Below are 244133 nucleotides of genomic sequence, written 5' to 3' on the forward strand. Positions count from 1 at the left end.
GCACAAGGACCATTTCCTGTCAAAATTTGTAAAGTCATTGTCTAATCCTTTTAAAGCATGTGCATAACTATGCATGTCTCCCATACATCAGTGGGACCACTCACATAAAGTTACACATGTGCACAGGCCATTGCAGAATTGGGACCCTGGATTGTAAACTCCCTGGGACAGTGACTGTCTCCTTTATCTGTCTGTATAATGCCTTGTACAATGGCAACCTGATCCTTGTCTAGATTTCCTATAAAATACTGTAATAAATCACACTATTTGTTTTGTTATTCTTTCTGGCAGTGTGGTGGATCATTGTCTTGTGTGCCCATTGCACACTACATACATGTGCTTATTTACAACACGTTTTTGCTGAATGATCTGCATAAAGTATAATCATTAAAGCAATAACACAGATTAATAAGACCTATCCAACCTCCTATTATCTGTCTCCCCTCACAACCAATATTCAGATCCATCTAGCCTCCCTCTAAATCACCCAGCAATTCACATCCAGCCAATCACTTTATTACCACATCCCAGAGATTCAATTTTCCTTTCACCCTTTCTGACTATTCAGATTTACCAAACTTCCCCATTCCCAGTGATTTTGTTCAAGCAAACATCTTAATAATTCTCCACCACACAGCAATTCAGATCCATGAAATTTCTCAGTAAACATCACTACCACCAAAGACACAGATCATAGCCATCATATCTCTCTATAACTTCCAATCATTTTTGTGGCTGCTGCTGCTGCTTGGGGCAACTTATCCAGCCACACTGTCTATAAAAAGTGTTATTGCTTGTATCTCTTGGAAATTTTCTTTCTTAATTACCTTCCAGGACAGGATCCTGTTCTTGGAATTTCTCACTTTCACTCTTTATCACTAAGGATATTGATCTATAAACAGGAATTTGGTTTCTTAAGAGTTTTGTTTTCTGCTACCTTCTCCCCCACCTGCAGCTACCCGGCTGACTTTTACCCAGATAATTTGGTTTTTGGCTTCTGTGTCTGGGTGCTCTAACCTGCAGCTACACTCTCGAGAGTGGGTGACACTGTAGTGGGTGTTATATCATCCAGGTAGAATCTCACAAACTACATCATTGCAACTTCAGAAGCATCTGAGAATCAGGGTAAGACAAACTGTCCAAGAACACATGAGTCTCCCAGAACATTCCTGTGGCTGAATAAAGCTCCCTTTGAGGTGGTGTTACCACAGAAATGGGATGATATCCTTTTCTCTCAGCACTGAGAGGAACATAACTCCAAGATGAGTTCCATCAGGAACCTAGAGCTCCATGGATCTACTAACATTCCTGTGGCTGAATAAAGCTCCCTTTGAGGTGGTGTTACCACAGAAATGGGATGGTACCTTTTTCTCTCAGCACTGAGAGGAACATAACTCCAAGATTAGTTCCATCAGGAACCTAGAGCTCCATGGATCTACTGGCAACGGATCTACCTTACATTCATAGATGTTAAGGCTAGGACAAACCATTATGATTATCTATTTTGAGGAGACAGTAACAACCTCACCCAGCAATTCCAGCATCAAGCCCATGACTTTTGTTTGACCTATAGCATATCTTTTAGAAAGATACCTTGTCTAGATTTAAAGACTTTAGGTGAAGGAGACTCTACCACATCCATAGGTAAGCTGTTCTAATGGTTAATTACTTTCAACCAAAATATGTACCTCGTTTTCAGTCTGACTTGATTTAGCTGCAGCTTTGTCATTGGATCTCATTAGGCCTTTGTCCGTTAGATTACAGAATTATTATCAGAAATCTGCTCATACCTTCTCTTGGATAAACTAAATAAATAGAACTTCTTAAATCTCTCACTATCAGGCACATTTTCCAGACTTCCCTGTTTTACCCTGGTGGCGTAAAGATTGATATGGAAAGGAAAAAAAGTGATGAAAGAAATAGGATAACAGAAAGAAACAGAAAGATTAAAGTGCAGATAAAGACAGTATAATAGAAGAGTTAATTAAAAATAGGGATTAATTCAACTAAGAAGAGAAGCAAAAGAACTTTATTATTAATTATATATTATTTATTAAGCACTGACAATGTATTTTGTGCTCTATAAAACACAAATGTCAGCTCTGAAGAGGTCGTTCTATAGCACAAAAACAGAGAAGTCAACATGCATTGGGGAGCCCAGAGTAGAGGAGGCAATAATAGGGATTTTTTTTTAATCTTAACTCATCTGTGGAGGAATTGTGCCTGAAGAGGGACTTGAACACAGGAAGGAAAGTAGCTTGTCAAACCAGGCTGAGGAAGACTTTCCAAGTATATGGATCACTTTGGAAAAGACTCAAAGACTAGAATAAGAGTAGAAGATGAAGCAGGCATCAAGGCTAGCATCACCAGTAGAGTGGAGGAAAGGGGATGCAATCAGAGATTCCTTAAAGAAATATTTTTAAGAGAAAACGCAAAAAGCCAGTTAGTAATATGTTAAGGTAGAGAGATCCAGCATCTTGGAACTAGAGGGCAGCTCACCAGGACATGTCTCCCAATAGAAAGCAGTGGTCTAATGGGTAACTATAAAAACTTTCCATTTTCCCTAGCCACAATGGGCATTGGCATTGACTTCCATAGCCTCAAACTTGGATCCATCAAAGTGGATTGTAGCTGCAGGCAACAAAACCCAGTTCAGAATACGTTCCAAAAAATGCATCCCCCACAATTTCATTATGGTCTCAGCAGGGGCTGCTGTAAAGACCTGTATCACAGGCATGTCATAAGAGTTAGAGAATATGTTTGAGGACCCTCATCTCCTTATTAAATAACAATTTGTCACACCTGAACATGTCTGAGACTCATCTGGCCGTAGCCTCTCCCATTCCTAATCAGTTCTTACCTTATTTGGATTATATTGGCATATATTAGCAAAATTGATAAGATATTATTGTGATGGGAGACAGACATCCATAATCATAACAGCACCTTCCTCCTATTGTTACTGTATTACAATTATTTTTAAGCTAAGAATATTTTACAAACAATTACAAGAAAACAGTTACTTTGGTTCTCTTGTTAGGAAAGTTCAGGCATCTGCATAGTAGAAAAAGGAGAGTTCTCTACACAAACTGAGCAACCGGAGTTCTGAAGCCAGACTTTATGAGAAAAGAAATAAAGGAAAAAACAAAATATGTGGGCCAGATAATTATATACATTAGATAATTGTAAAGTTTTAACAGTTCTAATGAAGGGCTCTGGTGAGTCTTGTTTTATCCCTGCTAAAGCACACCATTTATCATGCACATGATACTAAATATTGACAGTCAATGCAAAGTGGCAGACATATTCTGGCAATGTCTAATTCCAAGCCACAACCAGCACCAAGCCGTCAGTTTCCTCTACTTTCCCATCTTCAAAGCTGCAGGTCACAATCTAGTCTCACTTCCCCTACAAACTAAGAATTCTGAGATCGGACATGACAAATGGCTGTGCTACCATTATAAGTGTCAAAATCTTTGCAGGAGTCACCAAATTCCATTAGAACAGTCCATAAATGAAACTGAAGTCGTGACCTTGCTAAAAGATAGAACCTCTCCCAGAAATAAGCTTCCCAAGACTGTGGTCACACTGGTGTTCAACAAAATTCTTGGAAAAGAGTTTACACTTACATTAATCCGATGGAAAGAAAGAACCCTGCTGGGACACTTGAAACTTTAACAGCTTTTAAAAAAATATCATGTGCCCATGAAAGTCCTATAAATTGAAGTCCTCTGTTTATCTACAAGACATATACTCCATGGATAATGAAGAATAATCTTCCCATCCCATGCCTCAATCCTGATTTATACAGACCACCTCTTGCGGTGAAAGGAAGTGCAATTTATGTGGCCCCATCAGTTTCTGCTAGGACAACCAACAAAGGGGCCTTGCCATAGGCAACTGTGATAATGCTAGTGTCTGTCCAGTGGGAACAAGACAGACACACCAAGTAGCTGATGCAGCCAGTTATGGCCTAACTTCTCCCTTTTGCCCACTTGGGCACCTGCAAACACCTTCAAGTGCCCTTAAAAAATCTGGGACCAATGGGTTTTGTTAATACAAATTTTAGCACTTGTGTGTGCGCTGGTGTCAGAATAATGAAAAGATGTGCACAGGCATTTAGCAAGGATATTTAGCAAGTGTTTGCATCTGTAAATTGCAGACACATGTAAGTGCATATGTACTTTTGCATATGCACAAGCAGAGGCTGGGTAAGTGCCCAACTGAAAATTTACCTTAAAAGGGTTTGAAAGAAATGTTTGAAACTGATTTATGATGGATGCTACAGGTCACTGTAATACTCACAAAGTGACAGATTTGCAATTCTTGTGTTATTTTTTGTAATATTTACAGACTTTTCAAACATGTCAGAAGATTGGAGGTGATTTTATTAGGAAACGATCCCACATTATTGTCCCTGCCTAACTATCCTCTAGACAAGGTGGGGTCTGCACACATTAGGTATTGAGAATTCAGGGCTCAAAACAACATTTACAAAGGAATCAAGAGTCTGGCAGATGTAAAATATCCCCTCAAACAGAGTGAATTTGTTACAAGTGTTTCCCTTTCTTCCCCAGCTCCCATGCCTATCTTAATTTTTCTCTTTATTAACTTAAAGAAAGTGAGAGTGTGTTTGCTCCCATATTTTCCTCAGGTACATCTGTAAAGGTCTCTATCCCTCGCTTTATTAGCTAAAATGAGAAAGCAAAAGCTCGCGGCGGATTCGACAGGCTTCAGAGTCCAGCGATTCCATTTGCTCGTATTCTTCCTCTGGTTGCTCCATCTGTCCTGTTGCTGGGGAAGACCACACATCTAGCCCATGTTCAAGAGAGATGTTATGGAGCACACAGCAGGCCAGAATGATGTGGCTAGACTTCTCTGGAGAATACTGCAGGGTGCCTTTGGATCCATCCAGGCAACGGAACCGAGATCGAATGGTCCTGAATGTCTGCTCAATGACACTGTGAGTGGCAGAATGTGCCATGTTATAACGGTACTCTGCGGTGGTCTCAGGGATATGCAGAGGGGTCATCAGCCATGTGCGGAGAAAAAAGGAGCTGTCACCTATCAAAGGAAAAAATGAGAGAGCTCACAAACCAGTAGCAACACAAAGATTTCTGCTCTTTATCCTCAACCTGGGGAGACTAAATTTGGGCACCTGTTTGTAGCCAGTTTCCTTGCACCATAGGTACAGACTGACTTCATTGACTATCAACACAGAGTATGGGAGAATCCAGGTAAGAGTGACAAGTATTTAATTAGATTTGCAAATGAGACCAACAAGGAGAAAAATCAAGATATTCCATTTCACAAGACTAAATTCTGTAAAAATGTGGGAGGGAGTTTTAGGAGAGTCCAATTAATACACATAGGCAATGAAATTCAGACATTTGGACCAGACCCAAGTGTAGAATACAAGGTTTGTGCGATTCAATCTAGAAAAAAACAGGGTAATGAGGACAAGGACAAAGCAGAAGAGTGGATGTATACAACCTCACTAATCATACTGTATGAAACGCAGGGCAGGAAATCACTGCTCTTCCAGTCCTATGTGAGCCAAGAAGAGCCTACCTTGACTCTCAGATCCCAGGATGAGTTTGCATGACTGCAGTTAGAAAAAGTATTTTCACTTGTAAACTGTCAGCTGGCTTGGAGTCAGAGAGGTGATAACAATGGAACCCCACGGGGGGCATTTTTACAAAGTTACTGTCTGAGTAGAACCACATTTGAAACCCTTTCTCACATACATTTTCCATGGAACATGGTCCTAAATCACTTTTATCTGGTATTTACATTTTGGCAGATGTGCATTTATATAGATTTTGTAAGACGTTAGAAATAATTAATGTCTTATTTGCCAGTGGGACCAAGAATGACTTGTATGAAACCTATCTGGTTGATTGTATTAAAAAAGCAAATATGTCAGGCATTTTCACACCAGCAGTCTGTTTTGCTGCCTTTGAGTCACTCAAAAAGCAGCCAAAGTGTAACAGACTCTTAGAGGAGACAATAACTGGAATTAACTTACCAAGTAGCCAGCCATCTTTGTGCAATCCAGCTTCAAATTGGCTATTAAGAGCTGCCTGCTGCAGCACAGTGCCGTCCTGCAGGCTGCCTGGCCAGTGCGTCTCTGCACTCAGCAGTGCTCCTCTAGCATCACACACCATTAGGCAGTTTAAAGAATGAAGACCCTTTCGATTCACATAGGATAGGTCCTCGGCATTGGGTGCTTTGATTGCCACATGGGTGCAGTCAATCACCCCTAGCACTCCAGGCATCCCTGCCAGCCCATAGAAGTCGTCCTTCAGACTCTGCACAGAGGCTTCATCCTCTGGAAAATGAATGAATTGTGAGGCTCTCTCCACCAGTGCTTCAGTGACATTGGCAACACAGCGGCTCATGGAGGCCTGGCTGATGCCAATGGCATCCCCCATGCGTGTCTGGAAGGAGCCAGAAGTGTAAAAACCTAATGCAGCAAGAATCTGTGTCTCTGGACTGATGGCTCTGGACCGCTGTGTAGGGCGAGAGAGGCTGGCTCCCAGCAGATCCACTAGATAGTAAATGAATTGTCGGGGGAAGCCATACATGGACACCAGGTACTCATCGGTGACATCCTCCAGCTTGAAGCGATCTAGCATTCGGTGTCCTCGGCCATAGAGCAAGAGGTCACAATCAAGAATCGCTATAGGAACAGCCATAGCCAAAGCCTGGGTGAGTTCTTGGAGCAGTTCTTGTTGCAGATCTTTTCCCAATGCTGTCACCTGCGTTGAAGTGAATTGAACGGAGACTCAGAACTCAGTTTAAGAAGTTCAGCCTTTCAGCCCTATTGCCAGCTTCATTCTGCCCAGGTTACATAACAGCAGAGTAAGAAACACACACCTCAGAGAAATTCGTAAAGATAATCTCTCTGTTTTTAAAAAGTAAAAATTGTTTTTTGGGTTTTTTTTAATGTTGGGATCAATTTTAGTGGCAGATGAAAGATGCCCAGGAAATTGGAACAGTCAGTTCACAGTATGTGCGCAACACCAGTGTGAGCTTCCCTACAGACCCATCAGTGTCTCAACCCTTAACAGAAGGGATAAGAAGGGAGTTCAATCTCCTTCGGTCTTCTGCTGCAAATGCCAAAAATGGGGCTAGAAGTGGCAGTAGTTTCTGTCAAATTCTTTGTGGAAAGTTGTTAAAATCACAACAAACTAATATCATATACATAGTACAATTTTCAGTCACTACCAGGTTAGGCCATATTCAGGCTAGCAATCTGAAACTACATAATCCACATGCAACTACCTTATTTCTGCTCTGTCACTGAACTAGTTAAGCAAGTTGGATGAGTTTGTTGCTTCTTTCTGAGCTAGTTCACTTGTGCACAACCTAAACTGGTTGTATCAGGCATGCAGTTTATGTGGATTATCAGAACAACAAAATCCAAGAGCTACTATCACCAGAAATTTGGGAGAAATAAAGCCTGCCCTTCAAATTCAAAGTCACAAGTCTCAGAGTGTGATCCTATGGGTGTGTGTGTGTGGGAGTCCCCTTTGACTATGCCAGATCACATCAGAAGCTACAGTGGAAACATTAAACACTAGCTAAATTCAAATAGATTTATGTATATGACACATGGGCAGCAAGATGAACTTCACTGTTGGATAGCACAAGGATTTCCAAAGAGACCAATGGCAAATGTAGTTGATATTCTATCATATATACCCAGGGCTTTAAAACATACCCACTAGCCAGAGACCAACATGAAAGTTAAAGGTCCTCTGGAAGTGCTGAGGCAGACCCTGATGAGAAACCCAGTGCACTACACACACATTCCTGTGGACTTACTGCATGCAGAAGCAGCAGAAGCAACAGGAAGAGTCCATCCTCCACTGCTGATGGAGAGGGGAAAGGAGAAAACTATCTCCTGTCCTTTGCCCCATCTTGGAACCTGGAAATTGCCAGACCCACTCAGACCAATAGTCCATCTAGTCTGCTATCCTATCTGGCCAGTTTCAGATGGTTTCAGAGAACTCTGTTAAGACTCCCATAATGGGAGAACTAAACACTACCATGCCCACTAAGGAAGTTTCTTCCGGGCTTTAGTCAGTTAGTGATTACTTTAATGTCCTGAAGCATGAATTCATTTTTACTTTACCTGATGTGTTCTCAATATGGACATGAATACACAAATTAACTGTGAAACAGCTAAGACGCCTTCCTTTGGGTGGGAGGAGGAAGTGAGCAGATTCCACTCAGGGCTCAACTATAATAATATCCATGTTAGTGTAAAACATGACTCTGTCTTTTAGTGTAGCTGGAACCTAATTTATTTTAACCATGTCTCGAAAACATGCTACAGTTTAACTCTGTCCAAAAGCATGACACAGTTCAGTGCCATGGATAGGGTCCATTTATGTTAGAAGACTAAACTGTGGTTTTAACAGTTAGGGAACTAATGTGTTAGAACCAGGTCCTCTGATATGGATAATGTTGTGGTGTAGTTAATCCCTGTAGCAGCTGCCTCCAGAGGCCCCTCATGTTACCAGGGGATTGGTGGATGGATAAAATACAGAGGGCCGGGGAATGAGGGGGTAGATGGGGAGGGGAGGGTGAGCTAGATGAGGAGGGCAGAGAGAGGGCCAGAGATAAGGGGGAAGATGAGGAGGGGCAGAGTAGATGAAGAGGGCAGGGAGAGGGCGGGGGGGGGGGTAGATGGGGAGGGCTGGACAGAGGGCTGGGGGAGGTGGGGAGGACAGGGAGAGGGCCGGGGATGAGGAGTGCAGGGAAAGGTCGATGGGATGAGGGGGGAGATGGGGAGGGCAGGGAGGGGGCCGAGGGATGAGGGGGTAGATGGGGAGGGGAGAACAGGAGGGGGGAGGGGGAGATGGGGAGGGCAGGGGATGACGGGGTAGATGGGGAAGGCAAGGAGGGGGCTGAGGGATGAGGGAGTAGATGTGGAGGGGAGAGCCGGGGGGGGCGGGGGAGATGGAGAGAGCAGGGAGAGGGCCGAGGGGGAGATGGGGAGGGGAGAGCCGGAGGGGGGCGGGGGAGACGGGGAGGGCAGGGGATGAGCGGGGAGATGGGGAGGGGAGAGCCAGGGGGGATGGAGGGGAGGGCGGAGTCGGAGGGGGGGCAGGGGAGATGGGGGGCAGGGAATGAGGATGGGGAGGGCAGGGAGGGGAGAGCAGGAGGGGGGGCGGCGGAGATGGGGAGAGCAGGGAGGGGGCCGAGGGGAGATGGGGAGGGGAGAGCCGGAGGGGAGGCGGGGGAGATGGGGAGGGCAGGGGATGAGGATAGGGTGGGCGGGGAGGGGAGAGCTAGATGGGGGGCGGGGGAGATGGGGAGGCCGGGAAATGAGGGGGGAGATGGGAGTCGGGGGGGGCGGGGGACTATTAATGGGGGAGGGACCCTCCTCAGCTGGGCTAAGAATAGGGGGCAAACCTCCCCAAGCTCCGCCACCCTCCCCTCCCCTGGCCTGGCCCGGCCCGGGATTTACTCTATCAGGCGCGCGGAGCCATTGCCCGGATCTTCTCCCGCGAGTCCCGCCGCCCCGCACAGCGCAGGGGCTGCCCGTTCCCAGCAGCAGATTCCCCACGAAACCGGGCTTCCCTCACTCCAGGGCCGGAGCCTCCCAGGCCGCGCCCCCCTCACCTGCCAGCACTGGCCGCAGCGCCCCGGCCCAGCCGGGAGCGGGGAGGGGCCGTCCCGGCTTCGTGCGGAAAGTGCCGCGGCGGATGCGCAGGCTGCGCCCCTCCCCCGGCCGGAGCAGATGAAAACAAACAGCGGCGGCGAGGGGGAGCCCGGGGCCTTAGGAGAGCAGGACACCCCCCCCGCCCGGGGCGCGGACACCGGGGACCCCCGGCCCGGACAGTGGGGTCCCAGGGCACTGAGATCCCCCCAGACCCTTGGGCGTGTAGCGCCCCACAGCAGGGTCCCGACTTTCCCTGGGCACGGCTGGGCCCGAGAGCCGGGGACCCCTCGCTGGGCGGGTATCGGCCCACAGGCACCAGCGCTCCCCGGGCTAAAAGGCTGAGGCCGGGAGCTGGGACCAAGAGCCCCCAGACTGAGCCCCTCCCCGGGCCGGGGACCGAGGCTGGCTCTGCTCACTGGCGGTGAGGGGGCCCTGGGCACAGGCGCTCTGCAGTGAGATCGGGACGGAGACTTCACGGGCCCGGCTGCGAGGAGACTTCTGGAGCCCTGAACCTAGAGCTGGACCCTGAAGAGAGACCTTGGGCTGGGCATCGAGACTGGGACCAAACCCTACCAGCTCTGGCCGGGAAGAGAAGACACCCCAGAAGATTCCACTGGCTAAGAACTGAGGAGATCCGGAAACCGAGACACCGCCTAGCCCCCTGGCCCAACAAGAAGACTAGTGAGGATCCCTGAGGTCTAGATGGGTTTGGTCATGCAGAGAGACTAGGATCAGCTAGCCTCGGTCCCCGGCATGAGACCCAGAGCAATCACTTCTGCCTCCTCCCTGCAGGTACGGTGCAAATGGAGGAAAGTATAAATGGTAGACCCTGTGGCCCACACTCCCACTGCACCCAGTCTGTGTGGCATTTCTGACTGGAGTGTCTGTCCTGAGCTTGGCATTCCATGTACCGCAGCTGATGGGAGGGATCATGGTGTGGGACCTCAGACTAACTCTTGGATGGGGATGGAGGGAGAACAAGGTCTCTTTCAGCTCATGAAGATTTTGATTCAGAATTTTCTTTATTATTATTATTCTTTATTATTAGTGTTACAAGTGAATCTTCATGTGTTTTAAAATAATTTTACAGATGAATCTTTATGTACTTACAATTTAAAGTGATGAAAAGACTTCAGAGCATAAAGACTTTAGCATAAAGCCCAACTGATTTAAATCAATAGTCTAGCCTTCAGACAGCACCACTATAGTTGCGGTATGGGATAGCACTTCCATTCTTAAATCTCTTTTCAGTTGCTTATTAACATTCTTAAAATGTGTGTTGTTTGGGGTGAAACTTATGCTTGGTCACTCCAGAAGTGACGTTTTTGGTAAGTTTGTTAACTCAGTGGCAGCTGAACAGATTTATCTGGTGGAGAAACTGTCAGATGCTTTTTGTTTACTAGAATGATTAACTTGCCAGAGCCTGAATGTTGACACTGCAATCAAAGAGCCCCTTAGCAGTGTGATCCTGAGTCAGGTGATATGGGCCAGCTAAGGAAGTTTAATTCAGTGTAGACATATGCTCAGAGGTCTGGGAGATCAAGTTTTTGGGCCAGGTTTATATAACTAAGAGTTCAGGGCTTTTATGTGGGATGAGAGCTGTTCAGGGCTCCCTTTCTGCAGTGATAACCCTTCTTGCCTCTTCTGTATCCCTTTAAGATGTCAACTAGTCACATAGTATAACAAACTTGAATAGTGGTATTGCAAGTGTAAATGCTGGAGAGCCGAACTGAGTTCCAGTTGTAGGGCAGTGCTGGCTAAGAGTGCAAGAGTTTGTAAAGAGGCCTACTTATCTTTTATTTCTTACCCATTTAGCTATAGTAATTCTCATTATACACCAGGCTTTAAAACTCCTTTTCTGTCTACTTTCTTTACATGAGCCTCAACCGTAAATGAGGCTTTATTCTGCAAAATGTGACCCATGCAGTTCACAGTGCTGCCTGTGGACACCCCTTCTACATTAACATGCAGCCACCTTACACACAGACTACAGGTATCAGCATTCAACCAGGCTGCTCAAATCAAAATCTAGTATAGTATGCTGGGACATACTGTATAGCTTCTGTGGGAAGGCTGCTGCAATCTGTTCCATTACAAACATTGGGTGCAGCAATCAGGCTCTTGTCAGGTTGCCAACATAGCCCTTGGTCGAACAGAGTTTAGGCAACTCTGACATATATATGAAAAAGTGTTTAGATGCCAAACTAGTGGGTAGGTCCTAATATTGTTCTAACTCTACCCATCTTGTTAGTGCCCTCATAAGAAAGGGCACAGCTTTAGCTAGAGAAGCAGGGCGTGGAGATTGTCCTTTGAACACCTGCTTTTGACATCCATTGTTTGGAGGCAAGGAGAAAAAGACTTGAATTACCACAACTGTATGAACATAAATATTGCAAGGAGGGGCAGACAAGCTATTCACAGGTAAAAGCATCTGATATAAACACTAGTTATATAATTGCTGCACATGTTGGGTTAAAAGACATTAAGGGCAGGTCTACGCTTAACATGCTGCATTGGTGCAGCTGGACCGATCCAGCGCTTCAGTGAAGACACTCCTACGCCGATGGCAGAGCTTCTCCTGTCAATGTAGTTAATCCACCTCCGTGAGAAGCTCTGCCCCCTACATATCGCTGTCTACACTGGGGATTAGGTCGTTACAACTACATTGCTCAGGGGGTGTCTATTTGTCACACCCCTGAGCAAGGTAGTTACACTGATATAAGTCTATAGTGTAGTCCTGGCCTAAGTTACTTGATTGGCAGGGGACTACCTGGCTTTTAGGATTTGTAATTGAATTGGAACCTTTCACTTGTAGGTCTCAGGTTCAAGTGTGGCTCAGATTAGTAGTGACCAAAAGGTACTACTATCTGTTGGCTGTTCAGTAGCCTGAGTGAAATTAATTGGTGGTCTCACTCCTAGCACAATAGCTAACCGTATTGCAAAACCTATCATAATAGGCACTTAACTGGGAGGCCTTGTGGGCATTTGAAATAAAGGGGTCAAAACTGAAAGGGCATGGTGGAGCCAACCTTCCTTTCCACTTTTAGAGTGGTTCCCTTCAGGTCCGGTTAGGCACTTTGATGGTAGCCAGTGTGAGGAAGCAAGGTAAATTCTGTGACTAAACAGATGACTTCTGTCTCTAGAGCTTTCTCTCTGGCTCTTTTTACCAGCAGGGAAATTCATTTTAGAAATGGAACAGAGTTACTCATCTTTGTATAACAAAGCCTCAGCAGGCATGAGCTAATGATCAGGTGTTCCCATACACATGTGGAGACATGATAATCATCATATGACATGCTTTAGACTTGCCAGGACCCAAGTTCTGGGATCAGTGTTTCCCCTGAAGTTAGTCCCCTAACATGGAGCATTGTCCTGTGCTCCTTGCTCCACTTTTGGTGCTGGTGACATCAACTGTTGCCAAGAGAACAGGATCCTGCACTCAGTACTTGGCAAGTAAGTAAAGGAGGAATGGCTTTTCAAGTGTTTTGTGAGTGACACGCACACATTGTGAATAACTTGGAATCTTAATTAGGATTCTTTCTGTGAGGTTTACTGCTTATTATTAAGGTAGATGAAAAGGGGCATCTGCTGGAGCAAGAGGCTATCGTGAATTTGATAGTATCCTTTTTGAAACTAATAACTGCAAAATAGTAAAAACAAGGAAGTGCTTTATTTACATGGTGTTGTGAAGGCATATGGCAGTTTTATTACTAGAGCCCCTTACAATAATCCCTCAGGCAGGATGAACTAAAAAGTAAGAAGTCAAGGGAGCTGAATTAGATTAGATGTGGGGAGCTAGATAGACATAAATTATTGTTGTGTGGAACAGAATGAAAATGTGTGAAATCTACAACAGACCATTTCAGAAAATGTGAAATTGGATGGGAGCTAATTAAATTTAGCTAACTATCAGTGCCGGTGGGGCGGGGGGCAGTTTAATTAATGCTGAAATATCTCTCAATTTAAACCTAGTAATTCAAAGTATTTGCTGTGGGGCATAATCTAAGTGCTAGTTGCACAAATGAGTTTGTTTTAAAGACGTTTGACATTGGAAAAATAAAGTGAAGAGTTTGCAGCAAAGTTTAGAGAACAGTTGGACTTTATATCTGAAAATCTGAATATTTTAAGAGGCTCCAATTCAACCAGCTCTGAGCCATGAATCCCTGGCCCTGTAGGTCAGTGGAGCTGCTGATTCACTGCTAAGAAAAATTCAGAGACCTGCTTTCCTCTTTCAGTTAATAGAGTACTGAAAAGAATTTGAGTGACCAAATATGATCACACATTCATGGATACCATGCTTGCATACCGTATAGATGCTGTGTTGCTGGGACTTACGGCTTTGTTTACAGAAAGTTTTACCAGCTACATAGTTCTAGTTATACTGGCATAAATCCTGTGTGGACATTTATTCCAGTATAAGGGTGGGGTTTGTTTGTCCCGTTTCCCCCCCCCCCCCCCCAGTTTAGCTTGAAACACTGCCTAAGCTAAACCAAAAAGACTCTCTTCTACTGGAATAAGAGTGTCTACACAAGCAGAATAATCATATCTGTTTAGGTTCTTTCTCAGCGTAGGCATGGCCTGACTTTATATACTGTAATGGCTAGATTTTTGGGATGATCACACAGTGTTACTCTTGTTGGCAGGTGGGCTTAGCAGGTTCCATATATAACTGTCAGTTCTGTCCTTTCACAGGTAACAATGACACTACACCTCAACCCAAACTGGGCAAAGGAATTGGCCTCTACTTTGCTCTTAACCATCCTCAGAAGATGATATTTGAGACTGAGTCTCAGGTTAAGAAAACAACAAAATAAATAGATTAACATTCAATTTTCAAACACCCATGTAATATAGAGGGGCTGGTAGTGATTCCTGTGTTAGGTTACCCAGCACTTTCTATTACAAAGGATTATTGGGACCTTTTTCTAGAAGCTCATTGTTTCCAGTAGATCTTTGATATTTGGCTACACAAGTGCCTTTATCCCATGAGATTCTATTCAGATTTGGCTGAGCTATAAAGTATTAAAAATTGCCACTTCCTTTCTCTCTCTTGTGTTCTTTAGGAACATTTTGCATGTTAAAAATCATAACATGTTCTGAGGCCAGGGTCACACTGCTGTTGTAGCAATAGCGTACACTGCAGTGATACACCCGTTCTAGTGTCAGAAGGTTCCCTCCCTCCCCAGCAGGGGCTCTTTATTATGAGAGCTATCAAACAGGGGTACTTCCCAACTCAAAAGTATTTCACAAGAGCCCCTCATTTCACTCTGCCTTCAAGACCAATCTGTCTACTTTCTCTTGGTTATTTATAAAGGTGCTTCTCATCTTAATAATCTGAGTGTCACCATCCTTCTTGCTGAGCAAAGACTTCCTACACAAAGCCAATTTACACTGCTCTTTAATTGGCCAGAGAGGTCACTCTTGAGTTATGCTGAGCATTCCTGTTCCCTCCCCCAGGGCCTTTTTGTGGTGTTTCTGAAGCACTCCCAGTTCCTACCAGAACAAGAGAGTTGTGCAAATGAGGACAGGGCTTTGGTAATCATTGATTCCTGTATCAGTCTCACGTCTAGAGGCCAGAAAGGATTTGGCTCAGATGCCAGGTTTCCTTTCACATCCTCTCTTGCACTACAGGGACTGGGTTCCAAGCCCAGCCTGACTGGGTCAGGGGAATGGAGTCTAGTTCTTCTAGTAGTGGAGTTAGCGACTTCTGACAAGATAGGTCACTTCTCTCAAGTTAATGCGAACTGATTTACACCAATTGTTTTCATATTAGCTCATTGAGTATTATAAGAACAGTGCCAGTCTCGAGGGGCAATATGAATACAAATCTGACCTTCCTTTTCCTCTCTGATCATTCAGTAGACAGTTCTCTTCCCTCTACACTGCAGATTAAGGTCTGTAGCTGTACTGCGGTAGGCATACCCATGCTAGCTTTAATCTAGTTCACACAGGTAACAGTGAAGATGTGGCTGGGCTTCAGTGTGGGCTAGTGCCCGAGTACAAGACCACTGGGGACCCTGGATACATACTCAAGTTGCGAGCCCACACTGGGGTCCATGCCACAATGTCTTCAATGCTAATATTGCCTGTTCTAGCTAGTTTTAAGCTTGGCAGGTATGCCTACCCACACTACAACTACACCTTAAATTGCAAGGTAGGCTTCTATTAAGTCAGTGCTGATCTGCTACCCCAACATGGGGCAGTGTAGTACTGTACTGCTGAAGTGGCCTCTTTTCAATTGGTGTTTGCAGAGCACTAACTAAAATACATGCTTACTATCATTATTCAGTTGAGATGTAAGATGAAGGTTCTGGCCACTTTTGGTCATTAAGATCATACAGCACTTCCTGTGTGAGCAGAATGGTTATCCTCTGTGCCCTAATCAAACTTTAATTTGTGTTATGACATTCTTTCCCCCAGGTAGTTTCAATCAGATAATATTCTTCCGGTGCTACATTTTTGTGCATAGTTGCTGTGTGCTCTGAAACGGCCCATGCCTCCCACCCCAGCAGTGGCTGCATTTCAGTGATTACCAAGGTGGTCCATAAATATTATTTGTATGATAAGCTCTTTCTGGATAAGAGGAGCTTCCGAAATGCAAAGATATTTTACAGCAGTCATACTTTGCACTTTTTCAGAGTTCTAAGCCCAAAGCAGTTTTTAAACCTCTTCCGCTCTGGTGTGGCATTTGTACAGCCCATCACACAAGGAAACTTGGGATTTGTGGGGTTCTCACCTCTACTTGGTAAAATATATCCTACAGTTAGTTGTAGCTAAACCTGCAATCCAGAGAACATTACTAATAAAGCGATGGAAGCCATGATCAGCGTCAGCCTAAGCAAGGGGCTAGTAGTGTAGCCAGACTCCATTTTCTCCAGAGGCAGAGCTACTATTACCTATTATGTATGACTTCAGTACCTGCTAATAATGGAGCGGAGACATTTGCGGCTCCAGGATCCTAGTACCAACAGGCCTGGTTTGTTATCTCAGTGCTATGAATTTCAACAGCTTAAGTGGCCTGTGATCTGAAATCTAGACTATCACAATTGATCACCTTCTCTATAGGACCAGGACTACTTTCTTCAATAATCTGACTGAAAAATCAAAAAGGGCTTGTAACTGTTCTAGTTTTAACCCTCCTTTGCATTCCCTTTCTTCCTAGTCCTCTTTGTATTGACCCCATTTGTTAGTCACATGATTTTAACCCCCCCAACGAGTCCTGTATGTCAGACCTCTGGCAGGCAGTGGCCTTTGATGCTTATGAGTTCTTATGGTGGTTTCTAATAGCCTGTGAAGGTGAATACTTATCACCAATGCAGCTTGGTGGTTGGGTGGGGGTGTGGCAGGTTGAGTTCTTCCCAGGTATTCTTCTTTTTCCACTGCTGCTCCACCCAGTGATGTTCTAGCCTTTCAGAGACTCAACCCTCTGGCCAGGTCAGTCTTTCAAGTCTAACCCTTTCAGAGTGTATACATAAAGAGCCTAGTAACAGGGAGGCTTTCAGGATCAAGTGAGGGATTCAGGCCTTCCTCCTTGAGTCAGGGTCTCAGAGAAGGGTCTGGACTATCTTCAGGATCTTCTCCCAGCTAGGTTCCCCATCAAAGGATAGACTTCTGCAGTTGTCCCTCTCTAGGGCTTTGTAGGGGAGCCCACCCCCAGCACCAGCTTCCAATCCAAGGCCCAAGGGTGGGCAGCTAAGTGCTGCACCCTGAGGTGCAATACAGCTGCTTCCCTGGATCACTTCATACCTCCCCTCTCTTCCCACAGAGTAAAGATAAAATTTCAGACCTTCAGAATCTCCCATCCCCTCTTTGCAGGCTTGGTCAGGCCACCATAGCTAGGCTTCAGGCAGCAAGAGCACCTGTGGTGCTGCTTCCCAAGACCACAGAATGTGGATCAGCTCACTTCTACTATCTGCTTGACAGTGAGCTACTCTACTTCACTTTTTAAGCTCCTCCTCCTGCTTGGGCAAACTTTGCAAGAGCAGTGGGATGGGGCCACCTGGGCCCCCAGCAGCTCCATAACCCCTTCCTCTCCAGTGTGGGGTTTATGTACCTCACCATGTGGCCCAAAGTTTTGAAGCAGCTGCTCCAAATCCCAAGACCAAAGTAGAAGGGTGTGTGAAAGTTTTATTTCCATGTTTGTTATGTGTTTCAGATTTTCATGTGCAATGGACACCGATCTCAACTCCCAGGACAGGAAGGACCTGGACAAGTTCATCAAATTTTTTGCTCTGAAGGTAATTTCCGTGTCTTGTTACTGGGACATTGGTAGGAATCCTCTCCTCTGAATTCACCTTCATTTATATTGAAGTTAAACCAAAACTCCCCATGGATAGAATTATAGGCTTGTATATCTGTTAATAACCAAACTGAGAAGAACTGAAGGTAAATGTAGATAGAAGATTTCTGTTTTACACATTTATTTTCCAGAAAAGGGCTGTTTTTCAGAAAATTGTCCTGCTGTAAAGCCTAATTGTGGGTCCCGAATACCCTTGTTAGCTCTGTGCCACTTGCCCCTGTGAAATTGACTAGGTGTGACTTCATCAGCCTGGACAAGTTTAAGTCTCCGCTCACTTAAGTAGTATTTCCTGCCGAGTCCTGATCTTCTTTTTGTCCATCTAGGTTCTTGAAATTATAATAGCTAAATACTTTTTGTTACACGTTCACAGATAACTAAAAAGTGAAACCCCTAACTCTAAGTAGTTCCCTGTCCTGATTAGGTAGGTAGGTAGGTACTGCAGTGATGGATGAGCTATAAATGCATCAACTGATAGACCCAGGTTACCTCTTTATGTATCTCCAGCTCCAGGGTGAAGTTCCATAGTCTTTGGTAGAATTGATTCAAATGCTGTGACCACTGATTATGAAATGGCTTCAGTGATTCCTTATTATTGTTACAGGGACATGGTCAACTTAAAAGCACGCTTCTGTCCAAAACATGTTTACCTGCTGCTATTACAAGTAACACCTTAGGTGACTATAGTGGAAGGAGATTAGCAAACCCCACTGATCCTGAGTTCTAAACTCTGCCTAATCCTTTCCCAAAAGTGAGATCATTTAACTGGCGTCTAGCTGCCCTGAATTGGCCTGCAATGTAGGCTGAGGGTCCTAGAGTGCTCTAGAAATCAGTGAACATTTTTGGCTTTCTCTTTCAGACTGTACAAGTGATTGTCCAGGCCCGACTTGGAGAGAAAATCTGTACTCGATCATCCTCCTCCCCAACAGGCTCTGACTGGGTAAAGTCATGTTACTTATAACAATCCCATATCTCTCTCTCATCTACTTTATCATGCTGATAATATGGGGAACACTTTCAAGTAGGATATAAAAACAATACTGTACAATGTGTTGATTTTACATCTCAGCATGTACAGTACTACCCTGACCTCTTCCCAGGCTCAGGAGAGGTTTGTGATTCTCACCAGTCACTTCTGCCGGATGACCAAGACTCGTATCTAAGTTCTGAAGGAGGGTCTTTACCTCTTCATTCAGAGGTTTGAGGCCCTCATAAGAGGTGAGGTTTATAAGGGTAATGGGGGGCTTCTGGATTCTCCATGGGTGCATATAAGAACTAAGTGAGGACAGAGGGGTGTGTTTTGCCTTAGTACCCAATGTACAAGAAAATAATAAGAGCCAAAACAATGTTTATTAGTAAATATGAAAAATTTAAGCCAATCTGGGATTTGCCTGTGTTGGACTGTGATTTACTTACTCAGCAGGTAGGTCTTACAAATCCTTATGAAGGCAAAACACTCAGCAAGTGGTGATCAGTTACTTTGCCGCCAACATACCCCACCATGAAGCCACAGAATCCTTCCTAAGGCTTCATCGGAGCTTGTATTTCATATACCTCTCTTCTCTTTCCCAGCTGTCTAACCAAGCTCCTAACCGTCTAAATCAATGCAATTAACTTCACTGCTAGTATGGCTTGAACAATTACAAACTCCATTGATGTCATGCATATCCATGGATGTTCCCTGCTATTGTATGCTAATTCCCACCATGGAGCATAACCCAGTGTATCTGTATCGCTCTGAATATTTTGACTGTCCTGTCTGAAGGTCAACAAATGTTCTGGGTGTCTCCTCATTAAGGCCTGCACATTTAAATGCAGTGATGATCTGACTCTGCCTAGCTGTACCACAGTCTAGGGTAGCATCAGTCAGAGGGGCATCAGCTGGTATATTGTGGATCTCATGCTGGGGAACTGGAAAAATTATCTTTTCCCCTATGTGGGCAGCTTGTTTTGGAACTAAGCAAAACATTGGCCAGTCATAACATGTTTGTGTCCCACATTGGAAGTGTCCAACCCATGTGGCTACCTTCTCCAGCCTTTGCAACCTTGGCTTGATCTTGTCCCCATTGCCTCAGCTGTACTGTACAATTTCAGGTTTCTTCATCCAAGGTGAACCCACATGCCAGCAACGCAGTACATCACAATGACATAACCAAGTGCCATGCCTCTTGGAGCAACATGAGGTATCTGGGAATTTCCAGTCTCCCACACACATCCTTACCAATATCTGAGGATGTGACATTCCTTTAAGATGTAACCTGCCATGGTTGGTTCCAACGTACCTATGGACTGGACGCTATACACTCTCAATACCTCGCTTAATCCTGTGGCCACTGGTACTGCTAGTACCATAGGAAAGAGCCATGTTTCATCAAGCTTGCATCTTTTCTCAGCATAATAGATCCTTGAGTAGCATCTAACCCTGCACCAATATACTTTTTACTTTTGTCCATTGTTCCAGCATCTTATTTTTATGGACTAGCATCTCCCACCCCCATTGAATTTCCTTTAGTCCTCCCTGTAGCTTCTGTATTAGGAAGCTGCTATACCATGAACCTTTGATACATTAAGATGGTTCGTAATTTTTCCATTTCATTGATTGCTGCTTCCACTTCCATAAACGCCTATCCTGTTGTTCTAGCATCCTAAACATCCTTTAAATCCTCCCCATATCCTCATTCTGTTTTCACTTTAAAAGGTTTTGTAATTCAACTCTCACTTTCTGATTTTTCTTCCCACAATACTGTGATATCCGTATGATTCCATGCTGATTATTCCCAGTGCCCCAACTCCTATTACTGTTTCTATATCTCTCTCTCCCCCTGACTCTCTTTCACATCTCAGGCCACCAAATTTCCTCCAGTTCCACCCCATCCATTGACTGTTTGAAATTTTGCCTTGCTTTTGCTATCAGTCACATATAGAAGTGCGCATATTTTGCATGACAGAGCTCCTGTGGTAAAGTAAAATTGGTTAAATTCAATATTGCAGGTATCATTTGGTACTATACATTACTATACGTAGTCTGATGGTCACAATTTATTACTAATCCATTGTCAGGTTCTGCTTCTGTGGATGGTTCATCATCTTGCTTCAATTCTAGAGTAGGAGGCATTGTTACTCCAGTATGTTCAGGAGTGGTAGTGGTACTTTGGTCATTCTTAATCCCATTTGGGGAGAAGGTCTGGCATGTTAGATAGGCTCCTGGGTGGTAGTTCAATGAGCTGCTAAATTAACTCTAATATTTCCTGCATGTGTTAACTGCATGCCATGAATTTTTTAGATTAGCTATTACCATCCCATTTAAACACACTGTCCCCACCTGGGTCACGTCTGAATCCCTGCTCCTGAGAGTTGTTTGTGCTGCAGGATCCTCTACCTTGGCTGTTCTGCAGTCTGTATCAGAACATTGGCTTTCCTGCATGATTACCCAGGAACCATAAGACTAGGGTGGCATTCTCCCCCTCGTGCACTGTCACCATCTTGTTCTGCTGTATCACAAATTCAGTGGACCCCAATGCAATGCAGATTATGCCTCCCATGGTGACCAACCTAGCCTTGTCCGTTACATAGTAGCAATCCTCCCAGCTGGCTTTTGGAAATGGCTTTTTATCTGAGACCTATTGCAGAAGTACCTGGTCTCCACTTCGTACTCCTTGCCAGAAGTTTGGCCATAAAAATAACTTCATTTTTCACTGGGCTTCCCCTAAATGAAGCAGCTCACATTTTATTTTTATATTTCAGTTTTTAATACATTTTTCACAGGTGAGACTTTTTTTGGCCTGGCCTCTGTTAACTGCTGTATTTTAGCAACATTCTGTTTTACTGTTGGTTTGATTTTTTTTTTTTTTAATTCTTTTCTGAGTCTCAGTCAACTTAGATATCTGTACCTCTGCTGCTACACTTACACTGTCCTTCTGACAGACTGGTAGCTGCTGTGTTGTTCATTTTTTCATAGAGTGTACAGAGTATTCCCCCCCCACACACTTTTAAAAAATCTATATTCTCTTTAACACTTAGACGTTTAACACTTGCAATACCCCCAATTATCTAGTCCCTTCCTAGCTTCTCCGTGTTCTTAGAGTTGTGGAAAACTCCTTTTAATTTCACATTGCTTTTCCTTAAATCACTCCACTTCAGTTTTTCATTGTGAAATAGGACATTTCCCAAGGCTAAATTCTGGGATTGTAAACTTTTTACCTTTTTGCCCAGAGTGAAATGTTTTCAGCCAATGTATTCTGCAGCTTTAGGTTTCTCTCTGCCTTTTGTACTCCTTTTTTAGTTTAGCACATTTTGTAGCTGTGCCTGCAGTTTTCTGAGAATCATGGGCCACAAAAGTGTGAGCTACGCTGACATCTGTGGGTTTAGTAAGCCAGAAAGTGGCTTCTTGTCCTGTTGCCCCAGTCATGGTAATACACTATTGCATTCCATACCCCGCCTGAATTCTAGATGTTAAAGAGACTGTGACAAAGTTGCTCCTCCTGCCTTGGTGGGTCCTGTGCTTATTGGCAGATTTTTCTCGCCTCGGAGGTTCACGGCAGCCCTCAGTTTGGCCACTTTTGTGGCTCAAATCTGCTGTTCACTCAGTTAGCCTCATTGCTGGCCAGAAAGGAAGAAGAACAATCCCCTCAGTCTCTGCTGATCCACCTAGTGGTTCAGGGAACAGGTCAGAGACCTTCCCCTCTGGCGGAACCCACAGTCCAGTTCAACTCCTCCGGTATTGAGTTGGAGGGAACCTGGGCCCGCCCTCTACTCCGGGTTCTAGCCCAGGGCCCTGTGGATTGCAGCTGTCTACAGTGGCTCCTGTAACAGCTGCGTGACAGCTCCAACTCACTGGCTACTTCCCCATGGCCTCCTCGCAACACCTTCTTTAGTCTCACCACAGGACCTTCCTCCTGATGTCTGATAATGCTTGTACTTCTCAGTCTTCCAGTAGTATGCCTTCTCACTCTCAGCTTCTTGTGCCTCTTGCTCCCAGCTCCTTGCACGCACACCACAAACTGAAGTGAGTTCCTTTTCAAAACCCAGGTGCCCTGATTAGCCTGCTCTAATTGATTCTAGCAGCTTCTTGATTGGCTGCAGGTGTTCTAATCAGCCTGTCTGCCTTAATTGTTTCCAGAAAGTTCCTGATTGTTCTGGAACCGTCCCTGTTACCTTACCCAGGGAAAAGGGACCTACTTAACCTGGGGCTAATATATCTGCCTTCTATCACTTTCCTGTAGCCATCTAGCCCAACCCTGTCACAAGATGGATTCTCCACTATCAAGCAAAGCATGTTTATGGATGTCTCCTATAACTGATAATACATTGTGGCATTCGCAGTCATCCAAGGTGAAGTGGGTAAGAATCCTGGATGAGTGGGAGGAGGCTCAGTATCCCTACTGAGGGACGGACGAAGCAGTTCCAGCCAGCAGACTGCTCCCTGTTCCCTAGGACACCTCTTGGAGCCTCCACACCACCTCCTCCAGTTCCTCATTGCACCTCTCTTCCTCATAAAAGGGGATCCATGGGTGCTCACAACCACCTCCTTTCCCTCTGCCACACACTCTACCGTACCCAGGGGTTTCTGTACTACCCTCGGAATTGCGTTCCTGGCCACTTTCAATCCTGTATGCTTTAGCCTCATCCACTGGGTCTTTATTTTTACCCCCCAGAACATGTTGAAAAAGCAAAATGTGCTTTTCACCCTGAACATTAGTTCAGCCCCTCTCAAATACCATTTTAACTGCCTCTCTAACCTCTGGAAGTGGTCCATCGATAACAAGTTGTGGGTAGTCTGAATCATCACAAAATGGATTATTTATGACCAGAGAACAAGCAAAAAAAAAAAGTCGCTCTTCGTGTTTGGCAGGGGGCTCGTTAGGTTTCTGCTTAACAGCAACAACAGTGGTGATTGCTGCATCAGACCAGAATAAAACTCGGATAAGCTCTGCACGCAGCAACTGCCACTATATCCAGCCTCTCTAGCCCTGTGGAATACGCAGCCAAACCCCAGAGCCAACTCCCTTTTGTAAAATCCTCTCCTATCCCTCTAGTCAGATCACAAAATTCAACCTGCTCTCTAGTTTTCAGAAGCCACTTCAACACTTCCTCTGTGCCCGTGCTTCTGGAGCAAGGGGCTATCTCCTCTGGTAAAAGGTTTTTAACCTTCACCTCTAAACAGGTACCACCCTGATTGTTTTGGACTGTGGACATGATTATAGGCTCCACTGGAACAGGCACCATAAGAGCAGCTTTAGAGTCCAGATTGCTCAATGAAGGAAAAAGTGGATTATAAGGAGGTGGAGCCTCCTTAGACAATACAACACTGTGCTCATTAATGCTTCCTTCTTCCAAAAGTTTCACTGTCTGATTAAAAGCACCTGTCAGTTCTGTGTTCTCCAATTGCACTGCTTCTAGCTGTGGTTGCAGAACATCATTCTGTCCTTAAGAGACTCACATTCTTGAGCGTTCTCAGTCAAAGTTCGTAGCTCAGTGACCTTGTCTATCAGTTCTTGTGTCTCACCCTTCTGCATTTCTTTAACTTGAGTTTTATATTTTCTGAATTCCAGTTTCAGTGCTCCATTTTGTTTCACAAAAGCTCTAGTGGCCACTATCTCACCCTGAACTGTGTCTTTTAGCCTTTTCTCAGCAACCTTTTTGTTGCTGAAAAAGTTGCTTTCAAGCACATTAGCCCCCACTTCAAGCAGATTCTGACTTGTGAGGATGTCCATCTCCTTAAGGGGACCCCCACCATGTCTTGTCTACATATCTCTCCAGCGACTCCGCTGTCCCTTAAAAATGCCTTAAACCCCTCAATAGCCTTAGGTCGCAGTCCCTGGGATATTGGCTGTTAGCCCAATTTACAAACTGCGTAGCTCGCCAGAACGTTGGAATGAGATTCACTTTCTCAGCAGATGGGTATAACAAATCTTTATTAAGGCAAAACACTCAGCACATGGTGGTCAGTTACTTACAAGTGGGAAGCTCATCAGGACAATTTCATCAGTCACCTCCAGCACTAGAGAATACAACTTCAACCTTCCTGTATTACACAAACTTATGTATAACTTTTTGTTATCTTTTCTTATACATACATCATAGTCTTTCATTTCCACGTTAACTCTCCTCCCCTGTCAGTATAGGTTTAGTGTTAGTTCAAATGAGTCTTTTCTAGCTTTTTAGTTTATCTTTTTGTTTTCTCACAGACATGATTACTCTGCAATTTCTTACACATGCACAGTTCTACTTATGCTTACGCTGTTAAATTTTATCAGACCAGACTCTTAATATTCACAGAAGGCTTCTGTCAGGCTTAAATATGTATTCACCCTCAATAGTCTGTTCTGTAACTCTTGCAGTGGGCACCTCCTTTAATCTGTTTTGTAGCAGGTTGCTCTAACTTGAGTCTGTCTGCAGTGTGCCACTGGACAGATTTTTCCAAAGGAATCTGAAAAATAAAATAAGTTCTTTCATTTTGCAGTTCAACTTGGCAATCAAAGATATACCAGAGGTAACTCATGAAGCAAAGAAAGCCCTGGCAGGACAGCTACCTGCTGTTGGACGGTCAATGTGTGTAGAGATCTCTCTCAAAACGTCTGAGGTAAGAACCCAGTCAAGATACATCACCATTTGCTGACTTGCCCCTTAAATTACCTGCCTAAGCTCTTATTCTCTTGCCCAAGGCCATATACAAATCTCTCTAGACCTGCAGTGTGCTAGTATGCCACGGAAAATGAACACATTTTACAACTAAAGGGAAATCTCACTGCAAATTGGTGAGGCCAAACGCTTAGTGGGAGAGCTGCAAAATCAGCTTATTAGCTCACCTTGGGAGCTAAGCCATTCTGATGTAAGCATGTCCTGAGTACAGCCTCCATCCTACTTTTTATGGGGCTCCCTTGTCCCACAGTAGGATATCTTTGGGTCCTGCCCTTGTTAGCACATGCATATAATGAGGAAATAATGACCATCTGTTTACAAAGAATCAAGAGTCAGGAAAAATACATTCCCTTAGAACAACGGTTCTAAACCTATTTACCGTTGTGGGCCACATCCAATACTACTTGTATGGCCCTGAGGATGTTACATGGGCCGCAGCTCTGTGCTGATTGGGCCACAGGTTGAGAACCACTGCCTTAGAGCTACATTGCTGTAACTGGTTCTTAATGAGATGTGAAAGAGCTTGTTTGTTTTAAATGAGCTATGTTCCTGATCCTTTCTCTGATGCAGGGAGATTCCATGGAGCTGGAAATCTGGTGTCTAGAAATGAATGAAAAGTAAGTGTGTGTTCCTCGATTTTTTTGTTTTGCTTAATCAAATAAGCAAGTTTTTCCTGGCTGGCTGAATGATTGAGCACACAGGGGACCTCACCTGAAACTGGAAAAGCTATGGGGAAGAGCTTAACAGCATTCCAAGATGTTGCCAAGGGCAGATCAGAAGGTGTTCCAGAGAGGTTCATATGAGGGGCCTTTAACCAGCAATTGGAGCTGTCATGCTCTGCTGCAATGTCCTGTGCTGTCTGGCATGCACCCTGACATGTACATCACAATGAGCAGCAGCCTAGTGGGAATGGAGAGACCATGGAGAAGGAGAAAAAACAAAATATTCTCTTCTCAAGTGCAGCGAGAGTTGTAATAAGCCCTTCAGGATCCCAATATTATATACCTGACACTGATTCTCAAGATCTGTGTGTAAAGGAATTTGGAGGCAAAGTTGGCATTAAGTCCTGCTTTTGTACTTTCCATCAGTTAAGTTAAAGGGAAACACTGTCATCTGCTTTTTCATAGCTTTTGCTTTTTGTATCCTTTGTTTCTCCCACCCTCTCCAAAACTGAGAAGTAACAAGGGAATGTAAGATTTGCCATATTAGATCATTGGTCTTTCAAGTCAGACATACCACTCATGATGTTTCAGAGACAAGCCCCTCTCTCGTGCACAATGCCCCTCTCCTGCTGCTTACTGTTTGTCAGAGAAAAGGATTAGAAATTAATTCTTTCTTGGTCCCTTGTGGCAATCTGTGTGTGCTGTCAAGCATGAAATTCAATTACCCAGGAACTACAAATGTTAATTATGCTAAAGTTACCCCTCTCTAGTACAAGGCCCTATGCCTTCTGCAGCAGTGAGTTCTACAGAATCACTATTTACTGTTTGTCCTGGACTGGAATAGGAGTCTTGGCCTGCTAACCCAGATACAGATTACCATCCTGATGCTTTATTTCAGGTCTGTCTTTCACTCTAAAGCAAGTATTAGATTACTGGCCCAACTCCCTTTTGGTGTAAATTTGCATTGCTTGGCTGGAAACATTGGTCTAACTGCTTCTATGTGCTCTCTAGGTGTGACAAAGAAATCAAAGTTTCCTACACTGTGTACAATAGGCTGTCTCTGCTGCTGAAGTCCTTGCTTGCTATAACCAGGGTGACTCCAGCCTACAGACTTTCAAGGAAACAGGGCCATGAATACGTAATACTGTACAGGTAATGTAGACTGATATTCTGTGTCTGAACTGAAACAGTAGGAGACTTTTAGGCACACAAAATCCAGCTACTCAATTGGAATTTGGCTAGAAAACCAAAGCCAATATCTGAAACTCATGCAAAAATTGCCAAAAGAAAGATATAGATCCCTCATGATCAGGACTTCAGTGTTATATCTGATCTGTAGCACAGCGCCTCCAGCTGCAGCTCGCCAACCCACCCTGGGATGCTGGAGAACAGATTTAAAAATGTGTGTAATTGTATGTGTGACTTATGCACACAATAATTGTACATGCAGTTGAATAGTTAATTGCATAACTGGTCATTTTGGCAAACAATTACCAAAGACGTATATAGAATAACAATAAATGCATGCACAAATTGGACACTCAAGTACATTCATACAGAACACAGTTTAAAAAGCTAGTTCTGGAAGAAGGTCACTTCTTAAATCCTCACTGCCACTTCCCACAACTCCTAGGATTTTCCTGTAGGTCTCCTACCCAAATACTAATCAGGCTTAGCCCTACTTAGCTTGTGAGATTTGATGGGCTCACAGCTTGAGGTAGGATGGTTGCTGGCCTAATCCCATTCTTTTTGACCTCAGGAAGTGGTTGTATAGAGCATTGGGGTGGTGAGTTGAAGCTACTGCAAAGTCACAGGTTTGTTACCATGATTGGCACAGAAGTTGTGAGGTTTAACAAAATTCTCATCTTTTCTCTGTTCTTGCCCACATTGCTTGTTTCTTTAATGTGCAGGTAACAGAGTGTAACAGGATTCACTCACCACTGAGGTTGCCTCATTGTGGCTGGGTCTGGGGATAAACTCTAGTCTGGTCTATTGCCCTCTTCTGCCACTTGCTCGCCCTGCGGTCCTTTTCACTCTCCAGCACTCAGGGTGCTCTCTCTTCATGACTCAGCCATCTGGCCAGATCACTATATAGTTTTTTCCCTTCTGGTGTATCAGTATCTCGCTGGACCAACTGTCCAGATGCCACCTTCACCAGTCCTGTGCCACTTCCCAGTGGCTGGTAGGGGAACTTGGGCCTGCCTGCTACTCTAGGTTTCAGCCCAAGGACCCTATAATCAGCAGCCAAGGTCTACGCAGCCTCAACCCTCACTGCTCTTTCCCTGGGCTTCTTCCTACTCTACCTTCCACAGGCTTTTTTGCCTACAACTCCTGTGAGTAAATCCCTTCCATCAGGGACAGGATGGGATCCCAGGGCTTTTTTTTCCCCATAGGTTTCCTCCTACCCACTTCTCTATGCCCAGAGAACAACTGAAAGACTCTCTCCCTGCAACCCCCTTCTTTGTCATAGGTTTTTTTTGTTTGTTTTTGGTTTTTTGGGGGGCACAGCAGCGTCATCCTACAAGGCTATGACCGCCACTTTCTCCATTCATTTTAGCCATTTTTTTTTATCCCTCCCTCCCCACCCAATCATTCCATTTCCGTTTAGGGAAATTTTTTTGATTCCAAGGCAGCTACATTTTTTATGAAGAAACTTACTTTCTGTAGACTATTGCTCAGAATGCCATAGAACATCTTTCTTTGGTTTTGTGCATATTATTCAGCCCATCTTTGTCTTTTTAATCAGGTTAACTTATTATTTAACACACAGGTGACCTGCTAACACTCTCTAAAAATGACTACTTCACGTTATGATAATTGTGGCATATAGTATTATCTTCGATTTTTTGAGTATGTCATAAAACCTTTGTCCCTTTGTTTTCTTGACCCATAGTTTTTGCCATTCCTTTGCAAGCTTCTTCATGATCACACTTTTAAATTCTCCTCTACTTAAGGGTATCTTAATATCCACCTCCACATGGTATTTTTGTCAGCCATCTCATATCCTTTTGTCAGCCATCTGATTTCCAGGTATTCTGATGTGCATAAGAATCCATGCTATTGTTACACAGACACCTGCTTGCATTGTTTCCATAGTTAGAAACGTTATTTCACTTGTCATTTCTACTTTCCAAAGTCCCTGTTCTGATTGTCATAATGCCTGACAAGGAATCAGATAAAATTGCAGCTGTAGCTGGTCACGCATCTCCTACCCAGCTCAGTGCCAACATTATGCCCATTAGTTTAGCTTTCAGAATGGTCCCATAATTTGATGGCATTTTAGATTTGTGGATTCCAAGACTGGGAGCACAGAAGGCTGTTTCCACTCTACCCATGCTGTCATCTTTTGATCTGTCTGCATAGATTTGGCAAAGCTGGCCTCATTTTTTCTAAATAAATTCAGAAATTTGATTAGTCCTAACGTGTCAAGTTTTTTCTTCTCTTGGTTTGGTTTTTTACATACAATTCCAAATCCACAAATGGGGAATAACTGCAGCTGTAATTTGATTTCCCATGATTAAAAAATTCTAGTTCTCTCAATATTTCTTTTTTACATATCTCCTTTTCCCATTTTTACTCTGATTAGTATGAGGAAATGTGTGGCAATCCATATCATTTTGTCTACTTGGCTCCCGGCAATCCTCATACTTCTGTTTTCATGATTCCCTTTTACCTTTGCTCAAAAGGTTAGATCTAATAGTTTCATCCTTGGATTGATAGGTCCCTCTTCGGTGGCTAGTTGCGGCACACATTACTGAGGTAAACACTGCACCACATGCCAGTCGCAGAGCTTGGGCCTGGAGCAGTTCCAGGTGTCTAAGAGTTGTTTTTGAGGCTGAACCAAAAGCTTGGCATCCATTGTCTAAAACTGGTCTTATCAATGCTTCACTATACATTATCAATACCTTCTTATCTGCACCCCATTTGTTTCCAGCTACGTCTTTAAGTAATTTCATCCTACTTGTACATTTTCGTATGGTGTTATCTATGTGACCTTTCCAAGTTAACTTTTTATCAAGCACTATTCCTAGGAACAAACTTTTGTTCTGAATTTTTTCACCATAAAGAAATAAGTCCCAGTCTTCCTTAATTTTCTTCCAGGTTAAAAACATTTCCTTAGTTTTTGCACGTGAGAATTTAAATCTCCAATAATTTCTGCACTTGGAAATTCTCTGGAGTGCCTCATTTTTCTTTTCCACAGCTATTTCAAGTCTTTTATGCTTAGTTCGTATAGCACAGTCGTCTGTGGAAAAGGGAAATACTTATTCCCATCTGCACACTTTCCAGGAGGTCACTTATCGTAATGGAAAAAAAGAAGGGCTAACAATACTCCTTGTGGAGTTCCATTTGTAAGCTTGTAGGTTTTGGTTAAAGCTGTTCCCACTTTGACTTGTGTAGTTCTGTCCCTTAAAAAGTGCTTTATGCACCAACATGTCCTCTTTTGTTAATTCCAATTTTGGTTATTTTTATATAGGAGGCCTTCCCTTCATAGCATATCATATGCTTTTTCGATGTCCAGGAAGTTCTTAGTTCTTTCGATGTCCATAGAGTTCTTAGTCCTTATGCTTTTTTGTACCTCCAGTTCTAGTCTCACTATATGATCAGTTGTACATCTTCCTTTGCTGAAACCACTTTGTATCTCAGTTATAATACTTAGTTTATAAATATTTTGTCCAAGTATTCCACAAGCCTTACATTTATCTTTTTTTTTTTTTTTTTTTTTCCTTGATTTTTCCCACACATGGTATGAGGGCAGTAGGCCCATAAGGATCAGGTTTTGTATGATCCTTGCCTGGTTTCTTAACTGGTATTACCAATGTTTGTTTCCATGCTATTGGCCCCAGTCCTTTTTCCCATATATCATTCTATAACCACAATAGAATCTTTAAACTCCCTTCTGACCAGTACTGGAGCATTTCATTATGTATATTATCTTTACCTGGAGCTGTAGTTTTCCTTTTTCTAATGGCTGCAATAAGCTCCTGCACACAATTAGTATATTCTCTCCGGCCATTTAATTGGTCACCGTTTTTCTTAATACATTATTTTCTTCTCACAAAACTCATTGCTTTAATTCATATCACTACTGACCTTTTGGAAGTCTTTTGCTAAAATGGCTGTCTTTCCTAAGTTGGAGACCTCAATATCATTGTTTCCAATAAGATCAGGTATAGGTATAGGTTTACTTTTACTTCGAATTCCATGCACTCAATTTGCTTATATATTTCTGAAAGCTGAGAATCTTTGTATTATTTCCTATAGAAATTTTTCCAATTTTTTGTCTTTTTGATAATCCTTTGCGCTACTACCTTACATCTTTTATAATTCATTAAGTCTTTACTGTTCATTGTGTGTTTTGCTTGCTTGTCTGCCTTATTTCTTTCCTTGATTGCTAATTTGCAATCTTCATTATACCAGGGAATGGGATTTCTGAGTTGTAGGCAATTTCATGTTTTGTAGATGGCCAGATTAGTTGCTGCTGTAATTGCTTTTATTATGTTATAGAATTTTCCCAAGTTGTCACTTGCACAGTTACTACATAAATATTCATCACGTTTATATCTTTAAAAGGCCCCAATTAGCTTTTTGAAAATTTCAGCTTGGAGCTCTGTGTTTTTCTACATTTCCTTGGCTTTGGTACTCAATCAGCATAGGGAAGTGATCACTTCCTATTCTGTCATCTTTATGAATTTCCTAGTTGCATTTACTATGTATTATTTGCTGTGGTTCCCAAATCCAAAACTGAAAAAGATCCATCCATTAAATTAAATTTAGTAGGTGTTCCTATATTCAATATTACCAGGTTATGCATATCAAATTGGTCTAAGCATTTACCATTTAGATCAATTTTCTTATCTCCGCATAGCTTGGTATGACTATCAAAGTCTCTGCAAATTATAACTGTTTTTTCTAATTCTAAAATAGTTTATTTGGATTACAGTAGAAACTCAGAGTTATGGATACCTTGGGAATGGAGTTTGTTCGTAACTGAAATGTTTGTAACTCTGAACAAAGTGCCGTTCAGGCTCCAGATCCAGCAGCTGACACTCAAAGCCAGGACTCAGCAGCAGCTGAGCAACCTAGTCAGCCCTGGCATGAGTTTGCACCTCGTCCCATTGGGGGTTTGAGAGAGAGCTGCGCAGACCCCAGCAATGCTCCTGCTCTGCTGTCTCCCGTGGGTAGGGTGGGGACCAGTAGCCCAGATGTGCTTATCTTTAAGATGCAATACAGGCACAATACAGTACTTGGCTTTTTTTTTGTTTTTGTTTTTAAATCCTCTGCTGCTACATGATTGGTTACTTCCGGTTTCACATGGTGTCCGGTTGACCAGTCAGTCTGTAACTCTGGTGCTCATATTTTTGAGGTTCTACTGTATAAACACTATAAATCTGTATTTAATGGTTTCTGTTCTGCATGGGAATCTCAGTAGCATTATATTCAAACCTTAGTTTCTGCATATCCGTTTTAATGTAATTAAGTCCCTCTTTTATAGCCTCTTGATCCCTCCAGAGTATATCATATCCTGGTAAATTGAACATAAGCTTGCTTATTACCCATATTTCTTGCACACATGTTACATCAGGCTTTTTTCCCATTTCAAAGATGGCTTTCTTAAATTCTTGTCCATGTGCATTCCAACTAAGGATCATTAAAACCAGGTTGTTTAGGTTGTATTATTGCCTTCATTTAAAAATCACATGAATGCAGTCAATCAAGAGGTTGTTTATCTATCTCTAGATATTTTTCTACTGCTTTTGCTATGACTTTAATCTTTTCAGCTTTCCTCCCCCACCCATCAGCAAGATGCAGTTAATTACTTCTGTAATTAATGTTATAAACTTCCCTTTACCTACAAGCAATACACCATCTCCCATAACTCTCTGAAGGTATGTCTACACTACGAAATTAGGTCGAATTTATAGAAGTCGGTTTTTTAGAAACCGTTTTTATATAGTCGATTGTGTGTGTCCCCACACAAAATGCTCTAAGTGCATTAACTCGACGGAGTGCTTCCACAGTACTGAGGCTAGCCTCGACTTCCGGAGCGTTGCACTTGTGGGTAGCTATCCCACAGTTCCCACAGTCTCCACCGCCCATTGGAATTCTGGGTTGAGATGCCAATGCCTAATGGGGCGAAAACATTGTCCAGCATTATCCAGCAGTATATGCAGCACCAGAACCTGCCAAAGCGATGTGATGAGGACATGGACACAGACTTCTCTTGAAAGCATGGGCCCTGGCAATGTGGGCATCATGGTGCTAATGGGGCAGGTTCATGCCGTGGAGTGCTGATTCTGGGCCCGGGAAACAAGCACAGACTGGTGGGACCGCACAATGTTGCAGGGCTGGGACCATTCCCAGTGGCTGCGAAACTTTTGCATGCGTAAGGGCACTTTCATGGAACTTTGACTTGCTTTCCCCTGCCCTGAAGCGCATGAATACCAAGATGAGAGCAGCCCTCACAGTTGAGAAGCGAGTGGCAATAGCCCTGTGGAAGCTTGCAATGCCAGACAGCTACTGGTCAGTTGGGAATCAATTTGGAGTGGGCAAATCTACTGTGGGGGCTGCTGTGATGCAAGTAGCCAATGCAATCAAAGATCTGCTGATATCAAGGGTAGTGACCCTGGGAAATGTGCAGGTCATAGTGGATGGCTTTGCTGCAATGGGATTCCCTAACTGTGGTGGGGCCATAGACGGAACCCATATCCCTATCTTGGCACCGGAGCACCAAGCCGGCAAGTACATAAACCGCAAGGGGTACTTTTCAGTAGTGCTACAAGCACTGGTGGATCACAAGGGACGTTTCACCAACATCAACGTGGGATGGCCGGGAAAGGTACATGACGCGCGCATCTTCAGGAACGCTGGTCTGTTTCAAAAGCTGCAGGAAGGGACTTTCTTCCTAGACCAGAAAATAACCGTTGGGGATGTTGAAATGCCTAGAGTTATCCTTGGGGACCCAGCCTACCCCTTAATGCCATGGCTCATGAAGCCACACACAGGCAGCCTGGACAGTAGTCAAGAGCTGTTCAACTACAGGCTGAACAAGTGCGGAATGGTGGTAGAATGTGCATTTGGATGTTTAAAAGCACGCTGGCGCAGTTTACTGACTCGGTTAGACCTCAGCAAAACCAATATTCCCACTGTTATTACTGCTTGCTGTGCGCTCCACAATCTCTGTGAGAGTAAGGGGGAGATGTTTATGGCGGGGTGGGAGGTTGAGGCAAATCGCCTGGCCACTGGTTACATGCAGCCAGACACCATGGCGTTTAGAAGAGCACAGGAGGGTGTGGTGCGCGTCAGAGAAGCTTTGAAACCAGTTTCATGACTGGCCAGGCTACAGTGTGAAAGTTCTGTTTGTTTCTCCTTGATAAACCCCTCCCCACCTTAGTTCACTCTATTTCCCTGTAAGCTTCACATTCATGCATTCTGTATTAATTCATCACACAAATAGGGGGATAACTGACAAGGTAGCCTGGGAGGGGTGGTGGAGGAGGGAAGCACTGGGTGGGGTGGTGGAGGAGGGAAGGACAAGGCCACACAGCACTTTAAAACTTATTGAATGCCAGCCTTCTGTTGCTTGGGCAATCCTCTGGGGTGGAGTAGCTGGGTGGCTGAAGGCCCCCCCACCGCATTCTTGGGCGTCTGGGTGAGGAGGTATGGAACTTGGGGAGGAGGGCGGTTGGTTACACAGGGGCTGTAGTGGCGGTCTGTGCTCCTGCTGCCTTTCCTGCAGCTCAACCATATGCTGGAGCATATTAGTTTGATCCTCTAGCAGTCTCAGCATTGAATCCTGCCTCCTCTCATCATGCTGCCGCCACCTCTCCTCTTCAGCCCGCCACTACTCTCTTCAGCTGCCACCTCTCCTCGCGTTCATTTTGTGCTTTCCTGCACTCTGACATTGTCTGCCTCCACGCATTCGTCTGTGCTCTGTCAGTGTGGGAGGACAGCATGAGGTCAGAGAACATTTCATCGCGAGTGTGGTTTTTTTTTTTTTTTTTGGCCTTCTAATCTTCGCTAGCCTCTGGGAAGGAGAAGATCCTGTGATCCTTGAAACACATGCATGCAGCTGGTGGAGAGAAAAAAAGGGACAGTGATAGTTAAAGACACATTTTATAGAGCAATGGGTACACTCTTTCACGGTAAACCTTGCTGTTAACATAGCACATGTGCTTTCGTTCCAAGGTCGCATTTTGCCTCCCCCCACCGCGTGGCTAACAGCGGGGAACATTTTGTTCAACCACAGGCAAACAGTCCAGCAGGAACGGGTACCTCTGAATGTCCCCTTAAGAAAAGCACCCTATTTCAACCAGGTGACCATGAATGATATCACTCTGCTGAGGATAACAGAGAGAAAGAACGGATGTTGTTTGAACACCAGCAAACATATGCTGCAGTGCTTTGTTCTGCAATGATTCCCGACCACGTGCTGCTGGACTGGCGTGGTAAAGTGTCCTACCATGGTGGAAGGAATAAGGCTGCCCTCCCCAGAAACCTTTTGCAAAGGCTTTGGGAGTACATCCAGGAGAGCTTTATGGAGATGTCCCTGGAGGATTTCCGCTCCATCCCCAGATACGTTAACAGACTTTTCCAGTAGCTGTACTGGCCGCGAATGCCAGGGCAAATAATCATTAAACACGCTTGCTTTTAAACCATGTATACTATTTAAAAAAGTACACTCACCAGAGGTCCCTTCTCCACCTGGTGGGTCCAGGAGTGGGTGGATTCGGGGGGGTACTGGCTCTAGGTCCAGGGTGAGAAACAGTTCCTGGCTGTCGGGAAAACCGGTTTCTCTGCTTGCTTTCTGTGAGCTATCTACAACCTCATCATCATCATCCTCTTCCTCATCCCCAAAACCTGCTTCCATGTTGCCTCCCTCTCCATTGAAGGAGTCAAAGCACACGGTTGGGGTAGTGGTGGCTGAACCTCCTAAAATGACATGCAGCTCATCATAGAAGCGGCATGCTTTAGGCTGTGACCCGGAGCGGCCATTTGCCTCTCTGGTTTTCTGGTAGGCTTGCCTCAGCTCCTTAAGTTTCACGCGGCACTGCTTTGGGTCCCTGTTATGGCCTCTGTCCTTCATGCCCTGGGATATTTTTGACAAATGTTTTGGCATTTCGAAAACTGGAACAGGGTTCTGATAGCACAGATTCCTCTCTCCGTGCAGCGATCAGATCCCATACCTCTCGTTCGGTCCATGCTGGAGCTCTTTTGCGATTCTGGGACTCCATCATGGTCACCTCTGCTGATGAGCTCTGCATGGTCACCTCTGCTGATGAGCTCTGCACTCACCTGCAGCTTGCCACGCTGGTCAAACAGGAAATGAGATTCAAAAGTTCGCGGGCCTTTTCCTGTCTAGCTGGCCAGTGCATCTGAGTTGAGAGCGCTGTCCAGAGCAGTCACAATGGAGCACTCTGGGATAGCTCCCGGAGGCCAATACCGTCGAATTGCATCCACGCTACCCCAAATTCAACCCGGCAAGGCCGATTTCAGCGCTAATCCCCTTGTTGGGGATGGAGTAGAGAAATCGATTTTAAGAGCCCTTTAAGTAGAAAAAAAGGGCTTCATCGTGTGGACGGGTGCAGGGTTAAATCGATTTAATGCTGCTAAACTCGACCTCAACTACTAGTGTAGACCAGGGCTCATTCTCTTTCCTGACTAGAGATGTGTTCTGCTGCACCTGTATATCTTTTCTTTCACTTGAGTATTTTTCTTTTTCTATTTTCTGCATTTGGGTATCTTTTTGTAGCCTCCGCAGATGATACTTTTAAAATTATTTAAATATTTTGTATTTCTCTAACTTGTTCTGCTACTGAACATCTTTTATATTCTGCACTGTGCTTTCCCTCACAATTGTTGCATTTAGGTTCTGTTCCTTCTACACAGTTGTCATTTGTGTGACTTCCTTCACAAGTGCTTATCAGTCAAGCCTGACTCTCCCCCAGGTGCAGCCAGTAAGGTTAATTGGTCCCTTTAGGGCTACCTTAGGGTTTGTGTGGTGTGAACACCCCATCACATCAAGTTAGTGTCCTGTATGTAGTAAGATAAGCACCAATACTAGGACTCGGAATAGGCAGCTCCCCATGCCTGGAATCCCAAGTCAGTTCTGAGTCTCACTCTTGCATGGATCTGTAGACTGGTCACTGAGCCAGTTGGTAGGGTTTTTTAAAAAAGAAATCATGTTTTTAATAGGAAGTGGGTTCTGATATGTCTAAGTATCTGTTCTTTCCTTTCTGATCAGATCCTATCCCAGCTTACAACAGATGCTTCTGCTGTCTTTTCCTTTTCCTTCTCCTTCCTCAGACAATACTGTATGTGTTCCTCTGATGGGATGGAATTAGCCATTTGGCTGGCAGACTCTTTGGGAGCAGGCTTTCTAGCCAGTCCTAGCACGATTTGCCATGTGGAATGTACTTTCTAAAGAGGAAAGATGGCTCTGATCCTTCCACTCCTTATGGTTTTAATAAGGAGTATAAATATATTTAGTTTTATGCCTCCGGATAGATTGTGTCTGATGTACTCTCTCTCTTCTTTCCCTCGTAGGATATACTTTGGGGAAGTGCAGCTGAGCGGCTTGGGAGAAGGTATGGTTGTGCAATGGACATAAACTAGCTGATGGCTCTCTCCCAAATTGTCAGGTGTTGTAATAGTATCCTAGTGTTATAAGGAGACCAGGCCTGCAGTTCGCAAGTAATTTCTGTTCTGCTTTATCTGTAATGGATGTTACAAAATGACAGCTATGCCTTATTAACACTAACCTTAGCTTGAGAATCCCTACTAGCCCATGGATCCCTACTGTGAGTAATGCTAATCCTAGGCTGTAAACCTAGCTCAGAGAGGCCTACCCTTAGGAACCTTAGCCCTAGTCTGGAGAGACCTATTGACTAGGCATAACCCTATGTTTCAGGCCTACCCTTTGTAACCTGAACCCTGGCTTGAGGATTCTTACTGGCCACAGGACTCCTCCTAGCCCAGGGATCCTTACCTTTAGTAACCATAACCCTGTATGGGGAAGCCATACCAGCCCTAGGCCTACCCATAGCCTGGGGACCCCTAACCTTGGTAACCCCCAAACCTTGGTAACCGCCAACGAAGCCCAGGGAGCCCTGCTGCTCCACTACGCTAGCACAGGGAGGTCTACTCTTAGTAACCCTAACCTTAGCTTGAGGATCTCTACTGGCCCCAGGACTAACCCTAGCCTGGGGATCACTACCCTTAGTAGCTCTAATGCTAGTCCAGGGAGCCCTCCTGGTTCTAGAACTAAACCTAGCCTAGAGAGGGCTACCCTTGGTAACTCTAACCCTAGCCCTGGGAGCACTACCTAACCCTAACCATAGTCCAAGGAGTCCTGTTAACTAAAGGTCTAAACTTAGACCAGGGATCCCTCCCCTCGCCTGGGAAGCTCTACTGACCCCAAGCCTAAACCTGTCCCAGAGAGGCCTACCCTTAGTAATCCTAACCCTCACCCAGAGACTTCTATCTTTGGTAACCCTAACCCTAGTCAGGGGAGACCTACTGACTCTGGGCACAATCCTGGCCTGGAGAGGCCTCCCCTTAGAACCCAAACTCTAGCCTGAAGATCCCGACTGGCTGCAGGACTAATCCTGCCCCAGGAATCCCTACCCTTAGTAACCCAAACCCTAGCCTGGGGACTCCACTGATGCCAGGCATAACCCTAGCCCATAGATACTTGTCCTTAGTAACTCTAACCATAGAATGGAGAACCCTAGTGTTCCCAGGCCTAAATGTAGGCCAGAGAGGTCTACCCTTAATAACCCTAACCCTGGTCAGTGGAGTCCTATTGGTTCCAAGCCTATTGATAACCTGGGAACCCTATCTTTGATAATCTAACCCTAGGCCAGAGAGCCCTACTGACCCCAGGTGTCACCCTAGCCTGGGGAAGCCTACCCTTAGTAACCCTAACCCTAGCTCAAGAAGGCCCACTAAATCCAAGCGTGACTGTAGTCCAGAGATGCCTACCCTTAGTAATCCTAACCCTAGCCTGGAGACCCCTACCTTCGGCAATCCTAACTCTAGCTCAGGAAGCCCTGCTGACCGCAGGCATAACTCTAGCCTGAAGAGTCATACCCTTAGTAACCCTATCCCTACCTTGAGGATCCCTGCTGGCCACGGGCCTAATTCTAGCCCATGGAGCCCTACCCTTAGTAATCCTAACCCTGGTCAGAGGAGCCCTACAAGCCCCAAACCTAGTGATAGCCCAGGGTAGGCCCAGGGTAGGGTTGCCAACTTTCTAGTCACACAAAACTGAACACCCAAGCCCTGCCCCTTGCCTGAGGCCCTGTCCCTTCCCCAGGGCCATGCCCCCCCGCTCACTACATTCCCCCTCCCTTGGTGGCTCGCTCTCCCCCACCCTCGCTCACTTTCACTGGGCTAGGGCAGGGGGTTGAGGGTGTGGGAGGGGGTGAGGGCTCTGGGGTGGGGCCAGACATGAGGGAATCAGGGTGCGGGAGGGGGCTCTGGGTTTGGGGAGAGGCTCAAGGCAGGTGGTTGGGGCGCAGGGTTACCTCGGGTGGCTCCCGGTCAGTGGCGCAGTGTGGGGGGCTAAGGCAGGCTGCGTGCCTGTCCTGGCACCCAGTGGTGCTTGAACATTTTTAGTAGTGGAGGTGCTGAGGTGAGGGGTTGTGGGGACGGAGGGCCAGGAGCAGGGCATAGGCGCAGGAAGCAGCACCCACACCCCTACTTCCCGCATCTATGCTGGCACCATGCTGTGCGTGCCCTGGAAGCAGCAAACAACCAGCAGGTCCGGCTCCTAGGTGGGGGGTGCTAGGAGGCTCCACGCGCTGCTCTCACCTGCAGAGTGCAGAGCCAGGGCAGGGGGCAGCATGCGGAGCCCTGTGGGCCCCCCCCCGACCCCCCCCAAAGGAGCCAAACCTGCTGGCCATGGTGCCAGCCAGAACAGATAGGGACTAACCTGCCTTAGCTCCGTAGCACCGCCGACCAGACTTTTAACAGTGGTGTTGACCAGAGCCGCCAGGGTCCCTTTTCTGCTCGGTGCTCTGGTCAAAAACCGGACACCTGGTCACCCTAGCCCAGGGACCACTACCTTAGTAACACCAGCCTGGAGTGCCTTACTGACCTCAGGCGTAAAACTAGCCCCGACATGCCTACCCTGAATAATCCTAATCCCAGCCCAGGGAGCTCCACTGAACCTAGGTCTAAACCTAGTCTGGAGAGGCCAACCCTTAGAAACCCTAACTCCAGCCTGGGAAGCTGGGCCCTTAGCAACCCTGGCCAGGGATCCCTAAAGACCACAGGCTTAACCATAGCCCATGGATCCCTGCCCTTGGTAACCTTACCCCTAGCATGAGAAGCCCTCTACTGACTCAAGGCATAACCCTTGTCCAGGGAGGCCTACCCTTAGAACTTTGACAATGTTCACGATGATGGTCACTTCTACTCTAGCAGTCCAGGACTGAAATAGTAGAACTGAGGTGCATCTGTGTGGCTTAGGACTGGAATAGCAGTAGGTGATGCCATTCACAAAAGAGGGGCATTAGCAAAGCTATGTGTGGGGCCAGGACTGGAATTGCAGGCAGTGAAGCAGGTGAGGGTGACAGTAAGACAGATACCACAAGACAACATATTGCTGCTGTTTTTCCTTCCTGTTTTTGTTCAGAGCTCAAAATGGAGGGATTAATGAAACCGAGTTTAGGAAGATCTAATCCAGACTGGGTGTATGGAATAGAAATAATCAACCTTCATGACCACCATAAGAAGCTAGTGAAGCTAGTGATAACCACTCTTCTACCCCTTTTAGGTTTCCAGACAGTCCGTGTTGGAACAGTGGGTACCCCATTGGGCACCATCACTCTGTCTTGTGCCTACAGAATCAACCTGGCCTTCATTTCAACCAGGTGAGGAAATGTGGTCAGCCCAAAAAGCATCTTCCATCTCATTTTCTGAGCCCTTAAATCTCTTCCTCACATTTCCTCATTCCAGTTTAGGTAGTCCCACATTAAACATCCTCCTGGATCCTCAGGTCTTGCAGAGGGGGAGTATTTGGGTAGCCCTGAGCCAGACTCCAGAACATCATGTCACTGGTTCATGCTTGGAGTTGCAAGGTTGAATGGTGGCGATGCTCTGGTCCCCATTAACAGATACAAGGGACTCTTTGGGAATGAGTGGGGACGCAGTAGAGAGGGGAAGCCAGGCTTATGAATAACACCATATGCTTGTTGTGTTACAGGCAGTTTGAGAGGACCCCACCTATCATGGGGATTATCATTGATCACTTTGTGGACCGTCCCTACCCCAGCTCCTCACCCATGCACCCGTGCAATTACAGGTGAGGAAACAGAGTGTGGTCATGGGCTATAAATGAAGGCTTTCTTATGCCCAAGTACAGAGCCTTCTCTAGCACCTGCTGACTGGGCGTAGAGGAGGACTGCAGGATCAGTGTCACTCTTATTAGAAATGGAGCATGTAAGGAAAGGCAGCATTTCCCCCTCAGGTTTAGGGTTTGAGTGCAGCTAGCCTCAGAGGATTCTCAATGGTCCTAACTCCTTGCTGTAGCATTCTAGATCATTTAGCAGTCAGGGTGCAATCTCCTTTGTGTCAGTGATGGAGTTATCTGATTGCATATTGTACAGAAGGGAAAGTGTACAGGTTTTCATGCAAGACACTTGGTACAGAACCTGGGGTCATGGAAGCATGCATCTATGGGAATTCACATAGGTGGGTATCACTGTGGGAAAGCCCACAGGGTTGAGATTTTTCCATCAGCAGTAGGGTACATATGTAAGTAAGAATGGAGGAAATAAGTGCATGAAGTTTGCCTTCTCTAAAATTCCTGTAATGATGATCTAATCAAGAGCAATGGCACAATATTTGGTATTGGTCCCAGGGATTCTACCAGCAACAAAGCTAGGTCTGTTGGTCAGTACATCGAAACCTTTTCTCTTGGAAAAAGAAACCAGATGGAAGAGGAAGCACCTTTTCCTTCTTCAGGGAGAACCTCTGGAAAGTTCAAAGCCCAAAGGACTTAAACTCCTGGCAGTGTTCTCTTCAGCCCTGCCAAAGAAAGAATCCGAGCCCCTTCGTAAATTCTTCTTTCAACTCCGCCCAAATACTCTGTCCTCCTGCAGCATCTGAGTCTCACTCAATAGATTGGATGATCACAATGGTCCCTTCTGGCCTTGGAATCTATGAATACTTTTCATTATTTCTTTTTGGCTTATGGAATATTCCTATCGTGAAATTTCTCTCTTCTTGCTGCTCTAGAACGACTGGTGAGGACAATGGGGCAGCATACCCATCAGTGGAAGACTCCCAGGAAGTGTGCACTACCTCTTTCTCCACCTCCCCTCCATCCCAGGTAGGAGAAAATGAGCTCCTCAGTCCCAAAGGCAAGTTGAACAACTAATTCCCTTTAGTGCAGCTCAGCATATGTCCTCTGAAGTAGCAGGTGTACAATCTAACAGAAATATGCTGTGTGTTCAGTCTCTGTAATTAAAATTTGTTTACTAATACATATGTATTGCGCAGACCTTGCTCCCCTCTTTGTAAAACCCAGGTGGATGCTAATTCCAACAAGACTTCATGGGACAGAAGGGACTGATTTATGAGGAAAGATTCAAAAACTAAATTGTGTAGCTGGGCTAAGCAATGACTAAGAGGAACACGGCAGTCTACAGATATGTCCAAGGGATAAACACTACAAAGAGACAAATGAATTCAGATAAGGCCAGGCAATATAACTAGGTGTAATAGCCTCGAATTGGGAGGGAGACTCTCAGGAATATCAGGAGAAGACTTACCTTACTTTGCAGTCTCCTAGGCTGTGGAACTATTCTAGGAAAGGGTGAAAGCCCTATCACTTGGAGCATCTAAAACTAGACTGGACAAACACTAGCAAGTACCTGATGGGGAACAGTTCTGCATTAATCCTTGGGGTGAATTATGTGGGAACTTTTCTAGAGCTGGTTGAAATTTTCCACTCATTACAGGGTCTTTTTCATCATTTTTAAACTGTTCATGAAAAAATCTCTATAGAAAATTTTGCAAAAAATGTTTAGCGACGTTTTAAAAATTTATCCATTTTTGTTTATTTAAATCTGCATTTTCTTACTGCAAACGCAGTTTTCAATAAATGGAAACATTTGCATAACATTTTTCATTTAAAATATCTCTGGAAATAATGCAAAAACCAGAAAATGGATCCATTTTGAACCCTACAAAATGAAAACAACTTCAAAATTTCTAGCAGTCTTCTTCCCCCTTTTCAACCAGATTCATTCTTTTTTTTCCTGTCTGTAATTTCTATAGCTCTCTAACTAAAGCTTGGTCAGATTATCTGTTCTCCTGTAGCTTTAGAAGTTCAAGAATATTCAGTCTAATTGTCCACAAAATTAAGTATCTCTGGTGAACTTTAAGATCTCTAGTCCGTTTTTGATGTCTGTGTTACTATGGACAAGAGTGAAATGCAGTTTGAGAATGTTTTTCTCATTTGAATGAGTTTGCTTTGGGGTCACTTATTGTCTCAAGGTGATCAATCTGACAAACTATTAGTAAATATATTTAATTTTGATAAATGTAGTAATAAATCCATCTCAAGAGGCCTCTCTTGTGCCTCACTGATATTTTGATGACCAGTTCACCCAGCAATGTTGAATCAGAGAGGGAGTGCTCATGGTAAGTCTGAGGGAGTAAAGCTGTTGGTTGTTAGATGTCCAGCACAAGAGAGTTGTTTGAGGCTGAGCCCCATACTCTCTGCCTTTCAATAAATGGTGTTAATACATATTAATGTTCATGAGGACATTTGTACTGGTCCCTATGTCAGTTACTCATAGCCAGAGTAAGTTACATAATAGTAACAATGGTGCTAAATTGCCACCAGGCATCTTTCTGGAGGGCATGAAGCTTTCTAATATCGGAAGAAAAGCTCTATGAAACCATCAGTGCTTTGAGGATCGGTGACTAACAGCAGCCTCTGGTACCAGTGCTCCATGGTTTATAATTTACATACATAATATGATCAGATGTAAAGCAATTGTCAATCTTCGTGGCCAAAGGCAACATTTAAAAAGGCACTATAAGGGGACAACATACATTGAAAAAAGACAAACCATCTTTATATATTTATAAACATCTAAAATTCCAGATCAGGTACTGAGACCTGTCTGTGCACTGGATCCTGTACATACAGACTATGCCCATCCCACATTCCTACTGAGTGGAAGGGAGGCTCAGCCACTCTGCTGCTGGACCTCAATAGGCCTATCTAGGCATCCATGTATTGGGAGGGGGTAAACACAAGATTGGTGGAACACATCCTCCTCCCTTTAGCCCTGTAGAGTTTACCAGAAAAGATGCAGACTACCCTGCATTGTATTTTCCAGGGAGAACACCAAAGTGTTCAGGGATTGTACCTGCTAATGTGATTCCAATGGAACTGTGCTTCCAGGAAGCTGGGAGACAGACTTGGTGCGGTGTGATTCCCATGGATGGTCCACCCCTCTCACATCAGGCACCCTCTGCTAGACCATTTTTAATGCCACAAATTGTCAATTTCCACTTAAGGCCCTGCTCCACTTGCTGTGTTCTGGTATAAAAATGATTTGGATCATGGTAGTGCCCAGAGGCCTCAGCCTGGATCAGGGCCCCATTAGGCTGGGTGCTGCACAGGGACACACACAGACATGTTCCCTGCCCCTCAGAATTTACAGTTTTGGAAGACTAGCTACATCTGAAGGGGAGACCATCAAAATATAGACAACTTGTATGTGTTCAAATCAAAATCAGTCTCAGCTGTTCCTAAGAGCCCCTCAGCCTAGTCTTGGTGAACTCGCTAGCAGTCCTAGTAAGCTGTGCAATGGAGCTTTTGGCAGTTGCTTTATGTCTAATTCTCTCTGGAGTTGTGATGGGGAGTGGTTCACTGCAAGACTGACTGCTTTACAAATTAAATGAATTTCTGGCCATACTGAGAATTTTACCATGCATAAAGCTGTCTGATTGCTCTGGCCATAGACACTCCTCATTAGTGTTCAGTTCATCCAACTCTTTTCAGTTCTTCTCTCAAGTCCTTTTCTCTTTCTTCCTTCCTTGTTTTCCTCTGTGTGTCTGTGTATGTGCACAGTGTGTTTTTACTGTCACTAAGGCACATTTTCAGACCCCTCCTCCTGTGGTGATGGACACCTTGAAGGTCCCTATGATGGGACTGGCCTTTTCACATCAAGTGAGTTCACAATAGAATACAGTATCTATGGCCTGATAGTACTTTAAAAATGCAGGAAGGTACAAGTTTGACTATCCAGAGTGTACACTGGGAAATAAATCTGTTTGCTGCTTCCTTATGCTGAAGACGTTGCTCAGCCCAAAATGGGATGGGCTTTTTATTCTGGTTAGATGTGTTCGCAATGTCTGTGATTCTTTATATAGCAGGGTTTTTTGTTTGTTCAAAACGGTGCTCTAGTGCTCTTTAAACTAAAAAACACTTGCAACATAGCACTGAGCAGCAGCCCTATAGGAAGCAACCAATGCATGCAATTTGAGAGGTCAAGGGGGGAGAGTGTCTTGTCAAGGTATCAAGGGGTCTTGACTACAGTGGGTAGAAGAAATTTAATTTATCAAAGTGCACAGTGCTTTGTCGGCTGGCAGGGGCTTGGGAAAGAAGCAGCATTCCTCACCTCTGCAGGGAGGGAGGCCCCACATACCTCCTGTGATCCCAGAGACCACCTAGCACACACAAGGCTTCATGTTGACAGGCTATAGAGGAGCTTTATGCAACTTTTCTTGGAGTAGGCAGGGAGTAAAGAAAAGGGGAGGGGTGGCAAAGGTCTTGGAGGGCAAAAATTGAACTGAATGCCCCATCATGACAGTCTGTTTTGAAGCATTTCAATGTAAACATCTGGGGTAAAATCCTGACCGCTCTGAAGTCTATGGGAGATTGGCCACTAACTTCAATGGAGACAGGATTTCACCTATGGTTGTCTAGGGCTCAGATCCTAAACGGTATTTAGGTCCTAACTCCCACTGAAATCAGAGTTAGGTACCTAAATATCTTTGAGGATCTTGGCCTAGTTCTCTTTCCCAGTCAGGATGTTTGCTTGTTATTCACGTGTTCCAATTGCAGGAACTTAGAGACCATCATCTGTTACCCATATGACACAACAGGCATCAGTGGATAGTGCTTGAAATGTTCTCTCATGAGTAGCCTCTGGCTCTGGAACCTGCATCTCCTGTAACGTGGTGCTTGTTCTAAGAGTGTTAAAGTTGAGACACTGTTAACTTGAAAAAATCCCACCACTCTGTCTGAAAATGTTTGATCTCTGGTTGTTATAAGTAACACCTAAGAGGACTAGAAAGATGTCTATTTTCTACTTTTGTTCGTTTATTTTGTGCTTCTCACACACTTTGTGTAGTCAGTTTCTATGTCTCCCCTGACTAGTCAGGTAGGTTTCTCCTGTAGGTATGGATCTTTCACACAGCAACAGGGGAGAGAATCATTTTTATGGAATAGGAACATTTTCTTATAAAATCACAAACATTGCTGGGAGTCTCAGCAGCAGGTGCAGGGCTGAAGTTACTTTTAACTCTGCTTTTAAAAGTGAATTAAATTTCAAGTTGACAGTGTCTGGTGAAGAGGGACTGGCTGTCTTAACTCACAGTAAATCACAGTGTAGTGATGGGAAGCAATGTCTGCATGAGTTGGGGGACTTTTTAAATAAAGAGAATGTTGGGCCAGTTCAATGGGGAATGGCCCCTAGAGTTCCCTGGGGGACTGGGGACTCTCTGGGGAGCAGAAAGCCCTATGAAAGTCAGAGTAGCATCAGATGATACTCCTAGCAAGATAAGAGTTCTTGAGACTGGGCCAGCCTGGTTTGTGAGAAGAGACCACTCCCTCCAGCTTAACCCAGACTCTAGAAGGAGCCCAGCCTGATATCTGTGGGCAGCCCTTAAATTGTCAGGACGCCACCTCAAAAATGTCAGCTCTCAGAGTACTGACTCACTTGGGGATTGCAATGTTGTAGCCATGTTGGTCCCTGGGTGGGTGAGGTAATATCTTTTATTGAACCAACTTCTGTTGGTGAGAGAGACAAGCTTTCAAGTTACCTCTTGTGGCTCTTCTTCAGCTCTGGGAAAGGTACTGAGAGCTGGTCTACACTGGGAACTTATATCAGCATTAGCTACATCTCCTGGGGTGAAAAATCCACACCCCTGAGTGATGTAATTAAGCTGACCTTTCCCCCAGTGTAGACAATTCTAGGTCGATGGAGGTGGAGCACCTACACCAGTGGAAGAACCCTTCACGTCCTGGGGGTCAGGTCTTGTGAAAAGTGTTCACCCATGAGTGAAATGGTGTTTTTGTCTTTTATAATTTTTCTGGGTGAATTCAGTTAAGAGCATAGTGATTGTCTGGTTTCACCCCCACAGTTGTTGTTGTTGTTAGGGCATTTAGTGCACCAGATGTGATAGGCATATGTCGGACCCACCCATCAGAGATTTCCACCACAACTTCTACAACTATCACCCATCTATCACACTGTCTCTAGAACACTCCCGCACCAGCATCAACTTTCTGGACACCACGATTAGCTTCAGTAATGGCATTCAACAGACAAATATATACAAGAGACTCCTGGATCACCCTACTTACCTTCACAGATCCAGTAACCACCCCAAACACACCAAGAAATCTGTTACCTACAGCCAGGCCCTCAGAGACCATAGAATATGCTTTGAGGAGAAAGTCCAGGATACACACCTTCACCAAACAAGGACACTCCACCAGAGAAATAGATCACATCATGGAATGGGCCACCCAAATACCCTAAGAGAACCTGCTTCAATACAGGAAAAAACCAAAAACCCTCCAACCACACACCTCTAGTTGTCACCTACCACCCCACACTAGAACCAATATAGGGTATCATTAAACAATTACAACCCGTACTTGATGGGGACCACCTCCTGGAAAAAATCTTTCCCCAACCCCCTCTTCTGGTCTTCAAACAACCTCCCAACCTCACCAAGCTCATTATCCGAAGCAACCCAGAGACTAGGATCCACGAACTCAAAGCAGCACTAGACCCTGCCATAACAGATGCAAAACTGGCAGACACTTCTCCACTGCTACAATGATCAATATCCTCTACAACACATCTTTCAAAATCCACGGGTCCTGCACATGCCTATCACAATATGTGATGTATCTCATCCAGTGCATTAAATGGCCCAATAATAACTATATGGGTGAAACCAGGCAATCACTACGCTCTCAAATGAACTCATATAGGAAAAGGATAGAAGACAAAAATACCATATCATGGGTGGGTACACACTTTTCACAAAGTGATCGCTCTATATCTGATCTCTCATCCTCGTCCTCAAAGGAAACCTTCAAAAGACGAGCCTGGGAGCTTAAATTCATAACTTTGATAGACTCTAAAAATCATGGTCGTAAAAAAACCCACTGGATTTATGGCTTATTACAACAATCTGTAACCTACTGCCCTCCCCTTTTTGTCCTGTGACTACACGGATGTTAGCAAGCCACATCTCCTGAAATGTTAGAATATATCCTTAGAATATGTGTTAATTACTTATGCTAAACAATCTGTTCCACCTTGTATTTAGCTGTGACACTGAGAACCTTTCCCAGACTTGAAGAAGAGCTCTGTTTAAGCTTGAAAGCTTGTCTCTTTTACCAACAGGAATTGGTCCAATAAAAGATATTACCTCACCCACCTTGTCTCAATTGAGGATGTCATGTGATACATGGCTCCTAGCAGAGTGCTGCTTCTGAGGTCAGAAGAACAAATGGGATTCCTATGGATCCCACTAACTGTGTTTCTAGTTAGGATCAAGAGATAGAGAAAGAGGTGGCTGAAGATGGGAAGCATCTCCTGATGCTCATCCTTCTCGTTGGGTTTGGGATACTGGGAGGAAATCTTGTGGGGCTTAGCTTGCTGGTTTTCTTTTTAGCTAGCAAGATTGAGGGCCTGTATGTCCTATGGCCAAGGTTTGTTTACTTTGATTAGGTGGGGGGTGTCCTTCATTCCTGCTACATCCCCTTTTGTTTGCAGTAAGTATGCTGAGAGCTTGAATCCTTGATGAGGAAGTGGCTTTAAAATGCCAGGGTTTATATGGGCTTTTCAATGAGTTTTGAAGTGGTTGTGCTGGTCCTTTCTCCAAGAGCTGTCATGCAGGCTTTCCCCTACATTATCTCTCCCACTCAAACCAGTCTTGTTTTAAGGCCAAATCTTTATCCTCTTTCTGTTACAAGGCTGATTTGTTTTAAAATATATAAATTAAATCAAACCTTTGGTGTTGGCTCCCATATAAATCTTTGAGGCACTCTGCTAGCCCAGAGCCATGCTTGTACTGTGCCTCTGTGACATCTCCTGTTCTTTCTCCAGTGATTCTGATAACTATTCAGACTGTGGGGGCTTTTCCTCTCTCCTCTCTCTTTGCCCTCTTTGTATTTTTTCTCTTGTTTCTTAGCTTTCCAGCTCTCGTCTTTCCTATCAGCCTGCTGCCCTGGGAGTTGGATCAGCTGACATGGGGTATCCAGTAATCTTTGCTGGTGGTTTGAATGCTGCACATCCTCATCAGGTACTCTTGGAGGTTGGGAGAATGAATGTGGCATGCACCGCAGCCACTAAGCGTCACACATATAAGACCTCCTTTAAAACCATTGCATGCCTCTGTATGCAGCTTGGTCAAGAGTGCAAAGCATCTAGAGTAATTAAAAAAAACATGGTGCTAGCAAATAAGGCAGGAAGTAGCTTTACGATGCTCTTGGAATCACCTGAAGTAGGACTTTAATCAAGGTGTCTTCCACTGGGTAGAATGGAAACATTGCACTGAGAACAGGGTAAGGCCAGGGATAGGTCTGGAGAAATGGCACTGAATCTGTGTCAGAGAATTAGGAAGGAAGTGATATATGAATTCTTTCATTGGGAAAGTCCCCTCCCACATGACTTCCCCTCTCTCTTGCTCCCTGTCAGAAAATCACTGCTGTGTTCTAGCAGGAGTGTAGTCAGAGCATATCCCTGGAGAGCCAAAAAGAACGTATTCCCAGCATGAGAGAATCAACTCTAGTGCTGTAGTGTGTTGCTGTATCAGTCTTGAGATCGCTAACTTGATCATTCCTTTCCACCTTAGTTGATTGTTCCAGGGAAGGAGGGTGGGGTGCCCCCAGTTCCTAGCCAGCCAGCACATGGCACTCAGGCTGACCATGAGAGGATGGTAATGTGCACCCCATTGGATGGAGCCCTCTACTCAGCAGCTACTCCTTCCAGTAGGTAGGTCTTAGTAAGAGGTGCAGCACCTCTTACGAGTTCATCTGTGACTATAAAGTTGAATCAAATTTAAAACTGACTTTTCTTTTAAGCATTTGCAGGGCAGTTCTTTTAAATTTATCAATAACACTAGATTGGCTGCTCTGCCTTAAAGCCAGAGCTTTCAGTCTGAGCACAGAGAAGCTGAAAAACACGTCAAACAAAGATCTAGTCTATCTGCGTATACTTTATTGCCCTCATAGTCTCTGAGCACCTTGTGTCATTTCAATACCAAAGCATAACTTCTGGATCATTTGTCTGATCCATGAACAGCAAGTTGAGGCAGCTTCAATAGTAAATTTTAACCTCCCAAAAAGGCTTCATCTGAATTGTCATAAAGCATCAGTAATAGAAAACACCTGTTTAACTGTTATATCAAGAAACCTTGGGGGCAAGAATCCTTGTCTAACAGGAAACAATGCAACTTTAAACTCCAAATTGCATGAAATCCTAACCTCCCTCTCAACCAGTTAGAGCTTCCTGTTTGTGTTTCCAGATCCCTTTGTCCCCTGTGGTTCCATCTTCTCTCATGGCCATGGGACAGTTGCCATAGAAAACGTCTTAACCAACTTGGTTTTCTACTCAATACAAAAAACCCTGTTTACATTATAGTAGCACTAGTGCGCTGGCCCGTGCTCCTTGACTAACCAGTCGTTAGCGAATGGCTAACGCCTGCCGGACGACCAAGGACCAGATTTTTAGAGCTGCTGAATACTTCTGAAAATCGGGTTTTGAGACTATAATTAGTAACCACCCACTGAAAATTAACCAGATTAGCACTGGCTGCTGTGATATTGGACTACTCAGGCTTCACGGGGCCTGGGAAGGAGCATGGTGTTCAGATTCCCGACCCTGTCTCCTGACAGGGAAGATATCCAAGAATTCTGTGTTCCTGAAAGAGTGATGGTGATTGGCAACAGCTGCTCGAGCTTCCTCGCCATTTCTCAAATTAACCCCCTCATCCCATGCACCTCTTCTGAACAGCCTTTCCTCAGGACTGGCTGAGGTTTTCTGCCCTACTGATGGGGGTGGTTCCCTCGCAGAGCCAAGCAGAAAGCTGCTCCACAGCCTGGCAGTCTCTATTGCAGTCGATCCTAGAGGATCTCCCAGTCGATCGTGATCTCCGGTGGCGCAGCAGGGCTGCCCAGGCCCCACACCGCTCCCGGAAGCGGCCAGCGTGCTCCACGGACTCAGGAGCCAGGGGGACAGGGGTCTCCCTCCATGCGCTGCTTCTGTCTGCAAGCACCGCCCCAGTAGCTCCCACTGGCTGGGAACGGGGAGCTGTGTGGAGTCATGTGCTGCCCGCCCCCTCCCAGGGGCGCATTGGCCCCTTCCAGGGGCAGCGTGGGGCCAGGGTAGGCAGGGAGCCTGCCTTAGCCTCGCCGTGCCACCGACCAGGAGCCGCCAGAGGTAAGTGCTGCCTGGCAGGAGGCTGCACTCCAGCCCTGAGACCCCTCCCGGAGCCAGCAACCTGTACCCCCTTCTGTACCCCTAACACTCTGCCCCAGCCCAGAGCCCCTTCCTGCACCCAAACTCCCTCCCACAGCTTGCACCCCTCACCCCCTTCTGCACCCCAACCCCCTCCCCCAGGCTCAGCCCAGGGCCCCCTCCCACACTGTGAACCCCTCAGCCCCAGCGTAGAGCCCGCACCCCCAGCCCAAGTGAAAGTGAGTGAGGGCGGGGGAGAGCGAGTGACGGAAAGAGGGGGGGATGAAGTGAGTGGGGTGGGGCTTTGGGGAAGAGGCGGGGCCTCGGGGAAGGTGGGGTAGATCCTGGGTTGCCCTTAAATTCAGAAAGTGATCTTGGGCATAAAAAGGTTGGAGACCACTGCTCTATTGCATACTGATGGCTGAAGGGGAAGACCGTGTCTGGCAAGAACAGAGATGCGTCTCCCTCCCCTTCCTCCCTACACTAGGAGAGGGCGTAGAAAAACAAGGGAATCTTGACAAAAGAATGTGGTTTTGTCTAAATTGTTTATGTGCAATGAGCCATCAACCCTTCTCCCGCAGTGAGGACACAGAAACCGTATCAAACAGCAGCGAAGGGAAGAGTGGCTCCCCACACGATCTCTTGGAGACCATCTTTGTCCGGAAAGTGGGGGCCTTTGTCAACAAACCCATTAATCAGGTAACTTGCAGTGATCGTTCTGAGGTGAACTCATGATGCACTTTTCTTCATGCTATTGTTGGACAGAGGGGGCCAGGCGTTGCATCACCAAGGCAGCCAGAGGAAACGGGAGACCAGACTTATACAGAGACCTGCAGTCCTTGCTAGTGGTGCTTTACTGTATGCTGGGCACTGTAGGCTCTGTGGTCTACACCTGTGTATTAAAGGGGAAGTTGACTGCAATCTCTCCAATGTTATGCCCTCTAAGTGTAGCCCTTGGGTTCCAGTCAAGTTGCCAGTGTGACTTTGGTGGGGCAAAGTTTCAGATCCTGACATACAGCCTTGCAATGGGATGGTGCATGCTGGATATGCAGAGAATCTGACTGAAGTGCTAAGGTTCTACCCACTGAATCTCTCCAGGTGACCATGGCCAGCTTGGACATTCCTTTCGCCATGTTTGCTCCCAAGAACGTTGAGCTGGAGGATAATGACCCCATGGTAAGAACCCCCCCAGAGCCATCTGTGCGTGTCAAGTTTGGATCATGCCGTACAGATGTATCCTTCTTGGCCTTAGCTTTGCCTGCACTTCTGACCAAAGAACTAGCTACTCGCGTCAGCCTGATTTCTAATAACATCCTCTATGCCAGAGTCTGGGCTTTCCAGAGATGGAAACAGCTACAGGTTTAGAGCCCCTGCTAGTCTGTGCTTACAGTCTGCACGCCCTTGTAACTGTCACTGTGCTTCTTCCCATGCTGTCACAACACACAGATGGGCTCAGTGACAGGATCTGAAACTGATCGACTCTGGTTTCTTGGGCAGGTGAATCCTCCTGACTCCCCAGATGTTGAGTCTCCTCTACAGGGCAGCTTGCACTCAGAGGGCTCTAGTGGCAGCAGCACCGGGAACACACACGACGACTTTGTCATGGTTGACTTTGTAAGTCCATGCAGTCCTTTATCAGCCCAAGCTAGCGCTTTTGCAGAGCACCTGTATCTGGGATGGACTGCAGGTGTTGGTGTGTTGCTGAATGAAAATAAATGAATTGCTCCAAATGGGCTCATCGTGCTCCCATATCAAGGACAGGGTCTCTGGGCATCCTTAAAAATGGTAAAGACATAGACATTTGTAAACCCACAACTTGGGAAATTATTTCCTCTTCCCTTTCTCCACCATGGCCTGGGTTCAGGTTTTTGTGTTTTCCCTGTGTCCCATACACCTAAAGCAGAGTGCAGATTGTAGGGAAATACTCTGCTTTAGGTACTCATAAAGCTATCAGGGAAACACTAATTCTGGTCATGGCAGGGGATATAGGTGATGCTGCTGTTCAATTATTTGACTTAGATTTATTGCTGTAATGTTGAGTTGTTTGCTGGTAGCTGATGGTGCCTTCTGTCTGTGACTAGAGCGAAGGGGGAAATCTGGCCGAACTCTCTAAATGGGGATTAATGTTTGTATCTTTATTCTAGAAACCAGCATTCTCAAAAGATGACATTCTTCCAATGGACTTGGGGACGTTCTACCGCGAATTTCAGAACCCCCCTCAGCTCAGCAGCCTTTCCATTGACATTGGGGCTCAGTCCATGGCAGAGGATCTGGTATGGAAAAACGGGACTTTGGTGTGTGGGGGACATACATTCTCACAATGCTCTCCTCCTCCTAGCTCCCTGAACAAGCCAACATCCCATATGAGAGCAGAGGCACCTACAAGAGGGGTTCCTTGTCAATCTGCTGAACATGCCTGTACATCTCGGAACCTGAAACCTTTGGAAGGAACCAGATGTGAGACCTTTTCAGTCTGATTCCTTCTCAGTGCATGTGTACAGATGTCATGGAGAATATTAGATGAGTTGTTGGTTTGTGCTACATGTGTGTGGGACAGTATTCGTGTGCTGCATTGGGTATCCTCTTCCCAGAACCCATTGCAGCTGCAGGACTCTTCCACTGTCCAAGACTATTCCCTACTGTCATAGTCTTGTACTTACCCCCTCATTCCTGCATCTGCTAAGCTCAAGGCCCTATGAACTAGGACTAGTCACCGCAAAGGAGTGATTTGGGAGGTCAGTTCTCCCAGTCCTTATCAAATTGTTCTAGAAGAGAAGAGCATAACCCATTCTCTAAGGTTCTGGGGAGAAAATCTACTGCCTTAATTCCAGCCCTGTCCCACCCTATCTGGTGTGTGAGAGCTATTAGCCTGGAGCCTAAAATTGGAGTAACCTGAAATGTGCAGTTTTTTTTTACTGCACATGCCGCATTTGTGAGCGAGTCCTTTACTTCGTCCTCCCATTAAATGACTGTCTGTGGCGGCTTTGAAACATCTGTGTCAGCTCCCAGCTGAGTGCTGCTGTCTGTTACCTGGAGGGGCAAATGTGCCATAGTTCAAATCTCTAGGTGAACCCAAATCTAAGAACCGAATGCTGCCTCTGCCACATCTGGTTTAGTGGCACACTGGATTTCATTCTGCAGTCCTCACTAGGAGAAAGCGCCCAATGAAGGCAGTGAGAATGTTGCTTGGATGAGTGCAGTATCAGGCCCACCACTTCTGTAACATGGTTTTGCCTGGGAAAACCATAATGCCTAATGCTAACAGCTGAGTGACTTTGTGCTGCAGGTCCAGGTTATGGTACACCTGCTGCTTCTGTAGAAAAACAAAAAACTGGGCAAACTGCCCTTCCCAGGCTCACGTGCTGGATCCTGTCTGATATCCTGCTTCTGCTAGGAGTGGTACATGTATAGAGAAGGAGAGCACAAATCGGAGCAGAGACCTTTGGCCAGAGTTTACTATATATGTTTCCATTGTTTTATAGCTTCCTTTAGGCTGATTGCAGCTTCCGCGAGTGAGTCTTGATCTGAGTTTTTCTTTGCCTTCACAGGACTCGTTACCGGAGAAGCTGGCAGTCCATGAGAAAAACGTCAAAGAGTTTGATGCCTTTGTAGAGACTTTGCAGTAAAGCTGTTTTCTTATTGCAGCAGCAGTGTCCGTCTTCTGGAGCACCTGGAGGAGGAAGCCTACAATGTCCTGTCTGCCACTCCTCTCTTGTGGCCCATTTTCCCCCCTGCATCTTGTGGGCTTTGTCAGATCACCTCCCTCAATACTGGGTACAGATTCAACTGTCAGTCTCCCCTCAGCCAGGCCCTGGGATAGTTTTGGACCCCTTTTCCTACTGGCATTTGAGTACTTATCTATAACACTACAATAGGGACAAAAGAAATCAAGCTTTGTTGTTAGTAACCCAGTTCCCCACCAGTCTTTGTTCTGTGTATGGAGGGGCTTTACAGAAAGCTGCCAGAAATGCTCCCTGCAAAGCCTCTTGCATCACAGTTCCCCAAGATTTAGCTTCTGGGGCACAGACCATCTTTTCCTTGGGTCTGCAATTGCACTGGAGTGTAGACAGCCTTGGCTCCGAACAAAGGATCTGGGCAGTGGCATACTCAGCTGGCTTGAGTGCAGGACATCAGCTCTTAGAAATGAGGCATTTCATCCTGTCTTCAGTGAGCGCATGGACTGCAGAGCGCAAGGGGATGAGGCAGACTTCCACCTCACACGCTATACTGTGCCACGCCTATAGATGTCTTCACTTTCTGCTTCCAAGGAACTGGGTCTCTGCACAGACTTTCGCTCTGGGGCCTTGTGCTGGGCCTGTCTGCCTGAATCAGAGATGTGAAACTACAGAAGCTATGTGGAAGGGCTTTCCACATTTCCTTGAGTGTAGGAAAACCACCATGCTAAGGTCCCAGAATGTGATCGTACTGGTGCATCTGCAAGTGGCACCTTGAGAGTATGTTAAAGTTGTAGTCGCTGCTCTTGAAATGCAGTTGTAAATACGAATAGGAATTCTATTTCTCCAGGGTTATGTAACTAGGGGTCTTAGTCCTTTTTCCCCGCAAACCTTGCTGCTTTATGGTTAATATATAAGAAACAGGAAATATTTATTGCTTTTAAAGAAACCTATATTAAAACAAAGTTATGTTTTCGTGTACTAGTGCAGGTCATTCGGTCCTGTCACTGCAGACAGCAGTTGTGCCATGGAGCCCTGTCCCATGACAATAGTCTGCCTTTGGTAGGGAAAATCCAAGATATTTATTTTCAGAGACACTTATTTACTCTAATACAGTGTTCTGTTCTGGGGACTTTTTTCCATGACACCCAGTCGGGGCATTGATATAATAACATGCATGTGTTGGTGCAGCAGAGTGCAGGGACTTCCTGAAGAGCTACGTTCTGATAGGCTTGGGAAATAGACTTGTTCTGTTCCTCAGCCATTTGGGAAGTAGCTGGTTCACAGAAGCACACCTTTGAAAAGTTGATGGTACTCTTTTTTTTTAATCAGCTGGCTTATGATGAGCTAAAAGTTTATTTTTGTAATGCGCTAGCCATGAAGTAGTGTGATTGGCTGGCAGTGCTCTGTGTTTGATCTGGTTGTTGTGTGTCCTTTGTCTCACATGAGGAAGGGAGAAGCTGTGTAATGGCACTAAGCAGGAACTTGGACAGAGTAGGGCTTGTGTAACTCTCTCTGCCCTTAGCCACCTGTAACTGGGCTGAGTAACTGAAGAGGAGACTCCTGCAAGTCCCCCTTGCTACCCACAGACGATATTTCTATAGAGTGGTGGGAGTTCTCTGTACTCTGAGGATCCTTGCTAGTTTCCTTACTACTGGTGGAGTTTTTGACCAGTTTCTGGTCAAAAAAGGCTGGATGTGGCTTTCTCCAGAGCTCAGCACAATTCCTTAGGTTGAAAAGGAGGGTTGCTAGAGAATGACACAAGGCCTTGGGTTACCAGGTGGCCTCTGCAGCCCTCCACCCTGTGCTGCTGCAAGAGCAAAGAATTGAGCTCAGGACCTGAATTGATTTCCACTATGCTAACATGTTCTTTTGCTTTCCCAGCCCTTGAGTTGACAGGTGTTTGCTGTGCATGATCAGTGGCCGTGTTTTAGTGTATGCTCTAAAGCACCAGGTAGGGGTATTATAACTACTCAAAGCAGCAAATTTCCCCCCTCCCAGGCCACCCACCCAGTCCAACTAACTCCCATATATAAATAATCTATCCTTGTTTTGCAAGGAGTAATCCAATCTCTTCACCTGTCTGCACCAGTGCTAAAAGACCTCCCAGTGAAGTGGAATTGGAAATGCTGAAGGTGAAAATCCCACTATCCCTGTCAGTTAATAACACTGACTTAGAGGGCTTCACAGCACTTGACAAATACTCCTTACAACCTGCCTATCAGGGAGGTAAGTAAGCTGCATCCCCACAGTACAGCTGTGGGAACTAGACCTGAGGTCAGGTGATTTGTCCAGGGCCACACAGTGAGTAAATGGCAGTGTAAGCAATAGAACCCAGATCTCCTGACTCCTGCCACCCCCCGGATCAGCTGGTCATTCTCCGCAGACTTGTAGTAAGTTGCATGTGGACGTACTCTGGCACCCTGACTTTTAACTTGCAGGCTATGCCTGGGTGAGCTCTCCCGTCAAGTTCTTCGTAGAGGTTAGTAAACTACTGGCATGCATTGTGCCTGCTAGGAAGAAATAGAATAGACCTTTCTGGTGGTGATCCTTCCCTAGGCAGCATTGCCTCTGTAGTTCTTCCTCATCTTCACACTGAACTGCTGTGGTATCCACAGAAGGAAAGCCATCATTCCTGTTTCTGTCCAGAAAGCCTCCAGGGCCTAGTGTCTGTGCTCAGTCATTTTCATGTGACTTTAACAAGGTCGCAGCTCCTGCATCTCACAAGGCACAACTTCTGTGTAGCAACCATGTTTGTTTAATGTCACCCAGTGGAAATCTGCCCACCTGGGTTGATAGGGTATAGCTGGATAGCCACAGCAATAAAGGGTTTCTCTTGGGATGAGATATGTGCTAATTCCTGGGCAATCCTGAGAGTTTTGACACCTTCTCCATTCCAAAATCTAGTCAGTCAGCTCTGTCTAATCAATGCTTTAGAAATGATTGGCCCACAGCAGTTCTGCAAGAGGGACCTAGCTACTGATGCTGTGGCCTGCTGTAGAATTTAATGATGAATTTTGTCATATTTTAATAGCCATCTGCTCAGTCCTGTACTATGTCAAGGCAGCTTGTACATAGCAGATGACCTACAAATGCTTTGGGTGCAGGGTACTAAATTGTATTGTTTTGGAAATAGTCTCCAAGGCACTTCATGTATTCAAAGAATTTCCAATAAATCTTTTATGTAAGCAACTCTTACCTGGTTGGTCAGGCTGATCCAACTCTTCTGTAAATTACACTGCAGGTTCTGATGCTGGGACGTTCCCACCCTTATGGCTTTCCCTTCAGCCAGATTTTAACTGCAGAAGTCGGTACAGCTGCAGGAAGGAGCAGGGTTAATGCCTACAAACTGCTATTTTGGAAGGTGGAATGGGATGCAATGAGGAAAGTTATGGATAGAGCCCTGCAAATCCGTGGGTATCCGCTTTATATCCATGGGTCATTTCTGCGGATAGCAGCATGGATGCAGATACAAATTTTGTATCCGCGCCAGGCTCTGATGGTAAGAGCTTGGGGGGCAGCTGAGAGGAACTGGCGCGGATCCTCCACCTGCCCTGGGAGGCAGGGACACTGTGCCGGGGGCTGCTTGGGCACCATGCCCAGGGCAGGTGGAAGGTCTGCCACAGCTGCCAGTGCGGCTCTCCCTGACTTGGCTCAGGCCAGGGAGGGGGGCAGCTTGGAACCGCAGCCCCGCCACGGTAAGAGCCGGGTGGGGAGCCGCAGTGGACCCTTCACCTGCCCCGGGGGGGGGCCCTAAGCAGCCCCCAGGCAGCTCCACAGCTCCTTTCCCCCCCAGCCAGGCCAGTATGGAGCTGAGCCAGAGAGCCACACGGATCCTCCACCTGCCTGCGGTGCGGGGGGGCATCTGAGAGCAGCCCCTCTCCACATCCCTTCCCCCCAGGCTCCTTGTGGGTGGGGGGAGAGTGGGATGCCTCGGAGCCTCAGCCCAGCCCCCAGAGCACAGCCCTGCAGATAATTTTTCTGGATCGGATGCAGACACACACTTGTGTATCCACGCAGGGCTCTAGTTATGGAACAGGGCTGGGAGAGTAAAGGGGCAGAGCTGGCAATGAGCAGGCAGCACTGCTGTCTCAGAGAAGCATTAGTAAAGAGAGTGAGAATTAATCTAAAGGGGGGGAGGTGCAGTGGTGGGAATCTTTGATGTAACAGAGGGAAAAGGAGTGGCTTTTCCTTGTTTGTGCAATGACACAGCATCCTGTCTTGTACAGACTGCACTGTTTGTTGGGCCCGTGTGAACAAACATTGTCGTGGTGCCAGCTTCATCCCATGTTGCACAACTCAGGGTAGAATAGGTGAACAGAAATCTAGAGCTAGACCCAGACAAAGGGCTGCTTGGAAGAGGGCCCCTAACGCTTGTAAATCCCTTTTAGCGACATGCTTACACTTGAATAATTAATTCCCAGGCTGGCTCTGGGCACCAAAATGTTATCTTGCTTCTCTAGCTGTGACTTCTCCATAAACAAAAGCTTGACTGGCAGCACTTCAAGTTTCAGATGGGAGCAGAAAATCCAGCTGGGTTTAGTCTGCTTCCTCTGTCACCACCAGCCCCACAGATCCTGCAATCAGAGCAGAGCTGGCAATTGCATTCATGGTGTGCCAAGTAGAATAGCTTCAAGGGTGGTGTTCTACATGCTGTGGAGATTGCTCCATAGGCATGCCAGGGGCAGAAAACGCACCTTTCTCTCCCAGTGAACAACTCTGCTGGTGACTCAACCAGGAAGGTGTGCTGCACAGGGGGTGAATCTGTACATGGCAAATGAGGGGCATTTCTAGATCCCTTCACTAGCCCTTGTTTAATCACCCCCTTCCACGGGCAGCAGCCCATGCGGTTTGGGCAGATGCTGTTCTGAGCTCCTCACCTGCTGAGGTGAGAAGGGAAAAGAAAGCTGGATTATAAAGCTGATCCCCTTCCCTTCCTGCTCAGGTGCAGGAGGCCTGGGGGGCGGGAGCACTCTTAGCACTGGGCTACTGGAATAAAGGGGGGGCTGCAGCAGGCCCCCCCCTTTTTTTTTGCAAGATCGCATGGACCAGATCAGCTCTAGCACCAGGAAAGGGGGCCCAGCTCTGAGTCCCAAGTGGAGGAAGGCACAGAACTACCTTTTGAGGCCCCCACCTCTCTCCTTGATGATAATTCCTCCTGGCTAGCTTAGGCAGTTCTCCGCCCAGCTCTCTGGCCTTTGTGAATCCTGTTCTTAGGCACTGAACTCTCCCACTGCACAATATAGGGAATCTGGCACCTAACCTGGACTTCCGGATTCCAGGGGACAGTAGGGTGCCTAATGTTAGGTGGTGCAGTGCCTGAGTCCCCTTTGTGGATCTAGCACATGGCTCCTGCCCATTGAGTGGGGGAAGCAGTGCTGTCCATAAGTGTGTGTACACACCATGGAGAGGCACAAGGAGGATGGACCATGCACAGCTCTGCCCTCTGCTCACAGTTGTAGCTGGGTGAATAACCAGCCATTCTGCTTTCTCTTGTAGATCAGCCCCAGAGGCTGCAGCTTGGAGAAATACACCATGCTCTGGGGCTGAGTTTTGGTTTTTATTGAAATACAAAAAAGTGCAAACTGTGAAATACAGGATCGGTGCAGTGTAGAAGGAAATAAACATGGAAGTGAATTAATGTCTCAGTAAAAACCCCAGCCCTGTGCCTGCTGAACATCAACTGGAGAGAAGGCAGGGAACACCAGCAACAAAAAGCAAAGCTATAAATTGCACTAGAGCCCCACTGCTTGAAAGAGCAACCAGGGGCTAGTTTGGCCCTCAGAGGTCTCTGCTGAGTCAGCAGAGCAGTTACCATAAGGCATCATATTGACCTTGCCTTCATCTGCATCACCCAAAGGCTCTGGTTGCAGAAGAGAGAGGCAGAGAGCTGACAGCTGGGGCCAGTTGTGGAGTGTGTGCTCACAGGTTGCTCAGACACCACTGGAATGAGGGGGGGAGGGAAGTTGGGTGCCGCAGAGCAGGGCACAGAGAGGAGACAAAACATGTCACCCTCAAAGGGCCGCTGTGGCCAATATTTAGTATGGAAGCCACGCTGGGGAAGGGGCCCTTGGGCAGCTGTACCCAGGAGGAGGGGACACTATGGGAGACAAATACAGAAGAACCATGGGCCCCTAACATGCTACCAACCACCTCTTACAGGCACCAGGGACTAGAACGTAGTCTCTTGGGCCAAGGTTGGTCCTCTAGCCACTCCAGCTACCTGCATGTTGCCACCCTCCCAGCTCTGCCTCAGGCTGTACACCCAAGGAGGCAGCCAGACTAGGAAGGCAATTCAGTCCTGAGTTAGTTGGCAGAGACGTGGACTCAGTTGCCCACCTGCCACCCGGCATGGGGAGCCAAGGACTGCAGTCAGGCCCAGGCCACAGCTTCACACACAAGCCACAAGAGTAGTATTTTCATAAAAGGCATCCCGAAGAATAAATTGCAGTAGCAAAGTAGTGATCGCTGATGTGCCTGTTCCAAGCCTCTTGGCAGCTCGGGGAAAGCAGGCAGGGGTTGGGTAAAGGAATGGGAATATTTACACTGGAGTGCTCCCAAGACCTTGCGAGCCCATTCCCACCATCTGCAGTACCAAGAGCCTGACCTTGCTCCAAGTCTGCTCCCTTCCCCATGCAGGGCTCTGCCCCAGGAGCAGGGTCAACCCCTAGCACAGGGATTTGCAGCAGGTCCCATTACACTCAATAGGAAAGCCATAAACTCAGGAGTTTTAACTATATAGAATATTTTTTAAAAGTGTCTCTTGGAAGCTAAGGAAATACCTGCCCCAAGTGCAGCCTCAGCCTGCCCCTGCCGCAGCACAGCCCAGCCCAGCCCAGCTTTTCTCAACACCGAGCAGGTCAGGCTTCAGTGCTCCCAGCTGGAACTCACTGCAGGGAGCCATGGATGAGCCTGTAGCCAGGTCCTTGTGCCCCAGCCCATGGGGAATTTCTGTTCTAGGCTACTGGGCTGAAGCTTCTGGTTGTTCCCAAGGCAACCAGCAGGTATTTCCTTTCCTCTGGGCAGATCTAGGCCAACAAACATTTAGCTGTGGCCCAGATAACGTCAGCAAGCCCAGCCTAGCTTGGCTCTGAAATGCATGCAGGAGGGGATACTCCCTTCAGATGGGGAGACAGAAGATGTGATATGGGGTCACGGAGACAACACCCCTTTCCAGAGTGTCCCACGGAGCATGGCCTAACAAAACTCATGGGACGAGTGTAGGGCTCTTCCTACACTGCCCCCCTCCCCCCCCACTTCAATAGGAGCACTGAGTCCCTCCAGCTTTCCCAAGAAACCTCCATGGCAGAGCTACCCTCCATGCTGGATCTAGCAGAAGTCAAGGTGAACTAGAAGCCCTCTGTGACCCACCCAAACCATCACTATGGACTTATTCACAGCAAAGGGCATTTGTGTCCCAGCCCAACAGGCAGAAATTCAACTCACAGAGCAGCACGTCCAGATCCAGGCCTGGTCCCTCCCCTCCATGGGCCCTTCAGCCTCCCAGAGAGAGATTCACTCAGTACCCAGGGTGGGATGGGTGGCCCCAAGCCATGCACAATCTGTTCTCCAGTCCTCAGAATTCTCTGCTCCTCCACTTGCCCATCTCACCCTTTTGTGGGTCACCCCAAGAGCAGCCAATCAATCGGCAATAGCTAGAGTTGCCGAGCTGGGCCTGGGCTCTATTGCAGGACAGAGTTCTTGCCAATCCTGGGTCCCTGCTCCTAGGCCTGGCAGAGGAGACCCCATTCCTGTTGTTGGTGCTCATCAGTTTGTCTATTTTTAAACCAGGATATCAGCCTTTGGTCACTTTCGAGGGCAGGTTAAAATCCTATTAAAAGCAGATCAACTGCCACTTTATAAAATGAGCTCTGCTTGGTCCCAATGTTTCCCCACTGCTGTGGTGCAGCTGGGAGCAGGACTGGCCAGGGGGAGCAGGGCACAAGAATTATGGGTCTTGGGGAGTGAGGCTAGAAACTGAGAGTCTCGCTCCGGTGTGAAAGCTCCTCTCTCACAGGAGCTGCTCTGTTCCTGAGCCTGGCCTGTAGAGAGCCATCTCCCTCCCTAGCACATAAGGGGTGCATCGAAGTAGCTCTCCTGAAGGGGTGGAACCGACACTTGGGGTAGTGAGGAGCTGGGCTAGGGGCACGCTGTATGCTTTGGCACGTGAGAGCTCAGCACCTGGGCAGGTTCCTGCAATCCAGGCCTCTCACACTCTGGCTAAGGTTTGGCCTCAGTGCACAGGCCCTTCCCTTCGGGCCATATTCTCACTTACATTTTTGCTGGATAAAATTTCACTCACCCCGAAGTCAAAAAGCAGCTGGGCTCAGGGGCTGGCCAGCAAATAAACAGGGGACCCAGGATGTCCCTGTGCTGCAGCCATGAGGAAGGGCAGTGTCAATTGTGAGGTTTGGCAGTGGGAAATCAAGTGCCACCAGGGCACTTGCTCCCTGCATGATTCCAACAAGCTCACTGATCACAGAGCATTACAAAGGGGACCCCGCATCCCCATGCAGCGCATGCCCACTGAGGCCAGGTCTGGAGTAAAACCCTCCCACCACGAGCTGAGGACAAAGCCAAGGGGACCATTAGAGCCAGAGCAGAGTAGTCCTGGGCTACCACCCGCCACACACCCCATGCCCATCACAGCCCTGTTAGTGAAGGTGAACAGCACCCACAGTGGATGCTAGCGCCCCTTGGAGAGGCATTACTGGCTCCTCGTAGTAGTAGTGCCAGCAGGGGGTGGGGCTAAGCCAACTCCCCTCAGTCACAGAGTCTCTGGCAGGGCCCAATGGCCCAGCCCCCCGAGAGTCAGTTTCTCCTTCACACGCCTGCTGCGAGCCAAGGGGAGGGTTGGTGTTAGCCCAGGAGCTGTCCTCACTAACACCTGAAGCACAAGGCTTACCTGACCTGCTCTGGGTGAGGGCGGGAGCCAGGACTCTGCACTCAGCTCCTGAGAGGAGGGGCTGACACAGGAAGCCTCCTGCCACACAACTCGAGCCAAGTTCTGCCCAGGTGATGCAGGCAGGAGGAATGAGCTGGGATCTTGGGGCATTGCACAGAAGAGGGGTTGCTGCGGGGAGGAGAGGAGGGCAGAAAGAAGCCCCGTGAGGGGAAGGAAGGAGGGAACAGCCCCCAGTAGGGCAGCACGGCCAGGGATGAGCTGCACAGAATGGCCATGGGGACAAGACTCCACTCCCAGGAATGGGGAAACCAGCTCCCCCTTCCCGACCTCTGGCAAATGGTTGCCTGCTCACTCACTCTCACACCATCTCCACAGCCCTCACTCAGCTCAGCGCCTGCAGCTCCAATGGACCCTCTGTGCTGGAGGCTCCTGGCCACGGCTCCACGATAAGGTAGGAAGAGGGAGGGGGAAGGTGGGCACAGTGTGCTAATGTGGGCTGGCCCCGGCTCAAGCCTCCATGTCCTGGAACAGCACCCCCTGGTAGTCCAGCAGGAACTTGGTAAAGGTGTTGATGGGCTTGATGGCCTTGAGGGTGATGGCTACATCCTTATCCCACAGCAGGTTTGGGCCGAAAACCACGGCCAGGTTGGTGTTCGTCATCTTGTTTACGTCACTGTGAGAGGAGACCTGTGTGGGAGGGAGAGAGGACCCCTAATGACTCAGAGCAGCAACAACAGTATCAGCACTCTGCCCTCCCTGGTGCCTCACAACCCCTCGGTAGGGTCTCAGGCGCCTAACCTAGAGGGGGAAACTGAGGCACATGAAGCAACACAATGCACCCGGGAAGGAGAGGCAGGCTTGCGATGAAGACACTTGACTGGGCCTCAGGGGACCTGGGTTCAATTCCCAGCTCTGTCACAGACTGCCTGTGAGACTCTAGGCAAGTCACTTGGTCTCTCTGTGTGTCCAATCCCCACCAGTGAATAGGGATGACAGTCCTTCCTTTCTCTCTCGGTCTTGTCTCCACGGCAGGGACCTCTCTCGCTGGGCCCTGAACCTGGCTCTCTAGGAGGCGCTGCAATACAGACGATGACAAAGGCAGAGCAGGAGAGATTCCAGCAGCCATGAGCCCAGGCCTCTGCTCTAACCACCCTCTAATTTAGCTGCAAACTGAAGAGCAACGTGGATGTGACCCTCAATTACCCCAACCTTCCCCAACTCTGGAAAAGCTGGAGGGGACTGATAGGCCTAGAAGGGGTGGGGAAAGCAGGGAATAGAGTCCAGGGTCCCGCCCTGACCCCCAGGAACTGTCAGGGAGGGATGGCTAGGGTGATATACAGGGTGCAAAACCTGCAGGGCTTTTGAGATGGCAAGTGACACCCTGACATATTCTGCACCAGCTGGCAGGCCACACAGACACCTTGACCCAGCAGGTGCTGTCATCAAACATGCCCAAAGCACTAGGGGCTGGTTGTTTCTGCCCCTTTTGCTGGGGATAGACTTGGCTCAGTAGAGCAGCTTCCACAGCAGTGGGAAGCTCCCTGCAAGTCCAATAGGGCAGGATCTGGAGCTCATTTTCTATCCCGTTCTCACTGCACACCTGTTTCTGGTCTTTACCTGTGTGACGTTATTGACTTGAACTGGGACCATATAGATCATTGTTGCAACCAAGGTCCTGTAGTGGCACCAAATCTTATATAAAGGGGGTCAAATGAGGTGTCTAAGACAAGGTTATGGTTTGCTGGTTATGATTATGCTACCTGTAGGTGTGTATCATTTTTATAGTTGAAGTTATGAATATTGGCTCTGTACTGTCTGTATTTCAAACTTATGCTATGCTTTTGGGTGACGCCTCAGACAAGTTGGTGTCAGCTCTGCCTAGCCTGCTTGATGGCCCATTAAGGACCATCAGCCATACAACTGACCCATAGAGAGACGGCAGACATGCCTTAGGACAGAACAAGTTATGCAGGGACCTGCCTATGGACAGAACTCTGAGGTTTTTCCAGGCCATGTAATGGACAGCTTGTCTTTGGAACAAAGAAAGACCACATGGCAAGAGACTATAAAAAGCTGCTGCAGCTCCTCCATCTGGTCTTCAATCCTGCTTCCTACCTCTGGAGGGACTTGGCTACACTGAAGCTCTGAACAAAGGACTGAAAGAGATGAGATTTGATTTGATTTGATTTGAACCCGCAGTTTATTCCATCACTGCTGCAAGCCTGAACCAAGAACTTTGCCATTATTCTATGTAATTGATTCCATTTAACCAGCTCTAGCTCTCATCTATATCTTTTTCCTCTTATGAATAAACCTTTAGTTTTTAGATTCTAAAGGATTGGCAACAGCGTGATTTATGGGTAAGATCTGATTTGTATATTGACCTGGGTCTGGGGCTTGGTCCTTTGGGATCAAGAGAACCTTTTTTCTTTTACTGGGGTATTGGTTTTCATAACCATTTGTCCCCATAACGAGTGGCATTGGTGCTGATACTGGGAAACTGGAGTGTCTAAGGGAATTGCTAGTGTGACTTGTGGTTAGCCAGTGGGGTGAGACCAAAGTCTGCTCTGTTTGGCTGGTTTGGTTTGCCTTGGTGTGCACAGAAACCCCAGCCTTGGGCTGTAACTGCCCTGCTTGAAGCAATTTGTCCTGAATTGGCACTCTCCGTTGGGTCCCGCCAGAACCAGCCTTGTTACAACCTGCACCAGGAGTTTCACCCTGTCTCAGCTGCTGTCCTGCCCTTTGCCCCCCACCCCCAGCCCCAATGGGAGGAACTACCTGAGCCTGAAATGTCAGAGTCGGTTCCAACCCTTGGGGAAGGGGGACGGAGGGATAAAGAAGCTTGGTTTCCTGGCCGAAGCCGCGCTCTCTCTCAGCTGGGCAGCGTGGGTTGGGGAGGGAGGTGAATGGGCAGTAATGGAGCTTGGCCCACGTGCAGTGAGCTAAGAGGAGACCGCCTTAGCACCAAGTGGAGCAGCAAACCTCCGCCAGGAAGGCCATCAGGAAACAGAGCACTTGGTAGTTTTCCTCGGGCAGGGTCTGGAGGGTTTTGCGAACAACATCCACACGATTCGACTCCTCCACATCTGAAAGGGAAACATGCGGCACGTGAGTAGGTGAGCAAGACCCTAGCTCGCACCAGGCAATGAAGGGGGAGAACCTCCAGCTCCCACCAACCAACAGGGTGACCCTGACTCACACTGGGAGACTCCTCTGATAGGAGCCCAGCTCACAATGCATGGGTACCCCAGGCAGGACTCCCTCTCCTCCCCATACCATGCATACTCCCTTGGCAATGGGGGCCCATCCATACTGCCTGGATTCCTTGGAAAGGCACCAGAGCCACAGGCTAGGATCAGAGAGCATAGCTGTATGTCTGAGGTAGCCTGGAGGAGATCCCTGCCCTCAGGGAGCTCAGACTTCAATTGATTGTACCCTCTTGCCCCCAACTCACTCTGGAAGTTGACAACGTGGTTGTAGAGGCTAAAGGTCAGCAGGGGCTCTGGCAGCTCCCGCAGGAATGTCTTGAGGATCACGGCAGCAAGGTGAATGTCCTCATATTGCTGGAAATCCATCGGTATCCCTGGGGACAGAGAGGAGGCACAGGCTCAGAGCCCATCTATCAGAGCACGAGCACACTGCCTAAGGGAGAGGGGCAAGGGGCAGAACTCCCTCCAGATCAATAGAGCAGAGCACAGGGTCAAAGCCCAGCTCTGGAGCAAAAGCTCCCTGGGGACGAGCATGAGGCCAGACTCACTTGAGATGGAGGTAACTTACTTGCCCACAAGACAGAAGCAACAGCTCTGCCAATTCCAGTCCAATGTCCCCAAGGCTCATCACCCCAAACAGGAGTCTATTCTGGTCTTGGTCTCATTCTCCAGGGCAGCAATGGGAAGGGTGCATGCCCAGCCCTGGGAAACAGAAGGGGCTCCTCAGGGAGCAGGTGGGGAGAGGGAGACGAGCCTCTCCTGAAACAGGGATGGGGGGTGCGCACTTTGTACTGCTCAAACACAAATCCTCTGGCAGATTACAGGCAAAGTTCAGTCCCCCTTGGCCAGCAGGATGGAGAGCAGCATTCAAATAGACTTTCAGATCACAGTGGAATGAGTTGATCCCAGCCTAGATCTAAAGAGGTACTCGTCCACACACTCCTGTGTAGTGCTAGATGGAGCTCATATTCCCCAGCACTGGGTGCAGAGCAAGAAGCATGATGAGAGCAGAGCCCCAGAACAGGAACAGTGCAGAGGAGCAGAGTCTGAGGGTCAGGATTGGTGAGGACCAGAGAACTCTAACTTGGTGGTGGGTGTTGGGTGAGGTGGAGGGGTCACGGCGCAAGGTTTTCCTGAGGAGGGACACTTACCCATGTTGTATTTTTGTTGGACCTCTTTGACAATCTGTGTGGAAGCTGATCTCCGGAAAATCCCCTCTTTGGTCAGAGCTGGGGAGAGCGAGCAGAAGGAAAGGGAGAGCTCAGACCAGGCCTGTCACACCGGAGCTCTCTGACCTTTCCTTGCGAGCCACAGCACACAGCAAGGCTGTCAAAGCACCAGCTTCTCCCATGTGCACAGGAAACCTCTGCACACAGCTGTGGAGAGAGCACTGCCCATGCCCAGTGTGCTCTGTACCTCGGTGGAACATTCACCACCCCCATGTTCATCCTTGTAAAATGATTGCATGGTATCCGATGCAAAGTTTGTCGTGTCGGGTGTCTTCGGAAGGCTCATGATGCACTGAGCATGGTTGTTACAGTGATGTTATACTAATTGTTACAGTAAAGGTATAATTTCATGTATATAGTTATGGGGCTGAAAATGTAACCTCATGGCTTAAAGCAAGCCCAGGCAAAAACTCTCCAAGACCAGAGAGGCAGTTCACACCACATCAGGGCAGGTATGGGACAAACCCATCCCAGCCTCACAGGAACAAAAGACACTGGCCTAGGCAGCAACAAAATAATCTGTTAGACTCTCAAGGGAGTCACCCCCCTTCCTTTGGTCAGTTTGGAACTGTGATGAGATAACGCTCACCTAACTCCGAAATTGAGGGGGAGGGTGGGCGGGTAATGCCAAGAGGAAAGAAAGGGCACGATAAAAGGGAGACATATTTGCCATGCTCTCTCTCTCTTCCACCTACATCTACAGCAGAGGTGAGCAAACTACAGCCTGCGGGTCACATCCGGCCCACGGGACCGTCCTGCCCGGCCCGGGAGGCTAGCCCCCCTCACCTCTCCTCCCTCCCCCGCTATTCCCTCTCCCCCCACAGCCTCAGCTCACTGCACTGCTGGCACATGCTCTGGGCGGCAGAGCAGTGAGCTCCTGGGGCAGCGCAGCTGCAGAGCCCAGCCTGACCCGGTGCTCTGTGCTGCGCAGTGCGGCTGCCTGACCTGGTGCAGCCACGCCGCCAGCCACCGGTCAGGGGGCAGGGAGCGGGGGTTGGATAAAGGGCAGGGGAGTTCGGGTGGTGGTCAGGGGCCAGGGATGTGGATAGGGGTTGGGGCTGTTGGAGGGCGGGGAACAGGGGGGTTGAATGGGAGCAGGGGTCCCGGGGGGGACAGTCAGGAAGGAGGGGGGGTTGGATGGGGCAGCGGGGGACAGTCAGGGGCAGGGGTTCCGGGGACAGTCAGGGGACAGGGAGCAGGGTGGGGTGGATGGGGCAGGTGTCCCAGGGGGGCAGTCAGGAAGGAGAGGGGATGTTGGATGGGGCGGTGGGTCTGGGGCCGGTAAGGGAGAAGGGGCGGTTGGATGGGGCAGGGCTCCTGGGGGGAGGGGGGCAGTCAGAAAGGGGGGGGGGTTGGATGGGGTGGTGGGGGTAGTTAGGGGTGGTGGGTCCGGGGCCAGTCAGGGAGAAGGGATGGTTGGATGTGGCAGGGGGTCCGGGGTCACCGGGGGGCTGTCAGGGGGCGAGGGCCATGCCGTGCGTGCCTGGCTGTTAGGGGAGGCACAGCCTCCCCTAACCAGCCTTCCATACAATTTCAGAAACCCAATGAGGCTCTCAGGCCAAAAAGTTTGCCCGCCCCTGATCTACAGACACCACACCGAGGGACTGAAGCACTGATCAAAGGGGAAAGCCTGGCTGAAGAGCAACCAGCCAGCCTGTGGTGAGAAGCATCTAAGTTTGTAAGGGCACTGAAAGTGTTAAGATCAGCTTAGAAAGCGTTTTGCTTTTATTTCATTTGACCAAATCCAACTTGTTATGCTTTGACTAATAATCACTTAAAATCTATCTTTATAGTTAATAAATCTGTTTGTTTATTCTACCTGAAGCAGTGCGTTTGGTGTGAAGTGTGTCAGAGGCTCCCCTTGGGATAACAAGCCTGGTACGTATCAATTTCTTGGTTAAATTGACGAACTCATATAAGCTTGCAGCGTCCAGCGGGCATAACTGGAAACTGCAAGACAGAGGTTCCTAGCGTTGTGTCTGGGACCGGAGATATTGGCTAGTGTCATTCGGTTATACAATCCAAGGAGCAGCTTACATGCCGGAGGCTGTGCACGAACAGCCCAGGAGTGGGGGTTCTCACAGCAGAGCAGGGTAAGGCTGGCTCCCAGAGTCAAGGATTGGAGTGACCTAGCAGATCACCAGTCCAGATAACACCAGAGGGGAATGTCAGACCCAGACACTGTGCAGGAAGGAGGGCATGGCAGGATCTCTCTTCTTGGCTCAATCAATCATATTTGGGCTCCAAATTGTTCTATGGTCATTTTCCTTCTGTTTCATAAAGATCTGATTGGCATTAGGAAGGGGAGAAGGCACCTGCATGGTACTGAATTGGGTTGAGGGTTTCATTTATGCACTCACCATGCTCCCGCAGATAGGCAATGGTTTCCCTGACCACCAGTGGGACGGGGGCCTGATCAGAGCTCTTCTCCCTTAGGCTGTGGGGAGAACAGAAGGTTAGAGGTTGCCAGTTACCTCTCGCCCACATGCAGCTCATCACATCTGACATATGTACGTAGCAGGGACCTCTGCGGGATCCCTCTCCCCACCCAGTCCTGTCCCACTCTTTGCCCCTCAGCCTGTTCCCCCTCCCTCTCCCCAGCCCAGTCCAACCAGGGCAGCATCCCACATGTTTTTGATACTACAATACACGTATGTTACGCTGCCTCCTACTGCTGGTCTGTGTTGAGGAGCAGCAACTGCATTACAGCCAGCGTCAGGGGCCCAAGCTGGAGGCTTTGGTTGCTGGGAAGGGGCCAGGAAACAATTGAGGTGGCTCTGTGGGATGCAACTCCTTTTTCTTTCTCCGCTTTAGGCAAGAGCAAAGGGGAGTTTAAATGTAGGGGAGGGAAGGACAGGAATCCACCTAGACAGCAGCTAGCTGCTGTGTATTACTCTCCAACATCTCCCATTACATCCCGCAATGACAAATGACAAATGGTTCAGTTCAGATGATCAGTAATGTAATATCTAATGTGGACATGTACATCACCATCATTTGGCTTCGGAGTCAAACCCCCATTGCAAAGAATGGGCCAAGTCACCTCTTTCAGAGAGATTGGTTCAGGACGCCTGCAAGCTCAGCCAGCAGTCACTGTGCTGGTTACACTGAGCTCACATTTGGAAGGCTTTCACTGCAGCCAGAAGGGCTAGAAAATCACTTCCCAAACTGCCTCAGGGAGAACTGCCTGAGCACATGGAGCTGGTTCCTCCTCATTTCCAGTGGCCAAATTGCATTAAAAGCTAAAAATACATTAAATAATACTTTGCTGATGTCACTTTCCCATGTCAGCAATTCTGAAGCTGCCTCAGGGATGTGATGTGACCAGGAAAGGGTGGGGAGGCAGAGGCAAGGGTGAATGGGAGGGGATGTGTCCCTGAGAAACCCTCTATTAAAACAGCATTGAAGCTATGGAAAAAGTTGAGGGTCAGGTCCTCTGCCCTGCTCCAGCAAAACAACACAGGCCTAATGCCATTTTAGCCGGCCCCTTGAGGAATCCTCCCACTCCAGGAATCCTCATATGGCAGAGAAGTGCCATCATGGCTTGTACTCCAGCCCTTCCCACTCCTAGCCCCACGCACACAGGCATGTAGCTGGGGTGTCCTGGCACCCCAGTAAATCCTCAGTTACTGAAACAACCCCTTGCGGGCTGTTAGCATGTTAGAGAAGCCCTGCAGCGTCTCTAGTTTACACCAAGAACCAGCCCAGCAATCAGGCAAGCCACGATTTGAGGTGGGCAGAGGGTAGCTCAGGATCTGGGCTAGAGAATTGAGTTTTTCTAAATGACAACTCAGATTCTGCAGCAATTTCAAGAAACGGACAATTTCGAGGCCATTTCTGCAACTGCACTATTGCATTATACACAGGGCTCTGGCATTAGCTGGCCCAGCAGCCAAAGCCACGCAACTCTAAGATACTCACTGCTGCAGAGAGACCCCAAACTGCTGGTTTGGCAGGGGTGGGCGCGGTGGGGTCAGCTTCTGGGGCACTTGAGAGGGTTTCTGCAGTGATTTCAGGTACTCGTCATATCTGTAGTGAGAGAGACAGATTGGTAGGGAACCAGCCCATCTCACACAGGGACCACCAACCAGCACACCCGGCACCCACCCCACTGCTTTGTGAATGCAACCAACCCAGCCCCTGCTGCTGATCCACTGGGAACTGCCCCAAAGACAGCTCTAGCCTAGTACTTGCTGACCCCAAGGACAGGCAGCTCAGGACTGCTGGGGCAGCAAGACCAAAGGGCTCAGCCTCCAGCGGAGAAGAGGGAGCAAGGGGGGAGCTTGCTGGGATGAATAGGGAAAAGACGGGGCAAAGGACCATGCACCTAGGAAGTCAGGGCAAGTTTGTTGGAAGACAAGAGGTGATGGGGTGTGGGTGTGCGTGTGCATGGGAGAGAGGTAGAGCCACAGGGATCTGAACAGGCTGGAGGTGCAGTTGAAGCACCTTTGGGAGGCCACAGAGGAAAGCTGAAGTGAGAAGGCCCCACTGAGCTTTTGAGAAAAGTGGATGCACAGGCAGCAGCAGACAGGGAGGGACAGCAGAGAGATGCCTGGGGGTAAAGTCACTTGCCTGAGAGGAGACCAAGAGGCAGAAGAGACAGAGGCAGCAAAGGGGCCAAGTGGGCCTGAGCCAGGCATTGACGCTGAAGACAGGCAGGAAGGAGAGCTAGGAAGAGCCCCCTCTCTGAGGCACCCTGGCGCTGCTACCTTGGATGAACCATCACTTCGGAGCAAAACAAGGCCCCTCCCCATTGCTTCCTTCCCCCTTGCCACTGTTTCCCCACCCTGCATCTTCCCTCCTCTCACGGAGCCTTGGGTAAGCAGGCAGGCAGGCCGCATGCTCTCACTTTAGCACCTGGCTTGGGATCCCCAGCTGCTCCAGCTTCACATGCTCCTCCAGCTCGCTCAGGAAGTTTGCATAAAAAATCTTCCGTCCAAACTTGAAACTGCAAAACAGAGGACAAGCAGCCCCATGAGGGATCCGGAGTGACTAACATCAGCAGAACTGGGGGAAGCCCAGGGCAAGAGCAGCAGGAGTGAGGGGCTGTTAGCAGAGCTGTCTGGGGGAGCAAGAGCTGGAAGATCATGGGGCCTGCGGGGCAGAATTGAGGGGCCTTGGCAGTGCTGGAGGCAGCACAGGTTCAGCAGTAGGGGCACCACACCACGCAGCTCTCTCTCAACCCCCATATTCCGTGAGGCACTGCTAAGGCTCCTCCACAGCCTGGCTCAAAGCCTGGCAAAGATGGGCTCTGCACAGCACAGCACTGCCCCTCCCTGCGCTCTGCAGCAGGCCAGAGTCCGCTCCTCTTTTCATTTTTGGCCCAGGAGGCTGGCGGTTTCACTGGTGACACGCTGAACTCAGTGCCCCTCTGGGTTTCATTCTCCTCCTCCCCTTCTGTCCTGGTGCTAACGCCTGGGACATGTGGCCTTTGCAGGGGCTGAGCTCCCCGGGCCCCAGCAGAGGGGCTCTTGTTTTGCCTGGATCTTTCAGAAATAATGGGAGGCATATCCCCCAAGAGGTTAATGCAGGAGGAGTCACCAGTGCAGGCACAGGAGGAGCTAGGAGCCTGTGCTCCCCTCCTGGCCTGCTGAGGAATGCTGCACATCCCCCTGCACCCAGGGAGCTTGAGCCAGCCTCCGCTGCCCCCACCTGATCAGAGGCTTGAAGAGAATCAGCAGAGTCTTGATGAACATCGTTGGGTGCACGATGTACAGCGCTTTGATGTTCTTCTTGTACCTGCCAAAGGAAGCCGAGTGAGGGAGAGCTCTGCCTGGGCTGGGGAGCTGGCCAGCTCCATCAGCTCAAGCCCTCAAATGGCTCCATGGGGCTCTAAGTCCCACCCTCCACACTCTCAGCGCACTGTGCCCCTCCCTGGGGCCCCCTGTGTTAACCCCATTCCCCAGCCTTCTATAACACCACTCTCCCTTTATTTCCTAGCCCTTAACCACCCAGCAACCTCAACCCCTGCTCTTTGTCACCCCACGACTCCACTCATGAGGCACTGCCCCATAAGGGGATGAGCTGCCAAATGGCCTGGACACTTGCGCTGACTCTTGCCTTTGCTAGCCCCCTGCTGACCCGGAGAACTTTCCACAAGAGCGGTTTGTACCCCTCACTCTGTCTATAGAACTTTCTATCTTCATAGCATTTGACAAACATCAGTTCACCCCCACCACCTACCAGCAGGTAGAGATGTGGGAGGGATCATGATCCCCATGTTACAAATGGGGAAAGGACTTGCCTAGGACATGCTTTAGCTCCAAAGAGGACCACACAGGGAGTCAGACTGTAGAAGAGAACTCAGGAGTCCTGTCCCATTGGCCACACCTACTCACTTGCGGTCAAATTCCCGGTAGGCATCCCGCAGCCAGCTCAGGGACGGCTTGTTCTCACTGGTGAGGCCATGGTGCAGATACACCAATGTGTAGTCACTCTCCACATACTGGTCCAGTGTGAACTTAAGATACCTGGGAAGACACAGGAACTTCTGAGCTCGCAGTATGCACTGGCATGTGTATAAGCTTGCTCCCTATTGGCCACAGTTGGCATAAGGAAAATTTTGCCACACTGCAGAAACGGAGGCACTTGTGCCCTGGGAGAGGAAGGAGAGGAGCATACAGGAGGGCAATTCCTGGCCGGGGGTTGGCTGGATGTGTGGGGTGCAGCCCATACCTAGTTGGAGATTATAACAGAGGGCACATATCCAGCCAGAGCAGCTGCTGCCTGTAGATCTGCCCCCTAGGACTCAGGGACTGTCTCAGATCCAGGCTGTCACGGGAGCAGTGGGCCCCCAAGGCAGTACTCACTGCAGCAGTTTCACATGGTCAAGTTGATGGCAGGGCGGCATCCGGCAGGCACTGAACAAAATGACTTTCCGTCCATAGTTGTCATCACCTGGGAATGAAATGCCAGAGATCACAGGGAGATTCAGGGACAACACTGGGCTCCCACCAGCATATGTGCAATGCAGCAGGAGTCCCTGTCCCTCCACCACAGGGCAGAAGCCTGGGATTTCACAGTAACCAACACAGCTTGCCTGACCTCTGCCTTAGCAGAGCCCACCTGGTCCATAGGTGGGGGAAGGCAGTGATCTGAGAGCACGCAGGGCCCTAAGGGCAAGTAATGTGAAAGATGTCTGGAGCCAGTGTGGAGTATATGCCACACAGCCAGCAGGAAAGGGCAGGATGTGGGACTCAGATGTCCTGAGGCATGCAGGAACTGTTCCCCACACAGTGGCCTCAGGTAGCGACACTGAAACAGAGATTGCTCAGAGTTGGGCACCTGCGGCACTGTGGCTGTGTGCATTGCTACAGAGATGTAAGTACCCCTAGTAGAGGGGAGACCTTCCCCTCGCAGACGCAGAGGCTTCAGAGCGCGGGCCCAGGGTATGTGCTTCTCTCCTGGCATATTTGCTCTTGCTTCAACTGAAGTTTGCTCCTGCATGCACAATGAAATCAGACCACACCCTAAGGGAGAGGGTAAAGCTGCACAAAGGACAGGCTGGCTCTGGGCAGGATGGAGCAGAGCAGAGCCAGGGGATGAGGGGCAGGCTCCACCACTCCCACTCCTTCCCAGAGCCTATCCTAGAGAAGTAGGAATTGGTACCACGAGCCTCTGAAGTGTTTTGCAGAACAATCTTGTTTACTGGCTTCATCACCTGATGCAGCCTAAGGGTATGTCTACACAACCAAGAAAAGCCCATGGCTGGCCCATAACCCTCTCATCCTGCAGGGTCCCAGCCCGAGCTCCAGCCCAAGCCCAGATATCTATACTGCAACGAAACAGTCTCAGCCCGAGTCGGCTGACATGGGCCAGCCATGGGTGTCTAGTTGCTGAGTAGACATACCCTAAAACTGTTCTGAAGAGATCACCTGGCAAATCCAGTGTGATTCTACCAAACTTAGCATGGGGACAACCCTACCCAACTCAAAGCCCAGCAAAGAACAGCTCTCATCACACCAGAAGAACTCCACCCTAGGGAGATGGTCCCTGATCCTCTCCTGTGGTTTCACAGATCCTGGGCCAGATTCTCACCTGACATAACTCTTATGATTTCAGTGGACTTCTGCCAACAGAGAATGTGGCCCCATGAATGAAGCCCTAGTAGGGAGATGAGGGGAGAGTTCAAGTGAGCGGATAGAGGGAATTGCACCCTATCTGATCCTGAGCTTTTCTCCTTTGTACTGATTCACTAAGCACGTGGGTACACAGAGCTCCAGTACAGCATGAACAGATATATCACCTGCATGAAGGAGCCCCCATCTATTTCCATCAGGGTGGCTTATTTTCAAATACCAAGAAGGGGTGGGAACAGCTTCCCTAGAGGACAATGAAGAGCAAAACTTGTCCCGAGAGCCTCAGTTTCCTGGTGAGCCAATGCAGCGTGTCCTGCCCAGTGAGAGAAGGGGGAGTACAGACTGTTCTAAGTTGCACCAACAATGCCACAAAGGCTGCCGCATGGAGAAGAAGCAGAAACTTTTCCCCATTTCAAACTGCAGAGTTGCCCGGTATCATTCACAACCACAATCACTTCTCCGGTTCCCCATTTAAACTCACCTCCCACAGGGCATGCAGCCACTTCTCTTCACATCCCTGCACTGGGATCTTGGACCCCAACTGCCCCTTTATTACAATCAATGCCCAGCAACTGAGATCTTTAGTCAAAACAGAGCAAAGCAGGTTATCATGTCTAACAAACAAGGGCCAATTCCAAAGTTTGCAGAAATAAAGCCTGCCTGCGCTAAGGCAAGTGCTTGTTGATGCCAAGAGCAGCCGCAGGTCCGCATGTGTGTGAGCATGGCCACAACACCCAAGAAAGCATTACCTCTCAGGGGCCAACAGTCCTCAACCCCATCCACGCAGTCCAGGCTGTGAGAACAGATTTCCTCTCCAGTCTGTCACTCTCATTTTCCCTTTCCACTGATATTTTATTGTAACTCACCAGACAATACAAGAGAATATGGAGTTCACCAATATAAACAAACTGGTCCCTGTACAAAAGTTAGGGAGACAACTGAGGCAATAGGGGACAGCTCAAGGTACAGGCCATGAGGGAGTGATCAACCATCACATGAACACAACAGTGGCATGCTGGGGTAAAAGGCACTGAGAGAGGACATGGTACCCAGCAGATACACAAGACCTGGAGAGGGTGATGCAGAGACCATTCGGAACAACTGTACACAGCCACAGCCAGGCCACAAGACCAACATCAAACAGATTATCCCATGGGCGCCCAAACTCCGTCTAACCAAGAAGCTTCTTGACAGCTTGCCATACACCCACTGTGCATAAATGGGTACATTGCAGCTGTCCTTATATTGAAAATGGAAGAGTAGCCTGCAAAGTCATGGGCTTGTGGATAAGGCACTATTACAGCTTCCCCATGTGGACAGGTCATTCAGCCTCTCTGCCTCAGTTCCTCATCTGTACAACTGGGATACTTCCGGACTTCACAGGGTGTTGGGAGTATAAATCTGTTTATGTTTGTGATGCTCTCATGCATTGTGATGATGGGGGCCCAGATAAGAATACAGAGAGACTCCAGGTCTCAGTACGCGGTGTGAAAAGGCGCTATATGTTGGGAACAGCACTCTCTCCTGGCCACCCCTCCAGATTAATAGCCACATGGTCCATATTTAACTGCCTTTCAAGCAAGGCTAGTTTGTGCAACAGAAGCCAGGAGTGGAGCCCAAGCATGGCCAAGTTCATGCCTTTGTTGTGAATGCTCTGCACTGATGCAATATCCACAGCAGAGTTCTGTGCTGAGGTCCTTGAGAAACTGATTTCTGAGCCTGGCAAATCACTAGACATGGACCAGCTGAAGCACATAGCCCTTAAGGGCAAATCAAACTCCAGTACCAAGACACCTGCCACTGGAGCAACATGAAAGACAACGCTTAGGGCCCAGAAGGCAGTGCCTGTAACCGCGATTGGTACAGAGTCCTGGTGAGAATGCCTGGTGCTGTCAGTTCTGTGGCCTGTGTTATACAGGAGGTCACACGAGATGATCACAATGTTCCCTTCCGGCCTCAGAATCTATGGATCTTGGACCAGCCTTAGAGAGGAAGGCAAATTCTCTTGGATACTTGCCAGAAGAAAGTAAACAGAAAGGGGCATCTAATCCCTCAGAGAGCTCCAGAAACATGGCCAGATTTGCCTTCCAAATCAGGATAGTACATTGTGTAAGGGCATTTAGGGAAGGTAGTTGGAGAACTATACTGAGACCAACATACCACCAGTGCCAGGGCTTCTCCTTAGCTTTCCTGTACTGAGCTCAGTCCGCTAACTTATAAATCACTTGAAACGAACTGCTTCAAATCCCATTTCCATCTGCCATCTCAGATCAGACTGGTCTTTCCAGACAAGGCAAAGCCAGCTCCCAAGCATTCAGGGGGGGTTGAATCACCAATGGTTCCAATTTATAAATGAGAAACTGCAGCCAATTCTACAAGCTTTTGGCTAGCTGAGGAAACTGCCTCCAGGTGACCGCTCTGCCTTGGAGAGAGCAGATCATGTTTGATCTCGGACAGATATTCCATTCCTTGTACTGTTTGGTTTTGAAAATGAAAAGTTAATCTTATTTCTAAGTCTCTAAATTTTAGCCACTTCTTTGCAGTGCAAACAGCTATTGCTCCCACTAAGCACAACCACAGACCTTGAACTAATGACTCCACTGTTCGTTTGTTCCCCTCCTCTCCCAAATGGGGTATGTTCAGCAATAACTCAATTAGCAAACAACCAGCAGTAAGTGATTATACAGCACCCAGAGTCCAAAGCATATAACAAACATCACACGTAGATGTCCAGAGACACAAGGAATTACTTTATCCAACACTGAAGTGCAGCTACCTTTGGAGTGGAACATAGCAACAATGCACAATGGTATGCAAAGAATAGTACTATATTCATTTCATAGCTTCCAAGGCCAGAAGGGACCATTGTGACCACCTGTATAACTCAAGCCATAGAATTGCCCCAAAATAATTTCCAGAGCAGAGCTTTTAGAAAGACATCTAATCTTGCTTTCAAAATTGCCAGTGATGAAGAAGCCCCACGACCCTTGGTAAATTGTTCCAATGGTTAATTACCCTCACTGTTAAGATTTTATACATTATTTCCAGCCTGAATTTGTCTAGCTTCAACTTCCAGCTATTGTATCATGTTCTACCTTCTCTGCTAGACTGAAAAGCCCACTATTAAATATTTGCTCCCCAGGTAGGTACTTACAGACTAATCAAATCACCCCTTAACGTTTCCGTTTTGAAGCGAAGTAGATTGAGCTTCTTGAGTCTACCACTGTAAGGCAGGTTTTCTAATCCTTTAATCATTCTCGTGGCTCTTCTCTGAGCCCTCTCTAATTTTTCAACACCCTTGAGGACTGAAACTAGTGTGAATTTAGGGAGACCCAACATAACTACTCAAACTAGAATCTGACCAGGACCCAAGGTAAACACCCTGAAAAGTACATGGTGTTTTTAAGGACCAAGTGGTCAGCACCTCCGTTTTCTCCCTCATGCGGAGGGCAGCATCTCCAGCAGCACAATACACTTCCAAATACCACACTGGGGCATTGGGGCAACAAGAATTATGATACCTTCTAAATCGTCAACACAATCCCTTGCTTTTTCTTAGAGTGCTGCCACTCAAATGTGTGAGATCACAGCCTGAGATGTGCTGGCTGTGTCAGAAGCACAAGGTGTATCAGAGCTATAATATAGTCCTGATAAGACCACTCTGCATTAAATGGAACCATAAACCCATTAAGGGAACTATTTGCTTAACTGTCTGCAAAACTCCCTAAACATTTCCAGGCGTGTTTCACCTGGGGAAACACTGCCCAGGCTACTTGAGATCTATGCCCTGATTTGAGTCTGTTGCATGATTAGGACAGTTAACTAGAAACAGTCCAGGAACCCTGACTATTCTTAATCTCTGTATGTACAATCAGATGGGTATCCAATTTCTATGCAAATCTCAAGTGGGAAATATCCTAGTATTTAGATATCATCCGAATGCAGTTAGACAAGGTCTGCCACCAAAGAGCCAGTGTTACAAAATATTCCAAAGATACAACATTCAGGGATGAGTATACGAAGTAGCAAAACTCAAAGATCTGGCCCTCAGCCACACTTGAGGTTCACAGACACTATAGGTCCAGAATGCAAGACTGCCTGATCAACCTGGAGCACTGCATGCTGGTACCTTTATTGGAGCAGAAGCCAGAAACAAACTACTCTATTTCATGCAATTTCAGGCTCCAGGCAAGTTGGTGACACAGCTGGGAAGGGTCAGATATCTCTGACATATTTTAGTTTCACTTCAATGCTGAAGCAGACTGAGCATTTCATGCAGACAGGAAGCAAATCCTACAATTTGCAGACATAGTTACTAGGTGTCCTAGCAGCCAGTCTCTCTTTATCTAGGTATTTCTTCCACACCCATCACCAAGGTACCTGACAACTACCAGAATTATAAAGCCATATGAAGACACCAGAGCCTTCATCCTTAATGGGTTTTGGGGAGAACCAAGAGAGGGTATCTGCGGAAGCTAGGGAGATGGAGTTGAAGTTGGCAAGATGCAGTTTTTCAAGGTTACATTAGGAACCAGCTGACTCCAGGATGACAGAAATATATCATACCTATTTAATGCTTTATTTGTACTTAAACTATTAAACTATTGCAGAGGGAGAAGGTAAAAAATGTAAAATGGGAGGAATATGCTGAGGGCATGGCAGACTGGGGAACAGGAAGAGATAAGGCAGTGGGGAACACCCACACAGAAAGAATTGCACTAAGGCAGCTGTAAAAAAACAAAATCAGAAGAAGAACTCTGTGTAAGCTTAAAAACTTGTCTCTTTCACCAACAGAAGGAGGTCCAATAAAAGATATTACCTCACCCATCTTGTCTCTGTGAAAAACAGTGGCATTTATCAGCAATTCCAGGGCCTGAGCAAAGGGCTCAGCCAGCAGAAAGTTCAAAGATAATGGAAAGAATTCCTAGCACCAGAACAGAGCTCATTTGCATTGACAAGTCCAATGGCATTATAACAGCCAAGCTCCTGACATTTGGGGATGGACTCCAGAGAATGTTAACAAACGTGATCATCTTCCTCAGCAAGCACATTGAGCCACATAGCACAGCTTCAGGCTAGTGTGGAGGACACACCACAGTAATATGATGTCCCACCAGCAGCTGGCAGCAGAAAAAATTGCCCCTCAAGGAGTTCATGGAAGAGTGGCCAATCGGAGTGCCAGTTGCACAGCAAGTCTATTTCCTGATTACAACAGTGGATGAGAGGAAGGGAAGCAGTCTCAGCACGGATGCCTGAAGCATACACCACAATAAGATGAAGCTAGATCCAAGCTAACCTGGCCCAAAGAAACCATCACCACCCAAGAGGAGGAACAGAACTCATGCCAACACCTGAGAACCCAAGGGTGCCCAGCATGAAGTCTGCAGGCTAAACTCAGCTCAGAGAGTTCTGCCATGTCTACGCATGGAGGTGCGGTGCACAGAGAGGACAGTCCCAGCTGGTTGCACCTCCACATTTAAGAGGAGGAGGGTGGCTGCAATTTACTTGGTTTAGTGCACATTACATGCAGCCTTCACACTTCTGGCAAGTTGCCAACACAGTCCTAGGCTGGGCAAAGTTTGGGCTCCCCTGAGATAACCCAGCTACAGGCCACAATCATGTTAAAGGAATACCATGATCCAGAGCATCGAATGCCAATGACATGAAAACGAGTCACTCTACCTACCTGTCTGGGCCCCATCAAGTGCACCCTGGTCTGGAGGAACAGAAACAAAGTTACAACAAGCCGTCTGTACAGGCAATCAATCAATCACACACACCCTTAGCAGCTCTGCTGCAGGGATCAGGGGTCTCTCTCTTCCCCTATGTTCCTATCAAAACCAAGGTCATCTAGTGGTTCAAGGAGAGGACTGGGAGTCAGAACTCCTGAGTCTTACTCCTGCACCTTTCCTTGTGTGTTTCACTGACTCAGTGTGTAACCTTGGTCGACTCACTTCCCTGCTATGTACTTCAGTTTCCCCATCTGTAAAACTGGGATAACAGCACTCCCCTACACACTAGGGTGAAGTGACTCTTGTTCAAAGTGTCAGAAACCTCTGACTGAGAGGGGTTTAGAGATAGATGGAGGATGTGCCTTACAATATGGATCAATATAATTAGTAGAGTGAGCCCACTTTGCAATAAGCCAGATCTCACTTATAAAGCAGCAGATGGGGACTATTATACTCCAGATGCTTCCATGATATTTTGTGAACCCTTAATATTATTGCCTACCAATAAGTGAAAAAGAGCAGCTCATAGCCCTGGTCTACACTAGGGCTTTAGGTCGAATTTAGCAGCGTTAAATCGAAGTAAACCTGCACCCGTCCACAAGATGAAGCCCTTTATTTCGACTTAAAGGGCTCTTAAAATCGATTTCCGTACTCCACCCCTGACAAGTGGATTAGCGCTTAAATCGGCCTTGCCGGGTCGAATTTCTGGTACTGTGGACACAATTCGACGGTATTGGCCTCCGGGAGCTATCCCAGAGTGCTCCATTGTGACCGCTCTGGACAGCACTCTCAACTCAGATGCACTGGTCAGGTAGACAGGAAAAGAACTGCGAACTTTTGAATCTCATTTCCTGTTTGGCCAGCATGGCAAGCTGCAGGTGACCATGCAGAGCTCATCAGCAGAGGTAACCATGATGGAGTCCCAGAATCGCAAAAGAGCTCCAGCATGGACTGAACGGGAGGTACGGGATCTGATCGCTGTATGGGGAGAGGAATCCGTGCTATCAGAACTCCGTTCCAGTTTTCGAAATGCCAAAACCTTTGTCAAAATCTCCCAGGGCATGAAGGACAGAGGCCATAACAGGGATCCGAAGCAGTGCCGCGTGAAACTTAAGGAGCTGAGGCAAGCCTACCAGAAAACCAGAGGGGCGAACGGCCGCTCCGGGTCAGAGCCCCAAACATGCCGCTTCTATGATGAGCTGCATGCCATTTTAGGGGGTTCAGCCACCACTACCCCAGCCGTGTTGTTTGACTCCTTCAATGGAGATGGAGGCAACACGGAAGCAGGTTTTGGGGATGAAGAAGATGATGATGATGAGGTTGTAGATAGCTCACAGCAAGCAAGCGGAGAAACCGGTTTTCCCAACAGCCAGGAACTGTTTCTCACCCTGGACCTGGAGCCAGTACCCCCCGAACCCACCCAAGGCTGCCTCCTGGACCCGGCAGGCAGAGAAGGGACCTCCAGTGAGTGTACCTTTTAAAATACTATACATGGTTTAAAAGCAAGCATGTGAAAGGATTAATTTGCCCTGGCATTCGTGGCTCTCCTGGATGTACTCCCAAAGCCTTTGCAAAAGGTTTCTGGGGAGGGCAGCCTTATTGCGTCCTTCATGGTAGGACACTTTACTACTCCAGGCCAGTAACACGTACTCGGGAATCATTGTACAACAAAGCATTGCAGTGTATGTTTGCTGGCGTTCAAACAACATCCGTTCTTTATCTCTCTGTGTTATCCTCAGGAGAGTGAGATATCATTCATGGTCACCTGGTTGAAATAGGGTGCTTTTCTTCAGGGGACACTCAGAGGAGCCCGTTCCTGCTGGGCTGTTTGCCTGCGGCTGAACAGAAATGTTCCCTGCTGTTAGCCACGGGGAGGGGGAAGGGTTGAGGGGGTAGCCACGCGGTGCGGGGAGGCAAAATGTGACCTTGTAACGAAAGCACATGTGCTATGTATTTAATGTTAACAGCAAGGTTTACCCTGAAAGACTGTAGCCACTGTTTTATAAAATGTGTCTTTTTAAATACCGCTGTCCCTTTTTTTTTCTCCACCAGCTGCATGTGTTTCAAGGATCACAGGATCTTCTCCTTCCCAGAGGCTAGTGAAGATTAGAAAGAAAAAAAAAAAAAAACGCACTCGTGATGAAATGTTCTCTGAGCTCATGCTGTCCTCCCACACTGAAAGAGCAAAGACGAATGCGTGGAGGCAAATAATGTCAAAGTGCAGGAAAGCACAAAATGACCGGGAGGAGAGGTGGCGGGCTGAAGAGAGTAAGTGGCGGGCTGAAGAGAGGGCTGAAGCTCAAATGTGGCAGCAGCGTGATGAGAGGAGGCAGGATTCAATGCTGAGGCTGCTGGAGGATCAAACCAGTATGCTCCAGTGTATGGTTGAGCTGCAGCAAAGGCAGCTGGAGCACAGACTGCCACTACAGCCCCTGTGTAACCAACCGCCCTCCTCCCCAAGTTCCATAGCCTCCACACCCAGACGCCCAAGAACGCGGTGGGGGGGGCCACCGGCCAACCAGCCACTCCACCACAGAGGATTGCCCAAAAACAAGAAGGCTGGCATTCAATAAATTTTAAAGTTGTAAACTTTAAATGCTGTGTGGCATTTTCCTTCCCTCCTCCACCACCCCTCCTGGTCTACCTTGGTAGTCATCCCCCTATTTGTGTGATGAATGAATAAAGAATGCATGAATGTGAAGCAACAATGACTTTATTGCCTCTGCAAGCGGTGATCGAAGGGAGGAGGGGAGGGTGGTTAGCTTACAGGAAAGCAGAGTGAACCAAGGGGCGGGGGGTTTCATCAAGGAGAAACAAAGAGAACTTTCACAACGTAGCCTGGCCAGTCATGAAACTGGTTTCAAAGCTTCTCTGATGTGTACCGCGCCCTCCTGTGCTCTTCTAACCGCCCTGGTGTCTGGCTGCGCGTAACCAGCAGCCAGGCGATTTGCCTCAATCTCCCCCTTACTCTCACAGAGATTGTGGAGCGCACAGCAAGCAGTAATAACAGTGGGAATATTGGTTTTGCTGAGGTCTAAGCGAGTCAGTAAACTGCGCCAGCATGTTTTTAAACATCCAAATGCACATTCTACCACCATTCTGCACTTGCTCAGCCTGTAGTTGAACAGCTCCTGACTACTGTCCAGGCTGCCTGTGTGTGGCTTCATGAGCCATGGCATTAAGGGGTAGGCTGGGTCCCCAAGGATAACTCTAGGCATTTCAACATCCCCAACGGTTATTTTCTGGTCTAGGAAGAAAGTCCCTTCCTGCAGCTTTTGAAACAGACCAGCGTTCCTGAAAATGCGAGCGTCATGTACCTTTCCCGGCCATCCCACGTTGATGTTGGTGAAACGTCCCTTGTGATCCACCAGTGCTTGTAGCACTACTGAAAAGTACCCCTTGCGGTTTATGTACTCGCCGGCTTGGTGCTCCGGTGCCAAGATAGGGATATGGGTTCTGTCTATGGCCCCACCACAGTTAGGGAATCCCATTGCAGCAAAGCCATCCACTATGACCTGCACATTTCCCAGGGTCACTACCCTTGATATCAGCAGATCTTTGACTGCATGGGCTACTTGCATCACAGCAGCCCCCACAGTAGATTTGCCCACTCCAAATTGATTCCCAACTGACCGGTAGCTGTCTGGCGTTGCAAGCTTCCACAGGGCTATCGCCACTCGCTTCTCAACTGTGAGGGCTGCTCTCATCTTGGTATTCATGCGCTTCAGGGCAGGGGAAAGCAAGTCACAAAGTTCCATGAAAGTGCCCTTACGCATGCGAAAGTTTTGCAGCCACTGGGAATCGTCCCAGACCTGCAACACTATGCGGTCCCACCAGTCTGTGCTTGTTTCCCGAGCCCAGAATCGGCGTTCCACAGCATGAACCTGCCCCATTAGCATCATGATGCATGCATTGGCAGGGCCCATGCTTTGAGAGAAATCTGTGTCCATGTTCTGATCACTCACGCGACCACGCTGACGTCGCCTACTCGCCCAGTACCGCTCTGCCAGGTTCTGGTCCTGCATATACTGCTGGATAATGCATGTGGTGTTTAATGTGCTCCTAATTGCCAAAGTGAGCTGAGCGGCCTCCATGCTTGCCTTGGTATGGCGTCCGCTCAGAAAAAAGGCGCAGAACGATTGTCTGCCGTTGCTCTGACGGAGGGAGGGGCGACTGACGATACGGCTTACAGGGTTGGCTTCAGGGAGCTAAAATCAACAAAGAGGGTGGCTTTACATCAAGGAGTATTTCAGGCAGGACTTCACGGAGGGTTCCAATAAGAAATGGTGCACCTAAGTTATTGTTCTTATTGGAACAAGGAGGTTAGTTTGGCCTCTGATTGATATGTGACTAGATTTACCTCGCTGCACCTTCCCTGTGAGTGATTGCAGTGTGACCTAGAGGAATGAGTCCCCTAGACGGTGGGGGGGGTGGAAGCAAATGAGTACAAAACAAATCTGGTCTATTTCTTGTTTTGATACACTCCATCTATCTTTTACATCTTTGGCTGGCAGCAGACGGTGCAGAAGGACTGCATGCCATCCACATCTCATGGCTGCCCAGCAGAAGATGATGCAATAGGACTGCTAGCAATCCATATCGCCTGCCTGCTCACCATAAGATGGTTCAATAGGACTGACTGCAGGACTAAAGAGAATGACCTGGTCAAGTCACTCCAAATTTAGTCCCTGCACCCATGTCTGCCCAGGCACTCCCGGCTGACGCAGCCAGGAGCACCTCGGATATGACGATGACGGCTACCAGTCCTATTACACCGTCTGCTGCCACAAGGCAAAGGGTTGCTGCTACTGTGTAGCAATGCAGTACCACGTCTGCCAGCACCCAGGAGACATACAGTGACGGTTACCTGAGCAGGCTCCATGCTTGCCGTGGTATGGCGTCTGCACAGGTAACTCAGGAAAAAAGGCGCGAAACGATTGTCTGCCCTTGCTTTCATGGAGGGAGGGAGGGAACGGGGGCCTGAGGATATGTACCCAGAACCACCCGCGATAATGTTTTAGCCCCATCAGGCATTGGGATCTCAACCCAGAATTCCAATGGGCAGCGCAGACTGCGGGAACTGTGGGATAGCTACCCACAGTGCAACACTCCGGAAGTCGACTCTAGCCTCGGTACTGTGGAAGCGCTCCGCTGAGTTAATTCACTTAATGCACTTAAAGCATTTTCTGTGGGGACACACACACTCGAATATACAAAACCGATTTCTAAAAAACCAACTTCTATAAATTCGACCTAATTTCGTAGTGTAGACATACCCCTCGGTGGGGATCTGTATCTCTGAAAGATCCCTTGCCACTCCCACCCATTTCCATTTCTCTTGTTCAGAGGGCAGGTTCCAACACGGATACTAAGCCTGCTTTAGGGGGTTGGCAAGAGCATAGCTACCCTTAGAAACCACCCCATCCTCTCAACCTCACATGCCACAGTCACACGTCAAATTTTGGGGCAGGAAACGGGCCTTCCTTGGCACATCACAAATATCAATTATTTGCACCATGTCAATGTCCCAAAGGAATGTCACCAAAGCCAGCAGATAAATACAACTGAGTGCAGAGGGGAAGGGATTCCTGTCCAAATAATAGCAATGAAAACACACTGCACTAAAGGGGAAAGGACCAGTGTTATCTCTGAGGGAAGGCAGCGCAGGGGCCTTGCTGAGCACAGCTCTTCACCAGCACAACCCATTGCGACACACAGCTCCAATGCAAGCTCTGCAGACAGTCACTGCCTTTACTCTAGTATCCCCTTGAAATGGCAGCTGCAAGAACTCAGAGATGTGTTCAAAAGTCAGATAGAGTCAATGTCGCCCCTGGATCTGTCATCAAAGTACAACACAGTAAGATATAGCAACACCCAATACTCTGCCTTTTGCCATGCCTGCAGGAGGACTGGAATTCCTCTCCCTTTGCAGAGATGGCAGCTCTCCACTGCTACAGCAGGCTGTGCTACACATCAACACAAGGCCTGTTCTGCCAGGGCAGCCCAAAAAGCTACCAATAAGTGCTTGAAATCTACTGCTTCTCACGCATAACAAACAGAAACAAGCGTCAAATTTCAGGGATTGGGAAGGGGCCTATTGGACAGGGGCTACAGATTATTCACAGGAGATCACATACTGGTTTCTAATTTCCCTGTGCCAGGTGAGGGGAAGCCAATTATTTGGGGGAAAGCAGAGATTATAATGCATCTCACAGCTGCAGGTTTGAGAGACAGGCACTAAAGGGGTAAAGGCAGCTCCCTTGTCTCCTTCAGCATTACCTGGGCTCTGGAATGCAGTCCCACTGGGCAGGAGGATCAGTGGAAATTCACTGCCTTATAGCAGCTCTAAGATTCTTTGCTTTCCCCAAATTCCAGTGGGATTTGCATTCTCTGGATCCTACTCTCACCTCCTTGATGGCCCCTAACCATTAGCCACGTTTGCTGTGATTCATTCTCATCTGTGATTTGGGGTCAGGATTACACTGTACCGCAGTTTGGCTTTGACCCCAAGGTGTCAGAAATGACTACTAAATCTTTTAGACGTTACTAACAAAATACAGATCTCTGGAGAGGAGGCCCAGGGGTGAGCCTGAGCCTGGAGTGGTTCCAACAAGGCCCTCAGAGCATGGGCTAGCAGGCTTTTCTCCAGATGTCGCATGTTGTGGTTTCTCACAGATCTCACATTGCAGAAGTGGTTGCTGAGGTGTTGAGCAGCCTTTGCACAAGTTTCTGCAAAAGGAGTTTAACTGCTACAGAGCAGTAATTCCACTGCCAAGAAGAAGAGGAACCCACAAACAAGAAATGCACACAGGATGCACCAGAGATCTCTACCCTTGGCCTGGTCAAAAATTCTGTCAACAAATCTGACAAACAAAATTTGAAGAAACAATTTTTTTCACAAAATATATGTTTGTTTTCCATGGAAAATGTCAATGTTTCATCAAAAAAAATTAAACATCCAGAAAACAAAATAATTTAGCCAAAATCTAAAATATTCTGATTCAAAAGGGTGCCACAGTGCCTCATGGGATTTGTAGTCAGATGCCTTACACCTCTACTCCTTTCTCTGAGCTAGGCTCTCTAGCAGAACTACATCTCCCATGATGCACCACAGCCAGGGACTCCTCAAACACATATCCTCGCTTTACCAAGGAGGGTGAAACGGTGCATCACAGGAGAAGATGTATTCCTTCCAGAGAGCATGACCCACAGAGGAGAATGGGAGCATACTGTCCCTCAAGTACAACTCTCATGGGGAAACTTGGAATCACTGTGGATCAAAATATTTTGGTTTTTGATATTTCACCGAAAAGCCAAAATTTCCAGGGGGAGCAGCGGAGAACAACCATCAAAAGACTATTTTCCAACTAGTTCTACTCCACACTTCTTAGAATTCAAATCCTTCCCCTTAGGGCCCAGACAGCTTGGGAGTCCACAGGACAACCGGGATCACAAATTAGTACCAGCAAGATAATGATTGTCCCAATTTTTGAGTAGCCATGATTGTTTTTATAATATTAAGCTGTGTTGTACAAACATTATGCATCCTTCCATCAACAAGGAACCTCTGTGCTAATCTCACATGACAGCCCTGGATGCAACAAGCTCAGCCTGAGGATGAGAACCAGCCTCCTGCTTCTATTTCCTTGAAATGTCTCAGAATAGTGCCCCAGAATGCTCTTCAGGAAAAGATGGACAGAATTAGCCACATGCCCTCTGCCCTGATGTGCAGGACAGGGCATGGATGGCTAAGCAAAGCCACAGAAGGAATCTATTGAAGCAGCAGGATGGGCAAAACCTCTATCTCTGCAACCCTTTGGTAATGATTACAAGAGAAATGAGGCAAGGGCTGGCCATGGTGAGCTGTCACTGCATGGAGAAGGTTTAAGTGCAGATCAGCAGCTTGTCTAGTGAGCCAAAGGCATTAGTTCTCCAGGATTTGGTGGCCAAAGGCTATTTTCTAATCAGTTTCTTCCTAGTCTGTAAGAAACTCCCTTAGTGCTTCTTTCCAGCACTGACACCATGTGCTCTCCACCATTAATGGGGGCCCTGCTCCCACAGCACCAGTTTAGACCCTCCTGGATTAAACATGTCCTGGGAATGTGACCCTGTGATTCCAAGGTCTGGGCTGTGGTTTGACATGTTGAATATTGTTTCAGTTACTTTATTAATAATTGACTAAGAGGCTAAATAAACAGCCTTGTCACGGAGCCCAGAGTGTGACTCAGGCAGCCCCTCTGAGCAACAGGGCCTGCTGCCAGGAGCTGAACACGTCAGGGAGCCTCTGGACTACATCTCCATTAACTTGCTAACTGGAGCTGCACTGCCAACTCCCCACTGCTGGGACGGGTGTCATCAGTTCTGAAAAACTGGTTGCTGGTGAAGCGTCCCAGACTGACATCTCTGGTGATCTAGAGCAGGGGTGGGCAAACTATGGCCCACAGGCCGCAACCAGCCCATCAGACCTTTTAATCTGATCCTCGAGCTCCCGCTAGGGAGCAGGATAGGAGGCTTGCCCCGCTCCGCGCATGCCGTGGCTCCGCGCGGCTCCTGGAAGCAGCAGCATGTCCCCCCTCCGGCTCCTACAAGTAGGGGCAGCCAGGGGGCTCCCCATGCTGCCCCCACCCCAAGTGCCAGCTCTACAGCTCCTATTGGCTAGGAACTGTGCCCAATGGGAGCTGCAGGGGCAGGGCCTGCGGATGGGGCAGTGCACAGAGCCACCTGGTCAGCGCTGCGCCTCCACCTAGGAGTCGGAGGGAGGACATGCTACTGCTTCCGGGAGCTGCTTGAGGTAAGTGCCACCTGGAGCCCGAACCCCTGACCTCCTCCCACGCCCCAACCCCCTATCCCAACCCTGATCCCCCTCCTGCCCTCCAAACCCCTCGGTCCCAGCCTGGAGTGCCCTCCTGCACCCCAAACCCCTCATCCTCAGCCCCACCCCCTCCCCCGCACACCCGGCTGGAGCCCTCATACCCCCGGCCTGAGCCTGGAGCACCCTCCCACACTCCAAACCCCTCAGCACCAGCCCAGAACCCCATCCCCCGCATCCCAACCTCCTGACCCAGCCCAGAGCCCCCTCCCGCACCCATAACCCCCCATTTCTGTCCCCACCCTGGAACACCCCCCCCCAGCACAGAGTCCATACCCCCTCCCACACCCCAACCCCTTGCCTCAGCCCACAGCCCCCTCCCATACACTGAACCCCTCTGCTCCACGCCCAGCCCACAGCTCCTTCCTGCACCCCAAAACCCTCATCCCAGGCTCCACTACAGAGCCCGCACCTCCAGCTGGAGCTCTCAACCCCTCCCACATCCCAACCCCCTGCCCCAGCCCTGAGCCCCCTCCCGTACTCTGAACTCCTCATTTCTGGCCCCACCCCAGGGCCTGCACCCCCAGCCAGAGCCCTCACCCCCTCCCGCACTCCAACTCCCAATTTCGTGAGCATTTGTGGCCCACCATACAATTTCCATACCCAGATGTGGCCCTTGGGCCCACCCCTGGCCTAGGGCCTCCATTCTCAGAACAAGTTCAGCCTGGGCAGCAGCAGGGTGATCTTTCCCCCACCAGCAGCTGCCAACGTGCTTCAGCCCAGCCCTAAAGAGACCTGTCCCCCTTTTAGGGGTCAACAGGGAATCCCGTTTCCATGCTACACTCAGTCCTGGGCCTCTCCACTGAAATTGCCAGCAGCAAGCTAATTCGTGCCAACTCTGCTGGTGGGTGTAGTGATATCTGTCTGGACTGAGGCCATCTCCCCTTGAACGGAGCACTAGCCTGCCTGCCTTCCATTCATAGACTGGTTCTGCAACTGCTGTGGTCTCCCTCCTGGAACCTAGAAACACAGGGAGTCACACTGGGTTTCCTGGGTCTTCAGCGATCAGCTCTGAATCTACTCAACATAGTTCCAAGATATCAGCTGATGGCATTCAAAGCTGAGTGGCAGGCACTGAGCATGCCCAGGGCACATGGTTGCTGGATGAGAGAGTGGCAAGCAGAGAACTATTTGCAGGGGGAGGAAATCGCCAGCCTGGAATAAGGCAAGTCAGTGCCCTCCAAGTTGGACTTGAGATGATCACAGAACACAGGAACTAGACAAATGTAGCAGGCCATCAGCAACCCAACTCCAACAGCAGTCACTGGCACAGGCTTCAGAGGAAGGCTTTCCAACCACACAAAGATCACAGGGACGGGCAGTTAGAAATTACGATGGATAAAAATTACCCCAATAGTGGGGGAGGAGATTTCTTCCACAACCCCGGCACACATTCCAGTCAGCCATCCTGCCAGATGAGAACCTCCTGAAATCCCACCTACCATTTCAGTTAGATATGGAATTTTTCACTTTGTACCCTACACAGTTATGTAGAGTTGTTGTGCCCTGCCTGCCTCTGAGCTGGCTGGATTTCAGTGATGCCTATTCATGCATTTTGGGATAAAAGCTTGGGATCCCTTGGGATAAAAGCTCTACAGAAACACTGGAGATTATATCAGCACACAACACATGGCAGAGGACATCCTAGGTTTGGGCCCATCATTCCGTGGTTCTTGTTGGTTCTGATCTAACCACTCCGTTAAGCACTGTGGGCTTTGTCTGAGGTGAATGAGAGTGTCATTTAACTCTTAAATTCCTGGTGTTTAGAAACACCTGCCTGCTCTGTCTTAGCAAATATCTGAGATTCTGTCACTGAAGCATTAAATGGCACAAACCTGCACTCCTCCAACCCAACCACAGCATTATGGAGAACAGGGTGGTGATCTGGGACAACTATAATGCTGGAAATTTTAGACCCTGGAAGCAGGATCAGGAATCTGGCAAACCAGTACACTATGGACAAGAATGTATGGGTACGTCTACACTACAATAAAATACACGCGGCTGGCCCACGTCAGCTGACTTGGGCTTGTGGAGGTCAGGCTACAGGGCTATAGAACTGTAGTGTAGATGTCTGGGCTCGGGGTGTAGCCTGGGCTCTGGGATCCTCCTCCCTAGCAAGGTCTCAGAGAACAGGCTCCAGCCTGAGCCTGAACACCTATTCTGAAATTTTATAGCCCCGCAGCCTGAGCCCACATCAACTGACCCAGGCCAGCTGCGGCTGTGCTGTGGATCTTTTGTCACAGTGTAGACATACCTTTAGAGACCCTTTGGCCAGGGACTGAATTATTCCACTAATCTTGAGCGCCCAAGGCTCTCTAGACACAAAGTAGCCCGGAAAAAGCCATAGTGTTAGGGACACACAACAATAGTGATAATCTCCAAAAAGCTGGAGTGGCATCACTGAAGTGGAAAAAGGAGCCATATTCCAGCCAAATGTCCCAAACCACCCAGAGAAGGGGATTATACCAGTGCAACTTTCATTTCACCATGGGATCTGATAAGCCTGGGATTCTTTCCTCCTCCCCTCCGCCCAAGATTTCTCTTCACTTGTGGAACACAAACCAGGGTGCAGGGCTAGTGGAGGGGCGCATGGATAATGCTAGCTGAAGAAGTGGGAGAATCAAGTTGTGGGGGACTGGGGAGGGTTTCTGGCAGCAGGAGAGCTGGGCAAGCTGGAAATAGTTCCAGAGCAAAATCCTGACCTGTATCCCCACTCCCAGCACCTTCTAAAAACTCCAGTCACAGGTCTCAGCTGTAACTGGCATAGGGTGTTTGCAGTGCTCCAAGAGTTAATATATTTTAAAGGACGTTCATGAAACAGGGAGGGAATCAGGAATGTTAGTGCTGCAGCCTAATTATCACTGAAGTATCAACAATGTTAACCCTTTCCCATCTGCTCCCTGTAGCAGACACATCCAGCAAAGGCTGTCCCCACAGTCCAGCTACAGTAAAGGCCACAAGCTTTGACTATGCAAACTGCATGGTCCCCCACCAGTTAATGTGCCAATTTCTCAGACAACTTAGATATTAGCTACCACCCTGAAGAACCAGGGGGAGGTGGCAATTCTGGTGTAATCAGCTAGAAGGTGCTGCAGCATGCCTTTGGACATGGTGGGGCTCCAATGAACGCACCTAAGCAGAAGTGACCAGTCCTCACTCTAATAACTTCAGAGACAGTGAGATCTGGGAATTAATCTGAGTCAAACAGAGAACAATGGAAAATAAGAACTGCCACAGACATCCCAAAGGTTTGGGGCTCCCATCCCCCAAAATGTCAGCTGTCCCTGTTGTGTGCCACTGGTAGTTGGCACAGGGCCCTTTCCACTCCAATTAACAAGTCCACATCTGATCCCACTGAAGAGGCAACACTGGAAGGAGTGGGGAGAGTGGGTCATTACCTGCTACTTCCACAATCTGGTGCCTAGCAATATCGTAGTATGGATCATCCCAGCGCAGGTGAGTGATGGGCTCAGGGGAGCAGTTGGTGTCCTCTGCACACAAAAAAAAACAGGAAACCAGCAATTAGCATGAAAGCAGAAACGGACCTGGAGCAGCTCTGGGAGGGGCCTGGAAACACAGGGATGAGAACCGGAGGCTCAGTGACACGGGGAGAAGTTAATGCACTAGCCTGGCCTTCCTGAACACCTGTTTTGAAATCTTGATTTTGTCACAGGACAAGCAAGTTTTGTCAAGTCTCAGCCTTGTCCCTGGAAGGCAGCTGTGCGTGTCCCAAACCCCACAACTCAGAACAGTGTCTAGTCAGTCAGCTTCTGCTCAGGACTCTCCTGAGCATGAAAATTCACCCAACATGTATGAGAGGAAAGGAGCCAAGGGTATTGTCAGGGCTGCTCACAGCACAGGTGCTTCTGCACATACCCTGCTGCCTACCCTGCATGCTTTGCCAAATCACTTGGTCTCTCTGGGTATCAGAGCCCGCAAGAGCCCAGCCAGGTACTACACTGTGGGCTTCGGGCACAAAACAATTCACACATCTCCATTTCCCAATCCTCACATCCCAGATGGGACTGAGTTAGAGTGTGAGAGGGTCACAGTTCCCTGCAACAGGCCAAGGCACAAGGTGTCCTGGAATACCTCTTGGCCTCAAAGTCAGCTCTGCACCCAAATGTCTGCTGGCCCCAGCAGGGATGCCCACCTGACTTGGGAAAAACAGGCACTTCATCTGCTGGCCAGTTCTTATCATCTAAGGAAGCCAGTTTGAGCTGGCTCAGGGACTGGTTGGTGTCCTCCAGGGTCAGGTCATCCTGCAACTCCGAGAGTGGGTCCATGGTTATGGCCCCCAAACTCAGCTGCTTGCCCGAAGAGCCTAGAAGGAAAACTACAGAGATTCTTAAGTCAGACACATACAGATCACACAACTCCACTCTCACAGCCTATCCAGAGGCTCTCCCCTTCCTTCCCCTCCCCTCCACACTCAGCCCATCCACTGACTTCTTACCCCTTTTCCTGACTTCCCCAAAGACTGCTCACACTTTACCCTACCCAGAAACTTTCTCTCCCCCAAAGCCCACCCAGATACCCCTTCTACTTGCAGCAATGGGCACCCTGAACAGCAGACCCTTCCCTTCTACCTCCTGTTGGGAGGGGGAAAGAGCCCTAGCTAACCCTTCCAGTGAGTTTCTGCCCTGAGCCCAGCTGTGGCCTGATGGTTCTCCCTCCCAGAGTACTCAATTTGGGAGAGACACTGAGATACAAGGGAAGATAACAGGCTATCCCAGTCCCTGCCTGACACACTGACTGTACCAGCCATTATTTCCACATAACACGCCCCTTCCTGCCCCAGTGGAGCTGGCATTGGGCTCAGCTGCTTGCACAGCAGGGCTCTGCTCTGGAAGCTTTCCCAGATTTCATATCCCCCAGCTATCAGGGAGGGTCAGGGGGCTCTTAACAGTTATCTGCACTGGCACATATGGGTGCTTCAGTGCATTAGAAACAAAATCCTGTTGGGGACAGCTTGACGCATCTCTAGCAAAATTTCACTGACTGGACTAAAATGCAGGGAGAACGCCAACCCCCTTTGCCCCCCCACAAGCATTCTCAGTTTAGCATCACACATAGCAAAACCCTTCTCTCCCATCCCAACACATAGGGCAAGAGGCTAGGATACACCCCATGTCATTTCCATAGCACAATAACCCGATGCAGGCAGCACTGCATAAACTGTGCCACGACACTGAGGAGGCTAAGGAGTTTAGAGATTCCAGGGCACGAGAATCATTCGCTGCTGCTGAGAGTTTTTCCTCAATCTCACCTGGGGTAAAATGTGGGTGCGACCCCAAAACTGAACTAAAGCAGCAGATCTTCAGGAGGTTCCCATTTCTTAAGGGAGCCCTCTAAGAAACAGCTGATTGAGTTTAATGCTGATGCCCTGGTGATATGCAGGAGGCTGATGGATGGGACCGAGGTACAGACCCTGCTCTCAGGAACTAATATTAGCAGCACCGTGAAGATGGGAATGTTGCTGCCAGCAGGCTGCATCCCAAAGGGAGCTATAACGAAATAAGGCCAATGATGACACCACTGTTAGGGCCACGGGTGGGGGCTGAGGTGGCTTTGTAGTGCTGCAGCCAGTGAGGCATCTGTCATTCACAGGGATACACGTATCCTGGGACTGGTTCAGAGGGGAACTCAGGCATGTGCAGGCTGTAGAAGGAAGGGTTCTGGGATGGGACAGAGTCTTGTTTGCGTGTAAATGCCCAGAAGAGGACTGCAGTGGCTAGGAACTAAACAGCAGCAGAACACATGGTCTTGCCTGAAAACTAACAAAGGAAGCTAGACCCAAAGTGGCTTTTTCCTGGAGTGCAGGAAGGTGGAGTAGCTTGGTGTTTCGAATTCCGAGTTCCTATAGCTGCTTGTGAGATCCAAGAATGCAAGGAGCCTATGAACAGTTAGTGTGATCAGGGTGACATTCCAAACTCTAAAGAGTCTTGCTCATATACTTGGAGCTACACCAATTGCCAGGTTTGGGGTGGGGATTTTGCCAGAGCATTAGTTAGAACTTTGAGAGTTTGTCCCCTCCCTTTGGTAGGAGGTGCTGGGGGCTCTGACCCTTCCTTATCTCTTCCCCAGCAACTCAGAGACAGTCTTTAACTCGTCCTTGGCTCCCGGATGTCTGGGAGTTATTTCAAGTCAAGTCAGATTCCCATAACCACAGTGAGACAGACATATATGGGCAGAGGATCTTCGAGGCAAATCAGAAACTATGCAGGGCCTGACAGATCTGCAGTCAGCTAGAGAGCCAAGCAAAACTGTTCCCTGCCCCCCTCCTGAGAGCTAGAAGAGCTGCCTGAACTTCTCTTCGATCTCAGTAGGGTCATGGAGCAGGACACTACGCTCCTCTGGACCATGAGCTAATGTTGGAACTATGCAGCAGCTGTAGCCAAGTGACAACCAGCTCCCCACACCTAGCAACAACAGATTCAGTTTCTATGGCAACTGTAGCCAGTATTTGCAGTGATTTAGTCTGATTATAGAATCCCCAGCACCAGTATAATTTCCCCAATAATCCAGCAGACACTCAGATTTGAAGTCTGATAACCCTGGAGGTTGCATGCAAACTGTCCTTAGCTGGTCCCATCTCAGACCCTAGATTCCTGCAAGGTGCTGTCTTAACACACAGCAACTTCAATAGGAATGGAGGGAATTCAGGTTCAGTCTTAACTGCTGCCACCCCCTCGATCAGTGGGAAGCCTTTGATAGGAGTCCTCTACATCTGACTGTCATTGCTGCTCACCAGCAGCAGCTTGCAAAGCAGTGTCCTGAAGTGCTTAGGGACTAAGTCCAAATTCTACCAGGCAGAGGTGGTGCTGGCCCAGGGGCATCATGGAGTTGGGTTCCCTTAGTCCTCACCACAGGAAGTGCCACAGCCTGGCTTCAGGAACAGCTTGTAGTACTGAGCCAGAGGCCCAAGTTATTGGTTTAAAAGCCAGCATCAAGTGGATTCCACATTAGCAGGCTCCTCTCACTGGTACGGTCTCCAATGCTGGCACCACGTGGCATAGAGTGCACTAGTCTCTAGGTTCCTTATAGTTCTGCAGTAAAAGAGTGCCTCAGTGCCCTGTGTGACACCTGATGTTCCCACCCAAGAAGAGCCCTCCCCAGCCTTCGCTCCAGAGGTTGAACTTCCCAGCCCCTTACACATGCAGGCAGCTCCCGAAATCCTGAGAGTGAGTTCAGGCTCCACACGACAGAGAAACTCGTGCCATGGGTATGCAAGGAGTAGCAGATTGAGCTTGCATCACCTCTTTGTGAGTTAGTCCCTCTTGCCCCTGAGAATTTCTAAGAAGCTTTTCAGGATCCCTTCCAATACTTAGGTACCCAGAGCTGAGTGCAGTACCCCAAGGGATGTCTTCCCAAAGCAGTGCGCCCCACCCCTCTCCTTGCTTTGGAATGGAAGGGCTCTGGGATTGAGGAGCCCAGAACTTAATGCAGGATCCCCATGGGGTCTCCCCAAGGAATAAACCCTCTCTGTTCATATGAAGTCTCTGCATACATAGCCTCTAACTGACACAGACTTTTTTGCAGCACTATTACATCATGAACTTGTCTCATTTGCTGCCTCCCGCACCAGGTTCTCAGCTATTTTTGCTCCCCAGGCTTCCTCTTCCAACTGAGTCTGGGGTTTGGTCATTTTCCTCCCATCTGCATTATTTATTTAGACGTAATACTCTACACCAAAGAACGCTCATCCGCATCGCCAACTGCCTTGGACATATATTTAAATACATTAAAGAAGAAATACATCATCAAGCAAAGAAGCAATTCCCCTTCCTCAATCACTTCTCATACTAATCAGCATCTGCCAGACCCAACATGGATAAAAATTCTAGGGCCCTTTGAGTTATTTCTCTGTCCTTGCTCTGCAGCTTCCGCCAGTTTAGTGTCTGCTGCACACATAATTATTTTGCCTTACAAGTTAGAGAAGGTCCCTAACCCATTACTGTGGGCTCAGATGTTACCAATTTTTATACAAATATACACAGAATTTTTTTTTACCCAGTTCAGCATCAACACCACCCTCAAAGCCCATTGAGCACACCAGGACTTATAACTCACCACTGCACTAACCCAGTCTCTCAGAAAGAGCCTGGAAAAACAGATATGCCTTGAAACCAACCAACTCAGGCACTGCAAGCATGAGTTCCAGAGTCCACCATGCCCAACCCCCAGTGACAATATCCTGCCCAACCCCCACCCCGAAGTTTGGGAGCTGTTAGCTCAAATGTCTCAGCTGGCTGCACCTGCAGAGGTATCACCCTGAGAGAGAGACATCAAGAGCCAAACCTCCTTCTTCTAGGTCATTAATGACCCCACTAATTCGATATGGATACACTGCTTCTTGTTGCTACACTTTGGTTCTCCACTGCTTCAGTAAAAGCTGAATCTAATGGAATTCCATTTCCAATCTCAAATGCTTTGCCAAAAGCCAGGCACCGTAGCCACTGCAAACCTACCCAACTAGCGATCAAGATCAGGGGAGTGTGGCAGGCAACCTCTAATCTAGCAGAGATCCAGGAAGAAAGTAGAAAAGCTGAGCTCAGGTTTCTCCCTTGGAGTCCCACCACAAGCTGCACATGTTGCTTATCTGTTCTCCTCTGGCCCCACTCACCACAGGGGGCATTTTGCTGAATTTCTAAGGAACTGGAGTCATGTGACAGTCTTGAAAAGGCAATATATCTTTCTTGCCAGCCACAAACCCAGTTCCTTCTGGCCTTCCCCCTTGTAGCTCATCCTCCTCTGCAAACCTGGATACCTTGAGCCAAACTAAAGATTCAGACAGCAAGATTCAAAAAGGGACTGGACATTTATATGAAAAACAAGAATATCAGGAATTCTAACTGTTAATGCTAACAAAAAGTTGGGAAGGATATTAAACCTCATGCTTCACAGCTTAAGAAAAATCTAACCATCAGAGTTCAGGATGAGACCTAATTGGGCGGGGGGGAGAGAAGGTGGATATTGTACCACATCTGCCTACAACAGAGTTCTTACATTTGCATCTGAAGCATTTAGTCCTGGCCACTATTGGAGACAGAATATTGGACTAAATGGACCTTGGCTCTGCTTCAATATGACAACGCCTATGTTCCAAATTCATCACTACAGAAGGCAGTGTATCTTCACCGATTTCAACAGAGCAGCCTGATCTTACACCAGGGTTGCATTTGATCCCCAGTTTTCAAATCCCATATATGATATGAACAACAATATAAAGTGACCTCTGGGGCACCTGATCCAGAAAACACATTTCCCTCGCAGGGTCCCTAAATCTCCTGTTGTCTCCCCAATGCCCTAGTCTATCTTGTGTCCCAAATGTTAATTGTGAATGTGGATCTTTGACAAATACTTTGGGGAAAACTGAAGCATATTATAGTTCCTGATCTTTGCTTCTTCCTACACAGAAACAGTCTTCTACTTACAGAGCTCCAGCACTAAACCTGAACTCCCCTACCCAGCCTGTCTGACTCCCCCTCCATCAGACTGGGGTTCTAGAACTTCCTCTGCCCTCTAGGCTCACTGGTCTGCACGCACCTGCTTGCATCCTAGCTGTTAAATAGTGGGTTTTGGTCTATCACTGCCCAAGCCTCAGGAAACTCTCCTGAATCCAAGAGTTCATAAATGATCCATTAAAAGGCCTTGAATTCCCTTTAGCACTGTAAACCTGGGCATTAGCCAGCCTTGGGGCCCTGAGCGTTGTAAGTGCAGATTGCCTTATCTGAACTAGTTCTGCTCCCATTCTGTATGCACTCTCCACCCTCTTCCAATACAAACCCACAGGGCTAGGCTCTAACCCTGCTCTTCCCAACCCTATTTACAGCTTTCCTCAAGTGGAAGTGGTGTTCTAGAAAGGACGCCTTGACACTTAAACTTTGAAAGGCAAAGGAAGCCAGAGAAAGGCACAATGTCTGAGTAACCAAAGGAACGATAGAAAAAGCATTTTCTGGTCTCGTCCCTCTAAAAAAGCGGTGCCCAGTGCATATTTTGAGTACACCCCATCCAAAGGGTACAAAGAGTGGTTTCTGCTTGGAGCCGACCACTTACTGCCAAACCTGCCGAACTTCTAAACGTTGTTTAATATATATAAAACAAGACATGCTAAGACTAGAAATGCAAACTAGGAGATCTCTATTTGCAGCGTGAACAACTTTTTGTCTGGGAATTTTCTTATTTTTAAAAAGAAAACTAGCAGACAGCTCCGCAGCTGGACCCCCGGCCTGCCAAGCCCCACACACGGCCCAGTTCTCCCCGAGCAACCCGGGCTCCTCAGTCAAGCCCCTTCCAAGACACGGGCATCCCCCACCCTCCTACCCCCAATCTACCTATCGACAGCCCCGCCATCATCATCATCATCAACCCCTCGGCATCTCCGCGCCGCTCCCCCTCGCCGGGTGCTTGGCAGGCGTCAGCCCCCTGACCCCCCTTCTCCCCGCGCGGGGAGCGAGAACCGCGATCCTCTCATCCCCCGCCCCGACACCGCGCCACTGCCCGCTGGCAGCGCGGCACCGGCCCAAGCCACGGGGAGAACCCGAGAGTCCGGGCGGCCAGTGGCCCGCTCCGACCGCCAGGCCGCGCTCCCCGCCCGGACCCGAACCCCGCAGGCCGGCGTCGCCACGAAATACCGACCCCCACCCGACACCGCGACCGCCGCTTTCGCCGCCCTCACCCGTCGCCCGCTCCCGGAGGGTCCCGCCTGTCAAACCCGCTCACAAACATCCGCCTCCCAACCGGAAGAGGGATCCCCTCTCCATGGAAACGGCGGCCCGCCCCCATTCTCCACTTCCGGTCTCTGGCGCCTTCTGGGTCCGAGCGAAAGTCGTCCGGACGCGGCCGCTGGCTCCGCGGATGGTTCCACCCCCAACGGGGCAGCCGGGAGCGGGGACCCTGTTCTCGGCTCCGGCCGCTCCCGACCGGAACCGGGTCGGCGCGCGCCTCTGCCGTGCGGCGGCAGGATCGGGCCGGGGGTCGCGGAGCCGGAGCCTCCGCCCCGGGCCGGCATGGAGCCGAGCCAGCTGGCCGGGAAAGCGGGGGCTGCGAGCGAGCGCCCGACGGGAGCGTGCGCCGGGGCCTGCGCCCCCCGTGTAACGCCGCCGCTCCCATGTCTCCCCGCAGGCCGTGAGCAGCGCCCCGACCGCGGCCACCCGGGGCGGATCCGAGACCCGCCCGCGCAGCCGGGCGCGTGCTGCGGAGCCCTGCGGAGCCTCCCTCCGGGACTGGCCCTGGGGCCCTCCCTCGCCCAGGAACCGGGCATGGGCGTCTGGTGCGTGGGGAGAGCCCTGCCGCCGGGAGCGCTCCTCGGGCCCCGGGCGGAGGAGGAGCTGGGCTGTGCGGCAGAGAGAGCGCCCTCGGAGGTACGGTTGGGCCGGGGGGGCCTGACAAGCAAACCCCGGAGCAGCTCCAGCTCGCGGGCAAGCCAGTAGCACCCAGCTGAGTGGGGGCGGGCAGGACTCCCTGTCCACCACAGAGGCTTATCATGAAAGAAGGGGAAGGGGGAGAGACTAAGGTCCCAGTCAGGTGCAAAGCCTGGCGCTGCCGTGCTCGAGAACCCAGGTGTCCAGCTCTGTACCGTCTGCTGAAGCTCTTTGTTCTCTACTGCCCAGTGCCTGGCTCCCATGTGCGGCACTTGCCTCGGCATTTCCAGTGTGGCAGGGGAAGTCTGCAAGCACCCAACACTAGGTATCAGGTCTCACTTTTATTCGGGTCCTGATTGTCTGCCCATCACTATGGGATCTGAGTGCCTGAGTCACTATAGGTTTCAGAGTGGTAGCCGTGTTAGTCTGTATCAGCAGGAAGAATGAGGGGTACTTGTGGTACCTTAGAGACTAGCAAATTTATTTGAGCATAAGCTTTCGTGGGCTAAAGCCCACTTCATCAGATGCATGCAGTAGAAAATACAGTAGGAAGATAGATAGATATACAGAGAATGTGAAAAAATGGGGGTTGCTAAACCAACTCTTAACAAGACCAATCAATTAAGATGGGCTATTAGCAGGAGGAAAAAAAAAACTTTTGTAGTGATGATCAGGATGGAGACTAGTTACAGGAAGTGCCAGGTGCATCAGCCAGCTCCCAATTAAGGGGCAGACACTGAACTTGTATGTCTGTTCTGAATTCATTTTGTTTTTCAGGCAATTCAGTCTGGCTGCTGCAGTGATGAATCCATTTGTGAGAGGAGCCCCAGCTGGAGGAGGTGAGTAGCTGTATATGAAACAACATGGGGGTTTCCTTTGGGACATACTGTAAGTGTAAAGAGAGAATCTATAGCCACTGTAACACTGTGGGGTGGTCTCACTAGGCAGTGTCAGGCTTGGCCAATACATGGATGGCAGACTTCCAAGAAATAGCCCAGGTGCTTCAGAATATGGTGTCGATCACTCATCATGGGGTATTTTTCAGTTATTGGTTCTGTGCCCTAGTTGAACGTTGAGTTACTGGAAGGTGCCGTCTTCCATGTTCTACCCCACAGTTGGCTGCATTTCAGGGGTGGGTGAAATACTCCCTGGCTGTATAAGGGTTTCTTTGGGATGAAAAATGCTGTGTAAATGTGATCTCACTCTTTCCTTTTGTATGTAAGGGGAATGACGGATTCTTGGCTCTCTGTGTGGAGAGAGTTTGTTTCTGTAGGAGGGCCTCCAAGTGACCTATCTGGAAAGTTTAAAGTGACAGAGAGACCTGGGATAGTGAAGAGTGTTTTAAGGAGTCAGAGAGCTTTATTCTGGAGCTAGTTTGTAGCTACACGCAGCCCAAGAATTCAGAACATGTTCTTATCAAGACATCAGGGGCCTCTTGTAGCCAGTTAAAGGGCTTATTTCCTAGGAGGACTCTTCTCAGTTGACTAAAGTTTGATCCTTCAGAGCTTGGAGCTCCCACTGAAGGCAATAAGATCTCCATGTGCCCCGGTGGGTGCTGACATTGAGCTTGGTGTCTTGCAGATTGGTGAAGCGAGGCCGGGGGGAGGATGAGGCAAACGTGGCTTTGGTGTGGATCAGTGGAAGGCTCCACATCCGAGTGCGGCGTCCTATCGCTGCAGGCACTGAGTTGCTGTACTGGCCTACAGAAGCCCAAGCTGGTCCTGCCCAAGTGGAGGGGAGAATGCTGCAGAGTGCATCGGAGGGGATAGCTGTTTCTGATGAGAAGAAGCCAAAGGGGCAGCTGGCAGTGGCAGCTGTGACAGAGACAGCAACTCCAGAGGCTGTGGTGCAAAGGGAAGGAGCCTCCCCGTGCGGGAATGCATCAGAACCCTTTGCAGGTACGTTCCTTTCACAGGACATGCAAACCTTGTTTTCCTCTTATGAAAAGGCCATGACTACAGCGCTGTTAAGCAGAGATCACTACGTGATTCTGGGGACCCGATAACCAGCGTGTCTTCAGAGCTTGGAGCATTGGTGCAGTTCCAGAATAAGGCAGGCTCTAGGGATTGCGAACCCCTGGGGGAGTGAATTTGGAGGGGCCTATAAATTCAATAAGAGATTCCTCCCACACCATTGTTGTAGGGATTGAGTTCCCTTCCCTTGGGAATGGGGAAGTAATGCTGCCTTGCCTTCCCTGTTCTTTCAGAAGAGGAGGGTGTAGTATGGTATGGGGAGGAGGATACTGTGTAGTGTGCTTGGAAAGAGGAAGACTCTGCCTTGGTTGTGGGATATTTAGCCTATCTCCATAGTGAGCATTATGGAGGTGTAATGGGGAGTTGCCTGTTTTGTTGCTGGTCAAATGCCCAGGTGGGCTGCTGTCTCTGAACTGGCTGTAACTACATACACGCAGAAGTGACTCCTCATGGCTCTAATCACAGCTGTATTCTCCTCCTCCTGCTCTGAATATCCCCCTGGGTTGGTGTTTGTATAGAACTATCCATTTTTGAGGAGTCCAGAAGACATACTAGCAGCTGGGGCTCAGTGGCCAACAGTCTGGCCCTGTGCAGTCCCCCGGGCCCTGTGACTGACACCCTGACCCTACGTCACTTCAGGAAGTAGCAATGCAGAATGGAGAATGTTGCAGTTCCTAGCCTTACCAGCCATGGCACAGCTCCCCAAAGTCCTGCCTGGATGTGTTGAGGTTGAAATTCCTCCCCTGTTTGGAGAGAGGCATCAAGGAGCCAGATGCTTGATGTTCCTTGGTAGGGTGGAGTGTCTGTCTCTGAGTTCCTCCATTTTCTCTGTTCTGGACAACACAAGCCTGTTGTCCTCCAATAGCCAGTGTTGATTTTCCCCCTGTTGTGTGTCTGTGCAGGGGATCCTGATAACTCCAAGGTGATGGAGAATGAAACTAGAGCCGAAGGCAGGAGGCAGCCAGCCAAACGTTCCCACAGGCTGCAAGACAACAGCAGGAAGGAGGAGGAAAGCATGACCCCTAGACATGAGTTTGGGGAAGCCAAGGTGCAGAGGAAAGAGAACCAGCACCATGAGAGCACCTCAGCAGCTAAGGCTAACAACAGATGCAAAGAGGACTCAGTCAAGGAGATGGACCCCCAACCCAAAGCCAAGAGAGCAGATGGGGAGCCAAAAGAGGCATGTTGTGGGAAGCTCCATCTGCCGTTGTCTCCCCCAAACAGGGTTCGACTCAGCGCTCGCTTAGCTGGGAAGCCGCGCAAGGTGCATGCACTGACGGGCCAGTGCCTGCAGGTGCATAATGCTAGGGTGTCTGGGCAGGAGGCCAAGAGGCCAAGCACTTCCGAGGGAGGTGGTGCAGAGACGCGCAAGAAAGTAGGGCAAGTTTCCAAAAACCATTCCAAACTGGAGCCCCTGGAGCAAAGGAAGAAGGGCCTATCTGATGATCCTGATGAGCCAGACAAGTACCCAGAGGTGGAGGTCAGTATTGCACTGGAGGAGAAGTCTTCTGGGAGCCTGGGTGTATCTCAGCAAAAGTCCCTGCCACACGGAGATGAAGCTGGCGAGCGCAGGTATCGCTGTGGGGAATGCGGCAAGGCCTTCCTCCAGCTCTGCCACCTCAAGAAACACAGGTTCACCCACACTGGCTACAAGCCTTTCCTGTGCACTGAATGTGGCAAGAGCTACAGCTCTGAGGAGAGCTTCAAGGCCCATGTGCTCTTCCATCGGGGTGTGCGCCCCTTCCAGTGCAAGCAGTGCGACAAGGCCTATGGCACCAAGCGGGACCTAAGGGAGCACGAGGTGCTGCACACGGGCGAGCGGCCCTTTGCCTGCGAGGAGTGCGGCAAAACATTCGCTCGCCGGCCCTCCCTCCGCATCCACAGGAAGATCCACCTCATGAAGGAGCTCAACCTAGCCAACCCCAAGGTATGCAAGTGTGCCATCTGTGAGCGTTACCTGGCCAACCCTGGCTCCCTGCGCAACCACATGCGCCTGCACACTGGGGAGAAACCCTACATCTGCCCCTACTGTGGCAAGGACTTCCGGCAGCAGGGCAACCTGCGCGGCCACCTGCGGCTCCACACCGGCGAGAAGCCCTACAAGTGTCGTTTCTGTGGGGACGCCTTCCCCCAGCTGCCGGAGCTGCGGCGGCACCTCATCTCCCACACTGGGGAGGCCCACCTGTGCACAGTATGTGGCAAGGCGCTGAAGGACCCCCACACGCTGCGGGCCCATGAGCGCCTCCATACCGGCGAGCGCCCTTTCAAGTGCGAGCAGTGTGGCAAAGCCTACACGCTGGCCACCAAGCTGCGCCGGCACCAGAAATCCCACCTGGAGGACATGCCTTACAAGTGCGATGTCTGTGGCATGGGCTACACCCTCCTGCAGAGCCTCAAGCGCCACAAGGTCACCCACAAGGGGGCAAGAGACTCCATTAAACTGGTGGAGGCTGCAGTCTTGCTGGGCATGGACGTGCCAAAGGCTGCAAGGAAGAGGGTCAAGAGGAAGGTCCCTCAGGATGGGGGTACTGAGGAGCCTACGGTGCTCATGGTGCAGTCAGTGGAGATGCCAGCACCAATAAAAGAGGCAGAGCTTATGATAACTGCTAACGGGCATTACATTGCCACTTACCAGCCCCCAGGCAGCCCCCCTGAGCCCGGGGCGCGCAGGATGCTGGGCAGCGCGTCCCCTGCTGGGCACCTGGAAATGAACAATGACATCATTGAGATCATGATCTCTGAGCATGAGCACAAATGTATCATCATGCAGGACGAAGGCTCCCCCAGTGACGTGGTCATCATCCAGGAGGGCGTGGGTTTTGGTGCTGTAGCAGAGGTGGTGGAGGTAGAGACGGGGACCTGACACCCAGCCTCTTCCCAACCCGTGCCTGACCTGTTTGACTTCTCTACATCTATACAGAATATAAAATCTATTTTCTAACTTTTGTGTGTGTTGTGTCTATGTTGCTGGGAGACCAGGCCCTACCAAGCAGGATGAGTGGCCAGCAGTGCTTCGCATCTGTTTGTGGTGAGGTCAGGAGGGCATGACATAAGACCTGGTCTACACTAGGAAATTAGGTTGGTGTAACTACGTCGCTCAGAGGTGTGAAAAATCCAGCGTAGTCAGCACTAGGTTGACGGGAGAATTCTCCTGTTGACCTAGCTACCATCTCTCAGGGAGGTGGATTACGTACATTAATGGGAGAACCCCTCCCATTGGCATAGTTAGTGTCTTCACTGAAGAGCTACAGCTGCGCCACTGCAGTGTTTTAAGTGTAGACAAGCCCTAAATATCACTAAGCCAGGTCTCTGGCAGCTGCCCCTCTGTTGGAAATCTATAGGTAGTGTGTGCTGGGCCTCGTGAAGGGAAAACTCTGGCTAATACATTACATTACATTGTATTACATTACAATACATTACAGAGGAAATCCCACTCATAACTAATGCAAAAGACAGTGCTACTGCTGTCCTGTCCCCAGACTGCTTAAGGGTTAGATGAGCACCATTGCTTTGTAGTGCTCTGTGGTGAAGGCAAGGGTGAGCGCAAACAAGCAGCTATTGAATCAATTGTAACCACCCCTCCTCTCTTTGTTTTGGTTTCATTCCACAGTTTCACTGCTTTATTTCAATTATTTTTTCCCCTTTCGTCCGCTTAGGGTGATCATAGCACGAGGCACAGCTGAAGAGATGCTGAGCCAGTTACCGAGGGGTTTACAAAGTTCTTTTGATTTAAAGATTACTCTTTACAATTAAATCAAGCAAAGCTCCATCCCATTCTCCACTAGAGGCCCAGGCAAGACGCTTCTCCTCCATATGGTCTGTGTTTAGCCTTATATAATAATTCAAGGGCATGACAGTAGCTGCTCCCTGGGATTTCCCTCTTGACCTCTTCCCTGCAGGCTCTGCTTCAGCACCTCCTTCGGCACCTACAGTAGTGAATGGGTCAGCACTGCATTGCAAATGGGACACCGAACACTGTCTTCAGTTTCCATGGACTGAACTTCTTCTGCCCCAGTAAGGGTAGTTTGAACGTGCTGTGCAGTTCCTCTCTTCATTAAAGGGCTCTGATCTTGGAGCGGCTCCTTTTCCCTTTGCTACATAAAGGCTTTGGGTCTCCCTCCCAGTCGCTCATGGGAGAACCAAGGTCTTGGGGTCTCCCATGGCTTTACACCAAGATTTCTACCAGTGAAAGACAGCTATAAATGGGTTCTTCCCCAGGATGATGTGGCTTCATTTCAGCTGAGCCAAAGCCATGCTGATGAATCTAGTTTTGAAACTCCTGGCACCTGTGAACAAGGGGTCTGTCTTAGCTAGAAAAGGGATTGTGCAGTCCCAGCCTCAAATCCAGGAAGAGGCCACGCTTGTGCCCTCGCAGAAGGCAAGAGTTCAGCCTTGGACTTGGCTGTTACTGAATTGTTCCCGCATCCCTTTGCTGTGAGGTGAACTGAGGACAAAGAGCTTCTGGAAGCCAGTCTTCATTAGTTGCTGTTAGGTGCTCATGGCAGGGCAGAGCCTTTTTCAGTAAAGGCGTATTGGTCGTCACTGGATCTTTGAGTTTATTCCCATCAGTGATGATCTTTGCTGTCCATCCTCCTGCACTGGCTGCACTCAGCGCTAGCGGGTATAGAGTCTTAGATATGAAAAAGTTGTAATAGGTTTCTTCCAGCCTCATTCCTGGAGCCAGGGCAGGGACAGAATAGTCTAGTCTCATTCTAACTGTCCCCAGTGATGGGGCTCCTAGCTGTTTCCTGGAGAGAGGATTCCACAGCTTCATACGCTTTACTCTCAGGATAATTTTTCTTGTATTTGGACAATGTTTCTCTCTTTGAATCCATCCCATTCCTTTGTTCTACCCCATTGGCGCCATCTCCCTCTCTGACTGGAGCATGCTCCCTTTCATGCCCGTTGATTAATGTTACTTAGACCACATCTACACTACAACACTTTGGTTATCTCAAATTACGTCGCCATAAAGCTGCCACAGATAGTATATTGCTCGTGCATGTGTGGCTCCTTGCACCTGTGCTGTGCGTACTCGCCAGGAGTGCTTGGGGCAATGCACGGGGCTATGCACCATGAGTAGGTATCCCAGTGTGCAACCTGCCACCATCCAGCACAGTGTTTCGAGAAGTTTTGGCAAGGCATGGTGGGGTAGAAACAGGTTGTGCAGGGGTGACTGGGTGCAAGAGATCAGGTTCCCGGTGTGCAACTGTCTCCATCCGATAATGTCATCTGTGCCCCATAATTTTCACACTTTTGTTAAAAAGCCCACATACCCATGCAGTCCTCTCAGTCCACTATCTCTGACAGAAGCATGGAGCCTGCACAGCTCTGCACTATTGTCATAAACATTGCAAGCACAGGACGCACGATCCTCTGGTATTTGAGGAGCCATAAGAAGAACCGCATCAGTGGGGAACATGACAGCTTCTTGCAGGACAGATTGCTGTGGGACAATGAGAACTCATTCAAGGTTTCTGGTGGTGGTCTCAGAGCAGCTGCATATCGTGGAGCACCGCTTCTAGGTTTGAGAAATGAGCGCTGATGGGTGGGATCTGATCATAATGCAAGCTTGGTATGATGAGCAGTGGCTGCAGAACTTTTGGATGTACAAGGCCATATTCCTGGATCTGTGCACCAAGCTCACCCAAGCCCTCCAGTGCAGGGAAACAAAAAAAGAGAACTTCACTGACCGTGGAAAAGTAAGTGGCAATCACACTGTGGAAACTTACAATGCCAGATTGCTACCAGTCAGTGGGAAATCATTTTGGAGTTGGAAAATCCACTGCAGGGGCCTTTGTCATGCAGGTGTGCAGGGCCATTAATCATCTCCTGTTATCCAGGGCTGTGACTCTCAGCAATGTGCAAGACATAGAGGATGGATTTGCAGCAATGGGGTTCCCGAACTGCAGTGGAGGAATAGATGGCATTCATATCCCTATTTTTGCACCTGGCCACTTTGCCACAGAGTAGATCAGCAGAGAGGGCTACTTTTCTATGGTTATGCAAGCATTGGTGGCTCACGGGGGATGCTTCACCAACATGAATGTTGGCTGCTCAAGGAAGGTGCATGTTTAAGAACACAGGACTTTTCAGAAAGCTACAACTGGCAAATTACCATTGGCAACGTTGAAGTGCTATTAGGCTTAGGGAAGACCCAGCCTCCCCTGCTCCCTTGCCTCTTGAAGCCATACACCAGCCACCTCAACAGCACCAAGGAACTAGCGCCCAAGCAGGTACAGAATGATGGTTGAATGTGCTTTTGGTAGATGGAAGGGATGCTGGCATTGTTTACTTACAAAAATTGTATCTCAGTGAAAAAAATCCTAATAATTATAGCAGCCTGCTGTGTCTTGCATAAGATCTGTGAAGCCAAGGGGGGCTGGGGGGGGACACAACGAGGAGTCCTTGTGGCACCTCAGAGACTAACAAATTTATATGGGCATAAGCTTTCGTGGGCTAAAACCCACTTCATCAGATGCATGGAGTGGAAAACTACAAAAACTAATTTTTCCCCCTGCTGATACACCTTCTTGTCAACTGTTTGAAATGGGCCACCTTGATTACATTTAACTCATTAGCACTACAAAAGTGATTTTTCCTCCCTTCTTGTGAGCTGTTGAGAATAGCCCACTTCCACCTTAATTGAATTGGCTCGTTAGCACTGACCCCCCACTTGGTAAGGCAACTCCCATCTTTTCATATGCTGTGTATTTATACCTATTTATTACCTCTCTACTGTATTTTCCACTCCATGCATCTGATGAAGTGGGTTTTAGGCCACATAAGCTTATGCCCAAATAAATGTTAGTCTCTAAGGTGCCACAAGGACTCCTCGTTGTTTTTGCTGATACAGACTAACACTGCTACCCCTCTGAAACCTGTCAAAAGGGGGGGGAAATTGCCACGGGGCTGTAGGGCAGGAGTGGAGCAGCTGTCAGCGGAGTTTGAGCAGCCAGACACAAGGGCTGTTAAAAGAGCTCAGCACAGAGCTATGTGGCTCAGGGAGGCTTGGAAAGAACACTTTAACAGTGAGCCACAGTAATGCATTGTGGTGTACTGTGCTGTACCTGCCCTTGATGTTTTGGGGCCATTAGGAATTGTGTGGTGCTTGATATACACCTCTGAGTAGAACACTGTCAGTGCACCTATTAATTTTGCAGTGCTTGGTGTTTGTTTATGATTGTTACACTTTGTCACTGATCTGATGAGCTGTGTTATGCTGTAGTATGGTGACAAGTAAATGTGTGTTTTCAGAACTGCAAGGCACTCTGCAGCATATGTTGTGAACGAATAAAGATTAATTATTTTCCAAATAATATAATTTTACTCTAACAAAACCAGTGCACAGAAAAATCTGTGTAACTTTAAAAGCAAATACATCAAAAATTTACTAAATTAATGGAACAGAACTTAAGGAGAAAGAACATTCATGTCCATTAATACACACTTTAAAAGCATATAAAGTGTATGATAAAATACGTGTATCTGAAAAAGTATAATAGATTTGAAAAGTATGAACATAGAGCTTACTTGTACAGCTGTTGTTTTTTATGACAATGTCAGTGCATTCATTTTGGTGATGTTGGCCAACCTAATCATTTCAAATTATGATTTGCAAGCAAAGTCTAAATGAGCTCTCCCTAACAGCTAATGATGAGCTGGGGGCTTGGGGGGGAAAGGCTTCAGGACCAGATTGTATTTACATTCACACCTAATCTACCTAGGTATCCAGCAAACAGAGCTGTGTTGCCCAAGGGATAGATTTTTGGCTGGGGTTCAGCCAAATCACTTGAATGCGGGGGGAGGGGGAGGAATTAAATGTTCTTATTGTATGAGTAAAGGGCAGTAGAACTGTACTTGGCCTGTGTTGATTGAGGGCATCGAGAGAGGGTGGGGACAGGTGTTTTGCTTGATGGTCTGTCTGAGTCACAAGTACCATTTAACCTGCCCCTCTCCACTGTTTAAAGACAGCTGATTAGGCTCCGTAGATAGTCTTTTGTTTTGTTAAGTGACCACTACAGCTGAAATCACTGATAATCAGGTCTAAGTGCTTAGTCCTGCTATGGGGACAGTGCTTCTGTGGAAGAGACGGCCCAGCCTGCACTAGCAGCGAGGTTTTTACTACAACCCACCTTCACCCTCACAGTCTCACCCCTCATTGGCCCTGACACCCCCCCTGTAAATTCGAACACCCCTCCCTAATTTCAATTCCTGGGGAAACCACTGGTTCTTAATGCCCATGGGGTTGAATGGCAGGGGTAGGAATGTTCCCCCTGCTACCACGTGGAATGTTGGGAGGTGTGTGAAGGGAGGTGCTGTATTGGAGTTCTCCAGGGACTGGAAAGGGAGACGATCCCATGGTTGTTGAACCTGTAAGTCCGCAACAATCAGCAGCATCTGTTTGCTGCCAGAGAAGCTCTATTAAGTCCTGGTGCATCTCCCTCTCCTTTTCCTGCTGGGACTCCTGGGCCTTTCTCCTGTCTGCTGTTTCCTTCTCCAGGCTGCCTGCAGTGATCACCCTCCAGGCCCAGTGCTGATGGTGCGATGCAGCACTGCGTTGCAGGATCTCATTTAACATGTTATACCGAGTCCTCTTCTTTCTCATCTGGCTCAGGTTTTCTGCAAGTGTGGAGGGGGACCCCTTAAAGGCCGCAGCAGCTGCAGATAAAACACACAGAGGTACCATTGTCAGTTTAGTCACAACAGAAGAAAAAACTTAAGATTCAGAACTCCCTTCCCTTGCTCCCCTAACCTTTAAACAAGACGTGCTCATTGACACTTCTGCTTGGGAGTGCCTGTGCATGGCATCACTCAGCACCAGCCACAATGAGTGTGAGCTGCAGGGGTGAGGGAAATGAGGAAGGAACTGCTCAGTTGCATGAAACTTAGCCCTGATCTACACTGGGGGGGGGGAGAGGGGATCGATCCAAGTTACGCCAGTTCAGCTACGTGAATAACATAGCTGAAGTCGACGTACTTAGATCGACTTAATGTGGAGTCTTCAATGCGGTGAGTCAACAGCTGCTGCTCCCCCATCGACTCCATCTGCGCCTCTCATGGCGGTAGAGTACAGGAGTCGACGGGAGAGCGTGCGGAGGTCGATTTATCGTGTCTAGACTAGACACAATAAATCAACCCCCGCTGGATCGATCGCTGCCCACAGATCCAGTGGGTAGTGTAGACATACCCTGAGTATAGGGCAATGGCACTGAGTACTGGCACCATTTTCTGGAGGCAGTGGTGATTGTAGCTGAGATCTCACTCCTGAGGGTAATAAAGGCACAGAGAGCACAACTGCTGCTGGTGGTGTCCCAAAGCCATCTGGGCCCCTATGCTGCTAGTCTGTGTACTGCAATGGTACCTGCCAAATTATCACTGACTGGTGTGCAAAAGTGTCCTACTGCAGAGGAAGAAATGAGGCCGCCATTCCTAGAAAGCTCCAGGAGAACTTTGCAGAGTACCTCCATGACAGTTTCATCAAAATCTCAGGAGGATTCAAAGCCCATCCCGGTGTACATAAACAAACTGCTCAGCATGGCTCCCCCCTGCCTACATCTACAGGGAAGTGAAAATCCCATAACAATGCTCTCTCTCTTCATTGTCCCACTACCTCTTCTAGTATGAGTAAATTAATGAAAAGTCGATAGCTGTGTCCTGTTAAGTTGGGGGTGCCATCAGTACATCATTGTAATGGGAAATACGTTTACACACTTACCTGAGATTCTTTTCCCTGCGTCAGGCTTGCCCATGCTCGACTGACTGGACTGCGTTGGAGTCTCACACAGGTCCTGGCTCACAGTGTAGCTGGATTTCCCCCCCCCCCAGTTTCCTGTCCCCCATCCTCCTCCTCGTTCTTGCTGTTTATGCCAGGAGTCTGTGGCTTGGGCTTCTTGGAGGTATCCATGGTGAAAAGTAGGGGTGCTAGTGGGGTCTATCAAAGATATGCTATGCAGCTCTTTGTAAAAGTGGCAGGTCTGTGGCTTGGCACCAAATCAACTGTTGGCCTCCCTGGCCTTCTGATATGCCTGATGCAATCCGTTCACTTTCATGTGACACTGTTGCTGATCCCTTTGTCATGCCCTTTCTCCTGCATCCCCCGTGCAATCTGCTCATAGATGTTGATGTTTCTACGGCTGGTCCGTAGCTGTGCTTGCACAGCCTCTTCCCACAGACTCAGGAGATCCAATGTCTCCTCTACTCCAGGATGGAGCATGACTAGAGCATGAAGCCGGCATGGTTACTTGTGCAGTTGCACGCGACAGTGGGAGCTGCTAGGTGTGTTTGCCAAGCTGGACAATCAGGAAAAGGCGTTTCAAAAATTTGCAGGGCTTTAAAGGGGAGGAGGCCCTCCAGTCTGCATGACCCTGGGCAGTGGAGTTCACAATTATGACCAGAGTGGTCAGTGTCAGGCATTTTGGGAGGACTGTTAGAGTTGACATGGTGTCTAAACTTGTGCTGCGTTGACCTCAGGACACCGTCCAAGGCCACTAAGGGAGGCGGTTACTGCGTTGCTGTAACTGGGCACTTACCTCAGTAGGAGACAAATTTAAACATAGACACATGCACAACTAGGTCAACGCAAGGCGGCTTACCACGACCCAACTTTGTAGTGTAGGCCAGGCCTTAGAATAGGTATATCTATCACTTGGATAATTGTTCTTACAAAGTCAGTCCCTCCAGTATCCTCCTCATTTTTGATTATTTTCTCTGAACACACTCAGGTTTGTCAGTCACCTCCTGGTAGGGAAACATCCAATTCTAGGTGCCAGCTTAACCAGTGTTTTAGAGCAGGGACCATCCCTTCCCTGCTGTAGGACTCAATGTCTCTGTGTATAGGGCCAAAACCTCCACTGGCTTGTTTGACTTCCATATCTCATTGCAAATGCCTGTCTCGTTGGCTGCCTCTAAAGCCTCAGCCATCCTTGCTGCCCGATTTCCTCCTGTCTGAGGACCTGTTTGATTGATTTTCCCCAGACTGAGTCTCCTGGGGAAAGCAGGGTCCAGTACACCTGTGATTTGTTACCACTTAAGGGAAGGCAATTGGGGAAGTTGCTGGGAGAGCTGTGACAGAGCTTCTGAGAAGACTCAGGAAGTAAACTGCTGAGGGAGTTCCTGGAGGAGCAGCCTGAGAATCCAGCAAATGCAGGCTAACGAGGGGACCAGCACAGCCCCTTGACTTCCAGGGCAGAGACTGAGTAGAGCCTGGTAAAGATGGATAACTGTACCTAGCAAAGAGGTTGGTGCTAGGTGGACCTTATAGATGGGGGTCTGTGGCCAGTGGGAGACAGAGGTGGAAGAGTCCTTACTGTGCCTTTGGTTAATGTTAAACCAGACCGCAGCAAGAGGGTTTGTTATTGGACACAAGCGCCTGTGGACAGTAAAGGAAATCTGAGACCAGGTGCCACAGAGCCACACTTGGCCAGCAGGTGGCACTACAGAGTAGGCCCACCCATTTACAGGCCTTTAGGATTATTCGTCTGTCATCATAGGAATCCAGCTCCTCCCTATTTCTTATCACCTGGGAATGTCATTAGTGTTTTTATTCCCCATTCTGGAATCTTATTAAAGCAGTAGGAGGACCAGACTGCTGCTTCTGCTTCTTATGGCTCCCCCTTTCCCATACCCCATTCCGTTGTCACGTATCATTCCCCTCAGTTTAGGGGCTTTTAGCCAGTTTTTAGGCCAGGCGACGGTCCCAGATCCAAGCCAGTTTGAATTAATGTTGAATAAGATGATAGGAGAGCCTATCTCAGATGCTTTGCTGGCATCTTGTCACTGCTGGGTGCACCTTTATTCAGTAATTTTAATGTAAATAGGGTGCAGCTGGGCCCAGTGCTGCTGCTAAGCTGAGTGGGTGGAGGTTGTTTTTGAAGCTAGAATGATTAGTACATTTAGTATGTTCCTGCTCCTCTAATTCCAGGTGACTGGCCCAGCTCTCTGCATTTGTCAAATATTGACACAGTTGCAAAGTGACCTTAATGACACAGATCACCATGTGCAATCCAGGCATCTGTCCTCTGCCATGGTTCCTAGGGAGTGAGGCACAGTTGCAGGGGTGCCTGCAAATTGCAGTCTCCTTTTTCCTGCTGTTCAGTCTCTTACTCCCTGCGCTGACCCCAAGCTGCCTCCTTTCTTCTGGGAAGACAGGAGAGAATAAGCAAGACAACTGTGAATGTCCTAGCTGTAATATAGAGACACCTTAGCCTTCCTCCAATGCTTTGGTGTGAGGTGATAGCCTGGGGGCTTTGCTTTCCCACCCAGTCAGGCGAGACCATCCTGCCTCCGTGAAAGGGGCCCTCAGGTCACTGCAGTCCTGGAGCTCAGGCCCAAAAATTCAATGGACTTGTAGTGACGGGGAAAGAACACCAGGACAGAGCCCAGGCCCTACCAGTAGCCTCTGCCCCCTCTCCCTCCCTGCAAGCAGTTAATCAGCTGGGCAAGACCCTCCTGCCCCCACCTGGGACTTGGAAAGTACTGTGTGCTAATGTTCTTGACACCTCCCCCTGTGCAGAGAGGCTCTGGCTGCAGCACATGGCCTTATTTCCCCAGCTGTCCCAATGGTGCATGTGCTCCTTCGCCTTCACCCTCCTCCCTTCCCCAGCCCCTCTGCATGTCTTTCGCTCTCTCTCTTGGGATGATTTGCTCATGCTCTCTAGGTAACACAGGTTGTTTCCAGCTTGATCTCTGACCCATCATACAACCTCCCTGAGACCCAGGGCATCTCAGCTCTTTCCTAAGGGAGTCCTTGGGGATTTCTCCAAATACCTCAGCATGTGACTCACTTCTCCCCAGAACCCCTGTTCTCAGGTAGGGGAGGGAGCCTACATAACTGCTCTTTGTACCCCTGGCCAAAGAGTCATTTCTCTGGCTGCCCTAATACTAATATTTACACTCCCCCCATGGAGGTAAACACTAGTTAGAAGATGTATCTAATGCACAGACCGGAGAAATACTCCATGAGTGCAGAGGGACATAACAAAGAGCTTCATATTGAGCCACTGTCCCCCAGGCTCTGGCAGCCCCGTTTTCTGTGCTCTGAACCTGTCCCATGTTACTGTTACAGGCCCTGCTCTGAGGAAGCTCACACTGGTAATGGCCACATTGCTATTCTTTAACACGCTGTATGAAGCACTAGATCTTTTTGGGGTTCATTATTCATTTTGATTTCACAGCTCTCAGGTTAATCCTGCCTTCCTGTTCTCAGCAGATTCCTCCCCTGCATCTCCAGGGCTTATCTGTCCACCTGACTAGTTTCTTGCTTGGCAGAATCTTTTCATCTCCTCTCTTTTTTGGGCTCCCTTTAGTACATGCCCACTCTCCCACTCGTGTAGGATAAAAGGGGCCTCCAGCACTACCCCTGCCCCCCGAAGGGGGTTGTATCAGGAATTGCTTTATTAAACTTAACTGGAAAGAACTCCAGTGGGCTGTAGCAGCAGCTGGTTCTCTGGCAGACCACTGGGTATGGTGCTCAGAGAGAAGAAAAAATGGTTGAATCCTGAATGGGAGGCTTGTGGCTAAGCCATGGGGCAGGGCTGAGAGGAAGTTCACTTCCTTAAAGCACTGTGTGTTACATTTTTAGAGGGACCAATCCCTGCTCTGAGGAGATCAAGATGCAGTGCCCATCAAGCTCAGAGGAGAGGGCAAGCATAGGGGTAGGTCGTCTTCATCCTGACCTTGCTCTTTGTGACCACAGTGAGTCTTTGGGAGGGGTTTGAGGAAGGAGAGCTGGGGGGCTGGCACACACAGACTGGGAGGTTGCTTCGTGTGTAAGGGGCCACATGGAGGAGAGTGAGCGTGGGCCCAGGAAATGAAGGGAGTGGTGGTGTTGGCATCCTTGGTGAAACAAGGGGCTAAGAGGAGACCCTAAGAAATGAGCCAGGGTGAAGACCACGCTGGAGTTGTGTAGGGTATTGAAGGCAAGAATGAGAAGTTTAAACTGGATGTGATGGGCAAAGGGGAGCTAGTGGAAGGACCCTCAGAGGGGAGGGATGCATTTGGGACTGGTGAATAAAGGAGAGAATCCTTGCAGTTGCATTTTCAATGGAGTGGAAGTGGGGGTGAGTATTGGGGAGGCCAGGAAGGAGGAGGCTGCAGCAATCACAGATGACCAGGGCATTGACAAATGTGTGACGGGCAGAGCAGAAAGGAAAGAACAGGGAGCCAGCCTGGATGTGAGGGGAGGAGTCGAAAATGAGTCTAGGGTTATGTCTACACTATGGGGTAGGCAGGTGATTCCCAGATCACATACACGAGGCTCAGCCGTGCTGAATACAAACTGTCTGAACCCTGTGGGCAAGTTCTCAGCATGTCTGAGAAAGGCAATCGCTACCCGTGCTACCATAGCTACCCTGCTATTGATACTCGCACTAGCTCTCATCAGCTAGCGTGAGTATGTGTAAAGGAGCTGGGAATCACACATGTAGCTCAGTGTAGACATAGCCCATGTGACAGGGAGGTGGTGGGGCCAACAGCAATGGGGCAAGGTGGGAGCAAAGATGACTTGGGAGAAATTGTTTCGGCTATGTTGAGCTAGCAGTGACCTCACCAAGGTGGGCTGGGCTCTCCTGGCTCTGCTGCTGGCTCACTGGGTGCCTGGGAGCATCCTTCTCTTTCCACCTGCTTCCATTTCCCCATCTGTGACCTCCTGGCAGTTGTGAGGCTGCAGTCACTCCTCTTTGAAGTGTTTGACCTGCCCAGTGTGATGGTGGTTATGACAGCGCTATATCAGAGCTAGGTAGTATAATTGTTGTTGTTTTATTGTGCTGCTCAGACCAGTAAAATGGTTGAAAGTGAAAATGCATGAAGGGGAGGGAGAGAAGCCAAGCGGAGGAGGGACAGCAGGAGCCTCAGCCCCACTGTCCCTGACACACCACACACAGTGACCTCCTAGGTCCTATTTCTTCATGTTGGTTCAACATTAACCCAGGCGGGGCTAGGACTTCTCTTGTCCTGCTCCCTCTTCATTTCCCCTGCAGCTGAGGCATATACCATGAGGCACAGCAGAGTCAGAGTGCTGGGCAGCCTGCTCCTTTTCTGCCTCCAGCACCTCGTGCTGAGCCATGACAGGGGTAAGGGCTCATTGGGTATGGAGGGGAGGGAAGGGCAGGGGTGATGGGAGGCTGAGGAAAACAAATGGGACTGTTCATTCCCAAGCTGCAGCTGGAAGGGGAAGCCTGTATGAAGAGCTGACAGTCCCTGGAGTGGCCAGGGCTTTGTTCCAGCTAGACAGCAGGAGTTAACTTGCTAAGAAGTGGGGCGAGAGTGCACAGGGCTTCCCTATTGCTATGTAGGGAGAAGTAGCAATCCCCAGGTTCTGGGGAAGGAGCTGGATGGGGTGGGGAGAGTGGCTGGCTACTACAGTTCAGTGGATTGTGTTGGGTTATTCTGACTGTATATTTCAAAGCCCCCTGTCTTGGAGCATGAATGAACCTGGGGGAGGGAAGGGGTATCTTAATCAGTCCTGCACCTTGTGCTGGCCACATGTGGCATTTCCTGGGCCACGGACACACTTTCTCTTGGTGACCTGCTTTATATATGGGGGGGAGGGGGGCTGTTGTTCTCCACTTTGCCCCTCTGGCTGTCAGAACAATACATGTAGTACAGGCTAGGCCCTATTTCACTCCCAGGCATATGCAATATACTGTGTCCCTGTGCCTGGTGCTCCTCCTTTGTTCCCCCCTAGGGCTTCTGCTCCCTCGTTCCTGTCTCTCCATGATGTGGGGGCAGGGTCCTGTCAGACAGGACCTTCTGACTGTCTCTTCTGTCCCACTGCTATGCAGAGGAATGGGAGAAGGCTGAAGCTAGGTTGGAAGTCAGGGTCTCTGAACAGGCAGATGGAAGTGATTTCCCAGCATATCCCACTGAGCTGAGGTTGCAAAAAGACGCACACTAGAGTGAGAGAAACAGCTGCCAGTATGTGGCAGTACAAAGACAGTGAGAGCTGATGCTCCAAGCAGACAGGGTTTGGCCCAGCCGAAGGAAATGTACAGGGAAGGGGTGGAGGCCCCAGGTATTGGGGCATCTAGGACTGGTCACAACCTTAGCTCATAGATTGCAGGGAGGTTAATCCTGCACGTGGCCTCAGGGTGAACTGGATAGGTTCTGCTGGGCCTCTTTCATCCCCTGTTTTCCACTAGAGGTCAGGCAGTAGGAGAGGCTCGCTGGCTGTGTGTGTTCACTGATTCAGACCCATGAGCAGATATGCAGAGCCTGCAAAGGAAATGGTTCTCTCCAAGCTTTGTGTCGAGTGACTGGTCGGTGTTCTGGTTTGGTAGTTTTCCTTGGGCAGCAGGAAGCACTTTCCCTGCTCAAGCGCCCGCGACGTGCCAACAAGGGATTCCTGGAAGAGATGCTCAAAGGCAACCTGGAACGGGAGTGTCTAGAGGAGATATGTAGCTATGAGGAGGCCTTTGAAGCCCTCGAGTCCACTGTTCGCACGGTATGTACAGCCACTCCCAGGAAATGTTCCCTCATGTGAGTAGTGTGAGGAGAGACCAGATAGTTGAGAATCATAGCTTCTAAAGGGTTCATCAAGGGGCTGTCAAGGTGAGGTCCAGTTTGTTCCCTAAGGAGATCCCAGACCCCCTTCAAGGAATGACTTTGGTTCTATGGCATATTTCCTAAGTGGGGCAGGAACTACCTTTCCCTCCTGAAAGGTCAGAGAGGTTCTGGTGGCAGCACCCTTACAGTCCTGGGAGCTGTCCTGTCTGACAGAAGGAAAGAGAAAACTCTAGGCAGGTGCCTGAAAAGCCCCATCCTGATTACTGGGGGGATACAGCTTGGTGGAGGTGGAGGTTGGGGGTAAGAGGTTCCTTTGAGGGGAAATTAGGTATATTTTGTTCTATTTGGGAAAAAATGAACATCACAATGAGTGTAAATCAGTGTGTGCTGGGGACGAGGTGCAAGACAGTTGGGAAAGGTCTGTACAAGGAAACTAAATCTTAGTTGATACAGGGAAGAGCAAAATATTCTAAAAATGAAAAATTAATTTAAAACAGGTAAGAGCGCACAGGAATTAGGCCTAGGTTAAAGTACAATCTGTGCAGAGCCCCAGGGGTTGGCGTTATTAGGTCTGATTGCAGGATGGGGACCTCAAATACAAAAAGGCAAAGATTTTAAAAATCTAACTAACTAAGCAAGTAAGGGTTAATACAAAAGCAAGACTTCCAAACAGCTACAGCCCCCATCCTGCAAACATGGCACATGCTTGCGTCTCAGCTCCTGCCAGTCCCAGTGGAGCACATGCATGTTGTGGGGATCTGGGCCTACTTTCAATTTTTAGGCCAGTTAAACTAAGCTTGGTCAATTGTCTTTCATTTGCTTTTAAATTGTGACTAGCAAGGGCATGCAGCGGAACAAAACAGGCCTGAAAATGTCTAGTTATGCCATAGTTAAGAATGGTTTATATATATATTTAAAATAAGTGAAACTGCAGGCTTGCCTACAAGGTGCATTAGTCTACACCAGAAGGGTGTAAATTCTAGTGCAAACTAGCGTGTAACACATTAGCTGGCCCATGATGGTGTGCACTAAAGTTCTCTAGTGCACCTTTGAAACAGGACTACATTAATGTGCATTTAGGGTTACCAACTTTCTGATTGCAGAAAACCGAACATCCTTGCCCTGCCCCCTGTCCCACCCCTTCCTGAGGCCCCACCCCCGCTCACTCCATCCTCCCACCCTCCGTCACTCGCTGTCCCCCACCCTCGCTCGCTTGCTCATTTTCACTGGGCTGGGCAGGGTTTTGGTGTGCGGGATAGGGTGAGGGTTCTGGCTGGGGGTGTGGGCTGGGACAGGGATGGGCCAGAAATGAGGGGTTCAGGGTTCGTGTGTGCTCCAGGCTGGGGGTTGAGCTGTGTGGGGGGGTGAGGGTTCCTGCTGGGGGTGGGGGCTCTGGTGTGGGGCCAGAGATGAGGAGTTTGGGATGCAGGAGGAGGTTCGGGGCTGGGGTTAAGGGGTTTGGAGGGCAGGAGGGGGTGCAGGCTCTGGGAGGGAATTGGATGCAGGCAAGGGGTTGGTGTGCAGTAGGGGGTGAGGGATGCAGCCTCCAGGCAGCGCTTATCTCAGGCGGCTCCCAGAAGTGACCAGCATGTCCAGCTCCTAGATGGAGGCATGGCCATGGGGGCTCTGCAGGTGCTGTCCCCACAGCTCCCATTGGTCACGGTTCCCAGCCAATGGGAGCTACGGAGCAGGCACTTAGGGCGGGGGCAGGGCACAGAGCCCATGTGGCTGCGCCTCCGTCTAGGAGCCGGAGAGAAATGCCAGCTGCTTCCAGGAGCTGCATGGAGCCAGGGCAGGCAGGGAGCCTGCCTTAGCCACGCTGTGCTGCCGACCGGACTTTTAACGGCCCAGTCAGCTGTGCTGACCGGAGCCACCAGGATCCCTTTTCGACCAGGTGTTTGGGTTGAAAACTGGACATCTGGCAACCCTATGCACACTCTTAGTACACACAAGCAGGGTCCACACAAGCCAGTTAGTGTGCAACATGCTTGTGTGCACTGGAATGTATGCCCTTCTAGTGAGGACTAACGTACCCTGCAGATAAGTCTGTACAAGATTTCTACCAATCAGCCTCTCACTCCTTTGCTTATGATGTATCCCTTGCCCCCACGGATACATCATAAGCAAAGGAGTCAGGGCCTGATTGGTAGCAATCTTGTCAATTATTTGTCTTTCCAGTTTAGGAGGTCTTTGCACCAGGGATTGTCCCTTACTATATGTCTAGACAGCACATTTGGGATACTACTGTAATATAAATCATAGAGATAATGCTTGCCACTGGTGCCTGACCTTGCAGGGATGGAAGGAGAGAGGCGTTTGTGGCTGGCTGATGTAAACTTAGGGACCCCAAGCCCAGAATGAAGAGGGAAGGCAGCTGACCACAGGAAAGGCCATTACTGCCAGTGTCCCGTCCCTCCTCCCCCCCCGAATTGCTTTGTCTCCAGTCCCCTACTACTCCCCAAGTGGGGTAGTTCTCAAGGCAGCATTCTGCTTGAAGAGGGTTTGACAGCTGGAAACTGTCGTGCTGCTGAGATAGGTCAGCCAGAAGTGAAATGGGCTGCTTTCAAACAGCCTCCATTTGGGGCAGGGCTGTGATAGGAGAGGTAGCCCCAGAATTTGACAGCAAAGCATGTGACTCAGTGTCACTTTCTGTCTGTTGTGCTCCAGTATCTTTGATCTCAGCAGGGCCAGAGTTTGCTCCCTGTTTGCCAAGAAGGGACATTCTCTTACTGAGACAGTGCCTAGCTTTGGTTTGAATTGCAGAAGTTAAGGCAGGCCTGAGGCTCCATTACTCGGCTCCTAAGTGTTTGCATTTGTTTTGCAGAATGAATTCTGGAGGAAATACAGCGGTAAGTTGGTTCAAGTCCTGCAAATGCTTTGATGTCCCACAGGCTGTACAGCTGTACCCCAGAGAGCTGGCTCCCTTGCTCCGTTAGCAGGGCCCACTCCCTAGGGCTCTATCCCCTCATATGTTATGCTGACTTGAGATGCAGTGCTCATTGCAGTCCCTTTGACCTGACAGGTTTCTTGCTCTTGTTTGTTAGTATGTGAATCCCAGAGGAACGTCAGGACAGTTCTGGATGAGTGTCTGACAGGTAAGAGAGGCTTGGAGACCTCATGAGCTACTGGAGATGGTGAGTTCCCAGAAACCTGCTCCCAGCACAATTTGGGAGGAAATTCTAAAGAAGTGGGGAGGTTATCAGATGGGCAATATTGGGGAGCAACAGCCCTTAGAGGGGGAGGCAGAGCCCCTTAGACTTCCCTGCCATACTGATCCCCCACAAACACTTTTCATTAACATCCTAAAAACCCTGGAATCCCCCTTGGAATAGCATAGGATAGATGCCCAGCTGCCGTCAGCTCCAATGAGGAGCCAGTTCCTCACCACTATTCCCAGCTACCTCCAGCTGCAGATCAAGGCACTGAGGTACAGAAGTGAAGTCCATCCAGATGATCTGGTGGTAAAATTTGTTTAAGGTGGGTCTCTCCATGTATGTGATAACCGAAGTCAGGGATTTGTAGGCTGGTATCTATGGACTCAATGAAAATAATGCCTCTGATTTCCTTCTGGGTCTGACTTGCCCTCTGTTGGGACTTTGGCAGGAAACTGTGTCGCAGGCAGCGGGCAGAACTATCGGGGGACAGTTTCTGTCACCAAGTCGGGGATTGAATGTCAGTTCTGGACAAGCAAATTCCCTCACAGACCTGAGTAAGTCCATAACCCTCTTCCGCACACACTAAATCCCAGCTCTGGTTGGAGGAGCCAGGTTGTGGGAAAGACCACAACCCTGACTGGAAGGGTTCGCTAGGCTGCTAGCTACCTCATCGCTCCGTTCTCATAGGTTTAACACCACCACCCATCCGAATGCCAATCTCACCAAGAATTACTGCAGGAACCCAGATGACAACCCAAATGGCCCCTGGTGCTACACTCGAGACCCAGCAGTGCGACGGGAGGAGTGTGCTGTTCCAGTGTGTGGTGAGCCTCGACACTGGGCCCTGAGATACCCTGCTCCCTTGGAGGGAAGAATTTACTCTAATGCTGATACTAAGGACCTCAAGAAAGGGGAGGGTCTGTGGAGAGTGGGTGTGGGAGGGAGGAGTCCTGTGGAACGGGTGGAGGAGCTATGGCTTGGAAGGCAAAGGTACACTGAGCTGGAGAGGGCTCCCCATTGTGCTGCCCATTCACCTAGCTTGCTTAGGTCCCTTTGAAGTGCTCAGTCTTTACTATTCTTTGCTACTGTCAATAATGTTGTGCCCTCTAGAGCCTTCAGCAGCTGCATCACTGCTGCCAGCCTCAGGCATTCATAAATCAGAAATGAATAAATTGCATTTTTTGCCTACTTTCTGGGGGGGGGGGGGGGGGGTTAAGTAACCTTTATGGCAAAACCATCCCTCCCCAATTTGTGTGTGATCCTCTCAGGTCACACACACACACACACACACACACACACACACACACACACACACACACACACACACACACACACACACACACACACACACGTCTCACTGCTTGACCTCCACTTATCCTCTCATCACTGAGGGGGTGGGGAACTGCCATTCTCAATATTGCCAGCCCCAAAGGTTACAAAATCACATTAAACAGAGACCAAAACAAAACATAGCTTTGGGTTATTTTTAAAAAATTCCTGCCCCCTCCAGTGTGGGGGGTGACAATCGGTGGTACCAATAGTCCCAAATTGATTAAGGTGATTTTTGGCATCCCGCTGCAGGAGCTCTCAGCCCCACATCTGCCAGCCTCACATCTGTTCCTGCAACTCCAGGGTTTCCTCGGCCCCCCCCCCTTCCATGGCCAGGTGTTGCAGGGAGGGAGAGTGGAGGGGGAAGGAACAGAGGAATCCCTGCTGTTCCCACTGCTCACAGGAGGGGAGCAGAGCTATCCAGAGCTGCTCCCTCCTCCCCTCCTGTGAGACTGGGGGCGGGTCCTGAGGGGATAGCTCTGCCTGCTTCCTGCTGCAGCCCTGGCTGGCTGGGCTTCCCCAGGAGGTGGGGCAGGCAGCCAATCAGAGAGAGTTTTACCTCAGGCAGAGCTGAAACATGAGAGGGGTTGGCAGAGGGACTCCAGCCCTGGCCAAAGGCAGGTGATGCATGAAGCATTCTCCAGCCTTGACAGCGCTGTGTCCTTCCCCCTCCCTGTCCCTCCCTCACTTGGCAGTCTTGGCAGCTGCCCCCTCCCCCTTGTGCTCTGCACGCTGCTTTCCCACAGGCTGCTGCACCCCCTAGACAGCCACTTAGTCTCCCCTACACCTCATTAGCTCAGCCCCTCTCCCCCGTGTCCTCTCTACCTCCCTCTAGAGTGGCAGCCATCTTCCTTGAGAGCAGCCTGGCCTCAGTCTCATTGAACATAATGGGATGTGGTAGCCATCTCGCTAGGAGCTGCCTCACGTCCACATGCAGGAGTCTCTCAGGAAATGGCAGCCGTTGTGCCAGGCGTTAGCCCTGCTGACAGTAGGCGATGGCAGCCCTCCTAATAGGGGAGCTTTCAAGGCTGAAAGTAGGAATAAGAGCATGTGAATACATTATTTTTTAAATAACCCAAATATAGTGAAGTCAGTAAGTGCCACTGACTCCCTTTTGCCGGGGGAGACTCAGCCACATGTCCCTGTGCTGTTCTCTGCACCTTGGCCAGTTTCTGACCCATGGCAGAGGATTTTACCAGCTGACTCTCCCTTAGCCATCATTTTGCTTACATGCTGAGAGACTAGTACGTTAGAGAGGCATCATTTCCCTTCATGGATGGTGCCCTGGTTGCTCATGCAGGATAAGAATTGGCTACACCAAGGGGCAGCTTCTCGGAAGCTAAGATTGACCCTGCTGCTGCTCACTTAGGTAGCTACGATATCTCAGATGTGCCTGCTGTTGTCACAGCAGCTGCCAACACAAGGAGAATGAAAGGAGGGTGAGGCCAAGGTACAGCTGCACAGTATCTCTCCTGGTGTCTGCCTGCTTGCCCAGGAAATTGGAGCCCTGCTCCCCATGGCTTGTCGTCAGGCGAGACCTGTGAGAGGAAGATTATAGAACTAATGGACTTTGGGGCTGTGAAGAATATTTTGTCTCATTGACTGAGGCAGAAATGTTTTGGGGAGGCCTGTGGTTTGGAAGCTGTGAAGGTCTATCTCCCCCTGTGCCCAAAGGAGTGGAAGGCAGTGGTAGCTCTAGCTCAGAACTGTAGGTGGTTTCTTGGGTAACCCTCCATAAGCTTGTTAACAAAGATGCCCCTGAGGCCTCCTTGAGACTGTCAGGCTGCTGCATGAGTGTAGGACTGCAGAGAGTTGCCTATTTCTGCTGTGCTGTCCCGTGTGTGTGTGTGTGTGAGAGAGAGAGAGAGCGAGAGAGAGAGCGCGCGCGCGCCTGGGGCATCAATATAGGGAGCCTTCCCCTGAAAATGCAAACACACTGAAGTTCCATTAACACCTGGGAATGGCACAGAAAAGTGAGATGAAGGTCTGCTTCATTTTACTTTGAGTGAAGCAGCACTTCCAGGTGCCTCACTGGTGAGGAGGGGGCTCCTGGGCTCTGTGGGGTATCCCATGGGATTCAGGATGGGGACTCCCAGACATGGTGGCATGTCCAGTGGAGTGATGGGACATAGTGAAGTGCTCTGGGGCCTGCTGGAATCTGGGCTGTAGCCAGACACCAGCACTTCCCACTGCAGGGCCATGAGTCTGATAACGGCTGTCTTGCTCCTTATCTTTCAGGTCAGGACAAGACCACAGTTCCATTTATTCCCCGGGACCCTCCACTGGACAAAACACAACAGCCATGTGAAACGGACAAAGGGCTACATTATAGTGGGACTCTTTCTGTCACCGTCTCTGGGGCCAAGTGTTTGCCATGGGCCTCAGACAAGGCAAAGGAGCTGTCACATGGAACTACTTTTCTCCCAGAAGTGAAGCTGGTGGAGAATTATTGCCGGAATCCTGATGGGGATGATGAAGGTGTCTGGTGTTATGTGGATCATCCAAATACCACCTTTGAGTACTGTGACCTGCACTACTGTGGTGAGGCGCGTCAATGGGTATGGGGATCTTGGGCCTGCAGGGTGGGAGAAATTCACAGTAGCCAGGAGGATACAGTACTGTGGTGAGGAATGGGTGGGCCACAGCCTCATGGTAGGCAACATGTATGGGATTCATGTTTTTACATGAAGTTGTGCAATTGTGGGTCACATGGTGTATGTGTACACATGTAAGACTATGCCTGAGGCTTGAGAGACCCTTTATTGACTGACAACCCCAACCCCCCACACCACCTCAAAATCTGCCCCCATATTCCACCTAACTGGATGCTGCTTATTAGTTCACCTGTTGGCCAGAGGTTGGGAAGGAGAATTGAACCAATAGTCTTCCTTAAAAAAGCAATACTTCCACCAACTCCACTATGTGTGGGAAGGGATGGTGCCACTTCTGAAGTCCTATGTAAAACGCTGGAGCTTTGCCTCTCAACATCTCTGTCTGTCTCTCTCAGCGAGGCCCCTGGATGAGATGGATGACGTAATAGCAGGGCGGACCATTACCCAACAGCACCAAACCTTCTTTGATGTTAAGACTTTTGGTTCAGGTGAAACAGGTGAGCAAAGGACCCAGGAGGCTCAAATATAGCACCAAAAGTGCTGCAGAAGCTGCGGCTCCTTCCTACAATGCATTGCTTCTCAGAAAAACCAGCCTGTTAAATGCCTACTGCTGAAAGCAGAAGTGGATGTTAAAACTACTTTAGGTTCTGTCTAAAAAGCTCATCCAAAGCTAGCCTCCAGTTGTGAAGGAGCTTCCAGCCCTTACAGTCCCAGCTTTCCCCAGCAGGAGGTGCCATGGGGAGATCCCTGCTACTTCAGCCCTGGTTCAGAGCAAGAAGTGCTGTAGGAGAAGGTGCAAGACTGCTGGCTTTGGGAGATCTTCCAGTCCCAGCCTCTCCCAGCAAAGAGCACAATAGAGAATGAGTAGGGTTACCACCTTTTGAAATGCAAAAAACCCAGCACTTCCCCCCCACCTCAGAGCAAGCCTGCCACAACCCCAACCACAAGGCAATTCTGCAACCCCCGCCTTCAACAGCCGCTTATAGTATCTAGAGAGAGAACATCATCGATAACAAATGGGAGTTTGTTTTATCAGCACATTTTGCCAGTCAGCCTTTAGTCTGTTTCGTTTAGCCGGTTGTCATTGAATGTGCAGTTTCTGATGTGACCTTTCTTATTATTATTTGGGGGTGGGGAAGGGGGGAGTAGTAGGATCACTCACCCCATTGCCCTGATCTTCCATTATTTAATATACCTTGCACGTCTCCTCACTCCTGCATGACTCAAACCCTCTCTCTCACACGTGCAGTGTGCTTGCATGTTGGGGGGCAGGCAGTGGTTATATTTTCAACAGTTTTGATCTGTTATTGCTTAAACTTTGGAAGTGGGAACACTGCAGCATTGTTAGCTGGACACACAAACTTTTAACATTAGATATCCCAGTGTACTGTGGTGATAATCTAAATCTTTAGACCCATATGGAAGAAACCAGGCAGATTACATTTATTTTTCTGGTAACTGGCAAATTCATAAAAAAACCAGCCAGGCTAGTCAAATACCAGCCAGGTGGTAACTCTAAAAATGAGGCAAGAACAATGGCTGAGCATGCAGCTACCAATTACTCCCAGTCAAGCATATTGTCTGTAGAGCAGGTCCCCTGCATTGCAAATCAGGTAGAGTAACAGAGACAGGCTGCCTGGTTTTTCAGATTGTGGCATCCGTCCCCTGTTTGAGAAGAAAAAGATTTCTGATAAGAGTGAGCAGGAGCTGTTGGACTCCTACATTGGGGGCCGGATTGTAAAGGGGGAAAATGCAGAAGTTGGAAGTGCCCCCTGGTAAGTACTGTTGCTGCAGTTTCTTTACAGTCTTTCCTTTTAGACCAGGGGAAATCAGAAGTCTCGTCGGCTGGCATGGAGTATTCAGCCAGCACCACCTCTACTCATAGCCCCTTCAGGGGGCTGACTTGCCAGTACTTACTACAGCTGGACAGAGACTCCCTCTCTCCTTTTGGAGCCAAGTGCATGGTTGCCATGGAAAGGGAAGCACTCTGCAGGCTTTGTGTTTCACCCTTATCCTACTTGTTCCAGTTCTGCAGGCACATGTCTCTGTTGGTGGCCATGGCAGGGATTGGAAGGCTAATTTAGATGGGGAAAGTGGCAGGGGAAAAGTACCCTTCAGATAGGACTGCAAGGAGAATACTCATCCTCAGTTCCAGCTCCCAGGGTCCTAAGGACTAGACCTGACTCATGCTAGAGGAGTGCTGTCATGGTCTCCTGGGGCAGTGAGGGCAGGTTTCCCTGGTCACGCCGAACTGCTGTCCCTGCAAGGCATGTAAGAACATGCAGCCAGCTGAGCCAGTGCCCTGGGTAAATCTCTCACCTTCTCTTCCCATCCCAGGCAGGTGATGCTTTTCAGGAAGAGTCCACAGGAGTTGGTGTGTGGTGCCAGCCTCATCAGCGACCGCTGGATCCTTACTGCTGCCCACTGCCTCTTTTACCCACCCTGGGACAAGAACTTCACCACAGATGACATCTTGGTGCGGATTGGGAAGCACGAGAGAACAAAGTAAGAACTTGAAAGGGGGAAGGAAGGGAAGCAGATGGGAGTCTCCCACGAGTGCAATGGGAGAATAAAGCTGGGGTCTAGAAAGGATGTCATCTGGCCTTATGGGAACCCCCATGGTGAACCAGACTGTCATGTGCTTTCCCAGGTTACAGTGGGTTCCCATGGAGATGCTACTCACTGAGGCTCTACTGATCCCAGAGTCTAAAGTGAAAGGGAGGGCAGTTTGCACCCCTCCCATGGCCACTCTTCCTTGTGAGAAGGATGGGGCTGCAAGCCAGCCAGAGGGCCAGCAGCCCCCAGAGCTCACAGCTGCTGCTGCACAGTCACTTCTCTCCTTCTGTTGGAATCATTTCAGGTATGAGCGGCAGATAGAAAAAATCTCCATGCTGGATAAAATCATCATCCATCCCAAGTACAACTGGAGAGAGAACCTGGACCGAGACATTGCACTGATACTCCTGAAGAAACCTATAGTCTTCAGCGACCGCATCCACCCTGTTTGCCTGCCCACCAGGGAGCTGGTGCAGAGGTGAGGAGGCTGGAGGGTGAAAGCAACCCCAGAGAGAAGGGCTGAAAATGTCTCCTTTGGGTCTACATGAAGGATCAAGAAAGCCCTGGCAAAAAGCAGGATGCATCTTTTGTGCTGGTTTGCAATAGGGGAGCCAGTTGGTGAGGTGCCCCTCCAGAGTCTGGGCAGTGCTAGGCTATAGGGGTGGCATGTACTATTTCCATGTGTTTTAACCTTGCTTCTTCCCCCAGTCTGATGCTGACAGGATTCAAAGGGCGGGTATCTGGATGGGGTAATCTGTATGAGACTTGGGGCTCTGGCACAGTCGCCCTGCCTTCAGTTCTGCAACAGGTGAACCTCCCCATAGTCAACCAGGATACCTGCAAGGCATCCACTAATATCAGACTCACTGACAACATGTTCTGTGCTGGTAAGTGCTGCTGGGTGTGCAGAGCTAACTGCTGCACATGGGGACAGTGATGGATGGGTCAGGGGCAAAGTTGCTCTTGGTACCATGTGCCATAATGCAAGGGCTCACATAGCTTAATTACTGCCCAGTAAACTTCAATCTATCCTGAAGAAATAGTATGCCCAGGGCATGAATGAACCTCTGGAATTCCCAGCCTGTGTCGGGGGTGAAGAACTTAGGGCCATGAATAAGGCTCTTGGGCATCAGCTGGTTGTGAGAGATGAGATAGAATGGGGCTTGGAATTCTCCCCTTGCTCCTGTAAACATGCAGAGTTCAGCATTAGGGGATTTTGAGGGCTTGGCTGTAGTAGTGGTCAACACCTAAGATACTGAATGTGAGGGAGTGACTGTCAGAGCCAGCTTACACTACACTACTGTTTTACATGGTGCTTCATTCAACTTGCATTGCTGAAAACATTAGCGTTAAATAACACCAGCAGCATGTCCCTACTCCGGCTCTGACGCAGAGGTGTGGCTAGGCAGCCTGCCCTGTCTGCAGGTAGTGCCCCTACAGCTCCCACTAGCCGTGGTTCCTGGTTGCCCTAGACCCCACTCCCCAATGGGAGCTTGAGGGCTGGAAGACCATATTTTGCCCACCCTGCTATAGGAAGAAATCATGTGAGAAAAGCAAAAGCGTCTTTATTCCCCCTAAAAGTACAGCAATGCTAGGGATGATCTTAAATAAGGGCAACTGGATCCTGTACTAAATAGGGGAGGGGGTTAAATGTATGTGAGAAGACTGACTGGATTCTGCTTGAAGGAGGGACCTACAATATCCCAGACCAAAGCTGTGAAGGAGGGGAATCACAGTAGATGGAAGTCTGGGACAGCATACTAACCCGGGGGAGAGGAGATGGAATTAAGGCAGCATGAGAAAGATAGAGGGAAACAGAAGGTGGGGGTGGCTATAATGAAGCACCTTTATTTGAGCTTTTCATTATAAAATCAAGTAAACTTGTTGCTTTGACAACACACACAGTTCAGTGAGGGGGTGTTTGGAAGGGCCATACTGTTAGTACCTTTACCAGACTTAGCATCAGTGTAACATTAAAGGTACAAATGAAGAAGAGAACAGCCCTTTTCCTCTTATCAGGTACCCTTTGCCTTTTCTCCTGTAGGGTACAGTCCTGAAGACTCCAAGAGAGGGGATGCTTGTGAGGGGGACAGTGGGGGCCCTTTTGTCATGAAGGTATGTGCAACAAGCACCAGAGCAGTGCCTTTGCTCAGGGGAGACTTTGGGAGATCACAGCACAAGCCTTATAATGTTAAGAGGGCTGAAGTGACAGTGGGGAGGTACTTCTCTCAAATGGCTGCAGCTGCAGTTACCTAAACAGCAGATCCATTTCTGGTTTTGAACAACTGAAAAGAGAAATCCTGAAATAATCAGGCCACATTCTATATTGATCTAGCTTTATACATTGAGACTACTGTTAAAGAGTTTAAGGGAGTGATAGCTGGATACCCACCTGGTGTAGATATGCTCAGGCAAGCTAACAGGTGATTGTTAGTGCTCCCATAGAACTAGGCTACAGCTATCACTGTTGAACCTCTACCTAGGCCAGCTGGAGGCCTAAGATGTCTAGGGCACAAAAATCTTACTGCTAGTAGCACTGGGTGTAGAGCACTAATTTATTTTCCTCTCTGTCAGAGCCCAACAGATAATCGCTGGTATCAGGTGGGGATTGTCTCGTGGGGAGAAGGCTGCGATCGTGATGATAAATACGGATTTTATACACATGTATTCCGCTTGAAGAAATGGATGCTAAAAACCATCAACAAATATGGGAAATAAAGAAAGCATCTGTCACATCTCAACTCTTACAGCTGCTTTAATTTGTAGCAATATGAACACTAAGGAACCTGAAGTAAAATGGCTAGAAGCATTCTCTGGCAACATTGCCAATAAAATGGTTATAGCAAGGATTGTGCTTGCTTTGTATATTGGCAGTGGTGAGAACAGGACTTGGTTCCAGCTAACTCTTATCTATGTAATTTGTGCCCCCAGCACCATAGCATCTGAGCATTAAGTAGTACATGGTAAGCTGACTTGTTTAAAACACATCAAGATTTGCCCCTAGCCCTGGAGATAAGCAAGTCACATCACCTCTCAAACTGGGATAATGCCTCAAGGTACAAACCAAGAAACTTGATTATGTGCTCCTTGTCACTTGTAGAGCATCAGCTTCTAGCACCTAAACTGAGCCTACAGAAAAGGAAACACTAAACTGCTACAAGGGGGGGGGCAGTTAAAATGCTACAAAAACACCTCCCCCTCAGCAAGAGGAAGGCAAGGGGCAGCTGTCCACCTACAACCTTGTCCCTGCAAGGAAAGGATATTTTATGAGTGGAAGACATGGGAAGCCCCCTAAACAAATGCCCACAGTATACAGTGTTCATCTTTGAATAAACATTTTGCTGGTTAGGGGGCTGGGGCTCTTGGCTAGAGAAACCATCTGCTTCAGAAATTTTGCATCCCACCACACACTACTCCAAAATGGCCTGTTCTCTTCACTGACTGACCATCCTGAGTTGACAATGTAAACAGTTGGTTGTGCTGCAAGGGAAAGACTGAATATTTGAAAAGGGATTAGGTGGTAGGTTAAGAAAAAGGTTAGTTTTTCTGAACTGCTGGGATGTAATTAAACCCATCAGAACAATGATAGTGCTGACAACTATCACATTAGTATGCTAGTCTCCCACTCCCCCACTAGGTAATCTAAAAGTCATTCCTAGAGCAGTATAGATGGGTGAGAGCAGCACCATATGGAATAAGGGAACACTGTAAAATGGTCAAGTTCCATAAAAAACTTAGAGGGTTATCAGGTGCTTGTTTTATACATTTAATGGCCTCTGATACAAGAGTCTAGAGTAAATGTCCTGACTATGAAAACAGTTGTCAATTCTAATGTACTTAGTCTAACAGTAGGAAAATGAGGAAAAAATAGACTAGTTTCATGTCTGGTACAGTCACTTTAAAGGCTGACTTGTTACACACTTGTTTTCAAAACAAAATTTAACTAATAGGATGGAAATATTTGCAATAGGCTGATAAGTGTGTTTAATTAAACAGTCTAAATTTTACCTATCAAGTAATTCCTGGGCCAGCCATACACCATTAGACAAGAATAAGCTATACTCCAGAAGCAACACTGGGCAAAAACCTTAGGTAATACTGGTTTCTACCACTGATACTTAATTGCTTCTGAACTTCCAAAATAACTTGAAATGTTAAGTTAGTGTTGTACAAGTTTACAGGCATTCCTTTTACTTCACTCACTACTGCACCAATTAGCAATTACAAACAAAGGATGCAGCATTTTACAACATATAGTAATGTAACAGCGGAACTCAGTCAGCTACTTTCAGAAACTTTGTGCAAAAGGCAAACCATAACCCAGAAAGTAACTGGCAATTTATCATTGCAACACAGCACTAATTGAGTGATAACAGCAGTGGCTCCCATGCCAGCAAACACAAACTATCCAGCTAGACCCTTGTCAACACATAGCCCCAGCTGCAGATTGTCTGAGCGCTCTGTCATAACTCTGTTCCATTGAAAAGGGTATGAGGCCACCCTATGCCTAGAATTGTTTTCAGAGGAACTGGACAAAAAGCCTGGCAGGAATAGAATAGGGGTGGGAAGTGATTGACACCAGCTGGCCACTTACATAAGATGGGGATTCCTTCCATACTACACAGACTCACTACAGGCACCATGTAGCAGGTTACTGCCTCACTAGAACTCCAGCCCTATCATTTCTGTAGGAGAGAACTGCAGAAGCTGCAGCACAGAAGGTAATGATTTAAAACTATATTCTTCAGAGATGCCTTAAAATTCAGCCAAGATTAGTTCAGTGCCAGCCCTGGGGTAGGAACTGCTGGCTTAGAGAATGGATCATGAAGCAGCAGCTTTTCAGGGAGCAGTGATGAATCTAGAAGCAGGAAAATACTACAGAAACCCTCTGTGCCATGAGTATCACGGGATACAGCTCCAAAACATGTATGCAAGTCATATTCCATAACAAGGTTGCTGAAGACAACTATCACATTAAATAGAAAGCAGGCAATGCAACATGGGTCTCAATTTTACGCCTAAGGATTTTTTTTTTTGGAAAGTAGTAGCCAGAGGAAATCTCCTCCTACTAATCACAACCAGTGGCAACCATCTTCAAAAACTAGTATTACCACAGGACGTGTAGACATTTTGATTTTAGCATGTCATCCCCCTAAGCAGATTCTCATAATTGCAATGGTGGTTCTGTAGGCTGGGATCCACTTGGATCTGCACAGCTACCCGAGGAAAAAAAAAAAATCACATGAACTTTGACTCCTAGCTAAGAGTATTTTGAACATGGGATGCCGCTTATCTATTCTGTAAGACCATTTCTATCCCTCAGTAACCCCTCTTGAAGGGGGCAAATGTGTCACTGCACTTCTTCACAATGGGGACTAGGCTTGCTCTTGGTACTGACTTCACAGGGGCCTGTAAATTGAAGTTGCTAGACATTTGTTAAGTCAATTCCTTTCTGCTTCCTCAATGTTCTTAGGAAGAAGTTGAAAGGCAGCCATATTAACAGCAACAATACTGCTGGTAGAAATAAAAGGCTGAAAAGTCCAGGGTTCCCTTTCATGAATAGTAGCAGCAGCAGCTCAGGGCAGTCCATTGCTGTATTCAGCTCAGCAATACCCATTCACTAGCATCCAAGAATACACAGTGGCTACTATTCCCATGGACAGTCACTGCTGCTCCTACAGGGACTGGTATAATTAATGCAAACTTTATTTACAAAAGACACTTAAATTAGTTACTCCATGCCATGCGTCCATACAGAATCAACAGTTCAAGGATTACATGGAGAAGAATTCACAAAATTAAAAGTGAAACCACTAAAGAGCTTCTAAGAGTTAAGAGCTAGGAAAAGATCTTAAGACAATTTTACAAATAAAAAACCAAGTTATGAGAAGCTAGTCTGAGCAGGAGGACAGCTGTTTACAGGTCTGTACACTACACCTAATACACAGACAATCTTCTATTGTCAAGAGATGCTCACTGAGAAGCAGAGTATGTACAAATACTTGTGCCACAATGACTCAGATCATCCCCCCAAATCCACTGTATTATACATAAACCAGTTTGTGTACACTAGGCCTAAATGAGGCCCCTTTAACTATGAAGACTTCTAGTTTAGTAAACTAAAGCTGAAGACAGCTAAGCAGCGGCCATGCTCACGCGCACGCTCTCTCTCAAACAGCTTCATTTGCGACTGCTTTTTATTCTCTCCAGTCTTTTTTTCAAGTCATCAATATTGGCTGCTGTGGAAGAGGAGGAAGAGGTGGTGGTTCCAATGCCAGAGGAGTGAGTCTGATTGGAGTCCAGGTCCAAATGCTGGTAGTGCTCCCGTGACTCACGGAGCTGAGAGAGCTTACTGTGCAGCATATCCGTGGAGGATGCAACTGTAGGGGTGGCTGGTTTGGAGAGCAGTGATGTCAATGGTGGTCTGTCTTCCTGCTATAGGGTGGGGAAAAGGAGAGGTTATTTAAGACAGTGGAGGGCAAAAGCTGTGCAAGAAATCCACACCATAATGGATGGCTCCTCACGCTCATGGGGAACATGCTGAACAGAGGAAGAAAAGGAGCAGTCCAACATTAGTACAGTGTATACATTCCAACTCCTCCATTTCCAGGACAGATATGTAAGCTATTGCCATGGTGCATTAGCTACTTGGAACCAGGTGGTCACTATTTTAGGTTAGTGGTGACCAGAGTGAATTGTATGCTTCTCATGATCACTTGCATTAAGCACAAGTTTTCTGAATTACCTGTATGTGTGACAAGTTTTCCCCATTGCTTGGGCTTACCTACCTTAGAGCCTAAATCTTTGCTTACTCACACTCGTCACATTTGGTTATCGCTCTCTGCTTCTCATCTCAATTAACTAAAGGAGCCAAAGGTCTGCACTATTGAGTACTACTTAGGATCTAAAGCAAAGCCCATCCTCACACACCAGCTCTCATTCTCTTCAGAGATAACAATCAGTTCCCATTTCATTGGGAAGGCCCACTGCGAACCTGCTAGACTCCCACTGTTTTTAAACTCTCCGTGTAGACAGAGGCTGCTCCCAGGTATGGCATCATGAGGACAGAGTGCGGAATTCTGAAGTAACTGAGTAGAAAGAAAAAACTTGGAATTGCCTGACAGGATTCTTCTGCCATCAGATGCTTCAGAGTCAAGTCACTGCTCTTCTGGGAATCTGCAGCTTCAAAAGTCAGTGACAGAGTTGAGTTTACATCAGCACCACATGCCATTTTGCATTCAGCAGTAAACTGATGTGTATGTCCTATTTTAAAAGGTCAAGGTAGTGTTCTACCTATATCTATACCACCTAAGCCTTGTAGCTATTCCTGGAGTCACCAGTATGTCTAAAGTGGCTGGCAGTAACCATCTTTCAATGAGTAACTAAGATTCCCAAACAGAAAGCACTGGATGTATTGAAGGTTTGATCCATTCCACAGGTTCCTGATGTAACATACTGAGCACATTCAGCATTACTGCGGTCTCAAAATCCCATGTGCCCCAGCCACACAGCCCTCCATTCATGCTTTTAGTTGTTGTAGAGTGGGAGGGTACAGAAGTTTAGAAAAAAACAGTCATGTGACCCAGGAGTATAGCTTAATATAGGTATTACCCTTTAGAGGCCAGTAACTAAAGGTAAGTCATTTAGCCTTTCCCAGAAACTAACAGTTAACTACCTGGCAAGAGAAGATACACCTCTGGAGTCTAGCAGCTAGTGGTGTCTACATCAGTGCAGTAGAGAAAAGAGAGTTGAAGCACTAACAGAGTTTACTCAGCCAGGTAACAGCTTTAAAGCCATTTACACCAGGAAAGATGACATGCAGTAGAACTCACTGGGATCAGAGTCTGGGCACTGTACAGCAGATCTCCAAATGAGTGGCCTCAGCCCAAGTGGGCCACTTCCCTTGTGGAATTTATAGGGGTCTTTAGAAGTACAATACCTTTGCATTGTCAAGACCACAACGCTGCCTGAGGATTTTTAGCCTTTCCAGGTAGACTGAAGGCCCCACCTCCTCCCCATTTGTGTTTCCTATGGATGAAGACACTGTGTTGGTGGAAGTGGGGAGACACGTTACCTCCGTCTGAGGAGAAATTCCTAGGAAAGGGAAAAAACACGTTTAAGCCTCTTAGCCTCATGTAGTATTCGACAGAATAATCTAGAGCTTGAGACTACATTGACCCACACTGTGCTCTTGGAAATCCCATTAATCAATTATATTTACAGGTAGGGCAATGGGTTTGAGAGGGTTGACAATGATTAGCCCATTTCTTGAAAGAAGTCAAGCCACCATAAGTGAGCAGCAAAGCAGCCCCAAAAGCCAACATGTTCTGGCCATTAATTGGATCAACTGAAGAGGCTATTGTGGGTCATGAGTAGCCATTAAAACCAAATGGTAAATTGACATTACATGAGGGAAAGGCTTTTAAGTTTATTCTTTGCTCTTCAGTGCAGCAAGCTGAGTTAGAGGAACACAGAGGACTGAGGTATTCCTCAATTGACCTAAACCCACCCAGGGTTCTTGTGCAGGAAGCTTAAGGGCACTGCTTCTCCCAATTCCTCTTCATGTAATTGAGAGTGGTGAAAGAGCCTCCAAAGATCCCCTTTCCCTCTAGTCTCCACATATCAGACAGGCTTTATCAAATTAATGAAAAGAGCTCTCTCTCTTCATGGAATGGAGAAACTAAGAAGAGAGACTCAGGCAGAAAGTTGCCTTGGATCTTTAAAGTTGAGGGACAGACAGACACTCTCCACCCACAGGAAATAACTGAGTCCTGAAATATTTCTTTTAGTCTTTAAATGAAGCAAAGCAATATGATTAATGCAGTTTGGAAGGCTACATTGCTGAGGTGCTAGCTAGCACCTCATCTTTTGACTGTGCAGATTTTTCAAGGTGGGGACAGAAGTTAGTTCTGCATTACCAGCAGCATTTAGGAGGTTCTGAGAGACTCAGTCACTCCTACTGCCAAAGCTTGTGACTAATTACTTTGGGGGAAGGGGGAGTTAAGGGGAAAGACTGCAATGGGCACAGTGTTGGATCTTCTAGGAGCAGAAGGACAAGCATAGTATGTGCCCCTTACTATAAATAGCTATTCTACTGCTATGTTTCATGATTTCCTAATGGGATCTGTAGTTTTATTATACTGCATTTTCTTAATTACTGGAGTGTGCTTACGGACAAATTTCCGAATTCTGTTCTACTGAAACACTTCACTGAGCAAGTTGAGACATCTGAAATTCAGAATTTATGGGAACAAGGATCTAGTAAACAAGATAGCCTGTTAAGCGGGCCTCTGTGTTGACAGCTCTGAATGGAGAACTGTGACTATCCCCTGGCTTCCTGGGACATTTACAGGGTGACTTAACAGCTTACCTGATATAGACTACTCCTATTAAGGGTTGCCAGACTATTCCTAGCCAAGATTGGGGACATTAGAAGAAAAGCTATATCTTATGTCTGCTGTGTTGATGTGAAATCTACAAAGTTTATGCCTTGCTTCAATCTGACAGTTTCATGCAAAGATCCTATGACACTATTTTAGAGGTCCTAAAATAAGGAGAGAGAATTTTGCAGCTGCCACTCTGATGTCCTGATAGTATGCTTCACCAAGGAAGCCTAGCTTAGGATAAGGAGAACTTCAGAGTAAGTTACTGCAACAAGAATCGCTTGCTTGCCAGGCCTTCAGCATAGGACTCCAGCGCACTGCACCCCATTAGACAGAGTAAAAGTTTTTTAATTTTCTTTTAGAGGGGCACTTCTCTAACCATGACCAGAATGATGTGCTCTGAAGTCCTTTCAAATCTTTACCTCTAACTCTTCCCACCTAGTTCGGTAAGGTAACCACAGCACCTTCCCTGTGAGTGGCAAAGCATGAGTGGTCTTTGCAAGAGATGCCATAGTGACTTCATGAATGTGCCACTAACAAGTGCTCAGAGAATAAGGAGGTCATTTTGGCAGCCCATAAGGGTCTCAAACATAGTGGCACTTAAGGGGAGCAGCTACAGTTGCCCCATTATAACTAAATTCAGCATGCCACATCCCCAGGCCAATTCACTTGTGTTGCCAAGAAGTTCTGTACCTGTAGATGAAGGAATGCGTCCTTTGCCCTCCCTTTCCATCTCAATGAGCCGGAGGCCTCGTTCCACGTAGCTCTGGAAGAACTGAGAGGAGTTTTTCAGGAATGGCTCAATGTCTGCATCAGAATACTTCTTTTTATATTCATACAGCTCTGCCAGACCCTGGGGAAGGAGGAAAGTTTTCATGTGTTACCTAAACTGCAGTAGGCACATGAGGTGGTGTAACCTTCCCGTTCTTCCTATGATAAAAAAGCACTCACCTCTTTAGTGTTCTCCTTGGAGCCAATCTTCTTAAATATCTCTGCTAAAAAATCATTTACTTTGGCCTTTGAAGACTTTTCATCCTAAGAAAGAAATGGAGACTCCTCAACAAGATTTAAAGGGGCATCCCCAAAAAATTAGAGGTACTCAGCTAAACAATTTACAATACACTCAAGTGCCAAGGACCTACCAGCTGCCTGTGGAGCTTCAGGGACAGACAGACAGACAAACAGCACAGGCTAGCTGAGTCAAAAGAACCGTCTTTTACAAGACGGGGGTTTATACAGACTCAGGTACAGCGGATGACACATTGGACTAGAAGTCTCATCTTGGGAGACCTGCATTTAAAGGCTGTTCTGGCCACAGTTGAAGTTTAGTGGACCAGTCATTATCAGAGCTCATGTTCAGCAAGCAAGAGGGGTACTTATTGAGTCTTAATGCATCTCAGAGGCACAGCATTAGAGGGACCAATTTCAGACACAGATCACATGTTCCAGTGGGCAGCCTAACTTCACATCTGTCTGGAGCTAGTTAGGCACTTGTGTCTTGGAACAGTCCATTTGCCACTTCTCCCTCCACCATTATCTTCATGTTACTTACTATACGAGAAGCCCCCTTTTCTGTCTCTTTATCAGTCTTGCTTCCAGTTTGGTCCATGGAGTGCTTCATTACTCGACACAGGTGAGCCTCCAGCTCAGATTCATTCTTGTTTTCTATCATTGTTAAATGGTCCAAGATCTGAGAAAGACATAATAAAAGAACTTTAAAGACAGCTTGAGCATCTTAAAATTAAAGCACATAGCTGGTCTCTGCTCTAACCTTGGGCCCTTTCAGCTTGCACAGGGTGTGAAGCAGAGTCTTAAGTGTCCTTATGGGGAATTCACTTTTACACTGCTTCAGCTTCTCCTTGGGAAACACCTTCATGAAAATGTGGATGTCCAGCAGGATTCGATCCAGGTTGATGTTATTGATGGTTTCAGGAAGAAGACGCACCATTCTCCACAGACACTGGAGAGAAAGAAAAAGTTTATGAAACCAACTGCTCAAGTCAGAGGGGCAGTTCCTGCTGCAAGTTTTGCTGTATCCAGGGTCTCAGTATCTGGAGCTAGATGCCCAGAAGAATAAGTGCTGCTGTTGATTCCATTACCATTAGCAGGAGATTGACCGAGTTATTAGTGTATGTATACTACCATGAGCTTCACACAATGCTCTGGCCCTGCTGGATGCTTCTAATCTCATTAAGGGTATGTCTAACCTAGGATAAGAGGTGTTTAACACATGAACATTTTAACTAGAACCTTAGTGTAGATGGGGCAAGTTATATCTTAACATATTATGTCTAGACTAGGTGCTAGAGCAGCATTTAAAGTTATGTTCACCAACTTGGTCTTAAAGCACCTTGTTTCTGTTGGAATCAACAGTGTGGATTAGGAACAGACACTTCAAAGAAGGACCAAGTGAGTACACAATCCCCATTATAGGCTCACCTTCATGACAAGCTCCGAGAACTTGGGAGAGCTGGCTGTTGCTAGCAGACTGTCTTGGAGCAGAACAAGCAGGGCACTGGAGAGAACAAGTAGCATTAGATGGACAAATGCTATAAAGGAAATGGAAAAGCACAGCCCTATTGAACACCACACTAGTGGCTACAGACCACAACTAGTTCAACTTTCACACAATGCTCTGCATCTCCTCCCTGGCTCCAATATCTTACTATCACCTCCATAAAAATGGAGAGCTGAATCTCTGCAGGACATACCATGTCAATACTGGTCAACTGACCATCCAATGACACAGACTACAAGTTTAGGTTGTAGAATGGTTCATCGAAAAGCTTTACCCCAGAGGTGGGCAAACTACAGCCCGTGGACCACATCTGGCCCACTGGACCCTTGAGCTCCTGCCCCCGCCCCCGCAGACTCAGCTTGCCATGCCACCAGCACTCTGGGTCGCGGAGCTGCGAGCTCCCGACAGGCAGCGCGGCTGCGAGAGCCGCCATCCTGCCTCGGTGCTCTAGACTGCACAGTGGCACGGCTGCCAGTCCTGGTGCTCTGAGCAGCATGGTAAGGGGGCGGGGAGTGGGAGGGTTGGATAAGGGCCAGGGAGTCCCGGGGGGCAGCCAGGCACAGGGAGCGGTTGGATAGGTGTGGGAGTCGCTGGGGGCCTGTCAGGGGACAGGGGTGTGAATAGGGATCAGGGCAGTCAGGGGACAGGTTGGATAGGGGGTGGGGGGGGGGGAGAACAGGGCAGGAAGTGAGAGGGGGCACAGCCTTCCCTACCTGGCCCTCATACAGTTTCACAACTCCGACATTGCCCTTGGGCCAAAAAGTTTGCCCACCCCTGCTTTACCCCAATGATATAGATTGGACAGTGATTTAGTTATAACTGTGCCCCTTTAGATATATCTACACAGCAGCTGAGAGCATGCTTCCCAGCAAGAGTAGAGACCCTCTCAGGCTCTGCTTGAGCTAGCATGCACAAACAGCAGCATGGCTGTAGCAGTACAGGTGGCAACTCAAGCTAGCCACCCAAGTATGTACCCAAGGGAGTCAGGCAGGTTTGTATTCAGGTGGCTAGTCTGAGCGGCTGTAGCCACACTGCTATTTTTAGCATGGCTATCTGCACTGGGAAGCACACTCCCAGCTACTATGTAGACATTTCCTTAGATTCAGGGCCAGAAGCTAAAGTTACTGTCCTGATATGCTTGTTTTTTCAGTAGCCAGCTGAACTATTCTACAGCCAGCTTTGCTCACTACTTTAGTGAACAGGCCATTGTCTTGCAAGAGGACTCAATGCGACAGTGACTAACAAACGGTAAGGGCAGACTAGAGAGCCATGTTCTCTGAAATCACATACACGAACAGTGAAGTGGTATTTCATCTGTGGTACAAGACTGTTGTAGAGGGAGAGAACTTCGGTCTTCTCTGATTCTAACAAAGAGTAACTTACCTCAAGATGTTAGTCTGGTCAGACTTCTCCAGAACCTTCACCACCAAAAGGTTGACTGATCGGATGACCTGCTGCCCTTCCTCGAGGTCTTCAACCCGTGAATCCAGCATTAATGTAATGAGGCCATGCATTAAGTCTTTCAGCACTCCTGTGGAGGCCTCCCGGGCCAGGCTCTCCATCTGGAATAGCTGTCGATAAAAGCCAGGATTAGAAATTTCTTCAGCGTGCATCATTTAGTTTTGGGACTCATCTGGGATTCTACTTGCAACTCCCTCTTTAAATATGCACCTCTTTCATAAAGTGTTTATATATTCTATTAAAACATATGGGAAGAACAATAAGGTTATAGAGTTACGCATTCAGAGGCAGGAAATACTGAAGTTAAGGCTGTACATGTAAATGTTAGTTGGTTTTATTTTGAAAACAGAATATGTAAAAATGGTTTCTTACCCCACAAAGATCTACTCCCCATGTTTGTATTGGTCAGAGCTACTGATTTCAATGACTAAAATGGAGACTGACTACATTTCCTACTCTTGGTCCTCCTGAGCCAACCCAGCTCAAAGGGAGAAGCAAGATTCTACTGCTTCATTTATCTCAAGAATGGTTAAAATAAAGCAACCCTATTACCTGTGCAAACCCATGGGGGGGGGGGAGAAGGAGGTTGCACTGGACCCTGAGGAGCTAATTTGACTTGCAGACCTTTATTGTTGGTGGCGATGCAAGAAACTGACAGACCAGCACCAGCTAAGACAGAACTGCATTTTAATTGTGTTTCCTTATGTGTATGCATTAAGAGACTGTTACTACATTTTTCACATACTGCAATATGCTATTTTTCCTTCAACCTTAGATACACATGAAGCATTACCATGCATGCCAGAGAATCTAGAAAAAAAAAAAGTCATAGGTGGGCCTGGTACCAACACTTAAGGTTTTCCAATACTTCCCGCTATAAGACCTCGTTTTTAGTTGCACCTTTGCCAAATTTTACCTGTTTTGGCTGAAGTTTTCCATACCAGCTATCTGCCTCAAGTTAATGGGTTTGGATGGGGGAAAAAAACAAACAAAAAAAACTAGTGATCATAATGCATATGCACAAGGGAGCTGAATTAAGGTAGCACAGTCTCTTCCTCCTCCACCATACACTGAAGTCAGGCAGACCTATACAACTCCGCAGTCTTTCATTTAGGATGTTTGGAAGGCTGTTTAACATACAGACTGTACCATAGCTCATGCTCTAGTTCAGCCACAAGTTACTGGGCTTGATGCGCAAATTCTACATTCTGTGTTATGCAGGAAGTCAGACTAAATCATAAATGGTCATTTCTGGCCTTAAAAATGCTGAAACAAAAATACATTTCCCAATCCCCTGACTAGGGATACTACAAGCCATTTTCAACAGTCAATGGTACTTCCGTTAGGCAAGGCCTCATCCCTGCTCAATTTCAGCACTAGAGTTGTTCAGGGTGGTCACAAGCCCTTACAACAGGGAAAGTATTTCCCCCTTGCCACTGCCTCATTTCAGATAGCTGTGCCATGTTAGAAAGTTAAAAAAAAAAGTTATCCTCCAACAGAAACAAAGTCTAGAAACTTTCAGCAATTGAAGACAGACAACCCAACTGTAGCCATCATTAACCTTTCAGCCACGGTATTCATGACAGAATGAAAGTTCCCCATTCAATTGACATCTCATGTATAAATAATGTTTGAAATGGGCTACTATTTATCAGCAAGCTTCATAAAATAATGAGGGTACATATGTTCTGTACAGCCCTAGACACAAAGCTCAATCTATATATCACACCAACTCATCCAGAGGGTGTGTCTCACTATATTCCTTTTCGGAATAAGATTCCCTAACCCCTATTGTCCCAGGATGCTTGCAGCCAATCTGAGCATTGGCTGGAGACAGACATGAAGCACTAGCTCCCCCTATGCCTCATGTACTTTGTATCAAATTTGATTTCCTGCACAGGGCTGTTTCTAGACTAGCTCCAAAAGAGCCATTTTAGAGAATAGCTAGAAAGAAGCCTTCTTAAACAAAATATACTAGAAGGCAAGACCTGTGCAGGACATATTCTCATCTCCACCCATCCATTTGTACAAGGCTTGTTCCCTTTCCTCCCTGTCTTACCGAGATCATGTTCCCGATGATGCAGCTGTAGAGCTTGACTATCTCATCCTTGTCCAGTTTCTCATCTGCCATGTGTGTGTTGTAGATCAGTCGGAGCTGCATGAATGTAGCTATTAGGAACTGGTCAATGTGGCCAGACATGGCTTCTGCTTTGTCCTCCTGTCTGAGGACCTCATCAATCTAAGAGCAAAACACCCAAGACACATTAAAGTTGATCCTCTGTAAACAGCACAGGAAGAATGTTTAACTTTGCTTCCCCCATACTTACTATTCCATTAGTCAAGTCGTCTACTTTCTAAAACTTCATCTAACAATTAGTGACTTTGCACTTCTACAACTAATCCAGTACATTCAGTGGCATTAGTGATTCCTTGATTAGCTATGACTTGTATCCTGTACTCAAGGAACTCGTACAAAATTTTGAGTGTGCAAGAGCTTATATTATGGATTCTGTAATTATCGGTCTTGTGTAGTTTTCTGGGCATTGCGCTCCCTAACAGAATGGTTCAAGGGTTATGAGTCAGGGCATGCAACTCCTACACTTGGGATTTGCAAGGCAGTTTCATCAAAAACCAACCCTCCCTGGCACAACATGGAGGTGAGACATCTAGTAACCAGAACTTATGTCAGGGTAAAAGCAAAGTTGAAATAGGAAGAGTCTTAAGACACCACCATCTCATCATCACTGACAGCTGTCACCAGCTCAGAGCTGGAGTCTATAGGGATGATGATCTAGTACAAGTGCCTACCTACAGAATATGTCCTACATTCTGTCTGATGGAAAACTGCTATGGAATTAGCGAGTCAGATGGCCCCTGTGCACTTGGCTGTGTCATCAGCAACATTCTGAGTGGTGCCCACATCACCTGACATGGCAACACCACCAGTGTGCAACTCATCACTCTCGCAGACTACTGGCCTTAGCTCAATGCAGTGTAGCTGCCAACTAAAACTTCCACTTACCTGTGCCAGAGCCTGGATACTCGTATTTATGTCACCACTGGCTACCTGGGAGATGACAAAGTTGATGGTGGAAGCTGTATTACTGTGCATGTCATCGAAGTGTGGGGACACAGCACGGATCCTAGACAGTTGGGAAGGGAAAGGTCTTATGACTCTCCATGAAAAAATAGTTCCAACCTGAATTTCACTGGTGCCTTCCAGTCAGATTTCAAAGACAGAAAGCGGGATTCATCCTCACAGACATCCCTGTGAGGAGAGTTTCATTCTCATTTACAGAGGGAAAAAGAGATGTTCAGTGATGTGTCAATCACATAAGCCACCTGGGACAGAACTAAGTACAACCTAATCTCACTCAGACCACGTGTTACCCATGAGACCAGGCTTCCTTTTCCTGTGTGGTAAGCTCATGGACAGCCCCCCTTCAGCATCTCTCCCCCCCAAGATAATAGTGAATTTTTTATTACAGCCTACCAACACGCCTCTTCCCACTCATATCCCATAGCCTAACCATCAACAGACCACTACCTTGATTGTCTTGACTTTTCACACTAATGTAGGTCTTTACTTACACATGCTAGTGTCTATATGCACCTGCTCACGATGGTTCTAGACAGTTTCAATTGGCTTTCACCTAAGCAGGAATATATCTAAACTCACTTGGGTTCCGGGATCAGGACTGGCTCAAAGATGTCATCTAGTTTGTGCTGTACAAGTGCTGGCATCTCGCATCGAACTGTGCCATTGTCATTCTCAATTTCATCTAGATCCAGCTGGAATTCCCGTGGAACTGTATGTGTTGTCTCAGAATGGCCACTCATGTTGCGGGCTTGGCTATGGAAACCAGAAGAAAGGTGTTCATGTCTATACACACTTAGATGGCATGGTAACACTAACATCCAGTGGTAGTCCTAAGCTCTCATATCGAGATAGTGATTTTGTAGATCTGATTTTATTCAGTCCTCTAATTGAACCCTTTACAGTTCCCCCAGCTATTAGCAGTAAAGACTTATGCAAGCCAGGAGAGTAGCTGCCAATTACTTGCTTTCATAGTTCACCTGAGAAGCTGCTGGGTTACCCCTACAGCCCACTATAAGCCACACTGAAGTTGTGACAGGCATGCACTGCTCTGCCTATGACTGAGATCCAGCACCACCAAAGATGGGACATTGATGGGACATCTTATTGAAGCTCAGGTCTTCTCTCTCATGGCTAAGAGAAGGTACACTAACTGAATTAGTAACCTGACAAGCCAGTCAGGATCCAGGACTCCCCTAGGGTCCTGAGACACTTGCATGTTAGAGATTAGATTCCCTTTAAGTGGAACATTCTGTTACAGAAGTTTCACCAGGAGCCTTTTCTCCAAATATCAGAATGATCTAAAATACATTGACATGTGGTGCAAGGTATAGTTACTAAGCTTTGTTTGTGGTACGGGTATCTTCAAGCTCTGAGATTCAAAATGCTCATCCGGCTGGCCTCTGTACACTGGCCCTATCAAATTAAGAATGGATTCCAATCAATACCAAGTTTAATGCAACACACGGGAATGAATTCTCCTAATATTTCCAGCAGCTGCCCAGCATGGAATTGCCATGTCTGCTAGCAGTTTGGGTTGTAGTTGCTCTTGGTAGAGGCCCTCTATTCTTGTAATTTTACTCTATGTTATTTACAAATACCTAGAACTGGCCAGCATAAAAGTCAGTCACTCTCAGAGGGAATGATTAAGGCAGGAGTTAGAAAGATACAAGAGCCCTGCTACCAAGGAGTTAGTGGACAGTACTTACATCCTATAAGTGCGATACATAATTCTGTCCATGGAGAAGCAGTGAAAGAAGGCACAAGACCATTTAGAAAGGATTCAAGAGGCAGATAGACAAGACAAGACAAAACAATGAAGAGAGATTCAAACATTTTTTTTGTTTTACAATATTTGCCCAGACAGACAGTTTTCAGAACATGCAAAGACAATGACTACAAGAACGAAAGGTAACACTGCAGAACATGTTCTTAGCACGTACACTGCAGAAGCCATAGAAGATCATAACTTTTTCCATTACATACTTGAGTTTGGAAGACATGTCCTCAGCTGGTCCCTTCCTCAGCATGCTAGCATTAGCATTTGTGCTCTGAGCACGCTGAGGTTTCTCTTCTGCCTGCCTTGCTGGAGCAGCAGCGGGTCTCTTAGCAGCCCGTTTTATTCTCTCCTCCAGCATGCTCATGTCTTTCTCAGAAAGCTGTGAGAGAGAGACAACTCTTCAGTTCAGTCTGCAAACTCTGCACATGTTTTAGGAATTGCAACTGCCACCTAGGATATACACAATCCTACTCTACTCATATGAAGTTACTATGTATACACAATCCTACTCTATTCATATGAAGTTACATATGAAGCTATGGGATAAAAACAGAGGTCAACATTTAGCCTCCTTCCTCTGGAGAAGCAACCAGACCATCAACCTAAGGCCCTGAATACGACTAACCTTGGAATGGTTAAAATCTATTGGAAGTGTCCTCCAGATTCTAAGGTCTTCATGGTTGAGAAATTACAGCTAGTAGTTCTAGTATATGAGTATTAAGTTTTAGCAAAGGATACCCCTGCAAGACAAGGTGGAGAATAATAAAAGCATTCAAGACCCCAAGCAGAAGTACAGGCATTGCTGACACCTTCCTATAAAGAAAAGAGGTGCCCTCTTAACCTCTTCACTGCAACCTCTCCAAGGTATCAAGTGTGAAACAATCCAAGCTGAGGCTACATTAAAGGAGCTGGGCTCCAATATCTTCTAGTGAGAAGGGGTAAGTTTATAAACTCATTAAAAGGATTCAGGAAAAGAGGTTACCTCCTGGGAACTATAATCTGATTGACTGTTGCCGCTGCATATTCACACTTGTCAGATGTGCTCTCCACCCCACTAAGCTTTGGGACCCTTCTAGAAATGCAGGGCCTTTTGGGATTGCACAAGCAGCCATCTTGGGGCATTGACCATGCAAAGCTGGTCATAAGAGGCTGGGAAGTCCAGCTACTTCAGTTCTTTCTGCTAAACCTTGGTGTTCTGAGAAAAGAACTTTTGAGAAAGAACAGGTGACTGGAAGATTGAGTGTTGCTTCTGCATAATCACACTAACTGCTCATTCTGATGAATAGTCCAAAACACTAATGGACAAACAAGAGGAAGGAAAATAAGAGAGCTCAGGTGGGACTTAGTGGTAGTGATATATTACCGACCATCTGACCAGGATGGTGATAGTGATTGTGAAATGCTCAGGGAGATTAGAAAGGCTATTAAAATAAAAAAACTCAATAATAAGGGGGGATTTCAATTATCCCCATATTGTCTGGGTGCATGTCACCTCAGGATGGGATGCAGAGAAAGTTTCTTGACACCTTAAATGACTGCTTCTTGGAGACAAGTATTGATTTAGTCCTAAGTGGAGCACAGGATCTGGTCCAAGAGGTGAATATAGCTGGACCGCTGGGTAATAGTGACCATAATATAATTAAACTTAATATGCCTGTGGCAGGAAAAACACCACAGTGGCCCAACACTGTAGCATTTAATTTCAGAAAGGGGAACTACACAAAAATGAGGAGGTTAGTTAAACAGAAATTAAAGGGTACAGCGCCAAAAGTGAAATCTCTGCAAGCTGCATGGAAACTTTTTAAAGACACCATAATAAAGGCTCAACTTAAATGTATACCCCAAATTAAAAAACATAGTAAGAAAACCAAAAAAGAGCCACCATGGCTAAACAAAGTAAAAGAAGCAGTAAGAGGCAAAAAGGCATCCTTTAAAAAGTGGAAGTTAAATCCTAGTGAAGAAAATAGAAAGGAGCACAAACACTGGCAAATGAAGTGTAAAAATACAATTAGGAAGGCCAAAAAAGAATTTGAGGAACAGTTAGCCAAAGACTCAATGGATGATGGAGGTGCTAAAGGAGCACTCAAGGATAAGGCCATTGTGAAGAAGAAACTAAATGAATTATTTGCATCCGTCTTCATAGCTGAAGAGGTGAGGGAGATTCCCAAACCTGAGCCATTCTTTTTAGGTGACAGATCTGAGGAACTGTCCCAGATTGGTGGTATCATTAGAAGAGGTTTTGGAAGAAAAATGATAAATTAAACAGCAATAAGTCACCAGGACCAGATGGTATTCACCCAAGAGTTCTGCAATTTCACATTTGAGTTCCTTCAGAACTACTAATTAGTCTGTAACCTATCATTTAAATCAGCTTCTGTACCAGACGACTGGAGGATAGCTAACGTGATGCCAATTTTTAAAAAGGAACTCCAGAGGTGATCCCAGCACTTACAGGCCTGACTTCAGTACTGGGCAAACTGGTTGAAACTATAGTAAAGAACAATATTGTCAGACATATAGATGAACATAATTTGTTCAGGAAGAGTCAACATGGTTTTAGTAAATGGAAATCATGCCTCACCAATCTACTATAATTCTTTGAGGGGATCCAGTGGATATAGTGTACTTAGATTTTCAGAAAGCCTTTGACAAGGTCCCTCACCAAAGGCTCTTACGCAAAGTAAGTTGCCATGGAATAAGAGGGAAGGTGCTCTCATGGATTGGTAACTGGTTAAAAGATAGGAAACAAAGGGTAGGAATAAATGGTCAGTTTTCAGAATGGAGAGAGGTAAATAGTGGTGTCCCCCAGGGGTCCGTTCTGGGACCAGTCCTATTCAACATATTCATAAGTGATCTGGACAAAAGGGGTAAACAGTGAGGTGGCAAAATTTGCAGATGATACAAAATTACTAAAGATAGTTAAGACCCAGGCAGACTGCAAAGAGCTACAAAAGGATTTCTTAAAACTGGGTGACTGGGCAACAAAATGGCAGATGAAATTTAATGTTGATAAATGCAAAGTAGTGTCCTTTAAATGCATAATTCCAACTATACATATAAAATGATGGGGTCTAAATTAGCTGTTACCACTCAAGAAAGATCTTGGAGTCATTGTGGATAGTTCTCTGAAAACATCCACTCAATGTGCAGCAGCAGTCAAAAAAAGCGGACAGAATGTTGGGAATAATTAAGAAAGGGATAGATAATGGGACAGAAAATATCAGGTTGACTCCATATAAATCCATGGTACAACCACATCTTGAATACTCTGTGCAGATTTGGTCACCCCATCTCAAAGAAAGATATACTGGAATTGGAAGAGGTTCAGAAAAGGGCAACAAAAATTATTAGGGGGTATGGAACAGCTTCCGTATGAGGAGAGATTAATAAGACTGGGACTTTTCAGCTTAGAAAAGAGATGGCTAAGGGGAGATATGATAGAGGTCTATAAAATCATGACTGGTGTAGAGAAAGTAGATAAGGAAGTGTTTACTACTTCTCATAACACAAGAACTAGGGGTCACCAAATGAAATTAATAGGCAGCAGGTTTAAAACAAACAAAAGGAAGTATTTCTTCACACAACGCACAGTCAACCTGTGGAACTCCTTGCCAGAGGATGTTGTGAAGGCCAAGACCATAACACGGTTCAAAAAAAGAACTAGATAAATTCATAGAAGATAGCCATTGATGGACCTATTAGCCAGGATGGGCATGAATGGTATCCCTAGTTTCTGTTTGCCAGAAGCTGGGAATGAACAACAGGGGAAGGATCACTTGATTACCTGTTCTGTTCATTCCCTCTGGGGCACCTGGTACTGGCCACTATCAGAAGACAGGATACTGGGCTAGATGGACCTTTGGTCTGACCCCAGTAGGGCCATTCTTATGACTGCTTCACATAGGGAGCAAAATTACCAGGAATAAGCGACTGAAGCAAAATAAATTCATTCCAATAACTTCTATTATTTCCTTGAAGGGGGGGAAAAAGGGACAAGGTAATAAGAGCTTTGGTTCCCACCTCATAACATTCTTCATGTCGGACCTCCAAACACTTGTGCACACTCTGAGGAATGCTATATTTCACAACTAAGCAGTGCAGACACAAATGTGTACACAATAAACTCCATGTTTTAACCACTCTATAAATACCAGCTGGGAGGTGGTATAAATACTGTGGTTCCCCATTCCCGGCCAATGGGAGCTGCGGGAGGCGGTGCCTGCAGGAGGGCAGCGCACAGAGCCCGCTGCCCTCCCTCTCCCACAGGGGCAGCAGGGGGACTTGGTGCCAGCTGCTTCCAGGAGTGGTGCAGGGCCAGAGCAGGCAGGGAGCCTGCCTCAGTCCCACTGCACCCCCGGGCTGGCAATCCCACTGGCCGGATCTGGCCCAAGGGCCGTAGTTTGCCCACCCCTGGTTTAGAACTTCATCCAAGTTTCCTCCGAAATCACTAGAGGCATCACAACATCATTCTAAAGCAAGTCACTATTTACAAACAATACATTCCCCTATGACGGGATCACAAGTCAGCATTTACTTATTCCTTCAGTATTCTAGTTTGTCACCTATGGTTACTGGCGATTAGAGGTCCCATAATCTGGAATTAACCAATTAACTTCTAAAGGATGTGTCATGGTAGATTAACTCTGACACCATAAATAGAGCTCTTGGCATCTATCCCACTATCAGCAGCAGGACGTGCCATGATTGATCACTTCAGTGTGAATGATTCCCTTACACAAGATTAAAACCTGGTTCAGGCTACCTCCTCCCATTTTCAATCACTCACATTTCCAATCAGCTTGAACACCTGGTCCCCATGCACATTGTAGACAGTCACGATGGTGTTGAGTGCAGCATTGCGGACAGTGTTGTCTCTGTCGCCAATGTGAATTGCCATCTCCTTTAATGCTTTGCCAGGAGTTGGCTGGCACACATTCATGCCGTAGGACTCAACAAGACACCCCAGCTCTTCCAGGCACTCTACGGGATCAGAAACAGATTTTTTTTTTTTTTTTTTTTTAAACTGAAACTCAACCAAGATTGTTAAACAGACAAGTGCCCCACTCCAATATACTCTGCAGTTATCTGAATCTATATTCTGTGCTAATGCCTCTGGTGTCTGTGGCATTCTAGTGCTCAATTTGGTGACAAACAGGAAATTCCCTTCACCTGGTGGGCAGGGTTAGAGGTGACTTAGTTTTGAAGGAGGCTTGAATTTTTAAATTTGCCATCCAGCAATCCTTGACAGTAGCTAGTTGCCCCACAGTCCCCAACCCAAATATTGCCATCCATAAGCACATTAGCTTAGTGTTTCTGCTAAAACGAGCAACAGTGAAATAATTCATGCCAACATTTAACTAGAATATAATTAATTAATCCCCACAGATAAATAGGAACAGTTCACACAGCTGTTTCAGGCTATTGACAGACTCTGAAACACTACCTTGCATTAATTATATTCTGAAACTTCTTTTCAGTACCATAGAGCTAAAAATCTTTAAGTGAAGCTTCAAATCCAATGCATGGTTCTGTGGTGGGGGAGGGGTTGAACTGAGGCAGTTCTGCAGTAGTATGGAAAACAACTGAGCCTTCTATACATCAGGACAGGAATAGTGCAACTGGCGGATGGGAGGTGGGTAAATCAATGAGAGATGAATGGTTAACCATTTGTGCATGTGAGATGTTGGGTTAGACAAAACTGACTTCTAACACTTTCTGCCTCATCACTCTTATTCCAGAGCAGACCCTTCCCAGATGACTGGGAAGCTGCTTGAGGCATAATGTTTGTGGCTCAGGCAGAGAGCGTGCGTGCATGTGAGAGATGACAAGGAGGCTTGATATTTCTTCTTTACAATCTTCTCCTTGTCACCCAAGTTGGTGATATTTTCCCCAAATGCATAACGATAGGCAAAACTCAGTTTTCAGAAAATGCTATGGCCAGCATATCCTGATCCACAGTGCATTCTGAAATGACTTTGGGGTGTGTACAATGGTACACCAAAGTTCTCCAGCCAATAGTACTATTTCCTACCTGCCCGCTGTTTGGAATTTTTGGACTTTGTCCCCTCCATGATGAAAGTGAACATCTTGCTGGCTGGATAGATTAAGCACATCCTATTCAGAATGGCACGCACATCCTTGCGGATAACATCTTTCGATTCCCCAACCTGGGGGGTGGAGGAGATGATGATCAGAGAGAAAAGAAACCAGGACAGATACTTTTAAATACTCTACACCATCAGTGTACTTTGCCAGTCTGCATGATGCCAGGCTTCCACTCAAAAAATCCAACTACACCACCCACCCACACTATTCAAAGGCAACTGCAGCAAAAAAGTATGGAACAGAACAGAATAGCATTAGCTGGTGTCCTGGTAGTGTCCAGGAGCAAGTCATTATCCTAATTTCCCTCAGTATGTGGTACCTTCAGGATAAGATATGGGATGAAAGAGGATGCCTCGTTCTCAGTAAGGTGATACTCCTCCTGGCTCAGCAAGGTGAAAAGCAATTTAAGGTATTCAAGGGCCTTCATCAGAACACTTGTGTTGGTATCAAAGAACCGTAGGGTGAGCCACTTCAAGATCAGATCCAGACAGCTGATGACTCCATCTTTTTCGCTCTCCAAGTGCTTGAGATGAAGGGGGGGAAAAACATCAGGTTGTGCAGGATCAAATATATAGATGGTATGGTCCGCGGAAAGAAAAGTGATGAAGGGCAAAGTATAAGTCAAAAGCCATGTCTGTTCCAGTAAAATGCATTTATTATAGGTGGTGGCTTCCTGTTGTAGATTCATAAAACAGATTCTTGGGTTTTAAGCCTTAGTGAGACCCCTCAACTATTACACACTGTCCTACATTGCATGGTAGCAGCTGGCACCTACTACTAAATTTCACTAATAAAATTCAGAGCAGTATCCAAACTTGAGTAAACAAAGCATTCCCCTCCCTCAGCAAAAGAGATTAATACTAATTGTATTGTTCCTCTGAAAGTGCTCACTTAGGCCTATAACTTAAGAACTGTGTGCCCAAGCTAGTACCATGAAGCCTCCTAACCTACTGCCCACTTAGGAAGAACTCCTAACTTGATATTTCACTGCTGCAGTATTTGGACATCCCACGTTCCATTGTTGTCTGCCATAGGTCCCTAACTCACCTCTACCATCACAGCCAGTGCCTTGTTGTGGTGCTGAAAGTCTGTATGAAACATCTCATCTTGTACCCATCTGGCAACACAGCTGGACATCTGAGTCTTTAGCTGCTCGATATATTCATCACGGGGAGTAGTAAAGTTCCATTTCAGCACCTTCAAAACAAGAAACAAAAACAGAACACTCATAACTCAAGGCCAGCAACATACTACTTGTTACTGAGCTGATACCCAAGAGCCATAGTGCACAACAGAAGGAGCTCAGAGAATAGCAAACTCCCTCCTGCCACCAAAAAATGCACAGGTTTAGAGGTCTGCATCCTTAAGAATGCAAGCAGCAATACTTCAGTGTATTTGCTAGTATGCTAGTGTTAACACAGGTCATATCTAAGACAAACACCTCATCTTTAAACCGTGTCTACAGATATGTGCCCATTTAACTACCTGGGGGTCCAACCATTATCAGATGACCAAAAAAGTGTAGGTTTCAAAGTAAGAGGAGCCTGCAAATTCAGATTTGTTATGAGAGCCAAGTTTGGCAACAGGTGCTTGTTAGAATAAAAAAAAACCTATGGAGTCTCTCCAAATCCTAGTACTTAGAGATGGAAGAAGCTTGACCAGGCTTGTTACGTATTATACTTTCTATTGTTTGGTCCAGTCTAGTTTCAAGAGTGTCCTAAAGCAATGAGGCGTCTGCCACTTCTCTTAGACAGTTTTTGCTTTCTTACACATGCTATGGGGACTGAAGACCTTGTAAACAGCCTATAAGAGATGGACCTTTGCTTTGAAGTATCAAGACGTCAAATGAAGACTGGATTCCCATGCGACACAAGGTGCAACACTAAGCTCACAGGTAATAGAATGTACTTCCTTTAGTACCTAAAGCTCTGAAATTGAGTACGCTCTTAAGTTCCCTCTCACCTTCAATCCTCTCTCATCTTTCATTCTCTGCTCTTTCCCATTTGGGACTATGATAAAAATAGGACCTGATTTGTCATCATCTTCCTTCAGGTTTGGCTTACTTGGTATCTTCTTCCCTTGTGCACCCTGAAAAAGCAAAAGTGGTACTGAGCAGAAAGCACTGCAAAACCTATATACAACCCTTCATTCCAAGTGATGCCAGACACCAACCCCTGAGCTCATGCTGACCAAGTGTATGAGAACCAGGTAGAAGCTGACAACAGTGGTTAGAATCCTCAGGTACATGCTCTGGTGGTGTGGAAGCAAAACCCACGGCAAAGTGTGCAATAGATAGGACTCTTCAGACTTGGCCAGTGCACCAGTCACCTAGGGGTGTCTAACCCTAACTTGGTACCTGTTTGATGGATTTGTTCTTTGTCAGACTGGTATTGCCTTTGGTGAGGCTCGTATTAGCTTTGGACAGGCTGGTATTGTCCTTGGACATACTGTTGTTACCATCAGACTGCTGCAATAGGCCACAGAAAAGGCTTGGTGGTTAGACAACTCAATACGTACCTCTAAATCACTCCCTTTAGACCCTGGAGCCCCCAAACCTGCTGTGCACTCAACAGTGTTAATTCTAGTTTATTGACAGAGTTTAGATGAAGGAATACAGTGGCTGCAGGCTGGTTTATAAAGACACCTTAACCTCTGATGTTTTTCCTGTTCCAAATCTGTGGCAGGGTGGACTGCTATAGTTGCAGTGGCACCCAACACGTGGAGCAGCACTTGTGACATTTTTGCCCCACTTATCTGTAACTTCAATAGCTAAGTAACAGAATATAAAAAACAGACACTAATGGGAGTACAACAAACTCTACAGTTCACGTACAGCCAGCTGTAGCTACCATTGCATCCTTAAGCATCTTCTTTGTGCACTGTGCTGAGATATATACCCTTGGATGCAGTGGACTAAAGTCAGGAATTTCTCTGGCATGTGGATTCAGAATTACTGTTCAAAACTAGATTTTATAATATTAGAGCTGAATACAAGATTGAGTTTATCAAGATACATTTTAAATACAGACCATATTAGATAAAAAGCCAAAGAGGTTTACAGTAAGGGAAGTTAAAGACCCAGTGATCTGAATTTTAGACAGTGGCAAGCCTATTAAGTAGGACTGAGCAAAAACAATGATAGCAGCACAACAGGTATGAAGGGCATCTTTCACTTAAGAGTCTGGATACTCTCATAGGCTTGCACAGACCACCTCCGTAAAAGTGTCAAGGGTTGCATTAACAAGCTACTATACTCCCCAACCGGAACCCAGCTCATTAGTCTTGCATGGTGGCATCACTGTACCTTAGCTTTAGAGGCAGCTCCTCCTGCTTTGGCCTTTTTGGGGTCAGGCTTGGGCTCCATGGTGCTGGACCCTGAATCTTCAGCGGGTGCTTGGAAACAAGAGATTATTTCAAACATATTTTGCGAAAATGAGTCCATTCACGAACAGCACATTCAGTTCACCACTGTTCTTCAGTCTGACTGCAGAGAAGGGGAGCTGCTCATAATGACAACAAACTCTTAATCACAAGGAGAGGCAGGCATTTCAGATGCACAAAGGAAGCTTGCTCAGCTCTTACACTGTGTGTTAACAGTCAGGTACTTACAGACTATGTCAACACCAAGAAACTAACCCTCGTATCTAAATGTATATAAAAATTTGCACATTTTAATCTTCCTCTTTCCTTGATCTTAGTATGTTTCTGGTCTTAGATAGCAAGCTTAACTGGGATTGTTCCTTACTGTTTACATAGGGGCTGCTGAAAAGTAGGTTCAAGTCCCTCAACAGCTTTGCCATGCAGGCACTCTAGAGCAGTGGTTTTCAAACTGCAGGTCAAGACCCAGTACTGGGTCGCGGAATGTAAGGCACAGGGTTGTTGCAGCTCTGGTCAGCACCGCCAACCGGGCAGTTAAAAGTCCCATCGGCAGTGCTACCCAGCTAAGGCAGGCTAGTCTGACACTGTGCTGCACCCCGGAAGTGGGTAGCTGGTCCGGGTCTTAGGCGGGGGGCGCGGTCACGGGGCTCCACGCACTGCCCCCACCCCAAGCACTGGCTCCGCACTCCCACTGGCCGAGAACCGGCCAATGGGAGCTGGGGGCCTGCAGCGTCTGCAGGCAAGAGCCATGCAGAGCCACTCGCATGCCTCCACCTAGGAGCTGGACCTGTTGCTGGCTGCTTCCAGGGTGCAGTACGGTCCATGGTGCCAGGATAGGCAGGAAGCCTGCCTTAGCACCCCTGCTGCGTTGCTGACCGGGATCCGCCCAAGGTAAGCCCACATCCCAACCTTGCACCCCAAACCCCTGCCCTGAGCCCCCCCAAACCCCTCATCCCCAGCTCCGTTGGGTCATGGGCATCAACAATTTTCTTCAACTGGGTCGCCAGAAAAAAAAGTTTGAAAACCACTGCTCTAGAGAGAGGGGCAGGCATAAACCCAATCACTAAGATGGCGTGACTTCCCAAGTTGGTGCTAGAAGAATGGGACAAGAGGGCAGGATGAAGCCAGTGCACCGTCAGAGGTTACCATTGCTGGTTCACAGCAGTTCTTAAAACTGACTGCACGTAACTTCTCCTCTACCTTAGTTTGGAAGTTCCAAGGAGGAGGAGCAGCAAAGGCTGGGGGGAGGTGGAACACACAAACCGATGACACATCAAGACAACCCAAGAATCTGCAGCCTCCCCAAAAAACTCAGAGCAAAGCTGCTCAGAGTGCCACGTCAGAGGCAGCAGAGAAGGGTGGTGGCACCTTTTTGAGGCTGACATACAGCAACTTTTCAAGCACAAAGAACTTTGCCTCTGTGTTCCTGTGGGTTTGATTAATCCAACAGTCACGTTCTACAGACCAGAGAGATTCTCCACATATGAGAATATTTGCATATTAAGCTAGACACACCAAAACCCTGGGAACCTGCAGCTCCAGCCCCCAGAGTGGGGTTTCTATAGGTAGTCCTTAAAAGCTTTTCAGACTATGGAGTGACTAATTCCACCGTAGTATATCTTAATGACTTGACTTCCCTGTGATTTACCAGTACCACACCAAGACCCTGTGATTAACTGGCTTGCCTCTCTATTCCAATGAAACCCATCCACACCCAAATGAAACTGGTCTTCCACAGATATTCAGCCTACTGTACTATCTTGACAGGAGACATTACAGAGTGGTTCTTATTCCCTATACCCTGCTTCTGTAAACAAGGCCTTCCCCAAAGGGTCTGTGTCTTAGACACACACCAGCTTTTCATGCTAGCATGACTAAACATTAAAATTTAGTGTTTCCCTTCAAATTAGTCTTTTCTGAGGAAATTCTTTCCCATACATTTCCCAGCATTACAAGATAGATTACCTGATGCAGACTGGAATTTGGCTGGAGCTGCTCCTCCTACCACTTTGGAAGATGCCTTAGCAGGAACAGCTGGTTTGGCTGGCATGATGGCTTTGGCTTTTTCGAGCATGGCCAGTACCTGATCTTTGGAAGTTGGCTGAAGAGAAAGATGCACATACAGAGAGATATGCCATAGTCTATGAACATGGGATAAATGGCTGCAGTTTAAAAGTGCAGTGTGCAAGAGGCTAAATGGAAGATAGTTTAGCCAAAGGGACAGTGCTTTGAGAATTAGAAGTTATAATGTGGTTAAAACACTTTCAACCACACCCATTGAAGGTCAAGTATTTCACACCTGAAGTCAGCAGTGATTCCTGAGAGTTTACATGGCTCAAAAAACATTCACAAGTTCACTTTCTAGTAAGAGTTAGACATTTGCCATAGACATTACACTCACTTTCACCCAAGTTCATTCATACGCTGCCTTCTTCCTCAGGTAAGAGAGTCTAACAACAATACCTTCAGCTTGCCAGTAGCTTTGGCCATCTTCTCAAAACCGAGATGCATCATAAAGAATGGCAGGGCATCCTGTGCTTTTTTACGCACGTCTCCATTTCGATCCTCCAGGCAGGAGTACAGGTGAGGCACACACAAAAGCAAGTCAGAAGGAACAGAACGGAGGGTAGGCAGCTTGTCAGCCAACCAGCCCAGAAGCTGGAAGGAGATAGCACAGGTTAGCTTTGCCCTTCAGAATATGATAACTGATGTCTGAAATATGCATTGTGGTAAGGAGTCACCAGCAGTCTTGATAGGAGCAGAAGTAGTTGTGTGAATTAGTTGAGGGGACCAAACTCAACTCAGATATTCACCATTTGCAACCATCCTGACCTTCAACAATAAAGTGCAGCCCACTGAGACTACAGATCCCAGTATACAAGTAATTTGATTCAAGCGGCCAGGCTCCATTATGGCTACTACTCCAAGTTAAAGATGAGGGCAGCATTTCAGAGTTGTGCATTACTCTTGGTCAGTAAGTTGCACTTTGGGCATCCCTGGCTCAAGCAACATCCCAAAACCTCAGCTCTACTCTTAAGCACCTGTGCATAAAGGAAGACTCATTTGAGGGAAGCAGCACCATTTATTTAGTTTGGTTTAATATGAGCAACACTGAAGTTTGAATTTCAGCACCACAAGTGAGAGCAACTCAATACCATCCTTGATCAATTTTATTTTTTACTGTTACAAGTCAGTACACAAACTGCATTACACATTTCTTACCCTCAGGATACAGTGCTCAGTTACTGCAGTCTGCACTAGCCTCACCCCTTTATTTCTATAGTTGTGCTCAAACTATGGCTAAGCTGCAATTCAAAAGGTATAAGGAACAAAGTCATGTACACAGTACCAATCTTTACCTCTTGTCTTAAGAAAGGGTTTTCTTTTTTGAGCTCATCAGACAGGTCCTCTCCTTCCAACCATTCTTTCATGCCAGTCTGTTCTGTCCAGGCATTCACAGTAGCCAGGGCAGCAGCACGTACATTGTTCTGTAACAAGACAACAAAAACTGGGGAGGTTCTGGGATCACCCTTTCCATTACAAATTAAATCATCCCGCACCAAGGACTCACATTTTTGTTCACTGCTGGGAAACCCAAGTCCCAGCATCACAAAATGCAACTCATTCTATCAGAGATGGAGAAGTCTCTGAAAAGTAGGCATAATACAGTAGTCAGACAAGTTTAGGTAAAGCCTGACACAGAAAAGGAATGGGAGCATCTTTGAAAGAATTTTGTCTGCTGTCCCTCCCTAATGAAAGGATAATCTCAAATCCAAAACTCACAAGAGGGCTAAAGATTGAGGTTACTTACTTAAATGAAGGTTAAAACAGGTTTAGCATGTTTATGAATCCAGGCAGGATCAGGAGATACCTCCAGCTCCTTTTCAGTAACCCAGTTTATTGTGGATCACAAATTGAATACGAGCCAACAATGTGATGCAGTTATGAAAAAAAGGCTAGTATTCTGAGGTGTACTAAAACGAATGACATGGGAGGTAACTGTCCTGTTCTACTCAGCACTGGTGAGGCCTCAGCTGGAGCACTGTGTCCAGTTCTGAGCGGCACACTTTTAGAAAGATATGGACAAGCTGAAGAGAGGACAGCAACAACAATTTAGAAAACCTGACCTATAAAGGAAAGGTTAAAACACTAGGTATATTTAGTTTTGAGAAAAAGAGGACTCAGAGGGTACCCAATTACTTGTCTTCAAATATGTTAAGGGTTGTTATAAAGAGGACAATGATCGATTGTTCTCCATGTCCATTGAAGGTAGAAAGTAGTAATGGACTTAATTTGCAGCAAGGACTACTTAGAAAGATTTTCCTAACTATGAAGATAGTTAAGCACTGGACTAGGCTTCCAAGGAAGGTAGTGAAATCACAATAATTGGAGGTTTTTAAGAACAGGTTATACAAATACCTGTCAGGAATAGTCTAAGTTTACTTGGTCCTACCTCAGCACAGGAGGCTGGACTAGAGGACCTCCGGAGGTCCCTTCCAGCCCTACATTTCTATGAACTGCCAAAACCCAGGTACTTCTACTTCAGGGCATGAAATGATCATCGGCTGAGGTCAAGAAGAATGCTCTCTCTTACTCCTACACACTCACAGCATGACCCAATGCTTCCAAGTGACACCTAAAAAGGGAAAGGCAACAGCCTGCTCTGAAGCAGCTAATTTACACCCCTGTTCTAGGATGCCAGGCTACATGAATAGAGTTTTAGAGACAATGTAACATCTCTATTAAGTTCTGACTACATAGATCTTATTTACTTCAATCTATTCAATGCACCTATCACACTAAGCAAAATAGAATTTAAACAAACTCCAACCCAACCAAAAAAAAAAAAAAAAAAAAAATCAAATCTCTTTTGTGATAGTCCTCCAATAGAATCATGTTTAGGACAGCCAAGATATCTTATGTTCAGATAGATATTCTGAGAGGGCCCATGTTAGCAGGATTCTTTACAGCTAAAGACTGGACAGAAAGCTATGCATCACCTGGGGGTAGTCACTGAAGTAGCGTAAGTGCTCACTCTACCCATAGAGCTAGGCCTGGCACTGATCCCTGCACAGCAAACCAACTTGCTGCCCTAGTACTGCTAACCTGGACTGTATCTTCTACATTGAGAAGCAAAGTTTATAAAAAATCAGTTTAAGATGAAGAGCTGGACACTGTGCATAAATGGGCTCTATTGTACATCCTGGACATTGAACAAGAAAGCCACCAGCTTAACCACAGCACAGACAGTATTCATATCTGCAGATAGTAAATCTGCAGTCATTTGGAAGACAGAGCTCCGAGTAGCATTCAGAAAGCTTCTGAAACTAGTCTGAACACTCACCTGCCTCTAAACATCTAGGCTAATTTAAGTCAAACACTGAAGATTGCTCCCAGTGTATCTGGAAGTATACAGAGGATGAGCCTTCATTCCGAAAAGAAAATACAAGACATGATAGCCTACCTTACTGTCCCCCAGAACTGTGATGATCGGAATGCCCAGGTTTTTCACATGTTGCCTGATGTTTGGGCCCACTGCCATGGCTAACTGCTGGAGGATGCTCAGTGTTTGTTGAACCTGGATGAGAAAGAAAAGTGTTTTAATGAACTAATTATTAGGTGCTCTGTGCTCAAGGCCCCCACTACAAACGAACCGAGTAGCAACATCATGTTGCTATTACGGCTTATCTAGACTTTATCTCTTGAAGGGCTGTGAGAACATGCCTATTCCTGCATTTACTTTCGTTTGATAGCAAGAGATAGTTTAGGCCATGCACAGGTGAAGTTATTGCTGTGTCTCATGTAGATTTAAAGGGACACCAATTTAAAAACCATTTTCAGGAAGAAGTGACTTTTAATCTCCTGGTGTTGCATTTATTATTATGAATTATTGAAAATAAAATATTCGCTTATTTATACAGACAGCTGCATCATCCTTCCAGTTCGTGGGGTCTTTTACACACCAGTGGGAAGAAAAAAAAACGCCTAAGAAATGGAGAAGTGGCAGACAGAGGCCCTGGAACCACCCACTTCATTAACTGACTAGATGTCTATTTTAATGCTCTATTATACAGACTTTAGTTAAAAAAAAAAAAAAAGAATTTCTTTCATGGATGAAACACTAATCTACTTTTCAAGCCCCCACACTGACGGAACTGAAACAGGCTGATTAATAATCTAAAGTGACTGCAACAGGAATTTGCTTCAGACATTAGGATTTCTAGTAGCATACCAAGATTTTATTGGAGTCATTGAGACGACACTTCAAGGCAGCTGGAAGTTCTCCTATATTTGGCTGTATGAATTTGGCATCATTAATGATGCTTGTCACTTCATCCAGACCCTCCTTTCGGATCTTCCAGTTTTTGTCCCCAATCTTAGACACCAATTCAGCTGTGATCTTATCACTGTAAAAACAACAACAAAAACCCACAATCCCTGACATCCAGTATCATTTAGTATTATAGGAGCACAACATATGAACCAGACACTCCTCTGTGAATGCCCTTCAAAGGCCACAGTGCACCAAAACAGAGAAAAGGACTTAGGATACAAAGTTGCTCATTTTAGGATACAAAGTTGCTCATATGCAGCAGCAGAGTGTCAGTCCTTAGTTTGTTGAATCTAAACCCACCTGATGTCTGTTCTTGGCAGAAGATCCACAACATCATTCCCTATATCCTCTTGCTCATCTCTTTCCTCACCGTCATCCCCACTGCCACCACTGTGTCTGGAAGTGCCTCGAGTTGGAGCAGGTGCAGTCTGCCCTTGCATCTGCAAACATGGCACACATACAAGTCAGATGAATGCATATGGAAGAAGTTAGATGTTTAAGAATCTTACATGTGGGGCTGTTCACACACCACCATCTCTCAATTGTCATGTGGCCCAGAACAATGCCTTTTCAACACACAGCATTGCTCCAAAAAGCAGTAGCTTCTGAAGTTCATCATAAAACCAGAAATGGATGTTACTTACCTGTAACTGGAGGTTCTTCAAGGTGTGGGGTCCCTATCTGTATTCCACACATGGAATACGCATGTGCACTGTATGCCTGAGTCTGGAATTTCTTGCAAGCCGTGTCCATTGGCCTGCACGTGTGCCGCAGCTCTCCTCAGGCTCCAAACCAAGGGCATGAAGGGCAGTGCAGGCTGATGCCTCTCTAGTTTTCCATTCTTACCGCAATGTAACGAATCCACAGCAGAGGGGGGACAGAGGGCAGGTAGTGCAACATAGATAGGGACCACACATTTCAAAGAACATCCAGTTACAGGTGAGTAACCTCCATTTCTTTGCGTGATAATCTCTATGTGTATTCCACAGGTGGGAGATTAACAAGCAGTAGTCAAACAGGGGGTGGATGCGGGAATACTGAAGTGATAACTGACTTTAGTCCTGCTGTATCCACAGTTCACAATTGTACAAGAGCATAACATCTGGTGAAGGTATGCAGAGAGCTTCAAGTAGCTGCCCTAAATATCTCTAGTACGGGTATATCTCTCAGAGATAAAGCTGAAGTAGGTTGCCCCTTGATGGCATGAGCCTTTACCCTTTCTGGGAGCAGGAGGGAGAAGATGCCAGCTAGATGGTAATAAAAGGTAATATAACCAGAGATCCATTTCAAAAGTCTCTGCACCAATGTACAGTAACTCCTCACTTAACGTTGTAGTTATGTTCCTGAAAAATGCAACTTTAAGTGAAGCGATGTTAAGCGAATCCAATTTCCCCATAAGAATTAATGGGGGGGTGGGGGGGGAGGTTCCAGGGAATTTTTTTTTTTTTTTTTTGGCCAGACAAAAAGGCAGTATATACATTTTAAACAAGCAATTTAATGCAAGTTTTAAAAAGAGGAGGTAAGGCAGGGGCACCCTACACTGGCACTGGAGATGAGGCAGGCAAGGAGGCTGAAGGTGTTGTAGGCTAGGAGAAGCCCTTTGCGCAGCAGCAGCAGCTTCCCCTACTCTGCAGGCACGAGGGGCGGGCAGGAGGGCTCAACCCTCAGCCTGCCCACTCCCCCCCTTCCCCCAAACCCCCATCCTTGACCTGCCTCTTCTTCCCCCCTCCCTTCTAAAGGCCGCAAACCAGCTGATTGCCATGGGCAGGAGGCAGGGGAGACGCACGCTGAGTCCTCGCTGAGTCCTCGCTCCCCTGGGACAATCAGCTGGCTTGCCACATTCAGGAGGCAAGGGAGGGAAGGGGAGCCTGCACGCCAAGTCCTTGCTCCTCCCTCCTGCCTCCAAAATGCCGCAAACCAGCTGATTGCCATGGGCAGGGGGAGGAGAGGGAAGGTGCTGATCCGCGGGGTCTGCCAGCGGGCGGGAGGCGCTATGGGGAGGGGCGGGTACAGAGGCTGCCAGCTGTGGAGAAAGCAGGCAGCCAAACAACATAAGAGTGGAGCACTGCACAACTTTAAACGAGAATATTCCCTAATTGATCAGCAACATAACAAAACGTTAACCGGGACAACTTTAAGTGAGGAGTTACTGTAGGTTGACCTCTTGGACAGCCCTGCTATACAAACAAATGTAACAAAGGACATTAAAAAGACACCTAACCTTTGAAGATAAAAGCACAAAGCCACAGGATACAGTCTTCTCTCCTCTTCCCAGACATGTAGTTTTTTGTTTTGGGGGTTTTTTTTGGGGGGGGGGGGAAGAGGGGAATAGAGATAAGTGGATAATCTGACCCACATGAAACCCAGACTACAGTGGGTATGAATCTGGAGTTGGGGAGTAGCGAGACCTTTTCTTTATAGAAGGTAGTATATGGTGGACCTGCCACAAGTGCTCCCAGTTCACTGACTCTTCTGGCTGACATTATAGCTATTCAAAAAGGCCACCTTCAAGGACAGACGGTTCGCAGAGCATGTGCCAAGCAGTTCAAAGGGAGTCTTAGTGAGAGACAATAGAACAAAAATGAGGTCTCACTGAGGTGTGAATTTCACCACTGGAGGAGGATCTGAAAATCCCCTTAAAACAACAACAAAAACAAAAACTAGTGATAGAATGTGTGAAGATCATAGGGTTATCCCTGGAGGATGGAAAGCATGGATTGCTGCAAAATGCATCCGCAGGGACATGAATGCAAGATCTGAAAACTTACCTCCATAAGTAGCCACTCTAATGTAACAGTGCCTCTGGTGGAGTCTGGAGACAAACTGCGTTGATGAGCTCAAGCAGAGGAACACTTCCATTTAGCTGAACAGCTTCTCGTAGAATCTTTTCCTACTTCGGTTAAGGATGGACTGCACCTTCTAGGAATGTGTTCTAATCTCTGACTTGCGTCCGAATGCCAGGCTCTGAGCTGCAGAGGTCCCGGATTGGGACATGCGACCTTGCCGCTGTGCTGCGTTAGGTCCGGCAACATGGAGATATTCATGGGTGGTTGCACGGACAGCTTCAACAGATCAGTGAATCAAAACCGTCATGGCCAGTTGGGTGTGACTCAACAGATCTTCCATTAAACTGTGGTATCAAAGGAACGAGAGAGAATGGATACCCCAGGCAACCCTTCCACAACAAGCAGGAGGGCATCTTCCAATAAGTATTTGCCCAGGGCTGCTCTAGAGCAGTACTAAGGATGCTTCTTGTTCACCTATGAGGCAAAATGGTCCCAAGATGGCACTCCCCAAAGATGTCACTGAGAACCAAATCTTGAATCTCCCATTTGTGATTCATGGAACAGTGTCTGCTCAAGCAGTCCACAAGGGAATTTTGTGCCCCTGGTAAGTATGCTGCTGATAGGGTTGTGACATTTGATGCACCAAATCCAGAGGATGACTGCCTCTACGCACAGAGAGGAACTTGTTTTCCTTTACTTCTTTATATAAAATACTGTTATTGTCGGACATGATCCAAACGTATTTGGATTGGATGAGTGGGAAGAAGACACTGCAGGCCCAAGAAACCACCCTGAGTTCTAGTAAGTTGATGTGCATTCTGGCACTTCTGGACATTCCAGATGACCCTGTGCCATATGATCGCACACCCCAATCCAATAGGCAGGCGTTGGTAACAATGGTTTGCTTTGGGGGTTTGGTGTGTGGAAAGAGCTACCTACCCAAACCTTCTCCAGTTTTGTCCACCACACAAGACAGCTTAATATCTTGGGCAGAATTGTGACCTTTTCATTTATGCTGCGAAGTAAACCAAGAAGTCAGGCTTGTAGGCATCATAGATATAGCATGGCAAATAATGTTGTGTGCATGAAGCCATATTGCCAAGGACAGAAATACAGGACTTTAGTCAGAACTTGTCATAGACCAGGTCACTGTCAGAGGCAACACTCATGGCCTGAAACCTTTCAAGGGGTAGATAATGCTCTTCCTGTAGTAGAGTTTAACGTCCCCATACGAAGTCTATGCACCTTGTGGAGAGCAACATGGATTTTTCACGATGGACACCGACACCTAGGGAAGGTAAAAGGCTGAGCAGAATATGGGCTGCTCTGTTGACCATGTCGTAGTAGTTCCCTGTGAAAAGTATGGGAAGACTGTAAATCCTTCTCTTCTCATCCAAGCAGCTACTACTGAAAAAAACTTTTGTAAAACACCCTGGGTGCTGGGGCCAGATCAAAAGGGAAGACTCTGGATGAGAAATGGTTTTGGCCAAATAGGAACCTGAGGAACTACTTATGGACTGGACGGATATCTAGAAGAAAATATGCATCTCACGTTAAGAGCCACAAACCATGTGCTCTCCTCCAATAAGGGAATTATTGCCACATATCCTGGTCTATGTTGTTTCCTCTTGGGAGCAGAGGTATAGATGCCCAGCAAGCAAAGTGTTGTTCTTAAGTCTTTGAGGGGATGGAGACACTCATCTGCTTTCCTGTGCAATAGGGCAGATCTTGGATCATACTTGCACCTTTCTAGGGAACCTTGAGGATTGCAACAAGTCTCTCCTCATGACAATTGCCATAACCATACCCCTCTATGGAGATATCTGCCATGTCCACTGTGACTTAGAGTGAAGTTTTGGCCATCAATTTGCCCTCATTCAGTAACGTCTGAAAGCCGGCTCTATCCTCCTCATGGAACTTGTCCTTAAACTCTAGAGATCTAGCATAATTGATATCATATTTGGCCAAGAGGGCCCGATGATTAGATACACTGAACTGGAGGAAGGTGAAAGAGAAGACCTTTCTTTCCAGAAGGTCAAGTCTTGTATACCCTTATCAGAGGAAGCAGCCTTTGGGTGCTGTTGCTTGGATTGCTCTGTAGCTGCCTGGCCACCAAGAACTCCCACCTTTAATGGGACAAAGTAGCACTACTTGGCCCTTCTAGGGGTGGGAGAACAAGCAGCAGGGGTGTACAAAACTGCCTTTATTGGGGCCATGATGTCCCTCATTGATGGGGAGGGCCACTATTGGGACTGGAGAGCTACAGAATGTCTAGCAAGCTGTGCTGAGATTCTTGAACTTCTTCCAGGTGGATTTGTAGCTCTGCCACTACCTTGTGCATAAACTGTTGGTATAGTTTAGTCATCCAGTAGAGACTGAATATGGAGTGACCACCTGATCCAGTTACTGTTCTGGGAGCAATCTAGTCATGGTAAGATCCAGCTCGCCTTCCTCCTCCAAATACTCAGACAGAGTTGGTTGCATACGGCCAGACAATGGCAAGTAGGACTCCTGCACTGATCCTGGGTATCCAGGGTAGGGCTCCTAATATTGCCAGTAAGATGGATTCACTGGAGGAGGATGGCATGGGTTACCACCTGTCCCATGGCCAATCATGTCTGGTTGGAGGTTGGAACCCTGACCTCCTAGGGCTTCTGTTAGGGGCCACCTCTCCTCAGTGCTGCAGACACCTGTGGAGCCTCTGACTCATCAGAATAGAAGGCCGGATCCCTGGTGGAACCGATGGCTGCACTTCAAAGTTGGCAGGTGGAACGACTATCTCCTTGTGATAGACTACTCTTCCAGCGTAACAACATCCTGGAATGTTGACAGACCTGATAGGAGCAGTGAATGCTGACAGAGAAGAGCAAAGACATCATCCGGGGAGACATATGTCCCTAACTGTTCCAGAGTACAAGGAGAGTCCATTGGTGGAGCTGGTCACCGTGGCTGTCTGATCTCTCTGGGGCTGTTTATTTATCGATACCACCTCAATTGCCAAAGTGGATGAAAGCACAAGGAGCTAACCCCATGTCTCCACCACCGGAGCCAGTGTCAGAACTGTCGGATCCATACATTTGCGTGCCTTCCTCTTTCCAAGAAGATTTAGTCTGGTTTAAGACCTTAGAGCTCGTGTGTGTTAGCTCTCATGACTGAGGGGGTCATGGAGGGATCCCTTCTTTTTATGACAAGGAGACAGACTTGTCCTTATGTCCATGAGAGTGCTTCACACTCTTGTGAATCCTTCTCTTAGGCTTAACAGACTTAGCCTCCACTCCTGAGCTCATGCTCAGAGGGGTGCTGCCCACTTGTTCAGGTTGATGTAAACGGGTAGTCCCCCAGCCTAGATCTGATTGGGACTTCATTCCCTTCTCCATAAGGTATTTTCTGAGACTCAGTACCCACCCCACAAGAGTAAAAAGAGCAGCAGATGCTGCACTTGGCAGAAATGCGAGCCTCACACAGTAGAGCCAGCATTGATGTTCCTCGGTCACAGAAAAGCAGCAAAGGCAAGTAACAGCTTTTGAATCCTGGGATCCTTGCATTAATCCCAGACTTCTCAGAGGAAAATCCCCAGGGCTGGGAAAAAATTCCATCCCACTATCTATGCTATACTCTGCTGTAATAACTACTAAAACCAATTCTTATAGGAATGACACTAAAAAAATGAGATGAGGACACCAAAGATTCCAATTCAGACCACGACGCGACAAGAAAGAACTGGAGAGGAGTTGGCCTGCACCACCCTTTCTGCCCTTGGGTGGGAGCCCGAGGACAGCTACGGCCAGACACTGCCTGCAGGAAAATTATGGACTCAGCCACATGGTGCACACGTGTATCCCACATGCAGGCTACACGTAGGGACCATCACTCATAGGCCCTATTTTTCATAGGGAAAAATTAGTGGGTGCTCCACAACCACCAGCAGCCACGCTCCCCCCTCCTCGCATCCTTCTACCCTCCCCCGCACACCATGTCCCTGCTCCTCCCCCACCCAACTGTTTGGCAACACTTAAGACTTTCCGGGAGGGATGGGAAGGAACGGGTACGCTGTGTGCTCAGGGGAGGAGGCGACAGAGCAGGGGTGCGGACCTGGGGGAAGGAAGATCGGGGGAAGGCAGTGCAGGGGCGGGACGAGGTGGGGCCAGGGACGGGACGCACATCGAGCACCCATTGGGCATAGGGGAAGTCGGCGCCTATGCCATCACTCAATGAAGAACTACTCCTTATTCAAAGACAAAACATCCAAGACCCCCACTTGTGTGGCTACATCACTCCAAAGTGTGGTCTTGCACACTACTAAATCAGTCATCCAGAAATACCAGTGAATAACCAGCCTACTTAGAGTTCTAAACCCCATGCAAATGGCACTATATTGAAGTTAGCACTTCCAGCTGTTTACTAAGAGAACTACGGCATGCAGAGGTCTTACCTTTTCAAATTCTGCATCTATCTGGGAAAGAAGAGCTGGCTTCTCATCCTCAAAGAACATTCGCAAAGGGGGTCCAACATAGAGATACATGACGCCCAACAAGGTAATAGCAGCAGTCCTTACAGCCTGCCAAAACAGAACAGAAAGCACTTTAGACGTCAAACTAGACAGTGCTGAAGTTTCAAAATTAATTTACATTTACTCACTGGGTTAGTGGCAGCAAGAGCTGTCTTTACGTTGCTGATGAAAGCCTTAACATTCAACCTAAGAGAGAATACGAATATCATGAAATCAAGATAGCCCACAGGTCAACACGCAGGAGGCATCAGTAAGAGACAAGGCAGCTACAGTTAGTTATGGAAGTTATAATCTAACAAGTTTAAATTAACTACCAACAAAAAACTCCCCAAACCATCAGACATTTGTAGATAAACCTAAAAGTAGTGAGAGATAACAGAAAGCTATTTCCAAAGTTATATAATCTTTTTCAGTGAAATACTGCCCAAGACCAGTTTACTATAAATATGAAGGCAGCCCTCTTATTGCCTGAAAAGCTAGTCCATGAAGAAAAAATGGTTACATATATTGCAACAACAGTTATTCTAGATGTTTTCAGTATGGATCCCACTGTAGGTGCACACATTCCCCATACACATAAGACTAATTTTTTTTGAATAGCAATGTACCATGGACCTCCATGTGATCCTGTGTGAGGGCATAAAGAGTGGCTGTGACCCCCCTTTAAGTTCCTTCAGAATTTGAAGCTCTTGGTAGTGAAGAACTCTGAAAAGTGGGGACATGGGATCCACACTGACAACATATGGAAGAACTACAGGCAGTGTAGGTAAAGGAGAGGTTACTTACCTTACAGTAATGTGAGTTCAACATGTTTTTGTCCGTACTGGTGCGCCACTGTAGGATGTTCATATGCTTGTGCACTCTTAATCAGAGACTATAAATAATGCTCACAGGCCTGTGCAGAACAGCACCTCGTATTCCAAACGAGGGGATATAGGCAGGAGCAAGCTTGTCGCCACTCAGTTCCTTCACGGCCATGAAGCCAGAAACTTCACAGTAGAGGGGAAGGAGGGTGGGAGGTGGAGCACCCATAGGAACAAAAACATTAAAAACTCTAGTTTCAGTAAGTAACTTCCCCTTTGAGTATATTCCCCCATGGGTGCTCCACCATAGGAGACTCTCAAGCAGTAATTCAAAAGAGAAGGTGAGTGCTGGGGAGGTAGGTCAAGAACTGTGTGGAGAACTGCAACACCAAAAATAGTGCCATCTCTGGAAGCAGGTCAGATGGTATAATGCTTGGCAAAGGTACGACTAGAAGACCAAAGTCACAGTCCTGCAGATTTCTGCTATAGGAACGTCTTTTAGTAGAGCCACAGACATGGACTGAGCTCTAATGGGATGTGCTGTCAGTCTGTGGAGAGGCTGTACCTCAGTTCTTTCATAACAGGTAAAAATACAACCCAAAACCCACTTAAATAACCTCTGCTTTAAAACAAGGTGGCCCTCCATTCTTTCTGCAAAATGATAAAAATACTCCTGGAGAGGTCCTAAAGGATTTAATTCTGTCTAAATAGAACACAAGGTCTAACATCCAGTGAATGAAGGCTTGATTCCTCTCTAGAGAAATGAGATTTTGGATTGAATACAAGGCGGCAAATCTCTTGGTTAATGGGATATGCTGATGAGACCTTAGGAAGAAAACGGGAATGAGGGTACAGTACAACAGTGTCCCTATAAAAGGTGATGTATGGTGGTTCAGCCATGAGTGCCCCCAGCTCTCCCACTGTTGTTGCTGAAGTAATGGTGACCAGGAATTAAGTTTTAAAGGAGAGATGGAGGAGAGAGCAGGTAGCCATTGGTTTAAAGGGGGCTGTACTTAGACCATTAAGAACCAGGTTGAGGTCCCACTTTGGGGCTCGGTGCCAGACAGGAGGATATAAATTGTATAGACCTTTGAGGAATCTGGCTGTGACAGGGTGGGCAAAAACCAAGAACTCCTAGATGGGCGCGTGGAAAGCTGTGATAGCAGCCAACTGTGCCTTCACTGAGATGCCTCTCACTTTTAATTCCAATAGGTAGTTCAGTACCTTGGGAAGTGGAACTTCTGAGGCTTGGGAAGATGGAAGAGAGCACCAGAATGAAAGCATTTCCACTTCTGGAAGTCTTTTGGGTACCGGGCTTTCTACTGGACAAAAGAACCAACTTAACTGCATCTGAATAGGTCAATTCCATGGATGAGAGCCATTCAGGAGCCATGTCCTGAGGTTCAGAAAGGAACGGTTGGGGTGGATGAGGGACCCCAAGTCATGTGTCTATAGTTCCTCAGTGGTAATCACAGGGGTGGCCACCTCCAAGAGGTGGATGAAGTTTGAGTACTACACCTGTCTTGGCCAGACTGCTGCTATGCAAATAGCACTCTCTTTCCATGCATAACTTGAGAAGAGAGTCTTGAGGAATAATGGTATCGGTGGATAAGCATAAAGCAGGGCCTGAAGGTGTAACCTCCCTTGGAGCAAAAACAGGTGACATTTGGAGTTGTTCAGGGTGGCGAAGAGATCTACCTGTGGCAGACCCCAGGTCTGGCAGATACTGAAAGAGAGAGAGTCTGAGCTCCCAGTCATGGTCTTGCCAAAAGCATCTGCTCAGGGAATTTGCAGTTGTATTCTGAAGACCTGGTAGACAGATTCCCAGTGAATAGGTATATTAGCAAATACACCAGTTCCAGAGTCTTAGCAACTCTACACATAAAGATTGGGATCTTGTTTTGTCTTGGTGGTTGATGTACATCACCACTGCCCTGTTTAGCATTACTCTGACCAAGTGACCTTGTATATCATGGAGGAAGTACTGGAAAGCTTATCAAACTGCTCTGAGCTCCAGAACGTTGACGTGAAGCAGCAATTCTTGCAGAGCAGGGATGGGCAAACTACGGCCTGGGGGCCACATCTGGCCTGCCAGCCGTTTTGAGCCAGCCCTCGAGCTTCCGCTGGGGAATGGGCTCTGGGGCTTGCCCCGCTCCGCTGCTCCAGCTGGGGAGAAGGGTCAGGGGGTGCTCCGCGTGACTCCCCAAAACAGCCACACATGCCCCTTCCACCACTCCAGCTGGGGAGCAGGGTCGGGGGCAGCTCCATGCGGCTCCCGGAAACAATGGCATGGCCCCGCTCCGGCATACCAGAGCTGCAGAGGTGGCACCTGAGGGTGGGGCAGCGTGCAGAGCCGCCTGGCTGTGCCTCTGCACAGGAGCCGGAGAAGGGACATGCTGCTGCTTCTAGGAGCTGCTTGAGGTAAGCGCTGCACAGAGCCTGTACCCCTGAGCCTTTCCCCATGGCCCAACCCTGATCCCCCTCCAAACCCCTCAATCCCAGCCGAGAGCACCTGCCTGCACCCCAAACCCTTCATCCCCAGCCCCACCCCAGAGCCCGCACCGCCAGTCAGAGCCTCCACCCCAACCCCCTGCCCCAGCCCTGATCCCCCTCCAGCCCTCCAAACCCCTCAGTCCCAACCCAGAGCAGCCTCCTACACCCCAGACTCCTCATCCCCAGCCCCGCCCCAGAGCCCGCTGCCCACTCCCGCATCCTGAATTCCTCATTTCTGGCCCCACCCCAGAGCCTGCACCCCCAACCAGAGCCCTCATCCCCTCCTGCACCCCAACCCCAATTTTCTGAGCATTCATGGCCCGCCATACAATTTCTATTCCTAGATGTGGCCCTCAGGCCAAAAGATTTGCCCACCCCTGTTGTAGAGACCATTTGTCCTGAGCTGTATTTTCCTGCAACTGGGCTCCCCATCCTAATGGAGAAGTGGCTGAGGATTGACAGTGTGGGACATAAGAATGGGGTTCCCCACACAGCCTCTCTGTGGGTTCTACCACCACATAAGGGAATCCAACACCATTTGAGGCACTGTGACCCATTTGAAGAGGTTGTGTCTGGTTTGGGTTATATTCGATTCTTAACCACGTCTGAAAACATATGAGGTGTAATTCTGCATAAGGAGTCATGAACATAGAGACAGATGTATGACCCAAAGAGCTGAAGAGGCAAGCTCACAGCAGGTTGTGGGCTGAACTGCAGTGCTCAGATTAGGCTGTAGAAGGTGGAAGAATCTTTCCCTGTATAAATAGGCTCTTGCTGTTATGGAGTCCAAAATGGCTTACAAAGTTTATCCTTTGTATTGGAGCTGGTATAGATTGTGTGTGATTGATGAGATGTCCTAATGATTGGAACAAGGTTAACGCCTTGGTCATAGCTGACTAGACCTCTCAGTGTGATCGACTCCTGAACAACTAGTCCTTCAAATATGAGAATACAGAGATTCGCCCATCGACTGAGGCGAGCTGTTACTACCGAAAAGTCCTTTGTAAAACACACTGAGTTATGGAGAGTCTGAAGGGAAGAACTCATTGACTGTGGTCTGTTTCTATTACAAAGCACGGGAAGCGCTTGTGTGATGGGTGGATAGCTACTAGAAAGTAGACATCCTGTATGTAAAGGGCAACAAACCAGTCTCTTGGATCCAAGGATGGGAGAATAGTAGCTGGTGTCAACATTCTGAAGTATTGAGCTAGAACATAGTTGTTCAAGTTCCTAAGGCTGCGAATTAGGCCTCACCCTCCATCTCTCTTGGGAACTAGGAAGCAGGTTGACTAGAATCCTTTCCTAATGAACTCTGTTGGAACCAGCCTTCTGGGGACAGTAGAGAAGAGGGATAGGACCTCTTGCCCTAAGACGTTTCCATGAGAAGGTCCTTGAAGAGGGACATGGAGGGGTAGAGTGAAAGTGGATAGGGTAACTCTCTCTGACTTACAGTATTAACCTGTCTGAGGTAAGGATTTCCCAGGCAGGTATGTAGTGGGACATCCAATCTCCAAAGAGAGGAAAATTGCCGAAACGGAATCCAGTGAACTGGGCTGATTGATACCCGTGGCAGAGGTGACAAAAAAGCACTGACTCGGGGTGGGATTCAGCCTGCAAGTGCCTGGGTGGTATCAGTAAGGGGACTCTAACAGATCTCCATAGCACTGGAGATTCAGGCTCATCTGAAGTGAAATCTTCAGATGACAGAAACCTGGAAGGAGCTGAAGGGCTGTGACAGCCTATAGTGGAGTCTTGAATCAGTAACAAAGGCGAAGTCTGAGATGGAGGCTGCTGATGTACTGAGGTGGACGCAAGGTCCTGTCTTACTTCAAAGCTTATATAAGAAGTCAGTACCGAGTGATGTGTATCATGGTGCCATGGAGGATCAGGTGGTGCCATTGTGGTAAGTTGTCTGTAGATGAGACTTCTGACAGTACCAATGTGTCAGCACCGGACTCAGTCAAGCCTCTAAATTACCCTTTAAGGGATGTGAGGTATCCCAAGAGGGGGTCTTTATGGGGTGACCTACCTCTTCATTTCTCTGCATGGGGAGGCATGCTTCTTCCTCTAAGAGGTCTTCATGCCCGTTGATCAGCCTGCAATGTTGAGGCTGATTTACAGGCAGGGGGAAATGGACCCCTCCAGAGCGAAGGCATGTTGCATTAGGAGTTTTAGTTTAGCCTCCCTATCTTTTTGGACCTGCCCTAAAATCCCACACAGACCTTTCGCTTTGAGGGGATATGGAAGTCCCCTAAACACTGCAGGCAACTTGAATCTCTGTCACTGCAAGGGAAAGACCTTGCAGGTCTGGCAAGGTTTAAACCTTGGGGTCTTAGACATAAGAATGTGCTCCAGCACAAAGATCCAGAAGTAGGAGGGGGGAAAAAAACCCTTCAAGACCACACAATTTTTTAAAAAAAAGTAAATAACTAAGAAAGAAAAATAATGAATAAAGGCTTTCATGAGGTGAAAGGCAGGCAGGAAGCTAAAAGAGCTAACAATAATAGACTCCATCTTGAGCTGCAGGAGGTTGAGAAGGAACTTGTTGGCAGGCTCGCACCTCCCTATATCCCCTTGTTCAGAGCATGAAATGTTCTGTGAAGGCCTGGGACCTCAAGCACTACTTTGCAGTCTCTGATCAAGACAGCACGGGTGCACGCACATCCTATGATGGTGCGCCTACAGGGACATACACTCAAGTAAGGAAGAATGGTTAATACTTAGTGTGTCAGTGTGGATCCCTGTAGGTGACTGGCAAGCACTATCCTCATTAGATGATGTGAATGAGGAGTTTCAGCTACATTAGTCCAACAGTGATTGTAGTATTGCTCTCCTGAACTTGGCATCTCCTCTGGCAGCTATGTCCAAGATATGTTTGAGATAGGTCAGTGGTTTACTCCACATCATCACCTTGCAGATCTGATGTTAGCACATCTGAAGCAGGCAGAAGACATTACTTCAACCCTGGTGCAGGAAGCCTTTATGTTTTGTGAGACAGGTTCGCTCATGAATTGGTAACAGATACATTATGTGATCCAGTCTGACCTTTAGAATGCCCAGCTCTATCCAGAAATAGACAGGACAACGGTCCGCTTTATATAAGAATAAAACCGGTGTCCTGGATACATCTAGCGTGTGCAATTCCCCAGCCCACTTGGTATTGAATGTGGTCTTTGGAAAGAGACAAGTAAATTAATGGATTAGTTTAGATGATATTCTGAGGCCTTCCTGGAGATGAAGTTCAGGTGAGGTCTTAGCTCAAAAAGTTCAATGAATAGAAGATTGTTGGGGGCGCAATAGATCTGGACAAGGAGACAGTCTGGAGATAAATGTGAAAAGGGAGGAACAGGCAGTAGAAACAAAAGTGAAACTGTTTGAGCAGCATATTCCAAAAGTCTTGAGGTCTTTCTGAGTGCAGCCTTCATTGATTTGAGATCTACCATACCATTCTCTCACTAGAAGGAAAACCTATAATGGCAGCAAGCTATAAAAGACCCAGTTTGGGTCTCATCTATCTCTGAGTTGAAGACTATGTATTAAGGTTCTAACAATCAACAAGAATGCACTTTTATGTAGAAATCCATGATTAAATCGAGTCTTCCTGACTAGTGATTTAAATCAATTTGATTTAAATCAAATCCACCCTGAATAGGAGTATACAGAAGTCTCATGCAGGAGTGGGTTCTCTGACTGGTGGGTTAAGTGAGTAGCAGCCCTTTAAGAAGGGCCAGTACTGTGGGGTGAAAGAAGACCAAACATGAACGTAAAGCAGGCAACAAGCTGAAATGGCAAAGTGGACTTTAATAGAGCTGAGCTAAAGACTGGCCTGTCTGAGGTACAATATAATCAAGGTTCTGTGATACTGAGACCTGCACTGGGTTCGGGCCTTTATGGGCTGCCCATATCAAGAACCTCTTTTCTGAATAATATGTTCTGGCAAAAGTTTTCCTGTTTTGTATCAGGATTTCCTGGATCTGCAGGGGGAAATCCCTGTCTATGATGCTTAGCCACTTCACCACCACATCATCGAATACAGTGACTTTGGGTCTGGATGAAGAACTTTATGCCATCACTGCCAGATCAGGTCCAAAGAGTCTGAGAGCCAATTGGACATCTGTAAATCAGAACTCTCTCAGAAAGCCTGGAGCCACCAGAGTGATCATGGTTTTGGTCTCGATTTTGGAAGTCACCCTGGAAGTCAGGGAATTGGTGGAAAGGCATAAAGCAAGCCTCTATTCTACTGCAGAAGGAAGACATTGGGTAGAGACTCTGGACTCAGGCCTCCTTTAGAACAGAAATCGACAGTTTGCATTTTTCTTGGTGCTAAACAAGTCTCTCATGGAGGATCCCTACTGATATAGGGTATCACTTCCATGACAGATCTGTGCAAGGAACATTCTGTCTGCCTGCTCAGGAAGTCTGCTAAGTTTTTGCACGCTCCCAGGAGTTGAAGGACTATCAGTGTTACCTTATTCTAAGGTCACCAATTCCAGAAGTTGATAGCCATGCACCACACGAAGAAACTAGGAGCTTCCCCCACCTGGAAACTATCAGGTAAATACTGCAGATCTGTATGGTGCTGTACCTGTCCAAATTTTGAAGTGCTATACCTATCCTATACAGTCCAATCTGATGGCTCGGAGCTCTAGGACATTTGTATGTAGCTCCATGTCATCTGTAGATGGTTCAGATGAGCTCCACAACCTGTTCCTGACACATCTGTGGTTAGTGTCTGTCATGGAAGGGGATGTTTGTGGGTTCCAACAACCAAGCCAGTTGAGCACTGACAATCTGGTACTAGGACCTTCTTACTGATCCAGGGTTTCACCTCAGAGCAACCAGTCATCCAAGCGGCGGTAGATATGAATGTCTTATCTCCTCAGATCAGTTGCTACCACCTTTAGGCATTTCATTAAAACCTTCTGTAGAAGTACCAGTACCTTTTACCGATAGTGATATGATCCACTATGAAACACAGGCACTTCCTGTGCGTTTGGTGGATGGCTACATGGAAGTACAAGTCTTGCAGTCTGAGGAGAGAGTTCATATGTGGGCCCAACAGACACTGCTACCGAAGTTCTCTAATCAGCAGTACAGGGATGCAGACACCTACAGTGGAGCATCCATAGCAACACTACTCAAAGAAACTAAATCAGTACTCACTCATGACTTCCTTATTTTTTACTATAAGGATATATTAAACACTTAACCTGACCTACGAAGACGTCCATATGACTGAATAACTGATATTGTACTGCTGTTAATCTTGTACTCACTCACCTCACATCTAAGTTTAGGTTGCCAGCTTTCTTGCTGTGAAATGCCTAGTACACCCTTTGGGGTTCTAAGAAGAGAATGGGCCAGTATTCTTCTCGGCAGGTTGTCAGTGCCAGATGCACTCATTTACATGCTTAAATGCTTTTTGAAGCTCGTAGTTAAATGCTAATGTCTGAGAGTTCTGGGAACAAATGCTTAGGTGCACTTGTCTCAGCAGTCTTTCAAAGAACAGCACAGATTCCACACTGACTTCTGTGGAGAAGCAGAATCTCAGTTTTTCCTACAATGAAAACTTGCATCCCAATTTTTCTATTCAATACCTTATTCTAAGACTTACCCAGAAAAGCCAAACTCTTTAATTGCATTTGAGAGCCAGTTCAGGGTTTCCGACTGGTTTTTAGGATTCTTTTGCGAGAAGGCCATGGACATAACCTGAAATAGAAAGGAAAATTCAAATCTTTATGGTCACTGATGGATCAGAGAGAACACCCTCATAACAGAAGAGTGCTGGCATCTGCTAAGACTTTGCAGTGCTGTTAAACCAAGACAGATAGGGATATATGCACAACAGATAATTAATAATCTACTGTAAGTAGAGGGTGGTTGCAATGAGGTATATATCCGAAGAGGAGACAGTTAGGAGCTACACTAGGCGGCCAGAGGCAATCTCCATTCATTCCTCACTGACCTGTTCAGCAGTCCACGGCAACAGACATGCTTCTGCTATTGCTGTCATTGCTTCTTTTGCATTACTCCCACATTTCACATCACCAATCTTGTCCACGAGACCATCCAGCACAACTTGGGCTGATGTTTTGGAAAAGTTCCCCTTCTGAGCAATCAGGGCAACTATATGAAGCTTCATTTGCATTACCTGAGAGGGACAAACAGCATAGCCATAATAGTAGGAAAGCAAATAGACTTGTGTGCTGCTATATGTTCTAGCCTGGACTACAATGCAGCTCAGATTAGCCTGAAGTCCTGTCAAACCATCTCAGAAGACACCAGTAGAAATAGAATAAAGAGAAGGTTTACAGACATTATGGTTATTCGTAACTAGCAGGACACTAGTAACTAGAGCAACATCTTACAGTAACACTGCAAGTGTTTTAAAATCTTACGACCCACCATATTAAGATTTTGTAAATCACTTAGCTTGGACAGGAAGACTGTCAGATTCACTTTCTGGAACAAGTTAACAATTTTCATCAATATATTTAAAAGTGCTTTACAAAGAAGGATAGAGGTAGAAACGTACAGGGAGGCTAATTTACCAGCAGTCATACCACAAGTCAATAGCAGCATCATGTCTGCTGACTTCCTGTCTGGTGCTCTACCTACTGGACTGCCACGTCTTATTCAAACTTATAAGAAAGCATAATTTACTGCAAGTCCTGGGGTTTCACTGTTAAAGGCTTTAAAATTTAGCCATGCCACTGTTGTGAAAAAAGGTGCTCCATCATTAAAACGGATATTCAAACTTCAAAGCGGATCTTAGAGGTGAGAAAATACAGCTCAGAACAGAAGTGTGATCATCTTCCAGCGTGTTCTACAGGCTTCTTTTCATGGAACACAACTATTTAAAATCCACATAAATCCTTTGACCCGTATTTTCAAGTTACATGGATCATCTCATTGTTATGCAGGCAAAAAAAAAAAAAAAAAAAAAAAAGACAGTTACCTTTTCCGTAACTGGTGTTCTTCGAGAGGTGTTGCATGTGTCCATGGCATATTAAGTATATGTGCGCGCCACATGCACCGGTGCCATAAGTTTTTCCCTCAGCAATATCCATAGGGGACCAGCTCTGGCACCCTCCGGAGCAGTGCACACATGCCATGGTATAAGGGGCGTTGCCAGTGACCCCCAACCCACAGTTCCCCCCAACCCTCAGAAACTCCGACAGCGTGAAAGGAGGGCGGGTTGTGGAATGGACGTGTGCAACACATCGAAGAACACCAGTTATGGAAAAGGTAACTGTCTTTTCTTCAAGTGCTTGCTCATATCCATTCCGTATTAGGTGACTCCAAAGCAGTACCCCTGGAGGTGGGTAGGAGTTCATGGTCGTGTAGATTGCAACACCACTCTGCCAAACCCAGTGTCGTCTCTGGCCTGCTGAGTGATGGTATAGTGAGCGGTAAACGTGGGAACAGAGGACCACATTGCAGCTCTACAGATCTCCTGGATAGGGATGTACACCAGGAAGGCTGAAGATACCTGCGCTCTCATCAAGTGGGCTCTGACAACCAGCAACAGCAAAACCCCCATCAGGTTGTAACAGGTCCTTATGCACAAGGTAATCCAATTGGAAATCCTCTGCAAGGACACTGGGTGACCCTTCGTCCTATCCGCTGTAGTGATGAAGAGTTGAATCGATTTTCAGAAAGGCTTGGTACGTTCTGGAGGGCCTTGGCTTTTTACTTAGATGTCCAGCGCATAAAGATGCCTCTCCTCACCTTGTACGGTGAGGGACAGAATACTGGAAGGAAGATGTCCTGGCTGATATGGAAGGTGGAGACCACCTTTGGCAGGAAGGCTGTGTGGGGCTGTAACTGAACCTTATCTTTGTAGAAGACCGTGTACGGTGGTTCTGAGGTAAAGGCTTAAATTTCAGAGACCTGTCTTGCCGACATCACCGCCACCAGACACGCAACCTTCCATGACCGGTGGGAAAGGGAGCAGGAACCCAGCAGTTCAAAGGGTGGGCCGGTGAGCCTAGAGAGGACCAAGTTAAGATCCCACTGCGGGATAGGACTCCGTACCTGCAGGAAGAGTCTCATGAGCCCTCTCAAGAAGCTGACTGTCATGTCATGGAAAACACCGTCTGTCCTTGGATCGGTGGATGAAAAGCTGAGATGGCTGATGCACTCTAATGGAAGTATGCGCCAGGCCCTGGTTCCTCAAAATGGAGCAGGTAGTCCAGGACAGCCTATATGGAAGAACGCGAGGGAGAGATGCCACGCTCTGACACCCAGCGGGAAAATCTCGTCCACTTGGCCAGGTAAGTCAGTCGGTTGAGGGCTTCCTACTCCCCAGGAGGACCTGTTGGAGTCCTTTCGAACAGGTCTGTTCCTCCGGGTTCAGCCATGCAGCATCCATGCCAAGAGGTGGAAGGACTCGAGGTTGGGGTGTAGGAGCCAGCCGTAGTCCTGTGACAACAGGTCCAGGCATTTGGGCAGGGGACAGGGAGTGGCTGCTGACAAGCTCATGAGCATGCCGTGCCAAACCAATGTTGGCAAGGACATGCCAGGGTGATCATGACAACCTGTGCTTTGTCTCTTGATCTTTGCCAGGACCCTGCCAATGAGTGGAATTGGAGGGAATGTGTACATCAGGCTCCCTGACCATGACAGGAAGGTATCAGAGAGGGAGCCCTTGCCAAGAGCAAAACTGGGGACATTTCATATTTTGTCTAATAGCGAACAGTCCATTTGGGGAGTTCCCCACCTTTGGAAGATCATGCAGGCTACCTCTGGATGGAGCAACCACTCATGATGAGAGAAATCACTGCTGAGCTGGTCCACCAGTGTATTCTTGACAAGCTTCCAGGTGCATTTCGTGGCTGATGCAGAAGTCCCATAGATGGAGTGCCTCTTGACAAAGTCAATGAGCGCTCTCCCCCTTGCCTGTTGATGTAGAACACAGATGCTGTGTTGTCCGTCAGGACTCCTACTACCTTGCCCGACGGGTGGGGCAAGACGACTCCGCACACCAGCTGGACTGCTCAGAGCTCTTTCATGTTTATGAGCAACTTCACCTCCTCTGGGGACCACATCCCGTGTCTGGAGGTCGCAGAGATGCACACCCCAGCTGAGGTCCAAGGCATCCGACACCAACTTGATGGAGTGGGGGGGTGGAAGGAAGCCGAATGGAACCCTCTCCAGGACTGTCCTGCAGTATGGTAACCATCTTTTCCAGGGGGTCCTCTGGATGGGAATAGACCATTTTTGGGAATAGCCATTGTTGCAGGGGACGCATCTGGAGCGTGGCATGGCGGACTACGAAAGTGCATGCTACCATGTGACCCAGGAGGCGCAAACAGATCCTGGATATAGTCAGAGGGAACATGGAGACTTCCACAATGAGGTTCGGCAACGCGTGGACCCTTTCCAGCAGCAGGAACACCCTGGCGCAGGTCTAAATCGAGGACTGCTCCGATGAACTCTATCCTCTGCACCAGCACCAATGTCAACTTTGTGTCATTTACCAGCAGGCCCAGAGAGCAGCACGTGGCCTGAAGCACCGCACAATCCTTTTGGACTGGAGACCTGGAGCTGCCCTTGAAGAGCCAGTCATCAAGGTACAGGTAGATCTGAATACCCCAGCGCCTGTAATAAGCCGCTACCACTGACATGCACTTGGCAAACACTCTCGGTGCTGTCACCAGGCCAAATGGGAGGACTGCAAACTGGTAGTGGTGGGGCCCCACTGTAAAACGGAGGAAGCGTCTGTGAAAGATTGCTATGTGGAAGTATGAGTCCAAGTCAAGGGCGGCATATCAGTCTCCCAGATCCAGAGAGGGGATAATAGAAGCCAGAAAAACCAGGCGGAACTTTTTCTTTAGGTACTTGTTGAGGTCTTGCAGGTTCAGGATGGGCCATAGACTGCCCTTGGCCTTTGGGATTAAAAAGTACCAGAAACAGAACCCCCTTACCTCCTGCGTGAGGAGACTCTCGTGAGAGGGGTCCCTGAAGAGGGACAGGGAAGGCAGGTGGGAAGGGGGTGTAGAAAGGAACTGGAGGGTATAACCCAGTTCCCCTAGGCTGAGGACCCATTGGTCAGAGGTTATAGCCATCCAGGTAGGGAGGAAGAGAAAAAGGCAGATGGAGAACCCAGGGAAAAAGGATGGATCCCATGAATAATCTGGTAGGTCGCCCTCGGATGCACCCTCAAAATGACCGTTTGGCCCCCTGCTTTACAGGTCGAGCCCAACTGGGCAGAAGGTGGAGGCGGGTGGCTCGGGCAGCACTCATAGCCCTTGGCTCATTTATGGGGCTGGTCCTGCCAAGGCTGACTCCCCTGGCCCTGCTGCGGTTTGAACCACTTAAACGTGCTGGGGTTGGGGCATAGAGACGCAGGGTTTTTAGGGTGGTGTGGGAGTCCTTGAGGCCACGCAATTTGCTGTCTGTTCCACAAATAGGGCCTGGCCATTGAAGGGCAAGTCCTGCATTGACTGCTGGGCCCCGATGGGCAACCCAGAGAGGAGCAGCCAAAAGGCTTGCCACATGGAGATAGCGGAAACGATGGTATGGGCAGCAGCGTCCAATGCCGCCTGGAGGGCCGCCCTGGCCACGGTTGTGCCCTCATTGAGGATCGCTCAGAACTCCTTCTTGGAAGCCTTGGAGCGACCCTTTGAACTTGGCCATGGCAGTTGGCCACTTTCAGCTGAAGGCTGGAAGACGAATAAACCTTTCATCCGAAAAGACCCAGCCTCCTTGAGTCTTTATTTCTGGGGGTGGCCCCAGGTTGTCCCTGCCTCTCCTTGTGGCTAACTGCCTTGACCACAAGGGAATTGGGGGCTGGGTGGGAGTATAAGTTCTCATGCCCTTTGGCTGGCACCAAGTACTTGCGTTCAGCCCTTCTAGAGATAGGAGTCAGGGAAAAAAGGGGTCTGCCACAGAGCATTAGTGATCTTAGAAACCCCTTCATGAAGGGGTAGAGCCACCCTGGCAGGAACAGAGAATGGCAAACAGAGTCCAAGTGCTCTTTCAAATCCTCCGCCTGAAGCCCCAGGTTAGAAGCGACCCTCTTCAGAAGTTCCTGATATGCCTTGGCATCATCCTGAGGAACTGGGTGAGGGGGTCCCATGATGTCCTCGTCGTTGCCAGATGAGGCTGATGCCGGTGCCGCGGGAACCTCCATGTCCATTGGTGGTCCAGCAGCTGCTCCCCTAGGTCCTCCTGAACCAGCAAGGTCTTACCACCGAAGTCTCCAGCACAAGAGGGGGGATGGGATACAGAGGCCACTGGCCTCTCTGAGGCTCCCAACACTGAGTGAACAGCCTGGGACAGCTGGGCGAGCCCCCAAGGGTTCCACAGGTACCACGGCGCCAGCCACTGCACTTGGGGCCATGGGACAGGTTTTGGTGCTGATAATGTAGACGGCACCATCAGTACTGGGTCTTGTCCCGCAGTCAGGGAACCTCATTCCAAGCTGGAGCCACCAATGGAGCGGTCGGTCCTGGGCAACCAGGCTTGGGCTGAGCAGTGGCTCTTGTCCAACTTGCCGGTCGCTGCATCCTGAAGCTGACCTGTCCAAGCAAGACTGTTGATGTTTGGAGGATCTGCATCGGCTACCCCGCGATCTACGCCTCACACTACTCAACTGGTACTGGGAAGTCAAATGAGATCGGGGGCTACTACGAGCCAGTTGCCGGGAGGATCGTCCCGAGTAGGGCGACCTTCCTTTTGGAAACAGGTGATGATGGCCTGGTGATCTCTTGTACCTGATTGGTCCCGGGATTGGCCTAGGGTCCTTAAAGATGTTCGGGGCTGGTCCTGAGCTCTTGCTGGGTGGTGCACGCCTTAGAGGGTCTGCGCCAATCTACTGGCGAGGTACGCCTCTAGTCCCTCAATCAGTGCCCCCAGTGCGGGGACCGAAGAAGGCTCCGCTGAGCCTGCCTCTCCCGTCCTGAGGCAGGACAGCTGCGGGTGGACGAACACTGGCAGGACATCCCTCTCAATGGGGAACGGTACTGCTGAGGCAGGGACACATGCATAGGTCCCAACACAGGTTTTCCCCGAGACCAGGGTACCGCAGGAGATGGTGACAGCGGCACCGGGAGATTCAGGTTCTCTTGAGCTGATTGAAGGGCTTTGGGTGTCTACGGCACTTGAAGCTGGCCGGGGCCTGCACGGCTATCCAGAGTCACAGGCAAGGCATGGGATGGGCTGCACCACTTGACTTGAGCTGGGGCCCGACTTCCCGAGGGGGATGTTGATCTGCCTGACATGGGTCTTGGCTTGCCCCCGCCCTCTCCTTTCCATTTTAAGAGGTAGGAGATCTTCTCCTCTCAGTCTTTTTCAGCTTCTTGACTGGAGCCGTGGAGGGAGACCGACCAGTACTGCTTGTGGACAGCACTGGGGGAGCACTGTGCATGGAGGCCACGGTGCTCGGTGCGGAGTTGGACTGCTGCTCTGGTGCTGGAGTGAGCGTTGACTCCATTAGGAGCACTCAGACAGATACCGCACTCCTTCTTTGTCCTAGGTTTGAAGGATTTGCAGATACAGCACTTGTCATTTATGTGCCCCTCGCTTAAGCACCTTAGGCAGCTGGTGTGTAGATCGCTGCAAATGGCCTATGCCTGTCAGCAATCACAGGGCTTAAAGCCTAGGGACCGGGGCATGCCCCAACTGGGTTCCGTTTGGGACTAAAAACTATTGACTAACTAAGAGAACTACTATGTATAACTATTTTACAGGATTTCAAAGTTCGCAAGAACAAAGAAGGAATCAATGCTAGCCGAAGCAGCAGACATTCTAGCACCATCACTTGCAGCAAGAAGGAACAGAGGGTCGGGGGAGCCCGCAGCATCCCTTATACTGCGCCATGTGGGCGCCACTCCAGAGGGCACCGGAGCCCGTCTCCTATGGATACTGCTGAGGGAAAAACTTCTGGCACCAGTGCATGTGGCGAGCACACACACCTAATATGAAATGGGCATGAGCAAGCACTCTAAGAACTCAATTTTCTTCTTTTGCTGATAAAGCTGCAGAAATACTTATTTTACCCAAGAATGGACGGACAAAAGGACTTCTAGAACTACTATCAAAACTGAAGTCCTTCTATCACTATTTACACCAAAAACTCTTGTGCCTTCAAACACTGTTTTATCTGATATAGGAGCATTATGCTATAGCTATGTTAAAATCCCCACAACATTTTAACTGAAATCAACTGAAAATAAATTCTATTTCTATTGGGTATCAAAAATATTTTCTACAAAAGCTCAAGTTCAGGCCTAAATGAAGCCCACAGTGTTTCTTTAAAGGTGGTCTCTAAATATGAATGCCTTTAGATTGCTCCCCTATTACAAAGGCATGAAGAAAAACAAGTTACTTGGAATCAAGTGCCCCACTAAAAATCCTAAAGCAGAAACTGACACGTTCAAACCAGAGTGTATTTATTAACTAAGCAATGAAGTAATTGACCACCAGCAGTTGCGTTTTTATAGTTTAAGATCTGTATTTCTTTTAGCAGGTAAGAGGGTATACAATGGAGTAACAAACTATTGCTGTAGCAAGAGACTGCAATCAATTATATATAGCAAAAGATAGAGGTTTACCTGAAAGTTGGTTTCCTTCCACCCAGGTTTCTTGGCCAGCATCCTCACCAGAGCTTGGCAAGGCATTTCACCTCTCTCCATCAATTCTACAGCCTAAAGGGTCAAAATCAAATTAATCATTAGGTCCAAAATACGCAAAACAAAATCCAAGAAAACTATTGGCAGTGAGATTTGCAATTTAGGCTTCTCTGCAAGTTTGGAGGATTAGTCTGGATTTCATTTTACACCAATGGGGAAATATGAGCTGTTATGTCCTTTAGACAAGAGGCCTTTTTAATGCCTTTGTATTTATTTCCTTGGTTTTATTTAATGTGCGCCCACACAAAACTCCAAACACATGAGCAGCCACGTAAATGGCAATATTGTCTTGGACAAACAACAGCACGCTCCAAAAAAAAAAAAAAAAAAATCCAGTAACTATTGAGAGCTGCATCACATACCCAGTACCATTTCAACTTAAAACAGAGATTGCACCAGACAACTCCTCATAAGAATGGAGTCTAGATATCTTGGACTTAAGAGTCTACTTTGTAGCTTTTAAAGCTGCTCTTTAATTCATTCCAAGAGGGGAAGTTGCATCCCAGTGAAAACTTGAATGCTTAATGATTGGGCAGAGGCTAGATGCTGCTCCAGATCCCACTGGACTATGAAGTGCCACCCTTTGCAGTAAAAGGGCTATGCCACTACACTTAAGCCTGTTTTTATGCCAAATACTGAAGCTCAATAACAGTTGCAATAGGATATGAAATATTTGCAGATGTGCAGCAGCTGCCTTTTAAAGTAAGGCTCAGTCCAAAAGCATCACATGGTAGGGATGCTTTTAGGGAAGAAAGCCAGCTCCACACTAAATAGAGCAGTGTCTGTAACTCATAATGCTTAGTTTGTGTTCTTCCAGAGGAGACAATGGAGATCCCTCATATTCCCAGCTGTAAAGGCTGATGTAATAGGATGCAATCAGCTGGCATTCGAAACTAGAAGTTTGCCAGCCAGCATTTTGTATTTTAATTGCTGCCTAGTGTGGAGCCAGCAGGGATTTGGGTAGATTGTGGCAGACATTTGCAGTAGTCAAGAGTAACAGGTTGAGACTAACTGGCAGCAGAAAGTCATTAATTCCAGTTTTTTATGCTTCCTTCTAAAAAAGTCATCCTCTTACTGTCCGTTGCACAATACTTACCTTCTGAAACTCCTCCATGCAGGCAAGTCTCTCCTTCCAGTTACCACTATCTAACTGCTGTATGCAAGAGGCTGGGAGGACAGCTGAAGCTCTCTCTTCACACACCTCTATCTGAAGACAGAATACAACAAGGTTAACACCGTACCACATGCTCTCTTGTATACCAGTCAGTAGTCTGATTATTAAAGTGCAGGAGGGCAGAGAGATAACCATACCACAAGGCACTTACAATGTAGGAGATCCACACTGGAGATCAAGAGGAGAAACAATTTTTTCATTAGTTGAGATGACTGATGTGGATATAGGTCTTGTGGAAGTGGTATTCAGGAGGCATTTAAGTTATGAGAAAGGATACCAGTGCATTGTGATAGAGGAGATCAATCTAAGCATAGTTACCAGAAAAAGTTAGACATACTGGGAGAAGAGCAAAGTGTAATCTTGTGCTGTCTTCTCTTAATTTTAGGGTTAAGCAAATTTTAGTGCAGCTTTGCAAATATTATGAGTATTTGTCAGGTAGGCACAAAGTCAATCACCAGGAGGACTGATAATGGGGGGCGGGGAGTAGAGAAGCCATTTTATAGGTTCATTCTAGGAGAGGGGATGAGTAGCACTTAGCAAGGTTATTTTAGTGTATTATCCACAAAGAGGGAGCTTATCTCATTCATTTCACTCACTCATTCCCACTAAGTTCTTCCCTTGTACCTGATCTCCCTCAAGGGCTGCATATTTGACTGCTTGTCAGACATGTTCAATTTTTACACCAGTAGCATCAGATGACTAGGATAATTCTCATTTTTAGGACTCTCCATACAAATCTAAAGTATGAAGGCTACACAAAAGAGTCCAAACACAATGACTTTCTTTTTATTGCCACTCAGCACACAGACAGCTTCCTTGTGGATTTCTAGCTTTTTCTTGTCCTTCATCAGAACGTAACTACTGCTACAAACTACATGTCTCAGTCTGAAACACTTCAGAATGAGTTTGAGAGTTTCGCAATTTAATCTGAATAGCCCAGGAGCAGACTAGGTTTTCAATAGGTAGGCTTGAGCAAATCACTGGACTATCTAGTGTATTTCAGTCTAGGTTTCGGAGTCAAGCTCTAGGATGCTCTTGGGTTTCCGAGGCTTTTAACTCCAGAGAATACAATTTAGTTACACACCCAGTACTTCCACAGAAATTACATCTCAGCCTCCCCACTCCTCCCAACAGCACAGTTCAGCTGAGAGGCAAAAGGACTCACACTTAGGCCACAGTCAAATTCATAGAAGTCCTCACTAATATTTGAATAATGGATTGTACAGAAGATAACCTGATTGTGTGTTTATTAGAGGCTTCACAATTAAAGATTAACAGTTATATATAGTTTAAACCCATTGGTTTCCCCTGCTTCAGGTGTTTCAAATCCCAGCTTCAGGGCCATTAATTCTACAAAAATCAAGAGAATAACCCAACTAGCACTGCTTACATGATACTGCATTGCACTTTTCATTTCAGAATATAGTATAGTACCTACCGAGAGTTCAGGTTCAAATATCTCTTTGGTCTCAGATCCTTTCTTGCCTTTAGTTCCAGCACTGCCCGCACCAGCAGCTGCAGCTGGCTTGCTTTTCTTGGGAGGGCCCCCGGACTACAGAGGAAACAAGAGTTAACAAGGATCAAGCTATTAATTCACCAGAGTTCAAAATCAATACTTAAAATCAAAGAGTCTTGCTTTCCAACATTCCATGCTCTACTTCCAAAGATACATTAAGGCAGGGGTAGTCTATTTTTTTTGTCAAGGTCCAATTTCTTGGTCAAGGTATAGTCAAGGCCCAGACTCTGGAGAAACATTTTTCACACTGCAATAACCATGGTAGTACTAAGTAAACAAAAAGATTTTGTGGTCCGTTCAAAAGTGTCTGGCGGTCTGGATTTGGCCCGAAGTCTGCCTACTGATTAACCCTGCATTAAGGAGACTTAAAAGTCTTCCGTAATATGTAATTGGACAAACAAGTTGTTACTTTTAACCACAGTAGTGTGCAACAGGCTGGGTGGTAACAATGAACAGGCTAGCTCAATCAGATGTCATATTTCCAGGACAGTAAACTTCAGAAGTTGGGTCAAATAGTGAGAAGTTAAAGGCAATGGAAATAGAAGGATTAATGTTCATTTGAAAAGGGTCAGAGAACAGTAAGTTAATCAAATCAATTTCCTTTGAGGTTGCAGTTAGGCATATAGTGCGGCTGGCAGTCTGGAAAAATAAACTTAAGTTTTTCACTACAGTACTTAACAGGTGTTTTGAGACCTCTGATCAATTTAAATATTCACTTCTGCATTCCTCAACAACTGTTTGACCAAGCAAAGGGAACGGAAGGATGTTGCTTAAAGCTTAACATTTAATGATCACATGGATTTTTTTTTTTTTTAAATCCAGACTGGTGGTTTACACAACAACATTTGATAATCAGGAAGATACAACATTCCAGAATATGTTTATTGCAAGAGCAACACATTGTCATTGAGTGTGTTCTCTCTTCAGCTATATGTTAGTATTACACTGCCATGCCAAGTTGCATTATTGCTTACAAACCCTTTGAAAGTATTCATTGGGTTGTCTGCAGTATGACATCAGGACTTGGCATTAAAACACAAGCAAGAAATCATTTAGAGGACAGATAAAAATGGCGGAATTCTCAATTCCACACCAGATTGCTTTCTAAAAGAGTACAGGATGCATTCTTTTAAAGCCTGTTACTGCATACCACCTACTCCTGAACAAGAGGTAGAACAGGAAAAGAAAAGATTTGTTCTGATTAACTTGTAGATTAGGTTTGCAGAGGGCTGCAACTGGATGAAATTTAATAGGCCAACTTTGGGTTTTCAAGCAATAACTATCTCAGGCCATCATGTGTGATGCAGTCTGGCTATATTCCACTTACCTTGGCAGCAGGAGCCTTTTTCAAAGGTCCTGATTTTGCTGAAGTGTCTTTTGTATCCTTGTCCCCAGCAGCCCCTGAAAGAACAGGGGTCTTTCCAGCAGCAGGTCTGCATTCCTTTTTATCAGCTGCTCCACCTGTGTTCTTACCATAAGCCAGCTCCACCTTTTCAGCACACTCTTTAATCTAAGGAACAATGTTAAGAGACCAAAACCATTTAAGTACAGCTGTAGCATCTAACCAGCCAAAGCCACCAACCCAGAGCCAGCCCTGAGCCACTACAGCTCCAGGAGCTACATGAAAATCATATAGCTTGTTTTACTGCCAAAAAGCTAATGCTATTTAAGCAGCACTTAGCAACGTTAACAGGACAATGGCATCAATTTGAAATTCTAGTCCATGCAGTACAGTCTCTTAATGTGTGCATACAACTCCCATTAATGCAAGTAGAAGATGTGTATCTAGAGAGGAAGACTGTATAAGGAGGTTAAAAGCAAAGTCAGTCTTTAGAGCAGGTATTAGCGACTGACTATATAGTTTAAAGCTTATTTAACAAGCCTGTCAGCATCTGTACATAGGTGAAGGGACAAGTCCATACATAGTATTATGCAGGATTTGAAGTTTAACTAGGGTCACAAACCAGATGGCAGAGTCCTAAACCCCACCTGGCAGAAAGGAGGTAAGATAGACTTCTATTACAGACACCACAACCTCCAAACCACTAATAGAGGCCTTAGACCTAGATCAGGATTTAAGGAGCGATGTTAGCTAATGTACGCTAACTAAGAAGTTTTAAAAGTCAGTGCCTTTAACGATCCTAAACTGACCAAGTTACAGCTGGCAGGTGAGGGAGGGAAGAAGTGACCACCACACCTTTAAATACTAGTCCACATTAAGCCTGAGAGAATACACGTTAGAGATGGATTATTCCCTACATGGGTTTTAAGAAGTTTGTTACCCACAACATACTAGGACACTGCAGAGGTATGAAAGCACTTCACTAGCCACTACATATACAGCATTCTGTTCAAATCCATAAGCTCACCCGATCAAGTTTGAGTTTGTCCACATCTGCTAGGAAAGGGTTCACAGCTTTCTCTCCAGCCACCTTCAGAGCTGTGCCTAGTGCTTCAAATGCAGCATCTCTAACTTCAGGGGCAGAGTCATTGATATGCTGTTGAGAGGATTCATTTGTAAAGAACAAGGTGAGTACTAAGTACTGTTATAAATTATAATAGCAATGCCCTATTTTTACTGTAAGTACTTGTGGTGAAGAGTAGATTGTATGAAGGGAGGAGATATTAATCTAGTCCATGGGCAAGTAGTTATCTTAAAGCTGCTGCCCCCTCCGATTTCATTTTATGACAGAGTGGTAGAAGTTTAGTTCAGTGGAAAAAAAAACTTATATAATGTCATAAGTAGGCCTAGTCACTGGGAGTGTCTCTTAAGTCAGTGATTTCCACTCTTTGTCCTAAAACTCCACCTGTTCTCTAGGGAAGAGTCCTTTTCCATTCAGGAAATGAAACAGGACCAAAGAATGTTATTCCACTGGAATAAAAGAAACTAGCCTCCATTGCTGCAGGCTACTTGTCACCCAACCTCCCAGTTATTCTACTTGCTGCACCAGAATACACAAAACTTCACTACATGTTACATCCTCTCAGACAGGCTTCTCACCTCACCCAATCCAGTGCGTCCATCACAACACACTGCTTCCTAGAGAAGTATCAATCCATCCTGTTTTACCTTAAGAAGAGCAGCACAGAAGGGTTTTAGCAGGCTCCTTGGCAGGGTAGAAGGTGTACAGTGACGAAAGCTTCTTGCAATGAATAGGGATGTCTGTTGCTTGATTGTTGGGTTTTTGTTGTCCATCACAGCCAAAATATCCTCACTTATGTTCTGCAATGTAGTCTAAAAGGTTGGACACGTGAGGTGGTTAGCAGAGGGATAGGAGAAAAGTCCTCTGAAACAACCAGCATGATCGATTCTCAGAAGCACAGTACTGACAGAGTTTATAACACTTGTCCTTACCGTAAGGAAGATTGCATCTATGGCTTCCTGCAGAGCCTGCACGACCTGAGGCTTCTTCTCTTTAAACTTTTCCAGAATAGTTGGGACAACCTGTTTTTAAAAAGGACACACAATACTTCAATTACCTAATTGCAGAAAAAACAAAAACGCTCCCCAATGTGACACTTCGTGCCCTCATGGTTCAGGAGTGTATGCATGTAGTTAAGGATTCTTCAACTCGCCTCCCTCCACTGCCCCAGGGACATAGCAGTGGCAAGGAACCAGCTCCTGCTGGCCCTATATGCCACCATTATCACCACCAGAAACAGCAGGGCATTGGCCTTCACTCATTTATGACAATTTTAGAAAAATCTCCGGTTTGTTTCTAAACATCAGAGAGGCTGAGACACTTCCCTTAACACCTCCCTCCAGCAAAAGGGCCACCACCAGGAAGAAGGCTGCCCAAGGGCTCTGCCTTCTGAGGAAGGAGCCCTGAGCCCTAGTCCTGCTCTTCCAGCCTTTGCTGCCACCTGTTTATCAGAAAGCCACTTTACAGTTGTAATTCAGCCTACAAATAAGTACTAATCACCCCTCTTCTCTCCACTCCATACCTGCTTAGGGGAAGAGAAGAGCATTAGGGACATCATGATACCAGAAAGTTTATGTCAAGGAAATAGATGCCTGATGCCATTAATGCCTCCCATTTTTGCTGGGCTCATCACTACATATTGTCATTATTTCGACTGTTATACCGCCATGATTACAGCATACCTACAACTACTCTAGGAACATACTGCTCCAGCACCACATACTCCCTCAATTCAAACAAGTTACAGTTGCTAAAAAGGTATCCAACAGATCTGTTTTCCCTATGGCATTTTTCTACCCATAAAACTTGTTCCTCCCCTTTTGGACCGATCGGTGGAATGGGCCATAGAATTATCAGAGTGGAGGAACTGTACAAAGAATCAGCAGAGCAGACATAAGAAACTAGTCCAGACATTTAATACCTATACACTGCATAGGACTATTACCTCAGCATGAGCTGGAAGCAGCCAGCACAAAGCAAAACAAAAAATTGGGAGATTTCAACATGCCTATTGAAAGACTGCAGATGCAAAAGCTCAAACTCATCTCCTCCCTCACCTTCCTAGTGATCTCACAGGTTATCTGCAAGCCAACCCACAGACCCTGAACCTCATCAGCATCAAGATCATCACAACACAACCACTGTCTTGAACAGACCACCACATCATTAAGATAACAGTCAGGGATCTTTCAGCTTCCAGGTAACAAGACTTATGATCACATTCGACTACAAAGACTCATTGATTCCAACAAATTTCAAGGTATATGAAAGGATAGCTGCACTCAAGACAAGGAATTGAAGATCTGGTAAAACACTATATATGAGCTTAGAACATCAACACACTGGTATCCTAAAGGCCCCTTCCTCCTATCACCCATACTGACCCACTTGGTTTTCTGAAACTCTGCATCAAATGAATAGAAGGGGGTGGAAACTCAAGCACCAGCAGTGAACACTGATTGATACAAACAGGATAAAGCAAGGAATTCCTCCAAGCCCATCAGGCAGCTGTATTACAGGCCAACAGAACATTCCTATCAGCCTCCACTAAAGCTACTAAATACCACCCAAAGAAAAGGCAATAAACTGCTTCATTCCGAAGTGCCAATGATGCTCAGTTCTGATGCTAAGTGCTGTGAAGAATGGTCATCCTATTTGGCTGAAAAGATTATGCACATTCAGGAAGGCTTCCCAAAATATCTGGATCTGCCCCACTTATACCTACCAATCTACAGACCTGCTTGCATTCCTGGAGTTCAAAACATTAAGTCAGCAAGAAGTGCTGGACAACCTAAAGAGAGTCTTGACCCATGCCCTTCCTGACTTGTGAAAAAAGGTCATGAGCAATTGATATCACTCCTGGCTGAAATAGCCAACATGTCATTCAGGGAAGGAATCTTCCCCTCCTTCTTCAAACAAGCAATAGTCTGGCCAGCACTGAAGAAACTTGCCCATGTGTCGATTTTAGCCAACTACTAGCTAGCATCATGCCCCCCCATTACTGAGCAAGCTCTTAGGCTCTCTCATCTAAGGCTAAGTTCAAGCTCAACTAATTGAAGCTAATATTCTAGACCCAGCAGAGTCTGGATTCAGGACAAGACAAGACAAGACAAGACATGGAACTGAAACCACTTCAGTTGCACTGACGGATAATCTACTGTCACTAGCTAGAGGTCAGACATCCATTTTCTGGACCTCAGCAGCATTTAATATTGTTGACTATAAAATTATTTCCGCCTCACCTGAAAGAAGCGGCAGGAGTCCCAGGTAACGCACTAAAATGCTTTAAACCCTTCCTGGGGGGACACATTTGAAGAGTGGTGATGGGAAACTGCATCTCCACCACCAGACCACTCACTTGTAGAATCCCACAAAGATCAATTCTCTCTCCAAATCCCACAAAGATCAACTCTCTCTCCCGGGTGGAACACTGTGATGGCAACGAGGTGTACTTTGATGGATGATCCAGCCAGGCCATGCTGCTTCAGATGCAGTAGATAGTCCAGGATGAATGGCATAGATACTTGAAGTGGGGGTACGTGACTGTGATCGTATCAGCATGAGAACCTTTTCCATTTGGCCAGGTAAGTGGCCCTGGCGGAAGGTTTCCTGCTACCAAGGAGCACCTCCCTCACCAATTCCATGCATAGGAGCTCTACTGGGTTTAACCACGAAGCTTCCAAACCATGAGATGGAGGGACTGGAGGTCCAGATGAAGCAGGCGGCCATGGTCCTGTGTAATCAGATTTGGGAGGAGCAGCAGTGCGACTGGGGTGTCCACTGACAGCTCCAGAAGTGTGGTGTACCAATTTTGGTGTGGCCACACAGGAGCCAGCAGAATTACCTCCGCCTTGTCTCTGCGGATCTTAAGGAGAACCTTGTAGACGAGTGGTATCAGAGGGAAGGCATACAGTAGACTGTTCCCCCAGGGTCTCATGAATGCATCAGAGATAGATCCTGGACTGTGCTTTTTGAAGGAGCAAAACATTGGACGCTTCCTGTTGCTCCTGGTGGTATAGGTCTACCTGGGGAAACCCCCACCATTGGATTTTCTCTGGGTAGCAGGAGCGTGCATCCTCAGAGATTTCATAGTTGCCCTTAAGTCCTTTAGGCTGTGAAGCCTTGAGTCTGTCTGATCCACAAAAAAAAAAAAAAAGCCCTGCGCCCTAAAAGGGAAGGTCCAGCAGGGTCTGCTGAACTTCCGGGGGAAGCCCAGAAGCTTGGAGCCATGCGGTTCTCCTCATGACCACCCCAGAAGAGATGGTATGTGCCGCAGTCAGCCAAGTCAAGGAAGGCCTGTACGGATGTCCTGGCCACTGCCTTCCCCTCCTCAACCAGAGCCGGGAACTCAGACTTCGACTCAGTGGGGAGCAACTCCTTGAATTTGGAGGGAGTCCCACGAGTTAAAAATTATACCCACTGAGGATAGCTTGTTTGTTAGTGATCCTCAGCTGTATGCCCCCTGCGGCATAAACTTTCCTGCCAAAGAGGTCCATTTGTTTGCCCTCTTTAGCCTTGGGAGCCGGCGCCTGCTGCCCCTGGCACTCCTTCTCATTTACTGCCGAGACCACCAGGGAGCAATAATTCATATCCCTTGGAAGGAACAAAGTATTTTCTCTCCACACCCCTGGCAGTGGGTGGAATGGAGGCTGGAGTCTGCCACAGGGTATTACAATAGTTTTAATGACCGGCAATGCCACTCTGGAAGGGCCTTTTGGGGCGAGAATGTCCACCATCAGGTCCTTTAACTCAATGGACTTCCTCCACCTGTAGGCCCATGTTACGGGCAATGCGGCAGAGCAAGTCCTGATGTGCTCTGTGGTCAATGGGCAGAGGACCTGAAGCTGATGCTCCTGCCACCACCTCATCAAGCGAGGATGAGGAGGAAGCTAGTGGGGAGACAGGGTCCTCATGGCACACCGTGCGCTCAGGTTGCTCCTGGGTAGCATTGGCGTCCAGTGGTTCGGCACAGTCAGATGTGACCTGGGCTATGGGTGGGTCTGGAGCAGGTTCTGTTGTCCCCTCTGTAGTATGAGGGGGTGGGCTGGATAGGGTCACCTCTGTAACATAAGGGGCAGGTTATCAGTCTGACCGTGCAGGATGATGCCCTGATGTCACAGACTAGAAACTCTGGAAGGGGTACCCTGGGCCTGATGGTAAGCCCAGGGGGTCCAGAAGGCCCATTGCGCAGCGGGTGGCCATGGTGGCTGCCAGGTCGACTGTGTGTGACTCTGGCGCTTATCCGACCTGTGCCTACTCTGCCACGGAGTAGTAGCAGTCTGTCTCAGAGTCGGAAGATCCCAAGGGTGACGACCACGGCGGTGCTGATGATCCCTGAGCCAGCGGTCGGGGGTGAGAAGAGGAAGTCGGGGATCGGTGCCACGACGATCATGTAGAGGATCAGTGCCAGCTGTCCTGCAACTGAGACTGGTGCCGCGTGTCTGTTGCTGGAGAACAGCTCCTGCGTTCCCGTGTCGTGTCTTGGTGCTGGCCAAGAAAGGGTGACCGTGATTGGTGCTGACCACTTGGTGCTGGAGACACAGATTGTCACGCTCCCTGCGCCAGACGATCTTGTACTCAGGCCAGTGCCAGAGGATGTTGGCAATGTAGACCGGGAACGGTGCTGGTCCGGCGATGAAGAGGGCCTCATCATCATGGGCTTGCCTCTAGATGGCACTCATCTGGGCGGTGCCGGAGGCTTCTCTCTAACAGCAAGGGGCTGAGGGGCAGTGCTTTGTATAAGTCAGCTTCGAAAGCGTCTGGGGTGGAAGGGGGTTCCAGCTCCTCCACCAAGCAGTGCCCCGCCAGAGAGTCACTGAGTGGCGGGCTCAACAGTGCCAACTGGGGCGCCGGAGTTGACAGCACGAGGTCTTGCTGCTTGGAAGTTAAGTCCTTCCTCTGAGGCACTTGTGGGGGCATCGGGGACGTTGACCGGTGCTGGGGATCTCCGGTACCAAGGGTCTCTAGCACCAGAGTCCTTCCTCGGTACCGATTTGCAGACCGACGCCAGGGCACTCCGCATCAAGCTCAGGTCCAGGACTTGGTGGTCAGGTGCCGCTGGACTGAGTGTGGCTTCTATTAACAGCTGCTTCCAAGACAAGTCGTGTTCCTTCCTAGTCCTGGGCTTGAAAGCCTTACAAATCTTGCCGCGCTCAGACTGACACATCTCCCCTAGACACCTCAGGCATGAGTCGTGAGGGTCACTATTGGGCACAGGCTTCTTGCATACACTGCAAGATTTAAATCCCACTCTCCAAGTCTATTCTAACTAGAGATAAACTATGAACTAACTACAAAACAAAAACTGCGTAGGACTAAGTAATAGCTATGGGAACACTTGCAAGCAAGTGAAACAGTCCCAACGCTGCCACGGATGGTAAGAAGGAACTGAAGGGGGGTCGGGTTGGCAGGGTCATATATTGAGCACCATGAGGGCGCCACTCCAGGGGGCTCCCTAGCCAACCGACGGGAGCTGTGAGGGAAAAAAGTTTCCGACAATCGTGCACACAGCACGCGCACACCTGATTGGAATCGACATGAACAATCACTCGAATCACAAGACCATACCACTACCACGAACATGGCCCAGTACTTGCATGATATGAGCTCACAGATGGACAACAAGTTGAAGCTGAACCTGAGCAGGACAGGGAGGATGCTCACGGGCAGAGGAAAACATTCAAGAGCTTGCAGCCACAGTGCAGTTTCCTTTGGTTGAAGGCACACACCCACAACTGAGCAATTCAGTCAATATCTTAGCACTACTCTGATCCCTCACTGACACAGAGCTCTCACATTAGAAAGCATTACTCGTGAATGCTGCTGTCATTTGAGGATGATAGACTCCAGCCCATCCTGAGCGATAATGACCTGGGCCTCAGCTATTCACGCTGTCGCCGCTTCTTGGCTGCACTACAGCAATGCAGTATGCCTGGTCATGCAGCCTTCACCACTTAGGAAATTCCATCTAGTACAGAACTCTGAAGTCTCTCTCTTCAGCAATGCAGGCTTCTGTGAACACATGAAATTTATCCTCTACTCTCTACACTGGCTGCCCATAGAACACCAAATCAAGTTCAAAGCCTCTGTCCTTATCTTCAAAGCACTCCATGGCCAGATATCTAAAAGGCCACCTAAACCTCCAAGTGGAAGGCTGGTCAACAACTTTACTCCACTGGCACAACCGAACTTTCTATGGTAAGGTAAAACCTATCTGTGTGGGAGATAGTGCTTTCTCAGGGGCCAGCCTGAGACAGTTTCTGGGGAGAATTCAATGCACAAAGGACCATTACAAACCTCACCAGCGGGTGCTCCAAGTGCAAGATGCATTTCTTTGATCTACCTTCATGAACACTTTGCAATACTTTAAGCAAGTGTATACATTTTGCATGAATGCACACATCTAAAACCTACCAAAACAAGACACTTCACTGTGCACACTTCTCCCCTTAGGGAGAGAATGACCCATGTGTAACAGAAGTCTGTCACGTCACTTTTAACGCACTACTGGAAAATGCTCATACTCCAATGATGAGTGCTTTGTAACAACTGACAGAGCAGAAATAAAAGAGATGGAGTTCCATAGTCCTACTGGACTCTTGGTACCTCAGGAAAAGGGCTAATTGTAGTATGGCCATCCAATTCATAGATGAGAAAGTCCCAAAATTTAAAGGTGAAGTAACAGAGAAGTTCATCAGACAGCAAGAAGAAATTCACTTGTGAAATCTCCTTTTCACCCACCTTCCTGGAACCTGCTGAGTTCAATGTACAATAGTATTTGCAATGAGATTGTTACAAACTGAAGTCAGAGTTGTTTAACTGAAAAGTCAGTTTGTGCTGGGCTATAAATTAGCTTGAGATAAGTTTATCATATTGCTAAACCCTGGATTCAAATGCATCCAGCTACGATCAAGAACAGGTTTCTATGTAGACTGACTTCATTACAATCAAGCTGATTAAACGAAGCTTCAAGAGAATGTCAATGCATTTGACTCTGGAAGTGTTCATATCGTGTACATTCTTTGGGGGACTTTGGAGGATTAACAGACGCTATGCTAAAATATTGGCCAACAACTCACAGGAAAGATCCAATTTCTTAGAAAAACTGGCCAAACCAAGTTCCCTAGCAAATGACTGTGTACTAAGTGTGTGCAAGTCAGAGATACCCATTACAATACTGAACAGAGCAGAGCATGTACTCAGAGCAACTCCACCACCTCACATATCCCACAACTATAGAATGTATTCTTTGCATCAGAATTTAGCTGCAGAATCTCACCTCTTTTAAATTATGTTACTATCTCTGCAGCTATAAGGGCTAACCTTTAAAATACAAACCAAGCGTAAACAGAGGCAATAACGCTTGCTTGTCTGCGCCTGAAACAAGCTCAGACGGACAATGTCCCATTCATCAAGGCCCTCTGGACTCAAATGATTCTGCAGCAGAGAAGATTTGGCATTTTCCCCCCCCCAATGTCAAAGAACTCAGCATTTTAAAAATTGAATGTGTCATTCTGCTGCAGCCAGGCACCTCAGTTCTCTCTACTATGCTAGGCCCTACCTGCAGCTCCCATTTGTTCTCCACAAGAGAGTAAACTGAATTATAGTCCATACTTCCCGCACTGTACCATGGAATCCAGTAACAGAGAGTTAGATAGCCAAAGTTGGAGTCTAACTTGCAGCCAGAGAGAAGGGGAGCCAGAAGCTTAGGCTGGCAAGCTGGACTGCCTAGAGCAACGTTTCTCAAATGCAGCCACCATGGGCTTTTCTTGTGGCCACAGCCTCCTGTGGTGTAACTGGGGGGAGAGCAGCAGCTCTACCCCCTCCATAGTGCTCCTGGATGCACAGTCTTCTTGGAAGCCCAAGCAACCAACACCAAGGGTTGGGCAGACGGTGAGTTCCCCATCTTTCCAGGGGATCTGGGGCTCAGGATTTGGGCTTCAGCCCAGTGGTGGTGGGAGAGCAGGATCTGGTTGCGAGGCTTTGGGCTCCAGACCCAGGGCTTCAGGCTCGGCCACCCTCCCTGGCCAGTGCCCCTGACATCTTCCCCTATCCAGGGCTTACTTTGTCCCCAGACTTCCTAGGGCTGAGTAAGTCTACTGTGAAAAAAGTGATACTTGTAGGTTTGTCAATATCACTTTTCACAGTAGTTTCCTAGCTAGCAATAAATAAGTTACAATGATTTGGACATGTATATGTGCATATTTATTTGTTTTTCCGAAAGCTACTTGAGTATTTTAGGAAAAGTGTGAGCGCAGCCACCAGCAAGAGTTGGTGGCCGCACTCTGAGGCCACCAAATAATTTGTCCTGAGAACCTCTGGCCTAGAGAGCAGCATATCAATTGAGGCCTGGGAAATTAGGTAGATAAGCCACTGAAGTCTGCTGCAAGCTCCCCTTCTTCCCTAACATTTAGCATTTTAGGTCAGTGAATATTTTCTTCTATGAGCTACAGATCTGTGTTTCTGTGGGTGTTTCTCTGGTAATGAGGGAATAGGAATAAAGGGTATTTGAGGGCAGTAGAATAAATTAATTACCACCATGGAATTTAAGAATTGTTCCTGCAATGACACTGGACCCTGCTCATGCTTAGCAGTGAAGAACAGGAAACAAACAAGGACCTTGTAACTTAATACCAGGACCAAAGATCCATACATACTTGGAAACTTTCACCCCTTAATGCAGCAAGTTTCAAACTGTAAAAGAAACATGTGCATATCAAGTTTACTTTGTTTAAAAGAGAGAAATGCCAAGCCCTGGCAGTCATTAAAAGGAGTAGTTATTTTTAGAGCAGTTTTATTACTGTCACCATGTATCAAGGAGGAAATGCAGAGTGAAGTATTTACTACTTACTTGTCCTGCATATTGTCCAAATTTCTTCCTGAGTCCTGTAGCCAGTCCAGCAAGGCATTTGGCAGCCAAAGCAACCAACATGACATTTGTGTCCTTTCCAACAACCTGCAAAGGATGGACAACATTACAGGTAAACAGGCCGGATTTCAGAGAATCAGAAGTAGTCTAGGCAGAGGGCTACTGGCATTGAAAGATGGCCAAAGCAGTTATACAAGCAGCAACAGTGAATTTATCCAAAGTTAAGAGTGAAGCAGTTACTTGGGGTACCAACTCAAACTGGGCCAGATAATTTCATTCAATCCCAGAAGGATATTACATCACTGTCCTGGTACACTGAAGCAACATTTATCATTCAATCAGTGAACTGCAATATAGTCCTGACCAGTCAATGAAGTTCCTGGGGGAGTTCTGCCGCACTGTGCAATGCCGAATGTATGCAGAATTAACAAGCCGTACAGAATTTCATTTTCTCCCATGGAATTGGTGCGGCAGAGCCGCTGGACCCAGCAGAGCCCAGCGCTCCAGCTTGTAGATACAAGACACTAAGCGGGGGACTTGGGGGGGGGGGGGGCGGGAAGAAGAGGAGGGAAAGGAGAGAGCTGGAGGGTTCCAGGCAGCTGCACTTCCCAGTACATCTTGAAGGAAGGAGGTGGTGTGCAGGAAACACCATACAAGCCCTGGAGCCAGCATCAGGCTGTTTCTCAATGCAGCTATCTGAGACGGGAGAGGCAGAGTTCTCCCCCAAGATGTGCCCAGCTGGCATGTGAGACACACCAAGATTGAGGCGCCCAACAAAAGCGTAACAGAGAAACAGGAAGAGAACGTTACTCATCTTGCAGTAAATGAGGTTCTTCGAGATGTGTATCCCTGTGCCGTTGATTCGAGATCTTCAGTAGCAGCGCCTGATCGGGACGCACGCACTCAACTGCTTTCTCGCGGTCTCATTAGAGTCTGCTTGAGTCCCCCCCTCAGTTCCTTCTCTACCATGGAGATGTGAGAATAGTATTCCAAAGTAGAGGGGAGGAGGGCAAGGAGAGGAGCACCCAGAGGGACACACATCTCAAAGAACCTCAGTTACTGCAAGGTGAGTAACCTCCTCCTCCTCCTCAAGTGCTGTCCCTCTGGGTGCTCCACTCCAGGTGAATATGAAGCAGTACCCACTATGGCTGGTGGGACTTGGGAGTTGCGGCAGCGATGACTGTACTGCGTGGCCTACTATGGTGTCTACCATGGTATCCTGCGTGATAGCATAATGTCTGGCAAATGTGTGGTCAGATGTCCACATGGCTACCTTGCAGATATCAGTAATAGGTACATTATAGAGGAAGGCAACAGATGTTGACATCGCCGAGTAGAATGAGTTCTGATACCCTCGGGTGGTTGGGCATTCTGAGTCCAGTAACAGAATCTGATGCAGTCAGAGATCCACTTGGAAAGTCGTTGCTTAGAGATAGCCGCACCCTTCCATCTCTTGGTAGTGGAGACAAATAGCCGAGGGGATTTACAGAATGGTTTGGGATAGAATGCAGGTAAGTATATTGGTTGATTAAGGTGGAAGGTAGACACCACCTTAGGGAGAAATTTAGGGTGGGGTCGCAAAGTAACTTTATCTTTAGAGAAGGCTGTGTAGGGAGGGTAGGCCATCAGGGGACTTATTTCCCCTACTCTCCCTGCTGATGTTTTGGCAACCAAGAAAGCTACTTTCATAAACATGTGGAGAAGGGATCACAGGGAGCTAAGGGCTTGAAGGGAGGTTTCATAAGACTGCGAAGAGCTAGGTTGAGATTCCAGGCAGCTGCCGATAGATGAGTCTCAGGATAGAGATTTTGCAGGCCTGTGAGAAAGCATTTTATTGTGGGGTGGGCAAAGAGTGAATATCCATCCAGCAAATCATGGAAGGTGGTGAGGGCCGTGAGGTGTACTTTGATGGAAAAAAGCGAGAGCCCATCCTGTTTTAGTTTCAAAAAGTAGTCTAGGATGTTAGGGAGGGTCACTGTGTGTAGCATCAAGCGTTTATGGGAGCACCACACAGAGAAGCATTTCCACTTTTGCAGGTAAAGTCTTATGAGTGGAGTCTCTTCTACTATGCAGGAGGACATACCGGACTTGCTCAGAACAGGCTAGTTCGTGCGTTTGGAACCATGAAGGAACCACGCCGTCAGGTGGAGTTTCTGGAGCTGTGGACGAAGAAGCTGGCCGTTGTCCTTAGAAAGCAGATCTGGTCTGTTGGGGAGAGTCCGTGGAGGACGGATGGACATGCGTAGCAGATAAGGATACCATGTCTGTCTTGGCCACGCCAGGGAAATAAGTATGACCCGGGCCTTGTAGTCTCTGATTTTGCATAGAACCCTGTGTATCAGAGGGATTGGTGGAAAGGCGTACATGAGGGAGTTGTTCCACGGAATGAGGAACGTCTCTCCTAGGGATGCAATCCCGAGTCCCACTGTGGAGCAAAAACAGGTGGCATGTGCAATTCTGGGTTGTGGCAAAGAGGTCTATCGACGGGGTGAAGAGCTGTTGTAGTATCGTGGGAAGTATTTCCCACCTGTGTTCTTTGGAGAAGTGTCTGCTGAGTGTGTCGACAGCAGTGTTGCGACATCCGGGTAGGTATGAAGCGGTAATTTCTACGTGGTGTTGTATGCACCAATTCCATAACTGGATGGCCTCCATGTATAGGGAGTGCGATCATGCTCCCCGTCTGTTGATGTAAAACATACATGGTATATTGTTCGTTAGGACCGGGACAGATTTGTTCTTTATGAGGGGGAGAAAGTGAAGGCAGGCGTGTCTGACTGTTCTGAGCTCTAGGAGATTTACATGCAGATGTGTCTGACAGGGACCAGCGACCCTGTGCTGCATGTCCCCCCAGGTGCGCTCCCCAAGCAATCAGGGAAGCGTCCGTGGTGAGCATGTGTGCCGGAGAGGGTTGATGGAAGGGAACTCCCATGTAGAGGTTCTCTGGTCTTGCCCACCATTGTAGGGAAGCTAGTATGTTCGCTGGAGGAGTTAACATCATACAGAAGCTGTGTCTGCTGGGTTTGTAGTAGGAGTTAAGCCAACCCTGAAGACATCTCCTGTGCAGCCTGGCATACTTGACCACAAAAGTGGTGGCTGCCATGTGACCAAGAAGCTATAGGCAAATTCTTGCCTGTATCCTGGGACGAACGGAGAGTGTGCGTATGAGATGTGTAATAGCGAGGAATCTGTTGTGTGGGAGTGAGGCTCTGGCTCGAATTGAGTCCAGGTAAGATCCAATGAACTTGACCTGCTGTGTGGGTGTCGGGGTGAATTTTTTGAAGTTTATTTGCAGACCTAAGCTGTGGAAGAGGGAGATGGCGAAATGGGTAGCTCGTAATGTCTCGTCATACGAGGTGCTTTTGATGAGGCAATCGTCTAGGTAGGGGAAAAGTATGATTCCATGTCTGCGGAGGTGGGCAACAACTACGGCTAGGGTCTTGGAGAATACTCCCGGTACTGTGGAGAGTCCGAAAGGGAGTACCCTGTATTGAAAATGGTCGTGTCCGAGTGTGAATCGCAGGAAGCGTCTGTGTGCTGGATGAATGGACATGTGAAGGTAGGCGTCATGTAGGTCGAGGGCTGTGAACCAGTCCCCTTGTTCCAGCGCGGGTATTATTGTGCCCAATGTTACCATCTTGAATTTCTGTACACGTGCAAATTTGTTTAGTCGGCGTAGGTCTAGTATAGGCCTCCATCCCCCACTCTTCTTTTGGTTCAGAAAGTAGTGGGAGTAGAACACTTCCCCAAACGTTGTATCAGCACAGGTTCTACTGCATCTAACTGCAGAAGATGAGCCACTTCTATGCGAAGTAGGTGCTCGTGCGAGGGGTCCCTGAAGAGGGATGGAGGAGGGTACGATATAAGAGGGATGCAGTAACCAGACTGAACTATTTCCAAGACCCAACAGTCTTGTGTGATCTGCTGCCAGGCATGGTGGAAAACCTGGAGGCGGTGGCCAAACAGGCGGTGGAGTCAAGGGGTGGTCGCGCCGACCCTCAACCAACACTTCAAAATTGTTTGTTTCCCGATGGGTGGGAGGTAGCTGGTTGCACCTGGTTTTGTCTGCACTTAGGAGGTCTAGCACGATTCCTGGCTATATCGTATGGTCTGGGCTGTGGCCGGTGATATTGTTGAGCGCGTGGCCTCTAATCAGGTTCATACCCTTGTCTCCTGGGAAGGGACAGGTAGATGCCCAGGGTTGCTCTAGAGTCTTTCATAGTATGAAGGACTTCATCAGGTTTTTTTTTTTTTTTTGGGGGGGGGGGGAAGCTTATCTTTATCAAAGGGGAGGTCCTCCACTGTGGTCTGCAGGTTTTTGGGGATACCAGATGCAGACAGCCAGGAAGATCTGCGCATAACACTGCAGTTGCAGTAGTGCGGGCTGCTGTGTCCGCCATATCCAGAGATGCTTGTAGGGCTATCCTGTAGACCAACTGGCCCTTGACAAGAACTGACTTAAAGTCTGCTCTCCTGTCCTCCGGGATATGGGCGGTAAAATCAAAGAGTTTATTGTAATTATCAAAATCATAGCTTGCAAGTAGGATGGAATAGTTTGCAATTCTGAATTGCAAAGCGGAGGAGATATAGACCTTGCAGCCCAAGAGGTCAAGGCGTTTGAAGTCCTTGTCTTGTGGAGTGGCCCGGTAGTGCAGCTCTTTTGTCCTGTGTGCCACTGCATCCACCACAAGAGAATTCAGTTGTGGATGGGAAAATACGAAGAAGTCTACATCCTTAGCAGGAACATAATATTTACGTTCAGCCTTTTTGCAAGTTGGTGTGATAGAGGATGGAGTCTGCCAAAGGGTGTTAGCTGGTTCTAGGAGTGCTTCATTTCTCCTCTAAAGGGATGTCCTGGCTGAGTGCCACCCTCTTGAAAAGTTCCTGGAATTGCTTAAAGTCGTCCAGGTTCTGTGGAGGCAGAGGCATGAGGGCTCCGTCTGGAGCTGATGGAGAGTTAGGAGTTGGTGAATCAGGGTATGGTTCATAGCCCACCTCTTTGCGGGGGAGGGTTCAGGTGCTCTAGAAGTAGATGGAGCTGGAGATAGGGGCACAGAAAAAGCTTGTGGAAGAATCATGAGGATGAGTGGCAGCAGAAGCCAGCCAAGGGTACCACTGAGGCCAAGGCATGGGATAAGAGAAGTTAGATTCTTGCCCATGGGGGGAGGGCAAAGTAAGGAAACTGAGGCTGGTGCTTGTGAGCTGTGACCCGAGGTGTAAATGGTTCCGGTGGAGGATGAGAGGCAGGTGGGGAAAACTCAACCTGCTGCTGCATATCGGGCTGTCAGTGAAAGTAGCCAAGTCAGGTGGGGAGAGCAGCTGGTCAAAGAGTAAGCACTGTGTGTCAAGGAGCGGAGAATCAGCCTCAGGAGCCACTGAGATGTCGTCCTGATTTAAGAATTGCTACTGCTCCCTGGGCTGTGATCCTGCTGAATGTGATATCCTGCTGAGCTCAGAAGCTTATACTGACTTCTGTTTTGCTTTTGCCAGTGCCGCGGGCCGTTTGTAGGCGCCCTGTGGGAGGTCCACTCCTGCTGCTGGAGTGGTAGGCAGGCTCGGTGCGGACGTTCTTGTTGGCACCGGGGCAGAATGCACTGTCAGCACCAGGTCTATTTTTGGTGCCGAGGGGACCTTCCCACTACGGGAAGTCGGGTCCCTGCCTCTGCGCGCCGCGGGAGCCGTGGCTGAGGTGCTGGGACAGTAGGAGGTGCCTGCCTTCGGCGCCGTCAGCACTGAGGGTAAGGATCTCGCAGGAGACCCTTTCCATGCAGAGACTTTCAAAAGGGTAGACTGTCGGGCTTCCTGCCTCTTCACCCGAGAGGGTGAATCCATGCTCCCAATCCGTTCGGACCTGACCAGGGACCGTGAGGGAGAGGGTTTGCTATTGCCCGTCTCCACAGGCTGTAGGGATTTCTCCATCATGAGCATTCTCAGCCGCAGGTCCCTGTCACGACAAACCCTGGTTTTCAGGCTGGTACAATGGACACACTTGGCAGGGACTTGTGTCTCGCCGAGGCACTTCACACAGCGTAAGTGTCTGTCAGACTGTGGTAGAGACTCTTGACAGGAGGCACATTTCTTAAATCCTGAAGACCCTGGCATTATTGCACTAGGAATGCCAGGGGAGAGTGTCTCAACAGGAGACAAACTTGAGGAAAAAGAAGTGGGGTTTTTTGGTTTGTTTTTTAAACTAGATAACTATTCTAAAGGAAGGGAAATAACTGGGATGTTTTTAACTATTTCTGTGTCTTTGTACTTGTTTCCTTCAGTGACCAGGGAAGAGGTTCAGCACTGCCCCGAGTCCCGTCTTCAGCTGAGGACGGTTGAGAAGGAACTGAGGGGGGTGCGGGATGCGTGCGCTCAGGCAGACTAACGAGACAGCAGTTGAGCGAGTGTGTCCTGACAAGGCACTGCTACCAAAGATCTCCAACCAACGGCACTGGGACGCACCATCACCTGGAGTGGAGCACCCACAGGGACAGCACTTGAAGAACTGGGTTGTTATAGGGGTTTAACACTTCTCCTGGGAGAAACCTTTTTGTTCTCTTGTACTGTTACAGACATACTTGCTGACAGGTATTTTGAAATAAAATTACCAAAATAATTGAAACTGGTGTGATTATATTGTATTATTTTGACAAAGAAAATATGCAGAATTTTATAATATTGTGCACAGAAATTATTTTGGTGCAGAATTCCCCAAGTATTAAATGGCTATGTACCACAGTTTGAGATTGCCATCTTCTGCTCAGAAAGTTTTAAGATGTTAGTGCAAGTTATGCCTTGCATCTGGACTCAAAAGGGTCATTTGGTGGCTTCTACCACAGGCCCAGAACTCAGTGAAGTGGGTGTACACACTCACAGGTGTGTGTACATTTTACAGAGTGCATGACAGACCCAAACTCAAAGGCAATCAGAAACCAGATTCTACTCTCTCCAATTGAGTGTGCATCAGATTGTGAGTGTGTACTGGGGGAGTGGAGGGGCAGGGTGTTAGTAGTGGTTGATCTCAAATGAGTACATTTCAGAACAGCCTTTAAAGGGATGTATTTAGTCAGGCACACTGTTACTGGCAAACTTGAAAATCTCAGTCAGGAAGCCATATGGATTTCTAATGGAAGAATAAGTCAAGAGCTGGATGAGAACTCTTCCCCATTTTGCAGAACTATACTTTAATCAATACAGACTAGAATTAATTTAAGACTAGGTGTTTGGATGGCAAGCTAGACAGTTATGTTGAAAGCATACATCTAAATGCATGTACATATTACACGTTTACAATGTAGTGCTATTTGTGTGTCTAAAAATGGCAGTTTTATGAAGAGCTGCAGGTTGTGGAGGTAGCATTCTTCTCTATTTGGACTTGTGAAATCCCAAACAGGCAGCCAAAGCCCTAGAAAACTGCAGTCCCCTAAGGGAGAGTTGAGTAGGGAAAAGGATTTTGCATGCTGCTCGCCCAAAAATCAGATTGGAAAGTTAGAATGTAATACAATCAAGCGAAAGCATTAAATTAACACTATTTTTGCACCTTCATAAGCAGACCATTTGGTCTGAAGGTGGAAGGAATATGACCAATCCCTGGAGACTTGTGGAAAAGGCTAGGAACATAGGTTATAGACTACTGGTCTGATCCAGTGTGGCAATTCCTATCTCCAACAGTAGGCTGCACCACCTGCTTCAAAGGAAGGTGCAAGAAGCCTGCAGTAGGAAGTTTGCAATAACCTACCTGCAGTGTTTCTTCCTAACCCCCATCAGAGGTTCTCCTTTTTCTCTCAAGAATGGGGTTTATAGCCCTTCCATATTTTTATTTTAAATCTTTACTACAAGAACTTTGAATATTCTTGTTATTTGTATAACCATCCAATCCTTTTCCAAATCCAGTTAAGCTTTTAGCCTCTGATGTTACATAGCAATGTGTTCTACAGGCTGTATGGCGTGTAAAAAGGTTTGCTATCTTTCAATTTCACTGAGCACCTCTTGTTCGTATTACAATAGCAGCATCCAATCCACCTTCTCTACACCAAGCTATTTTGAATATCTTTATCCTATTCCCTTTTATTTGCCTCAAATGCAAACACACACTCCAAAATATCTTCCACTCTTCATTGGTATGTTTTCCATGACTAATCATTCATTGTACAACTCCAAATTGCTCTAATTCTCCTATATTTTTTGAGAAAGGGTGACCAGAACTGAACACAGTATTCAAGGTGAGAGCATACCACTGATTTATATAATTATATTTTCAGTATTTTTCTCCATCCCATTTTTTCTAAACTGTTCTCAAGTACCTGCAGGAAGAGGCACATACCCAAATGTATTACTGGAGGAAAGGTTTTCTCAAATAGTATGAGAATCCAACAGACTACAGGTCCCAATGTTCAACAAGACAGAAACAAGCCAAAATAATTTAAGCACCACCCTATTGGGTGGGTGTGTTCATCAAAGGTATAATGTTGAGAGTAATTTGGACACAGGCATAGTGCCAGTATTTGGTCTTATGACCAGTGGTGGCCTTTCAGACATTAAAATCTAATCTTCTGGCATTAAGCAGTTAACTACTGCAATATAACAATGCAAAATACATATGACTGGTACAGCGATTTTTACCTTTTTAAGAACTTTCACCAAGTCTGCATAGTCCCCTGCTTCCAGTCTGGGATTCTTCACCAGCATCTCAACAGCTTCCAGAGCTTCTTTCCTCTCTTGCCACTTTTTGGCTTCCTGCAAAGCAAAGCATTCTACATTTGTGTACACTAGACACCTAACAGCTCTAGGAAGGCTCACTCTAGACAGACTGTAGACTCTAGAGCTTAAGTTTGTCCCAAGAAATTCAAGTACTCTTAGTATCCTCGTATACGCTAAGCTTGGTGGTTACAGCTAGCCATTGGAATGCACACTCACATTTCAGTTTCCATCTTGCTTTTTGATTTTACAGCTATTTATGCAGATTAGACAGCCTATATCTTGCAAACCAGCTCCCTATTATTCATGTAACAGTACTGCCTATTTGCAGGATGTAGGTCAGTCTTAAAGTCCATCAGCCCTCATCTCTCAATATTGCAGAGTTAGTGGTTTAAACTTACTATTTTGTCATAGAAGTCTTTGGGAAGTTTGGAAAGAATCTCCACAGCTTCCAGTAGCTCATAAGCATCCACCTGTGGGACAACCTCATCCCCATCATCTCCTCCTGCAGGCCAAGATTGGAAAGCTTAGCATAGAGGCTTGTCATGTCAGTCAAATTTCATTTTACACGTTCCCATGCTCCCTTCATCAAAGACAAGAGGGGAAGTGGACTATGAATGGTAATGGTTTTGATACTAGGTTGTTATTTGATACTGTTTTCTCCCCCAGCTGTGTCTTGTTGATAGGATAGTGTGCCCCACTCGCTTTACATCCCTTTAAATTGAATGCACCTTTTTGGTTTGTTCTATTTCTTACTGGGTCTTTTAATAATGATGTGTTTCCAAATAAAGTACCAAGATCACATAGGTTACCTCCATCTGCATCCCCTCCAGCTGCTTGCTGCTGCTCAAACTTGGCTTTCAGCTCTTGCTGGGAACGCAGGAATCTGGTCTGTTTGGGAGCTGCTGGCGGTAGATTGACCCATTCTTCTTCCAATTCTTTTAGCTGTAAAAATCACAAGAGTAATTCTTGGGGCTTTAAGCATGAAAGCTAACATTCCCCAGCCCCTGATACAGGATTACTCCAGGCAAGCTTCCACCTTATTAAAAGCAATGGTATCCCCCCGCAGTTGTCAGGAATTTTCTTCTTTAGGTTTTAATCTTATGATCTGGGTGGGCTATCCTTTCAATTCACTTGCAATGATATTATAATCCTACAACATTTGTCCTATTGTGGAGATGGCCAGAGGCAACAAAGCTAACCTCCCTCCTTCCAGAGGTATAGTAAACTCACTGTTTAGAATTGTGACTAGTTATCTTTATAGTGCATAGAAATATTACGAGGGGTGAGGGGAATGTTTACTAAAACAGAAACTGGTTAGAACAGTGGGAAAAGGTTATTTTTGGCTTTTGTGAAGAGGTTATTATCTAAATAAAGAGGAAAAATGGCTGGTTGAGTAAATGAGTCTTTATGCTACACCCATGCCATCAGATGCAGAGAGATTAATAAAGCCACTAGATAAGCAGGGTTGGGTCAGGTTAACTTTGAATACCTAGCTGTAGAAAGCAGTACTGGTAATTCAGTTTTTCAGGGAAAGGAATATCTTTAACATCTCTGTATACCACAGATGTTACTACATTACTGTTTAAAAGCAACAACTTCCCATGTGACCACAATACTCAATTGAACGGTGGATGTATGTATGGGCATTTGAAAAGCACTGAAGATTGAATATTTAGTTTCCATAACATCATGCGATTACATTAAAACCTTCCTGTGCATAGACAATGCCTATCAAATCCTGGACATTACGAGATATATTTATTTTTGTTATAATAAATTGCAAGTTCTCTCTTCTTTGCCAGGAGAGAATGGTGACCCTGACACCTAGTTATTAAAGGGAGCAGATGGTAAGTGTAGTTGCCCAAAAGAGGTGGGGAGAATCTAACAAGGTAATTCCATTCTGCCCACCTAAACTCCCCCTCTAGTTACAATTGGATATGGTATTTTTCCCATGTCTCACCCACTGGAGAAGTAGAGGACAGATTTGCTATGCATCTTTAACTGGAACGTTGCTTAGTTACCATTTTGAAGTCACAAAAGTGAAAAAAAGAATTTTGTTTCAGAGAGAAAGTTAGAGTGTTTTCACCAGACAGCAACAGTTTTCAGTAAGACAGAAAGGCTCAAGAAAATACATGCTCAGGTACAAATATCCCATACTGGTATATAGCAGGGGGTTATAAGAATTAGTTTGAACACTGGAATATTTATGAACCTTCGTTCATAAAACTTTGCTCAGATAGACACTTCCTGTAGCCTACCTGAACCGAGTTTATGTTCTGTAATGGTGGTCTCAGAGCATCCCTTATCCAGCGATAAATCTCTACAGCAAGGAGTTTGGCTTCATCTCGAACAGCCTTCTCTCGAGACTCAAAGAGTTTTGGCAACACTTTGATAATTGGCTTTAGTGAGATTATTTTTGAACCAAATTCACTGAAAGTTAAAAAATACATACAGGTGTCAATGGCAGAGGACAAAATCCAATAGAAATTCAGCCACAGACCATAAACGTTAATTAGCTATTATCTTGACACAGCTGGGGTCCTAGACGGAGCTGCTTGTGTAAGCTGATGCCTTTCATAGGCTGTGTCCTGTACAAAAGGTTGCATCATAATATACACTATCAGCAATGGTTCTACATATTAACATGCATTGCCGTCACCTAGCAATCTGAAGCTACTCATTTGTTGTGTTAAAGAACAGTTGCTCTACCACAATTCCTTCCCTCCTTCATACAGTTTGGAATAATAAAACCAGGCTTTTGAAACCACTTCAAAGCATGTAATCCAACCTGCTGCTTAAGTCTGTCCCCTTGCCAGAGAACAAGAAATCTCCTTAGACTGGAGTTTGTGAGACCTATTTTTCTGATCACGCTAGAATCTCCTTTGACTATCTCTTGGAGGCACACTGCAGAAAAGCATTAGTCATTTTGCTAATTGTTAGACCAGATTAGTGAGCCATCGGTCATCTCACAGAAAGCGTGCGCTTTGGCACACACTTCCCCCAACCTCATCATCCACCCTTTGATACCAGATTCTGCAAGTTGCCCTTGTGCCTGTTGCACAAAGTCTCATCTTTCAATCACTGTTGAATGGGAGCACATCAGTACCCTTTCAGTACTCAGCTACTAAGAACTGTTCAGGTGCTATTGTACTCTTATGCTATCAGATGTTTACAAGAAGCTTTATAAGAAACAGATTAGCTGCAGGAGGAACATCCCAGTCATGGATTAAGATATAGAATACAAATGAGTCACCAATCCTGTGCAAGGAAAGGTTAATATATACCAGAGTTTCCCAGGGAAACATACTAGGGCCAATGTTGCAATTGTTCCCGTTAATTCAACAACTTTGTTCCCAAGCCTGGAATCAATAGTTCTGCTGAGAATACAAATGAGTCACCAATCCTGTGCAAGGAAAGGTTAATATATACCAGAGTTTCCCAGGGAAGCATACTAGGGCCAATGTTGGTCCATACATTAGCCTACAACGTGGTTATGTCAAGAGATTGGGGATGATTGAGAGTAACTATGGAAGAATTTAGCTAGTTAGTAGGGCAACAACAGATTAAAACCTGAGAAGTGTGAGGTAATGCACACTGAAGGAACATTTTATAATTAAAACAAATGGGCTCTAATTGATTACCGCTTGACAAATCGATGCAGACAGTTCAAAGATGCCTTCTTGATACATAGGATGGGCCACAAAGGCAGAGATCTGTTCTTGTATTAATATAGCAAAAACGCAAAAAACATTCTAGTCTCACGGGTCAATGGTGAGTTCCCCCTTGAATAATTAATTTGGTTTTACCATCTCATATCTGAAGGATATAAAATAATTTTATGGACTAGTTTAAAGAATCAAATGTAACCACAGAAGGAGCTAGAGTTGAGAAGTGATAAGTGGTAGAGAAGGCTCATCAGGATTCCCAATTACACTGTTTTTATAGCACAATATGGCATGATTAAATAAATCAACTTATAATTGATAATTACTCTTAAGTCTGGGACACTACTACAGGATTCAGAGGCATATATCTTAGAATTAAAAATAGGCTTTAGACATAGGACAACATCATCTGCAGTAACAGTAGATGGAATGACAACAGCAGACTATCTAGCCTCATGCTTCAGGAACTAGCTGATTATTAGGGGATTGCTCTCTTCAGGAGGACCCAATACTGGCCATCTGTATCTGTTCTAGATATTTCTGTGCTTAAAGTTTATATTTCACATGCCAAATACTGACAGGATCATGCATCAGACACAATCATCAGATATTGCAAATTTAGAGATATTTAGACTGTGAGAAAAAGCGGGGGGGGAACTGTGTCTTGGGGAAGGAGAGAAGAGGAAAACAATGATAAGAAGCCTACATTTAGCAAAAAGACAAATACTACAGGGATTTGGCAAACTCCACATACTGGTGCAATTAGACACTTACAAGGGAATATTTTTAGAAGTTAGTCTACAGATCAAGGGAGACAGCTAAGTAACTCCTAAATTAAAAATCTGAAAGTGCAAAAATATAGAAAACTATTCAGAAACTGCTATAAACAAAATTCCTTTTTTGCAGATTTGACACATGTAAGACACTTCATGTGACATTTGTACCCAAGACATGCTGTAAGTCTAAAATTAAATGCAACTTTTTACTCACATTGATTGGGTTCCTGAGACGTTTCAGTAGTATGTTATAGACTATTCCAGACACACAAATTCCCTTGCCCACCAATTCTAGCTTTAAAATAAATTATTGCACAATATAAGCTGCATCTTTTCTTTGGCTTGGTGTGCATGCAATCGAAGATATTTAAAATAAAATTTGCTTTAGGAATGGCCTGAACAATATCACATACTTTAGTGAAAGCTGTGAATATCCCAAGTGAAGACTGTTGTTTCATCAACACCACAGACGGGAAACCTCACCCGGCCCGGACACGGAAAGGACTAATAGATTATATTACTTTGTGCATTAGCAATCAGCAGGGGGAGCATTTGCAGGGAGGACACAGAAAACCATTTTTATTTTAAACTCAAAGATATTTATTTGCAATTGTTCCCGTTCATTCAACAACTTTGTTCCCAAGCCTGGAATCAACAGTTCTGCTGGGAAATAACCCTGCTCCTACCATTGAAGAAAATGTTTTCATTAAACAAAGTCTAGCAAACAGATTGCCAAGACTGAAACTGATCAAGATACAAGAACAGTAATTGTGGAGAAAACACTCACATCTGACTAATTCCCACACTGTCCCTGTCAGGGAAAATGCTGCCATTAAAAAAGGTTCAGTTCACTGAAGTCATTACAATTTCGAAGATTCAGCAATATCAAATTCCAGAGCCACTTACAGCCTTACATAAATTATCCGTTACTTAACGGCATGTGGAATTTAAACAAGAGAACTTACCTCAGTGCTTTCCTCAATGTCTCTATACATGCTACTATGATCTTAGGGTTCTTGTTGTCCAGGCCCTTTAACAGCTCTTCTTGTACAGGCTCCCCTTTCTCAATTTCTATATACATTAAACATATGTCTATACCCAACTCCTTTGCTCTGGCTTTAGGTTGATTGAACACTTTATTTACAACTCCAGAAATCACTTCTCCTGTTGTCCTGAAAACAGAGGACATATTTAGTTTTCAGCAGACAGAACAGCAAATGTAATTAGTTCTACCACCCATGAGGTATATGCACACATAGTAACACTGAGATAACTAACCTTCTGGAAACTAGATCCTATTTAGGTTAACCATGGCAATAACATTCCCTAAAGACTTACTCCACTATGTTACTGAACTCAGCTGGGTACTACACATACACTTTACTAGATAAAGAGTGTTCCCGACCTCTATGCTTGTTTCATGTGCCTGTTGTATCTTGTCTAAGATTGTAAAGCTTTTCGTGGCAGGGACTGTACAGTGCTAGCACAGTGGAACCCACCACACTGGGGACCACTAATACATATAAGCACACTAATTTTTCAATACATGCAGAACAGCAGGACACCCGAGGAGACTAGTTTTAAGAGTTCCAAGGCACCAACCGAAAGTTGTGTGTGAGAGAGAGAGAAATGTATATTATATATACATACCCACCCTGTCCCCTCATAAGTATACAATGCTTCACACAGAAAATAAAGATGCAAATCCATGCTCAAGAAACTTGCAATCTAAGTATAGTACAAAAAGATACCAGGAAAAGAGGGAGGTTCATATACAGCAGTTATGCAATTACATGTTCTGGCCTTTAGCTTCTTTTTAAATCTTTTGATAATATAGAACGTTGGCATAGAAGAGTGGGTTTGAGGGATGAGGAAGAAAAGATTAATTGAAGGAGGGATTTGGAAGAGAATAAAGGGAAAGTATGCTGGTATGCACCATCAGGATGGATATTCCAAGTGCTGGAATTTAGCAGTTAATTATAGCATATGTTATAGTTTTGAAAACTATTGACAGGACTTTTCATTTAACTCCCATCTGAGGTGCTAACATTTTGCATCTTCAATTTTATCATTTGAATTACAGAGTAAAAATTTCCAACACGGATACTCTCTTCATTGAGCTGAATGGAAAGTGGGCAACACTTGAAGTCTGTATGCTGAGGGTACATCTACATAGCAAAGAAAAACCTGCAGCTGGTCCGAGGCTCAGGCTGCGGTGCTGTTTCATTGCTGTGAAGACTTCCAGGCTTGGACTAGAGCCTAGGCTCTACGACCCTTCAGGGTGGGAGGGTCCTAGAGCCCGGGCTCCAGTCCAAGCCTGGAAGTCTTCACAGCAATGAAACAGCCCCGCAGCCAAAGGCCCGTGAGCCCAAGTTGGTTGGCATTGGCCAGCCCCGGGTTTTTCTTTGCTATGTAGATATACCCTTAGCCTATGGAAGCAGAGAAAGGTACAGTAAGATCTAGGATACCATTGCTGCTGGCAATACTGTACTTTGGTTGGGAAGGACAGTCTATTCTAAAGACTTCTGTGCTTTTTAATTAAAAACAGCGATAATATTAGAACACCATTGTTCACTATAGAAGTAGTTCTGGCTGTCTCTGGCCTAATGGAGCAATTCCCAAAAGCACGACAATTTTAATTTCTCCAGTATGCAAGAGAAGATCACCTACAATTGCTTGGTGTGCTGTGTTTTCCTAACGTTCTGAGTTAAGGTTAATTGATTTCTAATGCTACATCCAACCAACATGGTGAAATGGGTTGCTGTTTATCTGTAATTCAAAACTAAAGTCCATTTGTTTAATTTCTACACATTTCTAGAACATACAGAATTTTCCAGCTAAACTCTGAAAGTTGACTCATTTAATTGCAAGACTTCCCCTCCCCGTTTTACTTTATCTGCAACACAGAGCATAAGTTTAGAAATGATTAGACTACTAACAAAAATCGCTACATATTAACAAAAAAATAACTTAAAATGTGCCACACTATTATTCCCTATAAGTTCCTTATCACAAGGAGTGAAATACACTCAGATTAAAGTAATTGTGTAACCAAGAAACAGATAGATAAATTAAATATGAATGCCTACTTTTCTTCTATGGAAAGAAAATAATCAGGATAAGAACTTAGTAGCCGCTAGGACAGGGTGGATAAAAATCAATTATTTAAAATAAATTTCTTTAAAAAAAAAAAAACCAAAACAGATTTTTAACTGAAAATCAGATTTCTTTTATAAAATGCTTTTTGAGGAAAAAATCTAAAGAGTTTTAATTAAGATGCATTATAGCTCAAAGATATCTCATCATGGAATAGGGATTCTAAATTCTATAGTATGAGACAATATATTCATGTAATGTTTTGTAAATGAGTTCCAACAGTTCATGGATTAGGGACCCAATCTTATGGGGTTCCAGGGGCTTCTATAGAGATATTTAGGTTAATCTTTCTACCTACCCAATGGGACTCAGTGCTCAGTCTAGAAGATAGCATCAGAGACGTTAGTTTTGCAGTTCTCAGACTGAGAACGGGTGTCTCCAGAGATATTATTGCTGTTAACAAGCATGTTATTTGTAAATAAATATATAGAGGTGAGAAACAACAGACCTCAATCCCATTGTTTCTCTGCAAAATTTGTGTACACAGAGTCAGTTCCTTACCTCTCTCTAAAAGTGCAAATTTTCAAAAAGCTAAATGAATAGAATATATTGTTGGGGCGGAATAGCTCTGGATAAGGAGACAAAGTCTGGAGATAAATGTGAGAAGGGAGGGACAGGCAGTAGAAACAAAAGTGAAACTGTCTGAGCAGCATATTCCAAAAGTCTTGAGGTCTTTCTGAGTGTAGCCTTCATTGATTTGAAATCTACCATACTACTCTCTCACTAGAAGGGAAAACCTATCATGGCAGCAGGCTGTAAAATAAACCTAGTTTGGGTGTCATCTATCTCTGAGTTGTGAAGATTATGTATTAGGGCTTGGCTACGTTTGCAAGTTAGAGCACATTAAATCAGCCCTGGGTGCTCTAACTCCTGAGGTGTCCACACTGACAAGGCACGTACAGAGCCTGGACTCTGCAGCTGGAGTGCTCCTGGTAATCCACCTCCACAAGAAGCATAAAGCTTGCTGCGTCCCGACTGAAACGCCCGGGTGTCAGTGTGGACGACATGTTGCATTACTGCGCTGTGACTGGCCTCCGGAAATGTCCCATAATCCCCTGAAGTCAAGTGACCACTCTGGTCATTGTTTTGAATCAGCTGCAGGCATGCGGATATCCCCTTTCACAGCTCCATTTCAGACAGCAGGCATGCTTATCTGCTCCGAGACAAAGCAAACCATTACTGTGGAATGCTGCTGCTGTGCGCACTTTGAACTTTTTATTCCACTTCTACTCTTCTCAAGTTTTAAGACGGCTCACTCATCATTGCATTTTACTTGTCTTTTCTGGTTCAGAAGAGAAATTTTTTTAGGATTTAGAATACTAAACACGCTGTTTTGTCACAGAGCTTATGAATACAATAAGTTAGTCACAGCACAGCAGAGACATTAGCAACTGGCCATCCAGTACACAGTTTCTTCAGATCAGGGAATAAATGGACAACATGGCAGGAACGCTGAAAGTAGCAGCTGCGCAGGGCAAATTAGCTCTTCCTAGAAAGGTCACGTTAACTATCACAAAAACATATAATTAGGAAGGAGAAAGGACTTACTTTCCTGCTACATGAGCATTTTCAACATAGGCAAGTGCTGCTTCTAATCCTTTCAACTGAGCCACTGCATTGGAGTCTGTCACAAATTTCTTTATTAGTCCCAGATACTTGGACCATTCAGGGCTTTTCTCATCTTCTATTTTCTGAAAAAGCTTCAGAGCTTCTTCGTAGCCATTCACTCTGGCTTTCCACAACTAGGAAAAGAAGTCACGAGTTAGGCATTGTGTTTAGTTAAATAGCTTGCCATTTAACTTTCATTATAACTTTTTGTATAGATCTGTCCTTCTCAGTACATAGCTTGAATGGTTGTCTCTGATCAAAGGAAGCACTGGATAAGAATAGCAAGCACACAGAAGATCAGTTGTGAATGAAATTTGTGTAGATTCATCAGCTGCAGCTAGTCTGCCTATTCTCCATTAAAGAAACATCAGGTTCATGTAATAGTTAGTTTTACCCACACTGGTATTATTGCTTGTTACTGCACTGAGGGTTTGAAAAAGGGTTTAATCCTGCAAGTCCTGTATGTGCAGAAGTCTTATTTCCCTCAATAGGAATTCTGTACAGGCTCACGTCCTAAGTGTATTCTAATAGTATGTAACGCACTCTCTTTGTATAATTGGTTTAATTTGATCATGGCAAGAGTTATAATTAATACATTTATTCAGTTACAGACACCATTTATTCTGCCTGAGCCTGTGTGTCCAGAAGAATACATATTAGGTCACGTTTGACTTTTTAAAAAAAACCGAACACTGCTACCTTAAATGAATACAGCCAAGATTATTTAGAATATGCAAGCTAAACAAGAACATTTTAGAACAGTATTTAAAAAACTTCTCCATCTGTATGAACTGGGCAGATATATAATCCTGAAGCACTCTTTCAAAGGATGATCTCAACATAAAATGCATGTAACTTGATGACACACATCAAGACAGAATGTCTGAGCTGCAGTTCAAAACTTCCCATTGAGGGAAAAACAGGAAAACCTTTTTTGGTTGAGCATAAGAAGTCAGATGATACAACATCTAAAGCAGCATTTCTCAAACTGGGGTCCATGGACCCCTCTGATCAACTCCTCCCCCTCAACCCTGTACACTAAAAGTCTGTCGAAACAGTGGGGTTAAGGTAGGCTTCCTACTTGCACTGGCTCCACACTGCTCCAGGAACTGCCTGGCACATCCCTGTGGTCCTTGTGCGGGGTGTGTGTGTGTGGGGGGGGAGGGGTCCTTCTGTGCACTCCCCCCGCCCTAAGCTCCGACTCCACAGCTCCCATTGGCCAGGAACTGCGGCCAATGGGAGCTGCGGGGGCGGTGCCTGCATGCAGGGGCAGCACACTGAGACCCCCCGGCCCCTGCACCTAGGAGCCACTGCCACAGAGATGTGCCGGTCACTTTCAGGAGCCACCAGAAGTAAGTGCCACCCAGCAGGAGCCCGCACCAATCACCCCCTCCCTCACCCCAACCCTTTGCCCCAGCCCAGAGCCTGCACACACACTCCTCCCAGAGCCTGCACCCCCCCTCCCACACCCAAACCCCCTCCCAGAGCCCACACCCAACCCCTTGCTCCAGCCTGTGAAAGTGAGTGAGGATGGGAGACAGCAAGCCACAGAGGGATGGGAGGGGATATAGCGAGTGGGGGGCAGGGCAAGGGCTGAGCAGGGGAGGCTTGGGGGGGTCCCCAAAAATTTTTTAAATAAAAATGGGGGTCCTGGGGTTGCTAAAAACTTTGAGAACTGCTGATCTATAGATTTGTATAAGTCTTGTGGCTGTGGAAATCTCCAAGATTCTTATACTGATATATGTCAGGCTAAGCACAGATGCCTCCCACTTCATTAATTCATGAGAAACCAACTTCTAAAGAGTACCACATAAAAAAAAACAAACAAACAAACAGTCATATCTGCAGGGACCAATCCTGAATTAGAGATGAGGTGATTCTAATAGGTCTTCTCCAACTTCAATTTGTGATTCTATGCCCATTTTACCCGGACTGAGAGTTTGGAAAGTATTTTATATTCCAATGCAGCTTTTCTTGAAGGTAGGAAAGGTTTTCACAATTAAGAAAGTATGGAAGATGCATCTTCAGGAAATTCTTATTTTTTTTTTTAAATAGTTGATCACCTTTAGTATTTGCCCATAAGTGTTTGGTTACCCTTCTTCCAGTTTGTTCAGTAAGATGGAGTGTAAGGATGCAAAAGCTCCTTAAGTTCACAGGTTGAGTACAATTCAATTTGGCCTTAAGGACCTCCCAGCTCAGTTATACTTGCCAGCCAATTGGAACGAGACTCAATTCCTCCATGTAAGACTTGTCCAGAGATTGAAGTGGGAATAAAATCCACAGAATGCACATATGCACAAAGTTACATGGATACCTAATCTCAAACTCTTATAGTCTAAAAGTATTCGGTAAACCAAAGAATTTAAAAATTCTGAAAGTTTTATTTTTCCTACTTATCAAGACATCCTCACTGTGTTGGCAACCTCAAGATTTATCTTCAATCATTACAGTATAACCTCAGAGTTTCAAACACCTCAGGAATGGAGATTGTTCGTAACTCTGAACAAAACATTATGGTTCTTTCAAAAGTTTACAACTGAAGATTGAATTAATACACCTTTGAAACTTTACTATGTAAAGAAACATGCTGCTTTCCCTTTTTTGTTAGTAGTTTACATTTAACATAGTATTGTACTGTATTGGCTCCCCCCCCCCCCATTTCTGCTGCTCCCTGATTGTGTACTTCCAGTTCCAAATGAGGTGTGTGGTTGATGGGTCAATTAGGAATGCTGGTGTTCGTAACTGAGGTTCTACTGTACTTGAAGGTGGACATGGAGATAATATATCCATTTTTCTTCTTGATAAAGAATGGTCACCACAGGTTGATATCAATTCTTCCCATCAGTCCTCAAGGGTCCTGGCAGCAGTTCAACTGCAGAGGAGCTGACATGGACATCCATTTCACGTGTGGAACATTAACACGTTGGACACTACACTTCGACTGATCTGTTAAGAAGAGGCTATCAAGTAAATTCTGCTCTAGAAATCCTACTCAGATTTCAGTTCCCTCTTTTGTTAACAGAACTGAGGCAGTTTCAAATAAGGTTGCATGCTTTAACATGGGACTGTCCAGACTCGATCCACTTTGGTGTAATTAATAGGTACAGCAGCCGTATTGAACCACCCACAATAAGTATATGGAGCAAGGACAAGTTCTCCTACCTTGTGTTCACATTTCTGATCAATGGACAGTTTAATCCACTCGCTATCGTCTCCCATTGTGCCTCAGGTTCTCTCTATAGTTACAGTAATTCCTGGGGAGAGAAAAATATAGTTAACTCCAACAAGCCAGGTAGTTTCAGAAGGTGCTACATCTAGTTATAATTTATTATTCCAACAGAAATAAAAGTGAAAATCCAGTATTCCATAAGAACATTCTAATCCTTGTAGCTGGAGGGGGAGCAAGGGGGGTAGGGTGGAAGAGAGAGAATTAAGCTAGCCATTACATTTAGGTACCCACACTAAGACCATGGTAGTCTTCTAGCCTTAGAAGAAAGACAACTGAACAGTTACAAGTTAAAGAACATTGATGCTGTAATCTGTTACATTCCAGGGGACTGAAGCCTCAGTCTGGGAAAGTTTCAAATGAGAAATAAAACATGCAGAAGTCAGACTAAGTGTAGTGAGTTCTGTAGGAAGTTTTTAAAAACGCCAAAAAAAGGACTAGGTGCCCATTTACACTGAAAAGCTGACTCATTGCTGACAATACTTATCAGCAACAGGTACCCTGAAAATAGTTGACTTGCTAGTATAAGAAAGACAGTCATTTCTAGGACCTTGAAAAAAAGCATGGATTCATTTGAACAGTGCTGAAAGAGGGACAGACCCATTTATGCTAGCAGTCAAATTAGTTTTATCGCTGGTTCAGAGGGACACAGAGCTAACAGTTGTCAGCAGCAGGTCAATTTTTTGACTGTAGTTAGGTCTACAAATTCACACCCATTTAAATATTCTAGAAGTTTCTTAAATCTAATAGGAATGGGTCACATCAGACAATCCAGACCCAATCCCCATCTTGGATGTATTATGTGACTAATCTAACTGCTCAGCAAATAAACCAAGAATACTGCTACAAGGGAGAACAAATTAGTAGAATGAAAATTCAGCAGCAGGAAGGGAAGAGTTCCCAGGGCTCTGTATACAAACTGATGAAGTGAATCTGGAAAAGGGTCAACTTGAATCGGTTGCAAAGAATCCAGAATAGCAACTAGGATGTGCAGAACAGGAAGACGACAGATAATACAAGGTGGGCCATCTTCTAGAGTTACTTTATAAACTCAGGCAGAATTTTTTTTTAATTAAAATCAGGAAGATCTACTCAAATACTCTCAGCTTCTATGGATAATGCTCAAGATTGTTCTCACCATAGGTGTATAAACCAGCTAATCTGCACACAGCCTCCACAGTGAAAGAGTCAAACATTAGGTTTATTTGCAGGAAGTACAATCAAAGTAGCAAACCTATTCTAAAGTGTAACTATGCAATTTGTCGTTCCCATTTTGCAAACACTGATGTAGTTGTTTTCTTTCTTTTCAGCAACAGCAGAGTTACTTAAGTGGTACTGAAAATAGGGCAAGTTTGTTTTTGCAGCAGCAGAGACAGAAATTAAACTCAAGTGCCAACAAAAATGGGGACTTGTCCTATTTAGTTAAAACAACATTAGAGTAGTAACAACAACAACAACAGAGGCCATCCCCAGATCATTCTAAGATTCTATGCATAGGAGGGTGGGAAGGCCAACAAGGGCTGGGTTTACTATTTCCATTCACCAATTTAATTTAGATTATGGGCCAAATTGAGCCTTCTGTAAGTGGATACAACTCTCACAATTTAAATGGGCATTTCACCCATATACCAGAGCTTAATTTCAGCCTACTGGCCAAATTCTTCCCTTGGTACATAAGGTAGGACAAGGCATAAATTTCAACACAAAAAGGTACTCTGAATGGAAGGTAGAATTCAACCCTTGAGGTTTGTGTTAAAGGAGGTACCATTAAAAAACAAAAAACAAAAATACCACACACTCCACAGGAGAAGCACCATAAAAAAAAAAAAACCACCCACACACTCCAACACTCCACAGAGGTAGTACAATAAGGTCAGTTTCACTAATGCACCTTCTAGTGTCAGAGCCACTGTTTCAATCCAGATCACCAGCATTCTGTAACTGAATTTGCATCTACATATCTGACCTCTTCTCTTCCTACACCTTATACTGATCCCCCTCTTCCACCAAAATCTCTCTAAATTACTTGTTATCTTTCACCTACTCCTAAAAGAGTGACACATCAAACTTTGTTTTTTAACAGCTTCCCAATTAACATTCAAAGCACCGGTCTCCTTCAAATCACTCCCAAAGACCCACCTTTCCCACAATGCTTGTGTACACTAAAGTAAGGGTTTGAAAAATACATTTACCAGTAACAAGTGGGAAGCTTCCCAAGTGTGTGAGGGATTGTTTCTAGCACCTATAATTGTGAAGGTAACCAAATGTAAACAGATGCAGCATTGTCTTCTCCAATCTGCAGACAGCTCCAGTGTCTGCTACTCAGCTTTGCCAAGCAGCAGGAGTGTGAAGTTTATAAGACATTGGATAGATTTATGGTTCCTAGTCAGAATCCTGGGGGCAGCAGTGAAACTGTCACTTGTTTATTTCATGTTCCTGAGGAAGTCTACAAGGAGTAGCAGACACAAGGTCTCGAGAAAGCCTAGAAGAGACAGGGACATGTATTAAAATGAAGGAACCTGAAAGCAATGTCCTAAAAGCACTGCAACAAAAAGTTTAACACTGGGACTGTTCAAGGCAAACCCCCATCTGTGTCCAAGAAGAGAGACCAGCAACATGAACACACTGCTCCCGGAGTAAAAGGAAGTGTTTTGCTTCTCTCCAAAATCTTCCAGTGTTAAGTGTAAAGTAAAGGTTTGGAATAGGACAGAAGCGACCACACTAGCCCCATCAGAGTTGCTTCTCACATTAGGATCAACACAGCAACAGTGAAAGTTAAATAGCTTTCTAGTGAAGTGTTAATGTAACACTAGGCAAAGTGGACCTCTCTCTCTTCATCCAGATATTTTATCTTTGAGCCTGTTATTAATTCAGTGCTACACCTTCCACCAAAGTTTAACTCCATAGCTTTTTGTATTTTAGGGATCATCTCATGACCAGAAGTAATACCAGCTCTAAAATAGGGGTCCTCAAGCTTTTTCACAATGTGGCAGAAAGTCAGTCCCCCAGAAACCTTCCTACCCATTCTTCAACATCATGCCTGTGTGGACTATCACATAACATCTGTGGCAACTAAAGTAATAGGAAAGTAGTTTATTTTAACCTGTCTTCCAGATGCCAAATCACATACAGAAGTAATGAAAACCAACCAGCATCCTGTAAGCAACCAGCTCTCTGAGGATCAGCAACAAACACTCAATGGTCCACAGCTGGAGAATTGCAGTCTTAAAGATCACTTCTCTTTAGGCTTAATTATTGCCCCACATATTCCTTCTTAACATCTTACATAGTTTGAATTTTTCTTCTGTGAAAATAGCTTAAAATGAAAGTGAAAAACCCTTAAGACCCTTTAATGGGTTCTACATGCCTTTCCAATTTTTCAGGTCTTGTAGGACACTCCCACAGCTTCATTTGCAGCCAAGGTTCTGCTTTTATTACCTGAAGGCTTCTTACAAGAGGCATGTGAATGCCACCTCATACTTTCTAACATCTAAATAGCAATTAGCCTCCATAGGTGACAATGCATGCTATACTAAGACTGCTTTATTACTTCAGTCTTGCAAATCTATTAGTATTTTATCTCTGGAACTTTTCCTACTAGTTTCACTAGTAAATAGGATGAAAGAAGTTCAAATAAAGAACAGATTCTAGTTCTTTCACAGTCAATTGTTACAATTCAGCACTATCCAAAAAAATGAAAGCCTGCTAATCAACTGAAGAAAGTTTTGCAAGACTAGTTTGGTTTTGGCTTTATCAATAAGACATTTATAACTGCAAATCCCCAGATTCATCTGCAGAGATGAAAGACAAACCCTCCCTAGCAACTCTTCGCTGGACAAGCTCCTATAATACGGAGCAGTTGACATATAAAGGATGCCAGGGAAAGGGATGTGTCTACAGATCTTATAGGCAGTTTATAGGCAAGAGGGGGAAGAAATGTGTAAGAAAGGGGAAACTGTCTGCAATATTTATGAATCCTATGTGTGCCTCAGTTTCCCTCTGCACTTTGCATTGTAAAAAATGTTTAAGTCTCCTGGTCAGACAGCATAGGAGGCATGAGGTAGGGCGTCACCTGGTTGTCTGGAGGGAACGAACAGGGTCATAAAACAACTGGCTGAAACGGACCTTGAATCAGAGCAACCAGCAAGACAAAGATGTCCAATGACTGAACCATTAACATCAAACAGTAGAACACCCTGGGGAGACAGATAAGGGGGAGAGGGAGAGCAAGAGATAGACTATCACAGCTTGGCTGGCTCATCATGGTACTGGTTTGACCTGGGTGGACTATGGCTTAGATTAGCACAGAGAGGCAGAAGTTAAAGACCTTCATCTTGTGTGTGCCACATGACTAATATATGTTACCTTGTTTTGAAAAGGCTGCCTGTTTCACTGTAAATACTCAATGAGTGTGTCGTGCCCTGAAGGGGTACAGTACAAACCTGGTGCAGGACTGGCTTGGCTGGATTTACTGCAGAGAGCCATGGAGAGAGACAGGGATAGCTAGTGCCAAAGGCCTAGTCTCAGAGTCCTGGAGACCACGGGCCTGCCCATGTGGAACTCTCTTGGGTCCATGAGGCCCAGCACACTAAATGGGCCTCTCCCATGAGACTGTTTACAAGCTGGGGCACAGACCAGACCCTATGACTCTAGCACAAGGCTTCCAAGAGATAAGAAAGTGTTAAAGTGGGAAGTTCTGAGAGAACATTATAAAGCTATGGACAAACTGCCCAAAGTTTGTTGTGACATAATGAGGAAGACGCCGTCAAGTCAAAGTTTGGAGTAACACTGAAGAGCAACAGTTGGTTGCCAAATTTAGCTAGAAACTTAGGCCATGTCTACAGTAGGAGTGCCAGTATATTATACTACCAAAGTGCTCCTAGCGTGGATGCAACTATAATGGCAAAACTGCACTTGATTGGTCTGGCTGCATCTACACCAGGGACTTTTGCCAGTGCAGCTATGTTGGTCAGGGATCACACCCCGAGCGACATAACTATGCTAGCAGAAGTCTGCAGAGTAGCCAAAGCCTTAGTTCTGTTACCTAAATCTGGCTCTTAAAATCTTGAAGATGCAAATAGTGAAGACATTTGGTTTTGAAATGTTTAGAAACATAGAACTTATTTAGCAAATTAGTACCGTTTCAGCTTCCAGATGACCTCTCCATAACAAGTGCAAATACTAACAACAAGACTAGTTTGTCCTAAGCCAGAATGGACACATTACTGGAACTGACCTCTGCTGCTGCTATCTCAGTACTTATATGGCTCCCCACCAATTCAGTATCAAAAAATTACTGTTCCAAAAAAGTAGATACCTACTGTTTCAACACGGTTTTACTCTTACAAGTTAAAGCAAACTTTTCTAGAAGATCATTTAAAAATGTTAAATTCTGAGAAATTGGTCAAATCAAGTCAATTTCCAAGGAGGCTCTTTTTGAAGTATTAAAAAAAAATTAAACCCACTAAAGTTTCTCCTGCAGTGGAGGCACTGTTTTGCCCACTATAAAGAAAGCTACAATACTAGTTGAATGAACCAGCTGAGATTAGACCTGTCAGTTCAGGTTATTCCCTTTTGTCAATGCAGTGTGCGGTCATCCCTTCAGGAAGGGCAGGATTATCTGTCCACATGTACTTGTTTTGTAGCAGTTTTAAGTCATGTTTAATTTCTAGCTCTGAAAATGCCAAGTTTTACTTGAACTAGATTAAAATTTTATCACATTTACAATATTTGTGAGTTTCATCACCATGGCATCTGAGCCTCGAGTTTCACTTAAGCAAAGACCTGACCACACTAAAATAGCCTGATAGAAAAGTTCTTCAGAAAACCCAAGAGATCAGAGCAGCAGATAACCAGCTTTTATTTTACAACTCTCAAAGGTGCAACAGAAAAATTAGAGTCTGTAAGATTTCCCTAATCCAAGAACTATAGTCTGTTGAATCAGACCAGAGTAATAAATAATACCTAGTTAGAACTCTTTGGGCTTGTGTAGCAGGTTCTACATTACTAAGTGAGAAACTGGAGTCCATTACCAGTCCTGACCTCTTGACACCTGCAAGAGGAGCAATGAGAAATAAGGGGAACTTTAACCATGTCACTTAATAAAAATTTCTCAAGATGATTAAAGAGAAACACTGGCAGGCTTTAAGTCAATGATTGGATATTCCTCAGCAATGGAAAAGGGCTGGGTACTGTTTTGGGAGGGTAAAGAGAATCTCATTAAGTGATCTGCAGGATGACAACTACCTTGAAGAAACTGTGCCCAAAGATTATGGAAACCCACAGCACAAGTCCTCAATGGAAGAAAGCAAACAGGAAAAGCAGATAGGGAGAAATTAACTTCAAACACGATGGCAAAGACAGTTGAATAAGGTTGTTTCTCTGAGCTAAGACAAGATAGCTATACACTAATGGCATGTCTTCACTAGCGATGTTAAAACGCTGCCGCGGCAGCACTTTAACGTGGCTGTGTAGTCACAGCACTAGAGGTCTCTCAGTGCTATTAAAAAAAAAAAAAAAAAAAAAAACTCACCTCCACGAGGGGAATAGCTCCCAGCACTGGTGCACTGTCTACACCAGCACTTTACAGTGCTTAAACTTGCAGCGCTCAGGGGTTTTTTTTTCACACCCCTGAGCAAGAAAGTTGCAGTGCCGTAAAGTGCCAGTGCAGACAAGCCCTAAGACGTTCAGCAATAACGTGTTCTTAGTAAGTCTCCCCTGTAGTAGTCAATAACTTTGTTCTATATCGGTTTTGCTGAGATCTCACCAAAAAAACCAGAGCAATGCAAATTTAATCACATTACTGCTATGTACTGAGGAATGAAAGTTGAAAGAAATTCCAGAAAATGTAACTTTTCCTAAATGTGCTCTTTGAATGCAATTTAGATGCACTCTGGAAAGAATACAGCAAGTTACTTAGGTGAGCCAAAGCAAACTGACTTTTCATCATGGCTAAGAAAGCAAGAGTGGCTTGCGCTGTAAGAATAAAACTGGAAACAAGGCCAACATTAGAAGCAAATGGAAAAGGGGGGGGTGAAGAGGGAGGGAGGGAAGGAAGGACAAAATGTGGTCAACTTTGGAACAAGTAGGCTAAATTCTAATGCTAGATATGAGAGCTCCAAATGCTGGTGGGTAACAACTTACAGACTGCTTTGCGTCCCCTCCTCCACCCGAGTGTTTACATATCTATGGGCCATGAAAACCTTAAAAAATGTTAGGCTGAGGGGAACTGAATCCTCCTTCACCAGCACATCAAACATATAGGATCATCCCTAAATGATCACCAACTGCCTCCCCCTCCAGAAACACCTCCAGCCCTAGTCTAGTTCACACACAGCCACCCTTCCCCAACAGCTAGAACTGTCACCCAGCTAGACTTCTTGCTTAACCCCCCTCTCACCCAGGCCTTCCAGCAAGCTACCCCTCAAACTCTGCCGGATCCTCAGGCCTAACCGTCCCCCAGCCAACAACTAACTCATTTTCCTGCCAGATTCCCCCTGCCTAAACACACCCGGGGCCACAAACGCCCTCCCTCCCAAACTCTCCAGCAGGGCCCCACCTCCTCCAGATGCGGCAGCTCGGAGACATTTTACAAGCAGTCCCCCTGCAGCCAAAACAGAACAGTTCCACGGATGGATAGACTCTGGGCCCAAAGCTACGGGTCCGTGCAGCTCCTAAAGCTCGGCTCCGAGGCCAGATAGAGCGGAGCAGGCCGCCCGCCCGGCATTGTTTATCCTCGCAGTCTCCTCGCTCCCTCCCACCTCCCGAACGCTAGGCCCCGACAGCCCCACCATCGCTCCAGGACGGGCAATTATCCCCCCAGCTTCCCTTGTCCACGGCAGACCAAGCCAGACACTTACCCGGGCGGCCGCGGCCCGGCTCAGCTGCAACAGCGGGCGGGGCGCTTCATCCCCGGCCGGGAAACAGGCACCTCCTCCTCCAAGGGCGGAGCGCAGAACGCTGCAGCCGACGCCACCAGCCCCCGCCTCCCCTCGCCCCTGAGAGGGAGGCTCCCCCTTCCATGTGTCAGACAAAGGCGCTCAGAGTAGTTAGGACCCTACGGGGCCAATTCTATGCCCCCTTCTCCCAGTGTCTTCAGGGGTTAGCGGAATCGCCCGCAGTCCCATGGGTCCAGCTTCTGTTCCCAATCCTGTCGCCAGGGGCACCAGGTCTCCTTCGGTCCTTCAAGACTCATTTCCTTCCTGAGGCACCTGCTGAGGTGTCCCCCTTGGAGGGCCTGGATTCCTCTGCTCCGAAGTTGAAGAGCAAAGGCTTGGCTCCTGCGGGAGAGGATGTGCTGCTCCAAGCCACTTGTCTCCTTTGGCAGCAGCTTGGGGCAGGCCAGACACTTTAGGCATTTCTAAGCCAATCACTGAAGTAGATAAGCACCAACATGCAGTCAGTGAGCCACCAGGTTGGCCCTTGGGATGCATAATTTTCATGGGTAACAATGCCACCTAGTTCCTATATAGTACTTTTCCTCAGTAGATCTCAGAGCACTTCACAAAGAGGGCAGTATCATCCTCATTTTACAGATATGGAAATGGGAGGTGAAGTGACCTGCCCAAGGTCACAACAGACCAGTGGCAAGGCTGCGAATAGAAGCCAGGTCTCCTAGGTCCTAGTCCATTACTTCTCAATTCTGACACCAAATCACAGCATTTTATCTGCAGGACCCCAGCCCAATAACTAATAGTTATTGTAATATTTAGGCTTTTTAGCACTTGCATACAATGCTAACAGGCATAGCAGGCAGAATCTCTCTCAAAAATGATTTTGTAGCAAGTACTAACTGGAGGAGTTTAATCATAGAAATGTAGGACTGGAAGGGACCTCGCTCAGTCATCTAGTCCAGTTCCCTGCCCTGAGGCACAACTAAATATTCTCTAGACCAGGGTGCCCAATCTACAGCCTGTACATCGTCCACCAGAGTATTTCGTAAGGCCCGCGACATGCTTCAACACAATATACTAATGGCCAATTCATTAACATTTGGTCATCATGTTTACATCATTTCATATACTCAAGGAAGTATGTAGAATCTGTTTGGCAAACATAAGGTTGTGTTTAGGTTTATACGGTCCTCCTATGTAATAAGATTGGGCACCACTGACCTACAACATCCCTGACAGGTGTTTGGAGGATTTTAAGAATTTCTTGCCCTGTCCTCAGTGGATAAGATGATAATTTGTTATCCTCCTCTTTATAATCAACTTTTACATACTTGAAGACTTATCAGGTTCCCAGTCAGTTTTCTTTCCTTATTTAGAGCTCACCTTTGGCTATAGAGAAGGAACAGAGGTAGCAGTGATGGGCTGGAGCTGTTGGACATTAAAGATGCTAACCTGTGAGAAGATCATACTTTCAGCTACTGCTCTAGAACAAGACATGCAATTACAGCTATCCTGTGGGTCAGATCAATCAGTAATACGTCTAATTTGTTGCTTGACATTTTGAGATGCATGTTCTAAAACAGTGGCTCTCAACCCTTCTAAACTACTGTATCCCTTTCAGTAGTATAATTTGTCTTGCATACCCCCAAGTTTCACCTCACTTAAATATTACTTGCTTGCAAAATGAGACAAGAGTCAGAGCACACTATTACTGAAAAAAATGCTTACTTTCTCATTTATCATATAATTATAAAATAAATCAATTGGAATATAAATATTGTACTTACATTTCAATGTACAGTATATAGAACAGTATAAACAAGTAATTGTATGAAATTTTAGTCTGTACTGACTTCAGTAGTCCTTTTTATGTAGCCTGTTGTAAAATTAAGCAAATATCTAGATGATTTGATGTACCCCCAGAAGACCTCTGCATACCCCCAGGGGTAAAGGTACCTCTGGTTGAGAATGTACCCCTGTTCTAGAATAACTAAGTGCCATTTATGACAAAGCCTGGTACAGTAGAAGCTGGGGTGAAGAGTTTCCTCCTGAGAAAAAGTACTGAAACAAGTCATGATCTGTCCTTTCAGTCTTCTGCTCAGCTAGCCTGAAGAAATAAGTCTCCTTTGGAGTATCAAAACTGCTCAGGGAACTAATCTCTGAAGATACCTTTCCACTGTTACAGCTCTCTCGTGAGGCATCAACAGCACACATCATTTTCTTCTGTCAAACGTTTATTAGTCACTGTAAACGAGCTGCAGAAGTAATTGTTTCAATGATACCTTGCTTCAAAGCTCACAATCCTAACTCAAAAGGCAAGAATCTTTGCAACAACTCACTTCAAGAGACTTCTTAGGTTGGATGGACAACCACAGTAACATTGCCTTTTCATATATGGTCCAGACAAGGTTAAATTTAGACATAAACATACTAGATTTTCCTGCAGCACACATCTGGACCCACTGCCATCTCCCCTTGTGAGAAAATATCCTGGGGAGTGCTGTTCCTCCTACACTGTACAATGCCTGCAAAGATGATGCAAACCTAATCAGTTTCATTCCATTATGGAGGGAGGACAGCCATTCAATCCTAAAGGATGCAGCAGCACTTCTAGTAGGAACTCATTTCCCTCCCAACCCTGTATAAAATCCATAAACCAGAATCATATTACATCAGTTGTTTCAAAGTTAAAAAAATTAACAGCTAATATTCTATAAAGTTAGGAACACAGGAAATTCAGAGTTTAAAAAAAATTACCCTGAATCTCCACTGTTAATGATGCCCCAAAGGAGGGGGGAAATCAGAAGCACGCTGCAACCGTATCTATCCGTAATATACAGCTTTATTTTAGACTGTGACCGTAACTTTGAGTTCCATAATCATATATGATGGTGCACTTTTTTATGGCTCTTTACTCATACATCAATGAATCTAAAACTCCTGCAAGATGGTTATCACAGTAACCAAACATTTATTGGTTTCAGAGTAGCAGCCATGTTAGTCTGTATCCGCAAAGAGTAAAGGAGTACTTGTGGCACCTTAGAGACTAACAAATTTATTTGAGCATAAGCTTTCAATGAAGTGAGCTGTAGCTCACAAAAGCTTATGCTCAAATAAATTGGTTAGTCTCTAAGGTGCCACAAGTACTCCTTTTCTTTTTGCAATTATTTATTCTCCACTCGTCATTATAAGACCAAATCCTAAACTACTCATCACCTCAAAGGATTGAATGCATTCTTCCATCCAAGTGGCCAGCTCTCCCTCTTCCACCACTAGGCACAGAACTAGCCGGTCTTCCCAAACACATCACATGCCTAGACCATGAAGCTATAGGATGTAGACTGCAAAAGTTAGCATGGAAATAAGTAACATTTGAAATAGGAGATGTACATATGAAAAAAGTTTAAAATGTTGCTCTATGGAGTACATACTTGTTGTTCCAACAAAAAAGAAAGATGGGATTCTTGAATCTCTACAGGGAAGAGAGAAGGTAGTTTGACTACCTTCTCTGGTTTTCCAGAAGTCAGAAATCCAGCTCTTCAAGTTTAACCTGAATTGTTTGCGCACACATGCATCTCTCACACACACACACACCATGTTCATGTTGGAACTCCCATCTACTGTTCTAAACTTCCCATCTTGCTGATAATTCTCACAAACAAACAACTAATTGCAAGTTTAAGGTCCTCTGTTTAGAACCACATTAGCGCAATGGACTGCTAATTTTGCTGGCATTTTCCTCAATATAACGTTCTTTGAATGCAATGCAAGTGTTTTAATTTCATTGCAACTCCGTTTGTTTTTAAAAGAACATTTGCAAATTTTAAAGAGGGGAACTACCTGTGCTGAAAGGATAAAAACCTCAAACAAGGCCAAACGTGGAAAGAGAAAGGATGTAGGGGGAGGGAAAGAAACAGGAGAATTAGATCACCTTTTGAATTTATAAGATCAGCTGCTCCAGTGTTAGAGCTTATATTCACTACACTGCAAAATGCATATTTAAAAGTCACACACTGGCAGGTAAATTTCCATGGCCTGCAAAGACAAGTCTCCTCATTAAGTTAGTAGAGGTGATACCATGTGACCTCTCTTTCTATCATGAAGTTCCCCTATAGCAGACAATCCAAAATTCAAAGTTCCATTTTTTTCTGAAAATTAGATAACTAACAACAAAAATGTTTTACTCAACATTTGCAATGCTGAAGAATAGAGTATGCAATTGTGGAAACAAGACACATTCTAAGATAAACAGAGCACCATCTTCAGTTACAGCCCATTTCAAACCCTGTGTGCACATCTGTATACAAAATAAAAATTAGAATCGAGAAAGGAGAGAATGCAGCATAACAAGGCAGTCTACACATGGATTAAAATATGCTCCAATCTAGCACTGTAAATACACTCTATGAGAAATAGATGGCAGAATGATTTGCTTGCAGGGGTAGCATCCAGTCTTAGCTTGTTATGTGCACACAATCTAATTTACATTCTCTATCCTCTTCTGCTGCATAGTATCAAAGCTGTGCTGCATTTTCCGATTGTCACTGACGGCCGGATTCAGCCAAAGTAAAAGTTGCAAAAGGTAACAGATAGCCCCTGAAAATAATAATCTCATTTCTGTCAAATCTTTTGGTATTCTTGCTAAGTAGAAAGATGTCTTGTGATCCTTATCGCAACATCAGCTGACAGGCTAGGCTATCTTGTGACCCACAGCACCGAAAAGTCAGTAGGAAACTCATTTTGAAGCTAGATCACCAGAATTCAAGACACATCTTAAGTCCAAGTATCAAGAGTTGGAAAGAACCAACTGAGTGCCAAGAGTTATGCCTCAAGAGAGAGCTCAGCTCACAAGACATTAGTTTTTTTTTTCAAATCACTTCTAGAGGCAGGAATTGTCATGTATCATACAAACTGGTTTCCACCTAGAAAGTCTGGCCTGATCTAAATTCCATAGCAAAAACTCAAGTGATCTTTTTCCAAATTAGTTGTTAGGAAGTCTGTCAGGTGCTAATAAAGCTCAGCATGCCGAGGGTCGCTGATAACCTGCACAGTGACCCAAAAAGTACCTTTAATGCTGGCAGGTAACAAGAGCCCGATACACTACACCTTAGCTCGGAGTGCCCAAAGGGCCAACCGAGTCCCGCCTTGACAACTCACGGAAAGTCCAAGCGATGCATCCAACACAACTTTCAAACAGGGCATATTCCAGCCCGCAGCTGCGCTAACACAGAGGTGCGAGTACAGGGGAGCACGGCGCCATCAGAGCTGGAACCGCTCGTCCCTGCAGGCCACACGCTTGGCCCCACCTAGCGTTGGCAGGCACCTAATGCGGGCGCGCTACGTTCCCCACGGGCGCCCCTGCAGACTCGCCCCACGGCCGCTCCAGGGAGAGGTCGCTGCCGGCCGGGTCGCTCGGTTAGGAGCTCAGCACGTTCTCGGCCTACGGCAGCTCCGCACCCCATCGCCGCAGCGGCGGCTGCTGGCAGGGCCCGAGCTCTGGCTCGCGGGAGAGTCCCAAGGGGGCCGGGTTTGTTCTTCCCAGGCCCCCACCTCACTGGGTGGATGGGCCTAGAGACCCCGCGCCGGCCCCGCCCAGCAGCAGGACGTTAAACTCTCCGCTCACTTCACACCCCCCCTCCCCGGGACCCTGTTGGGCGGGAGAAGGGAAATGCCACCCGCGAGCGGGAGCCTCGTGACACAGGCGGGGAAGCCCCCGGCTAGACATGTAAGTCCAGGGCGGGGGGTGGGGAGAGGACACTGGTGACGCTCACCTGAGCCGGTGCGGCGAACTCCAGGCCGCTCCTCAGCGAGGTTTGAAATCACTAACGCCCCCCGCACCTCGCAGTGTCCTGAGCACCCATTGGTCGCTGCCGGCCCCGCCCATGCCCTCAACCTGGCAACTCATTGGGTAGTTTGAATCCGGTAGAGCTACGTACCGTCTCTGTTCTTTAAAGGGGCAGCTCCAGGCCGTGGTGGTTGCGGCGCTGCATCCCCCACGGCCCGTTCTCTGGCCAGTGCCGGGCAAAGCCCCGCCCGCCTGACTACCCGCGGGTACCGGACTGCCGGCTGCGGCCTGCTAGGGAGCCAGCGCCAGCAGAGTGACTCGGGCAACGTGAGGAAGGCGCCAGGGTGGGGAAAAAGGAGCCGGGCTGCGCCTCTCGCCGCTGGATTGACAGAGGAGGAGGAGGAGGAGGAGGCGGCGGCGCGCGCTGCGCGGAGAAGGCAACACGTGACACTAATGAAATGATACTTTATATCGGACACGTAATTGGCCTGCGGAACCCTCTGCCACGAAAACCCGTCAGGAGTTTGGCAGGCTTGAAGAAATGTTTGCTAGTTCGATGACCACTGAACACCCATAGTTACATTAGAGAAGATAAACCTAAACCGGGGACACATGGACTGCCTGCTTCAGGAGGGGCGTGAGGTGCTAATTAACTGGTTGGTGAAGAAAAAGCTTCCACTAAAAATAATTTTGTGATTGTCCACTTCATGTTTTCATAAGTTTTCCTCTGACTGAGACAAGATACTGGACTTGTTGGACCACTGGTCTGAACTAGTAGAGCAATTCCTACCTAAAATGATGAAAAAGTAATTATAGTTTCACCTGGGGCTTTTAGTTTCTCTAGCCACTCATTAACCCTCATGGCCTGTCTGTCTACCATACAGTGCATTATTGCTTAGACAATAAAGATACAAAACCTATAAGGAAAACAACATCTGAAACATAAGCAAGGAAAATACAAAAAGTAACTAATTCCTCTCTTCTTTAAACATACCGGTTCCTGGAGACTGGTACTGAAAAGAATCCATGGAAGGTAGATGTGGGATGCAAATGGCACGGAGTATTGTAGTGAAGGGCCAGGGATTTAAATTTCTGACCTTGGATAGCAGAGTGATATGTTCACTGATGACGTGCATACTTTGCTATTACTTATGAGGAAAACAGTCAAAAGCCAAACAAATCTATAAAATGAACCAGTCAACAAATGAGGAAGACTTGTGCCTGCAGGAGACAGAACTTTCACAGAAGATGGATCAAGACTGGAATTTACTGCTTGAGTAAATAAGAATGACCACTAACCTTGCTGCAGGTGGAACTAACTGTAGAGAAGGCTTGTCTTCCAAAGCAGACCACAACCAGGTAATTCGGCATGGCAGCTGGGTGTGTCTGAGTCCTCACCTTTTTATTTTTTAATGTTACAGTAGCACTTGCCTCTGGCTCCAGTTTCTGAAACAAGTTCTCTCTACTGCCGAAACAGAGAGCCAGGCCCAATTCAAACTCATTTCCTAACCTGGCAGGGTTTGGGAATTATGCACAGAATGCACCTAACTCCTGGGAAGGGTGGGAAGACAGAACCTCCTGTCACAGGTGAAGGAGTTACTGCAGCATAAGGAAGCCTGAAAGGAGATCCACTCCTCTGACAAAAGGAGGGTGGACTTTAACTTAGTTTTCTCAAAACAACCCTCTCAAACATCAGCATCCTTACATTTTGTATATATAAAAATATACAGAATTTTAACCTTGTTGCTGTTGGCAGAGTTGAAAAGGACTTTTCTTTTTGTATTTACTTTTCAGGAGAGGTGCTCAGCTATCACTGTGTCAACCACAGCATAAATTCCTAGACAGAGAAGTCAACAGATCTAGGTGTTTATACTGTACTCCACAGTGCGGTGTTCAGGCATCTAAGGCCCAATCTCTTGTCTCATGGGGGAGCCTAATATTGTTGTAAAGGAGAAGTGGCTTTCCAATTGCATTCCAGTATTAAATGCAAACATCTAGGTTAATGGAAATGGTTATGGTAGGAGTTTAGATGTTCCTAAGTCAAGAAATGCACCAGTTAATGTTCCCATGGGAACTAAACTGCCCCACATGTTTATGTGGCCATATTTCATTCTGGCAGCCATCCTTGGACTGAAACTCTTTTTTAGTCAGTCTAGCTTCTACTGTACCTATCAGAAGATATTAGAGCAGCATGTACTTGAGTAGTAGTTAGGTCTGTTAAATGAGGCCTTAAGATATACGTACTACTATGCAATGTGACAAGTTAGCATTGTGATGAGCCTTCTGTATTGTGACGAACCTGATTGCCTTCTATGATGAGATAACTGGCACTGTGGCTATGGGGAAAAGCGGTGAACATGCTATATCTTGACTTTAGCAAAGCTTTTGATACAGTCTCCCACAGTGTTCTTGCCAGCAAGTTAAAAAGGTATGGATTGGATGAATGGACTAGAAGGTGGATAAAAAACTGGCTAGATCGTTGGGCTCAACGGGTAGTGATCAACGGCTCAATATCTATCTCAATATTGGCAGCCGGTATCAAAGTGGAGTGCCCCAGGGATCAATTTTGTTCAACATCTTCATTAATGAGCTGGATCATAGGTGCCAACTCCATAGGTGCTCTAGGGCTGGAGCACCCACGGGGAAAAGTTAGTGGGTGCTCTGCACCCACTGGCAGCCAAGCTTCCTCCCCCCTGCCTTGCCTCACCTCCGCCTCCTCCCAGCGCTTGCCACCGCCAAACAGCTGTAGCAAGCTCTCGGAGGGAGGGGAGAGGAGTGGGAACATGGGGCGCTCAGGGGAGGAGCCGGGGCCGGGGATTTGGGGAAGGAGTCCAATAGGGGCAAGGAGGGAACGGAGTTGGGGCAGGGACTTTGGGGAAGGGGTTGGAATGGGCTGGGGGTAGAAGGGGGGTCGAGCACCCACTGGCACCAGAAGTCATTGGCGCCTATCATCTGGATGATGGGATGGATTGCACCCTCAGCAACTTGATGGATGACGCTAAGATGGGAGGAGATGTAGATATGCTGGAAGGTAGGGATAGGGTCCAGAGTGACCTAGATAAGTTGGAGGACTGGGGCAAAAGAAATCTGATAAGGTTCAACAAGGACAAGTGCAGAGTCCTGCACTTAGGATGGAAGAATCCCATACACTGCTACAGGCTGTGGACCAACTGGGTAAGCAGCAGTTCTGCAGAAAAGGACCTGGGGATTACAGTGGACAAGAAGCTGGATATGAGTCAGCAGTGTGCCCTTGTTGCCAAGAAGGCAAACGGCATATTGGACTGTATTAGTAGGAGCATTGCCAGCAGATCCAGGGAAGTGATAATTCCCCTCTATTTGTTACTGATGAGGCCACATCTGGAGTATTGTGTCCAGTTTTGGGCCCCCCACTACAGAAAGGATGTGGACAAATTGGAGAGAGTCCAGCACAGGGCAATGAAAATGATTAGGGGGCTGGGGCACATGACTGAGGGAACTGGTCTTATTTTAATCTACAGAAGAGAAGAGTGAGGGGGGATTTAATAGCAGCCTTCAACTACCTGAAGGGGGTTCCAAAGAGGATGGAGCTAGGCTGTTCTCAGTGGTGGCAGATGACAGAACAAGGAGCAATGGTCTCATGTTGCAGTGGGGGAGAGAGAGAGAGGTAGGTTAGATATTAGGAAAAACTATTTCACTAGTAGGGTGGTGAAGCACCAGAATGGGTTACCTAGGGAGGTGGTGGTGGAACCTCCATCCTTAGAGGTTTTTAAGGCCCAGCTTGACAAAACCTTGACTGGGATGATTTTTTATTTTATTTTTTCCAGTGTGAATAAATGTAAAGTAATGCACATTGGAAAAAATAACCCCAACTATATATACAATATGATGGGGGGCTAATTTAGCTACAACTAATTACGAGAAAGATCTTGGAGTCATCGTGGATAGTTCTCTGAAGATGTCCATGCAGTGTGCAGCAGTAGTCAAAAAAGCAAACTGGATGTTAGGAATCATTTAAAAAGGGATAGAGAATAAGACAGAGAATATCTTATTGCCTTATATAAATCTATGGTATGCCCACATCTTGAATACTGCGTACAGATGTGGTCCCCTCATCTCAAAAAAGATATACTGGCATTGGAAAAGGTTCAGAAAACGGTAACTAAAATGATTAGAGGTTTGGAACAGGTCCCATAGGAGGAGAGATTAAAGAGGCTAGGACTTTGCAGCTTGGAAAAGAGGAGACTAAGGGGGAATATGATAAAGGTATATAAAATCATGAGTGGTGTGGAGAAAGTGAATAAGGAAAAGTTATTTACTTGTTCCCATAATACAAGAACTAGGGGCCACCAAATGAAATTGATGGGCAGCAGGTTTAACACAAAGAAAAGGAAGTTCTTCTTCACTCAGCACACAGTCAACCTGTGGAACTCCTTGCCTGAGGAAGTTGTGAAGGCTAGGACTATACCAGGGTTTAGAAGAGAACTGGATATATTAATGGAGGTTAAGTCCATTAATGGCTATTAACCAGGATGGGTAAGGAATGGTGTCCCTAGCCTCTTTGTCAGAGGGTGGAGACGGATGGCAGGAGAGAGATCACTTGATCATTATCTGTTAGGTTCACTCCCTCTGGGGCACCTGGCTTGGCCACTGTCAGTAGACAGGATACTGGGCTGGATGGACCTTTGGTCTGACCCACTATGGTCATTCTTATGTTTTTATGATTTAGTTGGGGTTGGTCCTGCTTTGAGGGGGGAAATGGACTAGATGAGCTCCTGAGATCTCTTCCAACCCTAATCTTCTATGACTTCCTACTGTTCAAAGCCATAACCCTAAGATTAAATTAATTTACAATTTTTGCATTTAACTTCCCTATTTGTTTTGTTCTAAGAAAATAGAA

The 244133-nt window shown here is 46.9% G+C and overlaps 6 protein-coding genes and 1 non-coding gene across 17 annotated transcripts; 3 read left to right on the plus strand and 4 right to left on the minus strand.

Moving 5' to 3' along the window:
• Window positions 1–4573: 4573 nt before the first annotated feature.
• Window positions 4574–9686, minus strand: HARBI1 (harbinger transposase derived 1). 3 transcript variants are annotated; one of them, XM_074955380.1, is made up of 3 exons: window positions 9637–9686; window positions 6029–6761; window positions 4574–5064 (listed from the first exon to the last, which is right to left on the minus strand). In XM_074955380.1, the coding sequence occupies exons 2-3, from the start codon at window positions 6696–6698 to the stop codon at window positions 4688–4690; spliced, it is 1047 nt and encodes a 348-aa protein (XP_074811481.1). In that variant the 5' UTR covers window positions 6699–6761; window positions 9637–9686; the 3' UTR covers window positions 4574–4687. The 3 variants fall into 3 exon arrangements, with proteins under 3 accessions (XP_074811481.1, XP_074811480.1, XP_074811479.1); XM_074955379.1 differs by lacking the exon at window positions 9637–9686 and adding an exon at window positions 9482–9560; XM_074955378.1 differs by lacking the exon at window positions 9637–9686 and adding an exon at window positions 8141–8525.
• On the plus strand, window positions 9588–58885 carry ATG13 (autophagy related 13). 7 transcript variants are annotated; one of them, XM_074955372.1, is made up of 19 exons: window positions 9589–10057; window positions 10422–10468; window positions 17832–17913; window positions 18832–18912; window positions 25435–25554; window positions 26184–26230; window positions 27287–27427; window positions 37820–37860; window positions 41055–41151; window positions 41484–41582; window positions 42518–42611; window positions 45372–45470; window positions 49739–49849; window positions 50402–50541; window positions 52587–52704; window positions 53104–53181; window positions 53503–53619; window positions 54150–54278; window positions 55554–58885. In XM_074955372.1, exons 3-19 carry the CDS (start codon window positions 17845–17847, stop codon window positions 55629–55631), a joined length of 1659 nt encoding a protein of 552 aa, XP_074811473.1. In that variant the 5' UTR covers window positions 9589–10057; window positions 10422–10468; window positions 17832–17844; the 3' UTR covers window positions 55632–58885. The 7 variants fall into 7 exon arrangements, with proteins under 7 accessions (XP_074811475.1, XP_074811473.1, XP_074811472.1 ...); XM_074955371.1 differs by having other exon boundaries at window positions 9589–10468; XM_074955374.1 differs by lacking the exon at window positions 41484–41582 and having other exon boundaries at window positions 9588–10468.
• A 2340-nt stretch (window positions 58886–61225) lies between these two features.
• On the minus strand, window positions 61226–102484 carry ARHGAP1 (Rho GTPase activating protein 1). Of its 3 annotated transcripts, none has more exons than XM_074955386.1 (13): window positions 102386–102484; window positions 95858–96040; window positions 95103–95195; window positions 75832–75919; window positions 75361–75492; window positions 74675–74761; window positions 73872–73970; window positions 72944–73051; window positions 71383–71459; window positions 68945–69022; window positions 68039–68167; window positions 67567–67670; window positions 61226–65271 (listed from the first exon to the last, which is right to left on the minus strand). In XM_074955386.1, the coding sequence occupies exons 2-13, from the start codon at window positions 95988–95990 to the stop codon at window positions 65092–65094; spliced, it is 1308 nt and encodes a 435-aa protein (XP_074811487.1). In that variant the 5' UTR covers window positions 95991–96040; window positions 102386–102484; the 3' UTR covers window positions 61226–65091. The 3 variants fall into 3 exon arrangements, with proteins under 3 accessions (XP_074811487.1, XP_074811489.1, XP_074811488.1); XM_074955388.1 differs by having other exon boundaries at window positions 95858–96028; window positions 102386–102473; XM_074955387.1 differs by lacking the exon at window positions 102386–102484 and adding an exon at window positions 102346–102375.
• ZNF408 (zinc finger protein 408) lies at window positions 101624–107978 on the plus strand. The gene is made up of 5 exons (XM_074956672.1): window positions 101624–101631; window positions 102122–103070; window positions 103848–103909; window positions 104652–104968; window positions 105946–107978. Exons 1-5 carry the CDS (start codon window positions 101624–101626, stop codon window positions 107904–107906), a joined length of 3297 nt encoding a protein of 1098 aa, XP_074812773.1. The 3' UTR covers window positions 107907–107978.
• A 2133-nt stretch (window positions 107979–110111) lies between these two features.
• Window positions 110112–133996, plus strand: F2 (coagulation factor II, thrombin). Its single transcript, XM_074956673.1, has 13 exons — window positions 110112–110122; window positions 111179–111279; window positions 124591–124641; window positions 125150–125255; window positions 125389–125525; window positions 128269–128571; window positions 129038–129139; window positions 130291–130417; window positions 130980–131147; window positions 131503–131676; window positions 131907–132085; window positions 133243–133313; window positions 133773–133996. Exons 1-13 carry the CDS (start codon window positions 110112–110114, stop codon window positions 133914–133916), a joined length of 1674 nt encoding a protein of 557 aa, XP_074812774.1. The 3' UTR covers window positions 133917–133996.
• Window positions 133997–134949: 953 nt separating this feature from the next.
• On the minus strand, window positions 134950–233560 carry CKAP5 (cytoskeleton associated protein 5). The gene is made up of 44 exons (XM_074955382.1): window positions 233440–233560; window positions 225517–225608; window positions 222295–222488; window positions 218556–218762; window positions 215408–215579; window positions 213959–214091; window positions 213548–213651; window positions 213072–213185; window positions 204447–204551; window positions 195529–195618; window positions 195244–195408; window positions 194543–194671; window positions 193501–193683; window positions 192096–192209; window positions 190580–190690; window positions 189406–189498; window positions 181812–181997; window positions 181461–181555; window positions 172679–172736; window positions 172473–172598; window positions 165555–165694; window positions 165153–165327; window positions 164385–164498; window positions 162280–162408; window positions 161384–161578; window positions 160886–161021; window positions 158847–158935; window positions 157505–157630; window positions 156590–156739; window positions 155862–156065; window positions 155469–155604; window positions 154224–154417; window positions 149644–149816; window positions 148240–148413; window positions 147583–147703; window positions 146620–146799; window positions 144483–144670; window positions 143021–143096; window positions 142353–142541; window positions 142134–142271; window positions 141533–141616; window positions 141275–141434; window positions 139138–139292; window positions 134950–137633 (listed from the first exon to the last, which is right to left on the minus strand). The coding sequence occupies exons 2-44, from the start codon at window positions 225571–225573 to the stop codon at window positions 137379–137381; spliced, it is 6117 nt and encodes a 2038-aa protein (XP_074811483.1). The 5' UTR covers window positions 225574–225608; window positions 233440–233560; the 3' UTR covers window positions 134950–137378.
• Window positions 147418–147528, minus strand: LOC141990274 (small nucleolar RNA SNORD67). The gene has a single exon (XR_012640142.1). It is a non-coding gene; the product is annotated as a small nucleolar RNA SNORD67 (small nucleolar RNA).
• Window positions 233561–244133: the final 10573 nt, after the last annotated feature.

This window comes from Natator depressus, chromosome 6 (assembly GCF_965152275.1).
Source record: "Natator depressus isolate rNatDep1 chromosome 6, rNatDep2.hap1, whole genome shotgun sequence".
Classification (NCBI taxonomy): domain Eukaryota; kingdom Metazoa; phylum Chordata; order Testudines; family Cheloniidae; genus Natator; species Natator depressus.

Bases quoted from the DNA above. Each gene is read 5' to 3' on its own strand.
- ATG13 (XM_074955371.1), top strand. From the start codon at position 17,845: ATGGACACCGATCTCAACTCCCAGGACAGGAAGGACCTGGACAAGTTC. The intron at 18,913-25,434 runs GTAAAGTCATGT...TTCATTTTGCAG, and splicing joins CCCCAACAGGCTCTGACTGG to TTCAACTTGGCAATCAAAGA. The intron at 45,471-49,738 runs GTGAGTTCACAA...CTTGTTTCTTAG, and splicing joins GACTGGCCTTTTCACATCAA to CTTTCCAGCTCTCGTCTTTC.
- ARHGAP1 (XM_074955386.1), bottom strand. From the start codon at position 95,990: ATGGACCCACTCTCGGAGTTGCAGGATGACCTGACCCTGGAGGACACC. The intron at 68,168-68,944 runs GTAAGTGTCCCT...CTCTGTCCCCAG, and splicing joins CCAACAAAAATACAACATGG to GGATACCGATGGATTTCCAG. The intron at 65,272-67,566 runs GTTTGCTGCTCC...CCTCCCACACAG, and splicing joins TGATGGCCTTCCTGGCGGAG to GTCTCCTCTCACAGTGACGT.
- ZNF408 (XM_074956672.1), top strand. The intron at 103,071-103,847 runs GTACGGTTGGGC...TTTGTTTTTCAG, and splicing joins CAGAGAGAGCGCCCTCGGAG to GCAATTCAGTCTGGCTGCTG. The intron at 104,969-105,945 runs GTACGTTCCTTT...GTGTCTGTGCAG, and splicing joins TGCATCAGAACCCTTTGCAG to GGGATCCTGATAACTCCAAG.
- F2 (XM_074956673.1), top strand. The intron at 125,256-125,388 runs GTAAGTCCATAA...CCGTTCTCATAG, and splicing joins AAATTCCCTCACAGACCTGA to GTTTAACACCACCACCCATC. The intron at 129,140-130,290 runs GTGAGCAAAGGA...CTGGTTTTTCAG, and splicing joins TTTTGGTTCAGGTGAAACAG to ATTGTGGCATCCGTCCCCTG.
- HARBI1 (XM_074955378.1), bottom strand. From the start codon at position 8,164: ATGTCCATATTGAGAACACATCAG. The intron at 6,762-8,140 runs GTAAAGTAAAAA...ACTTCAACGCAG, and splicing joins CCATATTGAGAACACATCAG to GTGACAGCATTGGGAAAAGA. The intron at 5,065-6,028 runs GTAAGTTAATTC...TTCCTTTGATAG, and splicing joins CAAAGATGGCTGGCTACTTG to GTGACAGCTCCTTTTTTCTC.
- CKAP5 (XM_074955382.1), bottom strand. From the start codon at position 225,573: ATGGGAGACGATAGCGAGTGGATTAAACTGTCCATTGATCAGAAATGT. The intron at 194,672-195,243 runs GTAAAACAGGAT...TCCTCTCAACAG, and splicing joins TCTGTGCTGCTCTTCTTAAG to CATATCAATGACTCTGCCCC. The intron at 139,293-141,274 runs GTACAGAACTTC...TCCCTTTCCTAG, and splicing joins ACGCATTCCTTCATCTACAG to GAATTTCTCCTCAGACGGAG.